The 250,955-nt window shown below is 46.4% G+C and overlaps 5 protein-coding genes across 9 annotated transcripts; 3 read left to right on the top strand and 2 right to left on the bottom strand.

The window, feature by feature from the left end:
• Nucleotides 1-27,521: 27,521 nt before the first annotated feature.
• Nucleotides 27,522-91,453, top strand: LOC8041617 (scavenger receptor class B member 1). Its single transcript, XM_029986544.4, has 13 exons — nucleotides 27,522-28,090; nucleotides 54,349-54,509; nucleotides 60,292-60,433; nucleotides 69,282-69,491; nucleotides 73,548-73,639; nucleotides 73,740-73,786; nucleotides 74,174-74,246; nucleotides 75,133-75,299; nucleotides 76,476-76,594; nucleotides 79,595-79,668; nucleotides 79,775-79,829; nucleotides 83,643-83,798; nucleotides 87,468-91,453. Exons 1-13 carry the CDS (start codon nucleotides 27,914-27,916, stop codon nucleotides 87,510-87,512), a joined length of 1,518 nt encoding a protein of 505 aa, XP_029842404.2. The 5' UTR covers nucleotides 27,522-27,913; the 3' UTR covers nucleotides 87,513-91,453.
• Nucleotides 91,454-92,691: 1,238 nt separating this feature from the next.
• On the top strand, nucleotides 92,692-116,921 carry LOC8041616 (acid-sensing ion channel 4-A). Its single transcript, XM_042289664.1, has 9 exons — nucleotides 92,692-93,314; nucleotides 94,369-94,481; nucleotides 96,620-96,783; nucleotides 98,571-98,699; nucleotides 106,651-106,759; nucleotides 107,402-107,486; nucleotides 110,516-110,695; nucleotides 113,993-114,068; nucleotides 115,877-116,921. Exons 1-9 carry the CDS (start codon nucleotides 92,692-92,694, stop codon nucleotides 116,303-116,305), a joined length of 1,908 nt encoding a protein of 635 aa, XP_042145598.1. The 3' UTR covers nucleotides 116,306-116,921.
• Nucleotides 116,922-117,005: 84 nt separating this feature from the next.
• On the bottom strand, nucleotides 117,006-166,416 carry LOC8041619 (nocturnin). Of its 5 annotated transcripts, none has more exons than XM_029986537.4 (3): nucleotides 166,275-166,416; nucleotides 118,509-118,735; nucleotides 117,006-117,960 (listed from the first exon to the last, which is right to left on the bottom strand). In XM_029986537.4, the coding sequence occupies exons 1-3, from the start codon at nucleotides 166,370-166,372 to the stop codon at nucleotides 117,080-117,082; spliced, it is 1,206 nt and encodes a 401-aa protein (XP_029842397.1). In that variant the 5' UTR covers nucleotides 166,373-166,416; the 3' UTR covers nucleotides 117,006-117,079. The 5 variants fall into 5 exon arrangements, with proteins under 5 accessions (XP_029842397.1, XP_029842396.1, XP_002414867.2 ...); XM_029986536.3 differs by lacking the exon at nucleotides 166,275-166,416 and adding an exon at nucleotides 156,616-157,362; XM_002414822.4 differs by lacking the exon at nucleotides 166,275-166,416 and adding an exon at nucleotides 135,740-136,472.
• A 10,096-nt stretch (nucleotides 166,417-176,512) lies between these two features.
• On the top strand, nucleotides 176,513-193,779 carry LOC8041614 (protein SGT1 homolog). Its single transcript, XM_029986541.4, has 11 exons — nucleotides 176,513-176,663; nucleotides 176,760-176,808; nucleotides 177,784-177,874; nucleotides 177,977-178,046; nucleotides 178,147-178,217; nucleotides 180,978-181,095; nucleotides 181,411-181,507; nucleotides 182,184-182,291; nucleotides 185,002-185,098; nucleotides 191,642-191,817; nucleotides 193,478-193,779. The coding sequence occupies exons 1-11, from the start codon at nucleotides 176,635-176,637 to the stop codon at nucleotides 193,583-193,585; spliced, it is 1,014 nt and encodes a 337-aa protein (XP_029842401.2). The 5' UTR covers nucleotides 176,513-176,634; the 3' UTR covers nucleotides 193,586-193,779.
• Nucleotides 193,780-200,343: 6,564 nt separating this feature from the next.
• Nucleotides 200,344-211,189, bottom strand: LOC8041618 (kelch-like protein 8). Its single transcript, XM_029986555.3, has 9 exons — nucleotides 211,016-211,189; nucleotides 209,626-209,721; nucleotides 207,313-207,585; nucleotides 206,630-206,897; nucleotides 205,669-205,812; nucleotides 204,482-204,593; nucleotides 203,495-203,663; nucleotides 202,177-202,336; nucleotides 200,344-200,549 (listed from the first exon to the last, which is right to left on the bottom strand). The coding sequence occupies exons 1-9, from the start codon at nucleotides 211,187-211,189 to the stop codon at nucleotides 200,344-200,346; spliced, it is 1,602 nt and encodes a 533-aa protein (XP_029842415.3).
• Between the last annotated feature and the right edge of the window lie 39,766 nt (nucleotides 211,190-250,955).

The raw sequence follows: 250,955 nt of genomic DNA, 5'->3' as shown, positions 1-250,955 counted from the left end.
CCTCGGCGTTAACAATCTACGAAATAGATTAATTTCCCACTCTTGAAGCCATTCCAAATGATAAATGAAAATATCTCGGCGTTGTAGAACATCTGACAACACAACTGTGCCGAGCGCCTGCTCGGCGTCGTTGTTGCTCGTGCAGGCCTGCTTATTTGTAGTTGAGACGATGATTCCACATCTTTCGTGCCACTCGTGGTGCCTGCGATAACTTCGAAGGGCAGGGGAATCTTTTCACGAGGACGTTGAAGACACTCAACACCGAGCCACCAAAGCAATCGCACAAACCGTCGCCATGTTTGCTTCTTCTTCGTCACTCGCGGCGCGGTCAACTCGTCGCGAGATGTTTTCTGGCTCGGCTAGATGGAAACCAACAGCTGCAAAGTGGCGTATGGACACACGGCTCTCACATTACGGGCACTATACTCACATACCGCGGTAAACAGGACCGATGCCGGCGAAACTGCAGTCGGCACACCAGCGAAGAAGCCTTCAACGGGGAAGCGGCGGGGCAGGCCGACGCAGCCCCCCTGGCCCCCCTGGCCCCCCCCTCCCCGTGAGCGTCTGGGTTCGAGATTATTGTTCGCTTTTGCTCCTTGCGGTCGAGGCTAAAAAGAGCACTTCCGGACAAAGGTCTATACGTGCAATACCGGTCCAACCCACAGTGGAATCATAACCAGTGGTCCCACTCAAGGCCACTTCCGGTAATCGCGCATACACAGCGCTCCTCAAGCCGGATGGCGACAAACTGAAGTTGTAAAACAAAAACAAACAAAAAAGAGGGTCAAAAAGAATCGCAATTGACTAAATTGAGTGCATTAATGTTAATATTTTTAGAAACATAATAAGCTAGATAATAATGATAAACCAACATGGAAAGAAAAAATCGAGCAGTTACCGTTAGTGCCGTTAGCTTCAAAAGTTCATTGCCCTAACCGAAGCCATGTTTTTAAACGTCGCCGGTCGCGTTTGTCGGTGTTGCTGTTCAGCGAATTTCTCTTTCCTAGTACATTTCCCTTTCGGTTGGATCCTCGTTTGGCGTTTTAATGTCACGTGAGTTACCGAATCACGCTATGAATGTGTTCTAAATGGGCCTGCTCAGGCAAGAAGCCAAACGCCGGGGACTCACTTCGCCGTTCGCGATTCCGGGATTCCGCTTCAAGTTCGTTGCTGGTGAGTGCAAACATTTTAAAGTGCTCGTGCTGTCCTTCGCGTCAGGCCATGGCACGATCGTCTTTTCTCCAACGCAGTGTATGTGACTCGGTTAATTTCTTAGTCGTATGTATGTCGGACGTGACTTGTAAAACGGTCAAACGTAATGAATTGCTTGTTCACGCGCAACCTCCACGTATTGAAGATTGCACACCACTTTACTGGAAAAATAGAAATATTGTGGCAAATGACGCGGATCAGGACCGAACCTGGGATTTGCTAATCTGTAAAATCATAAAAGAGAAGTTGGCATCATAGCATAAGATATTAAAAAAAAAAAAAAAAAACGCAACATTATAAAAAGTGAATTTACCAGTTGTTGTATATTTGCAAACAGGCTAAGCAGGTTGACTGGGCACATTGAACATAATTCTGAATTAACTAGTCAGATGGATGTCCCTTGAAGGGAATTAACGGGAAGGCACCTCCAAAAAAGTGTTGCTCAAACATGCCAATTTCCTGGACTCACACCTGTCTTCTCTCTCTCGTCAGGATACCCTGTGGGTATGGCAGCATCTGGCACCTGTCGTTCAGCATGCGTCGAGACCCCTCCTCCCCCCGTCAAGCTCCAGACATTATTTATCTCCGCTTGGCACGTCATGCAGTAAGACCAACAGTACTTATCTAATTTAGAAGTATAAGCAAGGACAGATCCAAGGGGGGGTGACAGGGGCAGCCGCCCCCCCCCCCCCCCAAACAAAGTCGACCCCCCCTCCCCCCTTCTCGGAGGGCAATTTGACATGGCTGGACCCCCTGTGCACACGAAAGAAGGGGAGAATAGCATCCTTACAAATTTTCTGCCCCCCCCCCCCCCCCCAAAACGGAGTTCTGGATCTGCCCCTGAGTATAAGGTGTGTCTCACTTCGTCCATTCACTGTATGCTGTTACTTTCTTGTTCCAGTACGATGGTTCCTCGGAGAATCACAGAGAATACCACGAGGGCGACAAACGTGTGGAGGCAAGCTGCAAGGGCCGGACACCAGAGACAAGGACCATCAGTAACCAAGGGAATGAAGTGAGAAAACTCAAGAGGCAGCTCATCATCTGGGCCACAAGAAGAAAATCGGAGACCGTACGCTGGGAAATTTGTCGACCTCATCCTTGGGTGGCATGAGCATTTTCTGGTCATATTCGTACGTGAGGTGAACTGTTACTGGAACTAGGCTGACTCATCCTCCTGCAGCTTACAGGGCATTACCAAAGCTACGGCACCAACGAGACAACCGGAACATTTGGCTGAGGGACGGGACAACATATTGTGGGAGTATACTCCTCCTACGGAGAGCTCTCACAATACTTGCTTCGTTGCTCTGGTTAGCTCCAAAGGGCGGCAGTGCTTTTCTTTGTAAAATTAGGCTGAAACAGATTATAGCTGTAATAGGGCCACCGAAATTGACATTGCGGCATAACATTCCTCATGAGGGTTCTGGCATCTATTCTATGATCTCTTATGCAATTATGAATGTCACAGCCACAAGTGATCACTTGACAATAATCTGCAACTCGTCATATGACAAACTGCGTAAATGGTTGGGTAAGTGCAGTAAAGGTAGTTCTGCATATCTGGGAAAAAACAGTGGCTGGTAGGAGTCTAGCTCTTCCTCATCACGATCTGTCTTGGGGGGGGGGGGGGGGTCTTGAAAACCCCTTTCAAGTCATTAGTCTGAAAGGGAGTTTCTGGGATACCACTGACGCATAGTAGTTTCCAGCATCTATGAGACACTTAAGAAGAAAAACCTTGTGGAGTTGCAAGCTGCAAACCAGGTTGCAAACTGTGAGGACGACTTAGATCAAGTCCTGCTTTGTACGAGTGGTTTCAGCATTTGGCATGCAAGCTGTGGAGCAGTTCTGGCAATCGTAACTTCAAGCTCCTGAATACTGGAACTGTTCCCATCAGCACGACAACCACAGCTGGTTGTCGTGCCAGTAGACCTCGTTCTGAAGTCACCGGAAGAAAACAACAATAACCAGTTGCTGCCATCATGTTGTGTTAGCCAGTGGTCAAGAACAAGATTTTTTCTCTTGAGCTTGGACAAAGTGTTCTTCAATTAGTTTTCTCAAAGCCCCTTTGACACGGCTAACATAACTGTCTCTCCTTAACGTCGGGCCCCGACGTTGAGGAGAGAAAGTACCCAGCACTAGTTCCGGCACATATAACTTTATCTAAACTCGGCTTGAGTTCGCGACACAGACAACTGCTACGACGTTCTCCGTCCGGAGGCTTGCGATGGCTAAACCGCCCTTTTTTGCTGTCCCTCTTTGTCCTCCTTTCTTCCCCTGGCCGCGAGGCGAGGATCCTTTGTAATCTGGCGCGAACGCCACGGTGGGACACACACACACACACGTGCCCGCACGCACAGCACCGAATGAGTCGGTAATACACTCCGTCACAAGCGGATGTTAGACTTGAGGGGGCACTGTGTCCCTTTTTGAGAGGCGTTACCGACTCAACTTTCCAGGATTTAGGAACAGAGCTGTGGGGGAGAAAATCGTTGAAGAGGCGAGTGAGGACGGGGGAGATACGGCCAGCACAGGACTTAAGCAATGCAGGGTGGAGGCTGTCTGGTCTAGGGTGTTGAGAGGAGTTGACACAGGCAAGGGCTTCGTAGGTTTCACTTTGAAGAATGACTATGGAAGAGAGTGTGGTTTGACTGGTGTGGCCTTGACTGGCAGAGTTGTGGGTTGGGTGGGACAAAGGTTAGGTGCGGTAGGGTCAAGTAATGCTGCACCCTGAGAAAAGTGGTAAGAGAAGAGCTCTGCTATGTCGTCAAGATTAGAATAGGGCCTGCCGTGATGTGTGAACACCAGCGCGTGGAACTTTCTTCTTTTTTTTTTATAGTGAAAACATGGCCAAGACATGGCTGGCAGGTTGCTTTTGCTCCTAGTTACTGTAGGTAATGTTATGGCAGATAGGGATGAGATGCTTGACTTCGGTATGTGCCTGGTGGGCTTGGTTAACATAAGTGGGATTTAGAGGCACTTGAATAGTCAGTGTTTACGTCTGATTAAGACTGCAATCTCCTTTGTCATCCATGGAAGGCTGCCGTGCCTCCTGTTGATCCTTAGGGTGGGCATATTTGTGCTGATATGTTGAGTGAGAGGTCGTCGGCCTCGTCAGCCAATGGGTGATCAAACACGATGAACCTGGGAGCGAGGTGCATGAGCTGATTGAGATGAGGGGAATCGATTTTTTAGAACTGCTGGAACTTCTTGGCTTGATGACCTCGCTTAGAAGCTGAGCAATGGATATCGGTGAGGAGAGCACTGCGATCATCACTGCCTGGTAGGCTGGATTTCACTGTGCAGCAATAGGATAAGGTGGGATTATTGGTGCGGACGAGGTCGAAGAATGTAGCTTTGCTGTTTTGAGAAATGTAGAATGAGGCGTCATGAAGTTGGGTGAGACCAGCAGTTTCCAATACGTCTAACAGCATGTCATCAAGTGGATCAGATGAACAGTGCAGAGAACTTGCTGGGGTCGACGCACTGTAGGCTCTCTTGGAGGAGGGCGTACAATTGTTCATGGAGGGAGGGTGGGCAGTAGGTAGACACCAGAAGAAGCTTTCCATGTTTGCAAAATACCTCGACAACGATGGCTTCTAGACCCGGAGGGGTGAGGTAGTCAAGACGTTAGCAGGGCGGGTGTTTTGGCATGGCGAGGACGGACGCCTTCGCCCCAAGGAGGGACAGTCTTGCTGGAATAAAGAGGATTGTGCGAGATTGAATAATTCCCCATTAACTACCCACCGAAGACAGGCGTCCAGCCACGTCTCGCACAGCGAATATTGTATTTGGGAAAGATTACTTCAGCGCTTTAAAGTCAGGAAGGTTGTTCTTTAGGAAGCAAACGTTGGAAAACCAAATGTGATTGGAGTCTGTAGACTCCGATTGCGCACTTTTCGCACGACAGCTATGCCAAACGCGGAGTCGTCGCGCGAACGGTGAACGCTGCTGATGTTGTTGCTCGCCGAAGGCGGGTCGGAGAACTACCTGGTAGAGCTGGCGATGATTGTGGGGTACACAGGGGCTCCGTGCTGCTTAGGGGATGGAAAGAGGTCATCGGCCAGGGGTGGGAGCTGGCACGCCGCACAGAGCCACTCACTTGATAATGAGGAGAGGCGTCTTTACAAAGCGAGAGTACATCTTCACATTTCTGGTGGAACCACAAATCACAAACGTCGCAATGGAGAGTGGCGACATTGTCGAACACAGACGGCGAACAGCAGGGGCAGGTGGGACGTGAGCCGGAGTTTGAAGGTACACCCATGAGCGATATGAAGGTGAACAGCCCTCTTCTTGTTTTTGATGCTCCTGCAAGTTTTGGAACAAGCTCTGTTCCAGAAGAGGGCTAGAACGCAAAGTTTAGACCCCAAGCCACATACTATTTGAGACGTTGAGAGTTAATGTAGCTTTAGGGAGCCGTAAAACAGGCAACAATCCAGGTATGTGTTCACCTTCATATTGCCGGCGGGCGTGCATCACCAGTGATCAGCAATGACGGGATTAGGTGTGATTGTTGGCAAGGGCGACGAGTGAAGAATGCTCAGCCAGGAGGTTGCTTCCATGGACGACAATGTTCGATGGTGATGCTGCAGTCAGAAAGTGGCATTCTAGGTGCTTACGGTTTGTCGATATGTGATATTTCTATCGAAGGGCCAGTAGCCCTGTTGGGCAGATCAGGAGACTGAGAGTTGTAAAGGCGCACTGTCATTGAACCTAACAGCTAAACATTGTGCTGAAGAAATTGACTGGCTAGATCCAACATATCTCATAGAAAACTGACCAGGGCAGCAATGTTTGACAAATGTCTTGTTTCTCCTAAGAAGTAAGGGAAGTGATGGAAGTGACGATATCGCGTCTGATTGGTTAGAGGCTCAAACGACAAAAGAGGGAACTTTCATCATTTGAGCCTCTAACCAATCGGACGCAATATCGTCACTTCCATCACTTCCGTTTCTTTTTAGGAGAAACGAAACATTTGTCGAACATAGCCCCCCAGGTGTGTTGAACATTCATCTTGGGGGGGAAAGGACGGGCAGGTCAAATGCACCTCCAAACACAGCTTTATTCTTTACCACATTAGTCTGTAGTTACTGTTAAAGCATATGGTTTGTAATCGCACCCGTTATGTAAAACGGTGTCGCGTCTGTGCAGTTTTTCTTTTTTTTGCATGGTTTATGAATAGCTGTTTTGAAATACCTTTACCGCGACTTCATTTCTACCTGCTTAGACTATGTTTGTTGATCTTAGGTTTATCATTTTTTATGCACATAGCTTGAAGGCTAACATTCAAACTGTTTGTACTACCGTGTCTCTTCGACAATACCCGTCAGCAACCACATCATTGCATGTGCTGTTTGTAACGTTTTCGTATGAATTGTACTATGTAGAGCGAAAATAAACATTTGCCTGCTTGAAATAACTTTTGTGTGAATAAATTACCTGTGATCGTCGTCCAGTGGTGCGCACGTCACAATAATAAAGCGAAAACGCAACGCAAGCGGACGCGAGAAGCGGGTACACAAAATACCATGGGAACCGCCATCTTGAAAAGCAAAACAATAAAAACGAAGCATAAAATGTGGTTAGTTACCCCATCCGTGGTGAGAGGGCGCTTTTACGAGTTTAAATAATTGTTTAAGGAACTTTCGCTCTTTTTGAATTATTTGGTTATCAATATAATTTATATTGTGTGAGTAATATGTAATGAGTTTAGTTCTAAAATGTACTTTTATTCACACAAGGCCCTCGATCACGTGGTTTGCGATTACCACAGGCTTATTCTACAGTGGGCAAACTGTGTATGATAAACTGTGGTCCAACCTTTCTTTGCCGAGTGTCGCGTCAGTATCGAGTTGCAATTGTAAAAGATCGGTCCCGAAGCGCTTACCAACAGCGCGAATACAGCACTTCATCAAACGCGCGCGTCCGCTCCGAGTGTGAACAGGTATTTACGTGGCTCTTGCTGACAGTTCAAACGTATCTTTTTTAACGTCGGCTCGCTCCTGCATCTCCGAGACCGCGAAAAACGCCGCGGCAAATTGTTCCCATCTGCACTTCCCAACAGGCATACCGGCGTATGGGACTAGTCCCATGCTGTCGCTGTAGCGCAACGTATCTCATTGAATTTCGTTCAGCTGCGATGCGGAGATGAGAGGCGCCGATTCAGAAAATACGTCGGTGACATCGGCGCAGTAAAACCCACCGGCGCACCCCAACTCGCTAACGCTCCCATCTCCTACTGCCGAGAGAACTTCCGTTTCCGGAAACATCGTACGTCACGGCTTGTTTTGCGGTCAAGAAAAAGTCGATATTTCATTAATTTTTTGTGTAGAAGTTAATAAACCGAGACGAAAACGGATGCCTGTTCGGCATTCAGTGAACATTGACGGTTTATTGTAAAAGTTGTGTGGAAAAAGTAAAAAAGTCATTTCATGGTCCCTTTAATGGCTGCTTTTGCTCCCGCGCGCCTCTTGGTTAGTCCCGGTCGGGTGCAGTTAGTCCTCAGCATTTGCGCACGGTACCTAGCTCGAACCCGATGGTCTCTTTCACGACCGGCTTTGTAGGGTCTCTTCGGGGAAATCTTGCAGAGGGGGGAGCACCCTTTCCCCTCCTTCAGTCCGCCTCCCGTCGTTTGAAACGCTATCGAAATATTCGTTTCAAAACCGTGTGTTCCATAGAGTAGAGGAACCATAATGGCGACAGCAGCGAAATCGACGCCGCGTAGCGGCAACGCCGAGAAGCTCATGAGAGGAGGTCGTTTCGACCCTGTCGTCTGCTATCGCTGCTTGGTTCTCGTAGGCAGCACAGAAACAAATATTGTGTTCAGTAATTACTTTTATGCTTAAACCGTGTCATTCTCACGCACTGAATAGAAGAAGGTTTCTACCGTCGAAAAATCGCTTTGATTTTATATGTAGTACCAATTTTACGCTGCAGTGCAAGACATTTATTGCGGTCCGCATGGTGAACGACGAAAACGACCTCTTTCGTCCGCCCTTTTGCTGACCAGCGCGCCCCCTATAGCTCGCTGGAGTCGCGAATAGGCTCCACTTGTAGAGCCAGTGTGTCGTGTTCTTCTTCCTTTCGCTGCCAACGCCGTATTGCCGGAAGCGGTAACGTTCACTGAGTTGGATCCAACCGTCCTGCGGTAAAGCGACCTTGCAGGCGCCGAGTTTTGGCCGAAGCATGTTTCTCGCTTTGCGCTTGCGAAATATGCACCCTACACAAAGATCGAACGAACTGTAAGGTTCCTTGACTTTCGTTGTTTTATACCGCAAACAATGTTTTAAACCATTTTTTTTTAAAGGTCTGGGGAGCAGAGGATACAGAGGACGATCGCGTTGCTCGTGTCTGTGGCGCTCGCAAAGTGATACGCGACCGGCAGATCCGGGCAACCCGCACCAGACCCGCAGCGAGGGCTTTCGAACAGACGACGTTGTAGGCAGTTGCTACGTTCTATAGGGGGCATAGAAAGAAACAGGAAACAACCGACGGCAGGTAGCGTTAAAAAGCATTTCATGCTTTAAAAAAAAAGTTACTTGTAATTTACTGCTTTTTTCCCCCTCGTCCATGAGGATGGGATCCTGTAACTTTCGTCGCGCTAAGGCTCCAGCTTTCCACTTCGCCGCGTGCAAAGACGTCAAGGTCTCCGCATAAGCTGTTCCCGCTGCCTATCGCAGAAAGAGTGCCGATCAGATCTATTCCGAAGGCTACTCTTTGACAGCACGCGCTCATAATTATGCATATAAAAAAAAAGAAGAAAATGCGGGAACAATTTTACAGGTGGCATTACCAAAGACAGGAGGACAGTGCGCGCGTGCATAGCTTTAATTGGTGCCCAAGGCTTCCCTTGATTGCAATGCCATAGAAAGTTGTCTCCAGGATACAACCCTTTGGTAAAACTGCAGACATGGCGATGGTATTATCTCCGGACAAGCCAGGAGCATCTTCGAAACATGTTTGCTCCATACATACGTAAGCTTCAAAACAAAACAAAACAAAACAAAAAAATCTTTCAGCCTTACCACTTTGGTGGAGAAGGAAAACCAGCGGAGCTGTACAATGGAAATGTAATGGCCGGCCGCAAGTCGGCAAGCAAGAGTAGAAAGGCTGCCGCCATCTATGAGCGACGGCGGCAACCTGATACGTGGCTTGCCGCCGTCGCTCACAGATGGCGGTAGGTTTCCGGAGTTTTGTGTCTTCATTTCTTTGCGGGCTACACGATCCTGGGGAAATTAGCGCTTAGCAGCTCCGCTGCAAAAAAAAAAAAAAAAAAAAAAGAACTTTATGCAATGGTGAAAATAATCCCTGGAGAAGGGGAACAAGAGGGACAAAGGACAAACGTAAATCTCAAAATACAGCTAGGTGACTGGTGAGCAACCGAAAAAATCCGCCTGGTCCGGGTATCGAACCCGGGACCTCTCCATTACAGGTGGAGCGCTCTACCAACTGAGCTAACCAGGGGTTAGACGTCAGTAGAGCAAACGGGTTTTATCAGTTGCCACCAGTCTAACACCAACAACGGTAACGCTTGCAAGTTAAGGTTGACATTATAATGCAAGTAAATGCAAAGGTGCAAGCGAGCTGGACGAGAATGATGAAAATAATCCTTGGAGAAGGGGAACAAGAGGGACAAAGGACAAACGTAAATCTCCAAATACAGCTAGGTGACTGGTGAGCGACCGAAAAAATCCGCCTGGTCCGGATATCGAACCCGGGACCTCCCTTGGTGTTAGACTGGTGGCAACTGATAAAACCCGTTTGCTCTACTGACGTCTAATCCCTGGTTAGCTCAGTTGGTAGAGCGCTCCACCTGTAATAGAGAGGTCCCGGGTTCGATACCCGGACCAGGCGGATTTTTTCGGTCGCTCACCAGTCACCTAGCTGTATTTGGAGATTTACGTTTGTCCTTTGTCCCTCTTGTTCCCCTTCTCCAGGGATTATTTTCATCATTCTCGTCCAGCTCGCTTGCACCTTTGCATTTACTTGCATTATAATTACAACTTTATGCAAGTTTTGTATCAACGATTTGACAGGACTTTCATAGAAAGAAGCAGCACGCCTCAAACAGTTTCTGCAAACTCTCTTTTGTACAACATGTTGGGAGTGTGCCCCCGTGGCTTTTGCTAAATGAGTGGAGCACCAGGTGCATAACAAACCTTCTTATCATTCTATTTTATTTACTAACATTAGAAGCTTCATACCAAAAAGAGATGATGTGATTTCCTTGGTTGAGGCGCGCAACGCAGATTTCCTTATTCTTACCGAGACGTGGCTAAGCCCCGATATATCTGATACTGAACTTTTTTCCTTTGTATCCAAACTTTCGTGTGTATAGGTGAGATAGATCCGCTAGGAGGGGGGAGGTGTGCTTTTAGCTATAAAAAAAATCAAATTCCGTCTCGGGTTGATTCTTACCGACTTGGAAGTTGTTTGTGTGTACGTCGCTACGACGCCCCCCGTAATAGTGGCTGTGTGCTATAGACCGCCAGATAGTGATAAAGAATTTGTAACCAAGCTATATAAGTGTCTTTCTGAAATCACAACTCAATACCCCAACGCCTTTGTTACTCTCTTTGATGATTTCAATTACCCGAACATTGACTGGTCTGCCCTCTCTTCTAGTTGCGCATTGTCTCAAAAATTTATAGACTTTTGTTTAGATTTCAACTTTTCAAATGTTATCACTCAGCCTACTAGGATTACTAATCACTGTAGCAATATACTCGACTTATGCTTAAGCCAAGAACCCTCACTCTTCAGTAACATCACGTACTTACCCGGCCTTAGTGACTATCTCGTCATCGATTTAACTCTTTCTCTCTCTGCCCCTCGAAGATCACATTACTGCAAAGTCATTCGCAATTACGCGAGAGCTGATTACGCAACTCGAACCTCAAAGATTTTTATCCTACTTTCTCATTTAACTTTTAGGAAAGAACGGTTAATGAAAACTGGACTCTATTCGAAGATAAAATTATCCAGCTAATCAAACGCTTTATTCCACTGACCCGTATTATATCGGATAACACTAACCCTTAGTACAATAAAATAATTCATAGTCAATCCAATAGGAAAAATAGACTCTATAAGCGGACTAAGGCTGTCAACTCTACGGCTTCTGAGAACGCCTACTACGAATGCGCTAAAGCTTATAAATCCGCAATAAATCACGCCAAAACCAAATTCTATAGTATCGACCTCCCCAACATGCTAACCACCAAAGCAAAGAAGTTTTGGAAGTAATCAATCAGTCACTTTCACTTCCTTTGCAATTTGTAGATGACGACGGACTTCCACTTTCTGATAAACATGGCGCTCTTGCTATTAACGATTTCTTCTGCTCCATCTTTACCTAAAGAGGGCTTGCTAAATATTCCCGACTCGAGCCAATCCACTCACCCTCTTATGGATACTATCGTAATTGACCGAACTGGAGTACTTAAGGCTATAGATCAAGTAAAGGTGTCCTCCAGCTCCGGAGATGACCAAATTAACTCTAAGGTATTAATAAACACTAAACACATTTCTTCCACTTTCCACTGCAACATATTCTCTCAATCTATTAAACTCTCTGAAGTTCCATCCGATTGGAAAGTTTATTTCCAATCGGATGTTCATAAAACAGGCGATCGCCAACTAATCAGCAACTATCGTCCCATCTCGCTAACCAGCGTTTCATGCAAACTCTTGGAGCACATTCTCTATTCTAACATAATAAACTTTCTAGACTCTCATAACCTCCTTTTCACGCACCAGCACGGATTTCGCAAGTCGTACTCATGCGAAACTCAGCTAACAGAATTTCTAACTGACGTTTACTCAAATTTCGATTCCAATGTTCAAACTGAAGCCATCTTCATTGATTTCTCCAAAGCATTTGACAAGGTCCCTCATCAACGTCTTTTAATGAAACTAAGCTGTATTAATCTTCACCCCTCTGTAGTCAATTGAATTTCTGAATTCCTCACTAATCGCACACAGTACACTTCTATTAACAATATAAAATCTATCACAAGCATGCACAGTAACGTCTGGCGTCCCTCAGGGAAGCGTTCTTGGCCCCCTTCTTTTTTTAATCTACATTAATGATCTCCCCCATGGCACCACTTCTGAAGTACGTTTGTTCGCCAATGACTGTGTCATCTATAGACCGATTCATTCACGCCACGATCAAATAATCTTGCAAAACGATCTCCAACTCATTATTCAGTGGTGTCATAAACGGCAAATGGCTTTAAACTATAATAAATGTAAATCGCTATCTTTTTCCCGCAGTTCACATGTTCTATCCTCCTCTTACCACCTTTTTGGCATCCCAGTAGTTGCTTGTTCATCGTATAAATATCTAGGAGTTCATCTGACATCTGACCTGTCATGGACCACCCATATAACATTTGTCATCACCAATGCTAACCGCACTCTCGGATTTCTTCGCCGTAACCTCAGACAGGCTACACGCGCCGTAAAACAACTAGCTTATACTACTTTGGTCAGAACAAAACTAGAATTCACTTCTTCCATATGGTCACCGTGGCAGGCATACCTAACTAACAATCTGGAGTCCGTTCAAAGCAGAGCCCTCCGTTTTATTTATTCCGACTATTCCCCTTACGCAAGCATATCAGGATTTCGCCAATCAGCTAACCTTGACACTCTTTCTCACCGCCGCAGGGTGTCTCGTCTTTCTCTTCTTCATCGGATCTTTTATTTCAACAGACATCTCAGACAAAGTTTGTTATCGCCTCCTTACCGCGTTTTCCCTCGTCTCGACCATTCTTGTAAACTCCGTCCGATTTCATCGTCAACCGTAACTCACCAAATGTCTACTTTACCATTGGCCATTGACGACTAGAACTCACTGCCTGACGTAATTGTTTCCTTATCTGATACTAAGAAATTTTCTGCAGCCATTAGCTTATTTTTTTCTAACCCACAACTAGATTACAGCGTGTTTTTGTAGATGAATTGTTTTGTTATTTGTTTTTTTTAAGTGTTTACTCCCTTGTATAATGCCCCTTGGGCCTTCAAGGAATAATAAATGATGATGATGATGATGATATATGGTCGGTTTGTGGGTAGAAACGTTCCACGTGTTCGCCCTGCCGGTATGCAAATGCGTGCAAGATGAATATTCCTCTAAACTACTACTGACACAGAAGCCACAGAAGAACACAGGTACCTACAGCACATTTACGCGTAGAGACCCGGCATTCGTCGCAGCGTTTATAGTCTTTGAGAAACACTTGTTGTGGTCTGAGCTTGTCGGGGAATCCCGCAACGACGAATTAACGTGTACTTCTAGGTACGTACAGATATGCAATGACGTAAAATCAGAAGGGGCCGCGGTTTTAAGGATGTAAAAATAATGTCAAAGGCACTCGCACCCGTGCCTACATCCTCCCGGCCCTTTTATTTACCCCACTGACAGTGTTGGGACAATAAAGTTGTATTCTTTTAGTAATCCAATTTTTTAAATTAATTTTAATCGGGAAATAGGAAACTGTCGCGTAGGAAAAACGTTAAAATTTTGAAGAGCGTAAAAACGGTCTGCAAGAAAAAGGCTACGATGAAGGGCTCCCCCGGGGCCTTCCTGTTTGCTTCTCAACATCGACAACGTCCTACGACTATACGTAAGCAATTTTCGAACAATCAGCGTCTGTTCCCTGAACCGCGTAACACATACGAAAACACCCACAGGAAAGAAAAATAACAACAAAAACAAAGCTGTCAGAAAGCGGTTTCGCGACGTCAGCGAGGGAACTGAAGGGGGTGCTTGGCGCACGAACGAAATTAGTCTGTCAAAAGACGCGGGCATTGTTCCGCATAGGAGAAAGAAAAAAAGGGTACACATCGAGCGGGTGCGGGCAGCCAACCCGGCAACCGGCCACCGCCAGTGGAAAACGCACTCGGAAACGAACCTGGGTGCAAGTACGTTCTCCGAGGACCGCAGTTGACTAAACGCAGCTATCACGTGCAGTCGCTGGGCGGCTGTTAGCACGAGGTCGCTCCGCGGATGAATCATCGACTCGGAAGAACGCTCGCTCGCTTCTGCGAGGGACGTTTCTACACGCCGTTCCCCCAAGCTCTCGGAAGCTTTCTCTATGGACAATCACTCTTAAAAAACGTCTGTGAGTTCACATTGCTGCAGAACAGGGAGGCACCCAATGGCGGCCAACAATGGAAGGTTTCCAGCAAATAGGGAAGCTCAGAATGGGATTAGATCCGAAAAATTTGATTTGTGCAAGGGCAGTTATGCAGTGGAATACAATTATACAAAGATTCGGTCCCTCTTAGGTTCAAATTATTAAAATCCTACTATACTAAAAACAAAAAAGTCATGCAATTATTGTTTCGCTACATATTGCATTGTTTCGATATATTGATGTTCCTCTTTTATATATATATATATATATTCGAAGCATACACGTGCGAATAAAACATTCTTTGAACATCCTTGAGACGTGTACGCAGTTATATATATATAACTAGAAGTACAGCAAGGAGCCAGACAGTCACACGGCCCAGCGAGTGAAAAAAAAAAAAAAAACCTCTCACAACGAGGCTATAAGATTAGACGCTCAATCAAGCGGCGCACTGTGACGCACTGTGACGGCTTGAATATTATTAAAACCTGCATCTGTAACCAGTTCGCTTGTCGGGTTGATTGAAGCCTGTAAGGGCTTTTAGGACCAGACCCAGCACTCAAACGAAGTATATTCGTGTACATTTTCTCTCCACATACACACACAACCACACACACACACACACATACGCGCAAGCGCACACGCACGCGCTAGCGCGCACACACGCACGCGCACACGCACACGCACACGCGCACGCACGCACGCGCACGCGCACGCACACGCACACGCACACGCACGCGCACACGCACGCGCACGCGCGCACACACACACACACGCACACGCGCACACCCACACATTGATGTCATTGTCGTATCAGAACGAAGTTACACAATCGGCGTCGTACGGAAAAGTTCTTGCAGTGAGATAAGAAAAAAAAAAAACGCACACACAGACACATGGCAATGAAAACCATTATAACTATATGGAAAAAATATATCGTTGGTCTTGCGAGAATATGTCATTACTTTTGTTTGCAATTGGGTCAAACGGAGGTCATTGTCTAATCACCAAAGACCGAAGGCATATGCGCCATTCTGAAGTATGATGCAATCCTCTAAGGTCGATATTTCTTTGTGAAGTTTTATATCATCAGCGTACTGCAGAAATGAGGATTTTGATATAACTAGAGAGACATCATTTACAAAAATATTAAAAAAGGAGTGGGCCCAAGACAGATCCCCGAGGCACTCCAGAGCTTGCCCTCTACAAGGAGGAGATAGTGTTGTTTACACCGCAGCTTGGGCTTGAGATAGTATTGTTGACGCGGACGTAGGGTTGCCTATCAGACAAATAACGTTTTAACAAATTGCATGCCGAACCACATACTCCGTACGAGGAAAGCTTATATAAGAGGGTGCTGTGGTTGACTACGTCGAAGACCTTACTCAAGTCGAAAAAAAAAAAAAATTCAAGCTAACCTTTATTACAAACTTCAGATGCAACAGACGTAAAAGATACGAGATTTGTAGATGTCGAACTGCCGGACATGAAGCCATGCTGATTAGGAATGACTACACAGTAAGGAGAGGCATTGATGGATTACCATTTTAAAGAGTTTGGAAAAAGAAAAGAAAAGAGTGATCGGTCCTCATTAAGAACGTCACCACTATTTCTAGATTTCAGGACCGGAACAACCACTGCCACTTTCCAGGCGTCAGGGAATATTCCTGACGTCAAGGAGTTATTGAACATTGTGCACAGTATAGGCGTAAATAATTCATGATGACCCTTAACGATTGCAGCGGGTATCCCGTCATGACCTGCAGACAATGTGGGTGTCATTTTCTTAATACATAGCCTAACTCATTTCTCATCAACAACTACAGAACCTAATGAGTCATCAAACCATCCCAGTGAGGCAATATAGTTGAGGAGCAGTTAGTATTATTATTGTAGACTGACGCAAAGTGTTCCGCAAACAGCTCAGACATTCCCTTCGCACTGTCACTATGCTGATTCAAGACGATTTCGGGCTTAATAGTCTTCCCCAAGCGCGCTTTAGCGTACATCCAAAATTTCTTGGGATTTTTAACGAGATCTGATTCTACCGAGTCACAATGTGTCTGGCGATCATGGTTTAATAAATTAATAATAATAATAATAATAATAATGCAAGCACTAAGACCGATTGGTTTGTTCCTGGGCACTATAATAAACTCTGATTGATTGATTGATTGATTGATTGATTGATTGATTGATTGATTGATACGTTGTCGACGAAACGTCGTAGGGTACGTGTTCACGAAACGAGCTTCCACGAAATGCAGTGGCGACGAACCGTGTTTTCATGAAACGCGTGTCCACGAAAAGTTCTTCAGTAAACGTATATCACCCACAAATCGTGTGTCCGCAAAACCTTCTTTCCACGAAACGACAAGGGCCCCCTTGAGGAGTGTACGCAGATAATCCTGCCATCACGTCTGCAACGATCGCCGTGTCTTTTCTATGATGAATTAGCGGGGCGACTGCAGCCGTGGTCACACTACTTACAGATCATACAAAAGTTATTTGCGCGCGTTATTTATTGGCAAATTACTAATTCCGACGATCTCCTCTTACTAAAACAAGACCTCAACTCCCTTAATGGTTGGTGTGGCTCATGTCCCTAAATAGTTCAAAATGCCAGCTATAGTAACTTTCAGTCGCAAACGATCACTATCGCTTTGTTCATATCTTCTAGATTACTCAGTACTCTCAACCTCCCCCTCCTACAAGTACCTGGGCATTCATTGACATAGTGACCTGTCTTGGACTAACCGCACAAATATAATCACCAGTTGCGCAAATGGAACGCAGGGATATTTACAACGCAACCGTTACTTTGCCCCTTCCCCCCCCCCCCCCCTCGCTCCCCCCCCCCCCCCCCCCCCCCAATTTGATTTACGCAGGTTGTCACTTGACAGTCTGCGTATCCCTTGTTTCCCTTGTTTGGTGAAAAATAGAACGAAAAAAAAGCATACGTTCACCCAATCGAATATGCTTTTGCCGTATGAAATGCTCAGCAGCAATACTTTATTAATCAAATTGAAAGCATTCAAAATCATGCTGAACGGTTTATAACATCCTCCTACTCCCGTCATACAAGTGTCTCCTTCCTTAAAAGCTCAATCGCTCTACAGCTACTCGAGACGCGACGCATTGCTGCCCTTCTATGCATTATTCACAGATCACGCTATACTAACCCCCGAGTCATCGCTCAGCTCCCTGAGCCAAAGTTATAAGCATATTTTCGGACATGCATCTGCTGTCAATAACTCGTCATTGCCACGCGCAGTTATCCACTCGAATAGTCTCCCTGTCAATACAGCCGCACTTTCAGACCCTGCATGTTGCATTTCGAGCTGCTATCTTAGATTACTTGAGAGTCCTATAGTTATTTTTCGTGATGTGCTTAGCTAAATAATGTCTTACATTTTTGTACAATACACCATCTTTTGTTGCCTGGTGGCGTTCTTCCCAAAATTAGTATTAGAATGCAGAAAATGAGTTGTGTTTCTGCTAAAATTGTTCATGGCTGAGAGAACGTACGCGAGCTCCCTTGTTTCATGTATGCGTTTAAAACAAAAGTGTTTATATTGCACCTCGACTAAATCCCCCTTTGTGTAAAGTCCAGAGATGGACTTGCGAGGTATTATTGACTAATAAATAAAAGACAGTCTGCAAACATCAAGCACCACAACATCTGTGGTTCGAAAACCGCGTGACAAGCTTCTCCTTGAACTCGTTGCCATGCGGCATTCGAAACGCGGATCTCATGGTGATATGCGTTCGAATTTGTTCGCAGTATGATGCATAAGCAGTGTGAGCCCGGCTTTAGGGTCTTGCTGAGCTAAAACTCGAAGGGATCACTGCGGCAGCAACACGCTAGTACACCAAACTAAAAAAAAAAAAAAGGTTTAAAATGCGCGAACAAAACGAGGACAAAGACACGGGAACAACAGGACAGGCGTTATTTTTCAGCGGCTTTTTATTTGAAGTAATTACCACACATATACACTCACTCTTCTGCCCGACCCGCGTCACAACCAATCACCACCCCCACAAAAAGCCATCCAGAAACGTTAAAGAAACGCCAAGAAAGATTGCTTGGCCAGAAGAGTGCGTCTGTATGTGTAGTAATTATTTCAAATAGAAAGCAGCCGAGAGATAAGGCCTGTCCTGTTGTTTTGGGGTCCTATTTGTCCCCTTTTAGTTCGCGCTTTTTTCAAGCTTTTAATTAATATGAACCAACTAGCATAAACCCAGGTTTTATTGCAATAGTACACCATAGTTAGCACATACCTACATAACAGATGTTTTTTTAACCGCAGCCGTACTAATTTCCAAATGTTTCTTCCAATAAGCTTATCGTACGGTTTGTCAATTCATTGTTGCCATGAATGCGTTAAAGGGAAGATGAAAAGGTTCTTGGAAGAAAACGAGTTAGAGGGGAATTCTAGAGTATTTTTATCCCGTGAATCTGAATATCACGTTCGTTTTCCCCGAAGATGTAACTAAACGCGACAAAACAGGAAAAACCACCGACCTCTCGTTACGTGAGTCATACCAAGATCTTTCGGCCGCCTAGCGCATGTCGCTCGTGTGGGCAGCGCGTGCAATTGCAAGCTTGCCAGGTATGCACCTTTTCCACAAGGGCGCACCCATCTTGAATGTCGACACTTCTGGTATGCTGTAAAACATCGTTTCGATCTCTCCACGCCGCTGGAAGGTGTTTACGAAAAAAATGTGTGATTGTCACACATTCTTGTTTTGCCTCACCTATATTTTCTCGCATATTTCAGGTTGCGATGTTTTATTATTTCCTCGCCCCGCATACCAGATACGGAACCCACGTGACTAAGAACGACAGGAAACAGAAAACGTGCAAGCGTGACGCCACGACTGCAGTGGTGCCCTACGTGCAAGCACGTGCAACGTGCTCATGAACTTAGCTTTGGCAAGCTTGTAATCGCACGGGCGTGCCTGCTCGAGCAGAGACATGGCGGCGGCCAGTCGCGCAGCTTGCATAGACCTATAAGGAGTATTCGCTGAGCGCCATATTTGTTTGTGATGTCTAGAGCGCATGCTCAGAACGAGCCCACTTTAATAGGCTGCTAAGACCGGCAATCTTGAGGGTGCGGAATGCGCGTTACGAAAGGACTGTGGAAGCTCGCCATCAGCACGCGCTCAGCAGTCGTGCACACAGCTATGGCCGCCAGTGAATACTTCCTATTGCTACACTGTACTACTGCTATATTACCCAAGTATCAAGGAGAATGCAGGAATCGGTGTTCCGCGCGTCGCACGTGCTGGCATCAGCAGTAGTAACTTTTCTAAAGCAAATACCTAAAACAAATGGCATCTTGCACGCGCGTTCGTCACCGATTTATTTTGGTTATTTACTTGAATCTTTTATACGGGGGAGGCGTGTGCGTGTGGTGCGTGGAACACCAATCCCTACATTCTCCTTGGTGCTTGGGTAATATAGCAATAGGTCTATCGTCGATATTCCCCCGCTCTGACACCAGTCGTGAAGTCTTTTTCTGACCTTTTTCAATATAGCATGGGTGAGCGTGCATAGCGTTGATAGGCACTGAAGATGCGCAAAAGCGGATATTCCGAAAACTCAGGAGATATGACGTCACTTCCGGGAAGGAGAGGCTCCAGCGGTACTAGTGAAAACGATTTTCTGCAGCCTCCGGGTACCAAATTTAAAAAGATCACTTCTTATGAGTTGTGAATGCGAAAGCATGAACGTCGTTCTTCCGCACCTTTAGTTCGTCTGCAGCATACTGGCGTGGACGGCCACGTTTCGCTACTGCAGCCGAGGTTGCGGCCGACGGCCGAGCGCGCGCTTTTCTCGTGAAGTAGCCGCGCCACGCTGTGCTCGGCCGTACAGCCTCTCCGGAGTATGCCCGGGCGGGCTGGCTCTGCTGGCTCTGCGGCCAGCCGCTGTTCCCTCTTCCCGGCCGGGCCGCTGCGCCGCTATGGAGAGGGCTTCTCTGTGGGGTGGCGTTCCTTGGAACTACGCCCCGCGGCAGCCAACGAGAGCCTCGTTCCTTGAAACTATGACGCGCGCCAGCCAATGGGAGCCTATCCCTCAAATCGCTGCTGCAGACGACAGGCATTGGAACAGGGGAGTTTACGTACCGTTTGGCGCGGCTTCAAAAGCTGATTACGCCTGCTCGCTCCATGGGACAGTTAATGCTTTCGCATTAATAACCTCGATATTCCTGATTCTGGAGGCCAAATGCAGACGATTTAAGTGTCTTCCTTCAAATACCGAATCACTTCTGTTTCTTTTTAAAAACCGAGGAAGTATTCACGGCGCAAAGCATCGGAATGCGGCCACTGCTCGCGAAAAAACGACACGTTCCGAGTAAAGAGAGAAGCGTACGTTACGTCTGAGCTGAAGTAACGTCTTCTGAATTGCAGCAACGAGTACACGTGCGTAGTTACTTTTTGAACGAGTAACTATGCTTGTTTTCAACTCAAGTACCGTAGTAAAAAAGGTTCGGCTGCTCGCGGGGCAATACTGTACTTTCCCCTTTCATGTAGAGAATTAAGATATGTGTAGGTTCATTTTAGATTAGATATATGTTTTTTTCATCAAGAGGTACACATTTTCAAAGCCATAAGAATCGCTTCTACCTCTGACAACCAAATCTTGTAAGAAGTTGAATTACTTCGCGCGACGTTCGATCGAACAATCGCAAAACTGTCTTTTTGTATTGAAGTGAAAACGAGTATAGCGACAGTATTTAGCTACTTTATTTTTTCAGTAACGTGTACATGTCTGCCTCCAATGTAAGACGGTCGACCCATGAGACGGTATATTGTCGAGTGCGTGGTGGAGTTGAAAACGCACGCGTCTGACACGTTTCTAGGCTAGGTGGCGCGATCTACCGCCCGTTCTAACGAGTGCGCCTCTTGTCGGTTGTCGTCCAGTGTTCTGAATCGGATCATTCCTGAACGCACCATGTGCATAAATGTAGAGCGGTAACGCGCAGCTATAAGACAGTCGCCCATTTGACGCGGATACAAGATCCGTGGTAGCTTTCTTTCTAAGTTTGCAAACACAAATTCATTTTATTATTGATTTTCTTTCGGGAAATTTTAGTTGAGGCTTACAGCGGCGTCTCTTTAACCCCTTAGTCACCCTTTTTCTTCTTTTTTCGCGGTTTCTGAACCTTATGCGCCGGGGCCGGACGTGTCTCCAACACCGGTCGCCATTTTTAACAAACGGCTCTCACAAAAAAATAGAAAAAACACACGTGTTATTGTTTTTTTTTTTTTTTTTTTTGCAGCGTTGCATGCAAGCTATAGGCTCTGAACGAGCCCGGGGTCGTCCAAAGCAGTCAAGGGGCGAGCGAGGGTGCGCGGCCGAGCTAGACTCGTCCTACACGGTTCGGGGGCGGAGGTGTCGTCTAGATCGATTAAGGGGTGAAAGACCCTGTAGACTGAACTGTATCTTGTTTGCGTCCAGTTATCGCCAGCTTCCGGTACAGTCGGACAACAGACTCTGTCGTGCTTCCAGGACTTGGAGACAAGAGCGAAATCTGCGAGTATATATCTCTTTTCGCATGGTTTCAAAGTCAAGTGAAGGGGTGTACGGTTAGAGACAGAATTGCAGGGCCTTAGAAGTCAACCTGAAGTGAAATGTAGATTATTTCCTCTCCAGTGAAAAGGGGGAAAAAAAAGTCAATGCTTATGAGCGCGCTTCGCTGTAAGGCCAAACGACTTCCATAATTTTCACAAACTATTGTTATAAAATTGTGACATATCAAATTTTTGTATGAACATTTACCAACATTTCTTCCGTTTTTTTTTATATGGGAGCAGGTTCACTTCATCAAGTCTCAATGACTCAATTACTCACCAAGTTCATTTTAAAAGCGCCTTAGATTGTCTTATCATTTAACCGATTCTTATTACTTTTTCCTATTTGTTATATTTTGTTTCAATTTCTGTGTACCGACCTCCCCCTCGGTAAGGCTTACGCCCTGAGAGTAAATGAAATAAATAAATAACACCGCCACCAAAGTCTTTAGAAGTGATGCCACTTAATGGTGTTATTTCGTACAAATACTGAACACGTTAAGTCATATCAATAAAGCATATTTCAATATTTTTACTGGGTTGCATTGATTTTATGCTCTTTCTACATATGTTTGCTTTTTTTGCGTCTGTGTGCGTGGCTGGCAACAAGCCATTAGCAATTTTGCCGGTAAATTGACGACATTTTTTCAGGGTGTAATACGCTGGCACATGCAGTTTCGTCTTTCTCTTAAACGTACATCTGCCAAAAAAGTAATGAAAAATGAAGGGGAAAAAAAAGAGAGAAAAGTCTTAGAAACACTGGAATATAAAACAAAACAAAACACGTATACCGCATATGTTACCGCTGCAGGGTGTTCCCACGTCAGATCGTGCAATGAGAGTCCGGGGCATTTTTTTTTTTTTTTTTACATTTATGTGAAAAGTATATGTTAAAGCCATGTTCTTGGGAGGAGCACTCAGCTACACGCGAATGCCGTAGCTAATTGTTTTTCCGTAGATATAACATTTCGAAGCTCGAGGCATGAAAATTGCCAAGCTTTTTCTATGGTACACCCGTCAATTTCACACCGAAGCACGCACGCAGTAATATATTTTTTACTTACTTTATCAAAAGTTTAAGACATGTGCATATAATATTAAAAACTATCATAAAAGATTTTTATGCAAACAGATTTACGAAACACGTCAAATAAACACGTCTGAGAGACACATTCACAAATTATTTACTAGCAAACTTCTTCACATAAAACGGCGCAAAATATATCAAAATGATAATGCTTAGACGCTTTTTTACAAATATAGAAGAAAAATATGTTTATCCATTATTTTTGTTCTATAATGAGGGCAGAAATGTAGCTCATTTCTCTAAATCTGACAAAATTGCACGCCAATAAAAAAAAAGTAAAAAAACAACAACAAAAAAAAACAGCATCCTTTTTTACCTTTTTTAACCGTTTACAGTTATTTGAACGAACTTTTGTTGGCAAAACATTGAGTTAAGATAACAACTGCAACAAACCTTCACTCAAATTGAGCTATAGCTCGTCGTCGTTATGGGGACTCTGCGAACGCCGTCGGCTTCAAGGAGACACTTTTACAACGTACAGAGGCTGTACAGCGGTGCTGCTCTATCTTAGAGTATAGAACGTCATATGCTGTCCCAAGTTAGCTCTATTGCTGGTTTTATATTTGTGTTTTCTTGCATTGTCTCCCCCACCCTCCTCTTTTTCCACAGACCAGAAGCTCACGAAGAGATGTCGACGGACGCCACTGGGGGGTGTATGCGGAGAGCAGTCGTCTGCCTCTTGCGCAGGAGCTGCGGTGACGTCAGAACGAAGCCGAGCTCTGATTGGCTGATTGAAGGATGGTGGGTAGACCTCAAAGGGCAAGCTGTCTTGACGTCTACTTGCTATCCTACGGTGAGAGCCAATCAGAACTTGGCGTCTTTCTGACGACACAACAACCCCTGTAAAAGAAGCAGACCAGCTTGCGCTCCGCGCACGCAGCACGTTATCGTAATGCCCAAAGACATCGGACGAAGGTGGTCTATCACCGCGAAAACCAGGCGAGGGAAGTTGTGTCTGGAGAGTTTGTGTCTTGGTGTTCACCACTGCGCGACGACAAACAAACCAGCTTATCCTTTCTAAGTATCCATGCGTACAGCAGTGGAATGCAGATGCAACTTGGTAACCACAAAGGCATCGTGTTGGGTGTTTCCATGTCACTTGGTACAGTGATGGTCCGGGTCAAATTTTGTATATTTGTTTTAATTATGAAAGTAATGTTTTTGGGAGAAGTACTCAGCTATACATATCGGGAGCTTCACGAAACGCGTCCCTAATTGTTCCTTCGAAAAGTACGAATCGCACAGAAAAAGGGTCGATATAATATTGGTTTCTGCAAAAGGCAAATTTAGGAAAACTAAGTGTTTGATATAATTATGTCAATACTTACTTTTCGTAATTAACTTTATCAGTAATAGATCTAAAGGCACCATTTCATTTACAAACGCGGCGAGCTTAATGGAAAACCACTAAATTCCCCCACATTGTAGGGATACAAGGCATGAGCAGCCTTTTACGGTGCTCCGTAAAATACACTCAATTTGGACGCGTCTTGAAAAAGAAAAAGGGGGGGGGGGGGGCTTGGGGGGGGGGGGGGGGCACGGAAAGAAACACAAATATAAGGATAAACTAGGGACACCAAAACTACGATAGAACAGTACAGCTGTGAAGCCTTTATCGGTTGTAGAAAAGGTCTCTTTGGAGCCGACGTCGTACGGCAGAGCCCCTGTAACGAAGACAAGCTAGCTCTATTCGAATGAAGGTTTGTTGTCGTTTTTCTCTTAAAAGACACATAAAAAGAAAAATGTAGTTGGTTTGCAAATAATTTGTGAATGTGCCTGTAAAACGTGCTTATTTGACGCGTTTCGTAATTTTTTTTTTTTCCGTAGAACTCATGTATTGCAATTTTTCATATTCTGTGTTCACCTTACATTACACCTTACACACATAAACCTTACATTAATAAAAATTTAAAAAAAAATACCGCAGGTCACTTAAAGGAGCTGTGCAACAATTTCAGGGCTTTGCTTAAATAATTGGGGAAGTTGATGCCTGACACTTCTGCAGTGAACTACAGGAAACAGATTTTGCCTGGATACCCTAGATTTTATTTTAAAAAATGAGAAAGATCCACGTTTTTGCCGCCTCTCAACTCGTGCATCGTCTTCCGGGTCACGTGCACAGTGACGTCACTTGAGTAGGCACGGAGTTCCGGAAGAGTTCTCTCTTTAAAGCCATCAGCGAGCAGCGAGAACTCATCCGCTCGCGACCGCGTGACCACCCGTCCTTGCCCGTCCGGCGCTGTCCCCCTCCCCCTCCGGCTTCTGGCGGCTGTTCGCGGTTTTGTGGACCTAGGATAGATGGCGCCACTAAAACTCCGTATAATAAAAGTTTTGTCGATGATACCAGGGTTTTGACGCATTTATATATATGTTGGAACGACTAGATTCATAAAAAAGTTACCTTTTATCGAGCAGGTATTCGCACAACTTGCTATCTTTTTTACAACTACCCAAGTGACGTCACGCCGCTTGTTTCTCATGGCCGCCGCTCGTAACTGCAGGTCGGGAAATATTCCAAGTTTTGCCTCGCTATTACGCGGCGGAATCGCAACATTTCGATGAAAGGAGGTGTGTTTTCTGCCATTTGTGACACAGTGAACAATATCAATCGAAAGCAGAAAATGCCAATTCTTTCAACGTTAAAATCGTTGCACAGCTCCTTTAAGACTGCTGACATGTAGGAATGCGAAAGCATTCGTAAACGTAGCGTATTCCTACACGCTGCGCGCCCCGCTATCCTCTGCAGAGGCCAGCCGGGCAACCTCTGCGGACGCCGGCCGGCCGGGTTCGCGGGAGCAGCGCCGCTAAGTGGGGTGGCGTTCTTTGGGACTATCCGGCGCGCCGGCAGCGTCGCTGCCATTTTAAGAGCCGTTCCGCGGAGATAATTTTTGTGCCATTTTTCGCGGTTACGAACAACGCCGACTCCGCACCATGGGACAGTTAATACTTTCGCATTAATAAGTAGAAAAAACGTATTACTACGCGCATGCTTCGCTGTAAAATCGACGGCTGTGCAAAGTACCATAGCGAAGCCATGGTAATCTCCACGCCTCGAGTTCCAAAATTTTTATATCTGCAGAAGAAAATTTGTAACGGCGTTCGCATATATCTGAATGCTCATCACAAGGACATGGCTTTAATAAATATTTATTTTATAGAAATATTTAAAAAAAATGTGACCCGGATCGTCACTGCACGATGTGACTTGGAAAAAGGCCTGCGGTTAGCAAGAAAACAAATTTAGCAATGGTGGTGACCAGCACGAATGTACCGTTCACTGAAGCTGTTCCATGATACATAATGCGCGTCCTGAAAAAAGAAAAGAAGAAGAAGAAGAAGAAGAAAAATAAAGATTGTCCTGGTGAAGAACAGCAGAGAAATAGTCCGAGGGCGAAACAGAAGAAGGGGGATGAAATGAAAGTGACGGGAAGGACGAAGGCAAGAGAAAAACGCCTTCATCAGCGTAAAATACTTTTTGTCGCTCTCCTTTGATTCCCGTAACTTACCAACACACTCAAATACATCAATGATAAAAATAAAAATAAAAACAGTTTTCGGATATGTTTGCTTTTGTTGCGCTGGTCTAAGTTTGTTTCCATCACTGCGTTTCAGACATCTCCAAATTTGAGAGTAGACAGTCGAGTCTCCTGTAGCCGCTCCCACAGAAACGCAAGACTACTCATACTCAGTGTTCACTTTATAGACGTGTCTCCAAGTACGACTGTACGCAGCCCCCATTTATTGTGGCGGCGACTGCAAGACCAATCGTTAGTAATTATAGCGTCCCTTGGGCGGATATTACGACCAATTCCAAGCCAACCTCTTGACAAGGTTTGTTCGTTTATTTTTTTTCTTCGTCTTTCTTCGTATCCATTTCTCCAGATCTTGATAAACGCACGCCCTCTTCCGTTCCTTCCCGACTCTAAGAATCCAATGAGGCAACAGTTCCAGGATTCACAAGCCCGAAAGGGTCCAAACAAAAACGGTATATATATATATATATATATATATATATATATATTAGCTTTGTGGTCACTTGCATTGCCTTATGGTCACTACCGACCGTAGAAACAAGAAGCAACGGCACTTGTTTCTAAATATTTCTGTTCCAATATTAATCAGGTGGCGCCGCCAAGCCGCGATGAAATTATACGCAGGGTACGGACAACAGTGAGTAGCCATTTAAACCGTCCAACAAGCCTGACGCAAAGCATTTGGACCAGCTGTGTGTGTGTGTGTGTGTGTGTGTGTGTGTGTCTGTAAGCATTGTAGCTGGAAAAAAGGGGGGAAAATGAAAGCCTGCTGTCCTAGCATCCGCTAGCGGAGCGAGCGAGGGCGAGGTCTGGCGAAGTTTATCCTCCTCGCTCTGAATAGCCAACGAAGGGACTCCCCCCACGTGACATCAGACCGGCTGGGTGGCGAAAATAAAGAGAGCAAAATAAGGAAAGCGTGGAGAGCGACGAGAGGGAGAAAAATTCTGCGCACTCTCCCCAACCACGTGAGCAGGAGCTCCGCCTGTGGAAGGCCGTGGAGAGTCGACGACGTTGCCGCCGTGGCCGCCGTCTCGAAACAGGCCGGGAGCGAGCGAGCACGCCGAGACAGCCGCGTGCTGCCAAAGCGACCGAGACGGCTTGGCGAGCGAAGCAACCTCAGCAACAAGGCGAGCTTTCGGTCTCAAAAATTCCACGCCGTGGACAGCAGTCGACCGACGTGGTCTGTTCTTCCCAACTCTCGTTTCAAGTTCCTCTGCCAGCGTCCCCGCCACCCGCGGCGGTGTTTGCACGTTGTCGCTAGTGCGTGTGTGCGTGCGTGTTGGTGTTTTTAGGGGTTTTTTTTTTCTTCTTTTCTTTTCTTGAGGGGTGGGAGTTCGCGCTTTTGTTGTTGTGCGATGCCAGGAAGAGAGATCGAACGCATGGCGGGCAGCTGTTGTGGTCGGCGGACGCGACGTCCCGATGGTGCTATGGTCAAGGCGACCCTCGGAGTTCTGCTCGGGCTGTTCTTGGCGTTGTCCGGACTGGCCAGCTACGTCTTCTTCCCGACCATCCTCAAGACGCAAGTGGAGCTGGTGAGTAGCGCTTGTTGTCGGTGTTGTCAATCTAAGTATTATGAAATCTCATTCATCACACCAACGTCTCACGACACTTCAGGAAACAAAACCTTCGATTTTTTTTTTGTTTAATATACATAAAAACTACTTTAGCCAGCTTGGTAGGATCCTTACAACTGTTGACACTGAGAATGTAAGAAATGCAAAGAGCGGCGCGTCCCTAGCTCTTTTGTGAATGTCGCTCTTTGGTCAGTGAGATCACTGCATTACCGATACGAATGCCGGAGAACAAATCAACAACCAAGACGCATGAACATAATAGGTCACATCCTGCGTTTCTTGAACTATCAGTTACTATATAGATTTAGAAATCATTAAAAAAAACTAACTTATGGCAAGTAATGCCGTTATCAAAATAAATAGAATATTTTGGACATTCAAAGCAGCGTAGGTCTTCAGCCTTTAAATGCTTGACGTGCACCACTGCTAACTTTTTTCATCGACCAATGGTTGATCATATCGGTCTGCTAGTTGGTTCTCATCCTTGGCCCTCCGTCATAGCGCCCTTGGGGTCTGATGAACGTTTTTGTTCATGGCGGATTCCGCACGACATCAGGCATTATCAAAAACCCGCTCTTTATCATAGTAATCGTCCCACTTCAGTCTCTTCTTTGTTCGACATGATAGTGCTGTAGATTGTCATGTTTATGCTTGTAAAAGAGTAAGGATATTAATAATAATGAGAAGAAGAAGAAGAAGAAGAAGAAGAAGAGGAAGCATTTAAACTGATGATTGTGAAAGAGTCACACAAGGGATCCTGACAAAATTCGAGAACTCTTTCCAAGGTTTGAAATCTGTATGGTCTTCTAAGAGTATATATATTCAATGTACTCTCTTCGTAGTCTTACAATACACCCGCTTCAATGTCTAAGATCATGATGGTATAAATAACACTTACAAAGGCTTGGCGTTTTAAGTCCAAATGTGCTCAGGCCAGCTATTCTGCACCACACTCTCCCTGGAAGGGTGTGTTTACAGTGTAAACTTTACACCTTTGTTGGAAATGAGAGGGTGTTAATTCGTACTTGATGACCTCTTGAAGCGCAAACTCGAGCCACATTCAATGTTTCGAAGCACGAACAAAGGACACAGCGTGTTTGTGCTTTGTTGTCAGTACTTTGTTTGAAGGCATGTAGTGTATACGCTGTACTAAATTGATTCCGGAACGTCTAGGGGCTAAAGGCTTGGGACATACCCACTCTGCTTGTTAACAGCTTTCATACAACCCATCCCAATACGACGCACCTCTACCCGATATCGAATCCTCCACACATACAGGGTGTCACAAAAGAAAATTTACACTGTTTTTTTTTAACCGCGCAAAAATAAACTAGGCATCGCCGAACGCTAATTCTCCGCCCAAAGGTAGAGCTAGAGATCACAACCAGATACCAAACTTTCAGCCCGATCCGATCACTTAATCAAAAGTTATGAGTGATTTTATGAAAATTTCAATGGGAAAATGGAGCCCATTTTTGCCCGTTTTCGGTTTCTAGTACCATATGTGTTTGAAAAGTCCGTCGGCCACCATTTTCCCATTGAAATTTTCAGAAAATCACTTATAACTTCTGATTAAGTTATCGAATCGGGCTGAAACTTTGGCATCTGGTTGTGACCTCTAGCGCTACCTTTGGGCGGAGAACGAGCGGTCGGCGATGCCTAGTTTATTTTTGCGGTTAAGAAAACCGTGTAAATTTTCTTTTGTGAAACCCTGTATATATATATATATATATATATATATATATATATATATATATATATATATATACTGCTCAGTTCCCTTCGATAGACAAGCATTTGAATATACAGGTTGCGCACGAAAACATATTTACACTGCGGAATACTGATACGCCATTTAAAACTAACGCTCGCTTAATTTTTCTTACTGTAATGTACCAGTTACGATCTACATGTGAAAATAAAGCTTGTGGCGTTTTTTTTTTTTTTTTTTTTTTTGTTGTTGGTAGATAAGAAACAACACAATACAATACGTGCTAATGTAGCTATATGCCGTCTTAAGGTGGCGATGCAAGCGAGTTGGTTCATGACTTCTGAAATTGGAAAACAGCGCGCAAAAAGACGAAGACGACGAGAGAAGAGCACAGGACAAGCGCTGACTATCAACTGAAGTTTTATTAAAAAAGGCTCAAGCAAGAAAACACCACACAGTCAACCAACGCCGAAACAACCAATGGCGTGTCGCTCACCAGTCATCTATAAAATCTATCTCTTTTTTGTGAAGATAAACAGAAGGTTGGCTGACGCAGTGCCCCGCGCCAGCTTTTTCGATGGCATGCGCCTCCAGCACCTCTCTTTGCACTTTTGTGCGCCCCCTGCCAATGATTAAGGTATTTTGGAAGACGGGGTGACACTGGCAGTCTCTGCAATGTACGTACAAGTGACCTCCGGTCATTGACCGCAGGGAATTCGCATGCTCAGCAGCATGCATGAGCATGCTCATGCATGCTGCTCAGCAGCAGGGAATTCGCATGCATGAGCATGCGAATTCCCTGCGGTCAATGACCGGAGGTCACTTGTACGTACATTGCAGAGACTGCCAGTGTCACCCCGTCTTCCAAAATACCTTAATCATTGGCAGGGGGCGCACAAAAGTGCAAAGAGAGGTGCTGGAGGCGCATGCCATCGAAAAAGCTGGCGCGGGGCACTGCGTCAGCCAACCTTCTGTTTATCTTCACAAAAAAGAGATAGATTTTATAGATGACTGGTGAGCGACACGCCATTGGTTGTTTCGGCGTTGGTTGACTGTGTGGTGTTTTCTTGCTTGAGCCTTTTTTAATAAAACTTCAGTTGATAGTCAGCGCTTGTCCTGTGCTCTTCTCTCGTCGTCTTCGTCTTTTTGCGCGCTGTTTCCCAATTTCAGAAATATATGCCGTCTCGACGACTTGTGTGCCATATTGACCTCAAAGACAAAGCCAAAATTTGTTTTTAGTCGAAGCTACAACCCGGTATTCCACCTAATCTTGGTCTTTCGACACCGAGTTACTTTGAACAGGAATCTGGGAGATCTAGCCCAGGACCAACGTGGTCCTGATCTAGCCCATTGGAAACTAAGCTTGCGTCTCTTATAGCCAAACCTTGGCTGCCTTCCACTCTGTGGATTATGATTTTGTTTTAAAGTCCTTTCTATTTTGTTTGGTATCTTGTTTTGTGGCACGTTACTTTACGGTACTGCCTGACAACAGGTTCGTTAACGCTGTGTTAGTTATTTAGGCCTTTTAGAGAGTGAAGAGCTTGTTTTGTTTTCTACCAGCTTTGACTATCTAAATGTTTTGATGTTGTCAATATTTTACGCAGTACAGCTATTTAGCTGTAGTGCGTACACAACATATTTGTTAATCCTGTGTTCGCGTGTACGTTTCAGGGAGCAAAGCGTTCAATAGCATTGCTTCTTTTTTTTTTCTTTTTACCAGTTCTGGTCATTTTAGTTTTTTGCTTTGAAGCACGTCACTTCGCTCGCTGTACTGAGTACGCAGCATCCGTACACAACGTGTGTAGTGTGTACGCAACATGTTTTCTAATTATGTGTTCGGAATATGCGTTATATGCATTTTAGGGAGTAAATAGCTTACTATTATTTCTACCAACTTGGACCATCTTCGTGATTTGTTCTGGAGTACGCTACTTCGCGCTACTCGGCCTACAAAATTCATACACATGTTCGTTAATGATGGGTTCATAATATGCGTTTCAGAGGAAAAATTACGTAATCTTATTTATCTGTTTTATGAACCAGCTTTGACTAGCTTAGTGTTTTGATTTGAAGCACGTTACATCGCGCAGCTGCCTGCATTACACCGGCGCGCACAACATCGTTAGTGGCGTTTTTGTTATACGCGGTTTAGAGAGTGAATAACGTATTTTTGTTATTGCTGCGATACAGTTGCGTATATTTTGGAGGTGAGGAGGAGGGTGGGGGAGAAGGGGGGGGGGGGGGAAGCTGCAAGGAGACACGGTCCCTCCGCGTCACCGGCCTCTGCATCAGGCCGTCGGGCGCGTTCATTGCCCGCCGGCTTTTGGATCCCGATTTCTCGGAAGAGTGGAAGCGCAGGGAGGAGGAGGAGGGAGAGAGCAAGAGAGGGGTGCAAGAAAGAGAGGAGGGGAAAAGGTAGAGAGTGAGAGGGGCGGAGGAGGATGGCGGTGCTGCCGAGCCGACTCACCGCTGTTATTACGTGGACAGGCACGCTGCTTCCGGGCGCTGGGTGCATGTGCACTCGCGACGGCCGCCGTGCTCTGCCGCTGCTGAGCCGAGGTCGCCGTGCTGGCAAGCCGCACGGTCGGCGTTGCTTTCTGCTCCTGCCGTTTGTTTCTCGTGAGCCCGTCCGCGCCGCCTCGTCTTACAGACAAAGGAATCGGGTGATAGGATGGGGAAATATCAGGCTGCGCAGTTGGTCGGAAAGTAGAGCCCGTTGGCGTTTTATTGCTCTTTTCTTTTTTTCTTTTTTGGGCGTTGGATGGGTCGTGGTTTAGGTGCATGTGCACCCGAGAGTTGTAGGCTTTGTGTGAGACGCTTTCAACTGGAGCACGAAGAACAATTGTGATTGAGAAAAAAATAAAGTAAAAACATATAGAGCATTTTAAAGATACTTTAGTATTTTCTGCTACTTTTTGTTTGTGTGTTATATGGATATTTTTATCACCGAACCCCTTCCCTTCTTGTACTGTATTGCAATATTTTGGTAATCTAGGTTTGTACAAACATTATATCTACTGCTTGGGCCACAATTCTGGCTCGGCGTACCCTGTAAATGAGGTAAACAAATAATAGCAATCGGGCATATTTATGCAAACCGAAGCTGAATTTTATTATGCACATTTTTTTAAAAATCTTATTGTACATGTAGCTGTATCGCGTGATCTCTCGTCGTGTAAGTGCTTATGATTTCTATGTGTATAGTTCAATGCGTAATTCATTATATACAACTTCCATGATCGTAGCTCATACATAATACATCCTATCTATTTCTTCAGCTTAAAGAAAACGGGGATAAATTCTTCACTTCATCAATTAAACATTAAAATGAATTAATAAGAATATATTTATTAGGTCGACAGGAAGAATCGTGCGGTGATAGTGCTGGCACATCGAAATTTATACACAGTCCATATATAGGCCATAGATGTAACACGAAGACAAATGACTGGAGACTAAAGCGCCGAAACGTCTATAAGCACAAACAACGAGAACGAAACATGCAAATATTAGGCTTTAGCATCTGCTTCAGCTAGGTGTGATTGTGACTGTACTTGTGCGGATGTTTGTGCAGTGAGAAGTTTTGATCAACTTTCACAATCGTAGTTCATACACAATACATCCTCTCTATTTCTTGAGTTTCAAGAAGACGGGGACAAATTCTTCACTTCATCAATTAAGCATGGAATTGAATTGAATTTAGCGCTGTGACCTATAATTTCGCCAGCACAATGTGACTTCCGACGTAAAATCTTGTACGTGCATAAAGAGGTAGCAATTGTACGAATCTGTGCCGGTGCGGCATCGAATTCTAGTTTTGGAGTTTTGGAAATTTCTCTAAATTATTCTTGCCAAAGAATAATATTCTTGCCAAAGAAGAGTGTGGGGCCGGTGCCTTTTTGAGTGTTCGTGCGCAAAGCGCGTGCTTCCCTCGCTCTCTGAAGTGACGAACACGCACGTGGTGGGCTGTGAAGATCGCACGCTCGACTGTGATTTTGTAAATATTGGAAAGGTCTACAGATTCTCATTTTATTTAATTCACGAGTTTTGCGATTTGGGGCACTAACGTTAGATTTGCTGAATTCCAACCATTAATTATCTGAACGACGTGTTATCTTAGAAAAATTAGTTATCACGTAATTAATAATTAATTGTCTCTGTTTTCCGCGAACTCTTCGGATTCTTTTATTATACTTTTTAAAACTTACATAAACGATATTGTTAAAATGAGTACCACGAAATCGTCGAAATTTATGCCCGTAATTTTTGTATTTGTTCACAAGCAATGCAAGAAAAAAACATTCCGCTGGTAGCTAATTAACGTTGGCAGCCGTATACACATACGTGAGGAATTTATTTGTTTAAACGTCTTATTCTGCGCCGCCCCATCTCGTCATTATCATGGAATGAAAGTTATGAACTGTAGTCGTCATCGAAACAAATAAGTTTCGCACCAAACGCATGTCAAAGAACACAACTCATCAAACATTACTATCTAGTAATACGAGTTAATCTCCACGAGTCACTTAGGTTTCAAAAGCACAAAACAACCGAGCCGTTTCGAAGCAGTGAAAGTTGAAACAATATCGCGAGCTGTCTACCCGTTCTCCAGCTGCACGTAAAAGAAAAACAAACAAACAAAAAGAAGACGTTTTTACGAAAGAATACACGTTGATACGCCACGCTTCCAGCCTGGATGCAAGCGTATACCGAGAGGCATTACGCAAGCAGTAGACAGAACGGAACTTTTGTCTCGTGCCTGTACCACATGTGGGGGGAAGGCATATACCACGTCAACACGTTGACGTCACGTATTTTGTTTCATACCAATGCGTCGGCGAAATATGACGTCCCTTTTTCGTATACGCGGGCCTAGTGTGCAAGCGCTGCCACGGGAACCGAGGCGTTGTCCGTCATCTTGAATCAAAGAAAATCCATGCACCGTTTCTCCTGTTCGGTGGACGGCAGCGGACACTATACGAGTCGTCCCAGCCAATCCGGCGCCGTGAATGCATCACGTGACAACAGACACGACGCGTCGCCGTGCTCTTCCTGAAAGTCACGTGGCATGTGATTGGATTCGATGGCTCGCTGCGTGAGCTGCGGCCGACCGTAAAAGAATGAAGGGACGGGATTTTACCAGTTTCAGCTTACGGCACTGTTACTGCACGATTCAGGACATCACACTCGTCAGGATGACTTTGCAAATCGAAACAAGCAAACGAAAACAACACTGTTCATTCGAGGGTGAAGTAAAGTTTTACGGAGTTGGGCGTCATTTGCTGCGTGACGACTGCGTCACTCGTGTCCATGCGTATCACCCTCGCGTATGCCACCTCTCCGTAATGATATGCATTTTTTTTTGTCTTTTGATTATAAGAGTAGTTTTCCCAGGGTTGAAGCGGTGGAAATATTTGTACCCATTTGCATCTGTAAAGGCTGTAAACGAAGACGTCGCACTTGGGCATTTTCATAAATAACTCGGGATGAAATAAACACGAGAAAATATACTGCAAGGGTATACGCAAGATTTCTTCACGCCCGAGAGGTTCTTGGCGTTATTTTAATTTCGTTTTTTTTTCGTCGCTCCAATGGTAGCGATGGTGATCCATTTACCAACATTGCCTGCGCGTTTTAACGCTCCAAAATATGTAAAAACAAAACAGGAATGATAATCTTATTAAGATATCTGCCTCCTCCAACAGCCATCGCCGGATGTGGCTGAATGCCGATTCTACCGTTTCCTGTTTCCTCGATTAGTTGATCGGCTTCATCAGCGACGAATATATCAGCACGATTCGTCACCCACCGCTTGCCTCATCACTTAATGCGTGCCCACAGACATATACGCATTCCATGTGAACAGCACTGGAAAGGGGGGAGGTTCAATTGGACTTCCAGGGGGGCTCTTGATTTATAGCACGACGGCATTCTTCTCTTATGCGACCGGGGATCGGTAGTTAGTGCAGTGAACAAGAAACGCAACGGTTGGCTGCCCGGTCAGCGCGCCCTGGTGCACAAGGAGGGCAAAACCGGGTCGTTTCTGCCACGAAACGATCGGGCACGAGCGCTTGAGAACGGCAGGGCGTCTCTTGTTGCAAATGCCCAGCCTCTGCAGGTACGCGCCCGTTGCCTTTCCTCGGGCACTGGCGAAACGTTTAGACTAAGCAAGACGACTAAGCGTTATCGAAGGTGGGAAGCTCGCGCTGGTGTCGAGACATCTGAAGGACCCTTCTACCGTCTTGACTCTGTCAGCGACTCTATAGAGATAAGTGGTCCCCACCCAGTGAAACTTGATTGCGCGACCCCTCTATGCCGGGCGTCGTGTAAACAAATACGCCGGTTGTACACACACGCGTGTCAAGTGTTGTTCGTCATCCGGCTCCTGTCAGTTTTGCCGGGCACCGTATGCAGAGAAAGGCCTAAGGTTGGTTCACGCACTTCCGTATGTCGAACCGAGTGCGACTGCAACGGTTGCGACGTACGGGCTGTGTCGGCTCCAACAAAACGGGGTAAAAACCGGTTTTGTTGGAGCCGACGTAGCTGTTGCCATGGCAACCAGTACGTCGCAAAGCTGTTGGTCGGACTGGACGCAAGTGTGTAGACTGTAAACCGCCCTTTAAAGCGGCCTCTGGCGAATTTGGCGGAGGTCGGGTAACGGAGGCAGCTTCAGAAACCTGCGCTAACTTGACCTAAAAACAAAAAACGTCCACTCGGGTTTTGTACAATATCACACCCAGTCATTTAGATACGAGGAAGTCCTATATTGGTGTTGTGGAAGCGGAGAGAGGTTGAGGAAATGAAGATTGTTTGCCTCCGAAATGAACAAATTTATTTTTATTTTGAGGGGGGGAGGAATCGAATGAGTGAGGAGGAAGAGGGGAAAGGGGTAGAGATGAATTTGAGGGTTTTTACATGCCAAACTAACGAAGGGTAGCCTGGCACGCCCCACAACGGAGAACTTAGGATTAATTTGGAGCAGCTGGGGATCTTTTCACGTGCAAACGAAATTTCGATTACATGGCGCCTTCTCCGCGATAAGCCTCCGTCAGATGGCGGGTACCTCGGCCGGGATTCGAACCTGCCACCTGAGGATCCGTAGGCCGGCGCTTTAGACAAAGAGACCGAGAGAAGTGGCAAAAGTCAGTAAATAGGTCGACAATGTTCTGCTGATTGTTGTGCTAAAATTATGGAGCGCGCAGTTTCCGACAACAAATAAATACGATGATCCTAAGAATCAAACGGAACACTTCCTGTAACGTCATATTTTCTGCCCGATTAATGAGTAGTGAAGCTGTAGTTTGAGGAGCAAGTTCCAAGGTACACGAACATGTTGCCAGTTTGCTACGTTGTTAGGATTGCTGACACGTGGCCCGGTAGAAATCCACCTGAACGCGTCATTATCTTTTTAATTGCTCTTTTATACTCTGGCGCGGTGTCATTCCCCGAATCTTAATCCTCGTACACGGGCGCAGCGATGTCGACATCTGGACGCTACTAGAGCGGCCTACATCTCCGCGTACGTAAAATAAAATAAAACATAATAATAATTAGAGAAGAAAACAAAACGCGCCACCGCAGCCTTTTGCGAGATGACTGGATGTGACTCACAATCACCAAGGCCATTTTTGATCATTAGAACCACTGAAAAGGTTGCTTTTTGTAAGCGCGGTCTCACGCGGTGCGACCTTCCGGGGAAAACGAGTGTGCTATACAACCATGCCCTTCATCGTCATCATCATCGTCGCCTTGCTTTCTCATAACGCTATTGACGACAATGTCTGACCTTCCACGAGCTTTGGTCGGTGTCTTTTAGAGGGAAGCTGAAGAGGTCCTTGAATTCGAACAAACATTATAAGCTGTAATGCAGGCCTCTTAAAAAAATTATGTCTTAAGTTTTTATTTCGATTTTATTAGTAGGAGCCTCGTAATAGCCAATTAAAGTTTCGACGTAGACCCACCCGTTGCGGCGCGTCTACAATAAAAAAAAAAAAAAACGCAAAAACGCAAAAACAAAACGAAAGTGACGACATTAGCGGTGTCAGATGACCCTTGCTCGATACTAAGCGCACTCGGGCATGCCGTCAATGACGTCACGACGCTCTAGACAGATAACAGGCGGCAGAGGGGATCGCCGCACGCACAGCAAACAATGGCTCTACTTTTCTTTTCTTTTTTTTCTTGAAAAAAGTTTTTTTACGTTTCCTTCTGTCCAAGCTAAGTGCGATAACTGAATTCACGGTTCAAAAAAAGGGCTATGGAAGTCCGCTCCTAACTCAGATTTTCTGAATAGTGCTTCAGCTTACAGCTCTGCACGGGCCCGGCCCAGCTCGCTAGCCGTGCTTGGGCCGGGTAGCGCGGATTGTTTCCGGGTCCGGGCCGTGCCCGAGCTGGGTATACCACAGATTGTTGCCGGGCTCGGGCAGTCGTGTAGCACACTTTCTAGAACGGTGAGAAGATGCTAACGCATTGTTCGTATAGAAGACTGCGCGTATGCGAGCCTTTTTTGGTAGCGCATGCGCAGTTCCTACCAGAGGACCCATCGTACCGCATCGGATGTGCAAACACGGTTCCCTAAAACTGCCTGATACGTGTTCCTTCCTTGCATGACGGTCCCTATTACATTGGTCTTACAAGAACTGTCTGCAGGCATGTTGGAAGCATTCATGTGTATACGAAATAAACATGCTTCGAACATGTGTACGCGCCTAAGTGAGGCGCGTACGCACACAATTTTGTCATGTCTGCTACGAACACGGCATGTCTTTTGTACGGTATGCGAACAGTAACGCTGCGGCTTTACGCGTGAAATACAATTTACAAAGAAAGACAGACATTTTGTAGGGTTGCGCGGATAGTGGTTAGAATCGAAGAGCGCTGCGTCATCCATAACCCTAACAATGCAAGGGAAAAACAAAATGGCCAGTTAGTTCTTTTAACAGTGCAGACGCTAGGGATGACGCTGCGCTATTCGATTCGAACTACTATTCGCACACCCCTACAATTTTGAGTTGGTCTGAATAGAATTCTGACCGCGAATGATTCCTAGTCAAAACGTGGTACGGTCAAAACATGGAGATATGGAAGGTGTATTTAGGTTCTCTCTATTCCTCGTTGTATAATGGCCTATATACGGCGGCTAGTATCCGAAGGAAGAAATCGCGAAATAACTACACTAGAACCGAAACTCGGTTCTGTACTGCTTTCATTAAGCCAATCACCGGCGCTAGACGTCCGAGTTATGACCAAAATGACCGATGTTACTATAGTATTTAGGTGGTTTTGACTGCCCTCTGCAGCAGTCGCGCTCGCGTCAGATATATACGAGGAAAGCAATACGCGCGCAAATATATGGCGGCGGTCCGAACGGCGTCTTCGGGGTCACTAAAGTTGCCGCAGGTGTATCTCCGTGACGGACACGGACCTGACGCAATTCGAGACTGCGCCCACAGGCGGCTGGTGTTCGCAACCGGTTTCTTTTGTCACTAATTGCACACCGGTCGTGAAGCGACGTTGGAGTCGGTCAAAGACGCGTTTCGCCCCCCCCCCCCCCCCCCCCCACCCCACCTGCCCCTTCAAGGTGCTTGATGATGTAATGTAAAGGTTTGTTTTAGTTCTGCGCGCTTATATAGTTTTACTATGATGCCTGGAACGCGTCTCGGACTGGTCTGCTTGCCGCGCCCCTCAAATGTATATGCGAAGCGCAAGTTCGTCTGCTTCTTTTTGCAGGGATGGGTTTGAACTTTGATTGGCTCTGATTGAAAGATATTGCGTAGACCTCAGAACAAAAGCTGCCTTGAGGTATACCCACTGTCCTTCAATCAGAGCCGTTCAGAGCTCGGGGGCGTTCTGACGTCACCACAACCCCTGCAAAAGAGGCAGACGATACTTGCGCTCCGAATACAGTCCCTCGTCTTCGGCTGGCGACCCGATAGAAGTGTCACGCTGCTGCTGGTCGCAGTCCTGGCGGTGTCTCAACAGCGGAGGTGGTACGCGACAGACACCCGTTCTGCCGCAGGTCAGCGCCTACTTTCCCGCATAGCATTGGGCAGAGCCAATCGCTGCAATCCGCGAAAGGAAGCTTGGTGTGAACGGTGACGCTGCATTCATATATGTTTCGACCTGAACAAACAGCCTGCGCTGGGACACCGAGCAGCACGACCTTTCACGTGCTTATACCTTGTGCCAGGTGTCCCTTGGTCAACGGCGACGCTGAACATACATCTTTAGATCTGAGTCAAACAGCCTGCGCTGGGACACAGAGTGTGGCCTTTCACCTGCTCATACCTCGTGCCTGGTGTCCCTGCGCAGACTGTCTTTTCAGGTGCGGGCATCTACTTCCAAACTCGTCATTGGCCGACCTAAGCTCTCTTCGTACGTCGCAGCGATTGGTTCTCCCAATGCATCCAGTGCATTTGCCTCCCTGCAGGGAAGCAGATGCACTGGATGTTTTTAAGCCGCGCATTCGCACTGCTGGTGCGTCGTATGAGAGACACGCGAGTTTTTTCCCCAGACACGATGACAAATATCCGCGGACAAGCCTCAACCATGTTCGAAGCATGCTTACTTCATACATATAAGGTATATACGCTTCAAACATCTCTGCAGACAGTTTTTTTTTTTTTTTTTTTTTTGTATGAGCAATGTGAGCGTCATCTAAAGAAGAAACGTGCCAGAGACAGTGCTTGTAGACTGGGGTGGAGAATAAAATCAAGAATAATCAATTTAATCAAATCTTTCAATCAAAAGATTTAATTAAAACAATTTTTTGTTTTCTTTTCACCCTCTTGTCGATTTTCTCTTGTAGGATGTGACCGGTGCTCTAGCATGTAAAGTATCAAGGGAATCATTATTCAAAATGTCCGCGTGGAATGGCAAAGTGTGGCACAAACAACCACGAAAGAAATAGCACTCCTGCCGACGCCACGAATGTCCTTGAACATCGCGTCGGTAGCTGCTATAGAATACCAATCGAAGTTGCCCGTTCAGTTCTTGAAGCGTGTCTCGTAACGCGTTGTTCGAAAGATAACGTTCGTCAACGCGTCGTTGCCGGCATGTGCAGGTTGAGTAAACACCGAGGTTTCGAGGAAATACGACGAAGAGCGTTAGCACCATTGATTAAATTATACGCGCTCGCGTCTCGAGGTGATGCAAGCTCCGAGCAATGCCGGCTTTGACGTATTTTGTTTCGTGGGTAAACAACATTTCTTTCACGTGGCGGAATGAATCGGAGACGGTATGTTTTCCAATGCTCGTGAGCGAGGGCAAATGCAAGACTGCGCGCGCGCATGCGCAGTTTATCCGACGTTTATTTACGGCGAGGCACCTTTCCGGTGTTGATCAGCCAGACGAAAACTGCCGAGTCATTGGGCTCTGGACGCGTGCGCAGACGCGTTCCATAGCCCAGTAGACTAGTATGGCGGCTCGCACGAGGCAGATAGCGGTCTATAGGAATGCTGATGTCTGGGCAAGTTGTATTTTTTTTTATTCGCATCATATCTATAGGCTGTCTGAAATGCCGACGCTCGATTTTTAATGGGTCGTAAACATCGGCGCCTTAACGTGGCAATCTAAACTTGTCGTCAAAGGTGTTTTTCACAGGTGGGTTTTACCATAGAGTTAATATAATGTGCGCTAGAGGTTCAACTGGCGCTAGTGTCTACGCGACTTCCGGGAGGCAAATTGAAGCAGACAGCAACCAGTCTACTTTTGCGGTGCTCCTGTGCATTCCTTTTGGAAAACGCGCGTGCATTACGTCTCATCGACGGAAAATAACATAGATAATTTTTTTAATTTTTTTTTAATATTCGTGTTGTACCGAACAGTATGCGGATTTATTAACATTGTAAAAGTGTATTTGCTTTAGTTACATGATTTTTCTTTACCGCTGAACGATGTTAAACTTCGCTATATTTCAGGCCGAAACCTCTGTCCCACGGCAGATATGTAAAAACGAGCGACGATTCTATGCAAAGTAACAATCGAAGAGAATATAGAGTGAGTTTACGGTTCGCCAGCATTCCTTTGATGTTTATATACTGCTAATATGCCCGTCCTGTTACTATATGAAAATGACTCCGACGCGCATCTTTACAAGCAATTAAAAACAAAACAAAAAAAACATTCGAAACGTAAAGAATAATGTATGCGGGCTATGAAAGGTGTGCCTGTTTACTGTTTCCTATGTCGGACAGCTTTTATCGGTCACCTCTTCTCAGGTTTCTCCCTATTTTGAAAGATTTTGAGCCTGCGGGTGATGTTTTGAACGCAGAACAAGCATCTTCGCACATATTCATCGGCAAAAAGAATACAGCAGTAGTTATTCATTGCAAATTGACAGTATTACGTAGCGTTCCATTATTGTTGATCGTCTGCATGCACAATGAGTTACTTATCGAGTGTTACTGCGTAGTTCTTGCCGTCTCTCTTGGTTTCCCACATGTCCTTCGTTCGTTTGGTGTGTATAGACGTTTTCTGTTTTGTGAAAACATAATAAAACATTTCAACCTGGAGTATCCGAGAAAATATCGGTGAGGCAAAAGAAGAATGTGTGACAATCACGCGTTTTTCGTGAACACCTTCCAGAGGCGTGGAGAGATGAAAACGATGTTTTACAGCATACCAGAAGTGACGACACTCAAGATGGCTGCGTCCTTGCGGAAAGGGCCGTGTTCGCGCTAACAATGTCCGACAGTGCATATAAATACATGTACGAAGCGGTCTTAGCACCGTATTTCATGCCAGGAATTTAAAATAAAAACGCCTTAACTGAACAATTATTTCATCTGCGAGGCTGAAAAATGTTCCAATCTTTCTTGTACGTACGAATTATTCGCGGTATTGGCTCCTATAATCAAGCGCAGGGAGAAAATGCACTCTTTTTTCCATAAAAATGCACTACCGGAAACCAATTTCCAACTGGTTGCTGTCTCGTTCAATTCGCCGCAGCACACTAGCGGCAGTTGAACCTCTAGCGTACTTTATAATAACTCTATGGATTTTACCTTGTAAGACCACAAAACGTAACTCCCTTTCCTTAAAGCAAAAAAAAAAAAAAAAATAGGGCCAAAAAATTTACCAGGGTCAACGGCAGACGGCGACGCAGATAACCGAATCGAGTGGTGGACACGCTTGGCGCACGTATTAGTAGATGACGTCGGGAGCAGCGTCGGAAAGCGTAGCCGACGAGCGAAAGAAAGAAGAAATCCTTAGGTAGCAAAAGCGCCGGCTTTAGGCAACCCCGTTTTTTTTTTGTTTTTTTTTTGTCAGCTATTGTTTTTATTGTTCGAAGTTATTTTTAGACCAAAGGCATATTACAAAATATGTGTATTTTAGTAGACCACGGTCGTCGCGAGGAGTCTCGATGCGGAGGTTCGCCGTCTATCAGTACGTCTGCCAAAGGCCCCGCCCCTCCACTCGACTCGGTCGTTTGCGTCGCCGCCCGCCGTTGACCCTGGCAAGTTTTTTGGCCATATTTTCTCACAAAAAGGAAGCAACGCTTTTTAAATTTACAAGGTAAAACCCACCTGTGAAATACACCTTTGACGAAAAGTTTAGATTGCTACGTGCAGGCGCCGATTTTTACGGCTCGTTTTAGATCGGGCCTCGGTATTTCAGACACCCTAGAAATCGAATTTTGTCAGGTTGTTTATAGTGACTGACTTCTTAAGAAACGCGGGGTGGGGTTGATGATGACGCTTCTTGCTTTGTGGTTCGGCGTTCTGATGGGCTATAATGCCGAAATCTTATTGACTGGTGGAGCGATAATCGGTACTCGCCACGGCCGTCGTTGCCAATGCATCATTCAAAAGACACGACGTTCGCTATATACATAATGACGGAACTGTCTGCGGACAAGTGTCACGCGTGTTTGAAACATGTTCGCATCATTAATTTGTATGCTTCGAACATTTCTGCAGACAGTTTTGTGTATGACTCTTTTGTGTATTCCTTGTATGAAGGACGTGTTCCTTCTTTCATATCATACAAAGAAGGAACACGCCTCAGATGATGCCTACAGGCTGTCTTTTTGTATGATGTATTAGCTGCGTAACCGCGGCTTTCGCCAAACAAAAAGCGTTCATATCTGCTATGAAGCGGCACTATCAAACCGTCTTTCTTTTCATTCGCGGCTGCGTATACCTTGCCTGTGCGCCCATCCTCAAGTTTTCAAGTCTACATCCCTTTACGTTCGTGCATAAGAATGAGGTCTTCTGGCCCCTTGAAACTGGGAACGGCACGGCCTTCTTCGATGCACAAAGCCGTCTCGAGGCAGTTCCACGCTGCGGTGTGCCGCCACACCCCGAGATCGACCTCTCAAGTCGACTTGAAACGAGATCCCTGGAAGGCGGGCATCATTGCACACGCCCGTCACATCTATACAACTTCCTGGCAGTCGTCTGTCCTTGTTTGTGTTGTGCCATTGTTTATTGTGCCATCGGATTTAGTCGCAATTCCGTTTAAGTCATTTGATGTCCTACAGATTCGCACAATTCGGTGGCTTTAAACTAGAACTGTGTACCGTTTCGTCGGTCTCGTCTACTTCGTGTCGGCCTCGCTTATAACGACATTCGATTTCGTCACAACTCGGTTTATGTGACATTTGCTCTCCCGGCAGATTCCCGCTCTTCGACCTCTTCTACTTCGGGCCGGCCTCGTTTATAGTCACACCTGGCTTAGTAACGCTTTGGCTTAAGTCGCACTAGTCGTCCCGACGGATTGGCTACTTCGTGTCGGCCCCCTTAAAGTCACATCGGATTTATTCCCAATTCGATAAAAGTCAGGGGAGCTGTTCCGACAGATTCACATTGTTCGATGGCACGGTGACTTTAGAATCTAGACGGCTACTGTAATTTAATTATCTAAAAGGGCACTGGCACCCCAGGTCGTATCCTTTTGTTGATGTGTAAAACGATGCAAGTTGTATTCATAACCACACAAAAAATACCACTACGCGAAAAAAAAAAAAATTTCAACACGCGCGCGCGCGCCTTTTTGTTTTTGGCGTTTTCCTCTCTTCCTTCTCACCTCCTCGCTTCTTTTTATATGTGACGTCAGAAATTATGAAATTTAGAAGCTTTGTAAGCGACCTTTCTATAACAGTTAATACTGGCGTTCCTAAAACATGTTTTTTTTGTTTTTTTTTTACGTAATCACGACGAACAGGACGTCAGTTTTCCGACAGCGCGTTCGGCTGGCACTTGTGTCCAATCAACGAGGAAGCGAGTTGGAGCCGAACGCTGACCGAACGCTGGCCGAACGAGCCGAACACTGCGGAACCGGAAGCGGTCAGGTGCCAGCCCCGTAACACATCCTGCGCTAAAACAAAATAAAAAAAAGAAAGTTAGCTAAAGAAACGAATCGTACACATTTTCGGAGACCGTCTTTTGCGTCATGTGCTGGCGGCGGTGTCGCGGCCTTAGAAGTGAACGCGCCACGACCGGATTGTCTGCAACGAGGAAGCATAGACGCGTCCATTTCTCCGAGGGCAGGCCAGGCTCAGCTGCATAAACAGAACCGCGACTCGGCTCTCGCTTGCGCCGGCGGAGCGTAACGGTAGCTGAAGGACGGAGCTTTACGCGGCGCAACTCAATTTTGAGCAGGAAAACGGCATTCGCTCCGAGACCGTCTTCTCTCCTTCACCCTACCGGTGGCCGTGACACAAGGACGTGCACGTGCTAGGCTTAACCACTTCCTTGCGTTTTCCGTGTTGTTTTTTTTTTCCCCCGTCGCCTTGCTTTTCTTAATTTTTTTTTTTTTTTTTTTTTGTGCCGGAGGATATTTTTGTGAAGCGAGTTAACTTGACGTAGATGCCGCCGTTTCCTTCAGTTTTTGTTTTTGTTTTAAATACGTTTGAGTTTCTTTCGGCGGCCCATAGCGGAACACTCGACTTCTTTTTGTCAGAGCCGTTTATACTGAGAGAGAGTATGGCCAACGGGCGGAGCTTGTTACCCGCTAAAACCAGCGGATTTCGCGATGGCACGAAATGACGTAACTTCTTTATCTCGTTTATTCCTGAGAAATCGCGTATAATTCTTTTGAGTCAGAGCTCCTCAATGGCGGGCGGTAAGGCAACCACAGCAACGTCAGACAACGTTGCTGTGGTTGCCAGACTATCAAAATTTCCTTAAAGGGTAGTTATGACGAGGGAAACAGCGCCGAAAGTGCATGTTCTCTGAGCCTATCATTGATGCGCCTCCTTGATTGGCCAAAGTACCCTCTCCCGGAGGACAACTAAATTTTGTACCACGCGTACCGCGCACGGCACAAACTCCTTCTTGTGCTTCTTACCGCAGCCGAGTTTTTCCGAACGGCCCGTATCAACCTTAGCACATTGACGCCCCAGTTTTGAAGGCGCAGATAACACCACAGGGACTCCATGTCGCTGTGCTACTTTTTTGAGTCTGTGCGTAACCTTATGTATGTGAGGAAGAACCGCCGGTCTCACGTTAGGTTTCTTCCTAGGTTGGGACTTGAGGCGTCTAGTATACCTTTCAACAGGTTCTCCGCCACACCGACTAGGACCTCCCTGGGTACCCTCCCTGCGTGAGCCTGTCGGCCTGGTTGCAAAAACCAGCCAGCATCTGGTGCGGGCAAGACCTCACCAGAGCCGCCTGCCTACCAACCTCTCCCAATCCTTCTCTCTATACAACCTTCGATAGGCTAGAGTCAAAAGGCAGCACACCTTTTTTTGTCCTCGGCCAGTACCACCAGCACACATGATCCTCATTAAAGATAAGATTGATATCTAGAAACTGTAGCCTTCTATCTACTGGATTTGTCCCTGTAAAATTCAAAACACATGAGTTGGATTCGAACGCACACAAGAAGTTTGCGATGCAGTCATCCTTACTTCCACCAGACACTTTCCTAAATAAAACCAGATAATCGTCGACGCACCTAAAAACACGAATCACTTATCCTGTAAGGTTGATAAAGGTCGTTTGGATAAACTGGGCTGCGGTAAGATGCACAAGAAGGAGTTTGTGCTATGCGCGGTCGGCGTGGTCCACACAACTGAGTTGCCCTGTGGGAGAGTGCACTTTGGCCAATCAGAGAGGTGCATCAACGATAGGCCCAGAGAACGTGCACTTTCGGTAAGGTCTTCACCTTCTGGTAATTTGGCCATTTATTGTGATAGATGTGGATCTCCCCTCTTTTAGAAAAGACGACGATTGTCGCTGGGCACGGTCAGCAGGTGATACGTGAAATATTCGAGGCTTAGTACATTTCTAAGTATAAGGATGGGTGCGCCAGTTCTCCCTCGATCGCGCTCTTCGACCAAGAAATGGCGTTCTTGGAGTGCTGTGACACGGGCCCTTAGGCGATGGTTCGATGTATGTTTGTCTTGTGTTTTTGCGCCGGTAGGGGTTTTTCCAGAAATGTCCTCCGTACTTTTGGCGCTGTTTCCCTCTTCACAACTATGCTTAACCAACTCGCCCAACTTTCAACGGTCCTTAAAAGGCCCCTGAAAAGAACAAAAAAAGTTTTTGTAAAACAGTTTGGTTGGGAGACGCGTGCAAGAAAATTAATTTTACGCGAAAAAAAAATTTTAGAGCAATATTGACGGCGCGAGACGCGATTTAGTCGATAGCATAGCCTTTTCTATACTGACAAAGCCTGGCAGATCGCCACGAGAAGCGGCCACCGAAATGGAAAAGGTAGAGCGTCAGACAACGGATGGCGCCCACGACGCCTAACGCCGGCCCTGGCCTACCCGCTGATCATTCCAATCAGAGATCGGCGTTCTCACATCTCCGCGCGCACTGGTTTCCTCCTCTCCCTCACTTTCTTGTCGCATAGCCTTGTGTTCAGTAATAATAATAGTAATGATATATCAATGCTTTCTTAACTAGGAGGTGTTGTTACGATCCTCCAAGGTTGTGCGGTGGGACGAAGAAAACAGGTGCCGGTAAAATATTCCCGTCTCGTCTTCCTTTACACGGCTGCATTGTTTCTCGGGTCGTTATGCAAATAGGTTCTTCGTTTTTTTATGGCCCCCTGTTCAATTACTACTTCCCGTTGGCGCTGTGCTTTGCGATTACTGTGGGAACGTTTGTTACACTCATCTTTTTTCTAATTAGGTTGATACCAAAGCTCAGAATCTCCGTGTAACTGAAGAAAGAAAAGAAAGAGAAAGAGAAACGGACTTTGTATATTGTTGTAACTATTGTCGGTGGAGATGTCAAGAGTGATGTGGAAGCTCCTCCTCCCCCCTCTTTCCACTTTAGCAGAGCGAACGCTGTAGAGGATGTGACCTCCTCTCCAGCGTTCTATCTGCCACAATTTACTATCGAAAAAAAGTTTAGATTGTAACTACTAAGCCTTTCGTTTTCACAAAATAAAATGTTGGTCTTGTAGAAGAAAAAAAAAATCTGCCTGTCACTTTGGTTTATTTCAAAGCCGATCTAAACGAATTATTTATATGGGTCCCCCGTGACGATCTTGGCGTCATCACCATGACTTTATAGTGTCAGGTGATGGCTCTCACGCTGATGACGTCACCTTAACACCGTGACGTCACCATCGAGGCTGCATATCGCAGACACGAAATCGCCTAGAGCTGGCCCAATATAAATGTTACGCATGAAAAGAAAAGAAAAATAAATGAGTTCGGAAGCACAAGCACTCCGACGTACTCGATATAATCTTTGATATACAAGAGCTTCACAGTCTTCTCAACCAATAAATTACTATAAAACCGAGTCAACCCAGCGCCGAGTTGTCACGATACAGGTGTTTCCGTGCTCCCGCAGTATTACTCCGATGAAATTATACAACCGTAGACTGCGACGGTCTTTTTCTCCCATCTTTGTCTCGTGTCTCTCTGCCGAGTTAAGAGCCCGGCCTCTCGAACCCTATAGCAACAGCGATGCCTATCGCGGAAACTCGGGGATGGAAAAAGACCGGCGTGGAATTCGTCAGAGGCCCTCGATAGGACCGCGTTATCATCGTTCGAACCCGGCGTCGAATATCCCGTTCGTTCGGAGACAATGGGAGCGGCGGTAATACCTCGGCGGAGATGCGTGTGCTATGTGGCGTAAATCGGATTGTTCGCGAGAATAATGTGGTTTTTTGTTTCTTTTTTTAATTTTTGCAATTGAAAGGATTGACTCAGATTCTGGAGTCGAGCCATTTATTATTTTTTTTCCTGCTCTACAAATTTTTAATAATATTTCCTCAAAAAAAAAAAAAAAAAAGAACAATTCTTTTTTTTTATTTGCAGGCACCAACTTTACTATTTCATTCCGTTTTCTTTTTTCTTTGGTTTTTTAATTTACAAACTACGGTCATGGCCCATGGGACTGTTCGAACGGTGGTCGGCAGGTATACCCATCGTTTGAGTCGGGGCCGCACGTAAACATATCGCACTATAGTCACTATACTCCGTTTCAGTTTTTAACTCCGACCGCTACGATACGACAGTCGCGGGTGGTAGCGTCGATACGGATTCCGAGTCAAGAGGTCCAACGCGTCAAAAGGTCCAACGAGTCAAGAGGTCCAATATTGGACCTCTTGACGCGTTGGACCTCCTGACGCGTTGGACCTCTTGACTCGCCGTGGATCTCTTGACTCGTTGGACCTCTTGACGCGTTGGACCTATTGACCCATATTGGATCTCTTGACTCGTGCCTCGATGTGCCAAGAGGTCCAACGCGTCAAGAGGTCCAATATTGGATAGCTTGACTCGTTGCATCTCTTGGTGTGAAATATGTACCGGCAAGGGGTGTAAAATATGTGCAGGCAAAAAAAAAAAAAAAAAACTATGAGGGCACCTAAGCTTTCTTTTACGAAGTGAGAATGCGCGAGCACTGCCTTATCCCGAGTTGTGTTGCCGCAACAGATAGCGTGCTAATTGCGCGATCAAGAGGGCCTAGATTCGAAACCAGTAAAAAGGGAGGTCACGTGACCAGAGGTGTTTTCTTTTCTTTTTTGGTCACGCGATTACAGACTTTTTTGTTTGGTCACATGACCAGATAGGACACGTGACCAGAGAGATCACGTGACCAGTGATATAGAGTTTTTTTTTCTATTATGTTGGATTGTGTTGGACAAGTCACGGATTTTGCCGACGGCTTTTTCGCTGACTGAGCCAGGTAATGCGCACGCATTAAAAAAGCAGACAACAGAGATGCTAACAATAAAGGTGGAGAAGAAAATGTCGAAAAAAGAGGAAAAAGTTGAGCTGTGAAGACTTCCACACGGCAGGGGGGATCTCATGAACACGGCTTTGATATATCGTTTCTGGCCGGTGATGGAATCAGTGTTCGTGCATATGACCCGTGATTTGCTTGGTTTCTGAAGCGACAGATACGCGCGCGCTGGGCTGTGGGGATCGCATGCTGGGCACTGGATTTCTAAACACCGGGAATCATTGTTGTTTTAAACTGTCAAGCCTATAGCAACATTCGTTTGTTGGGGACCTGTGTGCCTTCTCTCTTCTACCCCTGACCACAAAATCGTAAATCCGCATCTCCCGTGTTGCTCTCCCCGCGAATATCGAACACGTAACCGGAGAGGTCTTAACATTTCAAGATTTGAGATGCCTTTTTCTTTTTTTTTTTTCTTTTTTTTGTTTAGGAAGTGATTACTTTGACATTCGGGTTCGAAGTAATTGTAAAACTATTTTGAACACATCTTTCGTCACATACGAAAGATATGTCCATAGTTATTTGCTATTTCGACGTCTATCATCACACTAAAGCACTCTTACGGCGTTTGACGTCAGGATAACTGAACATAGTTCTTTTTTTCATTTCTGTGACATCATTTTCAAATGTTGGAATAATTGTTTAAATTTGCTCACGCCTCGTCAAATGAGCTTCCTTGTTATTTTGAAGCGCTTGTTCTTCGAAGAACGTGAAGACAGTTTGCCTTGGCGCAGCATGGCATGTAAAGGTAGTCATTTTTCCATTCGCCATGGCCTAGCACTGGACACAGTAGAGATCTACCGGCTTCAGACATCGACCTGCTTTCCGACACGATCAGTTCTCCAATCGACTTCAATCTCTATGACCCAATTTTCTTAAAATGATTGAGCAAGTAACCCACTATATTACAATTCTAACTGATTAACACATCGCGTAATTTCAACTAAAAATAAATGATATAGACAAACAACATAAAGTGAAACGCATTATAGCATAAGTATTTCTGGCTGTTCCCTGCTTTTAAGTAAGCCAACGGCCCTAATTAACCCTCTATAGCTTGCACCGGTCATGACGTTTTAAGGAGACAATGCTCGCATTCATTTGCAACACTCTATTGGACGCCAAGTGGCATAATCTGGGCTCATTTACCCTCCGATGATATTTGAGCTTCTTCCCATGTAGTGTTATTTACCTCTTTAGTGATTCGGTGAACTCAGTGAATAAAAGCTAAAGCATAAAATAGTAGTGCATCATAATTTTAAGAGAACATGAGAGAACCCGGGACAAAGTTACCCAAGGAAGTATTTGCGATTACAAATACTGAGATACATTAAAGGGAAGGCTAAACGCGAGATGGGGGGGGGGGGGGGGGGCTGAGGTACATTTGTATTTTATATCTCGGGAATTTGAGAGACAATTCCGTAGAAATGGCATAAATAAGTCCTAGAACAGAGATACTGGAACACAGATATTAAGTTCTAGAAGTCCAAAATATTTCGCCAGGCACTATCCATTATTTAACACTGAAATACATATACATTGTGGCAAATAGTATCTGTTTATTTGTCTCCAATGGCTATGTAGTACTGTACTTGTATTCTCCAAAATAATTCAAATAGGTCAAACAGACAGTAACAGTCACACGCAGTCCATTAATAGCAATATCATTATAAACAGAGGAGATAAAAATAAGGCTCGATGGACCTCTTGACGCGTTGGACCTCTTGAAGCGTTGGACCTCTTGACTCGATGGACCTCTTGACGCGTTGGACCTCCTGACACAAATTGGACCTTTTGACTCGTTGGACCTCTTGACACGTTGGACCTCTTGACTCGAATTGGACCTTTTGACTCGTTGGACCTCTTGGCTCGGCTGTCACGTGGCTATTGGACCTCTTGACTCGTTGGACCTTTTGACTCGTTGGACCTCTTGACCATAAGCGGTCGATACGCTACCACCCGCGACACCCATTCCGCACGAAAAAGTAAAACTGAGTATAATTTGCGCGCGTTGGGCGCTTCGGCGGTAAGGTTAGCAGTTGCCGTGAATCAGGGCTTATAGTTTCCTTTGCAGCAACCGCGTAGTGGCCACGACCTTGAACGTTTTCCTCTTTTGGGCGCGACGTCTTTGCTTGCAGAAATAAAGGAGGAAACGCGAGCTTCTCAGTGCAGGCCTGTCGCACGTTTCTTTGTGTACAAAGTTCCAATCTGAGATCATAAAAAAAAAAAAAAAGTATTCTTTCGCGACACAAAGAGAAAGTTTATGGGTGACTGGAAAACTTTTTGTTTGCTTTTCGCCACTTTTACAAACTTCCTTGTCGTAAATAACAACAACAACGGAACTGTCGCGGGGTGTTCTACCTACACAGCCCGCACGTCTTTCAAAAGTATGTCGCGCTTCGATAAAATAAAGATAATTTATTTTCTCGTTACGATCGCCTTTTTCATAACGTGCGCGCGTTTCTGTAAAAAAATGATCTTCGAGAAAAGGAAAAAAGGCACCTAATGACAGAGCAATAGAATATTAGAGACCAGACTTTCTCAAGCTCTGCCATTACGAACGTACAGTTACGCAATTACCTCGATAATCGTTTTTTCTTCCTTTTCGAGCGCTGTAGCCCTAATGATTTCGGATATGAATTAAGAATGGTGTCAATGCTGCCTGCGTTGTAATGCAGCCGGCGTTGTAAAAGACCAAAAACTAAAAAAGAAAGAAAAAAAAACATAAAATATATAGAATTTATACACTTGGACTGGAGAGCATGCTGGTAAGGCCTGCTGCCAGTTGGGAAATCGCCTTCTCCGTCCTTGAGTTTTGTGTTCTTCTCATTATGTTATACAGAATGTCATCTAGTTTTCCGGTAAACATGAGGCTAGTTGAAGAACCGCCCGCAACACTGAGACACATCAGTACAACAACATTTGGAAGAGAAGTTAGGGGTTGGTCCATTGTATACCTTGCAGCGCACTTGCGCTGTGGGAATCTATGTATCTACTTATTTAAAGCACTTAGCGCACTATGAATGTCAGAGCGAGCTCTGTTTGAATGAGTGAGTGCACATCTATACACCTTTCCACCAGTCGAAAAAAAAAAAAGCCGAGTCACTGGGCTCTAGCAATACCACTTAGAAGACAAGGCTGCTCATGACGTCATAGTTGGATGGATGGATGGATGAATGGATACGGCTGAACCCTTTTAATCGGGCAGCGGCTTGCGCCACCTAACCAAACTTTCTAAAACTTACAATTGACGAATATCGGATTAAATTTTGATTTAATGCAGAAGGGCAAAGCATCTCCTATCGCCGCTAAGCACAGGCGTTCATCTAGCATTCTCCCCAACAGAATGTTACAATCCGCGTGACTGTTTTGCGTCTTCGCAACCCGGTAGAATTGCACTTTTCGCTCTAGGGATTGAAAGGAAAAGAATAGCGAATCTTTATTCTTCCGTCGAATTATGCCACCAGTCGGATAACCTGTGTTTTGTTATCTCCGCTTTGTTAACGCCTACTGTTTTCGTCGCTGCCTTTAAAGGGATGCTGAACTACTATTTGAATTTCGCAAAATAAGGCCGCAGAAACGTTGAACGGGACGCTACGAACACCAAAACATCACTCATACAGCGATATCTGAAACGAATGGCCGTATGTTTTGAAAAGAATGGCGTGATCAAGTGAGGAATGTGACGTCACGATTTTCCTGGAAGAGTTGAGAATGAGGGGAAGCGTCCTCGCTTCCCTCTTCCTCGCTTCGGTTCACCTGCTCGAGGGAACGAAGCGGAGAGGAGAGGGAATGAGAATCTCGATGTAAGATGTCTCGTTGGCCTTATTCAATCGTGCATTTCTTTTCCAAAAATACGACCGTCCGTTAGACATATCGCTGTATGAGTGATGTTTTGGAGTTTTGCAGCGTCCCGCCTATCGCGCCAGCCTTGTTCTGTGAGCTCCAAATTTCGGTTCAGCATCCATTTAAAGCCCGAAGCCTGTACTAAATCGGTCTTGAGCAACTGCAGGGTAAAGCGCTCTACAGTGAATTATTAAGCTTTCAGCCGTCTCTTTTTCCTCCCCACATAATCCTCACACTGTATCTCTGTCTCGATATTTCGCCCTGCACTCCCCAGTTCGCAACACGCCTGTCCTGGCCTCAAAAGAACAACGATTTTCCCTAGAATTGTCATAGATGCTTTCCTTAGCAACCTCCATCTTATTTTTGTCGGGGCGTCGCCTCGTACATAGCGTCGCGTACACAGCGTACATAGACGCTAGCACACCGCTGTGAAGGCACCGCAGCAGAGAGTTAACTGCGCATGAAGCGCCCCATGGCTAATCAAAATGGCGCTTGTCTGTCTGCTTCAGAACCTTATCCTGGAGCCCGGCAACGAGGTCTACGCTCACTGGCAGGAGGTGCCCATACCTATCTACATCAAGTACTACTTCTTCAACGTGACCAATCCGAACGAAGTGCTCGAGCAGACGGAGAAACCGCGCCTCGAAGAACTCGGTCCCTACACGTTCCGGTACGTATATCGTATTTCTCCAGCGCTTATCATCCGGGCGAGGGAATGCAGAATCACTAGGTTGTGAACATATGCGCGCGGCTTCTAGTATTTCGCAGAGGAGAGCTGCCGCCATAGCCTCCTCCATACTCACAAAGCCTGGCAGTTCGATGACGGAGCCATAGAGTGCCCGGTCGCAGATTTGGAACGCGAGGATCTGGTAGCACAGAGCATTTATCGGGGAAGCTGGTAGTGAGCGCACAGCTTTTGCAGTGGTGAGGACGCGCGAGGAACGCGAGGAGCACGAGCGGACCTCGCTCGAGAGAAGTGTGTTTCGGCGTATCGCCGCAGCGGGGCGCCGCTTACATGACTCTCCTCTCATCCGTTGTCTGCCGCTCTACCTTTTCACTTTCGGCGGCCGCGTCTCGTGGCGATCTGCCGGGCTTTGTAGGTATAGAAGAGGCTATGCTACTGCGTACGTTCGGAACCCGTTCCACAGTTAGGTAAGCAAAGATGGCAGCGCGCGAAGGGGGCGAGTATTGGAAAGGTCTTTAGCAGGGTTGCGCGAATAGTGGTTGGAAGGATGGGAAAAATACTTAAAAAAAATGTATCTTAGAAACAAATGTAAAATACTTCGACAGAATGTATTCGATTAGAAATTCTGTCACACTTTTAAGAAGAAAAGTAGTTAAATACAAGATACAAATATAACGAGCGTATTTGATCGTCCTCAAATACTTTTTCGAATACATTAATTGATGTCATAGACTGACATCTTAGACTTAATTTTAACCCAAGTAAACACAAACCATGCTCAAGCGGGACAATGACGCTGTCACTATAGAATTTAAAATGCAACACTACAACAAGTAAAAGAACACAAATTTCTTGTCGTTTGGTTTCATGAAGAGCTCACGTCGAACGCACGTGTCAGTCACATCAAAACGCAACTATCCAGAGCTGTTGGGTGCATGTACAGTATCAATCCTTGTTCTATCCCCACCTTTCATATGGACTTTTAGTCTGGGGCACCACAACAAAGGGTAACTATCATCAACTATCGGTGCTAGAGAATAAAGTTCTACGTATGCATACTGGCTACCATTGAAACATACAGGACTTTCACTGTGAGCCATATTAAGTAATACACAATATGCTGAAAGCGGACCGGGTTTATTATTTAACATTAGCAAAATTTGTTCATAAAAATAAGGTCTACGTAGAGTTCAGTAAAACTCGGGACGATAAACCGTACTCTTTTCGGCATACGAAAAGACCAATGCCTAGGATTCGAACGAATCATGGCATGCAAAAATGTCACTACCAAATAACCGGTCTTCTTGATATCTTGGAAGGAATTCAGTTATTCGGACTGTTTTCTCAAATTTAAAACCAATGTCAAACATGTTCTCATAAGCAAAAAACATGGCCTTTAAAAATTAATAGGTATGCAATCAGGCATTATGTCAACTGATTGCAAACAATTCCTGTGAATCCTCTCGTTACGTTGCCGGATGTGCTGTTACGAACACATGTAAGGGATTATTGCCTGTATTGTTCGCTACGTAGAGAATGCTTCTATATTTGTTATGTAAACTTTTAAGATTTTTTTTTGTTTTTTTTTTGTTTTAGGATGGTGTAATCCTTCTAGTATGTGCGCGCTTTTTTGTGATGTTTGCTAATGCAATGAATTAGTAGTTAACTTTTTTTTTTTCTGATAGCATAAGTGTGTCCAGCTATCCCAACTATCAATATAGTACTTTGCTGTATTTTAAAGTGTTCATTTCCGTGGTGTTTATTCTTGCTTTTTTTTTAAATTTTGCTTCAATGCTGCAGAACTGTAATGGGTGGATAGGGCTCGTCATGCAGTAATGCCTTTTTCCTCTTCCGCCCTGCCGGCCACGGCCTGCAAAATCAATAATGAATGAATGAATGAATGAATGAATGAAATAAAGAGAGGAGCTTATATACACTAAGAATCAAATGTTCAGAAAGAATGTTGGAGATCTAAAGATAAAATTTGTTTGGCGGAACTTCATAGCCGGATACAAAATACAGAAAAATCAATGTATTCAGCGTTAGATTAATTTAAAAGGCTGAGTCGTTGCATTAAAGGCTTTTCAAAGAACATGTCGTTAATTCGACGTGTTAAAAAATCAAATCACCAAACCAAAAAGGCAATAATTGTACTCGTCCCGTTTATTCCTTGTTCTACTTTTCCTTTCTTTTTTTTATTTTCAATGTTTATTCTGCACGAGGCGCAGCAAGTTTCATGCTCTTTGCATATGACTCCCTTCGCGAAGAGAGCCAGCCCACTATCACATTTGGCGGCGAAGATCAGTGCCCAAAATTGTATTTGGGACTGTAACCCAAAATAAATTAGGGCTGGGCATCGATTAAAAATTTTAACCCGATTAATCGCCACCCTTTAATCGATTAATTAATCGATTAATCGGCTCCGTTGATTTTTATAAATAATGAATAATGCAACATCTCGTCTTGCCTTTGAAGACTTATTTTACTCCCTGTTACACGGCGCAAATTATATTTAGAATTGAGGATACATATATTCAACAATTCAAAGACTCAACTATTTTTGCCCCAGCTCCAAAGACAAAGAATTTTGTCCACATTCTCCGACAGGAAGACAAGAAGCCAGGGCTTGGCCGATGCTTTCTTCTTTTTTCAGAGAAAGGGACCTCGATGAGAAGGCGTTGGTTGTTCTATGCGTTTTAACCGGATGATTCTTGCTGCAGCGGCGTACATGGGTGCTTCGCTCGTAGGTGATACTATAGCGAACTTACGCTTCCACTTTACGAAAACGGCTTTTTGCAGATAATGCAGTGGACTTCCGTGGAGTTAAAAACTTCACCGCTGGAGGTTACTTTAAACCCAAACTTTCCAGCGAGATTGTCTTTCATACTCGTGAACTCGTCCATTTTTACGGGCCGAAAACTGGAACAAGTAACCATGGCGTTGTTAGCTTCCCAGCTTGTTTTTCTGGATGTTTGTCTTGCCTGGGCAGGATGTGTAATAGATCCTCAAGACGTGAAGTATCGCGGTTGCGCGGGGATCGATTGCGGGCCCAGCTTGTTCGTCTGGCCAGTCTGGCTTCGGCAGAACTGTAACGTACATCCTCGAACACGTGACGCTCCGCAAGCGCGAGAATTGAACCTTGCTCATAGCACCTGGCTGAGAACAGAACACCGCTCGGGACAGAACGACCAGATACGCGCCACGCAACGTTTTTCTTAAGTGTGTGTTATAGTGTGTGTGTGTGTGTGTGGGGGGGGGGGGGGGGGGTTGCATGGGTCACAACTAGTTTGGGCAGGTCATCCGGGATAGAGCCATGCGTGCCTCCGGTTGAATTCTTTTTGAGTACCGATTAAAAAACCGATTAACCGGTTAAAATATTTGATCGCGATTAACGTCTTAATCGATTAATCGGAAGGTTAATCGATCAATTGCCCAGCCCTAAAATAAATGTATTTGAAATACTCAATTTTATGTAATGCAGTGGTCTAATGCATTCTTTAATACGCAAATAAATAAACACGAAATACAAAATACTCAAAGTATTTCTAAATGCGTATTTCGAATAGTTCTTGTGTTCGACTTACCTGAGTGGTTGGAACCGAAGAGCTCTGGCGACGCATTCACTGCCTTCACTAAGGATGCCTGTACAGCGGTGAAGCCAGGGATGACGCTGCTCTAGTCGAATCGAAGAAGTGTTCGCACACGCCCGATCTTTAGCCTGCACACTCTATTCGGAGCGCAAGTTCGCCTGCTTTTTTTTTTTTTTTTTGCATACGGGATGCAATGACGTCAGAAGGCCGGGCTCTGATTGGAACAAAAGCGGGTAGACAGACATCAATGCTAGCTTCCTTGAGGTCTAGCCACCATCCTTCCAATCAGAGCCAATCAAAGATCGGCGTTCCGACGGCATCATCGCGACACCCGCTGAAAAGCGTTTATTTTGGCTTTCGGCGGGTTCAAGCCCCGCATGACAGCTGATCACCATGCAGTTATACACCAAAAGCGGGGCTGCGTTTCTTCGGTAACTGTATACGTTAAAATGTGATAGCATTTCGAGGTTTGTTCTATGAAGATCACGTTCCGCTTGACCTCTCTACCGCGGGTAACTAAGCATCAAATATGCCTACATTGTGACTCGATGTACCAGAACGAGAAGCGATCACACAATCTGCAGGTGACACCGAACAGATGCCTGACGAAGTACTCTTAGAAGTGCAGATTGTACCCCTCCCCCTTTCCACCCTCTCTCCTGCCCCAAAATTAACGTTTTTTTTCCTTAATCGCTAAAATAAACTCGGCACTGCGAACGCTCAGTTTCCCCCCTAAACGGTAGCACTAGTGGTCCGAACCAAAGGCAAGAGTTACACAGCGAACTGTTATCACATTTAAAACTTATGACCTATATTCAAAAATTTTCAATAGGAAAATGGGTGGGGCCGACAAAGTCCACGATTGCATGGGGCTAATTGGCGCAAACCACCGAGGACGGGCGCCATCCCACTGAAGGATTCAGAAAATCACTCGGAAAGTTTTAAGAAGATAACGCTTAGCTGTGAAACTTTGAAATCTGGTTCCCACCGCTAGTACTACATGTTGGGCGATGCGTACCTTATTTTCGCAGTAAAAACAAGCACTCTTTTTTTTTTTTTTTTTAGGGAAACGTTGTACGTGTTGACCAGCGCAAACCACCGCAAATCGATGCTCTGTTACTTGTAGTAGTGTGTTCTCGAAACATCTCGTTTTTCTTCTCTGGAATGACTGCGATGACCAATGGCGTTCCGGCTGGAGCAAAGACGTGAAAAAGGAGAACGAAGAGTGGTTGCCGGTATCTGGGACGATTGGGATCTCGGGTGACAATGCGTCGCAAGTCATGCGTACTGTGACTGCCAACGCATCGGCGTCGGTTATTTGCGGTATGAGTGTCGGTATGTAAAAGATTAGCAGTCTAAAAATATAATATGCTGCGTATGACGAGTTTGTCAGGTTTGAGATCAGTGCCGCACATTTTGTTGTACCGGTCAAAGAAAAAGAAACCCATGGTTTTGGACAATTTAAGAAACGCAGGCCGTAGCTTATGTTCACGCTCTTAAACACAAAATATGTATTAATGTCCAACGTGCTTCCCCCCTCTCACCCCCCACAAAAAAAAAAAAAAGTGAACGAAAAAAAAAAAAAAGAAAACAACAACGAGAGGTGCGTTTGCGGTTATGTTTGCAATTTTGCTGTTTATTTGACATACTGCATCACGGATCTCCCACGATTCCGGTAATCTCACACAACGTGGTTCTCCCGGTGGAGAATCGTAACGTCGCACGACTCCTGCAACAGGAGCTTAGTATAGCTCTACTAAAAAGGCGCCCAGAGTAGTGGCACTCCGTTCCCCGACTTTTTGTACGGGCGTCGTCGCCATTTTGATGCTTAGTGCAAAGCGTCTCTTCTTGGCGATTTTTTAGTATTCGAAAGCGCGACTTCCTGGGCGTTAGATGCGGTGTCGGGATGCTTGGGCGAAGTCGTGTTGCTCTGTCGCGGACTGTTTTGACATTTCTGGTGGACGGAAAAGCGTTTCCTGCCGCGATCTCAGGTCAAGCTTGGGATGGCCGACTGCAATGGTGTTCAGCACCAGTATGGCTGAGGGGTCGTTACTGTGAAGCGTAGCCTATCTCGGCGCGTTCGAATCCGTGTATGTGCATCTTCTGAAGTTTGGAAATGCGAAAGAATTACGGGTCACGTAACTGCTTCGTCGTCTGTCTTTCTTTTACCGGTGCAGGGAAACCCGAGAAAAGGTGAACATCACGTGGCACCCCAACGGCACGGTGTCCTACCGCCAGATCAAGAAGTACTACCTCCAGTCGGACATGACCAGAGGCTCACTGGACGACCAGGTCGTCACGCTCAACATGCCCATGGTTGTGAGTACCACACTTGGCTTGCATCGACATGACGTCGGCTGCCGTTTGTGGTGGCCTTTTTTGCTGAGCGCCCAGCTTTTGCGGCATACATGTGACACCATGAAATTTGGTTTTCTCGGCAAGGACGTGTCGGAATGTCCTCCATCATGGTACGAAAACGTCACGTGCAAGCCATGTCTTCGCTGCATTCTCTCGTTGTTCTCTTTCTCTCTCTCTCTCTATCTTTTTTTTATTTTTCTCTCCAGCCGATTGAATTCTTTCTGCAACAATATAAGTAACCCCGTTCCTCATTCCTTACCATTTCTGGGTCGAGTTTTCGTTACAGGTTGTACTGGATCAAAAGGAACGTGTTACAGCAAAGGTTTCAAAGGCCTGACGTACCGTTACGTTGGCGTTACAATGACCGTCGTTCCCACTCGAACCTGGAACCGTATTTTAATAAGAAACAAAAAATTGCCTTCAAGAGAAAGAAAACCATATTGTATCTTTCGTGATGTTCTTTTTTTTTTTTTTTACTGAAATCAATGTTATTGACACCCACAACGTCAGTTCTCGGTTTCACGAATGTTAGGCGTAGGTGGGCGTCGGTTCACCAAAATATCTCGTCCTTTTTTCAAATTTCTTTAAAGTTAAAGGCATATTTGGCTGATCCGTTTTCGAGCGCTCTAATCCTCTGAATCGGATCTGCGGAATCCGGGAGCTCTTGCAACTCCGATCTAAAGGAACGCCGCGCCAGCTTGGAGTGCTCGGCAATTTTTCCGAACGGCCCGTCGAGTGACGTCACGCCTCTCAGGATTTCGTATTATATATTGTGGGGAACGGAAAAAGACGAGAATAAAGGGGACCGACAACCGGGTGACGAGTGGGCACGCGGGGCAGTCGGAGCTTGAACACCGCGATGATTGGTGTTCGTTTTCTTGTCTCCACATTTGGCGCCCAACGTGGGGCCACCGCTAACTCCACATTCACACGGGGTTTCAGCTTTCTGCGTCGCGTATAGTTTATTCATTCGGGTCGAGCAAAACTGCGACTCATTTCTCTCTCACGGACCCGCGGCGTATACGTCGCGCGGCGTACAAACTATGCGCCGTTCACTCGCCTCTTTTTGCACAAGAATGTGGCATATAAGGCTGGCTTCCACGAGATGTACACGTGACGTTACAATAGAACAGTGCAAAAAAAACCGTGACGCGGCCTCTAAATCTGGCGGGGAAACCTTGGCCCGCCCCATGTAGCCTAATGGAAGCTCTGTCTGAGATCAATTAGAGAAGCGATTCTATAAGCCGCTGTCACACTGTGCTCGTACAACACATAAGCATGTACGGTGTTCGCTGCAGACATCATGACAGAAGTATGTGCGGACGCGCGTTAAACGGCTATGCCCTTTGTAACGGGCGGTAGCTTGCGCCACCTAGCCTATGTCTAAGGAAGAAGCACGTTCAGCGTGTGCAGACTGTCTTTCTGTATGATGTAGTATTAGCGGTGTGGCCGTGGCTTTAGGAGTCAGGTAACAGACAACATGCGGACGATCTGGTGAACGTTCCTCATCTTGAAAACCTGAGACCGCGAAGGACGAAAAGCGGTTTTCAAAAGAATGAATGAAATACATTTAAATTTCTTTTTTTCTTTCTTCAAATAATACAACGCCTTTTTTTCTTTTTTTTTTTCGAAGACTCGAAAAGAAAGGAGGGGGCAGGGCTGCGGGTGAAACCGGTAACGTCCTTGGGCAGTGCCGCTGGGGAAACCTTGTATGACAGCGGTCGCTCGCTACACCAATAATGCTTTGTCGCCAGCATCCTCGATTGCTCTGGGGAAGGGCAGGGCGCCTCTGTACATGCGAGGGCCAAAGAGGAAAAATCGCCCGATACGGAGGCTCGTGGAGTCGAGTCAAGGCCAACTTGTGGCTCTCTGGGTGACGAGCTGCGCTCGTACAAGCCAAAGAATAAAAAAATAAATAAAAGGAGCCATTTACTTTGTGCCTCATGGATCATCAAAATAAATGGCTCTCGGTACAATTCTAAATTCGTCCTACAAACCTCCATCTTTATATAAAAAAAAAACAAGCAAAAAAATTAGATATAGGAACACGGAAAATACACGAAATCGACACGAGACACAGATAAAGATGAAACCTCTTAGGAGTAATCACTTTTTTCTTTCATCTTTAATTTGTTTCTGTTTGAAGGGCGAAGTTCCAGCCATGCTAGTTTTCGTTTTTGTTTTCCAAGTTCCATTTCAGTTTTCCTGCAAGACGCCGACTCGAAAGCGCTAATTGCGACAGTGTGCGCGCGTGCGTGTGTGTTGTAATGACTTTATCATAAAGTAGGGGCCTGGCGTACACTTTCGAAACGCTTTTTTTAAGTGGCCCGGTAATCCTGTAGATAGCGGCGTTTTCGGAACTCCCAAAGCTAGGTCGAAGGTTTGCGCAGCGGCGAGTCGCGCGATGGTTATACCATACAGAAAGTGAGGGGGAGGAGGATACCATAGCGCGCGGGGGAACGCCCGAGCTTCGTTTGGAAGGCTTAGTGGGTAGACGGGAAGGCTAGCTGCCCTCGTCCTCTCCCTCCAATCAAAACGGCCGAGAGCTTCGCCTGCCCATCGCGCGGCGTCTCGCGTTCGAAACCTCCGGACGCCACGGCGTACGGCGCACGAACGGATTCGAACAGTGAGTATAGATAAAAGGTATCTACACAGCCTTTTCGTCTACCGACTATCCTTCCAATCAGAACCCGGCATTCTGACATCACCGCACGTTTGCGTTTCCTCCTCTCTTTCTCTTCCCTTCCTTATATGTCGTGCCGGTATGTCGTCGAGCCTGGGCGAGCCCCGTTTTCGACAACTAAAGTGCCTTTCACGAGACGGACGTTTGCGAGTACAGCCGCTGGGCGCCGCCATCTTGCTCGTAGTGTGGGGTAGATCGTCTGATATTCAAGCATTGCTGAGGCGTACCCACGGCCTCAGCAACGCTCGACTATCAGACGATCTACCCACACCGGCAGAGGCCGTACTCAGAGCCGTATATGTAGAGAGTTTGGCCATTCGTTGGGATGTATAGGAGACAAATGAGGAGGCGCCATTGGCCGAAAGCGGGCTGGGCGTGCTCCGGGGCGTCTTCAGAAATTCAAATGTAACCAACCCGAAGCCGGAAATAATACCCTGGCGGTGGTCGCGAGAAACAAACCTGATAAGTGCATCGGAGTAACCCTCGGTGACGGAAAATATGGTACATGTGATGTTTCAATCACGCTCATTCGAAATGATTGTGGAAGAGTGGGACTAGCGGAACGATCGACATAATCCTTACGTCAAGCGCCGAGGGCCGGGAATCTGCCGTCCGAGCGGTCACACTCTGTCCGAGGAAAACAGAGCTGAGCCGCGCATTCGTTTCATACATGTTTCTGCATGATCATGAGCGAAACATCACGTGTACCCTATTTTCAAACACAAAGAGTTACTACACTTCACTCTTACGCGCTTATTAAAACCATATACGAACATATACCTTTGATCAGAAGTGTTTCTCGCTACCACCGCTAGGGGATTCTTTTCGGCTTCTGGTTGGTCAAGAGAGCATGCCAAGCCCGCTTTCCGAGTCTCGTGCACGCCCTGACTCTGCCCGCGCCTCCCATTGACCAAACTCTCTACATATACGGCTCTGGCCGTACTTGCAAACCTCTATACCAAGTGTATACGAGCTCGGCCGAACGCTGCAATCCAATGGAGCCAATCGGGTAGAGTCAAAAAGTCCCACCTTCGTAGCACTCGTCGTCTCTGCGCGTTCTTATCATTGGCTAGACCAATCACGCACGAAAAAGCGCGTTGTCATGGGGGGATCACTGCGCGTGATCGGTACGTAGCCCCAAACTCAAAAACAAAACGAGCGACGTGACGATGCACTTTTGGCGGCGGTTGATTAACTTCGTCGGATCGCATACAGCGTCGACCGCGGTTGGACACGGAGAGAAACGGAGTATGAAGCTCGGCACGTCTCCTGTCACCACGCGCACTTTGCTGTAGAGGGTAAAGTGCGCGTGGCTGTATGCCGCAAAAGAGATGATATAAGCGGGACGCAATTTCGTCTGCTTCTTTCGGCGGGGGTTGTGGCGACGTCAGAACGCCGAGCTCTAAATGGCTCTGATTGAAGGATAGTCGGTATACCTCAAGGCAGCTTGCTTTGAGGTCTGCCCACTATCCTTCGAGCAGAGCCAATCAGAGCTGGCGTTCTGACGTCACCACAACCCCTGCCGAAAGAAGCAGACGAAATTGCGCCCTCCATATACCGTCTCTTTCGCAGCAAAGCCGCGGCGACACTGCTAATACATCATACAAAAGACAGTCTGCAAACACTATCTTATGCGTGATGCCTGTTCTTTCCTTGCGTGACGGTCCCATCATATTAGTTAGTCACATGAAAACTGTCTGCATACGTGTAGAACCATACATAAGTACGAAGCGAGCATGCTTCGAAAATACTTGAGGCGTTGTCCGCGGATAAATCAGTAATTATGTCTGTAGAGAAACTCCGTGCGTCTTTTATGATGTATGCGCAGTATAGGACTGCGACTTAACAATCACAGGTGAAGATTCGCCGCCCAAAATTCCCCAAGGAAGGACGTCAACACGCTACAGCTGGTTTCTCTGACGTCACGGGCCCCCTTTTCTTTTTTCAAGATTGGCGCCCGCAAAAAGAAAGCGGAGCCCTGATTTTCTCTGGGCGGATCCTCTCTTCCAGTTATTACGCTTGAACGGATTACGCTGGCCGACAACTTTTAAGAAATGCAGTGCGTGGCGTATATATATTACCGCTGTGGCCCGTATTCCGTCTCCTGGCCAACCGTCTGACTTGCAAGTGTTCACTTACTTTCAAACATCCCCGGGCCTTTTCTACAAATCCTCTGACCTCTTTATTGTAAATATGATATACCCAGTGATGTGATTGCTGCGCCAATTGCGCCAAACTGCGCCAAGGGGCTAACCCTGCTACATCCTGCTACATTTCGCCAAAATATGAGTAATCTGCGCCAAGCCTGCGCCAAAGGACCAATTTAGGTTGCCTTTCACAACCGAAACTAAACTGAGTACTGTAATTGAGCAGACGTGTGTTATGTGGCGCAAGCGGCCACTTGACACAAAGTACCGTGCATCAATTGTCCACCCGGTCTTTCATGGATTTCCCTGCGTCTCGCGTTTCGCGCTCTCTCTTGTGGGTCTCGTTTCTCGTCTCTTTTTTTTTTATATTTTCAGCGATAGACGCGGATGTGTGCAAGCGCTCCAACGCTAGCGTTCCGGGTACCAGCTATGCCGTCATGTTGTGAAACGAAACCACGTTTTTGCGCGGCAGAAGTTACTTTGTGAGCTGAAGCAACGGCCGTGGGAAAACTATATTGGGTCACTGCCTTTCAGTCACCGTGGTCGCGCGACGTCGAATGTTGCCGTCCCACATCACTGCAGATATGCTACTTCCTAAAATGAAACGAAGTACCGCCGCATGTTCACCAACATTCCTGTTCTTGTTTAAATCATACGTTACTACAAAAATACATCTTTAATTCAAAGACTGCTCTGTCAAAGTACTGATTATCTAGATTCCTCTCGGTGGGTCTTCTTTCGAAAAGTACCTCGGTACGTGAAAGATCTGCCGCGAAATAAAGTTGAAGAGAAGTGAGCTAAGACAAAGAAGGCAATGTATGCATGCTGAACCCGCACAGCACGCTTGTTTGTCTCGAGTTCAGTCGTTGCACAAAGCGCTCCAAGAACGTTTCGAGGCTGGCTCGCAATGTCTTGCATCGATGCACTCAGGTTCTTTATTTTTTGTGTGTTTAGCTTGTACCTTGTTTGCCGGCCTGCTGGCAAGCACGCGCCACTAGACTGTTTAAAGGGATACTGAACCAAAGAATTTAGTGCCCACAATAAGTAGCGCACGTTCTTTCCACGAGCTAGCAACCACCGGTGTGCGCGAGCACATGCAACGAAAATGATGTCAAAGACCTCCATTCGCGGGTAAGATGACAGTGAAATGCATGTGCTTCGGGCTAAAGGAGAATAAAGACAAGCTTTTCATCTCTACAAGTGAAAGCTACGGGCTTGTTAGACCAATTAATCGCTTACCTTTTACACCAGACACCACTGTGTAGATGAAAAACTTGTCTTTAATCTCCTCTGGCCCGAAGCGCATACATTTCACTGTCCCCTTAAGAGCGAATGGAGGTCTTTGACGTCATTTTTGTTGCGTGTGCCCGCGCACACCGGCGGCTGCTGGCTCGTGGAAAGAACGTGCGCCACTTATTACGGACACTAAATTCCTTGGTTCAGTATCCCTTTAAGTCGCATGCTCGAAAGTTACATTTTGTGTACAATTTTGGGGATAAGTTAGCGACCAAGCTGAGGGCATGGTTTCGGTTTCGATCGGACAGCCGTTGTCTGCGCTCGCGCGACGAAGCATGCCCAACAGCAAGCCTGCCGAAGTTGGCCTCACGTGCATGCGAACATGATTGCGTGACTGCGGCACCAGCTGGGACGCTTGCAATTCATTGTTTTACGTTTGCTTACTTTTGACGAAAATCTGGCACGTCGGGAAGCAGTAAAACGGTGGCAAGCGGTTTTTCGAAATTGCTTGGCAATGCCTACAGCACTATACACTTGTGGGATGTCTCAGGAGTAAAAACACAAGCAGCGAGTTCCGTCACAACACGTCACATCAGAACACAACACAACACAAAGTGCCCTTCGTTTGTACAGCACTTAAAACGAATATTTTTATTTTCCTAAAAATATCTGCTCCAAAAGCCGCTTTTGCTGCTCAAAACACTGTTTTGGTTGCTCCAAAACGTGCGCCAAAATGGCTTAGGCCAATCACATCACTGTATACCTAAAACTAAATACAACCCCCCCCCCCCCCCCTAAAAAACAGTTTTAAAAAAAATTCAACTACGCGTTGCCGCACGGCCGGTCTCCTCGCAAATGTAGCACTTTCGGTTTCGGATCCAGGTTCCAAGGCTTCAAAGGTTGCCGTGATCTGGTTCAATACTTAGAAGCGATTTCCGGAAACTTTCAATGGAAACATAGCAATCCGGCGATGCCCTCGAATGCGTGCATTTGAATGGCGTCAGTATACCTTCTCATTGAAAGTCTCCGAAAATCGCTTATGACTTTTGAATGAGATTACGCTTAGTTCGGAAACTTTGGCATCTGGTCGGCACCCCCGGCGCTGCATTTGACCGGAAAAAATGCGTTAAAAAGCAGAGCTTTTTTTTTTTTATGTGAAAGAAACACTAAAGATAGATGTATCGGGTACACGTTTTACAGCCAAAACACCGTTGCCTCGTATACGTAAATTCCCGCGTTTCGGCGCCTTATATTAGTGACGACATAAGACCACGGGGAAAAGGGCATTTGACCAAGAAGCCGTAGAAGGCTGCTCTGCCAAATGCAAATGAGCTTACCTGTATCCTTTCCCCGTAGGTTTCTGGTGTGCGCAAGTTGTGTATTCGGTCGACACGCGCGTTTGTTTATAGGTCTATGGACCTATAAACAAACGCGCGCCGTTGGCTGAATACACAACTTGCGCACGCCGCGAAGGCCACAGCGCTTGTGTTACGGGTGTCACGCAAAGCTCGCATTACGATGGCATAATGCGTCGGGCATTACGACGATTAGTCATCCCCGCTGCGTTGTTCCTGGTTGGCTGGTAGTTACTAAAGGAAATTTTGCTGACAGCGTGTAATTTTTTTTTTCCTTCAGCCAAACATTCACGTTGAAAGTCTATGCAATTAGCAGAGAGGAGATACCCGTAAAAGCAAAGATACGTTGGGTGCAGCTGTGAAAAACAAGGACAAATTTCTCATCTTCGCGTTCGTTATTTTTTTTCCCCCTTCGTTGAAAAGGGGTTGAGGTAATGGGTTGTGTTTAGAAATAGGCACATGGGCTGACTGGTTAAATTCAAAATCAGGGTAATTCTATGGTTTAACGGTAATCACTGTCAAGGGTTTGTGTGCCGCCCCCGTCCCATACGCCACACCTTGCACCACAGCAAACGAAACACGTAACACGTAAGGCGAAGCATGGTAGGAATTAAGGACTCGAAACGTCGGCGGTCATTTTGAGGCTGACAGGAGGCTCCTTCAGGTACCACTAGGGTGCCTACATGTTTCCGCTCGGCGGAAACATGTAGGCACCCTGGGTACCACTGCAACTCCGCTCAGCGCACGAATAATGCTCGAGAGTTCCTTTGTTTTCTTAATGTGACACCGAGTATAGTCCACATGAGTATGATAGTCATCCAGCGTGGCAAACATAGATATCGATAACAATATGTGCACACTGACCTGTCTTTTTTTTAACAAATGAGTTTGTTCTTTAGAGCTGGAACCACCTGTGCGTGTTCAGAAACCTTGTTTTCAAATAGCCAAGCGTCGCCGTGACGACAGAGACATCAGCCGTTATGTTTATCGGACCATTTCTTAGTATAGGAGTGTGTGAAGAGTGGGTCGTTTCGAATTTTTCAGTGTCATCCCTAGCGTGTCTTTTCCTTGAGTCGCAGTCGCACGGCTATAATACATTATACAAAGGGCAGTACGCAGGCATGCTCGGAGCTCTGCTATGTGCTCCGAAGATGCCCGAAGGTGCTCCGAACATGCTCCGAAGATGCCCGAGGCGCCTACCGCATTTCTGTCATCGTGTATGCACTTAACACCGTGTCCTTTGTGCGATGTGTGACAAGTGTAACTTGCAGCTTTACACCGCGAAGGTCACGTATATCGGAGAGCCGAAGCATCTGCGCATGCGTGCCTCGTCGGCATGACGTCAGAGCTTTAGCCGGATGTTTATTGGACCGCTTTCTCTCCCACAGTCGGCCGCGCACACTGTCCGCTTCGACACGGAGGAGTTCGAGTTCTTCAAGGAGGCTGTCTCGGAGATCTTTGTGGCGAAAAACAGCACTTTCTTCGTTCGACGGACCATGAGAGAGCTGCTCTTCGATGGCTACGACGAGCCCATCTTGACTGCGGCAAAGTCCCTGGGCATCGAGGTGCCTTCGACTAAGTTCGGCTGGCTGCTCGGCGTGAGTCGGAGGGACCTTTTTTCTAGGATTGCCTATGCGCGTACCTACTGGCAACGATGAAAAAGGTGACGTGAGCGGAAGGCAGGGGCTGACTCTTTGGACTGTGGACATTGTTCCCAACTGATTGCAGGCCGTTTTCGTGGTGTCGAATAAGTGCTTTGGAAGCTCGCTCCAGCACCGGCGCAGCAGCACCAAACAAATGCTCGGCATAGTCCATTTTGTGATTGCCTGCTCGGCCTGCAAGCCTGCCTGCCACTCACGTCACGGCACTGAAAAGCGCGGGTATATTTGAATGTCGGTTTCGGCATAATTTTCGCTTGCCGATTTCACGATATCTGTCCTGAATTTTGCGATACTAAATAGCATACCCGAAAGAAGAAAGGCCGGTAATTCCCAAATTGTAGCTAATTGGAGTGGCTAATAAAAAAAAAAAAAGGTCCGAGGACATTTAAGCACTTCTTATGAGTTGTGAATGCGAAAACATGAATGTTGTTCTTCCGCTTCCTTAGTTTGTCTGCGGCGTACTGGCGTGGATGGTCACGTTTCGCTACTGCCGAGGTTGCGGCCGACGGCCGAGCGCGCGCTCTCGTGAAGTGGCCGCGCCGCGCTGAGCTTAGCCGTGCGGCCTCTCCGGAGTCTGCCCGGGCGGGCTGTGCGGCCAGCCTCGCACCTCTTACCGGCGGCCGGACCGCTGCGCCGCCACGGAGAGGGCTTCTCTGGTGGCATTTTTTGAACTACGCCGCGCGAAAGCCAATGGGAGCCTTGATGACGCGCGCCAGCCAATCGGAGCTTATCCTTCAGATTGCGGCTTCACTTCGCTCCATTGGGACAGGAGAGTTTAGGTGCCGTTTGGCGCGGCTTCAACGCTGATGACGTCGGTTCGCTCCATGGGTCTAGTTAATGCTTTCGCATTAAAACCGCCGGTGTACGCTTTAACAAGCGCAGAACCAATGCTTGCCTAAGCCAGTTTGCTGGTAAATGTGGGTATTCCCTCCGGCGGTTAAAATAGCTTCAAGAGAGATTTTAAAGTGACGTTACCGGCTTCGCGTTTAGAGAAAGTCCCTAGCGTCCCACCCGTTTCTGCTCGGCAGACGTAATACTTGCCGTTGATTTTTTTTTAATTTCGCTCTTAACACGATTTTTTTACAGAAATATTTTTACATGCCACTCCTGCACTACAGGAGTGTGATTCATTTCACTTAAATCTCATGCCTGTTCACCCTCTTTCTGCGCACAAAATCACATTTTAATTATCGAAGCTTGGACGGACTTGTGGCAGCTATTTTTTTCTGGAACGCTAGGTATCTTTAGTTTCTTATCCCCACGGAACCGGTCGCGTGACCTCAAAATACCCCTTGCGGCTATTTCAACCTCCGGGCAAGGTACCCGCATTCACCAGCAAACTGGGCCTAGGGTTTTTAACGTGCATCACGCAGTAGTAAGTCGTGACACACGACCGAGTGCCGGTACAATGCTTATCCAGATCAAAACGGACAGAGGTGGCGTTTGAGCCCTAAATCTCAGGGTTCTGTAACGCGATCTTTTGCTCCACGTGCTCCGAGCTACGTGAAGGTATCGGAGGTCAGTAACAGTTCGGAGCCGGAAGTAGCCTCGCGTTCCGATTGCAACACGTCGTAATTTTGCTCCGTTTTCGTTTGCAATACAAGTACAGTGACGTAATAACATGTAAAGGCGTTGCAAAAAGCCATAAAACGTGCTTCGTAGTTTGCCGAGAGGGGGTTGCGAAAAATTCTGGGAAAATCCCACTGTTTTATGCCGTCCGTCCACCCGAAAAGGGGACAGACCTGTCACAAAACGTGCAGCGCCCTACGAGGCACCGAAAAGTATTCTGGGATATGGTCGTGTAGAACCGGCTGTAGCAGACGACAGAGGCGACCTTGGGAGGGACGAAGGCAACGCAGGCACAAGAGGGGTGCAAGGTCAACTTTTTTAGGCTTAGCAAATTGAAAACAGCAGCACGGCAAGAGCACGCGTGCAGCTTGCAAACGAAGGATTGCTGAAACGACCCTGTGGCGTACGGCGTACGGCGACGTACTTTGCGATGGGACGGTTAAGCCACTGTCGCACTCATACAAAACAGAAGACACTGTTCCCTGCAAACACGAGGAAATAGTTTATGTTCGCTTCAACAGTGGCATGCTTTGAACATGTCTCAGTCAGTTTTTGTATGCCCAATGTGACGGGTTCAGGATCCGTCATATAAGCAAGAAACAGACCTCAGACGGAGTCAGCAGACTGTCTTTCGTATGATGTACCTGTGTGACCGCAGCTTTAGCGCGCCACAAAATTGGGCAGTGCAGACATCTCCTAACACATGGCATGGCAGCTTGCAGATGCAGCTAGTGGATAGAGTCTCGCTCAACTAATACAGCCTTGACGGAGGCCCGCAGGCGACATCCGTGGCACATCCATTTCGTTTTAACGTGTACGCACATCCGTCTTCCATCTTGGACTCGTACATCTGCGCTCTTCTGGCAGTCCTTTATTAGTATTGACAGCTTAGCCTTGAAGCGCTTGGGCAAGACGAAACCGACATCGGCGTGCGGTTCGTTCGAGCGTGCTTGCATGGTGCCATAGATTGCTATAACAAGTGTCCATCAATGGGGGCTGATCTTGTGCTGATGGAAGCGAGCCTGACCCTGCATCCGAGCACTTGCAAGTGCGGCGGCTGCTTTGATTCGCTTCAAGCGTGTTGTGCTGCTGTCGCCACATCGCTGCGAGAAGATACCCGTGTTACGTCTCGCGGTCGCGTTGGCGTCGTGCTAGCTTTGGTTTCCGCCCATCTTCGTCAGTTTAGTCAAACGTTCGCCAAGGTTGTTCCTTTTTTTTTGTGCTAGATATGCTTGCTTTATTTATGCCAAGCAATCGATAAACCCGCGAGGAGTAAGAAAAGATATGCCGCAAATTTTAATTGGGACAATTTTGCCTAGATTCGTGATTTACCTGGATTTGTCCTAACCCCATCGCGCGGACACGCGAGCATCGCGGGGGAAAGAAGTTTTTTTTTCCGTGTGCTTGTGAGAAACTTGTACAGTGTGTTAACAAACAATTAAGGTTATTTCAGGGTTTATATTAACATTAAGTGTTTATTCATACGTCTCGTATGCTCTGACATCTTGATCATGTACGGTTTATGCTAGGACATTAACAAAAATCATTTTTTTTTCTCCAAGATGACCCGATAACCTTTGTTTCTGTGGTATTGCTTTCCCTAGTGATCACGTAACACCTTTAGCAATAATTTGTTTCTGTTCATATTGTTCATGAGATTGTTTCCTACCGCACAAGGAAGTGGAAGTAGCATTTATTATTTTCTTACACGTTCAAAGAACACTGCACTTCCAAGAACATTAGCCGCAGATATCACAGAAGCCGTTTTCTGCTCCAAAAAAGCTAATGAACTGAATATTAATGGCGCGCGCTACGCAATTTAGATGGAACCGTGGTTATAAGCCATCCTCCTCTCCAGATTTTTTTTTTCTACTTTAAGTTTTTTAGTGCTCTCAGCCACTCAGCGTGCGGAGGGCGGAGCGCGGAGGCCAGCCAGTGGGAAATTAACAAAATTACTTATATTTTGACGTCACTTTGACGATCGCTCCCCAATAGAGCTCCAGAGCTCCCAAATAGAGTACCCGAGCTCCCGAATAGAGCTCGAGCAGACGAAATCACTCCTAGCTTAAAATACTTGTCGCGACATGAACGTTGCATCAAATACTCATTGTTTACTCTGTTTTCTGGGGAGAGTGTGTTTTGCGGCATACTATATGTATGCAAAAAGCAAAAAAAAAAAGAGATGATTTTTTATTGTTTGGGGGAGGGGGGCAGTGTGCTTTTAAATGTTTTCGTTAGTATTTTTAATGATGTACCCATATCATGCCTGGTATACTATTTTTGGAGACTACCAAAATAAATTATTATTATTGTTATCATACTTGATTTTCATATAAAACTTTTTTCTTTCTAAAACGTGACCAATAACATTTAAACAATGTCAAGTCCTATAACATGTTTCTTTGGTATTTTTACATAATGCAGAAAAATGGCACAGATGATGGGGAATACACCATCTTCACCGGGTCGAAAGGCATGCATAACTATGGTGAAATGGACAAGTACAATGGCCTAAGGTGAGTAGAACATCTGCCAGTTTATGTGATGCGTGAAAAGGGATGCGTTAATTATGATGCACATCCAGCATTAACTTTGTTTTTTACTGTTTTATTCTAGTGAAATGAATGCTTTCCATGGCTACTGCAACATGATAAATGGAACAGGTAAAAACTTTCAACTGCTTTGCGTGTGCAGTGAAGTTTTATCATGAAATGTTCCTTTGCGCAGAATGTTAAGAATAGGCTTGCTTTTTACCGAACTGCTTGCCTTCTTGTACACACCGTAGCTTACACACTTCTGGATGCCCACCTTTTAATCTTCTCTAATAAGTAAATATTTTGTTCTACATAAAAAAAATAAACAAAGGAGTAATATCTTAGACTTAATTTTTGCTTCTCTGAAATTACCGGCTTCAAGGCAGGAAGTTTTCTCTTTAGTACCTAGCAAGCTACATTTTGTTTTAATATTTCTTTGGAAAACCCCTTTGCACAGATAGGGGATGAGCCCGAACTATAACATCTCATCTAATGTAAACGGACTTTTCTTTCCAGTTGGCGACATGTGGCCACCGCTTGCCTTGGAAAACTGGGGAAATGTGACTCTTTTTATCAGGGACTTTTGCCGGTGAGTTGAACGCTACCAATCTATTAAACCGAGTCCCAAAGCATATTGAGAGTGAGTAATATAAATAAAAATTTGAACATGAAAAGCTGCACTTTTCCTCTCGAAATTAACTTGAAGTCCATATTAAACTCCCACCCATCGTGAAAAGATAACTGGTGAAAAATATCGGGTGGGCGATCATTGCAGACCGCAGACACAGTGAAGTTTACGTTCCGTGGTCCCTTCAACGCGTGGGAATATTGCTACGGATTCACATATCACGGAAACTAATACCGCAGATCTCGGACGCAGCAAATTCGCGTTTCAGAATGGGATAAGCGCGTCGGAACCCGCTACGAACTCGCATATTACTGAAACCGATAGGGAGTTTCAGTATATCGTTCTGATAACTCCGATAACAATACCGGATACCCCACCAGCGCTTTCGCGCATGCCTCCTATCGTTATTGAGTATCTTTATCGGAGTTATCGGAACAATTTACTAAAACTTTAGATCATCGCGCGTGCAGATTGCGAACACGAAAAACTCAAGTTCCATAGTGCAGTAAACACGTGGGAATCCGCTACGAACTCACTAGTCAGCTATACCACAAATCGCGCGGTTGACTTCATTCCCGTTGGACGTCGCGTAAGGTGCGACGGGAATCGGGGAGTCGGCTGCGAGTCATAATTAAAATGTTTTTATTATTTTTATTGTCAGCGTCACGTGACAGTGTGACATCGTCGAAGTTTAACCTATATATTTTTTTGCCAGAAAAACGGGATGAGCGATCTCTCGGGGGAGGTCGTTAATTTAGGTAGTTGTTAGCAAAAAGATGCTCAGTTTTCCTACTGTAATCATGTAGAGATTGATTGACTGAGTCACTCACCCATTCTGTTGTTACAGGTCAATCCGTCTTTCTTACCTCGGTGACGTAGAGACCCGAGGGGTAAAGCTGCGACGGTACTGGGGCGAGGGACGGCTCTTCGATTACGCCGAGAAGGATAACCGGTGCTTCTGCACCGGTGCCTGCTTCCCCAGCGGCGTTCTCAACATCTCCGCCTGCCAACAGGGTAAGCTTCATCTTGTGTCCGTCCTTGACCTGTAGACATGACACAATGTGTAATGTTACCATTTAGTGTCATTGGAAATTTGAAATAAATTGGCTGAACAGCTAAAAGCAGACCTTGCACTTCGCCTTTTTCTGGCTTCCTCCTTCCCATGCCCTCTGCCTCCTTCACATTCCCATCCATGGTGGGTTTCCTTTATTCCTCGGCATTTCCTCATCCTTTTTTTCCTTAGTTGTTTTGCCACCTTCCCAGTTTGGGAAAGGAGGAAATTCTGCCTTGTTGAAGATGGAAATTTCATGTAAGCCTTTAAGGCGTTTCTAATGATAGTTTACTTCAAGCTGTTACGTGTCAATAGCTGGTGGAAAATCTGTTTTTGTGCATTCATAAATTGAAACAACATATTAATTGGCCCGTATGAATAAGCTGGTTTCTTGAAAGGAAACAAAGAGGAATAATGGGTATAAAGGCCAGGGAGGGTGTTAAGACAACTAAGAGGGAAAAAAGTAATTATAGTAAGTGATCATTGCTGCTTTTTCTCGGATTTCCTTTTTTTCCCCTTTCTAGCGTCATGTCATCATCATGTCAGTAATAATTATTTCATGTACAGTTGGCCTCAGACCATATCATCAGTGATGAAGTCACTGCCTACATCACACTGCATTGGATAGGCAGATTGTTTTCTCACATAAATGACTAAACTTGGACAGCTGTTAAGACGTTTTCAAACACTTGCTGTCAGCTACTGTTAATACCAAGACAAAGCACATAAGTTGTGATCACATCTTGAATCATTTGTGTTTTTATGATCACTTATACCATGCAAATCTTTAAGCTGCAGTAAAGCTATATTTACGTTGCTCTGTTTTGTTATTCTTTTGCTATCAACTGCTGTAGGATGAATTTTTGTATTGGCCATACTATTTTTTTTGTGAATTTCTTACATGCTGCAACTCTCACTGAGACTAAGCATGAATAAAGATTAGTTTCTACTTGCCTTATCTTGTAATTTGCATTTGCTGTCCTTGTGCTTGCTACAAGCGGGTCAAACGTTACAAACTTTCTTGCAAATAAGACCGTCCATTTCCCTGGCTTCTTGTCACACCTTCAATCCCTCGAAATCTTGTCATCCGTCCAACGCGGATTAATTTCTTTCATGCTGTGCACCTCCTGTTTTTTCAGGCGCCCCAGTTGCGGTCTCTTTTCCGCATTTCCTGTATGGGGACCCTTCCTATCAGCAGGCTGTAGAGGGCATAGCACCAGACCCCAAGAGACACCAGATGTATCTAGACATAGAACCAGTAAGTGTGTCTAATAATGTTTGAGATATTGATCAGATCTTCACTTGGTCGAACCCGGGCTTAAACATTCACTCTCCAAAAACACCTGCTAGAAGTTTTCTGAAGTGAGGTGAATAAAAAAATTATTTGCCCATATCAGTAGCTATATTAGACTGCTAAAATACCTGCAGCAAAATTACAAGCTCATAACAGCTTTACAGTAAAGAAGAGCCCTAGAAGCTCAAAAACACGCGATTCTGATGTAAGGAAGATAAAAGTTTAAAGTCTGAAGTCTATTTGCTTTCTCAAGGGCCAGGCCTGGTAGGGAGGTAGAGACAAAAGGCATTTCTGCCTGACTGGGCCTCTACCCCCCACAGTTAATACCAGCACAACTTGCATTAGTTGCCATGTATACGTAAAGAAAGTAAACAACATATATATATCTGCATAGCAGTAAACATGCGCACTTTTTACACAATATCGTAGAAATTATTTAACGAACACAAACATGGATTGATCTGTCCTCAGATGAATATAATATTACAAGAAATAAAACAATTAAAACGTTTTAAAATTCTATACTTAGGTAGATAATGCCACACAAGGATAACTATAATTCATACGACATTGATTCGTAATCACTGACGTATAATTACTAAATGATCAAAGCAGCAAAAATTCACAAAAGATATGTACACAAAAGGTTACACCAATGTAACAAACACATTTGTCATTGCAACACTGATAGGCGCATGACGAAACAATTTCTACTACGTGTAATATATCTCGTTGTGTACAAGGGTGTGTCTGATGTTACTTTTATATTTAATAAATGATACTGTAAAATCAGTACGCCCTTCAAAAATGTTTAGTACTGTAGGAACCTGATAATTTAGTTTTTGTTTTCCATAATTTGTCCTGACGTCATGTGTCTCGTGTTTGGCGTTTCTAAGGAGATAAGGTTGCAATGGCACTTCATCCATTTGATTTTTTTTGTATGTTGTCTGCATAAGTTTAAAGTAATAAATCTGGTTTGCTTTAGGCATGTTATGTTTTGTAAAATATAGACTGCTATAAAAATCGCGAACATTTCCTTTGATAGTCTTCTAAAATGTGCAAAGCCTTTTTCTGGAGAATAATTAATTTGCTATAATTTGTGGGAGTGGTTGACCCCTATGCCATAATTCCATAACAAAGATTTGAGTAAAACAAAGAGTAATATAAGTTTTTGATTAGACACTTTGGAAATAAACTTGTTATTTTATATATGCAGCCTACTGATCTCGATTAAACCAGGTGCCAGGACACTTTTGTTCTATATCCTGTGATAAGGGGGTGATACTTTATTGCAGATATATTACACTATTGTCGTCCTTATTGATAGATCCAAATATAATGTACTTTGTTTTGTCCACATTTAGTTTAAGTGTGTTTCTTTCCAGCCAATCTGAACGCTTCTGAAGATAATCATTTGCCTGTTCTTCTAAGGACGGTTTTGTATTGTTGCAGAAGAAAACATTGGTATCGTAAGCGTACATCACCCTATGTGTGGAATCGGGATGTCTGTTACATCCTTTATATATATATGAGAAAAAGTAGCGGGTCCAGTTTGGAGCCCTGGGGCACTCCCATGTTTTATTTCTAATTGCTAAAAAGCGGCGTTATTGACATGTACAAACTGTTTACGACTCCGGAGATAGGATTTGATTAGGTCAGACGCTACGCCACGTACACCACAGGTCTGAAGTTTTGATAGTAAAATAATGTGTTGTATTGAATCAAAGGCCTTGCTCAAATCTAGAAATAACCCGAGTGTTTATAGTTTATTTTCAACGTTGTTTATAATTCTGTTCTTTATATTCGTAAGCGCAAGTTCAGTCGATGTGTTCTTTTGAAAACCATATTGGGACCGAATGATTACGTTGTATTTTGAAAAAAAAAAAAGTAACACTTTTGCAATCTAATGTTTATCACGCTTTCAAATATTTTTGCGATTATTGGCAAAACAGATATTGGTCGGTATTTTTCTAGGTCATTTTTGTTTCCCGCTTTATGCACCGCACTAACCCTTGCGCTTTTGAGTTCGTCTGGATATATCCCTGTTTGCATTGTGTTGTTTATAATATCTGCCAGGACTTGGCTTATTATATTTGACACCATTTTAACTGGCAAGAGTTTTATTTCGTCAGCCCCAGTCACCACCCTTGTTTTTATATTTGTTTATCTCATTAGTAACTTCGCTTGGGGAAGTAGGCTGGAGCGTTATAGAGCTTGAGATGTTTGTAGTTTTATTTTGTGGTACTGATTTTGCTGCCAGTTTCCCTTATCGTTTATAAAATGCTCATTCAGGATATTTGCAAGTTCCTCACCAGCTATATTTCTACCACTTATAGTTATGGTATGCACACAACACCGGACATAGTCTTTATTTGATAAGCTATTAACCGTGTCCCACAGTTTCTTTGGGTTATTGTAATTGCCATCAAATTTACTCAAAAAGTATTCAGAATTTGCCGTTTTAAGGTCGGAAGTTTTATTCTACTTCTCTTGTATAGGTCGTCATCCACCCATGGCTTACAGAGTTTAGGTTTCGACTTTTTTCCTTGTAATATAGGGAATGCACAATCATATAATTTCTTAAATTACTTAAAAACTTGCTATAAGCAGTGTCCACGCTTTCTTCTGAGTAAATGTCTGTACAATCAAATCTCTCAACGAGTGCATGAAATATGCTAAGTGTTGTTTCGTTTATTTTTCGGTAGCAGTAAACAACTGGGTCGATTTTTTTGCCTTGTTTTGGACGGCGGCTTAGGCAGAAAATGGGTAGGTGGTCACTAATGTCCTGTGTGCAAATTCCAGGCTGCAATTCAGTTTGGTTAATGTTTATTATACATACATCTATTGATGTGGCACTCTCACTTGTTATTTTGGTTGGTAGTGATATAACGTTTTTTTCAAGATCCATCAACAGTTTATGTTGTGACCTTTAAAACTATACACAACCACACTTTTTTTTTTCAGAAAATGGGGATCACTGTGAACGCAGCTGCCAAGTTTCAAGTCAATGTGTTTTTTGAGAGGATAGCAGGCATTCCGTAAGTACAGATTCATTGCGTTGTTCTTCATTTTCATTTTGTGAATGTGGCAGATTTCTATGCTGCATACAAAACTTTAAATATTGCTTTCCTGTTCTTCATGCAGGCAGTTTGAAAACATCACGGAGCGGAGGTTCTATCCCATTTTCTGGTTTGAGAACGTAAGTTACCAATTTTTTGTTATGCTCTTGTCTTCCAATTTTTATTTGTTTAATATATAACATCAAATGATATCACTTCAAGCCAGTGACAGTTGAATTTTATAGTAGTGCATTTATTAACACTTCTCGTTGGGTGGTTTCATTTTAATGCGACCAAACTTGTCGGGTTGGGGTTCTATACCTTCGATAAAGAAAAGCTTCCTTAAAAAATTAGAACGAAACTGTTTCACAGAAATAGAACCTAGAATCCGAATTTCCAGAATATGGAATGTGTCAAAAACTCAATTTCATTTTTTCTCAACTTTGTACACCGTTTCAAGACACTTGGCTTTACTCAAAAGGATAATACATTTCTGCAATGCAGGGAATGTCACTTCAACTTTGTCCGGTTTATGTAAGCTTATAAACAAAATGAAATCTTTCTATGATTCAAACAGTTACAGTTTGTGTAAAAAAATTGTCAGTGTATTGTTAAAAGTGGAAAGCATAATTGCCCCACCACCAAAGATATATTTTTACACAGATAGGTACTGAGCTGCTTTATCAAATTATTGTCTGCTGTTTATTTGTAAATTACGCTTTTTTCATGCCACACTGTGCCCCAGCGATTGTTAGGATAAGGACACTCGCTTACCAGAGCTTGAAACATGATGTGTGGCTCGCCCCGCGCCCATACTGCAGGTGGCATTACTGTTAACATGATTGTTTTATTTTAAACCTCCGTAACGTCCCTCTGATGTTACAGGAGTTGCTATAGACATATCGAACAGAAAAAAAAACTCACTATTTTAAAACATTTATAGTCAATGAGGCTGCCAGTAGCATTGTGGTGAACCCAGCATAGTTGAACCAAGGATTGAGGGACAGGCCTAAACTTAGCTTATTTAACTCGTTGTTGTTCGAATACAACAAACATGTTACACCCAATACTTATGTCCAGTATTTCTTACATTATGGGCTATCAAGTAAAAAAGAAAAAAATCGAAAAATGCTTTTTTGGGAAAATCAATTTCAAATATTTCCAATGTTTTGGTTTTTAAATAAATAACTTTGTTTCGTAATGAGTATCAAGACAGAATTTATACCCATAAATAGCTTGTAATTATAGCTATGCACTGATATTTGTTTCATATCTTGATCTTGAACAGTTCTTTTACTGGAGCAATTCAAATTGGAGGCAAAATTGCCCCAGGTGCCAACTTCGTTATTTTATACGGAAATAACTATAAAACCTAAAAATTCCTGTTATTGACAAAAATGGTCCATAGCATTCCCTGCATTGTAAAAATATATTAGCCATCTAAGCCAACTGTCTTGAAGCCATGCTTAAATTTGAGAAATAATCAAATTGAGTTCTTGACACATTTCGTCTTCTGGTACTTCGGATTTTATTTCCGTGAAACTGTTTCGTTCTATTAAAAAAACAAACAAAAAAAAAAACCTTTTCTTCATTTCAGGGATGTAGCTACCGCATGTAATTAACCCCCCCCCCCCTTCCCCCCCTCCCGACAAGTTTTGTCGAATTCAAATGAAACCACCCCACTGAATTTTGGTCGTAATAAAAATATCAGGCCTCTTATTAAAAGGTGCAAAAATCACAAAATGCATGGACACAATCGAAATCTATGATTTGTTCGCGGGTTTCTCAAAATTTGTTTTATATCTCCCCAAGTTATGTTTTAAATGCATCCAGGTTGTTTCTAACATTCATTCATAATTAAAAACACTGAATCGGGTCACCTAATATTAAGGTTGACTAGAAAGTTAACTAAAAAGTAGCTACAATGTGAGGGACATTGTAGCTACTTGCAAGTTGTTTACATCTGCATCGAGAGGGCATACCAGCAACAGTCACCTGGTGCACTTTCAATATGTGAGGTTTGGAAGTCTTATAATTTTTTACTGAATTACCTAATACTTTGTGATATTAGTTTACCGGAAAGAAAAAACGATGCAACTTAGTCTTATTGGGAAAGCATTTTAAATATTCTAAAACGCTGTTTTTAGAACATGTTTTTGCTTGCTGAAGAATAGTATGAATTGTACTTAGCGCGAACTTTTGTGGAGCGAAAGCTCGCGCTGAAGAACACAGAGAACCTGGGTTCGATCCCCGCCCCGGCCCCTTTCGATCTGGATGAGCATCGTACCGGCGTGCAGTTGTGTATCAATCATTAGTGCGTGCTGCACGTTAAAGACCCCAGGCTAGGGGTAGTACTGCAGTGCCTAAATTTCTGATCTGGAGCTGAGACACCAGATGCCCACTGAAACTGACTAACTTCCGGTTGTATAAATATACACACAACATTATTATTACTATCCTGACAGTTTTCTAAAAAAACAATTACATTTGCCTCTTTCTTGTTTGAATGAAACATAAATTTGAGAACATAAAACGCCTCGGGCAGAAACTGGACCGTTTGGATATTTGGAGGAATATGATGAGTTGATAGAAACCTCTAAATAAACGTGCAATTAATTCAAACATCTTAAAGCATTTATTTGGCTCCGTAGCTGGCCAGTTTCACTTTGTTCGCACGGATCAACGTTACTAAAACACTCAGTTGGGAAACTCCCATAGAAACAGCTTTGAAAAAGTGGCCCCAAACTGTCTCCGAGCACCGAGCTAATGACGAACACGACGCCACCAATTCTCCCGCAGCGGCCACTCGAGGAACTGCACGTGACTTCTATTTTGGCTTTAAGAACAGATACAGCGGTAGAGGTTACAGGGGTAAGAAAAATTTAAGCGGTAGAGGTTACAGGGGACGCGGCGGACGCGCCGCGTCCCCTGTAACGTTTGTTTTTAATAAAGCGAAATAACGCAACTACTCGAAACCGAAACCGAAACCTCCGCACGGAGAGTGCTTGACGCTTGCGGAGAGTGCTTGACGCCCCGGCGGACGCGCCGCGTTCAACTACTGAAGTTAAAATGCACCTAGGGCGGGACGCGCTACCTGGAAGGCCCGCTGAGACAGGGTTGTATAAAAACAATATTAATTGTGCCGCAAAACCCTGCAAACTAAAGATTTTAAAAACATAACGCGCCCCTCTTTTTGTACTAAACTCCAATAAATTTCATACAAAAAGAGTCTTTTTCGTTTGTTTTTACGCAAAAACAGGCTTTCAAAACGCTCAAGGTGACCACAATACAGACAAATGATAAAGAGTGGCGCTGTTGTCGCATTTAGCTCGGTCTCGGTGGACGCCAGCGGCCCAGGTTTCGACGGCGAGTTTCCCAACTGAGTGTTCTAGTAACGTTGGCACGGATTCCAATAGTGAAGTGCAAGCTACCTAGCGTTTGAACCAATCAACCATTGCGTACGTGCAGAGATTGTGGTCACGTGGTGGAAGTCTAGCAGTCAACTTATCCATTTGGTATATAGCTTCCACTATGATCTTAAGGGCGAAGAATGCAAACACTTACTGACACTGTTCGACCTGAAAGCATTTAGTATTGGGGATTGTGTGGATATTTATACAGCGTGTAGTTGGTCAGCTATTTCAAAGTTGCGACGAGTCACTCTCTGTAGATGAGCAATTAAGCCAGTGCAGTACAACCGCTAGCCTGGGGTCTTTAACGTGCTCCGCGCAGTAGTGATACACGACCGCACGCCACCACGATGCTCTTCCAGATCGAAACGGGCAGGGGTGGGGATTAAGCCCAGGATCCCTGGGTTCTGCAGCGCGAGCTTTCGCTTCACGTGCTCCGAGCTGTTGTGCGCTAGCCCACTGGGTTACCGATCGCCCCAAAAAACATTTAGTAGTGCCAGCACAACTGTGATCTCGTGCATTGAACTTTCGTATTCATTTCAGTTGGCATCGGCGGACAAGGGCCTGCTATCCAAGGTCCGCCTAGTGACCGAAGAAATACCTCAGTATGTGACCGTGGCGTCCTTTGGAGCCGTCATCATCGGTGGCATAGTGCTCCTTGCGACACTCGTCTACGCGATTCGTTACACTAGGAGGCCTGTAAGTTCAACGACACTTGCTGCGAACTATCTATAACACACAGTTGTAAAAAAAAAAAAAAAAAGAAGTGTTATGCCATGATGTGTATTTATGTTCAGAGTCTGTCATTAGAGGTAGTGAGCTGTGCATTCTGCAGCTTGTCGAGAAAATTACGCTTGTCCCATAGGTGTCGCTGTACCAGTAGTTTTGTTTTGTTATTTATTTAGAACTTGTTTGTGTGGGTTTTAAAGAAGCACTAGAGCTTACTCGGGCTTTCCCACTCCCCTCTATAATGCCGATGGCCATGAGGGTATTTAAATAAATAAATAAATAAATTAAAGCAACTATTAAGGAGAAAATGCCCTGACCTTGCAAAATATTCATATTTGCATTGGGACTGTAAAACGTATGAACTTCAGATTTAAAAATATTATTTATTTATTTATTTATTGAAAGTACCCTCAGGGTCCGAAGGCATTACAGAGGGGAGGAGGAGGAGGAGGAGGAGGAGGAGGAGGAGGAGGAGCAGCAGCAGCAGCAGCAGCAGCAGCAGCAGCAGCAGCAGATGCATGAAACAAAGACAGTAAAATAGTTACAAATCAACAATATTAAATACACAACAAACACAGAAAAACAACAGGTCATGGGTCACTGCTAAAATAGTGATGGAATTTCTAAACAGGTTAGTATCAGTTAAAGTAGCAATTAACCCGGCGAGGTGGTTCCATTCTTCGGCTGTGCGGGGTAAAAAAAGAAGATTCAAATGTTGTGGTAAATGAACTCGGAACTCCAACTTTGTGTTGATAGTCAAGACGGGATGAACTGGGACTGAGATTGTGAAACTTTCGGCGTTACCTAACAAAATAAATGATTCCACAGATCTTTCGTAATTCTGCCAAAACCTCACTTCTAACCTGATTCTGTTCGGATGATGTTCCTTAAGGGGACACTGAACAGGGTTTTTATGTTTGCCGAGGTTTATAGTTGTACGCGACATATGAGAATCCAACAACCGAGAACAGAATTTGCGGTTCGAAATTCGGTTTCTTTCCGCCCGAAAACCGCCAATCGAGAACTGGCCGGTTTGAATCGCGCTCTCTTTTTTTTTTTTTTTGTGGTCACGGGCCGTTTTCTAAGGTTTAGTTAGATGCAACTACCAAATTTAATCAAAGTCGTGGGTCATTGAGGGCACACACTCAATATTAAGAATATAAAAATATATGAAACCCATTTTTCTGTGGCTTCTAAAAATCTGCAAATACGTTGATTGAAAAAAAAAGTTGCACAGAGAACCGGAAGCATATTGTACGTTCGCTGCGTAATTCTCAACTTGGCATCGTTTCGTGTATCGTGGGGCTCGCGGGCTGGACTGCGATGGCAGCGGACGACGGGCGTGGGACTCTCGTTCGCGGTACCGGCGAAATCTGTCTTCCTTTGAAAGAGAAATTTCGGACCGATGAAAAGAATTGGTATTCATCCCGTACGACACGCCCGACCACCAAGCCGATTTGCACGAAGAGGTCGCCGAGCCGTCGCCCCTTCTCGTGGGCGAAGACATTGCTCGCGCAAGCGTCAAGCACTCTCCGTGCGGAGGTTTCGGTTTCGGTTTCGAGTAGTTGCGTTATTTCGCTTTATTAAAAATATACGTGACTCTGTAGCAAAATATTAATTGGGTAGTTTTCCGACACCATAATGAATCGCCTGGCAAAAAATGAAGGAAAAAACGTTTTGGGGGGTGTCAGTGTCCCTTTAGCACTATCAGAACAGTGTCAGGTAATGTACCTTAAGTTTGCAAGCGGTCTTGTTTGTTTCTTGTGGTTGCAGTCACAAATGAAAACAGTCCTCTCGATTTTTTTTTTTAAAGTTTGTGCCTGTGGTACATTTATTAACACTTCTCACTTAAATTTTGTCGTCATAGGACTATCACGCTTCTGTATGAAAATGCACTTGGGGCTGCACTTCTACACCTTTAGCAAAAGCAATCTGTCTTTTTACATATCTTTGAATGTATCAGATATTCTACTCAATTACCCCGGTTTCCTTGTAGCCCAAGTAAGATTTGCTCATGGATACAGGATTGGTCGTATGAACGATAATTGTAAGTATGAAATTGTGGGCAGTTGCCAGCCATGCTGAGTCTCCTCTTCAAGACCGCTTTGCCATTACCAGTCCAGATGTGTCCCTTCCTTTCAGCATCACTTGTGCCGGCTTGTTTCTGACTTCACTTCCTTCCAGCTCTAACCTAGCAGCATATGTCGCTCAAGACCAGTGACAGTATAGCATGTGTGATCAAGAAAAATGTGCTTCCATGTTTTTTTTTTAATTCAATATTTTGTTATATATATAAAGACTAGTAGATACACTATTTTTTAAGTCAAGTTATTCCTTTTTATTGTTAATTTACACTCAGAGCGGCCACTTTCCACTCCCGAGGTATAGTCTAAACCGTAAGATGCGTTTTCCTCCAAATTACTCCTTTTTATTTAGAGACTTACTCCTAAAAAGGTGTTTCATAATACCTACATGGCAAAAAAGAACCATAGTTGTGTAGTCAACATATCGAGAGGCTTCTTTTTTTTACACACTTGTTATTTACATAATTTACAGAGAGATATTTACGAACGGGCCAGTCCCAGTTAATGTCTGAGGTAGACAAGCCGAGCCTGGTTTGCAGCTAGGCATGTTCTATGGGAGCTTGTATCGCGCATCCGCCGCTCCTGGTGCAAGGCTAATGTCTCCTTCGCTGTGCATGCGTTGGTACAGGTTGTTCTACCCGGCGTGTAGATGGTGTCGGCCCTCTTGTTCGCTACAAGGGCTATGGTGCTTTTTTGCCATGTAGATATTATTAAACACCTCTTTGGCAGTAAGTCCCTAAATGAAAAGGTGTCGTTTGAAGGAAAAAGCCTCTGACGGTTTAAACTATGTCTTAAAAGTTGTTAGTGGCCTCTCTGAGTGTAAGCTAACAATGAAAAGGAATAGATTGACTTCAAAGATGGTTTAAATTCTAGTATTTATACTGATCGCTCCCAACATGGAAAATTGTCCTTAATACGTAAACATACATATTAATCTGAGGTCTCTAAAAATAGCCTAAGAGTGCAGAGCCCCAAGGGCAGTGGCTAAAAAAACCTTTCCCTACCGAAAAATCCGGTATAACTTTCCCTATCCGGAATATGGAACCGGAAATTTGTTACTGGAAACCCGAAATCAAGATTGCAGACAAAGGAATAATTTCTGAAAACCTGAATTCCAGATAGAGTCCAGATAGAATCCAGATAGATGTCCGGTTCCATAATCCGGATATTGAAAAGCTATACCGGATTTTTCGGTAGGGTTATGAAGGATCTGCGAAGTTGTACAATGTACACTAGAAATCTGTTGCAGTCATATAAAAAGTCATGCTTGGAGGCTGCTAGCTGGAGCATTGTTGATATGTGTCACTGTGGGAATTATTTTATATGATGTCAGTTTTGTATATAGCGCTGTAATTTGCAAGCAGGAAACTCCACTTGCCACTCTTCTTCTCTATCTGGTTGCTTGGAATGGCAAGAGTTAATCTTTTCTTAGCCCTGCAAAAGTCTGCCATTTTCTCAGTCTTTGTGGTTCCGAGGCGATTTTAATTCATTTTTAAAATACTCAAAAGTCACTCAAAACACTCAAGCTTTTTTTTTACACATTTTCTTTTAACAGAAACCAGTACGACCAACATACATTCCTGTGACGGTGCTCAAGTAAACGCTGTGCCCAGTCCAGAAACTTTCTTCCACGGCCCTCGTCACCAACGATGCAAGGGTCCAGCTTTTATCGGTTGGATGGTGTTCTTCCGGGGCCCTGCAGTATTTCAAGTCCGGGTTGCAAACACTGTGGCACCCTCTGTGATTCACGCCGCCATTCCCTTAGACATCTTCAGCGGAGACAAGCCCCATGTGCTCAAATTTCGAAGGACATCGACATCGACGAACGTAGGACGAACTGCGGACTAGGAACCAAATGTTTGTGGTGCCCGCCATGACTGATCCCAAAACAATCTTGCGCCAACGTTCCTTGACTGTTCGCCGCCAAGTAATTGTGGACTCCTGTGCAAGGAACAGATCAACACATTTTGAGGAGTTCTTTTTTAATTTTTTGCCACATGTTTTGTTTAGAGAGGAATCGATGCGCGTTTGTTGTCATGATCCGTTAAAGACGTAGTCTTGAAGGTTTTTTTCGAAGATGGCCAACAATTGAAGATTGCAACGCGAATCACGTAGTATGACATGTACGGCAGAGGTTTGCTCATTTCGAGAGAGTCTTCCGACACCAAGCGCCTTGTGTAACCGTCCCTCGGACTCCGTGGCTAGTCCATGCAGCCTACGTGCCTTGTGGTATTTGTGCGCATGAGTGTGTGTGTTTGTCGTTGTGGCTCTATTTCAGTGTGCTACATTCCGTATTCGTGAATTTTGAGCCTCTTATTTTTTTTCACGAGGCCGTACGGGTATGGCCAAGCGTAAGACAAGGTCCTCTGGCGGCCGTGTGTGAGATTTATTATTATAGGAGTAACTGAATTTGGCGGGATGAGGAACAAAAGGTGCCAATTGTAACAAAGTATTTTTTTCTTCATTTCTGTGGGAAATTGAATTATTTCTTAAAGTAGTTGAAATGCGGCATATAACTAGGCGTTTCCGTGATAAACAAGATAAATGTCTTCTCACGTGCAATTCAATATTCAAACACCAATGCTAGAGACTCACGCTGACGCTGTTTAAGCATCTGCTGTAAGACCGAACCATTTTTAAAGGTTGCTCTACTCTGCTTGTTGTAAAAAAGGAACACAACGTCAAGGAATCAAGTCTCTTACAGGTCTCATTGGCAAAAATGCATCTAATATGGGCACTGTAATAGTTTCTTAATATATGTCCATTCGGTCAGGACTGGAATTGATACCGGCAGTGGGACGAGTGTTCGCACGCGATTATTCGTGCGGTACTCCACCTAATACGCGGTGCAATGCACCTATTTTTTTTGTGTGTGTGCGCTTTAAAGTATGCATATAATCTTTTTTTTTTTGCACTATCGTATAGTTTTTGTTTTGCATTTGTTTATATGATTCTCATGGTGGCCAGATCGTAACAGCATTGAAATGAGGCCTTTGATACATCCATTCAGTGAGACTAACATTTGTACGATCATGTACGGCAGAATGCGTGGACGCATATGGATGAATGGATGGATATGGCCGAGCTTTTGTAATCGTGCGGTGGTTTGCGCCACCTAGTAGATGCATCAAAAGAAGTTATTCTTGAGAAAGCACTTTAACTGATTCTCCAAACAGACTGCTCTTTCTTTCAGGTGGCATTGAGGAGCTAGGTGAACACGTTCTACTTTTGTTCACGATCGTGTCTTTAAGGACACTGACAAGTCCCGTGAACGTCTGTGACGTCAGGGAGTGGTATAGGTAGCTTCTATGCAATGTATATATACATCCCGGGACACATCTTAGTATGTGGCTAGGCGAGGAGCCATTTTAATATTCGAGACACTCGAGTTGCCCTTGGGTGAAGAGTTGGTAAGATATTCAACGTTTTAGAAGCTCCGAGCATTGACCTATAATGTGATATAGATTAGAGATACTCGTGGTCTGAGAAAGAAAAGTGAGAGGGCATTTTTTTTCGGTGTGTGTGTATGAGTCGTACTCCTTGGCGGCATTGTTTCACGGCGAGTATACTCAAAAAGCTAGTCCATTTCTCGGAGCAACCAATGGATAAGTGCCTTGATCGTCAGGCCTTATTGACTATCAGTATCATCGTCTCCCTGTTGTTTGAACCAGCGGCATGCCCGTGGTTTACTAGACCGACGCGCAACTCTGACGCCACGCTGCTGCGGTGGCGCTGCTGTAGGCACGACGCACGCGCAGCTTTTCTAGCCTCTTCGGCAGTTATATATCTAAGTGTATATTGACATTTCGCTTGTCCACAAACAACTGCGTAGGTTTAAAGATAAAAACGTCAAAAAATGCGACAAAGAAAGAAAGAACACACAAAGAAAGATAAAACATACCGTGGCTGTATATTCGAAATGAGTCAGTACATCTGGGCAGGTCTACTCCAGAAGTAATCTTCTCGATAGACATCCAGTGTCATCTGGCATGGCACTTGAGCCATGGCTGCATATAATTTGGATCTCGTAAGCAGGCGAAACAGTATACAAAGGCAGGCCAATAAAGCGGCAAATCGTATCCACTTTTTTTTTTTTCTTTTCAGAAGGTATACGTCAATAGTGTCACCATACATAACCCTAGGGGAAAATGAGCATCTTGAGAAACCATCTCCCTTTGAAACTTTTGAAAATAGTCATTCTTACAAGAGAGGCTGGCCGTTCGACATAAATATTTAAGTTGCAAATATAAGCAATTCAGTGTAGGGGGAACGTGAATGAAATTAATTCACCATGTAGTGATTTGAGTATATTTATAGTAAACCAGCTAGAAAACAGACATCAGACATGCTTTATTTTCTTTATAAAAGTGAAGTGTGCAAACATTAGTCCGCGAATCGAGAAATCGTATGAACGTCAAACATCATTAAGAGCGAACTTTGGGTCACAAATCTTCTTCCGAAACGGTGTTCACATTAATTTGACCAGTATAATTTTGTCTTCAACGCCTCTTTTGTAATAGTTGCCACATCGGCATATACATAGCTTTGCCGAGAGAAAGATTACTACCTCATGATCTGGGCGTCTGACACCAGTTAACAAGCCTTTGAATAACGCGTTCTTATGGAGCGAAACTGTGCCCTCTGCGTATGTGCGGAAATGTTGATTAAAATTCGCCATATGGCATTTAGGGATTAACTGAACATGATTGACCTCAATTCCACCTTTGAACTGTGGGGGTTGGTCACGTCGAATCCTGTACTTACAAATAGAATTTATACGATGTGTTCACTCTTTCAAGGTACCGCGATTTCCCTGGGAGTAGCGAACATCAATTCGCGCACCTCTGACCTGTAAGTTTCCCCCAAAACAGCGCCCGGAATGAGTGAGCCCTGACCAGCCTATTGAAGACGTCTGTGCTCAACTGTGTTACAAATACCCGTCTGCCCGAGTGAGACAGAAAACTTGTATCTTGGATATCTTATGAGCGTCATTAGGTCATCAGGCATTGCATCCACATAACCCGGTTGAAAAGTCGTCGAAACGACTTCATACCACTCGGACGAAAGCAGACAGCAATAATCACCTGGGGCTCTAAGGTGGACATTCGACAAGTCGGTGAGGTCGCCGACTTGTTTGTCGAGTGTCCAACTTTGAGACCCTGTACATAAGGCGTCCTTGCGAAACAGTTTTACGCTCCAAGACGATGAGCTATAATGTTTAATCATAGCTCGTAGCAATATAGGTTTTATACGAATTCATCTTCCATTATTTCATCGGCGATGATGCGAAATCGCAAACGTTGTTCATCTAAAGTGTTGCGTCCAGTATCATTATAAGTTAGACAATGCGAGTGTGTATGTGCGGCTGGCGAGTCCCACCGCAATTTTTATATAGAATTTATACCGAGTCTGGCGTGCCACGTTGACATTTTTTATGTGTGAATTTCCCACACGCTGTACACCTTTTTTTTTTTCTTTTTCGTACGCATGGTATTTTGTTGTGATACTGCGTTTTGATATCGAGTAAAAGTATACGCTCAAGTTTGTTGTGTGGTGCCTCGTATTCCATGGTTTGCGCCATTTTTGTTCTAAACCGAATTTGGCTGCTACGATGTGGCAACCTGGTTTCGGCCAACGGGTAGACGGTTTGGTTATGTAAAGACGTGAGCCGAAGCGCGTCTCTTCACCTACCTACTAACGCAAAACAACGAAAGTGACTTCGAGACGAAGATATACGTCCCCATTGAATACCTCACGACTTGACAAGCGGCAGGAAGAAAAAAAGAAGTCCGGTCCTTTGCTTTGTCTCCAAAATGAGCTGCGGCGGCAGCCGAAGTCCTGCGCACAATTGCCTTGCCTTGTTGAAAGTTAGCGACTTAGGTTCAACTAAATTTAGAGGACACTGTTTATGTTTATCGGACACTTACATCACGTTGACGCCATGACGTCAATTGATACTAAGTTACCGATTAATTTAGCGGGAAAATGGTGACGTCATGTGACACGACGTCACGCGACACTGTGATGTCACAATCAAGACATTGTGATTCTCCTCTAAAGATAGAGGAGGTATTTTCCCGCTACATTTAGCGGGTAACGATCGACGTATATGCGAAGAAACACCCGGAATCCGCTGAGAAAACTTCGCCAATAACGGTCATCGCCGTAACATAGAAATAAAGACCATTTTCTTTTTATGAGCGAGAGCCAAACCCTCGCGGCAGTGTTCAACATTTCGACACTATAATGGTTCAAAACGAACTAAAAGAAAAACAGCCTGTCCGTAAGTAGAAGGGAAACATTTTCTCACTCGGGGCCCTAAATGTGTTGCTGTCGGATAGTGAATGACCCCACACACTGTTTAACTAGTGCGGGAGGTCCAGGCTTTGTACTCGATCTCCTCTACCCCCCAAATCCACAGGACCACTGATCGTTCCGTAGAAACTGATATTCCGAAAGCAAATAACTTTGTCGAGCATCATGCCGCGGCCATAAACGGAAACCACATGTCGTGTCCAAGACGATATGCTATCCGGGCCGCAACGGACAGGTGATTTCATCAATACCGTACCGCACGCTCCCGTTTCGAGTTTGAGTAAACAGGCTGCTCATGTAGGTCAAAACGACTTTTACGACAAGATGGCCCAACGCATTATCTTGATTGCTACGCTATCCCATCTTGTGGATCGTTGTTCGATGTAATGCAGTCGGGGACTACACTTGGTCCTGAGACCTTGTCGGTTACGGTAAGCGCCACATCGCGAGCGTAGGAAACAGGAATGTACACCGACAAGGAAATAGAGGAAGAGCTTGTGACCTGCAGTTTGCTGAACAAGCATTTCGCCGAGCGATGCACTGCTCACGGATTCTCTCGGATAGCGTCCACGGGCGACAACAGCCTTCGACGACTCATCTGGATAATCATCGTGATCGTTGCGGTCGGCGGCTTTCTGTACCACATCAGCTTTCTGACGAGCAACTACTTCTCGTACCCCATCATGACGGCGACCGAAGAGGTGCACGCGGAGGAGCTGCACTTCCCAGCCATAACCGTGTGTAATCTGAACATCATGCGCAAGAGTTCCTTCGACGACTACCTCAAGGACGTGGCCGCCAAATCGGGGTTCCCGATCACTACTACTACAGAGCGTCCGTACGGAAGTCTCAAGACCAAGACAAAGGACCTCTTCTCGCCGACTACCAAGGGCTACAGCTACGACGATGATACTGAGGTGTGCTACAAGACCGTCGAGGAGTTTCTCAAGACGAGTCGCACCATGGACCTGAGCGACATGTGGATGAACTTCATCGCCACCAAGGAGCATCTGGTCAAGTTTGGTCACAAAGCCAACGATCTTGTTGTTCAGTGCACTTACAACGCTCGCAACTGCTTCGACGAAACGTACGTACCTCATTATGATTTCGCGTCACGGCAGATAGCAACAAATTATGCGTTTACATACATGGCCAGATGATCGCATACACGGGATTTTAAGAGAGTAATTAGTAACCTCGCTCAGATGATAAATTTGTAATTAAAGACCCCAATACTGACAAGTAGGTGGCATGTTGTATTTCACGCGTAAGTGTAAAGCCATTGTGGTGTATAATCTAACCTGAAGGGGAATGAAAAACCCGCATATAGTAAAAGTATGAACCCGAATTGCTCAGTCAAGATTTCAAGGTGTTGGAGGCCGTTATTGTTTTAGGAAACAGCTTGGGCCCATGTAGATGGCACCTAAAACATCTGCTCCAGAGAGCTGTAATGATTAAGTGGAAGGCGCGAGCGCGTTGGGTTTAAATAGACCTTTGTGGAAAAGCCCAGAAGACCTCGCGGCAATCCCAGATTGCAACTTGTGACGCCGGGAATCGCGAGGCTGTTTCGATGTACGCTAAGGCAGACTCTGACGCTTCGTATATTCTGGAAGCGGCACGATGTATTATCTCTTATCCATGTGAGTTCAGCACACACACACAAAAAAATACAACTAACGCAAAGCAAATTCGACACGTGCTTTGTTTTCTTGTCGTCCTGCTTTGCTTGCATTTTAAAATTATAAAGTGTAAAACCAGCATCGACTTCTTTCACTAGCCACCTGTACTAGTATTTCACGCGCCAAACATCAAATTGTCATAACGTACCGAGAATACGGCGATGTTGCCAGAAATGTCTGAAGGGTGCATTAGACGAGAAACACCGAACGTACACGACAAAGGTGGGGCGAAAGACGTCGTACGATTTGACCAAATGAAAGAAATTGTACGCCGTCCCTCGTTCCACCTGAGTGTTATTCATTCGATGTCCCTCAACTCAAACCTCAGTCTGCATTGTCTATTATACGTTACTGAACGTATAAACAACAAAAATGACACATTTCGAATTGCCTGTCCTTGTGTATCTATCGATACGACGTACGCTAACGTCGTTAATGATCATCGACTTTCACGACGCGCAGTCACTCCATTCTGCGGGTGGACCCGTATCCGTCTCCCCGGTACGGCCTCTGCCAGACCATCAGGTTGGCCAACGATTCCATGCGTAAGATACGCAAGACTGGACCTACACTCGGTGAGGAGCCTCAACAAAGAATAACTTTGGCTGATCCATTTTTATCTTACCGCCGTGTAGTGGTTTACAGCGTGGAATGGTTTCCTAAAACTAAGTGCACAGTTTCCGTGACCTCCTGGGTGAAGAATCAGAAATAGAGCAACGTTACTTTTGAGAGCCTCTGGACAGCTCACTGAGCCTGCTTGTAACCATTGGCGAGAATGTCGGACAATAGGGGGGCGCTTTGCCAAGCTTGTTTTTCACAACGCTCGGTGTTTACCGAGTAAAAGGCCAGTGGAGTAGATTCCTTACATCATCTTCGTCGATCGATGGTGGGGAATAGAGTGGGCGCGAGGGCTTCTACAGTGTTCGGCAGAAACTCTTTATTCTTTATTCAAGGAATACTCCGCATTGTCCGAAGGCGTTACAGCAGGAGTGTTACAGTTTTGTAAAAAAAAAAAAAAAAAAAAAAAACCTTCATTGTCAGAGCACACTAGCTTTTCAGACGGCCTGTATTACTGTACAATTGTTGTAACAAAAAAAAACGCATAAATGTTTGTGCTTTTTTTACGATAAGGAAAGAGGAACATTTAAGTCTGTCTTAAATGTTCCTCTTTCCTTATCGTAAATTAATAAGCAACACGCTCAACCGTCTACATCATGTTTGTGCTGGCGTAGCATTCTCCGACTTTAAATACATGATCATTCCAATGAGAAACATATGTTGTTGTTTTTTTTCTTTAGAAAGGTTGCGCTGTTGATTTCTGTTTTGTAATTAAATATTTAAAAAAAGAGCTTTAACCTGAATTTTGTTCGTCGAGAGGACGGAGAGTCCCAATTTAATTAATTTTTCATTTGAGTGACACTGCCCATCCGCCCGTACTGCGCCAAGGCAAACCGAGCAGCTCTATTCTGTATTTTTTCAAGTTTATCATTCAGTGTTTTTTGGTGCAGGGTCCCCATCCGGCGCAAGCATATTCTAAAATCGGTCTGACGTTTGCTAGAGGCAGTTTCAAAGCACTTTAGATTTCTTTGAATAAAGTTCAGCGGCCTACCATCTTCAGGAATCACATCGTCTACGTTAGCATTCCATGAGAAATGATAAAATAAAACCTTGATACTTGTATGTAGGTTGGTTGCTTGCTTGATTGGTATTTATATAATACTGATTTTCAAGCTTTTCTCTTTTTTTTTTTGTAGAACATAGCTGCACACATTTTGGTGATTTAAATTAATTTTCCACTCGGAACACCAGGTATGAATATGGTCTAAGACTCTAAGTCCTTTTGTAACTCAGCAACATCACTCTGAAGATAAAGTAAGTAGGCAGGCGAGCTGGTTGACGTTACACATCTTTAAAAACCGGAGACGACGGACGAAGAAGGGGACAACACACAAAATGTCTCACAAAACGTTGAGACGTTTTGTGCGTTGTCCCCTTCTTCGCCCGTCGTCTCCGGTTTTCAAAAATGTGTAACATCACTCTCAGTCTTAATTTTTCTATGCACAACGCAATCATCAGCGATAACCTTATACAGGAAGATGTACCTACTAAAATATCAATAGTAAAAATTTAGGAAAACAGTTCGATTGGTTCTTTACTGGTTGAACACGTGCCCCAGCCAAACGTTAATGCAGGTTCAACTACGTCAGCCGAGCGCGGCGAAAGAAACACGAACAAATAATTAATTTCATCATTGTCCCCGTGGACCTATAGTTGTCAACTTAGCCGTTAGGGTCGCGGCGGTTTTCCTCCGCAATAGACCCTTTTCAAAACGTCAATCGGGCAACATTGGCGGTCACCATTGCTTGCTGACGAGGTGCGTGATTGGATCCGAGTCGTCGCCGAACGGTGACGGCATACTCGTGTCCAATGAGTTCACCCCGAACGATGACGCAGACCTCGTGTCCAATACACGCTCAGAGCACGTGATCAAACAATGGCGGGCTCAGATAACTGACGCACCAGCTACTAGACGACGAGCACTTTTGAAAAGTATCTGTAACTGAAACTGCGGCATTTTACACCCGTGATGTTTATTTATTTATTTATTTTTACAAAATCTGGCGGGGCGGATTCGCCGAATTCGCGCTCGGAATCCATAAAATGGTTTCAGATTTAAATATGCTACTCGGTGCTCGCTTTGCGCGTTTTGTAGGGCTACGCCTGACGCTCAACATCGAACGCAGCGAGTACCTGGACATCATATCGCCCGAATTCGGAGCTCGACTCCTCATCCACCCTCTGGGGACGGCACCGACTCTGGAGAGGGGCGGCATCATCCTGTCTCCAGGAAGCAAGAGCTACATCAGCATCAGGATGGTAAGCGGGCAGAAGCGATGCGACGGAAACGAGGGAACTCCAAGGGCCATACGTTCGACAAACGAGCAGAAAAAAAAAAAGACAAAAAAAAAGTTCGCTGAAGTTGAAGGCAATCAGGAATGTGGGGAACGGCATGTTAACTATAATGGGTTTGTGCGTAAAGCCGAATAAGCTCCGGCGTCTCTGATTCGCCACCGAAAAAAAGAAATTGTACTTATATAACGAGAAATGTAGCGATAGCGCGGACTCGACCCAACAGCATATATCTCTCTGGGTCCCTGGGTTTCTACACCCTCAGCCGTAATGAGCAGAGTAGCAAATTAAAACACCGACCTTCATTATCAAACAATCCTTTCCTATTTTTCTTTCCCTTTCCTCTATTATACCCCATTTTCTTCCCTCAAAATAGGAAGACGAGATGGCCCTTCCCGGGAGACGAACTATGCACTTGTATATTTTTCATTCTAAGCAATAAACTATGTAACTACAAATAGCTATACGTTGTAGAAACAAATGGTTAGGTAGAGATGCTCGATTAAACCGGTTAGTCCTCCCAGAATTGCGGAGACTCGCTGAGGTTGAAAACTTATTGCTGTAGCTGGCATTTCCGGTGCATGATTTGGGTGCGCGAAATAAGGCATGCACAGGCTTAGAGTATCGGCACTCCGTTTCTCGGTTCTCTCGTGGGTGCCGCCAGTGGCCGCAATAGACCGTTTTCAAAAGTACGCACCTGTCCGCCATTGCTCGGCGTTCGGCGTGAGCTCGGCTCAGCTCGTTTCGAAAGACCAGTGTGACGTCAGCGTTCGGCGAGGACTCGGATCCAATCACACGCTTTGTATATAGGATGAATGGATGTTATGGCTATACCCTTTCTAGCGGGCGGTAGCTTGCGCGACCTAGCCTAAGTCTAAAAAGACAAACATGATTTCTCCCGCCCTTCTAACTTCTAAGCCAATTTTCCACCCCCTAACTATCACCAATGTTGCTCGGTAAACTTTTGAAAAGGGCCTATTGGCGGTCGTTGCGATGTACAAATGTGACTTCCTGAGCTTTTAGACACGGTGGACGAGGACGAAAAGTCGTCGTCTGCAATAGACTTTTCCGGAAAAATCCGAGGAGACTTTGCAACGAGGGGAATTGTGGGACTGCTCGGATGTACGCTCATCCCGGCTCAAACGCTTCGTATATCCCGGTAGCGGCACGATTCATTCTTTCTTGTCGTTAACACACGCAGAAATAAAGCGAACGGAAAACAAGGTCATCGCATACACTGTTTCGCTTTCCTTCCGCCTCTCTGCGTTCTGGAATCACGAACTGTTAAAACCAACGTCTTCGCTCCTTGGATAATTTCACGTGACGTTCAGCCGAACGTCGCAATGCGTAAAGCGGACGCTGGAAGCACCACATATTTTCGGAAAGGTCTATTTTCAGATAAAGCTTTAGATAACTGGCAACAGTGACTTTATGCACCAAGATGGCCGCAGTGCACGTTGTTGCTCCGAAGCGTAGCTTGATCAGCGGTTGTAGACTCCGCCACTGTCACCCAGTACAATCCTATTTGCAGGCTAATTAATTCCCCTATCTTTTCGAAGAGCCTGTAAGCATTCGCCCTGTCGAGAGTTTCTGCTTAAAAAACTTCTCACACCGCAAAATGATGTTTAGTCTCTCTGCGACTATAATGAGTGAAGAAATTACTGCTGTATTTAAATGTGGAATACCCAGATTTGAGCATGCATTGTGTGCTCCCCCGAATAACAACTGAAGTGTGTCCGTAAAAACCATTTCAGCGAAAAATCCAAAGGCTTCCTGAGCCCTACAGAGGCTGCAGCAAGAGTTTCAACGACAGCAAGATAACTCCATACCTCCGTAACCTCGGCCTGGATGACTTGATACAGCGTTCTTTATACACCTTTGACGTAAGTGCCACACAACTTCAAACCAACCGAGAGCGTAAGAAACTGACGGCGAGGCAGACAAATCTACCGTACGTCAAACGTCGCCTCCTTAATGTTTCGAGAACATTTCCAAACCCACAACCACAAAAATAAAAGAAAGCGACACGACACGACGAAGTTGAATTTTGTGGACAACGAATGACGCTGCATCCTAAGCGTCTGAGCCCCAAGAACGTTACCCAAAAAAAAAACCTACGCGACGACCCTATAATATTACACTGCATTTTAAAATGTGGAGCCGATAAGACTGCTTTTCAAAAGATAAGACTAAGATAAAATAATTTACAAGCAAGAACAGCTCTTTCCGTCGAGAGAGGAAATGATTGAATCGGAGGCTTGAAGGTGACGTTGTACTTTTGAATCGCAACCTGGAATTCAGCAAAGCGGTCGCTTGAGGCGTCCGCATCGCTGACTTAATTCGAAGTCTGCGGTCAGAAAAACTGCCCCTCTTACTTTTCTTCAAGGCTCAAGCTAAAGCTTAAAGCTTCAAGCTTCAAGCTCAAGCTAAATAATGACTACGGGGTCCGTGAACGAAAACTAAACCCGGTCTCTCGACCTGCATAAATAATATTCGCATCGAAGGAACATGGGTCTTCTTGAGAATGTGACCCTAGCGGTGGTGATAGAATACAAAAGTACTTGTTGTTGGTCTAGTTAGTGATTAAAATGCGAAGTTTTGAGATCGTCACGTCCGCTAAACCAAAAAAATACAGCAAAAAAAAAAAATCGGCATGAGCTCACGTTTGCTTAAGCGCATACTAAGTTAATATTCGTCAATACAAGAAATTACATGAAGTGCTTCTGTGGCATTTATTTCAGTGAGAAAATCTTGTCAACAAGCAATACACTATTGCTTTGTTTTTTGTAACAATTTTTGTTTTTGTTCTTGTTATTTTTTCACCGAAATAACTTTTACTGGCGCTCACGACGTCATTTCTTGGTTCGACGACTATTATAGCTTAGGCAGACGTCGGCTCATAGAGATTTTTTTTTAAATTTCAGGTGAAGTTATATTTATGAACGTTCGTATCTTATCCCCACCGTCATATTCTGACGGAGTTTCAGGTTCCTATGATGCGCAGTTTCTTTATGCGGGTTGAAAAAGAAGGCTTTTATTTTCTCTCCCTGACGCAGTATAGTGCCGATAGTGCGTGCCATTTTAAAGTAGCACCGAGGAAGAAACAGGACCGCCTGCCTTTAACGTCCCTAGATAAAAGCTCCCTACAAGTAGCGACATTCTTTGAAGCTCCGGCTGTGTGACGGTGCAGGTTTTAGGAAGCGAATGGCAGCGCACAGCAGGAGACTGAACTGAATGCCGCCATTTTGTTCCAGCGGATTGTGCTTTGTCATTTGTATTGGTTGTCGTTACTCGTAAAATAAGTATCAAGGGACTTTACCTGCCTTCGCTTGTCCGCACGAAATTACTCGGGGAAAAAAGATGATTTAGCATATACTTCGTCTCGCTGTCACTCCGGGCGCGGCCTGTGTTACGAGCCGAGGGACTAATCACGGAGCGCGAAAAGCCCAATGTCTTGGCGCGTTCTTCGAGCATGCTTGGGTGGTCCGGCGGAAGAGTGCTATACTCACACAAAGACGGAGAGAGAGAGAGAGAGAGCGCCGTCACGTTTCACTTTTTGCTCTATTTCGTTTGCCCGACGGCTCGTAACACCAACTGCGCTACTTCGAACCGAAGGTGAAACGAAGGATAAGCTAATACCAGCACAAATAAAACAGCACTCACTCAGAGGCAGGGCAGAGAAGGATGCGAAGTGCATAGATCGTTTTCAGGTAGCGGTCACCGAAAATGATTGTAGCCCTTCTAGATTTTAACTACTGCTTAAGGAACTATACTTTGTTTCACCTTAGGTCCGAGCGCGGACGATACGATGAGCCGAAGGGCCAATCAAACAGCGCAACAGGTGCAACGTCATGGCGTGCTCTCTACGCTTTATGGAACTAGCCGGCAGAGGAGCACGCACAGAGGGACGGCGAATACCTTTCAACAGCAGAGAGCACGCCATGACGTTGTGCCTCTTTCGCTGTTTGATTGGCTCTTCGGTTCATAACATCGGCCGCGCTCGGACATAAGCTGAAACGAAGTATAAGGGTGTGACAACCACTGGCGCCTATTGCAGTAGGATGGACCGCAAATCAAGGCTTGTTTTGCTGGGGGTCGAGTGGCACAACCGCCCACCAGGAAATGCATCGAAGCCTATAAAAAAAAAAAGAAAAAAAAAAGAAAAGAAAAACGTGGAAAAGTGGAGATTTTTATTATTTGCGTTATATTTTTATGGGGAAAAAATAAATTTCTATTCTCCTGATGACTTCCTCCATGCACGGGCCCACGGGCAGCCAGTGGGGGCAACGCCGTCGTGCAAGGAGCCAGATAAGTTTGCTTCGATGTCATGCTAACCTTTATATTTTTACTTACGAAGGGTTGCAGATTGAGTTCGAGGCATCACTTTTGTTTCCAAATCAAAGCAGACGATGCCTGATGACAAATCTACTGTTGCTCGCTAAAGTAACTTCTCTTTTTAAACCAATTTTGTAAGAAACTGTGTTCATGTTGCGGGTTATTTTGAGCAAAAACTGGGGTTTCGTAGCAGCATGACCCAAACGATTCGGAAAAGTCCAGCAGACAAATTCCATGGATGGCAGAACACGACAGAGATTGGCAAGGTGTTTGCGTAATTCAATACCATTCTCAACGGTTTCTGACTACTGCGAATTTTGTCTTACTATGCCCGCGAAACCTCATAAAAGTTTCTTTATACGACACTTCAAACAAGCTCCAAAAAGGTTCTTTTTTTTTTTCATTATCTGTCAAGCAATGGCCGCCGGTTGTGCCACCGCCGGTCTCCCGATGCGCGATCCAGCCTACTACAATAGAGATCAGTAGCGGCGACTCCCAAGCGTCTTATTCACTGTGCTGCAAATGTTACTCGAATGGACCCGAGTTACTCCGGCAGATCATGTCACGTGACAAGACAGATAGAGCAACGCTGGACACGGTCTAGTTTTCGAACGCCAAGTTACCGAACCTTCACCCTATTGTGGGAGCAAGTAAATTTTGGAACACGGCCATTATCGCGCCGCAGACAACAAGATTGTGGCACTAGCCGATAAGAATGCCGAAGAACAAATCCCGAAGCACGGATCGTGAAGGTGATAAGCCATGTATGGTGTTGAATTTGTCAGGATTACCTGGATTAAGGATGACTGCAGCGGCCGCAACGCACTGTTTTTTTTCTAATCTTGAATTATTGACACACCTGTTGCCAACCGTGTAGTGGCAGCAGTTAAATAAAAAACACTATATTACCCTCCTTGGGGAAAAAGATGAAATCGGGGTGTAATTCACATAAAATAAAATGTTGCAAAGTAACAAAATAAAATTGACTACATATGAAGGAATGTCGATGTTCAGCTGAACGCTTGCTGAGATGAGTTCCTTCATTTCGCACTCTGGGTTCACCCTTCTTCACAAATATTTAAAAGGGATTACCTTGCAAAGTCAGCCAGATGCCGGGCTCGTGGTTTCTGACGGGGCAGCGTCGATGAAGAGGACTGTCCGTGCTGGATGACGGTGGCACGGTGTCATCTAGGTCGTGATCTGCTTTTGCGTAGCACTTGATTGATCCTGGAGGCATCCCTGAAGAAAAAAACTGACAATCTGTGTGATCATTCGGTTGCTTTGGTATGCTTTGATCTGAGATCCATGAATGATGGTAATGATGTAAGGGGCCGGATTGTAGTATCACGTAAACATGTGTTGGACTTGTTTGCACAGGATTCTCTGACCCACCCAGAAGCTATCTGGTCGAGCACCTCTCCGTGTGAAAGCCTGGTGCTTGTTGTAAGCTTTTTTTGCAAACTCAGTTAACCTTAGTCCTTCCGAGTCCACTCCTCTTGGGGATGGGACTGCAAAGAGAGGAAGGAGATTCCTCATTGGTCTTCCGAACAGTAATTCGTAAGGCGTTTTTGTTCTTGTGCCTTGTTTCGTAGATCTGTAGGAAATGTGCCTAGCTCAGACTTCCAGTCCTTGCTTTCGAGTTCACTAATGTGCACCTGTTTTTTTAATGTTCGCATCAATCGCTCCACTTCTCCGTTTGCTTGAGGTCATAGGGGTGTGACTTTGTGGTGCCGAAATTCCTCCTCTTGGGCAAACTCGGCGAACTTTGTGTATTGGAACGGAGGCCCGCTGTTCGTTATTGCTTGTTCTGGGATGCCAAACTGGACAAACATAGCTCAAGGGTTGGGCAGTATATTGCTTGCGCTTGTCGAATTGAGGACTTGTACCATAGGTTATCGCGAAAAGTCATCTATCACCACAATCGCATATTTCCCATCGGGAAATGGAACACAAAAGTCGAGTGATACTTTTTTTTTTCTCAAAGGCTGCTTGGAGGTTTGGTGATCGTAAGTGGTTCTTAAGTTGTTTAGGGTGCTCCCGCTTGGCATGGAAGTCAACTCTTCAGCTGCATGTGCACAAGGTTGTCCGTGCCTGGAAACCATACCTTTTCTCGTAGTAGTTGTTTCGTCTTTACGATTCCTTAATGACCTCGGTGTGCCAGTTGCACTGCACGTTTCTGAAGACCTGTTAGAAGGACCAATTGTGTCCCGTTTTCGTAGAATGTCACTTTTTACAACGCACATGTCGATGCAAATCCTCATTTCATCAGGGCGACGTGGTTTCGGGACAATCACCACTGGAGACACCCATGGCGTGGGTCCAACTGCTGGCTCAATGATGTCCTCTGAGAGGCAGGGACGTATTTATTTGTCAGGCCGGGGAGGGGGGGGGGGGGGGAGGGGGGGGGGGAGTCTGCTGAGTCGGCCGAAACGTTGCCCAGATCTATTTTGTTGACCCAATATATGCTATGTCACCAAAAACTAAACTTTTGGCTGGTGTTATTTTTAAGAAGTTGACCTTGGGAAGCTTATGGAGAGGAGGTCGCCCCCCCCCCCCCCCCCCTCTCTATACCGACCTTGCTGAGAGGAGACGGTCGAATTCTGTATCCACGAGTGCTCGCACTATAAATGGAATGCGCCAGTGCGGTTGAGCGATGGGAGGCACAATGTCATCTGCGAAGAGGGGGATTTGCTGCTCCTTGAGCTTTCCAACTCCTCTGAACAAGTTGGGGAATGATTCCACGATCGACTTTCCTGTTGGGAGTTTTCGACTTGGTATGTTATTTGGACACTACCAAGGTTTGATGCTGTTGCGAAGCTTAGAAGTGGCGCGCAGCTTCTCCGGGTGACGAAGATGTCCTCTTGACTGCACCACTCTTTGTACACCATGCTGACTGAGACTTTTCTCAGAAGTTGCAGGGGAGACGTTGCCCTGTATGGGAACACCTTTACAGATGTTTTCTCAAGTTTCTCATCTAGGTGGCAGTCCTGGAGCTTATTTTCACCAACACTGGACACGGTTGCTCTTGTGTCTATCACAAAGGTGATGAAAACATCGTCAACCCTGATGGCAGATTTGGCAGACGAGCTTGATGGAGGTAATGTTTTTGCTATAATAATGTGTTCTTCAACACTTAAACTGCTGTCTTGGTGAGTTCATTTTATGACTTTTACTGTGTTATTCGTCGAACGGCACACCTTGGCAAAGTGTCCGATCTTGTTGCAGGCTTTACATGTTTTTCCCCATGCAGGACAGTTTTATCGCCCGCCGCCATGTAGCCACTTGCCACCGCAGTTGTGACAGTCTGTCGATAGGCTGTGATGTCGTTCTGTCTGATAGTTTGTTCGTGAATGCGGTTTCACACTTCTTTCTGACTTGTTGCCGCGATTCTGCTCGTCCTTTTGTACTGCGAGGACTGGCTTGTCGGCAGTCCGCTCGATTTCAGACACGTCGTGCTCTACGTCCTCGAACATGTGTCCTTGCCTGAGGATGTCTGGCAAGTCCAGCGAATTCACTATGTCACACTTCCGCAGGCGCGTGGATATGGTCGCGATGACGATCTCATTCTTTATCTCGAGATCAACGTGTGGGAAGTTGCAATGACGAGACAGGCTGCCGGAGTCCCGCATAGAAAACACCCAGTGACTCACCGGCGTTTTGTTGTGCCAGTCGGAAGCGACAAATGGGGACTGCTGGGCTCATTCTTCGCGCGAAGTAAGCGTCGAGTTTTGCTCTCGCGGCGTCGTACTCAGATGTTAACGCTCTCGCTGCGCCTTGCGCGGTGCTGCAGCTGCCAGTCGCCGAGTCGTCCGGTAGAGACTGGTAGAGGTCATACAGTCGAGTCACCGAGGCTCGCCGGCGTAATGAAGGAAGAGCGCTTTCTTGCGTACATCCGCCGTAATGTTGTAGGCAACGCTTGGCCCACTTGGCCCACTCGAGGCAGATGTCTTTGGCATCAGTAGCTTGGATGTTGAAACTCGGAAACGGAGACAGCGTGTGTGCCATTTTGACCTGTTCCGTTCCTTACTGTGCTGGTGCTCGCCGATGATGTTGTGGTGCACGGGTTCTAGGGGTCTTCCGTTACCACGGCTGGCACTTCTGACACCATTGTGTTGTTGCGTTTGTCAGGATTACCTGGACCGAAAACGACTGCAGCGGCCGTAACGTGTTTTCTTTAACCCGCAATTATGGGCACACCTATGTTGCCAACCGTGTAGTGGTACCGGCTAAATGCAGAACACTGCGTCATGCACTATACTCCCTTTCACGTTAGAGAGTTAGGTTTAAAGAACCGTTTTTGCACATCCTATACGGTACAATAGGCCCTCCGGCACGCACTGGCACCGCGCTTGCACTACCACTAGATACTTGCATATGCGCAGTTCGTACCGGAGGGCCCATCGTACCGTATCGGATGTGCGAAAATGGTTGCCTAAAACTGCGATCGGATGGAGCCAATCAAGCGGCGCCAGCAGTGCATCTTCACGGCGCTCGTTGTCCTTGTTCGTTTGCTATCACCGGCTGAACCATTCCCACAGAACCATGCGCAACATCCTGCGTATTCACTGTGCGCGATTGGTGTAGCCAACGAAAGCGACGACCGCCATGACGATGCACTTTTAACATTGTTTTGAAGTGTTTGTGAGCAGTGTTTGCTGTTTGTCCCTCTTGTTAAGATGAGAGGCAGGTGTTAAAAGTCGAATTTGGGAGTTTTACTTGCCAAACCAAAGGGGGGCGATTGCCCCCCCCCCCCCCAAACACACACACACATACACACAGTGCAGGATGGGGTTTAATTTCGACCACCTGGGGCTCTTTCAGAAGCACAACCGAACGCTCGGTTACACGGGGCCTTCTGCGCAATGCGCCGCGAAACAGAGGGGCAGGAGAAGGCGAGAGCGCACGGGGACATCATAACGCCGAGCTCTGGTTGGGTAGATTAGTGGGTAGAGCTAAAGCTAGCTGTCCTTGTCTCCCCTGCACTCGTCGAACACGTTAGAACGCGGAACGCCGGCGTTTGGCTATCGCATTCGAACGCTTTCGACGACTGCACTGGAGACAACGGCAGCTATAGCTTCAGGTCTACCCACTAATTATTCCAACCAGAGCTCGGCGTTCTGATGTCCCTATGCGCTCTCGCCTGCTCCTGCCCCTCAGTTTCTGGGCAGATAAGCCTCCGTCGAAATCTGGGCACCCCGGGCCGGGATTCGAACCCGCCACCTGGGGATCCGTAAGCCGGCGCTTTTTCTCAGAGTCACCGAGGCTACTTTAGGAGGCGGGTGTGATAAGGGCCGCCCACACTAGCGAGAAAACGCGCGTGGCACGCCGATCGCGGCAAGTAACAAAATGTCGCCGAAGCACAGTCAGCGCCACGAGCGCGTGCAGACACACGCCCTTTATCTTGCCGCTCAACCGATTTATCGGCGCGCCGAGCGCGTTTTCTCGCTAGTGTGGGTGGCCCTATCGAGGGAGTACGATCAAAGTGTGACCTTCTTCCAGTACTGCCAGACCCTGTGTCGCGAAGCCGCCCTGCTGCGCACGTGCGACTGCCTCGACGAGCTGTCCACCAACGGCCGAGCGTCCTGCGACCCGTGCAACGTCACTCAAGGTGCGTGTTTCGCCCTGTATACCGACCGCAGGCCGAACATACAGAGACACGCTGCGATACTTTGCTATGCTCCGTTTCACCTAACGATGGACTGCAGCAGACGCTACGAGCCACCCCAGTCAAGAGCAACCCGTATGTCGCTGCACGCCTTCCGATGACTCCGATAACAATGCCCGATTCTCCGCCTAAGCCTTTTGTCCATGCATCGTACGGTTATCGGGTTCCGTTAGCGGAGATGTCGGAACGGTCTACTATAACTGTCTACAATGTGGCACTCACGCGACATTGGATTGGGTTCTTTTACGCGTCGTGGTGTATACTCTGAGGTCCATCGTAAGATAAAGGGAAACTGAGTATAGATGCCCTTGAGCCGCGGTTACACTGCTAATACATCGTAGAACAGACAGTCTGCATACACTGTCTGTGGCCTGTTTCTTTCTTAATTGACATATTGGTCATACAAAAACTGTTGCATTTTCAAAGATATGTACGAAGCAAGCATGCTTCGAAGATGCTTGAGGCCTGTCTGCTGCTACTTCTCCCATCGTGTCTGCAGTCCAACACTGCGTCCTTTGTATGGGTGTGACTGCGGCTTTAGGCTATAGTTTGGAGCCTAATCAGCCCCAATGCTTGTTCCCGCAGCGCGATGCCGTACCCGCTACCTTCGTAGCTACACGTCTTCCACCGGCGGCCAACAGTGCAAGACCCTCTGCCTGCCAGAGTGCGTGTGAGTGTCCTTCTATAATAACCAGTAACGTAGAAAGCATTCCAATAAGTGCCTTGTGCGAGCTGCCATCATTGTCTGCTAAGCTGTGGTTCTGGGCGGACGTACTGGCCCTCTTGTGCGCAAGATCAGACCCCGCGCACGGGTTCACAGCCCAGTGACTTGGCATTATTCGCCTGGTTGATAGAGGGTGGAACTGTCTGTACGATCTGGGCGTCTGAAAACATTCGGTAAAAATCGGCCGACTATCAGCCCATTGAGAACGTGTTCCCTTGACACTTTAGGTTCTTTGTCTCGACTTATTTCTGAATTGTGTTATGTTCCTTGACAATAGGGGGTATTCACCGGACGCCATATTTGAGGTCGATCTTTAGAGCGCATGCTCGGAACAAGCTCACGTTAATAGGCTGCTAAGACCGGCATCTTGGTGGTGCGGAATGCGCGTGGCGAAAGAGCTGTGAAAGCTCGCCGTCAGCACGCGCTCAGCAGTCATGCACACAGCTATGGCCGCCAGTGAACACTCCTTATTGGCGACGTGCGCGATCGAAACCGTCGCTGTTGTTGGATTTCCACGATTGGACGAATGCTGACTATGACATCAGAAAAGGATTTCTCATCAAAGGAAATACGAGGAATGAAAAAAAAAAAAAACTTCAATTTTGGCGGTGTTGGCAGTGTGGGTATCAGAACGCAATGATTTCAGGCTTCCACCATGCTGTTACGAACACCATCAAACTTGTTGTTCGCAAGGCAAATGATGTCAGGGGAGGGGAACCATAAAGGAGGGCGCCAGCAAAACATCTCGCCGCTAATACCCCATTAACACGGTCAACATAAAGGTACCTTTAACATAGGTCCCTTTGCTATCGGCGAATCAGCCCGTGCTCTTGGGTCGGCAGCACACGCCACGCGCGGAAGATCGTGAATTCATTGGCCGCAGAGAAGAAAGGTGCCTTAGCTAAAGGTACCTTTACGGTCGTGTGAATGGGGTATAAGAGACCGATCTCACCGGTCAGTTTGACTACGCAACTGCTGCCGCAATGCATCGAGGAAACTTCATTCTCTTTGCACATGCAACAAACATGCTGGAGCTCTGCGCTTGTGGAGCACGAGACGGCACGAGCCTTTGCATGTACTGCCGTCTGTCTCCCGTGAGCTAAAGTTATGGCGGCGTCGCACACGTGCCGAATGCTTAGTGAAATCATTCTATTGATTCGTCTGTGTTCGTTGCTCCTTGTGTATGTCAGTACTGAAGAGCACGTGGTTAATTGTATATTTAATGAAAGCACTTCCATAAAAACAGTGCGAAAAACAAAACGAAGGAGCAACTGGACAAAGCCAGCGCTGGTCTCTCCAGTTCCCTTGAATCGTCGTTCGTTTCTTTTCACACGGCTTTTATTCAAGATGCATCACCAACAAACCAAGTGTGTACCCACCCGCACTGCAAAAACATATTATATATATATATATATATATATATATATATATATATATATATATATATATATATATATATATATATATATATATATATATATATATATATATTAGGTGTTTTGACGTTTCAAGACTCTTTCAGCTCGTAAAGAACGGTTTCGTCTCAAGCACTAAATCGCCCCCTGACGCACCCGAAAGGCAACTGGAAGATGAAGAACTCTTTCGGGTCAAAAAAGAAGCCCCCTTTTAAGCTTTTACGAAGGGCCCTTTTAGGGAATGCTTAAAATAACTTTTAGTGTGCAAAATATGGACAAGACGGAGAGCCCATAAAAGTTCCTTTACGACGAGATTTTTTTTTTTTTTTAGTGTACAGTTTTACAGTATACTAACAATAGTTTAATGTATTTCAGGGGAAGCGGATTTCTCTGTTCCTTATGCCATCTGTCGAAACTTGGAGCGCGCGGCTCGGGGTCGGATTTATGGGTCAGGCCTGGGGGCGGTAGGCATTCGGCTGGCGGAGGGGGGGGAGGGGGGGGGGGGGTGGTAGGGAAGTCTGCCGAGATATGATGTTACGATCGGGAACGTTGCCTAGATATATTTTCTTGACGCAATATTTGCCATGTCCCCAAGGCGTAACCTTTTGGCTGGTATGTATCAATGATTTTATTAAAACAAAGTTGAGCTTACGGTTCTTAGGAGGGGCCGTCGCCCCCCCCCCCCAAAAAAAAAAAAATCTGGCCCTGGCGCGGCTAGAGACCTCCTCCAAGTGGCTTTGATGTCATTGCCTTTTTTGTTGTTTTTGTATGGAGCGCAGTGTTCGTTAGTAGAAAAGAGGAACACATACTTTTTTTTTGTCGTTTCTTGCCCTTTTTTTTAATCCACTAAAGGCATAACCATACACAGCCTCAGAAACTTTCAGAAGGTTCCTCTTCAGGTTGTTCCTCCTAGCCACTGACAGACAATCAAGGCCAGGGCGGGGCCTATTAAGTTCTCACTGCGTGCTTCGTAATTGGTTCTTCGGCGTTCATTTTCGGTTAATGTCGCAATCGCAATGGCTAGGAGGTAACAAGAAGTTCAGGAGACGCCACGCCCTGTTTCTGAATCTGCCACTTACTGTAGCTTCAACCGCCTTCGCGACACCTTTGGCTGCTAGTTTGAGGCTTCCAGGGGGTACCTCTTCAAGCCAGCTTCAACCATCTGTGTGATTCATGTTACCTTGAGGATCCTATTCATGGCAATAAAAACATGAACATATGATCTGGCGTCTTCCAGTAGACCCCTTTCAAAAGTGCCAGCCATCTAGTAGCCGTGGCACCAGTTATGTGAGTCTGCCATGGTTTCGGCATGCGTGCTTCGAGCGTGTATTGGACACGAGGGCTGTGTTGTTAGCATTCGACGTGTACTCGGCTAACTTCTCGTCGAGAACAATCGCCGCGTCATCGTTCGGCCAGGACTCGGATCCAGCGACGCTTTTTGTGCCCCAGAAATAGAGACCACCAAGTTGCTAGACGGGGTTTTAATAGTCGTATATTGGCCCCGAGATTAGTTGACCACTTCTGCCCCCCCCCCCCCCCCCCCCCTATTCTGCATTACAGCGAGGTCAGATACGACCTGACCACCTCACAGTCGGAGTGGCCGAACTTCCGCCAGCAGTCGTGGTCCATCAAGCGCTGGCCACTGCTGAACAAGCGTCTGCAGGATGCCGGCATCCGGTGGCAGGAGGTGCTGAACGCTACCGATGACCACGTCTTCGCGGAAGAACTCCATTCCTTCAGGTAGAAGGCGTTTCCTTCACAAGGCTCGAAAATGTACAATCTCCCACAATAAAAAAAAAGAAAAGAACAATTCGCCGAGGCAGCTTATACGACGGTGCTAAGAACACTTTGAGCAGAGCCACTTTAATGGTTAAGAGAGACTAAATAGACCAACGGTTTAAATCTTTCCTCACCTCAAGCTAGAGCCACTAATTAAGCTACGCCCATAGTATCGGCCCTCTATAGACCGATGCCTTGTTGGCACCGCCATTTTGGTGCTTAGTGGTGTGCGGGTGCTATTGGCGATCGTTTCGATTCGTAAGTGCGACTCAACCTGACCGGTGGATAGGGGGCGCTGGCGCAGTCGCCGCCGTTGGGTGGCTTCAATTTGTCTGGTATCGGTTCCAGCTGCATCGCTGCTGCGTCTATGTTCTATGTCATTTTCGCTTAATTTCGTACTACAAATGTGTCTGTTATTGCACACAACCAATAAAACGGTGGTAGTGAGCCACCTTGAGAACCACGAGGTGGTTTCGAGTCATAATTCGTCTACGGCTGTACCCACTGACTGTATATAGTTTCTAGAAAAATGTATGAAGAAAGGCAGTCATCCGTGGATGTATAGTAAAAATGCAGGTCCACAACCTGATTAAAAAAATGCTGAATAGCGAAAACCACACGAAGTCGAAAGCTCACCGCTTACTGTCCGAATTTTGCGGCCACTGTTTTTTGTGAACTTTAATAACTGGAAATGCCTCCTAATGCGACGGAGATGTTACAGAAGAATAAACAATATTATCTCGGGCTGTTTTATCTTTTTAAGAAATTAAATATTTGAGAAATATTTCGATAGTCGGTCCTAGGCCGGGTGGGAAATTTCTTTAGCTATTGGCCATGCTAAAGTACTTATTAAAAGCATTTCACAACTTTGGCGTTGGGAAGTAAACTATTTGTTTTAGTGAGATTTGATTGCGATGTACTCAGCATATGAGATAAGTTACAGACCCACCAAGTGAAGTCTTAAATTTTTCCTTTGCGTAATGAAATTAAAGGGTTCCAGAGAAGTGACCTCCCGTACGTTTGGCTGAAGTGGAATGCAAAGCACCGCTTCATGAGCCTGTGTAGACATGTCTTCAAGGAAACTGATGTGATCTGGAATCAACAACGCTGAACTCGGGTGATGTTCGTGGAGATGGCTTCCTTTCGGCATCCCATAAGTGCGAGCCCTCGGCACTCTCAAGCTGCATGTGGCAGATTTTTTCTCCATCTCCAGGGTAGTCCCCACCTTTGTCCCGAAATAATTGAAATAAATAAATTGAGTTGTACGTCCTAAAAATGTGTTAAAGCACTTGAATGACTGCAGGTATGGGACCGATCGTAGTGTACAGTTTTTTTTTAAAGTAATAAATCAACAAATCAAGCAAATGTTTATATCGCAGTAACGATTAAGAACGTCTAGCACATTTAGGTGTAATATCGTGAACAAAGAAATCACCTGGTGTGTAAGTTACCATTATTTCGAGCATCAGATAAATGTGAGTAAAACCTTCGTTACCTATTTTATATATCTTATATAAACAAAAACTACTACTTCAAATTTGCTTTGAAGGCAAATCACGATGCTTCCAGGAAACACAAACAGCTTCATATGCTCATCATTTTTGTCACATTCCTTAAGGTCTTAAATGCGCGATTATAAATATAAATTGCTTTATACTTATTCCGAATATTCTGTCACTGTCAGTGAGCAAAATTGAGTTTTAATAAATAATTGGGTTCAATGTGCGCCAGGGCTGATGCTGATTTCTGTACCTCCTTCCTTCTCACACGTATCCGCCACGCCGACGGTGAAAATAGCCAACATCCCTACCGAAAAATCCGGTATAACTTTTCACTATCCGGATTATGGAACCGGAAATTTGTTACTGGAAACCCGAAATCCAGATTGTAGACAAAGGAATTATTTTGGAAAACCCAAATTCCAGATAGATTCCAGATAAATTTCCGGTTCCATAATCCGGATAGCGAAAAGTTATAGCGGATTTTTTGGTAGGGATGTGTTACAAAACAAACTGCAGATTTCGTCGTGCACATAATGATGGCATGAAATTAAGTTGTAAATGTAAAAACATCGCGCCTTTTTGCAAAATAATGCGAGAAACGCGGTGAAACGCGACGAAAAACACGAATGCAACTCCTTCGCCAAGTCGCGGATGGGAGAGCGGAGCGACGAGTTGAATCATAGCCTCCTCTATACTCACAAAGCCTGGCAGTTCGAAGACGGAGTTACACACCGCCCGGTCGCAGATTTGGAGCGCGAAGATCTGGTAGCACAGAGAATCTCTCGGTGAACCTGGACGTTAGCGAATAGCTTTTGCAGCGGCGAGGACCCGAAACACAGTTTTCAAACCCGACGAGAAAAGAAGCGGTGGCGCGAGAAGCGCGAGGAGCACGAGCGGACATTCCATGGCTCGAGAGAAGTGTGTTTCGGCGTTTCGCCGCAGCGGGGCGCCCGTCACGTGGCTCACCTCTCATTCGTTGTCTGCCGCTCTACCTTTTCAATTTCGGCGGCCGCTTCTCGTGGCGATCTGCCAGGCTTTGTCAGTATTAGCGCCGAGATGTTTCGGTGGCGCCCCCTTATAGTTTCCATCCGTGACGTCACGACTGGGATTTGCCTCGCCGTGACGTCACCAGTTGTTATCCTGGCTACTTACCATCAGGTGCGACGACGAGTTCGGTGGTGTGTTTAAAAAGCACAGTGGAAGCTAGGAGCCATCGCAATCCGAAACCCCGTCAAAGTTGACAATCTGACAATGCTCATATGCCCATGGTTTGGCCAATCGTGGAAAGCTGACCGCAGCGACGCTTTTGGTCGCGCACATCGTTAATAGAGGAGGCTATGGTTGAAGCCACCGTATGGCGGCCAAGTCACGCGATTCCAAGACGGCAGCGCCCATGCGACGGAGGTTGAAAGGGTGTATAGGGGTGTCAAGACGCTCAGCCGATGGCGTCTTTCCCTGTCGCGGAGTGTTCTGAAATTGCCTGAGGAAGGGAAAGAGTTTTCTGCTATTAAAAAAAAAATAAAAAGGCTGCAGATAACTGGCAACGACTATCCTGAGCACCAACAGGGCTGAAGTGTCGTTACTCTGCAACATAGCTCACTTAGTGGCTCTTACCGCAAGCAGTGTGAGCAAGGCCGAAGCGAATTCAGCACGGCCGCTTAGAGCTGCCCCATCGAGTAGGTCTTTCATGTTGTTGGAGACTGTACACCTCAACATGGGGCTCACGCCTTGTGCGGGCGGTTTCTGTGCCTTTCAGGAGCAACTTCCTGAGGGTTCACATCTACATTCAAGAAATGAACTACCTGTCAGTACGCGACCTTCCTGCTTACCCAGTGAGTTTGCCAGCTACTCGAAAGGATGGTTCACGCACTCGCATTTGACTGTTACCGACTACGTTACGAGAGCTAGTGACCGCCTACGACGAGAACGTTGTAGACAACTGACTGACACACTGGGGCCATCTTTCAGGTGGCCCTAGAAACGCTTCCTCCCTTCGTATTTGCAGTCGGTGACAGCTAAAGTCGGTGACGCCGTATTTACGGAAACGCGTATTTGTTTTACAGCGAAGCTGTATATGACTCGTATAGGTTTGTCGACAGAAAACCCACGCGCGCGCCTTACCACCGTTCGCGCACGCTTTATAATTTATCTAGTGGTTTTGACACGTGTTTCAATAAGAAAGGCACAGAACACGTGTCAAAACCACGTGATACATCACAAGGCGCGCGGGAACGATAAGCACGTAGCGCTTTCTGCATGCGTTTCTCAGTAAAGATTGCGGTTGCATAAGCTGCCGCGGCAACGTGTGGAGTGACGTCACTATAGCCCCGCTATCAATGCGAAGCACGTAGCGCTCTCCACATGCGTTTCTCAGTAAAGATGGGGGTTGCGTAAGCTGCCGCGGAAACGGCAGCCGTACGAAGTCTTTCATATATAAAAAACGTTTTGGTACAGTAGACTTACTTTCATTAGTCATTTGGTATAGACCCTTTTGCTGTTTACAAACATGAACTGCCGCTTGCGCCCCAAGCGGCTTTCGGTCGCACCGTCTTTGCAAGCCTGATGAGCTTGCTTATGTCACCAGTGCTAGAAAGTATAAATGCTACACGGACAACCAAGTTGGAGATTTAACGAGGGGCTTCGGCTGTACAATATTACATCTAGGAGGAGGCCAAGTTGGTTTACAATACTCGAAACACTTCAACAAGTCTCGCACTCCATCGTTCTTTTGGCGTTCACCTGGAGAACTGGTGATTGAACGTTTCAGCTACATTTCAAGCAGCGGTGTTAAGGTGTCCTTTGTTTATTCTTTTTATAAACCGGAAGTTCTTTGGCACATCAAAGACTGGAGCACCACCTAGTGGCGTTTGCCATAAAAAAAGGTCTATAGTGCAGTGGGCATTCGTTGCAGGTGATGACAAAGGTTCGCCTTCAACCAGATTCATTGCGTGGGTTGGAGCCTAAAGGCGCGTTCACACTCTTGCAACCGAGTGCGACCGAGAGAGACCAAACCGGTTTTTAAGCCTCTCGCGATCTCTTAGGACCAGCTCCGCTCAGTGCATCCGGTCCCAAGAAGTCTTTCTCGGTCGTAATCGGTTGGTTGCAAGAGTGTGAACGCGCCTTAGTGCTTTTTAGTTCAAACGAATCTCATCATGCACCCTATTGGCAGTACGTGTACACTTGAAGGTGTATCTAACGCTTTACTTTCGAAATGCGTTCTAGACGTTCCTTCATATTCGGCATTTCCCGCTGAAAACTCTGCGGCGCATCAGTCTCAGATAGACCATACTCTTAAGCCTACACTGTACTCTCGCGTACCATCGTGAACAATACGACTCCTTTTGTTGTCACCCGTCGTCCTTTTGTTGTCGTACCTGCCGGTTTATACACAAGGTTTTTATCTAAACCGTTTGATGTAACGCGAAATTTAGGTCCCATTCTTTAAACTCCCTGACAAACCTAGGTAACGAAGCTTGTGAGGGAACACAGAAGCATAAAAAGATCGAAATGTACGTTGCAGCTCATATTGCCCACGGGGGTGCATCGCACCAATTTTTTTTAAGAATTTAGGAACTGAAAAAGAAACAAAAAATCATCCTAGATTTCCTGCAAAATAACTACAGTCGTCATTCCGTTGCAGCTGCCGCAGTTGTTCGCGGATCTCGGCGGTTGCCTGGGCCTCTACATAGGCGTGTCAGCCATCACCATCTTCGAGTTCTTCGAACATCTCCTTGCTCTGCTCCATCACATAGCAAACAAGTTCATGGGCCGCGAAAAGAGAGCATCCACGCCATCTGCTGCCCGCGACTGGGACTCGGGAGTTAGCGTAAGCTCTCCCGAAGTCGAGAAACCTAAGTCGTGGTCCTTCTTGGTTCGGAACAAGGAATACCCGCTACTGGCAGAGCCGCCCAGATCTCTGTTCCGGACGGAATATTCGGGTCGGAGGGGCCAGGTCGCGCCCGTCAGAAAATCTTTTTATTTGGGCTACACTGTGCCAGAACAACCCGAGAGAGATGGCGGATTTTTCGGCAAGAGGTTTCACGCTTACAATTCACAACAAACTTTGTAGTAAGCGCCGATTGTTACCTTGCGACTGCTTTACGACCTGACAGATGAGTGATCATAGTGGTGAACCTAAGACACCGGACCAGGCCAACACCTCTTTTACTTTGTTTCACTAAGTCCGAGGACACCCAACGGTACGAGTCGAGGGAACCAATACGAAGTTTTCGTAGATCGTTTCCAACGTTCCGCCAACGTTTCGTTGAAATACTTACTTTTTTATCCCTGAAAAAGGTAAGTCTCTCAGCGAAACGTCCGTTAACACTCAGAAGCTGGAAGGAGATTCCTTTGAACTTCTTACCAGCTTCGTTTCAGTTCCTTCCAGCTTCCCTTCCAGGTATATTGAATTCACTTGGCACACTGAAGTCCTGCCTCGTAGGGAAACCACATCGGTCAATCTAATATATCTGCGTCACCTTGTCGTGTAATAAACGCACCACACACCCAGAATGTTTAAAGCGAGCAATATGATTTGAACTATTATCTCTCGCAAATTTTCGTCACATTTTCATGTTTCATGCTCAGCAACACTTCATTAAAATCATGCAGTAGCTATCTCCGCGTTTCATGTCTTCGACTCCGTCCGTTCTTTGAATGCAGATGGACACTAGAGTGTGTAATCAAAAATAAAAATAAACGACACACGAGGGCCAACACAAGCTGGTCCATTTGTGTAGTGATTTGCTATAAAAGAAAAAGAAACCATGTGCATTGATTTTTGGTACTTTCTTAAAAGCCTCACTATTTACAAGGGGGTGCCCCTGGGGGGCGTCCGCCAGGGTTAGGAGGCGGTGCCGACGTCCTGTTGGAGCATCTCGTTCACCTGCTCATCGGAGATTCTGAAAGGGAGGGCCAGGTCGGCCACCAGGGAGAAGTGGTCCGAGGCGTACGCCAGCGAGGGCACGCGTCCAGGACCTATCTGATCTTCCGTAGGGAAGTCCAATCTGGCTTCTAGAGAGAAGTCAGCCTTGCTGAAGAAGATGTAGTCGATAGTGTGCCTCACTTCGCCATCTTCTCGGATCTTCCACGTCGTGTACGGCGGCTCTTGCTCGCGACGTCCGCTACCGGGCTGCAGCGCGTAGCTGCTCTCTAAAGACAGGTCGCGCTGCGCAAGAAGCGTCTTGTAAACCGGTTCCGTGGGCTCCGCGTTGAAGTCGCCCGCTATGATGGTGGGTCGACGGCCCCGATGGTTTTGCACGAAGTCCAAAAGATCTTTGCCCTGCTCGTTCCGGAGGCTCGACAAGAGGCCTCCCTGGCGTGCCTTGAGGTGCGTCGTCACCAGGCACAGCTCGGCGTCGTCGAGCTTGCGGCGAAACACGCAGAGCAGCGTGACCTGGTTGGACTGGCAGGTGAAGACCTCGAGGACGCGTTTTTCGCAGCGTACAAGCTCGAACTTGGCCTTGTCGTAGAAGATGGCACATCCATCGGGTCCGTTGTTGCCACGGACGTAGCAGCACGGCGAGTCTGGCTTGGGGAAGAAGGTACCGCCGAAGCCCACGCTACCCAGGCTAGCCCTCAGAAACTTGTAGTGGTCCACCTCTTGTAGACAGATGAGGTCTGGCTCGTAGCTGAGGACCTCTTCCAGTATCCGCCACCGGCGTTTGCTCCAGTCTAGGGCAGCATCGGGGCAGCAGGCAAAGCCGTCCGCTTGTTCGGCTAGAGCTGCGGGTAGTAGTAGACGTATGAGTGAAAGGACGGGGTAAGTTCCGTGCATGTTTCCTCGATAGCATTTGATGTTACCCGAGATGCCGTTGAGAACTTGATCTCAAATTTAATGGATAAACCACTCCACTTGTCTTATCCCGACCCCACGTGTGTAATCTTTCGCTTAAGAGGTGGAGTGCATTATAAAAATCACGTTTAGAAATCTCTGGCCCATGAGACAGATGTGGCTGCCATTCATTCGACTCGAATCTACCACCCTATCTGCCATCATATTTTTTGCCAATGTTGAAATTAGTGGTGCTGGATTCGAATTGCACGAAACAGTTATACTCTCTTTCCGACTACAAAAAGTTTAATTGATCGGGACTGTCGAGGTCTTCTTACAACGAAATATACCCAATTGATTATTTTGCATTGGGAAGGATAAATCGCATACTCGCATTAAACTGATGCATCATGAACACAACACCACAAGAGAAACAAAGCTATTTAATAAAGTTAACGCGTCGCAGCGATAGGCCACACATTTTAAGTAAAAGGCTCACCTTGTGAGAGTAGATTCCACTGTAGCACCCGCACTGTCTCAGGCCCAGGCTGCGCCTGGTAGCGGCCCGTGAAAGATCGCTTCAGCTGTGGGGGTAAGGAGGCCAACTCGCGACGACAGCGCTCCAGAAGGCCGGCCCTCGTGGCTTCCAGCTCGGGCTCAAGCTCGAGGTCCGAGTCTGCCTTGTCCTCGTTCGCTATCTTTGGAGCGGAAGTGAAGCTGCCCATCCTGCGGAAATAACAAGAAAACCAAATTAAGCACGTCAACTGGCCGACGAACGTAGACTTGATATGTCCTTGATCACAAATCATAGCACGCCACAGACGGACAAATTGACATATCTGGCACTGCCCGCGAGTAACGTCGCATCTACGCTTGTATGCTATTGCTTTTGATTTTGATGCAAGTCCTTCTAGGCTTTGCCGGTGTCCAAAAGCGGGCAGAAAACAACTTCGACTTCCTCATCTTCTGTTAGTTGGCTTGGTCAGCAGTAAGCTTCGAGAAGGATGTAAATCCTGTTCCATCCCCACCCTTGCCCGTTTCGGCCTGGATGAGCATCGCACCGGCGTGCGGTCGTGTATCACTACTGCGTGATGCGCGTTAAAGACCACAGACTAAAAAACAACTAGCCCAACTAGCCATCCTTATCTACAAGTCAAATTTAAGGGATTTACGTCCCAAACGAACGCAGAGCATCTGGCACGCCCCAGCGGAGGACTGAGGATTAATTTAGGCCACCTGGGGATCTCTTGACGTGCAACCGGAAGCTCGATTACTCGGCGCCTTCTCCGGAATATGCCTTCGTCATACTGCGCGCAGCTCGGCCGGGAAAGACTCCAGGCTAAGGGTCTAACTGGAACTCTCAAAAACAGCCCAAAAGACAAAAACAAGTAGAAGAGGGCTTGTGCTGTCCGGTCTTTTCTGACTGACCTCGTCGTTCGCGCTGCTTCAGATCGATGCTTAACTAGGCCATAAACTTATATTCTCACAGGAAAATTGTCGCGATTCTGCGCAAGACCAAAGTCACGCTCTCTAAACATTTAACGTCAAGTTTGCTTTCATTTGTTTGATGTCAACATTGAAATGGGCGTTCGAAACCAAATAGCATTTGAAACGCGCAAACAACAGTAGAACGATAACATTCTTGTGTACCGAACGTTGCAATCACCTTGTCCGTGATTAATTGAATAACAGAATCCTGTCCCCCGACCTATAGGACACGAAACAATTAGGAAGCCGAATACCTACAGTGGCTTGTAATTTAAACGCGGACATACGAGCAGTGATATGTGTGCCATTTAGAGGGTACTTGCTGCTTTCACGACATGAGTTAGACTTCGTTTCATCCCAGGATGGACTATGATCACCAAGGCCTATGATCGCCAATCACGTGACAATTAGAAAACCAGGTGGTAGATTGCACCCACATGAGTACGAATGCGCGCGTCTGGACGTACTGATAGGCAAGTATGTTGTATGGCAGATTGCTCGACAAGGTGGAAGCAATCTCCCATGGCTTCTAGCTGATTTGTGATTGGGCCTGGCGATCCGTAGCTTCGGCTTTAGTATGTTCTAAAGTGGTAAGTAGGAAAGTAATGCGACCAGAAGAGCACGCTTCACTTAATCCCTGTGTTGTTTGTAGGCGAGTCGCAGGGTGTTGCCAACCCAAACCTCCTGGATAACATGTAACTGGGGATTATTTACGTCGCCCACCACTCTCTAGCGTTCGACTGGGAATAGTATCCTCACTCACTGAACACCAGCACCAGCCACTCGGCTCTCGGCGGGAGTATCTACTCGGTTTTGTGTTGCTCCGTCGCGGAGCGTTGCCAACACCTGCCAAAAATTCTAACCAAAGCGGCGTAGGACACCCAACTTCACTTTGGTGCCTTCAGCAGAAATTACAGATAACTGAGCAAACTCCCTAGTCATCGTGTAGGCTCTGTAAATTTTACCGACGGCCCCAAGAGGCCCTCGAGAGTGAAACAATGTTTATAAACACACTGAGTAAACTATGCGATTATCATCGTAGTGCATTGCCCCCTCGGACCGCCTTATCGTTGCCAAGACAAATATCTGAAGGTTGTTGACATCAACGGAATGATGGTACGTCGAAAAAAAAAAAAAGTTTTCTCTGTATATGGAGATGCGCCTCAACGGGTAATTAGTGTCTTAGCTGTAGATGAGAAATTTAGCCAGTCCCCTTCTGTGTTCCTGAGTCTCGGGTTTTATTACCATGAATCACCACCAGCTCGCTTGTTTTTTACGTATTATTGGAGTAGAACCGCTAACCTGGGATTTTTTTAACGTGCTTCACGCAGTAGTGAATACACGAAGGCGTGCCGGTACGAAACTCGTCCAGATCGAAACGGGCGGGGATGGCGGGGATCGAACCCAGGAGGTTCCCAGCGCAAGCATTCGCTCCACGCTCCGAGCTGAGACGCGTCAGCCCACTTGGCCACTTAGTTGCTACTCGCGCTTGCTTGCGAAAGGACAACCTGATTCCTAGCGCATATGAGCGAACGTGAAAAAAGCACCGATTCAATCGGTCAAGCAGCTTTTTCGTTGTGGCAAGAGAGACTCGGAATTGTATAGTACATAAGACGCTCAAAATCATGCAGCTAGTTGATGAAAAATGCACATGTAGCTATACTTTGTTTTGAAGAACTATCCTGCTATATCACTATTAAAACCGCCTAAACATGATACGACTGGTGTTGAATAATTATAACACAGGGGAAAAAGCTAAATATGGGACGCTATGAGAGAAGACCACGTGGTAGAATATAGATAGATCCTCCTTTGACGCAAGGTCTCCGAGAAGACAGCTGTCCAAACAGGTGATTTTCGGATCCTTTGTTGAGCAATCCAGAAAACCCTAATCAGAACCAGGAAAGGTTAACCGCGGGACTCGAAGGAATGTGGACCTTTTTCTCTTTTTTTTCATATATAGACGACACCACACGGCGAAAGCTCGAAGTGCGATCGGCGTCCGGAAGGAGAGTTGCGCTACCTCTCCCCCGCTGCTCACCTTGCCAATTTTAGTTGGAGCTTTCACCGCTGCGTGGGAAGGGTCTGCGTATGCGCACAACAAATCGTGAAAAATCTTCATTATGCCCTAATAGACCTCGCGCCTGCAACATGCTCAGCTTACTGCAACTTTTCCGAGTTGCCCGTCAGGCTTTCGGCAAGACGGCTGGCAACAAGCATGTTGTTACGTGTGTTACGATGCTTGCAGAGAGGAAAACGAATAACAATAAAATCATCAAAGTACACCCCATACAACTGAGTTCATGATATATGAGCGCGGTGCATATCGCGTCCGCACGTCATGAGCCCTTATCTTTCCAGCGACCAAGGGTCGGCAGATATCGTGTCGGAGCCCGCGTTTCTTATCTGGACTGAACATTGGATTTTCCTGTAAAATGATAGCACAGCGGGCTTGTACCTTCAAGAGGCAGGCCCCGGGCACTCATACACACACACGCACACCTTGCCACGATGTCTGCAATGTGTGAGATAAGGTTATCGTCCGGTTCACGAGTGCGCGGTCCACGAGGAAAAAGGACAACGTCATCCGGGGAGCCGCGCTGCTGGGCAGCCCCGTCCGTATACTATCTCTGGTGCGGCTTCGCTGATTCAGCGATATCAGGTATCTGGAGACTGGGTACGTAGTATAAAGGTTGTAGGGACAATCAGGGTCCAAGAACGGCGTGCACGCGACCGCAAGATAAGTGACGACGACGTCATCGTCCCCCTGCTTCCAGAGTGCCTTCTTTGATACTTGGCGATAGACTCGGGTGTTGCTCAAAATACCTCACCAAACCTAACATCCCTAACAACCAATATATTACCCCACGCGACCGACTTGATATTTTCTTCCATAAATAACGACAACCCAGATGCGTGACAAAGCACATTTCGCGGTTACGAAACGTAGTTTTTTTTCTTAGCTCATTCTGCTTCTCTGTGCGTCGCCATTAGCTCCCTATAACCTGCACCGTCACGCAGTCAGCGTTCCAAAGAATGTCAGTACCGTATTTTGCGGACTATACGTTTTAGAAGCACTTTACGCGGTGCGGACAAAACAAGGTTTGTGTTGTTCCTAGATCGAGACGAAGTATGTAAATGACAGAGTATGCTAATGATGACTTATGCATGATACAAGCTTACTTGTGCGCTACTGAAGCATGCATTTGTCAAGGTGTGCTTCGAATGGGACATTCCTAAGTGCGCATTATATACTTCGTTTCAGCTGAAGTCCAGACGCAACAAGCTAGGCGATCTTGATGCCACCGCCGGCACCTCGTTGGGCAAAATCTGTGAAGTTGCCAGACACACGAATAAAATACCGCCAATCACAACGAGATCCCACGTTTGTGCAGCCCGAGCGAAAAAGCTTCCCCGTCCCCCCGGGATGTCTAACGTCAGCGCCGCTCCGCGCAAAAGCGTGACGTTGTTACCACTAGGGCTGGGCAATTGATCGATTAACCTACCGATTAATCGATTAATGCTTTAATCGCGATTAATTTGTTTAACTGGTTAATCGGTAAAATTTTGACGAACGAAAATTAAATAAAGATGAAATGTTTTCACCATGCAGACACGGACCAGCACACCTATATGAAGTGAAAAATTTAGGTGAAGTATTAACTTAAGGTAAACTGGAAGCGGGAGATTTGTAACTTCAGACAAGTCCAGAAGGTTACACGTGTCCCAGAGACTTCAACGCCGTGCGAGTGTCTGTTTAGCGCAGCAGAGACTGCTGTGAGCAATCAAAGGAGGCCGCCCTTTTCGGAAAATATCAACGAACATTTTTGCCTCATGGAGCATAAGTAATAATATGTGAGTGTGAGTGTTTTTTAACTGTTCCCAACTGTATATCGAAGCTGATTCATAATTGAAATTATTGCGTCGTTTAACACATATTCAGCAAAAAGAAATAAAATAGATGCAATTTTTACTTTTGAGCAATATTATATGCATGGAAATAAACGAGACCGATTAATCGATTAATTAATCGATTAAAGGCTGGCGATTAATTGGGTCAAAAGTTTTAATCGACGCCCAGCCCTAGTTACCACGTGATCAGCATCCCGGGGAGCAAAGGGAAGGATTTCTCCCCCGTGTAAATGAATGCCCCTTAAACAACGTGTTGGTCTATACGGCGAGCAAGTGTTCCAAAAAGGCGTCTTTCGCACATCGGTACGCAGGGAGAAGCATGCCAATCAAAAGGCAACACGGAGGACGTCTAGGGGAAACAGAACCACGTGGTGTGTGTGTGTGGGGGGGGGGGGGGGGGGGCGTTAGGCGATAAACAAACACACGAGGTGCGCAAAGAGCAGATGAACTTGCAGGCCGTTAGACCTTTCCAGCGCCTATCCACTGGGCTGTGAACGCACGCGCGGGGGCAAGCTACTGTGCATGTTCAGATCACGTTCTGCCGCCCATGTAGACAAAGATGGCAGCGCGCAGAAGAAGGTACTTATTGGAACGGTTTGTGGATGCCATTCTTTTCCCCCAGATTATGTTAGTTGTAGAAGACTGGAGACGTTCAAACACGGAAGTATGGCTGACGCGACAAAGTGGCTGTGTTGCGTCGCGTTCTCAATTCAAATCGATCGATCTTGCGAACCAGTTTCGAAATAAACGCAGAATGAAATAGGGCCGCAGAGACAGGACCTGGTTTTAAGCTTTCCTTGTCAGTAATAAGTAGGGATTCGACTAGAGCAAATATCTATAAAAGAGATCTATTTCGGAGGGCCACACCGTATCCTATACTTCCCAAAAAGCGATAGTTTTGTTGTGTTTTCTTCTTGTATTGAAGTGACAAGGGTGAGTATTGAGGTGACAACTATAATCCGCAATTGGGCCGGTTTCCATTTTCGTATTCTTCTCATTTAGATTGATATGCAAACTTGGCTAATCCCGTTTCCTTCTTTTTATTTGATGCTGCCAAGAAGAAGCCGAGCACACTATAATACTACCTACAAGGCATATTTCGCGGTAGTGCGGTGCGAATAAACCCGTGGTTCTAAGAACGCCAGCGATCCTTGCCCGCTTCCTGCCACCAGAAAACAAGATAGAATACCTGTACTCCCCGTACACAACTTTAGCAGCCTACCACACACTCGAACGAAATATTAATAGTATTGCAAGTAAATTATTAAAGATAGGCGTGTGATATCTTTGTTTCCAATCTAATATCTACGAAGTCAAAGCGAAAGTTTGGGGGGGTTTGCGTGACAAATTACCAACTCGGGGCACTGTCCATGCCTCAGCGAAGTTTAGACAACCTGAACGCCTTTAACCTGTACCCGCGGATAATATGAGCTCAAACGCCTTATCTGGCCCTTTTCTTTTCTTTTTGTGGAAAAAGGGGGGGGGGGGGGGGGGGGGAGAGACTGGGTTGTTACTAAAAAAGCTGGAATCTCTACTGAGGAATAATAATACGAACATGTATTAGAACGTTAGATTAGAAAACAAATGCAGAATGCAGATCAAACAATCAAGATTAAACGAACTATTCAAAATATTGCCAGGACGCGCGGCACGATCCCCCTCATGCGTTTTACCCGTAGGGTGGTTTAAACGTTAAACATGGGCTCTAATCTAAACACCTAGCGAAAAAGCCGGCGAGGAATTCGATCACCGTGATTGGACGGCGCCAAGGTCAAGAGCGGTGCCGTCCAAACAAGGCCGCCGGATTCCTGGAGGACTTTTTCGCCATGTTCAGATTAGCGCCCCATATGCGATATGGCACTTCAATCAGCGCAGCAAAGATAAGAGGGAACAGGTAGAGTGAGAAGCTGATATGCACTGTCATTGCACGGCCACCCGTTGAAATGGTCAACTAATCAAAACAAGTGCCTTGTTACATCACGCCATATCCCATACCGTCCTGTCCCCGTGTCGAAAGCGCTGACTGCAACGTTCGGAGGGAGGCAAACTCTTGATTCAAAATTTATCAGCCTATCTCCTTTACGACAGACGGACGGCGAAATGAAGCGTATGGCACTGACACGCGAACGTTGACGAGTTAAAGGTTTTGTCACGGTTCAGGCTTTTTTTGAGAGTCACTGATACTCCATCTGAAGAGTTCAGTGAAGCGCTGCAAAAAGCACGAGAATCGAGTGCTTTCATTTCTTTCGGTAACGGAAACAATGAGCAAGAGAACGAAAATGTGGGCCGCCATTAATAGATCTCTAACTAACGTCTTTTTTTTTTCTTTTGTTTTTGAAGTTGGCGTTATTCATATTGGCTGAGGCTTTGCGAATGACGCTTTTCCCATAGCCTTCTGGTAGTGCTCAAGACAGGTTTAAATCTAGATAATTCGATGTTATTATAGCCACACACACACACACATATATATATATACCGCGTGTTTTTGCGAAGACTTTCAAAAATCCTAAAAATTAGAGCGTTTGAAAAAAAAAAAAAAGAGAAACTCTTTTCGGGAACAAACTACCAGCCACGGCGCACGCAAGGAATTGCCAAAGACATACTAATTAGCCAGCTAATTAAATAAAATTTGTTAATTAACCTTTTAATTAGTGGAAATAGACATATGGTTCCAATTAGAAAGTTGGTGAGCGTTATCGAAAACCAAAAAATCTGTTATTTTCACGAAGACTGAGCGCGTGAGAAGTGCTGTAGTGCGTGGAAGTTACCACTCGTGGAGCAGGTGCAAGGCTGGAGCTAGATAAGGAGCGGAAATATCGCGCGGGCGCCTTATTGCAACCGCTAGCCTTGTACCTGCTCCACAAGTGGTAACTTTAGTGCGCTACTACTCTTCTGACGCGCTCAAAGTCTTTCTGAAAATGACTGATTTAGTGCTTTTCGATGACGCTGAGCAAGTTTCTAATTGGAACCATATGTCTATTTCCACTAACTAAAAAGTTCATTAACGAATTTCAATTAATTAGCTGGCTAATTAGTATGTTTTTGGCAATTCCTGACGTCCACCGTGGCTGGTAGTTTGTTTACGAAGATAGTTTCTTTCTTTTTAAACACCCTAAGTTTTAATATTTTTGAAAGTCTTCGCAAAATCACCCGGTATAGATGAACGGGGTTGTAATAAAACTGGCCAGTACCTCTGCAGACAGATTTTTTTTTTTTTTAAAGTTCCGAGAACAAAGACGAATAGAAAAGCTGTACACGACTAAATTCTGAAAATTCCCCACGTTATGTGAGTGAAATAGAATCAAATAGGCGTGTTCGAATACTGCCTCGAATCGAATAGAGCACAGACATCCCTAGCTTCAACAGTCTAAAGAGGAACGACATATGTCTTTCTCTTGGCGTGTGCAGGGAATGATTAAAGCAGCGCCATTCGAATTGAACTTCTATTTGCATACCCTTAGTTCCAAACAAACTAACCGCCAACTTGGTCACAGCTTTAAAAAAAAGGAAGAACAAACAAACTAGGTTTTATCAAAAAAGAAGAAAAATAAAATAAACTTAGTTTGCCCCTACCTGGTTGCCAGACGAATAGCATCTCCAACGCGCATCTGCGGCCTCATACTTCCCATACTTTTCTGATTCTTCCTGGACTCCCGATTCACTATCCGGTATCCGCAAACTCGGTAAAACCCAAGAGCGACAGGAACGACCAACTGCCGTCGTAGCCACAACGTCAAGCTCTATCCGCACACACAACGCGGCGATGACGCAGCACCAGACGTTGGCTAGCCACCAGAGGAGGCAAAAAGGGGGAGGAGGAGGCGTGACGTCATGCAAAGCCGTGCGGGAAACGAGCGCGCGCAACCGTTGCAGCGGAGGACACCAGTGCGTTTTGCGATCCAGTCACGTCACCGGCGTTGTCGATTCCCAATGTGACGTTGTAACCGCGTTTTTGGTGACGTCAATGTTCCCATTGTGACCCTACTTTGGATGACATCATGCTCGTGTTCGAAGCTATTTAGAATCGCGAACTTCGGAATACAGACACAAGCGACGTAGGTGCTGCGACGACGCGGTTTGGGTGCATGTTCGGGTTAATTTTAGTGGAAACCGCCGCTATTTCTGGCCAACCCCGTTTGGCGGGGTTGGTATACCCCGGCTAGCGTTTGAGCGAAAAAAATAAAAGAAGAGCTATGGCGCTCACGTGACGGGAATCCCTCACTATAAAAACGGCGAAGGAGAAGCAAAAATGAAACAAGTTATTTAAGAGCGAAACAACCGCGGTGAATCAGCGGTTTGCAATGATAACTTGGGAGTAAGGATAGTCATGCATCGCTAGTGCAAGCTCCGTTAATATGGCTACCCCGTTATATAAACAACATTTACGGGGACAAACATGCATTTTTTGTCCCTTTAGTACGGACAGCTCAGAAAATGGACGCTTTTTGGAGGGGGACGGGGGACCGGATGATGTCCTTATTAACCGAGGCATAACAAGAAAGTTCCATACCTTATTGAGTGCTGTGCGCGAGTATACTGATTTTTTTCGCCCCTCTATGTTTTTCATTTTTATCGGTACAATGTTTCCAAACCATTGACGTCAAATGAGATCAAATGTCAATTCTCGGTTTATCGAACTCAGCGGGAAAGAATGTGCAGATCTCGCTTATACGGAAGGTAACAAAACATGTTATGTTCTTGTTCGAGCCGCTCATACATTTCGGAAATGCTGCCACCGTTTCTCCGATGTTCCAATCTTTCTCGTATGTGAGCAAGAAAATATTTTTTTTATTTTTCTGTCAGGTGTTTTACGTTGAGCGCCAATTCTGTGTCAATGTGCGTAAACGTTTTTGATCAGGAAACGGCGAAACATAATCCGGTGTTCGAATGCCTATATTATAAACAACAGATAATCATAAGTAATTTTGAATGACTTATAGGGTCGCACGTATAGACCATTTCTATAACCACCTTCTGCGTGCGGCCATCTCGGTCCACCGGACTGTGGAACCCATTCTGCGCCTGCGCAGTAGCTAGCTCTCCTCTGGGGAATTTACCAGACGCCGCGCAGACGTCCACAGCCCCGTAACTCCTCATTTTTCGCCTGGGTAAAAAGCGCTGTATGTTCAATCTCCGATCCCCAGGGTTGCCGAACCTCTTGGGAGGCTGATCGATCGACGAGTGGGCGTGATATATTTTCTGATGTCAAGTAGCAAGTTGTGAACCACCGATCTAATTTTCACACTTCTTATGTTACCCGTGCGGAAGTACGTGAGAGAAAAATAAAACCCTTCTATCGGGATCGACAGCCTAACCGATACATGCGCCATTAGAGTTTTGGAATAGGAGGCCTTCAATGTTCTGGCTCTCTCGAGGAGCATGGGGAATGCTCGGGGGACTCAAAATGTTGAGGCCCTCACTCTAAAATCTTTTACGGGCTCATTCATACTTCCGGACCAACTTTTTTTTTTTTCTGGCAATGAATCCAAATATGTATACGGGCACCCGTGTGCTCGCGCACTTCGAGTACCAATCGAAGCTGTGCAGCAAGCGCAATCTTCGCTTCTAAAATTTCAGAAAAAAAAAAAGAATAAAGTGGTCCCTGAACGTCAGACGATAGTCCTCAAATGCGTCGTTTTATGACGTGTCAAAAACAATGCTGAACGTGTCTCAAGAAAAAAAAAAAAAAACGGCAATTCGTAGTTTTTTTTTTTTTTGTTTTTTTTTATACTGTTAGATGGCCAACGACACGCTTCCTCGTTCCTGTACGATTGACCTGGCTTAAGGTTTATGCGTGGCAGTCACGCATAAACCTAAAATATTTTTGGCAAGGCAGTTTTTCTGTTTCTTTTGGCGAGGCCGCTAAAGTTCGCCGCGTCTCGCCGTTCGAGAACTGGGTCGCTTTATGGTTAACCGCGACGGTCGTTATTCTGACTCAAGGTTAGCGCTTGCAAAGTGAGAGGCCTTGTCCTGTTTTATTTTTTTTTGTGTGTTTTTAATACACACTAACGCGATCCGGCGAACGTGAAGCATTTTTGTATTTCTTTTGACTTTAAGATGCCGTCAAATCCAGTTAAAAAAATTGAGCACTCCTGCGTTAATCTACAGTATACAGTCACAGCGACAGCTGCGACACGTCACGGCAAAGTCGCTGGGCATCGGCGTCGCGTTCACACACCGTGGGATGCGTGAACGAAAGCGTTGGGAACAAAGCAGACGCCTAAACATTTTGCTCCGAATGCTTTTGTTTCTTTTTTTGTTCCGGAGCGCGTGAAAGCACGTTTCCCTGCACGACCTCTTGGCACTGTCCATGTTAGTTCCACTAAATAAGCTACGCTTCAGAGTAACGACACTGGCCCATCTTGTGGCTTAACATCATGGTTGCCAGTTATCTGAACCTTTATCTGAAATCACAGGAAACGCTTTTCCGTCCTCCACCAATGTTTAAAAAGGTCGCGACAGAGCAAAGTATTATTACATGAGCTCCCTAACACCGAACCTCATGCTGAGAAAGTCGCACTTCTGAATCATGACGATCGGCAGTGGCATCTGCTCTGCACAAGCATCACAATGGCGGCGCCCACAACAATGTCGGGGAGCAGAGTGCCGATACTCTAAGCGTAGCTCATTTAAGGGCTCTAGGCAATATTACAACGTCATTTGAATGGATGGATGGATGTTAATCAGAGCTGTGTATAGAGAGAGCTTGCTCAATGGGAGAAAGTAGGCTTGACATGCTCTCTTGGCCGACCAGAAGCCTAAAAGAATACCCTAGCGGTGGTAGCGAGAAACAGTTTTCATCAAAGGTATATGTTGGTATATCGATTTAATAAGCGCGTAAGAGTAAAGTGTAGTAACCCGACATGGTCGAGAATAGAGTGCACGTGATGTTTCGATCACGATCATGCAGAAAGATGTAAGAAACTAATGTGCTGCTCGAACTCTATTTTGCTCGGACACAGTGTGACGGCTCGGACGGCAGATTCCCGGCCCTCGGCGCTTGGCGTACGGATTATGTCGGAGCTTCTACGGAGTATAGCTGGAGCTCGTGTCGTCACTTGGAAGCGCGGATTGAGCACGCGCCCGCTGGGCCCGCTCTCAGCAGCTTACGATCTACCATAGCTCCGAGAGTTCACCTCTGTTCAAACGTAGGCGACAGTAATCGGGTCTCTTTCATTGGACGCAGTCTGCGTATGCGAATACTGCTTCGGATCGAAAAGAACAGCGTCATGGGAACTGGTTATGTCGTGGACTTCCCTGGAACTTCGAAGATTATGATTCTTATGAATGACACAGAGGTATTCAATTGGAGCTGCTCTTCGCACACCAATACTTTTATAGTGTCTAGTCAAACGCCAATAACATTTGTTTGATAAGGCTCATTAAAAATGCAAAAGCGATCGTCCACCACGATGATGAAAAGCATCCGAGTATATATCTTATCTGCTCCAGGACTCGTAATACAATCACTAAAGACAATATCGTTGTACACTATAAACAGACGACCACCGAGAAGAACATTACTCGCTAGGTATATCGAATCCATCAAATCGCGTGCGTTCCTGGCCAGACACAAGGTAATCATGCAAAACGCGGAAACGAACAGTGCTTGTTTAGCGCACTTAACAAAGAGATAATTTTTTTGTTGTTGTTAATAACGTTATTTGTTTCTATTGGCAGCTGGGAAGCCCATACAGTAGATTTCATCAACCACTTTTCGTACCTAGTTTAAGCGCCGAAGTTTGCCGAAATCACACTCGCCTCGACGTGGAAACCGTCTCGTAGCCTGTCAAAGCTACGAGACGTATTTTGCATCCCACCCTAGCCAACCCCATTTCAGCTAATCAAACCCTGTTAACAGACTCCTATGCCTACATGAAGCGTCATCATCCTTTAGCCTGACGCCGAGCATCCTTCGACGCGCTGATTGGATATAAGGCCTAGCCGGGCAGTGATGCAGTACTCGTATCCAATCAATGACTGCGACCGATCTCACTTTGATGACGCCTAAGTTCTAATGCACAGGCTCGATTACTCCCGGACCCTCTGGGGCGAAAACTTGCACCGCTAAACACAGGGATCCTGGGTTCAATCCCTACCGCCTGCCGTTTCGATCTGGATAAGCATATCCTACCGGCGTGGGGTCGTGTGTCATTGCTGCTTGATGCACGTTAAAGACCTCAGGCTAGCAGTCGTACTGCACTCGATAAATTCCTAATCTTTAAGCCAATGTCGCCGTAGCTCAAAGACAGACCGACCTTACGCTGTTTAAACACTAGGGTCCGGAGGTAAGAAAGCACTGTCAAAGCCAGCGCACGAGCTGAGCAGGACTCAAGCAGCGTCTCAAGACGTTCGCGCGCCCCAGCCTTTGCAGTGCTTTTCTTTCGCCCAGTTTTATCCGAGACGCTGTTCCAGCAAGCCGGTTCAGACGTCCCCTAGGGCTCTTAACTTCCGGCTGTCTAAAATTACACGCAACACAATTACAGCTTTTGATTGTTCTAGGTGGTGTTGCCCCAGCACCATGCTCACAAGACGATTGAGACCTACCGGGTTGGCTGCGATCCTGCGTGCACAAATACGTCAGCCAGCTCGTCCCGCACGTCGACACTTCCAGGGCTCGACTGACCGCGCGTTGACTCGGGGGTAGAAAGCAGACGGCACTTGGCGCGGCTACTCGTCACCGCAGCCACTCAAACCGGCACGCGCTCGTTCGAATCAAACCGGCGACCGACAACAAGGAACATCCATTGAAGCGACGACGACGAGCCTGCCTAAACTGCCCCTAAGCACGGCCTTGCACCACCGGAACAAGGGCTGGCTGTGTCGGGGGTCCCAGTCATGACGTCACGAAGCAGACGCGTACAGGGTTCGGTTCAAGGCTGTCTCTGGGCTGGCTCTGCGCGCAGACGGAATACCGATGCAAAAAAGGAAACGAAAAGAAACAAAAAGAAAATGCGATTCGTGACGCGGCGGAAACCGGGATCGGGTATATTCTTCCTTGACAACTCACAATGAACCGCTGCAGGACGCTGCGGGCCATCGTAGCCAATCCAGCGTCCTGTGAGTGTCACGTGATCTTCGAAAAGCGTAACGACGAGCAGGGCGCCTTGTCGCGTGACGCGTTCAGGGCGCTGGATTGGTTGGGACGAATCGTAGCGTCCGTGCGGTCCATCGTATTACGTGAAACTGAATATAGCGTCACCAGCTATCAGCAATGATCCTCTTCTTTAATGTGTATGCGGCGACGGTCTGCACAAATTTCTTTTTTTTTTTTTGTTATATAAACTGGATACCAAGTCTATAAAGCTTCCTCGAAAAGCGTTCGTGCAGTGTATATAAAGCAGCTATACTTCGCTATCACGCCGTGGCTTGTAGTACTTCGGCTGGTGTAATAGTTGCAATGCTGCGAATCTTGCCCGTCTTTTTTACGTGAACACTGAAGAAAAAAAAAATGCAGTTATTTTCCAGCTTTACTGGAAACTAACTCACACCACCCTCGCGGCGAAGTTCTGCAGTTGGCTGCAGCGCCTAAAATACGCGCTGCAGCCAACTAGAGAAACTATGGGAACATATTATGGTTCCGAAGTTCCTTACAAAATGCAGTCAACAGTGTAACACGAATAATGCATAGTCCCCCCCCCCCCCCCCCCCCTGTTTTCACGCATACACAAACAAAAAAAAAATATCTAGAAAGCTTCCGGCTTACGCCACAGCTACAGTAGTCTCTGCACTAGTTTACACGGCGAAACTAGTGAACGTTTGTGAGGTGAAGCACACCAGTAGAGCTATAAGAATCAGGGGAGCTTGTACACCTCTTTGTAGTAGATGTGTTTCGGCCAAGTGCTATTGCAACTTTGTACAGCATCCGGCATCAACATCCAACTTCGTCGAAATTGCCCCACTCCGTGTAAACGATTTGGACATCCGCACTTTATCGCGGGCTTGCCGAAGGACTCGTGACGTTGTAGAAATCCCACAAACAATATATACGTTTCCCAGATTGTCACAAAAATAAATTATGGTCATAATGTTTCGTCCATGAAATCGAGCGGAAGACTTCCCTCGTTGGCAAGCAGCTGTAACGAAATCCTGTCCCAACGGAAATAACAGAGCTATAAGTCCGTTTCATCTTTCGATGAACCGCAGAGGACGCTACGACTCGTCGTAGCTAGTCCAGAGTCGTGTGCCGCGTGGCCTTCCGGAGAGCAGTTGCGGGGCGCGCAGTCACGCGACGCATTCGCAGCTCGCGGATTGGCTGGGATGGCTCCCAGCGTCCGCTGCTGTCCATCGTAATTTGACCTGGAGTGTAGCGATTGCCAGGCAACTCTTCTATAGCTTGCATCACCCTTTCAACGTAGTGACACGACGCGAGCGCCTTTATCGAGAAAAATATCTTTGGGGGAGGGAAGGGGAGGGGGGAGGGGGAGGGTGGAAACAAAACTAATTTTGTACACGTTCCTCGGAGAACGTAGTCAATTAAAATTCTGCTCTCGCTTAAAAAAGAGCATTGAATTAGATTGCTCGATTACTCGAGACGAAAGGTAGTTCGCCGTTACCTGAAAAAGTGACCGTTACCTCTCCCATTACTTCAGATTTTCATCAAAAAAAAAACAAAAAATAAAAACACCGAGTTTTTTGACGGTTTGAAAGTGAAGCTTTCCCATCGTCCAATCATGGACTAGATTCACCGAACTATAAATTACTTATCTTAATTCATCAAACTTGGTAAACCGTCCATCCCGTCGGAGACCTTGGCTCGAGGATTCCTCGGCAGAAAGCATGTTCCAAGGACGCCATTATAAAGTCAAGGGGAAAAGAGTAACGAATACAAGTAATTCTAGTACCTCCAAAAGTAACATGATTACTCTTGCGATGATCTTCTAATAAACGTTTTAAAATTATTACAAAATCATTAAAAAAAGTAATAGTTTTTAACGAGTAATTTGATTAAACGTAAAGAGTACCGTAAAAGTCTGCTATTCTCCCCTCCCCATTTCTAATGGCGTCCTTTGTTTCCTCAAGTTTCCTACCGAGAAATCCTCGAACAAAGTATCCAACGGGAGGATGTTTTACCAAATTTAGTGCATTAAGAAGATAGGTAGCCTATAACGCTAATTCTATCGCAATCATGGACAATAAAAAAAAAAAAAGTTTTCAAACCGGCAGACAACTTTGTCGTTTTGAAAAGCTGAAGTAATCGAAGAACGGTTATACTTTTTCAAATAACGGCCAATTACTTTTATTACAGGTAATCAAGTAATCGAACTAGATCCTTTTTAATCGAGTCTAATTGTAATTCTCATCGATTACTTTTTCGACTCACGTGTACAAGGGTGTTCTGAGGCCATATCGGTCGTCAAGATTTTCTTTCATGCATGACGAATCGCTGGCTTAGATCACGACCAGGTCGTTCGCTGATCTGATGTCCAGCATTCGTCGCATCGTTATTCTCTGGACTATCATCGTAGGAAACTTCTCGTCCGTCCATGGATCTACGTTAACTGGGGCGAACTTCAGTCGGTCGTAGAAACAGCACTTTTTTTCGACGGTACACTTTATAAGCAAGCTCACTTTTACAAAAAAACAAACAAAAAAACGCAGGCTTCTTTGGTTTACCGGATTGACCCGCCTATAAAACGGTACCCTAAAATTTCCCAGTAAAGCGCTACATTAGAAAGAGGCCTTTATACACGTTACTAACCTCTACAATGGCGACGTGAACCATCGCTCCGCACCGATGTGTTTCAAGGTGTTACATCTCGACTGCAATCCAATTGAGCATGCATGATTTGAATCATACTTTTCCTAAAGTGTACGTGCCTAACACCGTGAAAAATATGGGCCACAGCTCTCGATAATCCTCAGGTGGCACGAGAACTCGTGCAATGAGATCAGCTTTTCAACCTTTTATGCCTCGTCCCAAAACCTCCAATTAAAACAAGCTATGAGCGTGAGATTGAATTTCCTTTATTCAGTTGTTAAACTTACATTGCACCAAATCCGTTGCAGAAAAAAAAAAAAAAGACACCAGAGAGGTGGAATTATGACTCGAGGGCTGCTCGAGTCTCAGTCTATAGACTGGTACCTACAAACTCTATGCCGTAATCCATATTGTATCTCAAACAACTCAAATTAATTATTATAGCTCGGTACGACAGTCTACTTCTATCGAAGAAACCATCTTCTTTTTGTTCCTGAAATTCAGTATTATGTACGGAGGGATGATGGTCTTTCGACTCGCTACTCGTCTCATGCTTCCCATATGTCTTCCCGACATTTCCTACCCGCCCCGGGATGACTTCAATTATGCGAGCTCCACATGAAGCTCACCTGTTTGTATCCGGGCGTAAAGCAAGTCCCGCTGCGGCCGCGTTGGAACCAGCGACGCCTTGCTGACGTTTCTGACCAGGCGGGGCTTTGCCGAACCACAGTGCCTCCGCGTTCTCAGAAAGAACCGGCCTCTGCTTCTTCAGAAAAGATTCCAGCAAGGACTGCGCCAGCCGACGGCTGCCCACGACTCGCCTGGTACCCATATCCACGCAGTCGAAGGTAGCAGAAGACCCGATGATCTGGGACCTTGACAAGGCCACACGTAGTCCTCCTGGTCAACGCTCTCCTTCAGACTTCTGCGAAGTTCTACTTCCTGGAGGACCTCGGAGACAATTGCTTCTGTGGTCTTGAGACACGTCTGAGACAGTGGTCAAAGATGGACAACTCCGAGCATCTCTGGATGTTCCAAAACCAGTCGACCCGCTCCGCTTGTACGATCAGCGACTCCTGCGGACCGGTTGCTCTCCGAGCTCTTCTTGAGTCCTCGGGGCGTAATCCTCTTCCCCCTTCAGTAGATATGGCAGCGCGTGAGAGCGCCCGGGCGCCGTCGGGCGGGAAGCGAGCAGCTCTGGCGTGGCGCTGTCGACGTCGGCATCGCGTCGACGTCGACTAACGAGACACGTGACCTCAGATGCATTGGAGGAGGACAAGGGAAGAGGAGAGCACAGAGTTGGCGCGGCGGCGGGTCGGGAACAGCTTGTCGCACGTGCACACCGGCTGCCCGGGAAAGTTCCTTTCGTATTCGCCAACGAGTTCGCTCGCTATCTCGGCCACGGACGCTAGGTTTCGTCGCCCGACGACGACACCGACTCACGTGTCAAAAAGGGGGAAAAAGAAGAAGAAAAAAAGACCGCGAGTGCGAGGGGGTAACTTGGCGACGGAGCCAGGTTGCGAGCTTAGCGGAAACGAGTTCAGAGTCAATACAATGGAAACGTATTTTTTTTCCCTTAATTGTTTTCGTTTCTTTTTTTTATTTTGTTTTTTGCGTTCTCGATCGTTAGCCCAAGTTGCAGAACGGTGAACGGCTGGCTACGCGATGTCTGGATGACTCCGAAAAACCGAGAGAGGGGGAAAGGTGAATGGTCTAGGTTAAGGTACAAGCGGGCCCATGACCCCACCTGAGTTACTTGGAGTGACTGTACCTCTGCGAACAATATCAGCGGCAACCAGTCCTGCACACGACAAAAAAGTAATCGATTACAATTACAATTACACCTATTTTAAAAATAGTAATTTAGATTTCTCGATTACGTGACAGGAAAAGTAATTGACCGTTAGTTGTAACCATTACTTTTCCGATTTCTTCAAATTTTCAGAACAGATTTTTCTGCCTCATTGAAAATGGGTTTTTCGCACGGTTCATTAGAGTGTTTTAGGAAACCGTTAAGAGTTTTAGGGAACCGTTTTCGCGCATCGGATACGGTACGATGAGCTCTCTGGTACGAACTGCGCATGTGCGAGCCTTCTTTGGTAGCGCATGCGCAGTTCGTACCAGGAGGCCCATCGCACCGTATCGAATGTACAAAAACGGTTCCCTAAAACTCCCCTGTTATTGATTCAGAACCACCGAATTATAAACTACTCATCTACTCGATACAACGATTTTGGTAGACCATCCTCCTCTCGGAGACTCGGTTCGAGGATTCCTTGGAAAGACACTTGCAGAAACAAACGGCGCCATTAGGAAGGGGAGGGGGAAAATTGTAACGGTTACAAGTAATGATTACAAAATGACTCCAACAACTAGTAGACTACAGGTAATATGGATACTTGCGGTGAGTACCGTACAAGTCTCGCTGCAACTCCCGGTCCGGCCTCTTGCAATGGATATATATAGACCCTTTTAACTTGGGTAGCGCCATTTTGAATACTGTTGCGCCATCTATCGAGCCTCAGGTTCCGCGGCCATGTTGAGCGGTTAGAAACGTTAGCGAAGTCAGTGTTGGGAAGAAATTTGAGTACAATGTACTTAAAGTGCTACATCAAGTAGGTTTAGAAAGCTTGTAATTTACTTGAAGTACATGCTTTAGGTATGTATTGTACCTTACTTAAAGTTTCTTTTTTTTTTTCTGGTACTTTTTGAGGAAAGTACAACTCCCGCCATCAAAGTACGTTCCCCAAACTTGACATTGTTAATTTTGTATCACGAAATGATGCTTTGTAAACAAATAAGTGTCTTGAAGGTTGATTGTGTTAAATAAATCACCAGCGAGAGTAAAACCACGATATGGCCACTTGACTTTATCCAATATTCGCCGCCGTTTTCGAAAATAACTGATGCACCCCCGGTTATCTCTAAAACAATGCATACCAACTAAAAGAAAAAGTGAAAAAAAAAAACAGTATAGGGCAATAAAAGTACATCCTGAAACGCTTTAAAAGTACGTTGTATTTATAGTACTTTATTTCAAGAACGTTGCGCCCGGTGTACTTAGTACTTTACTTGAAGTACATGACCACTCATTTACTTTGCACTTTACTTAAAGTACATAACTTCCCATTTCCTTTGTATTTAAAGCACTTTTTAGATGCACTTTACCCAACACTGGCCAAAGTGCTCTTTGGGGCGCCGCTCCTGCGTTGGGTGTGCTCTTTGGGTGCTTTAAAGTGCTGGGCGTTCAACTGAGGGCGTGACTTTTTGTGTTCTTGTGCGCCCAAAGTTGGCGTTTTTCAACTCACTGGGGACGTTTCTTGCCCCGCATTATGGCATCCACCAGTGCGGCGATGTCGAGAACAGCGGCACTGAACGCGTCACCGATAGAAATCGGAGGTGAGGACTCAAAATATTGCATCAGTTAACAGCGAATGAATTTCCCATCAAGTTTTCCGTGGTTTTAGGTGCAGTACACGGAGAATATTTTTCGCGTTTCGTGTCGTCCACAACAATAAAATATGATGTGAACAAGTATGCGCGAAATAAGAGAATTGCAGGGAACGGTCGAGGTCGTCTCATTCCGGCTTGGAGGTGTTTATAAAAGCCTTAATTGAGGATCCCGTGTCGACGTCGTCTGTTCTCTGTCGAGACCTGAAAACAGCGAAGTCGAGATGGGCCTGTAACATGAAAATAAATGATTACTTTGTTGGCGGTCCATCAGAAGGCGATGGGGCCGCGAACGGGTTTCCTGTGTGCCGAGAGAGGGGGCTAGCTCCACTGACCTCGGAGGAGGCGAGCTTCCCTTCTCGGGACTTGCGACCGAGTAAAGCGCCGTTCACACTCTTGCAACCGAGTACGACCGAGAGAGACCAGACCGGTTTTTAAGCCTTTTGCGACTTCTTAGGACCAGCTGCGCTGCAGTGCATCCGGTCCTAAGAGATCGCAAGAGGCTTAAAAACCGGTCTGGTCTCTCTCGGTCGTACTCGGTTGTAAGAGTGTGAACGGGCCTTAAGGCCCGTTCACACTCTTGCGACCGAGTGCGACCGAGTACGACTGAGAGAGACGAGTTCTCTTAAAACTTGTTAAATGTTTTTAAAATGAGGGAACAAACTGGCATTGTGGCGCCATCTATGCGGTGACCCTGGAACTGCATTTCACAAAAGCGAAGGTTTTGCGGGATTTCCGAGGTCAAATGTGCGTAATACCCATAGAAAGGCTCGTTTATAACATTGACAAAACTTTTTCGAGCCAAGAAAGATAGGATAATGCACGAGAAATAAAAAAAAATATGCCGGACCGCCGAGTTTACACTGCTTCCCAATAGATGGCACCAGTGTGTTTTCTGGTTTAAGAAGTTGTAAGGAACCTAGGTTTAAGAGGTCACAAGAGTGTGAACGGGCCTTTAAGACCGAGAGACCAAACCAGTTTTTAAGCCTCTTGCGATCTCTTAGGACCAGCTCCGCGCTGCAGCGCATCCGGTCCTAAGAAGTCGCCAAAGGCTTAAAAACCGGTCTGGTCTCTCTCGGTCTTACTCGGTCGCAAGAGTGTGAATGGCGCTTAACGATGACCGACCGGCCTTTAGCTGTAAAGGCCCGTTCACAATCTTTTACCGAGTACGACCAAGAGAGACCGAGACTCGTTAAAACCTCTTAAAATTTCTTAGGACGAGAGAACACACTGGAACTTCGGCGCCATCTATGCGGTGACCCTGGGACTGCATTTCACGAGAGCGAAGGTTTTGCGGGGTTTCCGAGGTCAAATGTGCGTAATACTTATAAGAAAGGCTCGTTTATAACGTTGACAACAGTTTTTCGAGCCAAGAAAGAAAAGATAATACGCGAGAGAAATAGAAAATATGCCGCACCGCCAAGTTTACACTGCTACCCAATAGATTGCGCCAGTGTGTCCTCTCGTTGTAAGAGATATTAAGAGGTTCCAAGGCACCCGGTTCTGAGAGGTCGCAAATGTGTGAACGAATCTTAACTCCCACGTTAGTTTTTCCTCTTTCGCAAGACTTCTCTCTCTCTCTCTCTCTCTCGCCGATGAGGAGACCGATGGACTGAGAGCTCAACAGGGAACTCGGTGTGTTATACCTCTGTCAGACAGGCACTAAAAGGACCTTTACGCCAAAAGGCCTTTAGGATTTTCAAATGACCTTTAGTCTTTACGTTCTGCCATGCCAGAGAGCGCAAATAAATGTCATTTAGACAATGTTTACAGCGATTGAAGTCTCGTAGCCCGGTTCAAACGCATAAATCACGTTCACGCCAGAACAATAATATTTTGGCGATATAAACAACTTTTTAAAGTTTTTCTTAAGCAACAAATATATCGAAAAAGACAAAATGACGAGTTCAGTCGAGTGATGACAACAAAATCCACTTTAAGACCAAGTAAAGTGTTTTTTTTGGCAATTAGTGGCAACCCTGGGCGTCTCCCGCTCACTCAGTCCTAACGTTGCTTAGTGCTCCCGACCGTTTTCGTGCTTCTGCTACGCCTTTGCCCTGTTCGGCTCGGCGTCGTGCTCGCGCTTGAGGTTCATCGCACGCGTCAGAAGTCCTCCAGCCGATCCTCCCAAAGTCGTATCAGCCGCCCAGGTCGCCTCAACTCTCCAATAGAAGCGCGGCGACCCCTTCCTATACACTCGTGGACGCTCCTCCGTCGTTCAACGTATCGCACGACGCGAGAGTAAGATACAGAAATATATATGTACAAAAGAACGTTAAATATATAAAGTACGGATAGTAATACGGTATTAAAGGATGATAAAATATGAAGTAGAGAAATAAAAGCTAGATAACTATGGTTGGAAGGAAAATCGAGAGGAGGAAAACCGAAGTGCCGAAGCGGAGGACGCGAGCAGGCGACGACGAGACCTACTAGATAGCTGGGGCCGTGAGTACAAAAAAAACATTTGTAGAGCGAGGTTTGTACACAATATACGTGAAACACGCTCTTTTTTCAATAATAAAAATCAAAAGCATTGATTTTAGATATCGGTACGATTTCTTATTTCAATTCGCTTCTCTAGAGTATACACCGCTGCTGACGAGAGTACTTTAACAGCCGTAAAGGAGTTGCGGGAACTCAGGCTCACGAAAAGGACCTTCACGCTAAATGCCATCTGAGTTGCCGTGTGGCATCGCCCAAATGACACTTAAACTAAAGGTCCTTTGCATAAAGGTCCTTTTAGGTGCCGTCTGACAGGGGTATTAGGCTTGCTGCCCGGCCACGGGAATTCTGGAGAGCCCTCGCCCCTCGGTCCTACAGCGGAGATGGTCGCGTTGTGTTCCGGCCACGCGGTTTGTCGAGTTGCCCGGCCAGGGCTGCGCCAGCAGACTATGGAAAATGTCATTCTGTCGTCTTGTGTCCTTTCCGCGATCGCGCAAAGAAGTAGTCGCGACAGGCCCATTGTCGGAGCGAGTAGACCAGTGATTCAACGATTCGAAATCGATGCATGAGCATGTTTCAGCAAATAGAACTTGAAGTTTTCTTCCCATGCTACGTTATGTACTGATTCAAGTAAGAGCAACCCAGTCGCGTTGTTTTGGTCAACTTAAGTCTATGACACTCTTGTTTCCTATGGCATGCACGCCTTGGACTTCGGGGTGAGAGCAGATAGTTACTTGCTAGCGCAAAGCCGAACTCTCACCTGCACGTGGTGCCCGCCGCAGGACTAGTGAACCTAAAGGGGGTGCATCTTTGGTGAACTCGTCCTCAACGGGAGCTCTCGCACCTTCTGGTAGGGGTATCCCTGCCCCCGCCATCTGGTTTGGCGATTTTATGGAACCCTTTTCCAAAACCCCGCCGAGTGGCGGGGGGTACCAAGTCACCCTAGGACCAGGGCCCTAGCCGCCCTATAACGCCCGGGCGGACTCCGCACACCGGGGCTGATGGTCTCCGAATGGTAAGACCAGTGCGCCATTCAGGGGTGGTGTCCTCCACTCGTAGCAAATGCGGCGGCCCTGGCGCTAGCACCCGTGTTTACACGGGGAAGTCGGGTCCCTCTGCCCTAACACCTACAGAGTGACAATCCTTTGCTTCTCTTCTCGCTTCTCTCTGATATCGTGCAGGAGATCGCAATTAAGTAAAACCGAGAGAACTGGCTTTTTGACAATTTCCAGCCACACCCGGCGGCGGAAATGAGCCTTGAACTAAGCGCTGTACACGATAAAATGGAGTCAATGTGACAACTGCAAAATATCCCTGTTATCTGCAAATAATAGCAATTGAAAAGTTACAAGCTGAAACTGCGATTATCACGAGAAAAGTTGCACCCACTTTGCGAACGTATCCCCTTATTCATCGACGGTCCAACGTTAAGTTACGTGCGCGTTCTATTCAGGAAATCTTCCGAGCACACTCGAAAGGCTGGTATCGGGAACATGTCTTTTCGGTTTCCGGACGCAACTCATTGCCGCCAGAAATCTTGGACATTTGGAAAGCTATGGAGTTTGAAGACATTGCAGACGCAGTTGCCTTGTTGGGTCCCGTGCGCGATACAGATGTCCTGCGACAATATTCTGCACTTTCGGTTGTTATTCGTGTAGCCTATTACCGAACAATGGTGTACCGATGACCAGGAGATTGTCGCCACTGAATGCGCTAGCTCTAATTAAATCTGGAAGTAAAAACATATGGGAAACCGCGAACAAAAACAAGCGAACTTGGTACGGTCACGCGTCTAGTGGTCAAAATTGTACATGGCGGCAGCCAAGTGGGGGTCGCTTTTGCCTGGTGAACGGGACGCCAGTGTATCGCTCTAAGCTCATCTGCCTCGCTGGTTTCACCCCTGAAGCGCAGTGACTTGAGTTTTTAGAACGTGTATCCTTGTTTGCGTCTGTTGCAGCCTTCGATTTCGCTCTGACTGATGAAACAAAGTAGAGTTGCTTGATTGGATGTTATCTCTGGGAAACAAAAAAAGCTCCGGTGATCGTCACTTTCAGACGCCTTTGCATTTTGTACGTGAAGGAAGCTTATTAAACAAAGCAACGAAAGAGGAGGATTTCCCCGAACAACTGCGCAGCACCCAGCAAGATAGCCTCGCCAAGACACATCGCACACTTCTTTCTCTACCGGATACACGTGACATCCTTGAACCAAGCACCGGCTTCCTCAAATACGATTGCGAGCAACGTCCATATAGTTAGTACACGCTTCTGGAGCCTCGCCATGACATGTCACACACATTGCCCTTTCCCGGACACACGTGACATCCTTCGACCAATCACCGCGCTTCCTCAGATACGATTGCCCACAGCGTCCATAGTACGTCTTCGGAGATCGGGTCAGAACAGGTTCTAATATAGCAACCGAGCGTCGACGATACGGCCATAACCGTTGCAGCATCCGGCTGACATCATTCATGGACTCTGGGCGGGCGAGAGTGCTTATTTTTGCAGCCAACCTCGCGCGTGATCTGCGCTCGCTCGCTGTTTCGCAGAGTGGGCACCAGGCTGGCTAATCACTTGTGGTAACGTGACGGGTTTTGTTGCTTCGGTTGTTGTGTGTTCTTCTTTTCCTCCATCGGTGCCTGACTCGCGACTATCTTGTTTACTCACTTCACTGAGAGCGATTAGCGGCTATATTTAGAGTGGTCATATCTCTCTGGAGGTTTCGGGTGTAGGCGGCCGTACACTTTGGAACCGCCCATTGAGCTCGAGTGGGACCTCTGCATTGTTTCGTAGTATACCTGAAGCAAAAGAAAACCGGAACTGCCACGTTTGTTTGCGAAGTGTTCGTTCCTGTACAATGGAAAGTAATTGCCGGCCGCAAGTCGGCAAGCCAGAGGGGAAAGGCTGCCGCCATCTATGAGCGATGGCGGCAACCAGATACACGACTTGCCGCCGTCGCTCATAGATGGCGGTAGGGGTCCAGAGTTCGGTGTCTTCATTTCTTTGCGGGGGACACGATCCTGGGGAAATTAAACCTTAACAACTCCGCTCTAAAAAAAAAAAAAAAAAAAAAAAAACAGGATGGCGACGCATTAACTGTACGGGATAGCTTTAGTCGGACACCAAACGCCCAAAGACGACGCGCACCTTGATGATACACTTTTTGTGCTGAATGATTGGATCCATCGTATCGTCGGCTCCTCTCGTTTTTAAAGTGAAACGTTTATGCGGAGCGCAAGCTCGTCTGCTTCTTTTGCGGGGGTTGTGATGACGTCAGAAAGACGCCGGTCTACGATTGGTTCCGAATGAAGAATAGTGGGTAGACCTCAGACAGCTTGCTTTTAGGTCTACCCACTATCCTTCGACCGGGGCCAATTAGAGCTCGGCGACTTTCTGACGTCATCGCAATCCCTGCGCAAAAGGCGGGCGACTTGCTCCCCGCATAGTACTCAAAAATCAGATGTACTCCGTGTCACATATAAGAGAGAGAGAGAGTTCGCGGGGTGACGCCGGTACATACATGGGTTGCACAGACGTCACATCGCATACTTTTGACCACCATGTAAGAGGAGGAGAGGGAAGCTGCTTTTGGAAGTATTTTGTGTGACGGGTTAATCATCTGTAATCGTCTGGGAGGAGAATAGCGACGGTCCGTGCAAATCCGGGAGGCTCAAAAGAGGATCCTGATAAGAGGGGAGCTCCCTCTTCCCCTCTTCTCAGGTGGTCATCGGAGCGCTCACGTGCAACCCATGCATAGGCAAGGGATACTGGCCACTAACGACTCTCGACAGTCGCGTATATAGGTGGCGGCACATGCTCTTTATTGGCTTCTGTTTTGTTAGCTCGAAAAGAATATGAGATGCTACGTCTTCGTTACACGGGTGGATATGACTGTGGGATCAACGGGATTTCGAGGCGAATTAGCGTCCACATCACACTCCCTAGACCACAAGAGCGAGCCCCTGGCGCTCAGCTCTCCCCGCCAAGCACACGCGCTGTGCAGTGAAAACATCGTTCAGGCTTCAGGGCAACGTGTTCGAGCTTTCTATGTGGGCGGAACTTCTAGTGTCAGCTAAAGGGTGAACAGAATATGCGGAGCGGAAGTTTGTCTGCTTCTTGCGTAGGGATTGCATTGACGTCAGAACGCCGAACTGTGATTGGCTCTGATGGAGGGATAGGGGGTAGACCTCCATGCTTGCTGCCCTGAGGTCTACCCACTATCCGTACAATCGGAGCCAATCAGAGCTCAGAGTCGTTCTGACGTCACCACAACCCCTGCTCAAGAAGCAGACGGACTTGCCATCCGCAGACAAAGAGCCCCTCCATAATGGGACAAAAGGCGAACGCTACGGCACCTGTGAACCAATCAGAGGAGCGCAGTAAAGCACGTGACAAGTCGAGAGTGTATGCCAACCCTGCATCGTGTGCGATGACTCGGCGTTTTCCACATGGATGATAAGTGCTGGAAAGGGAAATACGTCCGTGAGTCAAATCGTCGACTCATAGGGTTGAGTCGAGTTTGCATTTCAGGCGTCCAAAATGGATTAGATGCAAAATGATAGCAACCACGCACGCAGACAAAAGAAGGAAAACAAAAAATATTAGAGAGCGGCTCAGACCGCTCACCATGTGAGATCGGTTGCGGAATTGGGGACAATGGAGGATAACTTGAAAGTTTGGGGTCAGCAGCACGTGCGGAAAGCAGATGAACAATATGTAAGGAAAAGATCACGCGTTTACGGCTCAAGACTAGGGCGGGGCATCGATTAAACATTTTAACCCGATTAGACGCCAATCGATTAATTAATCGATTAATCGGTTGCATTAGTTTTTGTGAATAACATATTAAAAAGAATGCAACAACTCGTCTTGCCTTTGAAGACTTGTTTTACTCTCTGTTACACGGCGCAAAGGACATTTAGAATTGAGGATACATATAGATCAACGATTCAAAGGCACATATTTTTGCTCCAGCTCCGAAGGTAAAGACGTTTGTCCACATTCTCCGACAGGTAGACAAGAAGTCAGAGCTTGGGCGATGCTTTCTTCTTTTTTCAGAAAAAGGAACCTCGATGAGAAGGCGTTGACTGCAGTCTGCGTTTTGGCGGATGGTCCTTGCTGCAGCTATACATGGGTGCTTCGCTTGTAGGCGATACTGAAGCGAAACTTACGCTTCCACTGTACGAGAACGGCTCTTTGCAGATGATGCAGTGGACTTCCTTCGAGTTAAAAACCTCACCGCTGGAGTTTACTTTAAGGGGGGATAGTAGGTAAATACAACCCAAAAATAGTTTTTTTAATATTTGAACCAAAAACTACTACGGTTCATACAGAACATATTCTCCAAACGGCACGCTCGTAGCAGCACCAGAAGTATTTTAAAAATGGTGTCATCAATATATTATCCGCATTTTAAAGTGGGCGTGGCTTTAGAAAGCTTTCTTTACATTGCAACTTTCATTGAAAAAAAAACGGTGCAACTGGAAAGAAAAGTTGTTTCTAATTGATGCTACTGACAAGACATCGTGAAAAATTAGTTTTCACAATGCAGCACCGGAGCTTCTACGAAGGTGCCTTCATGGGCGAACCCAGAAGGTTTACGAGTCCCTGAATAACCTGATCTGGTGCAGGTGCCCAAAGACAACATTTGTGGACGCATGCACAGTAAAAGCAGCCGTGTATGACGCGGTTAGCTTCTACAACAATGGCAACCAAGCAAGGAAGCAAGTGTTTGAGACTTTAGGCGTCACACCTGGAGTGTTTTGTAATGTGGCCCTCAACAGGATGGACAAGGCCCGAATAGTCAAAAGTGACTTTCGGATCTCTGCTTAGAGCAAGCGAAGAAGGGAGGCCAAAGCAAGTGCAAGGAAAGGTTTCGCGAAGAAATCTGAAGCAAATGATGCTAAAGACTACGCACCAGGTGCTTTTTAGGCTGAGCGTTGAACAACTAAACTTTCAAAAGTGATTTGTGAAAAACGCTGTTTTCGCTCGTATAAGGAACATTTTCTCTCAAACAAATGAACCTTTTCTTGTAATATTTCTCTCGCGTTTTGCTGCATAACCTGCGCATCTACTGAACTAAAAATATAATATTTGCATGAAAACTTTTTTTTTTATTTACAAGTTCCTCAAGGCAGAAAGCACCTAAGTTGAAGTATCAAAGTTCAAAAATTGATTTTGAACGACCTAAGCGTTTCAAACTTATTATTTTAGTTCAGTCAAATGCCAATACTGTATAGAAGGTGTGAGAGAAGTTTCATCGTTTTATTAGCATTAGTTATATTTTAAATGTTCCTTGACTAAGTCAAGAAAACTTCTATTTCAGATTTTTATAAATACAAAATACCTCAATAGTTTTAAATAATATTTTGCTTGGTATAGCTAGAAGGACAGCGAAATATGCCCAGAAAGTTTAAACCGTTTTTACCCAGAAGGAGCTGAGATAATGGCAGAACATCTCGAAGTCGCATGTCGGGGTACTATCCCCCCTTAAGCCCAAACTTTCCAGCGAGATTGCCTTTCATACTCGTGAACTCGTCCATTTTTACGTGCCGAATACTGGAACAAATAACCATGGCGTTGTTAGCTTCCCAGCTTGTTTTTCTGCTTGTTTATCTTGCCTGGGCAGGATGTGTAATAGATCCTCAACACACTGTAATGCATATCCTCGAACACGTGACGCTTCGCGAGCGCGAGAATTGAACCTTGCTCAGAGCACCTGGGTGGGAACGGACATTTTTTTTTGAGTACCGATTAAAAAACCGATTAACCGGTTAAAAATTCGATCCTGAATAAAGCCTTAATCGATTAATCGGAAGGTTAATCGATCAATTCCCCAGCCCTACTCAAAACACTTCCACACGCCATTAGTACACTGGCGTGCTTTGTTTTCGCTTCGCAAACTTCACGCTGAGCAATGAGCAAACAGAGTTTTCGGTGTCCCGTCATAGATAATAGGTCTGTGCGATGCTTGGCTCCAAAAAGAAAAAGCCACGGGAGATTACACTTGCTGCCAAACTTCAGTGGTCATTTTTGTGACCATAAGCTTTTGTTATCATATTGAAATGAGCACTTCCCGATTCCCTCGTGCATGCAATTCCCCGTGCTCCACTTAGCGGCCACAGACCGTACTCGTTTTCTAGATGCAAATGGAGAAACACGGTTGTGCTCTCCAGCTCAATAAACGTAATCTTGCCATCGCTCGCTCCAGATAACCCCATTCTCTCGCGTGCGGTTTAGCTCGGAAACTTGGACCCTCGCGCAGCTGATAACGCAGTGGGACATCCAGTGGCAATTTACGCAGATTTTTATCACTGCTGATAGGGCCTGAACGCGTCCCGGTCGGTCTGTTTAGCGCCTCCTAATAACGGCCATGCATCGACAGCTGTCCCGAAGTGGCAACGAATGACGTCACAAAGGTCCGAGTGGTACGCCGTCGGATACCGCGATCCTGGCGGCTGTTCGTAGACGCTTTGGCAAAATGCGCGAGCAAAACGCGAGTGTCGCTGTCTTCGCGTGGCGCGCCTAGCATGCTGAAGCCTGCGTGGTCTGTCAAGACATAGAGCGAGCTGCAGCAGAGCAGGCGCCTGCTGCCGAGTCCGCCTCCGCCGCTGTCACACCGCCAGAATCGCGGCAAGCAAGCAACGAAAAAAAAAAAAAAAGACGTTTACAAATTTTTGCAAACACGAAATTAGAGCGCAGCTCTTAAGGAGGAGGAGGGGAAGGTACGGAGGAAAGGGTATGCCCCTACTCCTCCTTCATACCCTCTCCTTCATCTCTTCCTCCTCCTCCTCTCCTCCTTTCTTCCTCACCTACTCCTCCTCCTTCCATCCTCCTCTTCTTCCTCCGTACCTTGCCCTCCTCCACCTCCGCACGTGACGTCAATTTTTCAGCTAAATCAAGTGGAGAAACTAAATTAGTTCATAGGTGACGCGACACCAAGTCGTGTGACGTAATTTTCCTCGCTAAATTTAGCGGGGAAACTGAATTGGTTTTGAGGTCACGTGACGTCGTTCCGAAGGCTGATTGCCTTCGGAACGAAGTCGAATGTATGCAGCCCTTACCATACGGCCCGTGTGGTCAAGCAAAGACGCGGACGCGGACGGAACAGCGGATGAACAGTCGATAAATTTTTTTTAAAAGGAAATCACTCCGCTACGTTTCATCATTATGTGTAGCAGACGCATTCAGATGAGGTCGATGCCTCCACTTTCATGTGCTAGATGAGTGAACACTGTTCTGGGAGTTGAGCCATGAAATATATGTCGGATAGACCCAAGCACTACGTATCCTTGAAGGCGATTGACTATTTTGACTATCCTGCCAGTGATTTATCCCCCCCTTTTTTATACCCCCAGACAGAAATCAACAATCCAATTCCTCCCCCCCCCCCTCTTCCCCCCGTCATCGCTTTTTTTGGACGCCATATTTGAGTGCGCAGTTCATTGCGCATGCTCAGAGCGAGCTCGCACATCTATAGGCTTCCAAGGCCGGCAATCTTAATAATGTAGAATAAACATTAAAAAAATAAAAAGTAGAAGCGGTTGACAATTATAGGTAAACCCCTGTAAAATTCTGCTTTGACGGCAAGCGAATGAGCTGCAAAAAGTTTCCTCGGCGTGTGCCCGGAGTTGTGAAGTATTTTTAGCCGTTTAAAAATTTCCTCTATATTTTCCCCTTGTTTTCCTGAACAAACGAACCTCGTAATGTGGGCGTATGATAAACGAACGCTGTGATTAGAGGCGCCAAGGGTAAAAACCAGTTCACTTGTTTTCGCTCGATTTCAGCGAGGAGCGCTAGCAACGAGGAATGGCGAGCGTATTCAGACATTTTTTCCCTAGAGTTTACGGGCCCTATTCAGAGTCCCCTACATTCGGAAAATACCGATAAACCCCGAAAATGAACCCAGGAACCGGAACCCGAGTTAGAGCCGTACCTTGAAGGAGAAAAACCGAAGTTTCGCGGGAAGAATTTTTTCACAAGAAAATTTTATAAACTTTCTTGTTCTTTTTTTCACAATCCATAATTGTGATTGTACTCACACTTATAAATTTTGATTTATAAATTTTATAACATTCATAAGAAAAATCACAGATTCACGTGACGTCCCACGTGAGCGATGTGTTTGAAATGCCCGCGCGTGGTCATGTTGCGTGACGTCACACGCGTGACGTCACGTGTGACGTCATGATCTTATCGACCAATCAGGATTTCCCCGTCCCACCGACGCCGACCAACACCTTCTCGATGACAAAGCCGTAGTACCGATAGAGATGTCGTAATCAGCAAAGGCCAACGCTGGTCACAGATTGGACATGATGATTGCATCAACGTTGGGCTCAAACCTGATTCGAAGCAGAGTGCTGACATACCACTCGTTTTGGCCTTCTCTGGTGACGCAAAAAATGGCCTCACTACCGCCTTGTCTTCTAGGCGGTGCTGCGCCGACGCCGACTTTTCGGAGACACGACTCCTAAACGCTATTGCGCTAAAATAAACCCCGAAAATTAAGCACACTCAAGAGTTGAGTGAACAAGATTGTATACAGTCGTAAGCACTCCTGACGGTGTTAGAGCGGGCTAGGATTGTACGAATGAATCGATTTTGGGTAAAATAACCGTTGAAAGCGTGAACGCGCCTTGTGGAGAAATCTGCCCAGCTACAGGGCTCTTGCTGTGGACACATGCACGGCGTACGGTATTTCGCAGAAGCAAATCAAACATGCACAGCTCCAATTGCAGCTCAATTTGACAAAGATGTCGGACCTTGCGCGACTATACTCTGTCTCACCTAGTCTCACCTTGTGTTGTACCGCAGGAAAGGCTACAAGCGCGAGCTCCTTGCTCTAGAGCACACCTCGGCGGCACAAGCTCTCGTGCACCATGGGGCAGCTGCCAACGCTATGAGCTCGCGCTGCTAGCCTTCGCTGCGGTACAACATAAGGTGAAACGGAGTATAGCTCTCAACTAAAGTCCCTTGATCTCGGGAAAGTAGGGCTAAGCTCCCCGTATCGTCGCCATTTTTGTTCACAGAATGAACAGTTCCTCAAAGTTTACCTCTCCATTCTTGGTGAGCCTATCGAAAGCTAGGTCCCAAAATCCCTGCGTGCAACACTGCGCACGTTGCATTATGGGACCAATTTGGCCATGGAAGTATAGCATGATTTCGATTTCAACTGCCCCCGTTGATGAAGTATAGAGCATCTCAGCGCTACATGGAAATAAAATCAGCGCTCGCTTGCACTACACCCACTCAACTTCGTGAGAGCCCCCGCTGACACACAGACCTCCAGCAGCCGCAAGGACCTGCCTAGGGCTTTGCGAGGGGTACGAGCAAGGCCTGCCACGTCCCCTACATACCTTTCTCGCGGCCAGGCGGTTTGCACTGCACTGGCTAAATTGCTCATCTACAGCCAGTGACTCGTCGCAATTTCGAAATGGCTGACCAACTACACGCTGTATAAATATCCACACAACCCCATTTATTTTTGGCGGCCTGGCTAACACTTTAGAGTTTAGCATAACCCTCCCGTGTCATAGATCATTTAAGAAGCCTAGGATACTGAGACGATGGAACAAGATGATCCGGCCCAGTAAACTTCTTCTTTCTTCTTTTTAATGTGTCTCAACTACAGATCGACGTTGACTCATAATCGAGGTTGTAAGCTGTTGTATATCCCGTTATCAACAAACGCAAAAACTATTCATTTTGATTTTTTTAATATTATGGAGGAGCTGAACGAGACCGATGAATTAATTAATTAACCGATTAAAGGGGGGCGATTAATCGGGTTAAAATTTTTAATCCACGGCCAACCCTATTCGCGGCATTGAAAAATAATGTTCCTGTCTTCAAATAAGCAAGAACAACAATTCTATTATAAGAGATATGCGGAGATAAGTACGGCTGATAAGTTGATTGTGTGCACACCGCCAAAGACGCTTACAATGGCGAGGAACGCTCTCAGTGCGACGATGCTCCATGGCGATCCCGGCGCGACTGGTTCGGGACGACCCTTTCGAATCTCCGAAGGTTTGAATGGACAGTAATGGCGATTGCCATGGCAACAGAGACCGATCAGCCAATTGCCTCGCGAGGTTTCGGTCGTCTGTATGTTAGTGTCTGCTCGCGTCCGGCTAGCAGGCAGCGAAGCTATGATGCTACTTTCCCAGGATCCCGTGATTTTGCTCCGAAGCAGCGGTAAGTGTTGTTTGTGAAGCCCCCAAGGTGGTAAATATATATATATATATATATATAAAAAAACACAAAAAAACACGAGAAAGCATGCACGAAGCCAACCTCGCTAGTAAAAGAATAAGTCAATAAAGAGCGGAGCGCGTGTGTTTGCGGACAGCGGCGAAAGGGTTGCAAAATTGAGGTCTAGATAAGCGGCGTTTCCAGGTCACGGCGCGAAACCAAATGCCACCGAAACGCAAAGTGAGCGCGTTTTTAGAAAGCTGGCGGCTGCCAAGGCTGCGCAGCAGAACAACAAAGCGCAAAGGAGAGAGAGAAAGAGCGAGAGAGTCTCTTCTCCAGATCACGTGGTCGCGGCTTCGCGATTTCTCAAAGGGATCGTCGGACTGCGTCTACCTGTCCAGATAAAAGAGCTTTAGGGGAGATATGTTCGTGTGGCGTACCCAGTGCAAACGAGTGAAAGAAGCTTTAAATAAGCAAGAGCAACATATATATCTATGAGGACAGAAACTGAGGGAGAGGAGGAGACGGTAGTGCGCGGTGACGTCAGAACGCCGAGTTCTGATCGGCTCCGATTGGAAGGATAGTGGGTAGACCTCGAGCGCAGTGTGACCTCCAGGCAGCTAGCATTGAGGTCTACCCGCTATGCTTCTAATCGGAGCCAATCAGAGCTCGACGTTTTGACGTTACCGGAAACCTTGCGCAAGAAGAAGACGAACTTACGCTCCGGACTGTGCACCGATGAAGAAATGTTCACCGTTTAATCGGTGACCTTCAATCGATGGTGGAACCGATGCGCAGAATCTTAGCTATGCAGGAAGAGTACGAGTTATAGAGCCATTTCATTCCGTGGACTGGTTTGGTTGGAATAGGATGTATACATTTAGGTGTCAAGGGCTGACGGCACACGTTGACCAGAGAACAGAATGAAAGGCATAAGCCTTTTTACAGACGTGAAGGTGCCAACAATGGTCGGTGACTGGTTAAAGAGTTCAGTCTAGCAGAGCGAACGATGGAGAGGAGGTTGCCGTCTCTCCAGCTTTCGCCCTGCTTAAGTGGAAAAAAAGGTGGGAGTAACTTCCGTCGGTTCCGTATACGAACCACTCCTCTACGAGCACTTCTGGTCAAGGGCAACACGTGAGCCAAAGGCCCTGAGCAGGCAGCTCGCGCCGAGCGGATACGATCTCAGCTACGGCCGCTGTGAATACAGCGTCACCGAATGGATGATAACAACAATGAGGTCTTTCAAATATCCCTCCGGCGGGTGCCTCCTACTTCCGATAATATTTCGGCGTCTCGTGAGCTTCCAACAAACACGTACGCACCCCCCCCCCCCCCCCCAAAAAAAAAAAAAAGCACGACGGAAAGCAGCGGGCGCATGCTGCGCTGCTGGGCATACGAAAGAGACGCCCCGCCGTTTTCATCCTGTCAGTGACGACAGTTACAGATATACAAATAATTAAAATTACTGATCGTAACCAAATAAGCTACAGTCACTAAATGTAGCTAAGCGTAAAGTATCGAGACCCCCATTTGCCGACTTTCTTGCGAACGCCGCCATTTTGGTGCTTAGTGCAGAGCGGGCGCGACTGACCCAGCTCTCAAGAGTCCGTCGAGCAACATTGGCGGTCGCCATTATCTTTTTTAGACTTAGGCTAGGTGCCGCAAGCTACCGCCCGTTACAAAGGGTATGACGCAGGCCTCGTCAGAGCCGTATCTGTAGAGAGTTTGGCCATTCGCTGAGAAGTATAGGAGACAAATGAGGACGCGCCATTGGCTGAAAGCGGGCTGGGCGTGTTCCAGGGCGTCTTCAGAAATTCGAATGTGACCAACCAGAAGCCGGAAATAATACCCTGGTGGTGGTCGCGAGAAACAAACCTGATAACTGCATTAGAGTAACTCTCGATGACTGAAAATATGGTACACGTGATGTTTCAATCACGCTCATCCAAAATGATGGTGGAAGAGTGCGACTAGCGGAACGATCGACATAATCCTTACGCCAAGTGCCGAGGGCCGGGAATATGCCGTCCGGGCGGTCACACTCTGTCCGAGCAAAACAGAGTTGAGCGGCGCATTCGTTTCTTACATTTTTCTGCATGATCATGATCAAAACAACACGTGCACCCTATTTTCAGCCACAAAGAGTTACTATACTTCACTCTTACGCGCTTATTAAAACCATTTACCCCATTTACGAACATAGACCTCTGATCAGAACTGTTTCTCGCTATCACCGCTAGGGGATTCTTTTCGGCTTCTGGTTGGTCAAGAGAGCATGCCAAGCCCTCTCTCCGAGTCTGGTGCACGCCTTGGCGCTGCCCGCGCCTCCCATTGACCAAACTCTCTACATATACGGCTCTGGGCCTCGTGTCCAATACCTTCTCAGAGTGCGTGATCGAGCAATGGCGGACAACTGTTGGCGCGGACTTTTGAAAAGGGTCTCAGGACGATCGTTAAAGGGGTACTCCACCGATTTTTCGAGCTACCTCAACTAACTATATTTTCTGACTCCCCGGCCTTTACTCTCTCCGGTATGTTATTTAGAATCGCGAAATTCATAATAGTTATTGCGAAATCGGCAAATGAAAATGACGCAAAAACCAACATTCAAATATACGCGCGCTTTGCAGGGCCGTGACGTCAGTGGCAGGCAGATTTGCCAGTCGAGCAAGCAGCCAAAAAATAGAATATGCCAATCATTTGTTCCGTGCTGGAGCGCGGGTACTGCAGCGAGCTTCCCAAGCATTCATTTGACACCATGAAACTGCTTCGAATCAGTTTAAAACAAAATCTACAGCCCAAAGAGTGAACCCCTGCCTTCCACTGACGTCACTTTTTCATTGTTGCTAGTAGAGACTTCGAGTTTGAAAAACACGGTGAGGACCAAAACCGTAAATTCAATAACTTCGGGAAAAAACAATATTTTGACCTAATATTTGGGATACTACTTTCGCGATGTTTGTTGGTTAGTTTAGCAAAATTTCAAGCAAATCGGAGACAATGAAAAAATCGGTGGAGTAGCCCTTTAAAGGAGCGATGCAACAATTTTTGTACTTTGCGCAAATACCGCTTAAAACGGATCCCTAACGTTAATGACCTATGTTTTTCACTCACGCAATAGAAGTCCCAGAAAAAAAAATTAAAGAAAAACGAGCAGCGTTCACCCCCTCAACTCGCAGCCAGAACAAGCGGCCACGTGATCTGGAGCCGATTATATGCCGCCAGTGTTGATCATAACCACGCCCTGGGGTTGGCAAAGCGCAGGACACGCGCTGAGTTCCAGACATTGTTATGGCTCGGCTGTTGTCGTCGTTGCAGCGATTGGACACGGGTCACTACCCGAATGCTTCTCGAGCTAGCAATTATCACGAGCCCAAGTCGAGTGCCACGCAATGCTCGGGTCCAATCTATGAACCGCATTCAAATATCGTCACTTGGGTGTACCGCGATCCCCACGTTACGTCATCAAATTTTGCAAAGGAGAGATTGAATGAAAACGATCGCTTTTGTCCTTGAAATTAAACCGCAACAAAGGAGTTTCTTGGCCAGTGGCGTTGCGTGTGAGTATCCTTGAGTGCCAGGTGTTCCAGTAAGCTCGTGTAGAGTGAAAAACATTCCAATTGAATATCGTTGCACAGCTCCTTTAAGGATTCGCAAATGTGACTTCCCGGGCTTGAGATACGTCGTCAGGAAGCTCGGGCGATAGAGTTTTGTCGCGAACCGTTTTAACACTACCGGGGGACAAAAAACTCGCTTCCAGCGATTTCAGATAACGCTTCGGACAACCGGCGACGATAATTTTTAAGGGCGCCAACACGCCTGCGTGTCGTTTGCTTCAGTGCGTCGCTCTAGTGAGAACCGGGCATTATAGTCACCGGAAGAATGAGAACGGCAGGGCGGCTCTACCGAACGTCTTTCCTCGAGTGCGATGACCACCTGCGCGCTTCGGCTACGCGTGAACTGCTCAAGGCCCACAAAACGTCGAAGCGAGGTGTACGAAGCGTGCGCTTGAGGAGGCTGGACACCGAACCTCCTCCCTGCCGTTCTCATGCTGTCGGTGACTGTACAGTGGCTCTACTTGATACGGGCAGACCCGTATTAGCGGCGAGATGTTTTGGTGGCGCCCTCCTATGGTTCCCCCTTGTGACGTCATTACCTTGCGAACAACAAGTTCGATGGTGTTTTTAAATAGCATGGTGGAAGCCTGAAATCATTGCGCTCTCGAAGCAACACTGCCAACACCGTCGAAATTAAAGTTCTTTCATTCCTCTTATTTCCGTCGATGGTATACCCTTTCCGACGTCATATTCAGCTTTTGGGCCAATCGTGGAAGGCCGACCACAGCGACGCTTTCGGTCGCGCACGTCGCCAATAGATCGTAACAAAAAGCACCGATGGCAGTGTACACTCACCTCCACACGCCCGTCCTCCAGAGCACGGCAGAAACTCCAGAGCACACAAACTCCTTGACGGGAACGAGCCACGAAGAGGACCTCGCGTAGTCGACCATCTTTCGGCGAAAGCGTACGTGCCGTCCGCTGCCCCTCGACTAAAGGTCGACCGGGCCATCAATAGGGACTCGCCACACCAGAGACTTCCCGCTTCCTCCAAGACACGTCCAGCGACGTGACTAGTCAACAACGCCCACGAAGCGAACAACGCTCATCGCGTGTATACACCCTCTTTAGGAGCGCGTTTTGACGCGCTCGTAACTGTCGCGAGGTTTCTTTTGTTTGTTCGTGAGTTGCAGAGGCGATCTCCGAGTCGTCGCGTTGTCATCCCAGTCGCTTCGGAAGCCCCGTGAAGCTAGCTTTCCGTCGGTGACGTCAGGAGTGACGTAGCGAGCGATGTCGCTACGCCCGGCGCACCTCTGTTGAGTCAAATAAAGTGTCTGTACCGGGAAATTGGCGGGGAGCGGCGGGCTGCTGACTGGATTCGTTTTCCTCCTTGAATCGAAAAGAAACAAAAACGGAAAGCAACTACGTAATGTTGATCACGAAGTGTGGCGACTTAAACGTTAGACTCACGATCTCTACGGCTTATTATGTCGAGGCGACGTAAACACGCCGGGACGCCCATCTGGTTTCGCTCTCACACTATATATAATAAGAGGTTTGAGGGGTGTGCATAAAGTTTGTGTTAATACCACAAAACAAAACAAAATTAAAAAAAAAAGCTGCGATCACGAGCGTTAGTGGTGAAGTTTAGTTCATCACCACGTGCGTATCGCACAGGGTGACTTGCTTCTTCCAACGATTGATGAGCTGGCGGAAAGCCCCTGGTTGTCCTGATTTCGACTCTGAGGAAGCGTTCTACGTCGACAATCACCTCGTCATCGTCCCGGAAACGCTTGCCTCGCAGTAGGTTCTTCGTGAGAGGAAAAGGGCAGACGTCACTGGTGCAAGGGCGGACGAATACAGGGGCAGTGACAGAATTGCATTGCCTAAAGCAGCGGTTAGACGTCTCCGTCGCATTGTGGTGGAGCAAACTTGCTCCTTTGGTCAGCTTCCCGCGATGCTTGGTGGCCTTCCGCAACGTCCAGGCGTATTTCCCTGTGGCTGTTTGGCTCTTGCGTTCCTCATGTGTTCAGGAGCACGTAATTGCAGTCCCGGATGGCCTAATCATCAGCTTCCCCGATGACGACTCCGCCTTCACCTTTGTTTTGCGGCGTTAAATACGCGTTCCTCCACTGTTGACCTTGTTTCTTCGTCACAGGGTTGGGACAGTATACACGCAACATTCATCCGGGGGGTCGGACGATCGAAGAAGTCATCACGTCCGAGAACACTCAAACGCAATTAAATTAGATGTATTTGATATAAATCCAATTTATTCGATTTATGTTAGACTTAATTCGATTTAAATATGTAGCTAGAAAAAAGTGATTTGTTATCGCATGTACTTTTAAACATGGCAGATCGATTGATCAATCCGTTAGATCACTGAAAACGATTCGGAATAGAAGATTACCGTAACATTTGAACTTCTTATGTGCGATTGAATTAACAACTTTTTACAGATATAAGCCTGTCATACTAGAAATAAGAGCTGTATATTTTTTAGTTAGTAAAAAAAAAAACTGTATTTACTTTTGGTTCTGTGTTCTCATCATGCTTGCAATAGGGCATCACTTTTCTTGTTTTGGTTTCTTCCTTTCGCGTTTTGATTTTATTACAATAGGGCATTACCTAACTGACAAACAAAGTGGAATGTAGAAAACAAGCTCAACGCTCTGATTTGCTCAGAAGAGTTGTTCGTGTTCAACCTGCTATAAACTTTTTTTTTTTTTAATTTTTTGGTCTGATGACTTTTTTTTATATTTAAATTCAAAACAGGTGCACAAAGAACGCATCAAAGGATAGACAAAGAGTAGATAAAGAGTATTTTGGGAATGATTTATGCGGGAAAAGTTGGATTTAAATCATCGTAGTAAAACAAGCGTGATTTACATCACTATTTAAATTCATCACGATCTTCATTCTCCACCCTGCCTCAGAGTAACGACACTTCATCCATGATATGAATGGATGGATGGATGTTAGCTGCTGTACTCGTTATAACGGGCGGTAGCTTGCGCCCTCTAGCCTAGAACTCAGTCGGTGCTTCCTGCGGTAGCACATGCGCAGTTCGTACCGGAAGGCCCTTCGTACCGAACCGGATGTGCAAAAACGGTTCTCTAAAACTCTCTACTGTATACACTCCGTGCGACGCGACTGGCGCGCCGCCGCGAGGCCGGTACCGAAGGTAGGCAGTGAGAACCCCAGAGAAAACGAAACCGAAACCACGCCGCGTACGTTGGTACGCATTAAAGTTGGAGCGGTGCGGTTGCGCTGGGTTCACAGCATGAAGTGCTGCCTGTGCTGCGTCATTAAGTGCTCCAATAGTTATGCGTCGTATCTCGGGGGTACAAAGTTTCACAGTTTTCACCTCGCCGATGTTGTGTGGGACAGCGAACACGATGGACCTGTGCCGTACGATGCGAGAAATTTGGTCTCCCGATCATGTCTGCCACTGTGTCGACACGGCGGACATATTCTACACTGCCGCTTTGCGCTCTGCGTTTGTTTTCGTACCAGTAACGCCTACATGTGCCAGCGCCGATGGGACGAACTGAAATGCCATCCCACACTCGCGGGTATGCAGTGCCAATTTCGTTGGAGGAATGCCCTCCAAAGAAGTTTCGTCCCCATCATACGTGTCGATGATATTTCCGGACCAGTATGGCACGCAATCTGTACTTCATAAAGAAAGATTCGAACGGTAAAAAAAAGAAAAAAAGTGACAAATATAAATTAAAAAAAAAAAATGAAACTCGGAATCACTGGATCGACGTTTGAGTATGGAAGTTTATGTGATGTGCTTTCTTCCTTGGTGACCTCCTTTTGGATGTGGAAACGCTGACAACCCAAGTTCTGTAGACAACATTTTTTTCTCGGCTTTAGAGCAACCTATCGCAAAGTGGTTGGAACTGGAAGTACCGTCCACTAGTCCCTTCCTACCTGTAAAGTGTGCACCTTCCACGGTGAGGGCTATTATCTGACAGCCTTTGACGGTCAAAGCCATTTCCCATTTAGTTACGCCGCCCAAACTAAATGCCCACCTGGTTTCGCTACGCCAACTGTTTTTGTTATAATAAGTGTTGTGCCAAGTTACGGTCATGTCAAAGTACCTGTGCGCCGGAAATCAGCGCCACGCACAACAGGTTTATTACACAACAGCTGACCGCAAAAGCCCTTGGCGGCCAAACCGTGTGTTGGCCGACAAGTTTGTTTTCTCGGCTTTGGAACCACCTTACGTAAAGTTGTTTAATTGGAAGTACAGTGCACTAGTCCCTTCCTACCTGTAAAGTCTCCATCTCCCACGACGAGTGGTATTCTCTTGACAGCCCTTTCACGGTCAAAACCGTTTCCCATTCACTTACGCCGCCGAAACCAAATTTCCACCTGGTTTTTCTATGCCACCTTTGTATAATAAGTGCTGTGTCATGTTACTGTCAAGTCCAAGCACCTGTGTGCCCAAATCCGCAATTTGCACAGCCCGCTATAACACAACATTTTGGGTCCAATATTGGATATCCCGTACAGCTTTATTCTTTATTCGTTAGAAACATAACTTTCACACCTGCTGTCTTAATGAAACTTGGCACACTTCGTGCAAAAAGTTTGTGAACATCTAACTCGCCTCCAATATCACCGTTCCAGCAGTCCTAAGACTGCTGTTCCAGCAGTCCAAGACGGCCGCCACCAATTATGGTGGCGGCCGTCTTGCTTTTCGGAAAATTGCTCCAACTCCTTTTTCGGCCGTAACTAAAGAAATTACCCCTAATAACGACTCAAACTCAATATATAAGAAGTGGAGAACAGCTAAATGGCCCTTCTGCCCCAGCACTCATGCAACGTCACCCTCAACGTATCGGCTCAAAAAGCAGAAGTTTCGTCCGTGCGCGCTTCCGCCGCCACAGCTTCGCATGCGAAAAGGCGCCGCAGGCTGCTGAACGCGCCTCACAGTCGAACGCCAGCTCCTCCGCTAGCGGCGCTGCGCGCGTTTTTCAAAGCGCCCCCTATAGTTCCCGCACGGAGTGTATAGCCCGAGCTTTCCGGCACCGTTCACAAAAGCCGAAAAGTCGCCTTTCTCAAATCATAACAATCGCCAAGAGCGCCCGCGTTCTGCACTCAGCACCGAAGTGGCGGCGCCCGAATAAAACATTTGGAAATCAATGAGCTGACGATACTCTAAGCGTAGGTTATTTAATGCCTCTAGTGTGAACCGATACCTTGGTTATTCCCGTTAACGATACGATGTATGCGTAAGAGGCGGCGGCCAAGTATCGGGTAGCGTTATCGGAGTAATCGGAACGATCTACTAAAACTCTCTAATGACGAAAATATTTACAAAAAGAGACTCGCCCCGAGAGTGTTCGCCACGCGACAAAAAAAAAAAAAAAAGGCGGCCCAATTTCGCGCGTGTGAAGAGAAAAAGAGCAGCGCAATTACGAAACATTTTCCTCTTGCTCGTTAGCCCCCTCTACCTTAGTCGGCCCGCTTAGAGCGTTTTGTTTTGATTACACACCATCCGACAATCAACGACATCGACTCCATTTTGCAAACCGGAAGCACTGCAAGTTTTTTCCGCGAACTGTCGCCGCCGCCCGTATACGCCGATACCCTGGAAACCGGTGGCACAGGGACCCCCGTATGCGGTACCGCGTGCTTCGCGTTTACGATTCCTCGGAAAACATCCGCGATGAGAACTAGTCGAGCCGAGCCGGTCCATGCGATACGAAAAGTGTATATACTTCGTATAGATGCGGCGCCTGGAACCTAATGTGTTCACCGTGTCCTCAAAGTGGTCCCTCGATTACCGCCTGATGACGTCATAGACGTTCCACGTCGTCCCCGGCCGCGATCGTGGCGGTGTCACGGCAGCGGCGGTTGATGCGGCGGACGCCTGTTCTTGCGCTAGGATCGCTCTCCAGCCTGACAGGCATCGGAAACTTCAACAGCCAGGAGTTGGCACCCCGCGACGACAGCGACATTCGCGTTCGTTGTGTCGATGCAGAGCCGTATATGTAGAGAGTTCGGGCATTCGTTGGGAAGTATAGGAGACAAATGAGGAGGCGCCATTGGCCGAAAGCGGGCTGGGTGTGTTCCAGGGCGTCTTCAGAAATTCGAATGTGACCAACCAGAAGCCGGAAATAATACCCTGGCGGTGGTCGCGAGAAACAAGCCTGATAACTGCATTAGAATAACTCTCGATGACTGAAAATATGGTACACGTGATGTTTCAATCACGCTCAACCAAAATGATGGTGGAAGAGTGCGACTAGCGGAACGATCGACATAACCCGTACGCCAAGCGCCGAGGGCCGGGAATCTGCCGTCCGAGCGGTCACACTCTGTCCGAGCAAAACAGAGTTGAGCGGCGCATTCGTTTCTTACATATTTCTACATGATCATGATCAAAACAACACGTGCACCCTATTTTCAACCATGAAGAGTTACTACACTTCACTCTTATGCGCTTATTAAAACCATTTACGAACATAGACCTTTGATCAGAACGGTTTCTCGCTACCACCGCTAGAAGATTCTTTTCGGCTTCTGGTTGGTCAAAAGAGCATGCCAAGCCCTCTTTCCGAATCTGGTGCACGCCCTGGCTCTGCCCGCGCCTCCCATTGACCAAAGTCTCTACATATACGGCTCTGTGTCGATGTTGCCGGAACTTCGAGCACCAACCGCCAGGATCGCAACATCCGAAAACATGACACGCCGAAATCTGTGACGTCATTTATTGCACCTTCGCGGTAACGAATGGCGTCGTGGCTCTCCAACGTTACCAGATTACCTTACTTGTGGAAGCCCCGCGGAAAAGGGAACCCCCCTCACTCACTTCAGTCCACCTCCCGCCGTTCGTAGCGCCATCTAAATTTTCGTTTCATACCTGTGTGTTCTATAGTGTACGGCGGAACGCCGTCTGGACGAAGCTTCGAAACGTTACGTATTCCATAGAATATATACTGCAGTTATTTAGCGGCCGTCCGGCGCGTCCAACGAAGGGAGGCGCGTCGTAGTGAGAGGGGATGGTTGTGCATGCAGCGTCTATGAGCAGTTCTAACTCGAGTTCATGACGTCACTTGACTGCGGTGGCGCTGCTGTCGGCACTGCGCATGCGCAGATGGTTCACCTCGCGCGAATCTGCTTTCTGCGCACGCCCGCGTGCCCACACCCAGTGTAGGCAAAGACGGGCTTGCTTGTAAGCCGTGTGTTGGTGTATTAAGGTGGTAAGCTGGGCGAGTTGGTGCATTGTTTGAGGATACGCGAGACCCTGCAATACGTAGCGGATAGGGGGGGCCCCGAAAAGATTGCGCTATTTTCGAATAACTCGCTTGTCACGCGGGTGGGTACCTTGTGCGTCACGGCGGAAGTCCGAGGAATTAGATACGAAATAACTTATTTTTTTATTTTATTTTTTCGCTGTCACTGCGTTTTGGCATCAACACCCTCCTAAATTTCACGAGTTACGCGCGCACGAAAAAGAAGGCTCGCGTGGAACTATGCGGCGAGCAAATGTTCCAGAAAAAGAGTCTATGGCTGCGCCGTAGAGCGTCGAATTGACTATTCTGATTGGCAGAAGGTGGGTAGAAGGCGAAGAAGTAAAGAAACAGGGTGCGTGTGATTGGTCCCTGCTCAATTCGATGCGTTACAATCGCATCCATGACTGCGTTTGCATGGATGAGACCGTCGCGTCGAATCGAGATTTGACTATTTTGATTGGTAGTAGACGGGTAGAAGGCGAAGAAGTAAAGAAACAGGGTGCGTGTGATTGGTCCCTGCTCAATTCGATGCGCTACGATCGCATCCATGACTGCGTTTGCATGGATGAGACCGTCGCGTCGAATCGAGATTTGACTATTTTGATTGGTAGTAGACGGGTAGAAGGCGAAGAAGTAAAGAAACAGGGTGGGTGTGATTGGTCCCTGCTCAATTCGATGCGCTACGATCGCATTCATGTAAACGCCCTTGGCACATCGGAATGCAAGCAGGAGCACGCCAATCAAAGGTCAACATAGAGAAGGTGTAAGGAACGCACAATGACGATCCAGCCAAGCGCGCACCGTCATTGGTTGAGGTCGGGGGGAGAGAACAGCACAAGGTTCGCAAGGAGCAGACGAACTTGCACGCCATATACACCTTCGCGAAAATCGCTTTCTGCGCGCTGCCATCTTTGTCGGCTGGGCTGTGGAACGCCTGCTGAGCATGCGCTATTGATCTCCTGTGCGGTATATCTGACGCCGCGCATGCGCCCAGAGCTCAGTGACTCAGCATTTTTCGCCCGGGTGATAAGCAAAAAAAAAACAAAAAAAAAACAAACAAAAAACGTCGATATGCATAAAAAAAAACAACGCAGGGCGTGGTTTATTTGGTTTGCGCTTCTCGCATTGTGATTGGTTCTTGGTCATTCTTACCAGATAATGTCGTTGTCTCATTGGCTGAGGAGCCATAATGAGAGGCTCGGGAAGCACGACGCCCTGCGCTTCGTGTGCTGTTACGTAGCCGCGGAGAGGATAGGAACGTCAGGGCAGGTCCCTCGGTTGTCCTTCCTCGAGCGCGAGCTTCCTAACTTCGATGATGCTTCGGCCTCTTGTGAGCCTCGATCGTGCGCATGCGCAGTCAACGCACGGCGGAAGGCAACGAGCGCCTGCTGGAGGCCGTGGCATCCGAGAGAGATGGACGCTGCTTTCAAATCATACATCCACGCTGACGCGCGCCTGTGTTGCGCTGCGTACACGAGAAAGCTGAAACTTCGTCGGGCGGCTGTGTCTTTCTTTCTTCATCGGCGGATCAAGTGTTCCACAAGAAAGAATCGGAGAAGGCGCTAGGAAGCTCTATTGTTCTCTATTGTTCTTCTCTCTATTGTTCTTCTCTCTCTATTGCTTCTCTCTATTGTTCTTCTCTCTCTATTGCTTATTGCTCTCTATTGTTCTTCTCAACAAAAAAAGAAAGAGAAAAAATGAACTGACAGGACACAACGCAGACTATCTACTAAATGTTTATTAGAAAAACACAAAACAGATATAACTTTTGCTTTGATATAAGATGCACTTTCAATCTTCCACGAGGATACAAACACCCTCGACGTGAAACGCCCCCTATCCTATAGACCCAAAAAGGCTGTCTCACGTTCCAGCACGGCTATGGATGATATGCTGACACATAATACTGTTTTTTATTTATTTTTTTTATTTTATACGCCTCAATTTTTACAAAACCCTGCTGGACAGTGGACAGTGGGGCAGCATTTTTGAACCTGGGATAGGGGGCGTATCACGTCGAGAGTGCTCGTTCCGTGCTCTTGTGGAACTTTGGAACTGTCAATTATACCAGAGCAAAAGTCATTTGTTTTGTGTTGCTTTCTAATAAACATTGGGTCGATTGTCAGCACTGTGTCCTGTCAGTTCCTGTTCTTCGTTCGTTGTCTTTCCGCGCTTTCTTTTTTTTTTTTTTTTTCAATTGCGTTATTGTATTAACTTGCCCAACTTCCCATCGTTGTTCCTCGACGACTATTTACGGTGCCGCTGCATCCGACTTGCGTAGTTCAACACTCAGTCAGCTAATACCCATAAACCTACGTGCTGTCCCAGCTTGTCCATCTCCCATCTCCTGGTTACTCCTTTCCGCGCCATTATGAGGGTTAATGTTTTTCATGTCCTGGGATAATGACATCACGTTTGATTTTCACCAGCCCCTTTGTATCTTATCCTTGCGTCCTTGCATTCAGCCAAGGTGATTCCACGGCAGTTTAAAGGGGTTACTCTGGCGTTTGCTCGATGATCCCCGATATGTCTGAAAATTTCCCAAACACACCAATACACATCGTTGAACAATTATCCTGAATATTGGGCCAAAATAATTTTATTTTTTCTTGAAGTTATTTAATATACAATTTTGATCCTCATCGCGTTTCTTTTCTTTTTTTTCAGTCTTTACTGGCAACAACAAAAACGGTGACGCATGCGGAAGGCAGAGCTACACCCTTTAAGCTGTAGGATTTGTTCCCAACTGACAAACAGTTTCATGGTGTGAAATGAATGCTTTGGCTGCTCGCTCCAGCACCCGTCCAGTAGCACAAAACGAATTCTCGGTGCAGCGCATTTTTTTAGACTGCCTGCTCGAGTGGCAAGCCTGCCTGCCACTGACGTCACGGCACCGAAAAGCGCGGGTATGTTTGAATATTGGTTTTGGCATCATTTTCATTTGCCAATTTCACAATAACTCTTTTCGAATTACGCGATACTATACATAGCATACCCAAAAGGGTAAAAAGCCGGGGATTCAGAAAAGGTAGTTAGTTGGAGTATATAGCTAAAACAAATCGCCCGAGTTTCCCCTGGATCTTCTGGTGCGGCCGGCTCGCTCCTCACCCTTGTAAACTTTACTATAATGAAAGTATACACTATGTAGCCACTGCATTAGTAGCTGTAATCTCAGCAATCCAAAACTTCCTTCTGCATTCAAACACCGCACCTCCCCAATCAGCGACGTTACGTGCACCCACCGACCCCACGACTGACCTGACTAAGTACAGCAGCAGCGACTTGGACGGCTGATGCGCGCCGGCCGCTGCAGCCACGACGTCGCCCACCACGTCAATCGCCTCGTTGCCGGGCATGACTCGAACTTCGTATCGGTCGCCGAGGCGCGATGACTCCTCGGCGGACTTCGCTCCCCGAGCGTGCAGACAGGCCAGGACCACTTCCGCGCCGAGACGACGACGACGGCAACTTCGACGACGTCGACCGATCACTGGTCAGTCCTCTCTGGGGTCCTCTCGCCGCGGCGTCTCCTCTCCCGAGTGACTCGTCGGGGCCGACGCCGCGGCGATTTTTACCAGAGGCGGCCTCGCCCAAGAAGGTCATCATCACGCCGCGGCAGCAACCTTCGAGAAGAGCCCGCGACCCGCACGAGGTCGACAATCCCCGCGCGCGCGCTCTTGTCCGGTGAGTGGGCGCGATGTTGTTGACGGACAGACAGCGCGCCTGGAGCCAAATAGAAGGAAGGGTGCGTGTGCTGGGGCGACGTCATTGAAAAAGGGCGCGGAGAGCAACTGTCTCTCTGGAATGGAGCTCGCTTGATACGTATACAGTGCCGATTTTGTTATTGGCGTTGTTAAAGCGGCGTGTGCGTTGGAAAGTTGTTTTGTTCGGTGCTTGAAGCGTGCACGCTATACGAGCTTGGCTTTGATGGTGTCCTCGATCGATGGTATACCATAGCCTTCTTAGTACGCAGGCTCTTCGAGCTATTCTTGAATGATGTGAAGAAAGATGCAGAAGTGCCTCGAGTTTTCCGTCTTGACAGGGCGATCCACTTGTCGATTTGTCAACGTTCATACCTGATGCGGATGTGTGTTAATTTTACGAGGAAGATATGAAGCCATTAGGAATTGCGGAATCGAAGTGCTGACACAAAAGTCAAGTGAGAGAGAGAAAGAGAGAGAAAAGAGGTGACTAAATATACCGGACGTATACTGGTAATCAAATTATAACATATCATGCGGAGCATCATTAAGTGCACGTGTTATAAAAGGCGAGTAGCTTAGGTCCAGGCTGGGGGGGATACAGGGTGTTCTTGTTTGTGGTAACGCAAAGTCCTCAATAAAGAGTTAAATTCTCCTCTTAAAAAACAATAGAAACATTCGAAACATAACAGGCTATATCAAACAAATTATTTTGTTTGTTTATTTGTTTGTAGAGAAAAACGTGGATAGCTGGGAGAGGTGTGGACGTCCTTTACATGGTACGTCGCCATACCCGGCTGGGGGATAGGGAAACCGAGGAAATTTAGCGGGGGGTTCGAATTATTTGTATGCTGGAAAGTTCCGTACGACAGTCTTTAAAGGGATATAATTGGTTCGACATCCTGTTCAGGAGGTCCCCTTACAGATGGTCCACCAGGCCCATCTTCCGTAGAAACTTCCGATTAGCTTTGAAGCCTGTGTTTGCAATTCCGCGTGGTACAGTTGGGAGAAAATTATATTCGACGGTCGAGTAGGCAAGGCCACTGACTGCATGTCATGGATCTCTCTATTGCAATCGAGAACACATTATTTATTATCGCCCACATATTAGCAGACCTGCGTAACTTCTAGTCATACATACTATAATACATAGTAATGTACTATAATAATAGTAATATACTATAATAATAGTAATGTACTATAATACAAGTTTCATTTTCGGATCCTTAGACCTTCTCGTGCAGTTGGCCTCGAGCAGTAAGTAGATCAGTGGCCAACCACACAAAGTGTGCTGCGATTGACAGCGGCAGCTGTTCCGTTGTGGAAAGGTATGTTGAAGGACCTTTGCCTTCAGCTTGTGTGCTGTACAATGTTTGCAATGTGTTCTTTGCTTTAAGTGAAGTTGATGTAGGAGACGTGCGTGAAAAGATGTATGACTTGGTGGAACGATTGTGCGAAATGTTCCATGTGTTGGAAAAGGACGCAGAGACGTCTTTTTTCCCTTTTTGGCTGAAACGCTTTTACCACGGGGGCGCCCGTGACTGTGTCTGCGGTGGAAGAAGCGAAAGTACGTACGCTTACTGTTCTGTAGAGGCGCGCAGAGTACGCGAGAAAAGAACCTGGGCGGCGGCGGCGGGGAGGCGAGGGAGCGTGTCCGCACAGCGCGACCACGTGGTTATTTCGCAACGGCGGCTGCCGGAGGATTTGGGGGGGGTTGCCGGAGGAGCAAGAACAGCGGCGGCCTACACGTGGAGCGCAAGCTTGCGCTGCAGTACCCGTAGATCCTGGGTTCAAACCTCCCCTACCCGTTTTGACCTTCGTACCGGCGTACGATGGTGTATCACTTCTGCGTGATGCAGGTTAAAAACCCCAGGCCAAGCTGGCAGTCCTACTGCTCCGGCTAAATTTCCCATCTACAGCGGAGATACCATGGGCCCGTCGGGACTGGCGAACTTCCCGCTGCCTATGCAAATACACATAGCGGTGAAGCATTTCAAATCTCAGAACACGGGCGACAGATTCCGGAATCAGGGTGGACGAGCTCCAGCATAAATCACCGGGCTGCGATACTGCTCTGTCTGCTTCTAGAAGAATAAAGCGAGTAGCGCAATGTATGCGGGTATACTTCATTAGATATCACGTGGCGCAGCGAGTATTGTTGGCTTCACGCCAATGCTCCTCAAGTCGCGCCAGAATGGCCACTCGTTTCATTGAAACGTATTTTTACGCGAAATAGCGAATCAGCGTTTGTGTGGGCTGACCTTTTCTGCGTAAGTGAACAGACAACTATTCTATATTTATATTTCGATTGTTTCGTAGCAAATTGTTAAAGTTTAATTGTAAAAAAACAAAAATACTAATATTCGCGCTAACCGTAGGTAAATCACAACGTCAGATAAACTGCAGCACTCGCCCAAAACATAATTGTGATTCGGCAATCTATTCGTGAGAACCAGTTTCTTCTCAGATGATGAAATCTACACAGAACAAAACAATTACAAATCGACTTTGACATCTTAGAATAAACATTCCGACAACAACAACAAAACGGTCAATTTACGTAAGCGACACGCTAATTGCGGGAGCGGTTATCAAACACTAAAATACGCACGCGAGGCGGCCCGCTTTAAAATTGACAGCGTTCCGCTTTGTTACGTTCACCGTCAGAGATTGTATGATCGTGGGCCCGACACCTGACTTCTTTTATTTTTCGTAATTTACGTTAATACTTTTTCAAGTACAATCAGAGGGCCGAGGCCTCGTTTTGCTATTACGAAATTGTCACTTTTCCCAATTTACTTACACCAAAGAAAATTAACAAATAATAATGGATTTTTCTCGTACAAGCTGTCACTCAAAACAGCAGCCCCCCCCCCCCCCCCCCCTTGCACACGTAACTGACAGGGGTGAACGCATCGAGGAAACGACGCCGCCCATTGTCAAGCGAGCGAGAAACCCACGCAACGTCGTAACAACACGTCCAAAAAAGAAGTAAACAAACACACGACAGCCAAAAACATCCATCAGACACGCGCGCACGCTTTCAAAGTTCCGACGAAAACCTCCGCGCGCCCTCATGTTTCCGACGTCCTTGGGGCAAGTTTGTTTACAGATTGAAAACGCTCACCTTCGATACGTCTCTTGTTCCTGGAAGCCCTATTCACTCGGCAAGGCCGCTACCAGAGTAAGCAGACAACAACAAATTCGTGATAGCCATGGCGTCTGCTACAACCGCATTGTTAGCCGAACGGTGATCGTATATGCTTCGCTTCCTTAGATGAGATTATGATTGAGCGTACACGGAGCGTAACGGAAGAAACGGGCTGTTGTCGCGATGTCATCGGATGACACTGCAGGCTCAATGAACCTTGAGGTCTACAGCGCCTTGCGAAGGTCGTCTTCGCTTCGTTTTCTCGCCGCTGGATCGCAGCCGACACTGGGAGTGTAGCGTCGCGCCACGCGTAGACGAGAACCGCTTAGTCATGTTTTGTTCCCTAATGTTATGCGGATCGGCTGAGTTCGTCTCGTGTGTTTACTATTTTTGGACTTCTTTACACGTGACCCACAATAAAAAAATAAAAAAAACCGTGGTGGTTGATTTTGTTACCGCACCGCATCTCGGAGCACGTTGAGCGAGAGTTCGCGGTGCAAAACCCAGGGATCCTGGGTTCAAACCTCCTCCCCGCCGGTTTCCATCTGGATAAACATCGTACCGGCGTGCGGTTCTGTGTCAGGCTAGTAGTGGTACCGCACTGGCTAAATGTCTCGTCTCCAGCGTGTAACGGGGCTCCATTTCCGGAGGTGCAACGGCGGACGGCGTTGCACCTCCAACAAAACATCACCCACGCGTTCGAAATATCTGAGAACAAGTGCGGGTAAAAGCTGCCCGGCAGAGAAAAGAATACAAAGAGAGACCTCTCATAGCCTACATACTTTATTTTTCTTTAATGTTTTTATCCGTTCTTAAAGATGCACGACGGGGTCCTTTCCACATAGTGACAGGGCTGGCATATTAGCAATATATAAGCGTCACCGGAATGCTGGCGAACCTTGAACACACTCTATATTCCTTTTGGTTATTATTTTGCTTTGAATCGTAGCTTGTTTTACACACTAGCTGCGGTACATATGTTTGGGACTGAAATGTAGCGAAGTTAAACATCCCGATAAAGAAAAATGCGCTAACTAAAGCAATTACGCTTTTACATTGTTAATCAAGGTACACACTATTCGGTACGACCCAACTAACCAGTGTTCCATGTTATTTTCGGGCGAAGAGACAAAATGCAAGCGCGTTTTCCTGTACGAATGCACAGGAGCACCGCAAAAGTAGACTGGTTGCTGTCTGCTTTAATTTGCGTCACGGAAGTCGCATAGACACTAGCACCAGTTGAATTTCTAGCGTACGTTATAATAACTCTATGCAGCTGCCAGACGAGCACCTAAGATGGCACTTACGGAAATTGCATTTACGTAAATGACATTCAGGTTGGCCGTGTCAGACGAGAACTGCAAATAGCATTTAGCTTATGTTTATGGCGATTTTCATAGCAAAGCCGAATCAGCCACGCGCAGCATGTTTTTGTTGCAACGAGTGTTAACTCAGCAATATACCATTTTCTTTTAGGTTTTACTTCAACACCCAAAATAAAAAATTCCAACACTTTTTTTTGGTCTGTTTTTTGACATAAACAAGGTGTTTTGCGGCAACCACGAGACGCTTGCCGCTTGGCGGCTGACATTCTCCTCATTTTCTCCGCGCTGCTTTCCTCGGTTGCGCTGGTAAATCTGGTTTGAATTCGCATTACAGGTGTACACTGTACAGCGCTGCTACCGAGAGTACTCATTGAAGTGAGTCGCGTGACCCAAATGCCATTCAGGTTAAATGACATTTGAGTTGCCGTGTGGCACTGCCTGAATACCATTTACGTAAATGCCACCTGATGTACTCGTCTGAGGGGGTTGGATCACGCTGTAGTTTACGAGAAACCGCACAAATGAATCACGCTCCGATTTACGACATAGGTGCCCCGAAGGTGGTGCATTTGCTATTTGAAAGCCCGAGGTTATGAGCCCACCTATGCCGAAAATAATAAAAAAAAAAGAACGTTTTTTTAATTCTTTTAGCGGGCAACAGTCACCTAAGTGGCTTTCTTTTATTTCTAGTGAAATCATCACATGGCCGTTGTAAGCCACTGTAACGTTTTTTTACGAAAAAAAAAAGAGTAGTAGGAGAAGCAAATTGGCTTACATTAAACTTTCACCTTAAAAAAAAAAGAAAAAAGTTTAATTATTATGTTATTTGAAGGTTTCACGCGAACTTTTTTCTTTGCCATTTCTTACTCGGTTGAACTAATTCTTTCAAATTTTTGCTGAAAACGTGCGCTATGTTGTTCCACCTCTATGAAAAATTACATGGCACTCCTTTAAAAGGTCAGGTCGCCATCGGTGTCACGTTAGCTGTAACTAGGGCTGTCACAAAGCTGCCAGGTTGGAGATCCGACCTTTACAGACTTATAACGGAATCTCGACAAAACTTCGGCCATTATGCGCATGCGGGACAATGGATGGATGGATGGATGCATGGCGGCTATTCCCTTTAAATCGGGCGGTGACCTGCGCCACCTAGCTTGGAAATTAAAAACGGTATGGAGCCACCTAGTCGAGAAAAGCTGCAATATTTCAACCAAACCATTATACGTTGATGTGTTTGGTTTTATATGGCGTAAAATATGAAACAAGCTGCTTCGTCAATTATTTTCCTCCAAATATTGGAAATTGTTTGTGTCGAAGTCGAATTTTTTCAAAACTTCGAAGGTTCGCCGACCATTTCGAAGGTTCACCGAACCTCGAGATTCGACGTCGATGAATGGATGGATGGATGGATGATAACGGCTGTTCCCTTTAAAACTTGCGGTAGCTTACGCCAAATAGCCTTGAAATAACCGAACTATGGTCGAATCTCAGGTTCGACCATAGTTCGCAACATCCCTTGACGTAATCAGTCTGAGTTATACTGGAATTATAAAGCGCAAGGGACAGACACGGACATGAAGTAGACGGGACAGCGCTATACTCAGAACTGGCGTTTTAATAAAAAAAGAAGAAGTGATAAGATTATGTACAGAAGACAAAAAAGATGAAAATAAAAGGAAGAAATTAAAGGAACAGGAGAATCATAGCAAATGTAGAGATAAATGCATACGCGGAGATAAGTAAAAAATAACATAGAAATAAAAAATAGAAACTATTAAAGACAAAAAAATATAAATTTTAATATTATGTAAAATTTGTACAGTCTAAATTAACCCGAGTGCGCGCGATCGCACATAACACATAGGTATGTCCTCTTGTTAATAAAACAAATAATAATAAAAAAAAAACATTTGCAGTTCCGGAGGAAGCGACGCCACCATGCGAAAAAGACGTGAAGTAGATAAGTGGGGAGCTGCGCGCCTACCCGAGCGAACGGCGCAAAACTGGCTCGGCTACGCGGTCTAAATGCGAAACAAAAGAAAGGGGGCCAAGTACGCACCGTTGGAGTTGCGCATACGAAGTCCAATTGCGGAGTGTGGCGAAGAGGAAACGAGGAATGTGCCAATTGCACGCAAATTTCTTCGACAACAAGATGGTACTATGAAATCCCCCTAATGCCTATTTCGCTATGTAATCTTGTGGCTTAAGAGTGATGTGATTGGTCCGAATAATCTTGAAGCACCTTTTGAAGCAGCTAAGAGTCAATTTCGGAGCGTAAGCACGCACTTCATTTTCGTTCTTTCCACTGCAAACATTATATGTTAAGATGTGCTCTATTCATCAAAAGACATTGTCGATTTTGCCTTCCCACTTATGTGCAACCTTCTGTTAGCATCAATTCCACGGCAGGTTTGATTCCCTCAAGCGCCTCAAACGCATAACTATAATTAGCGGTTTAAATGCGTGCAGAGTCATCAGACACGGCAGCAATATGCTGAATGGTGAAGGACAGTTTGAACTGCACGTGAATGATTATTTTTAGATACGGAGCCAAAGGTAAACTAAATCCTATTCCACGGAAATAATGTTAGAACACAACAATATCGAACACTCAAACTGAAATCTCACTGAAGTCCCTGCTGACGTAAACTTCGCGCTCTCCACTTTTGGCCGCCTCCGCCTCCTTCTCCACTTTTTACCTTGCCCCAATTTGGCTCCTTTCGCACCTTAGGGGAGGAAAACGCTACGAGGATTATCTTCCTGGCAGAAAACCGAGGTTGTACGTCGGCTTTTAAGGGTACAAGAAAAGTGCAATTATTAATTCAGATAAAACCAAAGTTTTGGTCGTTTGATTATTAATATGGAGGGCATTTTATATGTACAAATTCACGATAACAATAACTGGCATGTAAACAATAAATAAGCCTTAGATATAATCCCCAGTCGAACTCATTAAACTTATTCCCAAGTCTCCATCCTCTCTTCCAGCTAATTTAGTTCTGATTTATTCAGTACATTGTGCCAATGTCCAGATGGAACCCATAAACAGGTGGTAACTAAAAAGGGTATTTTACATAAACATATAGGCTTATAAAGCCGTCCGTATGAATCTTCCCGCAATAACAAATACTAATCTAATGTTCGAAACATTAAAAAAAGAAATCGTTAGAATATTCCATTCATCCTTCATCTACCCTTCATCCCTCATGTATCATATATACTAGTCAGAGTCTTATTATGGCATTCTTACTGCAAGGCATGGTTGTTACGTCAGCACTTACAAAGTTTCTTTTAGTACACCCGACGCTTGTGTATGCAATGTCCTGCCCTGGAGGAGTGCTTTCCCCTTCCTACGCGGCTGCGCTGCGGCGAAGCACGATACGCAAAACCGCGATGCCTTCATTACCGTTCTCGCAACACTGCGATGCAAAATCGTGCGGTGAAAAGCGCACTCCACGAAGCTAGCTTTCAGACCCAGAACAGACCACGGGAACATCAGACAAAAATGGGCAGCTTCCGAGTACTGTGGATGTTTGATAGAGAGATCAAACCGAGTAGCAAGTTAGGCGTTAATTAAGAAAATTCGGACAGGCCTACCGTAACGATCCGGCAGCGTAGCGAGGCCTTAGCCATTACATTTTCAGCATTAATGAAGTGAAACTACGTTTTGGCGCAATGTTGGCGCAAATTTAATATTATCGCAATTTGGGAAAATGTAGTAGGATGTAGCAGGAGAGAGCTACTGCGCACACTCTGAACGAGTTCAACAGTCCAGTAAACACAGATAGCAGCGCACATAAGGTGATTACTGAAGTGGTCCATATTAGGGTAACTGTAGCCTTACCACGCAGTGATGTCATTGTTACGCCATCTGCAATAATCTGCGCCTAAGTGCTTACCCTGAAGCATACCCTGCCGCAGGGTAAGCACGCCTTGCAGGTCAAACGCTCCCATGCCCATTTCAGGCTTGGAAACTGGCAGGGTAGGGTGGTATCCTTCTCAACTAAAAAGTGTTCAAACATGAACTCATTCTCCAGCATATCTCGTGAAAGATGTCATGACCCACTTGTTTCTTCGCTTCCTGCAGCCACGTTCAACGACCTGAAGGAAGGCATAACACACGAACACCGAAGTGCAAAAGCGTTCTTGAGGATGGTGTGAGCAGAGTTGTCGCTGATCGTCGACTGCTCACATACCAGCGAGTTAAAACATTCCCTTTCACTCTCTGGCGCAGTTTGGCGCACTTTGGCTGTTTGGCGCGGCATTGACGTCACTGCGTGTATAGGCTAAAGCCAGTAGGCGCAGTAGGTTTCTCCTGCAGCCAGACGTGGCGCGTGCACCCGCAGCCTAGTGACCCAGCATTTTTCCCCTGAGTCATAACCGCTAAACAAATACGTACATATAAAAAATTAAAAAAAAAAAGATCAGACAGGTAAATTTTGTTTGCAGGCGAGCTGGTTCAACTAAAGCCCCTAAAGTTAGTTTCTTTTTGCCTTCTTTTTTTTTTCAAATTTGGCCCAATGCTTTTCAATGTCTGCGGGAAAATACATACAACATGAAACACAAAATACAGCGGGAAAAGAGGAGAATTTAGCCGCCAGCAGTGTTTCAAACTGCGCCTACGCAGGCGCAGTCACAGTCGACTCGGTTAGGGTTAGCAGGGACGTCGGTGAGAGTCTAGCCTCAAACCAATGCAAATGACAAAGCACATTCCGCTGGAACAAAATGGCGTCATTCAGTTCAGCTTTCTACTGTGCGCCGCCATTCGCTTCCTAAAACCTGCACCGTCACGCAGCCAACGCTTCAAAGAATGCCGCTACCGGTAGGAACGTATTACGTAGGAACCTCAGGTTCAACACCTCCTAGATAAGAAATCCTAAGTGCTGAATTTTCCTCCGTCACTAAAGAAGGCCACCGTAGGCCATAGATTGGACACGACTACACCGTCAGCGGTCGGCTAGAAGCAGTGCCCAATCAGTGAGAATACGACTCCTAGATGAACGCTGACGTCGTAGTAGCGTCCAATCTCTGCCTGACGGTGGCCTTCTTTAGTGACGCAGGAAATACCAGCACTTAGGCCTTCTTATCTAGGAGGTGTTGGCTGGTTTCGACGTGGACCAGCATCGTACCGGCGTGTGGTCTTGTGTTACCACCTCGTTATAATTCGGTAAAGATGATCCCCAGACTTGGTTCATCTTAGGATAGATAGACCATGCTTACAATAGGCGTTTTTAAAAATTGGCGCCACGACCGTGCCGCCACCTAGGGACACCTGCGAAAAACATAACCGAAACTTCTCGAATTACGACGCTTGTGGCGCCGACTGGCCGCGACTAGAGGAAACGCTGTTTCTCGTTGCTCTCGTTTTCGTCAATCGTTACCAACACAACACGAAAATTCGTAGTGGGCAGTTGGACAGTAACATACTGCGGTCGTCGACGATGGCAGACTCTCTCGAGACCATCTTAAGGTAAGAGAATAGTTCACAGCTGAGTTTCCTACATTCCTTGCTTACAGTGCCAGTCAATTTCCCAAGCTCACCCAACCCATGTGCTTTTATCCGCAGCAAAGCCAACAGCGCCTTTGTTGACGAAAACTACACCGAAGCGCTAAACGTGAGTCATCGAAACTAAAATTATGCCAGTCATAGTGTCCGAGAGTCGTTCTGATTTCCCTTTAAACCGCGAACATATTCTCAGAGTTGTTGAAAGAACCCACCTTTACAGAAGGCTGGTTTGGTCACAGTTCGCATGACACCTACTCTCGCAAAGCGATGTGCTTTAGAAACGGAGTTATGCCAATCATCGTCCCCAAGAGTCGCTTTAAATTATCTTTAAACCTCAAAACAAATTCTCCGAATTGTTGGGGGAAAATATACTCACCGTGACAGTAGACTGGTGTGGTCACAGTTCGCATGACACCGACTCTATCGAAACGACGTGCTTTCGAAACGCAGTTGTTTTGCTTCGAACTCGACAAACACAGGAATCCTGTATTGGGATTTTAACATTCCGCTACCACATTTAGGTGCAAGACGTCAACTTCCGCCGGTTTCTCTCCTGTAACGTTAAAGGGCTGGCTGGCTCACACAGTTGCGTTTGTCTGTGCAGAATGTGTTGTGACCGCTCGTATCCGCTGGCACACTTGTGCCATCTATCGGTCGGCCCTGGAACGCTTCTTACCTGCGTATATATTTTGATAGTTTTTACGCGCAATTCTTTTACCGTGGGTTCCAATAATTTGGACAATGTTGTAAGTGACAGTTTCACTCAAATAGCGCATACATTTGGTCTCACCAATACTGCAAAACCTTCAGTCTAGTCGTGCACAGGCCAGAAGTGTAGGCACAGGTCAGAAGTGTAGGTGTACCGGATAGATGGCGCCAGTAGTTACAAGAGATCAAAACAGGCTTGGCACAGTTGAATGCAAATATGTGAACCTGCCTTGAAATGGTTGAGGGTTGGCCTCAAGACCGATAACCGAAGCTACTTAAGGCACCTACGAAATAGCAGTTGCAAATTGAAACTCAGTCTGCACCAAACATCCGACAAAATTTGTATCTGACTTACGTTCTGTTTATTTCATTGAAGCTTTACAACAAGGCTCTTGAGGAAAGCCCGTCGGATGCTGAAATCTACGTCAAGCGCTCCCATGCCCATTTCAGGCTTGGAAACTGGCAAGGTAGTGTGGCATCCTTCTCAGGCAACGAGTGTTCAAACATTGACTGTCTCTAGTGTACCTCGTGACAGATGTCATGACTGCTCCTTTCTTTGCGTCCTGCAGCTACATTCGACGACCTAAAGGCTGCCCTAACGCACGGACACCAAAGTGCAAAAGCATTCTTGAGGATGGGGTAAGCAGAGTTGTCGCTGCTCGTCGGCTGCTTGCATAGTGGATTAAAACACATTCCCTTTCACCTTTTTTTTTTTTTTTTTCTTGTCGTTCCTTAACAGGGTTTCTGCATTTCATCTGGGAAAGTTTGAAGACGCAAAAGATGCGCTCGAGAAAGGACGCGCACTTGACAGTAAGCGTTGGCTTTATGCCGCCGTCTTTTTGAGTGCTCACAAACAACTACCATGTTTTTTTGCCCTTTTTTTTTTTTTTTTTTTTCATTGTGCCAACATTGTGCCAACATTGTGCAAGCCTCAAGGCCCGTTCACACTCTTGCAACCGAGTGCGACCGAGAGAGACCAAACCGGTTTTTAAGCCTCTTGCGATCTCTTAGGACCAGCTCCGCTCAGTGCATCCGGTCCCAAGAAGTCTTTCTCGGTCGTACTCGGTTGCAAGAGTGTGAACGCGCCTTAAGACCCCTAATCTATTTGCTGGAGCTGTAACTGAGAGTTGTACAAACTATCCCTGACAGCTTAAGAAATTAATGGCATAGCTTATCACGTTCAGGCTCTCTGCCTTAAGATTCATTTTTGGTTTCAGCTGCAATCTCCTTGTCGGCGGAGCTATAAGGTACTCACGACTCGCCACACCCCGCGTTTCTTAAGCCGTCGGTCACTGCAGATCTGTTAGTTCCTTTGTACTTAGCAGAGTCACCATTTTCTTCGGTGGTCTTATTCCCGAATTGGTCCACTTCATTGGCTGTGGATTGTGAGCAAGGCTCGGGCACAGATAATTTATCCATTACGATTTATGACTGCTTGAAGGCCCTTCTATGTATTACGCAAGGGGGGGAGAGAGTGTCATTATATATTCACGCTGAAACAGTGTTGCCGCAAGATACCGGGAAAAGTGCCCAGCCCGCATTCACTGAAAGCTGGGTCATCCTAGACATGGACGCTTGTCCAGTCAAGTTGGCAAAAACTAGAATGGTGGCCAATAAAGAGCTTCGAAGGCAGTGTGAACGGAGTCGGAGAAATCGGATTTATCTTCGCGCAATATTCCTGTTATCGCCGCTGGCAATCTCGTGGCCACCACAGCGGGGTGAATATTTTCGGCTGATGCTGGCACTTTGGGGGGGGCATATGATTTGTGGAATTTCCAAGTTTTGAAAATGTTGCTAGTGGAGGATGCTTGTACTAAGTAGGGGTTCCACGCTATTTCGCGGTATACTCCTCTTCCTGGAATTGCACAAATTCGGATTTCGTCTGAAACATTGTTTCAGAATGGGTGAAGAAGCATGTTGGTCATGGTAAGGGTATGATGAAAGAGTAAATGAGTTGGGATAAGGGGTGATGCATGCACCTTTTCCATCAAAGAGCTAGACTGTGCAACACGGTTGGTGCGAACACGACATAGATGCTTTTTCACATTTGACTCCGAAGCGAATGGTGGAAATAAGTTTCACCGCTCGGGTTAGTGCCCCAAGAAAGCAGTTTTCGTCATATTTGTTGATTTGAGGACACCCTTTCAGTACTAACAGGGGGAAGAGGACATGGCAATTGCTTATTTGCATTAACAGTGTCGTACTATGTACCTGTGTCGCTCCTGCTTGTTTTTTTTTTTTGTTTTTCTTTCTTCTCTCATTGTTACAATTTTGTTGGTGATTCCAAAGCATCAACTCCGCAAAGCGCAGTCAGAGCCAGACTGAGTCATACAGTAAACTCTCACTTGAGCGAACTTCAAGAGACCCAAGGAAGTAGTTCACTAAACTGAATACCGTAAAGAACTTATTTTTCGCAGGCTCAATATTTCGCGATCTAGATCAAAGCCAAAGTTTTGGAATAATTTGTGGGTTTTAATTTTTGCGACGCTGTGCGATCTCAATATAGATGGCAATGTGTTTACATTTTACCAGAATTATTCGCGGGACCTATTTTTTGTGAATTGTAGGCGTCTCGTGAAATTCGGGAAAATTAGGTCCTTGCGAAAATTAAGTCGTTTACAGTATATTCACCGGGATATGGAACAGCATGGGGCACAGCATACATTTAGTCAAAAGTGTGAAATGCAATTTATGGAGTCATGTACATCGATATATACAAAGTGCACTTCCTCTGGCGCAGCTTGTTGCTGTGACGAAGCCATACTGCAACAGCATGGTCCACTGGCTTGAAATATCCTGTGCAGAGTCGTTTCCTGTTGGGATTGAATGCAGTTTCTCCTTCAAGCTTAGACTTTTGCTTCATTATCGTTGACAACGTCGACGGTGGAATCCTATAGTCCTTCGCAACGTCCACTTGCTTGTGACCATTGTCCAGATGCTGAAGGATTTTGATCTTGCCTGATAGAGACAACCGCTTCCATTTCGTCAAACCCATTATCAAAGTGGGCGCACAAACTGCCGTCCTACAGTTGTTACCCAAATCTCAGATGGCCGAATGGAACCGATGAAAAAGAAACACACCACGTGGTTCGTTTTCATCTACCGCACTGCCGCTTCACCTCTGCAGCGCTGTAAACGCCAGTGATGATACGCCGCTGCTGCAGAGGCGGCGGTGGCGGTGGGCGTCGGCTACGCCAGCGCTGCAGGACACAAAACTTAGTTGATCTGATTGCAAAAATAATCCTGGCTCCACCGATCCAGTTTGTTGAACTGAAATATTCGCTATTCCGAATTTCTTTAATTCGTTCTGCTGAAACATTTCTGCATAGAATGTGTGGCGACTCACTATCCCCAACATTTTGGCTCAGCCTTCGCCTCATTGTCGTCTACTCCGGCAAAGCACAGAAAACCGTTGGGGACCTTTTTAAGTTCGTTATTCTGAAGTATTCGTTAAACCGACGTTTGCTGAAATGAGAGTTTACTGTATAAAATTTTGTTGTTGGTTTTCCTCCTTTTCGCCTAGGCCTCTTGACCATGTGTTAAGCCACTTTTCTTACGCCTGATCTGCAGGTACAGAAACACAGTTCTGCGAGTGGCTAGACAAGTGTGGTGCGCAGTTGAAAACGTCCGAGGACACCAAGCAAAGATCCGCCCCCGTTCCGCCTCCATCCGCACAGTCCAGGATTCGGTAAACATTTCAGTGCATTTATACTTGCGAACTTGTATCATAAAATCTTGCGCATTACATGGCAGGTCATTACATCAAGACGCAGGTTTCGTTGCACAAAGAAAATGGACTAAGTGGAGAGTAAAGGCAATCAGTAATTTTTCTTAAATGGTTGAAGGGTTGCAGATGTAAGGAAAACAGAAAATGTCCCTCACACGTTTTTTTTCTTTTTTATGCAGCATTAGTGAAACTACATTAGCCTTGCCAATGTTACACAAAAGAGTTGGCTTAGAGTCTCGTCCAATGATGGATGCATCACCCCCTTTACCTTTTCAGGCACGAGTGGTACCAGACAGAAAGTCACGTGACAATAACCATCCTCCTCAAAAACCAGAAGGCAGAGAACATTGAGACAAGCTTCACACGCGACACGGCAAGTTATTCTCTTGGACCAGTTTTGCTGGCCATAGCATGATTCATTCCACATTCCCCTGCCGTTTCCTTGGCACGTTGCATAGCGAGTGTGCCTTTGCGGCACAGTGAACTAATGGCATAACGACACTGCCATTGCACTGAATGCCGTCATTCACGTTGCCGTTGTATTTGACATCTTTTGTGGCACTTTGCAGCGAGTTTTATTTCTGTACACCTAGCAGTGGTGTAACAGTGTGGAAGCATTACACGCTTGAGGCTTATGCTGGTATTAGCCCAGTTAGAAAAAAAAAGGCGGTGTAATTTCACTTGAGTTCAATTTCGTCTGCTTCTTTTGCATGGATTGTCGTGACGTCAGAAAGACTCAGAGCTCCAATTGGCTCCAATTGAAGGATAGTCGGTAGACCTCGAGGCAGCTTGCTTTGACATCTACCCACTATCTTTTAATCAGAGCCAATCGGAGCTTGGCATCTTTCTGTTGTCACCTCAAGTCCTGCGCAAGAAGCAGACGACTTGCTCTCTGTGTGTGGCTGTGGAGTAGCCTGAAATGTGAATTTACTCTTTACAAAAAAAAGCATTGTTCTAGAGAAAAAGACTGAGTGTTGTACTTCTCTGCTGCAAGTGGTGAATGTGAAATAGCAGACCCAGGTGTAACAAGATGTCCTCGGCACTTGCAGATACGCTTCAAGGCAAGGCTTCCATCCGGTGACGACTACGAGCTTTTCTTGGAAGTGGCGCATCCGATCGTTGCGGAACAGACAACCTACAAGTGCTACTCCAGCAAGGTAGTACTTACTACCCGTTCTTTAAAGGGATACTTCAACGAAATCTGAAATATACCCGTCGTGTTCAGACATACGTTGAATATGATCCACCATATCCGTAAATGACAATCGCATGTTTGTATTTTGAGCCTGGTGGCTGTTTTTTTCGTTATAAACGGCCCACTCTGGCAAGCGCTCGGAGAGCATCCAGCGGAGAGCACGTGACATCCGACGGAATTGTGACTTAGTTAGTCTCGGGACGAGCAAAGCTGTGGCGAGGCTGACGTCGGGAGGATGTCGTGGTCATTCCAGCCACTGAAACGGCTGCTTTTGTACGGATTTTGAGTGACAGGTTAATCTTGTATAATTTTGTAGAGGGACAATAGCAACTTCTGGAACACACAAGACATTCTCGGGGAGAGGGGAGTTAATCCTTCCCCTCTTTTCCCGTGGTGGCCGGAGGCGAGACAGTTATCGTCACTACCTGTCAAGGTTCCTAGACGGGAATTACAAACGAGGGGTTAGAGACATCCACCAGGTGCTCTTTGCTAATTGTTTAATTTGTTTTAAAATTTGTTTTCTTGTCTTTATTGACAAGGTATCGGTCAGTCTGATATGATACTGCTTCTTTGAACTCGTATAGGCAAGAAAATAAGTGCCGAAATTTCGTTGAAGTATGACTTTAAAGAGACCAGTAAGCAATATTAACTTTGAATTTTGCTAACACTCTTACCGCTTGATGGGCCACGAGAGAACAAGGAGGCGAGGGTAGAGAGCCAAACATTTGCATAAGCCATGAAGTTTCTGATGTAGAGTTAACGTATTGTTTTCTTTACCTTCGTCGGGAGGCTTTTCGACATTTCATCGCAGTGTCAGGGGCACAGCATCTCTTCTCTATCTTTGGTGTTTTTTTCTGTAAGCGTTAATGCATGGAGCCACAAACAATTGCATGTAGCGTATCCGACGGAGATCGGGGATTGCATCTAAACTCCACGTGGCGAGAACGTCTTGTGGTTGCTCGCAGCTTGGGGCTCGGAATCTGTACCATTCTCGTGGTCGTTGGCCCGCACTTCTTACTTTTGAGCGTTGGTAAATTGAGTTCCACAGGTTTAGTATAAGTGTGTGGAAATACTAGTCGTCAACGGAGGTGAGAACAGCAGGGAGGTACTTCGGTTGTTCCGGCATGGGCCTTTTACTTTCGACAACTCTTCGGCTCCTTGTGCACCTCGAGCGCATACGCTCGGTCAAGGCGTTGCAGGAGGCCTGGAGGCAGGGCATTCGAAAGAACGCGCCCTGTCGTTCTCACTCTTTCGATTACTATAATGTTTGTTTACCGAGGATGTGCACTCTCCCGGTAGGCGTGCCATGGAAAAACGAAGTGTGGCCTGTCCCCCACATCTTTTCTTGCCTTGGCATACCTTGGCATACCTGCCAACCCTCCCGAATTTTCCGGGAGCCTCCCGAATTTTGATCACATCTTCCGATTGTACGGACGCGACCCCAGATCTCCCAAAAAATGTCCGCCGTAATTTTTTTTTCTTCTATGACTCCTTCTTGGTTATAATTATTGCGCGTGTGTCATTGCGAGGTACTCGAGAGTAGGTTTAGGTTACTCCGGCGGGTTACCACGTGACAACTCGGAGCAGTAGCGTAAAACGAGGGTAGATTTTCAAACTCCAAGCTACGAAACCTCTATATTCCTGAAGTTAGAGCGCATTTTGGAACACTGCTTATATGACCATGGGTGTGCTAGGCTTCAGTTGGCTTTGTCAGGTCGTCGAGTGAGATGCGGAACGCTGAACTACTCTTCGTGTTTCTCAGAGTTTTGTTGGAACCACTGATCTGTTGGAACGATCGATGGCACTTTCAGAAGCCACGAAGAAGTACTTGCAAGTATTTCTAAGATCATATGCGACTGAGTTTCCGTGCTTTGTTGCTTCGCGGAAAGCTGACAAGTATGAATTCTGTACCATGTGCGCCTGTGATGTGCGAGCGTTTCGCACGGCGGCAAGCTTGACATCAAAATACACATCGCTTCACAAAAGCATCAGAACCATGCTCGTGCCGTAGAAGGGCAGGGCACCGCCGGCAGTTTACTCCGAGACAACTGCGAAGACAGTGTGATTCGCGCGGAGTGCCTCTTCACGGGTTTTTTTTGTCAAACTGAAAAGAAAAAAAAAATGTTTAAACCCCCCCCCCCCCCCCCCCCCCTCCTCCCCACATGCAGCGGTCTCCCGAATTTTTTTGTTGCTAGGTTGGCAGGTATGCCTTGGGCTGTTTGACAGAAAAAAGACGCTCTATCTGGCCAGAAAATAAATAAAAAGCAGTCGCTCGTAGGCGTTCACGCTAAAACATGGCTTTGGTGTGGATGTCCGCTTTGACTGACAGAGATTTCAACCTTCCTCTTGAAAGGGATTGATGCTGAGGCATATGCGACAACGAATCCTTCAGCCCTTCCAATTTTTAGGAATCCGACGATAGTTTCATTGGCAGTTACGGGAGGGATCAAAACTATGTGAATCCTGCAAGCATTTCAATAACTTCGGTGTCTGCACGTCGGTGGGAATGTGACCAGAAATCCCGAATTAGAGCAAGAAATGACACTGGAAGTCGAGGAAACGTTTTTGTCGTATTTTTGGTGCTAATTGCCCGTTTAAAATAAAATTTTGCTGTATGTGCTTGAAAAAATATGAGTTGGCAAGGGGTTAATGGGAACACTTTTCGTTTTCAGGTCGAAATACGTGCGAAAAAGGAGGAAGGGATTCGTTGGACGACGCTGGAACTTGATCGCAGCTTGCCGGCCGGCCCGTGCGAGAGGATGACTTCGGGTGAGTGAGAGGCGTCTTTGGGAGTCTTTTCCGTATGTTTGTTCGACTCCAATTCTGCAGCTGCGACCGGGGCCTTGCGCCTGTACGATCCGGCGCGTCGCGTTTTCGGACTTCGCAATCTCGGTGATTGGTCGGGGAAGTTCCGGCAAAAGAGACGGTGCCACCGCCGGCGTGGTGTCCCAACTCGTTGCTGCAGAGGCTTCGGTGAACTGTTGAACTGCAAACCATGGCAGAATGAATGTCTGCTGCGTCCGGCTCCGCTGCGGCGGCACCGCCAGGGTCGCAGCGGGCGACAGCAGGATACTTTTAAGTCTTCAAGCAAAAACGGACCCTTTTCGAAATGCATAGAATATGTGCGGCCGCGATGAGTTGGTCATGCCCTGTGAGCATGCAGTGGACACGACTGCTTCGTCAGAATTCAGATTGTACTCTGATCGAAAGTCGTTTCACGCGAGTGTTGCGTCGGTGCTCGACGCAAACTTTGAACCAATCATGGGCTTCGTGCCGGAAGCGATGAGACGGACTAATGGCGGCTGCAGACGAGCTATGCAGAATTTCACCATTCCATTTCTGACGACGCGTCAGGATCTTTACAAGTCATTGTTTATAGGAGCAACACGTCCGTCACGAGTCGTGTTACGGTAGAACCTTAATTATTTGTTTTTCAGAAAGCTGGGGAAGTGAAACGTGCAACCCAAGAAAAGATGAAAAACGAGAACGAAATTTGGGGAGGTGCTACAAATAAGACGTGTGTCCGCAAAACATTTGATAGGTGTGAGCTCGGATTGGCTTGGACAAAGCTTTAAAACATTCGTAGGTGTAATCTGAAACCAACGTAGTGTAACAGTTTGTAGGCGTGATTTCGAGTACGTCCGGAAAAAGGTTGCAATTGTTCATCTGTGCAAACTTGAATACATTCAGAAAAAGCTAGCAATTTCGACCTCCCGCTTTGGGTGACTGAAACACGGGGGAGCGAGCGACAAAGTCCTGGGCTTGCGGAGGGGCATTTGCCAATGTCTACATCCTGTTGTCTCCACGCAGACGTGCGCAACACTTCAGTACGCCAAAACCGAAAAAAAAGGTTTTGCTGCTATCTCCGGCACATGCCGGAGATTGCAGCATGATAGACGAGGTTCGACAAAAGCGTCTTTACACAAACCCGGAGGAATACCAGAACGTGCAGCGCATCAGCTGCGCAAAGTTTTTGCAGTCTCTCTCGCGTGTGGAACCAAGAACCGTGCGACAACACGGACGGCAAGCTTGCAAAATCGGAACAAAGAATGATGCACCATCTTCGCGTTGCTCTTGAAGAAGAAATAAAATTTTCATTGCCAGACTACACATATTTGAAGCTTGGTTCAAAGTAAAAATATCCGCGAGTAATGAGGCGCTTTTTCGGTTTGTGCTTTTCACGGATTTCTGGCAGGGTTTGACTCGAAAACCGTTTTGTCTGGCAAGAATAACCTTTTTTCTTTTTTGGACAAAAGGCGACGCATTGCTTCCTTTTGTCCATCCATCGGTTCGTTTTGGTTGTGCGATTCTTTGTTCCACACGAGGAACGCTGCAGGAAAACTTTTTCCGGCTCGCGCTCGGAACAAATTTTGGTTTCAGTATTGCTTGAGGTCTGTGTCAAGAAGCTTCTGTTAGAACTTGTCTAGGACGTCATACTCTGTCCTGGACATCCATCCAGCCTCTCATCCGCCAAGGCCACAAGGCCCAATGAGGTTGGGCAAGGCACTTTCTGTGCCTGCGGTGTATTGAAGTGTTGTGCACGAGCACACGCGGAAGGAGGACATGGGCCAACACCCCTCTGCAAGGTCAAGACTCCGTCGCACCTATTCAGACCCTCCTCAGGCAGGACCACACTTGTGTCATGCCTTGGTTTAGTCAAGCCAGTGCCGCTTCGCGCCAAGTCGCTCGTTGTGTTCTGTGTCGCGTGGCACATAATGGCAGCACAAGATTCTTTTTCTTATTTATGCAATAGCGCCGTTACCATAGTAAAAATAGTCGCATTAGTTTTTGGATGACGGTGCCACTGTGCAGTCGTTAAGTGGTTTGGTAAATCCTCACTGTCCCTCGTCTTCCCCTTTGTGTGAATGTGCTTGGGAGGCAGAAGATCCGCGGACATGTCGTCGCGTAAGCGTGAATCGGCCGTTGGCACTATATCAGCCGCTTCTTGGACGTAGGCATTGGGAAAGCAAACTCGCTAAGCGACGAGTCAATACATGTGTTCCTCGGTAGCTCGGCGGGACCGGTGCTTCTGGACGTAAAAGCTGGGGAAACTAAAAAACCGGGAATGTATCAATGAGGTTCTTCCGTACTTTGGGTAGGAAAACTAAAACTAAATGTGCCGTGTTGGGTGTTGTAAACTTACACTGCAATATTGTTTTGAAGGCTGCTGTAAAGTATTTTGTCATTGAAATTGAACAGCAAACATGAGCGATTGCAGGTTCTCGGTGTTCTCTTACCTGACGACGCATTCTATACCTTGTTCCGAGTGGATATCTCTGCGTAGCACCAGTTAACTTCTCAATCACTGTGTGGGGAAGCTTGCCTGAAAATTCTTTCATTGAATGAAACATTACTTGATGGACACAATACCAGACTGCACTCTTAAAAACTAACAGTAGTACCCTTGCCCCAAAAATTGGTGTAAGGTTACTTTTGTTGCAGCAACATGTTTAAACGTTGCTGCACGGGCCATATTGTAGGTAGGTGGAGCGTGGGGTCTTCAGTTGTTTGCAGGTAGGTGTTCAACATCATACAACAGAATAGACTTTTTCCATAAATCCCTGCATGCCACACTGTGCGAGTTGCAATCTCGGAACTAGTTGGCCAGGGAGGAGAGTGGCATGGTTTCGGTTTTGATAGTTACGTCGACAAGATATCGTACATAGACCGTGGACTATTCACAACCGTTATATTTTATGTTTCGTGGTTCCTAGTGCATCGTTTTTGGTCTCTGAACTAACTTAAACGGCCCAATTTCTAAGGTTTAGCGCAAGCCCAAACCATACATAAAGTTTGACTTGACACATGCTTGTTGTATTTTGGTACTCGAACCTTTCTGTTAGAGTTTCGATGTATGTGGACGAGTCGGTGCTGGGAATCTCGACGCTGCAAAGCTTGGGGATCTTGGTTGTTACACGCTCTAACAATCAATAAGTATGCATACACCGAGTTTGCTCCTTTACATTAGTGTTGTTGGTCAATAAGTCTGTTACTTGATTGACCAAATATACCTGTTTGCAATTAGTGATGTGATTGGCCTAAGCCGTTTCGGAGCACCTTTTGGAGCAGCCAGAACAGTGTTTTGTAGCAGCAATAGTGGCTTTTGGAGCAGCTTAGACAGTGTTTTGGAGCAGCAAAAGTTGCTTTTAGAGCAGATATTCTTAAAAAAATTAAAATATTTGCTTCAAGTGCTGGACAAACGGAGGACGGTATGCTCGGCGCAATAAACAAATTATAGTCAAGTTAGACCACCTTGGGAGTCTTTCAACATGTAACTGAAATGCCAATGACATTACACATTTTGCAATGCTTCAGTTAAATGGTACATTTATATGTACCCACTATAAGTAAATAAGAACCAAATTGCACATACTAAAATTTATTTGAAAATGACCATCTTAGAAATAAATAGCACAGCATTAGGTTGACTAGTTATATAATAAATGGAAGCAGTCTCCGACTGATGAAACATGTAACTACTGCAGTGCAATGCGAAATTGTTGTGCGAGCGGAGATGGCTGTTCGATCGAAACTATGCCACTCTGCTCCATTGCCAACTGGTTCCCAAAATTCTATGCAAAATGTAACTGTTCAGTGTATGACAAAAAACAATCCAGTGGCACGTGCTTGCCAGGCTGGCAGGCGAGGTACAAGCTAAACGCACACACACACACAAAAAGAAAAAGAACCTGAGTGCATCGATGCAAGACATCGCAAGCCAGGGTCAAAAAGTTCTTGGAGCGCTTTGTGCAATGACTGAACTCCAGACAAACAAGCGCGCTGTGCGGGTTCAGCTTGCAGACATTGCCTCCTTTGCTTTAGCTCACTTCTCTTCACCAACTTTCTTTCGCGGCAGATCTCAAAAGAAAGCCTGCCGAAAGAAACCTAGGTAATCAATACTTCGACAGAGCAGTCTTTGAGCTAGAGGGACTTTTGTAGTAGCGTATTAAACAAGGACACGAATGTTGCGCCATATTTGCAGCGACCTGGGGACGGCAACACCCGACGTCGCGCGACCACGGTGACTGACAAGCAGGGACCACATATATTTTGCCCCAGCCGTTGCTTTCAGGAGCGAGCGCTTCAGTTCACAAAGTAACTCCCGCCGCACAAAAACATGGTTTTGTTTCGCAGCATGACTGTATGGCTGGTACCCAGCACGGTAGCGTCGGAGCGGCTGCAGCGTCTGCACACGCCCGCGTTTATCGTTGAAAATGTTTTAAAAAGACGCGAGACGAGAGCGCGAAACAAGAGACGGCGGGAAAAACCGGAAAAACCACGCAAGACCAGATGAACGATTGATGCAGGGTACTTTGTGTCGGGTGGCCGCTTGTGCCACCTAGCTCACGCATGCTTAATTACGGTACTCAGTTTAGTTTCGGTTTTGAAAGGCGACCAAAATTGGTCCTTTGGCGCAGGCATGGCACAGATTACCTATTTTTTTGGCAAAATGTAGCAGGGTTAGCTCCCTGGTGCAGCTTGGTGCAATTGGCACAGCAATCACATCACTGCAATTACTGTTTTTCTTCATTTGCCTGAGTATGAAAGGTAAAACTCGGAGACACTATTGAAAAGCAGAAATCAAACAAACTTCATATCTTTTATCTACTAATTAGATATCGCGATTCTGCATGAAGTTATCCTGCAATCATGTAGGCACATTCGCACATAAAGACTGTTTTTAAGAAAGCAGCAGTCAAGCGTTTGAGTGAAGTAGGTCTCACCGTTCACCTGACGGCACGTATACGGGCGTGATCCCACGTATGCAGTGCGCCAAACGGACTAAAGGATATCTCGGCATTAGCGAAAATTTAATCTCCAATCAGCATAAAACATGAGTGGGAGATATATGATGACACGAGGAAGACTTTATAGTAACTTTTGTGCAGCAGTGAGGTCGCATTTGTTGCATTTCCTTAAAAGTTAATGCGCCAACGTTGGGCTCAACTTTGACACTCATGTGAGGATGAGGCTTGTTTTTTGCCCAAGGAAGTAACAAGGCGGACGTCTGGCAAACAGAATGTCTGTAAGGCTCAAACTGACCAAATTTCAGTTGTCGTTCCTTGGCACTAGACAGGATTATTGGAATAGAGCTCAAATGCACAATCGTGGGTTAAAGTGGCTAAGCCACATCTTTCTACATTTGCATGCGCAAGCACAATATCCAGCACGTCGGAAACCAAGAAAGTGTCTCGGTCATTCTTCTTTATCGTTCGAGAATGAGAATAGTCTACATTCGTGGAAAGTCAGATAATCGAGAACACAAGCAGCTTATTCGGTCACGGCGTGATAGCATGAACAGAAGCTGCTCAATCCAAACCGAAACAGAGTGGCCAACTAGCTCCCAGAGTGCACTGCGTGGCATTTCACTGTGATGGGCGCTTTGAATTTTGAAAGTAGTCGATTAGTGCTTGCATCGCTCGTAGACAAATCTCATTCGCCCCACCGTAAAGTAAAGATTGTGTGCCTATTTCGTGCACATTTATGAATTTGTGAACAGAAAAAGAATGGCTTTCCCTTGTCCATTTTTTTTTTTCTTCAATTTCAGAATTGACAAATGCATGCATGTTTGCCAGGTGTCGTCTTCTTACTGGTGTATGTATATTGTCTGATAGTCGAGCTTTGCTGAGCCATGCCCATGGTTGCCGACTGGTACCCCAACAAAGTGTACTCCACCCAGGGTGGCCAGACAAGCTTTTGAAGTGAGGCTGCTTGCGAACGCATATATTTCGGGAAGCGCTCGTTCCCAAACAAACCATTTTGCCAGATAGCGCTTGCGAAGTGTGCTGGCAACCTTGAGGCGAGTTTCTCTGTCGTCTGCTACCACCACTCTCAAAAGTCCCGTAATTCCCAGGGTGCTCACTTGTGTCGCTGGCATTTACAAAATCACAAATTGTGTCGTATTGGGGTATTTGTTTGGCATGCAACGCCGACAGTAACCAACATTTTGGGCACGAAGCACTGCCCCAGAGAAACGCATCCGGCTGTACGAAGTTTTACCTCGTGATGGACCGCGGCTGATGATACAAGCCATCCCAGCCAATCGGGTACTGTGAATGTATCGCGCATTCATGTACCCCATATGTCACTGCGTCCCTACCGAAAGTCATGTGACACTAATTGGAATGGCTGGGATGGCTCACAGCATCTGCTGCGGTCGATTTAGGATGAAGCGTAGTATTGCAGCGTGATTGAAAACACTTAACATTCTGATGACGCTCATTCCTGCGAGCTGTCAAACATGGCGTCCCGTTGCATTCATGAGAGGGGGCGGCGGCACGCCATAATGGTCTTTCGTGCCCGTTACCGCAGTCGCCGAGACAGAGGCGGCCAAGGCCGCGGTGGCGACCCGGACGAAGAACTGGGACCGCATCGTCCAGGAGACGGGTGAGGAAAAGGAAGAAGGGGAGGCCGCCCTCAACACCCTCTTTCAGAGGATCTATGCCGACGGGACGGACGAAGTCAGGAGAGCCATGAACAAGTCCTTTGTGAGTGTCCTTCTTTCAACTACAGCACCACTGCGTTTTCAGGACTATAGTCTGCAGACTTTGCACGTTCAAATTTCAAGCGATGCGGACCATCTACGTGTGCAGAATATGAAGGATTTTTTTTATTTTATGTCGTTCGTTATGACGAGACACGACAGATTTTGCGATTGACGGAATGTGTCAATGACGGTTTATGTATGATAAAAGCCTTTTGTGAGCTGAGGAAGCAGGCATTTGTCGGTATGCTTTATGTGTGGACTAGGCACCGGATGCAGGCCCTTAGGCTATCCCTTTCATGCGAGACGTGGAAGGGATTCGTAGCAGGTGCTCGCCGTATGCTTGTGAAGTACTTTCATACAGTCGTTTCTCATTATTGTATTTACCCCCAAAAAATTGTCCGTAATACCATAATAGACCAAGAGATGCCCCACTCCCAAGAATAGCCCACCCCTATTTTGGCACAATTTGCAGTTTTTCTTTTTAAAACATCGAAAGATGGTTCACTTTTAGTCATTGTGGGGCTTTGGCCAATAGTGACCTCTGCAAAAGCAGTGTTACTTAAAGGGACACTGACGCCCCCCAAAATAGTTTTTTTCATTTTTTGCCAGGCGATTCATTATGGTGTTGGAATACTACCCAATTAATATTTTGCTACAGAGTTGCATATTTTTTTAATAAAGCCAAAAAACACAACTGCTCGAAACTGAAACCGAAACCCACGCGCTGACGGAGATGTGGAGAGGAGAGTGAGTGGCGGAAGTTACGTGGCTACACCCAACCGTGCGATTTTCTTCTTTTTTTTTTTTTTTTCTTCCAGGTGCAGAAGACAAAATGTGTTCGGGATCTGTTTGCCATGCGATTCCTTTGCAGTTATGTTTGTTCCTCTTGCGGTTCTTGGCAATTATTAGTGAGTGCCCGTGGGGAATTCCCGTGATCGGCTCGGAAAAGAACATTTTCAAGATGTTGCGCGAAGAGCTGCCTCACATCTGAAAATGGCATTGTGCGGCAGAGGTGTCAAAAATGGAATCCCATACCATTTAATTCAGCGACGTATCGTCCACAACAACTGTTTTTTTCCATTGATAATTGTAAAAAAAAAGAAATGTAAACATTGCAGAATATTTGAAAAAAAAAAAAAAAAATGGTACGCCCACACTAGGGATCGAACCCATGCCCGCTGCATGTGAAGTGGACGTTTTTCCACTGAGCTACTGAAGGAACTGTTTCGTTCTTAGTAATGCAGCGGGTCGACTGCATGTCCGAAAGTTTGCTGCCGATTTCTCTCTCGCACATGCACTCCCGTCTTGAAGTCGGGGAGCACCACGCATTTTTAACTTTTTTTTTTATGTGCAGCCTTTTTTTTTTCGCTTGATTTGTTATTGATTTTTATAGGTGGGCTATCTCTCGGTATATTATGGTAATTAGACAAAAATGTGTGTAGTTATTCATTTTGTCCCTTGAAGTTTTTGTCTGTGTGGCGGAGTGACCGTACGAATGGGGGCCATATTAACGAGACTTGACTGTACCCTTCGTGACGGTTGTTCGCCAGTTTCACGGGGTCGTACACACCACCCACGTTTGAAACACCATGTTGCATTTGTAAGGAGCGTACATCTTTGGTGGACGCCCGAAGGCGACTGTGACCTTTGGCTTTGCGCAGGTGGAGTCTGGCGGCACCGTGCTCAGCACCAACTGGAACGAGATCAAGAGCAAGACGACGCCGGTCAAGCCGCCCGACGGCATGGAGTACCGCAAGTGGCAGGAGTAGTGCGGGGAGTGCGCTCGAGCCCGGTGCGCATTGCACTATGCCCTTCAGAGACTCTGCTGTTTTGCCAAATGAAAACCAAGATGCAAGTCTGTCACGATGCCCGGCAGCTACCGAGATGTGCAGGAATGTTCGTTTGTTTTTTTTTTTTTCTTGTGTTGACTAACCTCTTGCAATAATAAAAAAATTATCTCGAATGGTTCTTTCTTTTTCCTTTTTGCGAGAGAAATGCCACTTGCAAGATAGCACTGTGCATCGTTGCAAGTGCATTATGTAAAGGTACTATGTCATGTGTACATTTAACGGCGAGAAGTTAGCCTAAGTGGATGTTGTGTGCCTGCTGTCGGTGAGAAATTTAGCTAGTGCAACAGAATTTCTGTACTTAATTTCACCCCAGAAATGGCAGAGGCCACGGGCCGATGGTGCGAATCGTACAAAAACTCGCCAACATGGTGTACATCATGCTTTTTTTATGTATTCTGTCAACGCTGAACTAATCGTGCACAGGAAAGGCCTATATTTCGTTTCGGCTCAAATGCAGGCGCAGCTGACGGTACGAGGTAAGTGGACCATTCAAGTAGCGTCAAAAGTGAAAGTCGATGGGCCCTTTGTGATTGGTTCATCGATGATGGAGCATACAGAAACACAACGAACACCATGACAGTGCACTTTTGATGCTGTCAGATTGGTACTCGGCTATGTTCCTACGTTGCGTGAAATGAAGCATAGCCAGAGTAAAATGCTGCGAAAGGAGATGACAGACATTGCCGCACGCTCGTTTGCTCTCCGTCAGCTCCTCTCCGGGTATGAAATCGGGACTCACCAGTGAAACAATTATGAACTACCGACACACTTGTCTCTAAGCTTGGTCCAAGGAGCCCGAGCATATCCTTCCGTCCTAAGGGGGCACAAATCAGGAAAGCTGCGGCGGCAGCTCTTCTTCGAAAGATGTCTGGTTTTCATCGCGGTTGAGCTGGCACAGGAGTAGCGCGGGACAGGAGCAGTGGCTCACACCGGGCCCCGCTCTGCCACCGTGGATGCTCGCCACTGGCTCCCACCTGAGTTGTATTGCCCGGATGGGAAACGGATTGTATTCTGTGCAACACATAGCGCAAACGAGCAATTGCAGAGCTTTAACACAATGTGTTTCATCAGCCGAATTCTATGACAAAATCATTGTGAAGAGCCGTTGCAATATCGCGTGACAGTGACCATGTCACGTGACGAAGTTTCATGACGTCATTATTTCACTGACACTGTGAGGTCACATGACCGAGCCCAATGGGCGCCATATGTGACGTCATAACGTTGTAGAACTCGGCTCATTCACAGCATGTTGTATGCTCCCTGATCTTTGTCGGCATGGTCCATCGACACGACTCTATGCAATTTTCGTGCTTTTTTTTATTTTTAGAATTGGATGGCCGTCATCAGAACTAGTAGAATGGGGGGAAGTGCTCCACTGGGGGACTAACCTAGGCAGTAACTCGTGCTCTCCAATGCTGGAAAATGGAAAAAAAAAAAAAAAAGCTCGTGTTGGAACATGTCTATGACTGGTGTGCGTACAGCGGGCGGCGGGTAAAAGTTCGCCGGGGGTAAGCTCATCGAAAAACTGTCCGATGCGGTGAAAATTTCACCGGCCTTTTGACGTAATGCAGAGAAAAGCTCACCTAGAAATCTAAGAATCGAGCATTAACAAAGTGACATACGTTCACTAAACTGACTTATGTTGGGATGCCTTATGCGCATACAGTCATTCTGCACTTCACTAGCAGAATTTATGTTTAAAATATATAAACGTCCCGTAACACGTCGGGGCATCGCCCGACGAAATTGAAAAATAATTTCAATAAAACGCATATTAAGAAGAAGAAAAAAAAAAAGAAAACGGGGGTGAGGTGGATATTACCAGTGTAGAGGGTTGCAGCGTGAGTAGTTTCTGGATATTTATTTCTGAAATGACCTTTCATGTAATGTGCCAACTACAGTGATGCCAAAACCGAATTGCCAAATCTGCACGTTCCGAACGGAAATTAAAGGTATTTCCTCTATCCCGGCTACGTCAGAAGTAACTTTGGTAACACTCGCGCAAAATGGGTGGACATAAAAGGGAACGAGGGCTACAGCCAGGGTGGAGAATAAACATCAAGATGACTTAAATCCTGAATTAAATCCTGATTTAAATCGGGCCGGTTTTACTAGGATGTCTTAAACCTTTCCCGCAAAAATAATCCCCCAAATATATTTTTGTTTACCGTTTGTTTATTATTTGATGCTTTCAATGTTTAAAAGGTTAAAACAGCGCTCTGTCTGTGTCCTTCGTTTTCCTGTCTGTCGTTTTGTTTTTTTTTCGCTGTTTTAACCTTTTAAGTATGTCATACCAACTCGCCCAGGCTTCAACTTTAGCTTTCAATGTGTGCGTATGTTCTGTATTTAAGTCAAGGAATCATGATACAAGAAAGATTTATATCGGACTGAACACGAGCAAAAAGCAGTGGTCTTTGGAGCAAATCGATCTGTTGAGCCATATATCTGCGTCCGATTTCAGTCGTTACTTACGTCACATCTTTTTGTAATAAAATCGGAACGCAATAGATAGAAACGAAAACGGGGAAAGTAATGTCGTAATTGCAGAAGTGTTGTGATTTTGGGCGAGTTGGTATGATGACGTGGTGAACAGAACAGCGCACAAAAAGACCGAGTACAGAGAGCGCTTGTGTGTTGTGCATGTTCCTTTTCTCTGTCCTTATCTTTTTGTGCGCTGTTCTGTTCACCATATCAGATAAAGTCGTAACAAAAAAAAAAAAAAAAAAACGAATCTTGAAAAATAGAGTTTTTTTTCGTTAATAAATAAAAAAAAAAGCTGTTTTTGTTCTAGTATAACAAGGTTTTCATAAACCAAACGTTAAAATTGAATCATGTCGTATTACACCTGAGACTGCGGTGGAAGAAATCGGAAGAACTTGCAGTAGAAGGAACAGACACAGAGAACGTCTCAAGTAATTTTTTTCCGCATGGTTTTCACTGATCGGAAGAATTGATCGAACAACCTGCCGTCTATAAAAGTGCATATAGTGATAATATGTTTTAGCTACAGTGACATTAATCTGATTTCAATCTAATAAACATCACCTATTTTTTTATCTGATTTTAATAAATAGTTATTTTTTACTATTTTGCCCTCAGCAGTAGGGATGTCGCGAACCACCCTAGGTTCGATTTCGAAAGGTTTCGATATTTGCGAAGCAAACTGAGGTTCGATTTCGAAAAATTTCGATATTTTCGTACCGACCGAGGTTCGATTTCGAAAAATTCGCAACTTTTGTCCACAGCTGAGTTTCGAATTCGAATATTTCGAAGCTTTCACGGTTTCTAAAATTTCGAATTCGAATATTTCGAATATTTTTTTACTTCAGGTTCGATAAATTCGAAGATTTCGAAATTCTTTGTAAAAAAAATTCGAAAACTTCGAACGCTTCGAATTTTTGTAGACATGAAGTTCGAACAATTCGAAGATTTCGAATTTATTTTGGCATAAAGTTCGAAAATTTCGAAAGTTTCGATTCTCTTTTAACGCTAAATTCAAAAAAAAAAAAAAAAAACTTTGAAGATTTTGAATTTTTTTTAATCCGAGTTTTCAAAGTTTGAAGTCCGATTTTCAAGTTTTTCTACAGTTTCAGTTTCAAATAACGTTTTTACGACTCACTTGTTTTCACAAAATCAAGTTTAGAAAAGTTAGGGTGTGATATCTAGATTCTGCGAAGTTGGTAAGGCAATTAAATGAGACGACGAGTGTCCCGGACGTGCTAGAATATTTGCCAGTGCAGAATTGTGACCGCCAGCCCCCCCCCCCCCCCCCCCCCCCGGGGGGGGGGGGGGTCTTTATCACGCAGTAGTGATTGCACGAACACACTGTTTTACGAGACTCATCCAGTTCGAAATGGCCAGGGACGAGCACGAGGTTGAGGCTCAGAAAAACCTTGAAGCGACCTGGCAAACTAGCTCGCCACCCCTTGCACGCTGGTAGTAATCCGATCCGGTGAAGTTTATAATTGTACTGGAGGTTTATTTTCTGGGACGGAGGAATCGCCTCGCAAAAAGCACAAAAGCCGACACAACTCGAGGTCGAGGAGCGTTCTACCATACAAGTGGCGTCGGAAGAGGAAAAACGGGGGGAAAGAGGGTAGCGGGGGGGGGGGGGGCTTCAGCCTCCTTCTCCCCCTTGCAGGTATTTCGGACTGTTAAAGAAAACAATACGGGGAAAGAGGGCGTGGTCGAGCTTATTTTAATCTGAAATTATTTATGCATTTGTATAGCTGCTGTCGCTCTTCACTGCATAAAAGGTTGCGTAGATGGTCATTGTTAGAAACTCGTTGTCAGAAGGCACTGCTCGTCACATGCTTAGTGGTTCGGAAGTTCAAAGCTGTCTTTCCGACCTAAACACCTGTGCCGATAGTAACAAAAAAAAAAAAAAAAAAAGAATAAATGCGGGAATAAAAAGCAGGAGAAAAAAAAAACTATCAAGAATTCGTCATAAGTGTTCTATTCTTGCATATTCAGAGGTTCAGAACTTCGAAACAAGTTTCTTTTACCAAAATGTGTACAGGCTAAAAGAAACACGTCCCAGGAACGTGAAGCGAAAAAAAAAAAAAAAAGTTTTCTTTTAATGACGTGCTGAACTTGAACACTACTAGAAATCTCCTGCCATGAGTTAATTTATTCCTTAACGTGAAAAAACAATAAATATATTATTTTGTATTCTGCAGATGGCAATGATATGTACTGTCTTTGGTGTTAATTTAAATGCGATACCTCAAACAACTTAGACGAAAATAAATATCAAGTTTAGGTCATAATTGCATGCAGATACATGTTTGGACATTTCTTCGAAACTCACGTTGAATAACAATAATCACATCTTAAGACTGCACTTACCTACGTTATACATAGATCATTCTTAAAAAAAAGTATAACATATCTACCATAAATAGCTCCGGCTGCAGCGTTCTTCAAATCTGGCACAAACGATAATCGTCAAAAACCCGTCGTCCGTCCTCGCCCCTTCGGGGATTTATTTCTTTAAACCTAAGCATGCCAGAACATTGAAATAAACGACATTGTCTTTCGTAAGGAACGCAGCACCGCGTGTAAAAGTTCGAGAAAAAAAATTACGAATGTACCCCACTACTTGAAATCAAATGAAACCGTCGGCCGGTCTTTCGAAGTTCGACGAACGTCGAACTTTTACCCTATAAGTTCGAAGTTCGTCGAACTTCTGACTTTTCAGAAATCGAAAGTTCGAAACTTTTCGAATTTTCTTGATAAATAAGTTCGAAAGTTCGAAATTTATCGAATTTTTTGGTCAGTCAAGTTCGAAAGTTCGACAAGCATCGAACCTTGCAGCGCAATAAGTTCGAAAGTTCGAAAAAGATCGAATTTTTTAGCGTAATAAGTTCGACGGTTCGAAAAGCGTCGAACTTCTTAGCTTAACAAGTTCGAAAATTCGACCTCCGTCGAATTTTACGATATGGATAATTCGAAAAATCGAAATCTTTCGAACCTTTCGAACCGCTTGATTCGATCATCGAAACTTCGATTCGAAAAAAGTTCGCGGCATCCCTACTCAGCAGGGCGTCCTGATGTGAACTGTGGACGAACAACGCGCTTCTTTTTTTTATGTGTGTCACATTTTAGTGGTTGCCATCAAAATACTATTGCGGTGGAAATTGCTCATGCGGGGCATAGACGTATGCGATAAAAGTTTAGACGCTGATCAACCCCTTCTCTAAGAAAAAGGCGAAAAACCGCTTCGCGCTAACTCTGTTGCACGGTGTACCGCCTGCGTGAGAAGCGCCTAAAGCTCTGGTACCACTACTGCTATAAAATGATAACGACCACTTAACATAATAAACTGAATTGAAGGTGAGCCTTTCTCCGGGTCTCCCAAAAGACTGACCGAGGATTTCCCCGGACCCGCACAAAAGCCGGTGAGCTTATCTCCGATGAGCTTTTCTCCGGGATTCGTGTTCAGAGTGGCAACAAATTATGTTGTGGTTAGGAGCTCACGATCTTGGCAATAAATCGTAAAATTTCCGACAAAAAAAAATAAATAAATAAATAGCAAACGCAGGTGTTGCTGTCACTGCTGTCACTGCAACGTCCTAGCTGGCTTCCGAAGTTTCCGTGGACGGTCAAGCTGAAGAGTGACCTACAGTAGAAACGTTGTCTGCGGCAACCACTTCCGCTGCTCTAGCTCTGCCCATCGCCATGATCGTAGTAGCCAACAGCACGACCAGAGAGCTTCAAGTAAGACTCTACAAGGGTGTGTTCAACTAGAACCATGGAGAGTGTTTGCAATATTATGGCGGCGTTAGAGATGGCAGATTATACTTTTTTCGCATTTAAAAAATACTTATCCTATCGGAACAAAAAGGGCGTCTAAAGGAAAGTGTTATTTTATTCTTCGCATAAACTACTCGACCATGTACAGGGCTGTTTATAACCGGAGTTAGGTTGAAAAACCACCCGTAGCCCACATAGACCCACAGCAACATTTTGCAATTTAATGGCGCCCACAAGCACGTACCCCGGGCTGAGCAGTTGAACACACTCTTACTTAAGCCGCTCTAGCATGACCAGAGGCTCTGCAGCATGACACAAGTCCGACGTTATCGGGCGGCAATTGAAAAACCACGGCTGGGGATGCGGTGTGGCAATGTCTCGCCATACTTTTGTGAATGATAAACCTCAGAGTGTACCTCCTACCTGTCGGTGGCTGGGTCGTAGGCTTCGACAGAGTCCAGGTAGCGAGTGCCGTTGTGCCCGCCCACAGCGTACAGCCGGCCGGAAAGCTCGCCGACGCCGACACCACCACGGCTCGTGCTCATGGGCCGCACACACACCCAGCGGTCTAAATCCGGATCGTACCGTTCTACGGAACTCAGCGGGAGGTTGTTGTCGAAGCCTCCTGCACAAAAGCGGTACCACGTCGCCAGATTGACACAACTGCTAGTTCTGCATTCTGAGGGCAAACCAAACAAAAGATCTGCAAGCAAAAATATTTTTTTTTATTGTTTTTTTTTTTTTTTTTTGCAGTTTCATTAGTATTATAGTGGCTACATCGAAGATTGTTACAACAAATGATGATGTGATTGCTGCGCCAAACTGCACTAATATGCTGGTCTTGCTGCACTTGCTACATTTCTCCAACATGAAAGGACACGCGCCAACACTGTGCCAAAACATTAATTTTTTTCTCAGCAACTAGACTAACAACCGATTCTACGGAACGGGGCCAGGACGTTACGGTGGCGTACACACATTTTCAGAACTTTCGTTTAAACATGCAGTAATCTAGTTTTAGGGTCTACCTTCGTGTAGAAAACTGGCAGTACTAATATGAAGGTTCGCATTATTTCTCACTGGTCTATGTCTGAGCGGATTTGTTGGCTCTGTTTCTCACTGAACACCAGTGCATTGTGGAAAAGCGACAGCTTCAGAGTAGACCCTTCCGCACAAAGAGCCATTTGTGCCGACTGCGCAACCTCTACAAAGCAGAGTTTGTATACAGTGTGCGCAGTATAACAATAAATCACAAAAACGTTTTAGGGGCGAAGCTCCTTAGGTTGGCTTTGTCCGTCCGGCGTCCGTCCTCACATCGACCTTGCTGGTGCTCGTGCTCGTGTACGGCAAAAAAAAAAAAATGTTTGCGCAGTCGACAGGATTGGAACCTGTGCTGGGAGAGCCCAATGGATTTCTAGTTCATCGTCTTAACCACTTCGCCACGACTGCGGGACGAGTGGGGGGCTCTGAGATGTGGTAGTAACTCGAGAGCTGCGGATGTCCTGGATGAAATGTTGCATGTAGCCGCTCAACGTCTATACAGGAGAGGGCGCTGCGGTCAAATGCGTATAGAGTCGCGTTAAACTTTGCATGCATTGGCTCAACGTTTATAGACGAGAGGGCGCTGCGGTCAACGGCTCAAATACGTATATAACCACGTTCCATACCGCACATTCTCTTTCTGACATGGATGAAAACGAACGAAAGGCTCGGCATGCTGAAGCTCAGCGTCTACGCAGACAAGCACCACCAGAGCTTCGCCCCAATCAACGTCATTCACCAGGTGGAGATGCGGTCATTTTTTTTTTTTTTGTCTGTGAGATTGCGGGGTTTCAAGTCTATTTAACACATGAATCAACAAGCACATGTGACGAAGTAACGTTGGGTAATATTTCTTCTAATTTGCAACTTTTGCCCGAATTCTCTTTGTACGTGGCTTGCATGTGATGCCATTTTCGGCCGCCCTATTGGAGCCAGAAGCGTTCTGTTAATGGAGTGAAAGTTTTGCTGTCTCGCGCCAACAAAGATCCCATGATTGCAGAATACAGTGGAAGCTACATTGGGTCAAACCATTATGTGTCTGATCAAGAGACGTTGGTGCTAGAACCTGATTCCCCAGGTTTTATATGTGTGTTTCTCCAAGAAAGACACACTGTAAATGCTTTTCTCTTGATAGACCATGAAAGGTTACATTCAACCTCCTTTCAATAGGTGTGTTAGCGAAATGTACGAGTGCTCAATTTCTTCCTTACCTACGACAAAGAGGAAGCCATCGAGGGCCACAGCGCCTGCGCCAGCCCTTCTCTGCGTCATTCCGGCCACGTAGGTCCACTTGTTCAGGTGCGGGTCGTACTTCTCGCAAGTGTTGAGCGACGTCTGCCCCACGTTGCCTCCGATTGCGTAGATACAGTCCTGGGGGCACCGACACGAGGTCGTCGTCCAACGAGCACGCGGCGGTGCCGAACAAGAGAACTCCCACGCGGGGCATTATGACATCTGCCAGATGTTACGTCGAGCCTCTAGACGTGATTAGGGGCGGTCACAGCAGCGTTGGTGCCACCTCCAGAAGTGCATACTGCCCCCGTGCTTATAGCGCGAACTTCTAAATGTAATCCGAGTGTTCATTCTAAATGTAATCCGAGTGTTCATTCTAAATGTAATCCGAGTGTTCATTCTTTTACATCTGCGAACGAAACAACGAAATATTGCGTTGGAAGGCTGGAAAACTCACGGATACTGTGTGCTTGATAGGCTTGGTCCACATTCCACTGTTGAATACTACCGTGACCGTGACTTCATGTTGTACTGCCTTTTCAGTCGCCTAGAGTTATTGTCTTCAGCTGCTTCCACATCAAGGCGGAGCAACTGAGTGGAATGTGCAATTTTGTTTGTTCTTACTGCCGTAGCTATCTATCGTCATTCGCAGCTCGTGATTCGTCAGAAGACGTGGCGTTGACTGATGTTCGCGCTGACCTCCCCAACTAATGGCCGAGCCCGATCAGTATTGACAGAAGAAGAACAGTAGGGCCACTCCTTTTGATGCACTGCGTCCAGCACGTGCTCGTTGTCTTCCTCCGTGCTTTGGCTGCACGTGCACGCTCGAGGCTAGGAGTCGCCGAAGTGTTATCGAAGGAAGGAAGCTCGCGCTGGAGGCGAGACAGCTGATTGTCCTCCCGTTCGCTCTAACTCTTTCGAGGACTAAAGAAAGTATTTACTGGCAGCCTTAGCCATGTGCGCGGCTTCTGAGCGCGTGCTGACGGCGAGCTTCCACACCTCTTTTGCATCATGCATTCCTTACCATCAAGATGACCGGTCTTAGCGGCCTATTGATGTGAGCTCGTTTTTGAGCACGCGCTCTAAACGCCGCCCTCAATTATGGCGTCCAGTGAATGCCCCCTATAGGCCATTCCAATAATCGTCTTCCGCGTGCTGCAATATTTGTCTAGTGAGCTTTGGAAAGCATTTTGCAGCACCCGTGCTCTGCCTTGCATCCGTCCTCAGCTCAGGGACTCTGCTTTTTTCTCTTGTGGCATAAGTGCTAGACAGGTGGATAGTATAGATGCAACATACCCTTAGGACAGCTACCGCCACGCCGCCTCGCGGAGACTTCATGGGTGCCACCAGGGTCCAGGAGTCCGACTGGGCGTCGTAGCGTTCGACGGTGTTGAAGAAGGACACGTCGTCCATGCCGCCCACGGCGTACAGCGGACCACCCAGCTGACAGAGGCCCAGGCCCCGCCTTGAAAAGCACGGCAGGGACCCTTTCTAAGGATGATGATGATGATGATGACTACAGGTTTGATGGTACAATCAAGAGTCCTACTGCACCAAGTCCTGTCAAGGTCAACCAAAAAATTTTCTGATCCGAATTAAAAAAAATAACGAAGTTACGAAATATTTACAGATAGAGGACTGAGCACGGTCAGTACAAAGTCTGGTCGAATATATGTTAAGGTCTTCGAGGAGAAGATGCTCTCAAATGAAAAGGACACGGAGTTTTCTCCTTATACACGAATTTATTTCTCTGCTCCATTAAGTGGCGTATCCAGGAATCGTTTTCGGAGTGTGTGTGTGTGTGTGGGGGGGGGGGGGGGGGGGTTAATATTTAATTCCTATATTAAAAAAAGAAAAAGAAGACACCAAAACTGATGATTTCGGGGGGGGGGGGGGGGGGGGTATTGACCTCTTGAACTACCCCCCTGCCTACGCCACTGGTTTCACCGCAGCTAAAACGTAACAAGACCATCCGTGCTGATCTTTATTTGGAAAGAAGCGGAGTTCCGTTTTCTTTTTTTTTTTTTTTTCCTTCTTATGAATGCCACAAGGAAAAACGGGCTTCTTAATTTCACTCAACAAAAACTCGTTTTCTTTTTTGTTTTGTTTTTTTGATGAAAGAAGATAATTATTACTTATGACCCAGCAGACGTGATACTACACGGTGTAAGAGGACACAACACGACGGACCCTGCGACGCGATCGATCGGCCAAGTGGGCGTCTGCATTAGAGGATAATATGTAGCCACTATGTTTTAATTACGGCGAGAGTTGGAAGCCCACCTGGGTATGTTCATTGTGCAGACCAGCTTCCAACAGTTTGTCAGGGGGTCGAACAACTCGGCACTGGACAGGTGATGCTTGTCATCACTGCCGCCAACGGCAAAGAGCTTGCCTGTAGACAAGTTGGACACTGCAGTGAGCGTTCGTATGAGAGCAAGTGCAATGCTTGTTGGAACGCCTAGTACATAAGTAAGCATAGCAAACCAAACAAAGTGGCTATGCCAAGACTTTGAGCCACCAACATAGCTATATCCATTCTAATACCAACCTGGAATTGGTTCGTCGGCAAAATACAACAATAACAAGCCACACTCTGTGGTATTTTCTCCCCCTTTCTCAGCAGCTAAGTCCTGGTTCGTAGAGAACTGGTGGCTTTCCGAAATTCGTATATGATGTAATAGCCATTGCTAGAACTAGCAGACGATGTCTGTGTTCGCCGTCCAAACGCCTGACCCTGACGCCGCTGTTCCCTCTGTGCGAGAAGCAGACAATGGTCTCCCTCGCTGTGATTGGAGGTATATGGCGGGTAGAGACAAGGGCAGCTGTACTTCGTCTCACCGTATACGATGGACTAAAGGCCGAAGCTACGGACCGCCATATCCAATCACAATCTACTTAGAAATTGTGCGGTATTTCGCTTTGATGACCGTATCGGTGCCCGCGTCTCGGATCACTGACGAGGGGACGGGTGGACAGAATCGAAGAGCACTGAGTGACTCAACAATTTTACATCGCAAAAGAAAGCCACGACATATAGGCTTTTTGCAGCGTCGCAACTATAGAAATGATGCGGCGCTTTTGGATTCGAGCAATATTTGTCCACCCCTAACCAATGTTAGGTATGTCATAGTAGAGCGTGGAACGTGATTTGACCTGGCGGCCCGTGTCTTTGGCTTTAATGCATCGTAAGATGGGACAAAGTATAGCTTTTCTGTCTACCCGCTAGCCTTCCAATCAGAGCTCGGCGCTTTGACGTCATTGTACCCGCTGCGAAAGAAACAGACGAACTTGCTCGCCGTGCAGTGGGACTCGAAGATCCCCTGCTGTGCATATTCAAGCGAGGCTTCTGATATTATGAATTTCCGCAGTCAGTCTTGCAGCATAGCAGAAAAGAAGAGGCTACCTACGAGTACGATATGACACTTTCATTTCGGAGAAGTTAACTGCGGTGGTAGGAGAATACATGCCTGCAACGGAGACAGCTCCGACGTGTCGCCTCCTGGTTGTCATATTGGCAGCCTTGAACCAGCGGTTGTGGGCGATGCTGTAGAACTCGGTCGAGTCAGAAGGGTCTCCGTTCGAGTCACGGCCGCCGACACAGAACAACGTTCCTGGAAGGAAAACAATAAAAATGCCGTTTTCTCTTGTTCTTTGGTTGTTCTTTAGCCGAGGAAGAAATATTGCAACTGCATTTATTTTGACTGAAGTACTCCGTGCGTTCTCGAATAACTTCACGGACGCTTGGGGGTGAGGGATCTCTCTGGGCATAATGTGCGACACCGGGAAAACGCATGCTGCGCATAGAGTGCCTAGATTACAGTTATACTCCAGCCGCGCCATGCTATCAGTGCCACCTTTGAATCGCAATGCTTGATGAGCGCTGGAGGTGAATCGTTCGCTAGTTGCACCATTCTTCTGCGCATGTATGTCGTCTGCACGCCAGCACTGTCTGTACTGGACCCAGCATGCTAGTGAACATGCGCCCACAATACCGCCATAGCAGTCGACACCAAGACGAGGAGCGTCTCAAGAGGCGCGTCTAGACCTCATAATGCATCAGGCTAAGCGGAGTATTTGACAGATATATAAGTGAAAGTAAGCAGAGTTCGTCTATGACGATGATGGCCCGGGCAAGCTACTTCACCCTAGACACTCGAACCAAAACCAGCCGCCGTGATGGCAACAGCAAAACTGCGGAATTATAGGCCCACGCAAACACGTGACCGCGAGAGTGCGGAACACAAAAGCCATACAAAGAACGTTTTAACAACAATAACCCCGCACTATTCGTTGTCATATGCCGTCGCTGATAGTGGCTGGGACAGCACGCCCACCGTTTGAAGGGCGTGACCCTACCACAACGAGCGGACACATGGTCGTCAAGTGCCGGAGCATGCACCGGAGCCGAGGCGCGTCAGCGCTGAGTACCTGCGTAACTGTGCCGCGGTCTCGAGCGCTCCCCGGGAGCCGGTGGGAGCCCCGGCAGGAGTCCGGCTCGCCAGAGCTGGTGGTCACGCGCCTCGTCCAGCAGGTCTCGACAGCGATGACAGCCTCGGAGCAGTTCCTCGTCCTCGGTGCGGCGACGCACATAGCCCGCAGGAAGCAGAGACAGCCGTACGCGGGCCAGGAGGTTGGGCAGTTCACTACCGCGTCCTGCGATGTCTTGCTTGATCCAGCGCATCAGGGCTTCGTAGACCTGTGGACAAAGGTGGAAGTAAAGAACGCGGTCACCTGTAATCATGGGGTTTGTGGTCACATTTTAGTGGGTCAGTCAGTCGGCACAGGCTTTGATTATTATAGGTGGTGTTGACAAACTGTGTCGGCACAGAGATTATTATACTTTGTTGCAGGTTAAGAAAAGTGGGACAATGCCCTTCCACAAAGCCCTCAACTCTTTACACTTGACCAGAGCGGACGCTAGAGGGAATGCGAGCGGATTTTCCTCCTCCGTAGCCTCCTCTCCAGCGTTCACTCTGCTAAGGTGCAAGGAATTGAGGGCTTTGCGGGAGGAGATGGTCCCGCTTTCCTTAACGTGAAACAGAGTGTAGACTTACAATTGGAGGCTTCGGTCAAAGACTGCGGGATCCGCCCAAATCAAGGGCCCCGATCACCTGAGTCTCGGACTCCACACCGAGGTCCGCTGCCGCCAGCAGCCTGTCGAGGTGGTCGACGCCCAGGGCCAGGTACTCCCGGGACGCGGCCACCTGCGGAAACCGGGCCCTGGCGAAGCGCTCGGCGCTGCGGGCCAGGTCCCCGAGACCGTGCGACTCGGCGAACTGCCAGACGCCCAGCGCGTTGCCCGGCTCCAGGTGGGATCGCACGAAGCAGGAACAGGCGCGCATCAGGGGGTCCAGCTGCAGCACCGAAGACGCGTGCAGCAGCGCCTGCGTCGGGCGTGGACGGCAAAAGAAGCGCTGCTTATATTCTTTCTCTTGGACTTACATTGTTCTCGAATAACTATAGTAGGCATTGGCTGCGAAGCAACAATGTGATGCTCAGGAGTTGCAACGCTCTGCGTTAAACTAGGTAGATATATGAACTGCAACAAGGCATGTAGTTGGGCTAGTTGGTGGCACATACTGTTTGGTGGGAACAGCGCAAAGCCTGTATTACAGAAGGGGTCACGTGTTTTATGGGCCCCGTTTGCAATTCGAGCCGCAAAGGAAGCCTCGAAATCGTTGATCGTCTGCAAACGCCTCCGCCTTTCCGCCTTCTTTTCTCCTCGCCACGTGAATGAACGACGCATGCGCACTTGCGACCAATCTCCGCAGGAAGCGTCTACCATTAAAATGGCAAGCGCTCCCCATGGTTTGAGATGAACCCTCTCTCCAATCTAGGCTCTCTACTACAGTACTGTATGGATGGATGGATGGATGAATACGGCTGAGCCCTTTGGATCGGGCGGTAGCTTACGCCACCTAGCCATTTTGTTTTACCATTTAAGCTTAGAATATTTAAATGTGAAGTCTATATTCACTCCGCAGTGCAAAGAAAGTGAGGCTATGAAACCCCCTTGCCATCAGTGATTAAGAAAATACCTAGTTTTCTCTCGATTTCTGCCACCATTCACTTAATCTTTGCTTGGTAATCTCTACAGTCTTGAAATCCACTCTCCGTACGTGCGCGCGTCGTCCTCCACCTAGCGGCTAGTTCTAGAACAATTTTTGGTGAAAAAAAAGAAGAAAAAGAAAAGAGAAGTTATTAGGGACTTTTAGTATAGATCGTCACGATAACTCCTGTAACAATACCCGATACTCCTCTGACACTTTTGCGCATGCGTCGGTATTATTATCGGAGGTATATCCCAACGATTTACTACAACTCCCTATTTTCGGCCCCATTTACCATTGACTGAAAACGTGTGCCGGCTGTTACCTGGATGTGCACTACGTGACACTGTTAACGCTAATTTAAGTGGTAAAATGTACTTCCCGCCGATTCCCTCGTCAGAGTTAAATGCAAAAGAGCGCTGGTGTTGTGTTCGCAGTTCGCACTAACAGCGACGCGCGGTGTACGACTAAACACTGACAGTACTATTCTAGAAGTTTGTTCGGGCGGGTCGGTTAACTCCGTTAAGAGCGTTTCTCGTTTTGCCTTGGTGCACCGTGGGGAAGCGGCATCCTCGGAACCGGCGCAGCGATTCTCCGTAATAAACTTCGCCGTGCGTGTTTAGGAATAAAAAAACATTACGTTAGAGCGGGATGGTTCACGTGCGCGAGTGGAACATTTAAGTATGGATGCGATAACTATACCTTGGAGTGAAATATTATGTAAACGTATATACGCTAGACTGTCATGGTCCTGACAAGCTTTCTGCGTCATTTTGTCATAATTTCGCTCTTTCAATTCGTGATTTCAGGAAAGATGCTTGCGTATAGGGGGATGGTTTATCAATCCCCTCAAGTAAGTAATTTGAGTAAAAAAATTATGGAATTTTCAAAACTGTCCCGGAGAGGTATAGTACTGCGTATTTCACAAGGATAGGTAGCTCAGGCAGCCACCCAGGCACGCACTCAAAATCCGGCGCCCTCAAACGTCCTCATATATAAGTTCCCCCGACACGTTTAACTTATAGCACGCTTATAAATTGATTAACTCCAACCGTTAATAACAAAAGGCTTAATCTCGTGCTCGAACGATTCCCCGAAACGAAATCAAAGCCGCTCAAAACTACACTCCGCGCAAGTTTGAAGATCCCAGCGATACATTTCTGAAGGCAACCACCGACGCCACATAGAAGACAAATCTCGTGCAGGCGCTCATCGTTGCCAGATCCCCGACACGCCCCAAATGGCAAACACGCTAATGATCTAAGTGCAGCGCTTTATGAAGATCGACGAGAGCACGCCGCAGAGCGGCAGGAGCATCGGTCCGGCGTCACGGAGAAGCGGCGACAACTCCCTGATAGGTTTGTGCACTCTTACCTGAACGCCTTCGACGTTGAGTTGGACCGTGCCGGTGTAGGCGAACCGTATGAGCTGGTCCATGGCCGCCTCATCGATGTCGCCGATGCTCACTTCCTGCACGCGGTGGGATGTTATCGGAACGCAGCCATGGATGTTCCCTACTAATGTGTAACTTAAATATCCACAGCCTAGCTTTCGATCTCCATCACCCAGCACATGCATGTTCGTCTCTTTGGAAGGCAGTATAGCCAAATTAACTTTTTCCGTGAAGAGTTGTCCGTTTTCGCGTGAGCACTCTTTCCACCTAGCGGCAGAGGCTTAATTGAATTTGCTTCAGTGGAAACGGGTCGTCTTGTTAGAAATAGGGTTTTATACACGGCTTGCACTTGACGTCATCGTACCATGTGACGTCATCTTACATTGTGACATCATTTACCATGCCCATTTGCGTTTGCCGAGAGAAATAAATTTGAAGATTCCAAATGTACGCTGCTGAATATGTAGGGACAAGGAGTAAAAATGCAGAGGGGGGTGCATGATAGGGTAGGCTTCGCCGCTTTGTCCCGGGCTGCTTGGAGAGGCGACTGTCGAAAAAGATAAACTCGGTTATGTGGACTCGGGACGTTGGGTATGGGCGCTTGACGTGCCATTTTCTTGTGACATGGGCCCATGCTCGGTATTTCGCTAAGAAGTCGACAGGCTTCACCGAGCCCAAACCCACACTCTAAAAAAAAAAAAAAAAAGTGGTGCGTCTACTTTTTTTAGCAAAACGCTCGGGAGCGCCAATTTCTGCGATCTACAGAGAGAACTCTGCGATTCGGGGTCTCCAAAGTGCTTTACGGTTAACTATAGTCAGCGACGTCTTAAGAAACGCAGGGCGTGACCGATCATGTTAATGCTTCTTCGTGATTGGTTCTACGGAGTTTTTATCGGCTGATGCCGTAATCCTATTGGCTGCTGAGTGACAGAGACTCTCTGACGTCACACACCAATTCGGTGGCGCTGCTTTCGGATCTGTGCATGCGCAGAAGGTTCCTCTCGCGCGAATCTGGTTTCTGCGCACGCTCATAGCAGTGGGGGCAAAGGCGGGCTATATTTGTAAGCAATGCCTTGGTCTGTAGACTCGCCAGATACTTTAAGCCGCAGTCACTAATCGTTAATCATGCAAAAGCTGCAGACGTGATCACAAAAATATCTGCGGACACGCGTGAATCATGTTGTAATCATGTTTGCTTCATACATTTGTGTGCTCCGAACATGTCTGCATGCAGTTCTTGTATGACCAATGTACCAGGACCGTCATACGAGGAAGAAGCACGCCTCAGAAGGTGTCTGCAGATACTGTCTTCTGCGTCGTCTAGAGCAGCGAGATCGCGGCTTTAGAGGTCACAATGGTGACATCGCTCACCTGCTGTTGGCTTTCGGCAAGCGGAGTGGTGAACATGGCGTGGAAGTAGGGTGAGCAACAGGCCAGTACGAGCCTGTGGCAGCGCCAGGCCCGACCGCCGACGCGGACGCACACGTCGCACAGCTCGCCGTCTTCGAAGAACTGGTGAAGCTTCCGGAAGGAGTGTAGCGCCATGCTGGGCGCCTGGAACTCCAGCCGGTCACCGTCGGCGTAGTCCTGGGCCATGGCTGGGCACGGCGTGCAGACTGTGCGGAACGGTACTATACCATGAGAAGATACCATATTGCTGTCGATAATGCTGACAGATCTCTGATCATTGCGTACACTATCGGGGACACAGCTGACTATAACATCGGCAAGCGCTACGCGAGGTCGTCTGCTTCGCGGCTAGCAGACGACCAAGTGGCGGTGGGGTCACAGACTGGAAGAACAGTGAATCTCTGAAAGGTATCACGAGATGTGATTTCTCTCGGAGAGCATGTGGCGCTGGGAGTACGGAACGGCCACCGCTCGCATGTTATTGGCAGCTGTGCCCACGATTGGTTTGCACCAACGTCACATCAGCTGCCATTGTAGTGGCCTGGCCACCGAACCCGTATCTCCTGCGGCACATTTTGCGGATCACCGGTTTTGTTTTTTCTCGGCAAGAAAAGTTGAAATTACCATCACCACTTGTGATGACGTCATATGAAAGCCATGAATAGTATTGACCTTTCCAGCGGCAGTCTCGAACGAAGCGATTTACAGCGCTCGCCCCTGGTTTTGAGAGTGTACGTCAGTGTTGCCCGACTGATCTGGGCTGTGAGTTCTCTTGTCAGTGGGCTGTGGCAGCCTGCGCTGGCGCCATTCCGGACGCTGGTAGCGGCTAAATTGCCGTGTTTTATTTTTTTCTTTGTGTTCTATGGCGAATATAATTTCTCGAGGTTTGAGGGAAAGCATTGTACTATTTATTGGAAACAAGGCCATACAAAGGAAAGCTATTTTTGGCGAGTAAGTGCGCCGTAGAACACATGCAATTGGAATGTTTGTTTAATTTTAGGTTGATTTTTTTACGGCACCATACACTAAGCCGTGTCAACCTACAACTATCGAAAATATTTGACCACACAGAATAGCTGAACTGCATGGGTATTTTCCGCTCACAACATGGAATTCAACGAGTCTCATCAATCGAACGTTATATGTAGTACGTATCCCACGGTGCCGCGTTATCCGAACACGGTTTGAGAAAGGTCTCAAATAACATAAGAAATTCAATTACAGTGTCAACGATAGTCACTTCACGACGATCGGACAGAATCCGGCTTGTTCTGGGGCACGTTTTGAGGAGAGCTGTTTTTTGTGTTTTTTTTTTCTGCGCAGCATTAAAGCAAATCAACGGACGTGTGTATTCCGTCCCCATACGCCGGACCTGACCTTATCTGGAATACATTTTAGCGCTAAAAAAACAGGGACAAAGAGGCGAGAAACAGCATGTGTCAGCGTGGCCTCAATTGATTTACTGGACAAGGAGCGTGCGTTCCTCAATGACGCGGCCTGGCACCGGGTTGGCTAGTGGTGGAGCAAAATCAGAAACTCGGATGGTATAAAAGTGTCATTTCACGTAATAAAATCAGTTGTTAGTAGCGCACTGTGCTGTCTGTTTCTCGCCTCTTTGTCCCTGTTTTTTTAGCGCTAAAATGTATTCCAAATTCCAAAACCAACTAGCCGAACAATCTACTCTACTGACCTTATCAGCTATTTTTCGCGAAGACCGGGAACATAGTCAAAATGGCTTTTCGGAGGTTACCTCCATTTGGCTGGGGCCTCCTCTCCCCGCTCCCCCTCATACAGCATTTTGTCATGGGCGTGCCCTCCCTCCCTTCCCCCCCCCCCCCCCCCCCCCCCCCTCTCCCCCGAAACAAAATTCTGGCTACGTGCCTGCTACGAGCCCTGGTATTCCCTTGTTCTCGCAGTGGAAGATAACACAAAAAAAGGGTAAGCATCCTGAACAGGTGAGTAAAGTAAAATCTTTTAGGAAAAGCCGGCAAACTCCGAATGCACAATGCAGGTGGGGAGTCACGCTGATAGGGTTCCACAGCACAGGCGTGTTGCAGAAATTTCTGGCTGATAGGGGTCGCTCGAGTCGCAAAATAACGGCGGTCAGAAAGCTTTTTTTTTTTTTTTTTTTTTTCTAAAGGGACCGAGACAGTCTAACTGGTCAAGTCTCTCCGTGGAGGAGGGAGAGGTATCGCATGATACCTCTCCCTATATAAAGCTATAAAACACAATGCGTCGGAAAATATGTGTGTATGTTGGTCATACGTTTATATATTGAGTGCCACACGGCCACCCACAAGGTATCCGTCCTTCGTGGGCGTCGGGTGCGACGCATGTTGCCGGAGCGTTCCAACAACTGAAGGGTCGATGGCCCAAAGACGCCAGACAGCTTTATCATAGATAAATTGTCGTATGAATGTTTAGAAACAGGAAATGAGTTTGCCTTGTAATGGCATCTGGCGTCTCCGCTTTAGATTGGACATTTGGTTAGGGCCCTGCTAACTTGAGGTCGTTACCACGCATCACGCCATTACATGACCGCACGTCGGTGCGATGCACATCCGATCGAAACGGGCGGGGGCGAGGGTGAAACCCAGAAATGGCTCCTGGGTTCTTCAGCGCGAGCTTTCGGTATGTTATCCAAGCTGTGGTGCGCTGAACAGTTTCACCATTTATGTCCGAGCGAAGCAGAAGCTTCGAGCGTGCGCTACATGCCCGTGCGCTCGTGCAGTGAAGGTTTGAGACAGCCTAAAATTTAGTGACTTCAACGCAACTACGTTCGGCCACCAATCCACACGCCCCCCTCCCCCTCGTCTGTTTCTTATAGAAATGATTTAGCCTTTTTTTGCCTAGGTTGCACCAGCCGTCTTTGGTTTGTGCTGATGTGCTGTTACCGGGAGGGCGCGGCGCGGTTACCGGCGTGCTGTTTCGCTCCGTTCGTTCGTTCGTTACGTCCACTTTCATTTTATGTAAGAGGGAAAGAGTCTTCTCGCACGCTTTGAAAGACGCGCCGCTGTCGACGCGCAGGTACTGGGGCGTAAGCACATGCTTTCATTTCTCTAGTATGCACAACATACTCGAACTCGACAACGTAAAACCGAGGCGCAGCGACGGCGCTGTTTGCGCGAAACCGCCGATGCGGCCGGGAGGAAAGATTGGCTCTTCGAGGGAAACAGTATGCGGTCCGTAGGTGGCGATCGAGGACAGCATGTGGCGGCTGCATTCGAAACCGCCGACGACAAGAACAGGCTGGCCCTCCGTAGACAACAGTATGTGGACCGTGGAGAGGTTGGAATTCCCATTCTTCGCTGAGTCGAAGCACCTGCGCTAAATGCTAGCGCATTTCGTCAGAATCAGCTTAGCGACAGCAGCGATTTCGGCATCCTTTTTTTTTTTGAATAAAAATGGCGAGAAATCATTTTCTCACAAGTGGTGTTCAGTTCTGTTGTCCCTGTTCTTCTGTACGCATTAACGTCTTTGGTCGCACTGTTTCACGAAAGTATAGTTAAAAGAAATACGCTTTGAATGCTGGCGCCGGTTGGTTTCATCAACTTCATGCGAAGCGGACGGTTAACAAAACTCTCGTTAGGTGTCCCAACCTTCCACCTTTCTTCCTCGTGCACTCACTAGATGACGCTGCCTACGAAACGATCACGACGACGACAGCCAGTATTTATAACACAAATGACAGGACGGTCAAGGTTGGAAAAGGAACAAGAGATAAATATTTCGTTCGTGTGTGTGTGTGTGTGTGTGGGGGGGGGGGGGGGGGGGGGAGAGAAGGAACTCCGACTGAAACACGTGTTTCTTGGCTGTTAGCCCTCAGATTTTTTACAGCGTCTACAAGTTCACGACCCTGCGTATCGCGTACTTCTCACGCGTGGGCTCCCCGTTGCCCCCCCAAGCTCAGCAAAATCTCGACTCGCTGCTTGCGTCAGTGTTAGTGTGCCTAGATTTAAGAGCGTTTCCAACTGTTCTATAGCTGTCAGGTGTTTTGCAGGCCGTAGGAGGCGTCCGCCATTAAAGGGACACTAACAACCCCCAAAATATTCTTTTTTTTCATTTTTTGCCAGGCGTTTTATTATGGTATCGGAATCCTTCCCAATTATTATTTTGCTACAGAGTCACGCTTTTTTTTTTTAATAAAGCAAAAAAACGCAACTGCTCGAAACTGAAACCGAAACCCACGCACCGCACGGAGATGTGGAGAGGAGAGAGTGAGTGGCGGAAGTCACGTAATGCACCGGACCGTGCGATTTTTTTTCTTCCATGTGCAGCTGACGAAATGCGTTCGGGATCCGTTCGCCGTGCGATTCCTTTGCATTTATGTTTGTTCCGCTCGCTGTTATGTACTTCAAGATGAGTTGTTTTGTACATTTAAGTGTTGGCAATTACTAGTGAGTGCCCGAGGGGAATTCCCGTAATCGGCTCCGAAAAAAATACTCCCAAGATGTTGCGTGAAGAGCTGCCTCACATCTGAAAGTGGCATTGTGTGGCAGAGGTCTCAAAAATGGAATCCCATACCATTCAGTTCAGTGACGTATCCTCAACAACAATTGTGTTTGTTTTTTTCAGTGATAATTGTAAAAAATTAAAAAAAAAATGTAAACAGCGCAAAATGTTTAAAAAAATGGTACGCCCACACTATGGATTGAACCCGCGCCCGCTGCGTGCGAAGCGGACGTCTTCCCACTGAGCTACTGAAGGAACTCTTTCGTTCGTAGTAATGCATCCGGTCGACTGTATGTCGGAAAGTGCTGCCAATTTCCCTCCAGTACATGCACTCCTGGCTTGAAGTCGGGCAGCACCACGCATTGGCCACATTGCCATTAAGAAACCGTACGCGTGCGTATTCAACTCGATGTACGCACTTTGTGCTTGACGTTTGAGCAAGCGATGTCTTCAGCCCCGAGAAGGGACGACGGCTCGGCGACGTCTTCGTAAAATCGGCTTGCTGGTCGGGCGTGTTGTACGGAATGAATATCCATTCTTTTGATCGGTCCGAAATTTCTCTTTCGAAGGAAGACAGAATTCGCCGGTACCGTGAACAGCAGTTCTGAAGTAGAGGTCCCAAGCCCGTCGTCCGCTGCCACCCGCAAGTCCCACGAAACGCGAAACGACGCCATGTTGAGAATTATGCAGTGAACGCACAGAATGCTTCCGGTTGTCTGTGCAACCTTTTTTTTTTTTTTTCAGTCAACGTATTTGTAGCTTTTTGGAAGCAAAAAAAAAATGCGTTTCATATTTGTTTCTATTTTTAGTATTGACTGTGTGCCTTAAATGACCCACGACTTTGATTAAATTTGGTGGTCGCGTCGATACCTTAGAAAACGGCCCGTGATCACGGGAAAGAGAGTGAGCGCGACTCAAACCGGCCATTTCTTGATCGGCGGTTTTCGGGCGGAAAGAAACTGAATTTCGAGCTGCAAATTCTGTTCTGGGTAGCTGGGCTTTCATACGTCACGTACAACTAAAAACCTCGGCAAGCATAAATACCCTGTCAATGTCCCTTTAGTGGGATACTACAACGAAATTTCGGCGCTTATTTTTTGGTCTATATGTGTTCAAAGGAGCAGTATCACATCGAACACACCAATATATTGCTAAAAAAAGTCACGAAAAAGATTTTTAAAATGAATTAAACAATTAGCAAAGAGCACCTGGTGGATGTCGCTAACGCCTCGTTTGTAGTGCCCGTCTAGGAACCTTGGGAGGTAGTGACGGTAATTCTCTCGCCTCTGGCCACGACGAGAGAAACGGGAAGGAGGAACTCTCTTCTCCCCGAGAACTTCTTTTGTGTGACCCAGAAGTCGCTACTGTCCCTCTACAAAATTAGAGAAGGTTAACCCGTCACTCAAAATTCGTACAAAAGCAGCCGCCTCGGTGGCTGGAACGACTTGGACGTCCTCTCGACGTCAGCCTCGCCGTAGCTTTGCTCGTTCCGAGACGAAATACGTCACGATTGCGTTGGATGTCACGTGCCCTCCGCTGGCTGTTCTTCGAGCGCTTGCCAGAATGGGCCGTTTATAACGAAAAATACAGCCACCAGGCTCAAAATACAAACGTGCGATTGCCATTTACGGATATTGTGGACCATATTCAACCCATTTTTGAACACCACGGGTATATTTCAAATTTCGTTGAAGTATTTGGCATCAATTGGCCAATGGCTGGCAATAGTCCTTTTGCCAGTGGCCAGACAGTGGCCAGCCGTTGGCCGATGACTGGCAGTTCTCTGGCCATTCGCCATTGGCCACTGGCCATCAGCCATCGGCCAAGCATTGGCCGATGAATGGCTGCTCTTAATTTGGCCATTGGCCACAATACCATCGCCAGCCATCGGCCAATGCTTGGCCAAGATCCGTGCTGCTTGGGAATTCTCATCCAATGGTTCCCTTTTTATGACCATATCAGAGCGTTCGTAGCCATGCCGGGCGGTTTTTGGATGCAGACTGTACAAAAACAAAACCTAAAACTTACACCTAAAATAAAACAACTTCATCCCCATCCGTTTGAATGCCGGCACCTTTAAGAAACAACAAAAATCGAGCATCGCATAGAATTTATCGTCCTTAAGCAAAAAGACCTGAGTGTGCGCTGTTGAAAAAGTTGAGTTCCAGGACGCACGTGGTTTGTAGGTTTACGTCAGCCGTCGGCGCCAGCCAATGTTTGTTGCCCTCCCGCGACGTCGAATTCCAATCCCTTTGGATAAAAAAAGAAAAAGAGTCAGATGCCGATTTAAACCGGTCGCGACCAGCCGCCGCGGCTTCGACGAACCGCAGAATGCGGAATCGGAACAAAACAAAGGGCGCGATGCTTATCACACCCTCAATCCCTCCGTCGAGACGTTCGCCACGTGTCGTCGCCACCGCCCGGCGACGATCTCGTGTTAACGTTTGTTGTCTATTGCGTCGGGAAGGTCACGTTGCAGGACCCCGACGGCACGCGGGGTCCTACAATGTGACCTTTCCGACGCAATAGAAAACAAACGTTGACACGAGATCGTCGACGGGGCCTCTTGTTGGTGACGTCACGTCCACGCGGCGCCACTGACGCTCGAATAAAGCACGCGGGCAACACCTTCTCATTATTTTTTTTGAAGTGACAGTGAGCACAGTGTTTACAACTGCGGTGGGCGAGCGCGCTTGTTTACAATCAAACAGCTGTTTACATTGCTTACAAGCAACTTACAAACAATGAGTGGTTTACGTTGCTTGGAAACCATCAGCTGTTTACACACAGTCAGTTGGCTTCACCGCTGCCCTTATTACCTCCTAGTTTTATTTGCTGCCCCGGAAGCATGAGCGTTCGTGCAGCCCACCTAGGTAAGAAGGCCGGAGAAAGAGGCGAACGCTCGGCTTTGATTGGACAGGAGCGTCGCGTCAGCGTTCGGCTCGGACTCGTGTCCAATCAGCGAGGACCCGAGTCTCGGCCGAGCGCTGACGCAGGGTCATATCCAATCAGCGCCCCTCGTTCGCCTCTTCAGGGTGGCCTTCGAAAATTCACCGCTATGGCCTTCTTATCTGGGAGGCGTTGCCATATTCCACATACACAACCTTTTTGAGCCGAAATTTATTTAAGCGTCAGATACAGTTACATTCTTCCATATATATATATGGTGTCGGCCAAGCTGTAAAACTAGCCGGCGAATTCGCCGCCTGCACATAGAAAGCTCAAACTTTCACCGAATGTCCACTGAGCAGTTCAGTTTACTGTGTGAAATGCCAACGCGCAGTTTTCTTCCTGTAAGAAATCAGAGCAAAAAACTTCCCTAAGTCAAGGTGGCGCGTTTGCAGACGACGGAGTTAGCGCCGCTATTTACTTGTGGCGCCATCTACCGGCAAGCGTAGCGCGCAGACGACACAGTCTGCTGTCTGCTCGCTGCGCCTACCGGGAGGTAGCGCCGCAGGTAAAAAGCGTCGCTAACTCGGTTGTCTTCGAACGCGCAAAACGTTGATTTTGGCAGGTTTCATTTATTATTTTGCTAAAATTTTTGACAGCAAGAGCTCTTTGAAAATTCGCACGGTACAGCCGACCTGCTCGGTGCACATTTGGTTATAGACCAACACGCGGCCCTGACGTCACGCAGCTGCGGTGGCGCTGTTGACGGCACTGCGCATGCGCAGACGCTTCATTTCACTCGAATTCGGTTTCTGCGCGTGCGCAGTGCCCACACCTGGTGTGGGCAAACGCGGGCTTGTTTGTAAACAGCGTGTCGGTCTATAGGTCGAGCTTTCTGTGTGCAGGCGACGAAATTTCCAGTTCGTTTTACAGCGGGAGGTCAGCTTGGGACACCTTATGTATATACCCTGTTGCGGGCCAAGAAAAGCGTGGCAAGCTGCTCCCGTAAAGCCCTGGAGTCTTTCCATTTTAGCAGAGCGAACGCTGGAGAAAAGGTGAGAGAAGAGGCAAGTCCACTCGCCTCTTCTGCAGCATTCGCTCTGCTGAAGTGGAAAGCTTAGAGGGCTTCACGGGAGTAGCGTTCCCTGCTTTGCTTAACCTCCAACACAGGATAGGTGCAGTTGCAATTCCTAGCAGGAATCAGCTAAGTTGCGCTCCAGACTATTTAAAGATGTCCCACGATGTCGAGGACAGTCGCTGTTGCCAACCCACGCCTCCATTGTTCATGCGCAAAAAAAAAAAAAAAGTTGTTACGTTTGTATTTTGATTTAGTATTCAATACTCCGCTCACGGCAGAGCTTGAGGCAGCAACAACGCGTATGTGCTGGTGTCAAATATCTAGTATGGTTTTCTATATTCGTCGACGCAAACTTGAGAATTAAGTACGATTGAACGAAGTAACAGGTTGCTTTAGAAATGGAACTAAGTTAAAGTTGAACTTCGTAGGTATGAAATTAATGAACTAGTAACTAGTTAAAGTCGTAATAGTCGCTGAGTTGGGAAACGAAGAACGTGGCGAGTATTGAGCATCTCATCATCGCTCCTCAGCCAATCAGGGCGTGACACTAGCCAATAAGGACGCCAATGAACCAATCAGAAGGCGAGAAACGTGAACATCATATGCCACGCCCCCAGTGACCATAGATACCTCGAACGAGATTACGAGATTACTACTATACTATAGCTCCCACTTCTTTCCTCTTTAGCAGAGCAAACGCTGGAATGTAGAGTTTAACGAGGTGGGAGGAGCTTCCACTTCACTTTTAACCTTTCACCGACTGTACGCTCTGATATGTAGCGCCGTTGGCTGGGGTCACTGTACTAAGCCGATGCAAAGTGTAGAGGCGGAGACTCGGGAAAAACGACGATAAATGAGCAGCTGAGAGGGTGTTGTCCCCCTCTCTGTCTCTCTTTCCCCACTTCTTTTACTTTTGATCATCTTTTTTTAGAATAAAAATGAACCTCCTCGTCCTCTGTGGTTGCGAGTGCATGTAAAAGAGGGGCAGATAAGAAAAGACTAAAGCTGAACGTTTAGAGAGCCGTTTGTCAGAGTTATTCTGCATCTAAAATGTGTCACCGAGTTGCTCAACTGTGAACCGCGAAAGGCGTTTCCTCTTTATTTCGCCTCTGCGAAAACCAGAAACAACGACGCGCAAAAATAAAAAAAAAAAAAGAGAAACCGGTTCGTTCCATTCACCGAAGGTTACATTGCAGCCTCTATCTGAATCAACTTCCAATCGATCATCGCTACTCTCTATGCCGTGTAGACGACGGCAGTCCACCCCTAGAGAGAAACTTTCCATTCCAATCGGGAGCTCTTGTGGTAAAGCCCAACGAGCAGGACGCCGGAACGCAGAAGAGGGAACGGAGCCATCTCGTTCCTTCGGAAAGGACAGTACATCCCTAGATTTTGTCCCTACAATAGCGGTAATGCGAACGTGGTCCTTACGCGAGCTCCCTATCATTTCCGAAAGTTCCCCGTACTCCCCAGAAGAAAGAGCTGGCGCCATCTATTAATGCGGAAAGAAAACGCGCGGACAATTCGATCGAAGGCGAGCTTTGAAATGATAAAAGCGCGTTTTCCGGTTGTTCCGCGGGCATCACATTCAAACCATAAAAAGTGCGTAGCAAATTTCTGGGAAATTGCATTGCACATGAGCCGTACGGCTTGTCTGGCCCACTGAGCTAGCAGTCTTCACTTACGCCAATCTTCTTCAGTCGTAGCATCGATGGATAGCTTAGTACGTAAACGCATAGCTGCCCAGCCCCAGCCAGTTGTCTTTGTTCAGTCGACTTTTCTGGGAATGATGTCTAAGCTCTGTTAATCGGTTAGTTTAGCGATTGGCTTAACGCGTGGCATGTATACTCGATAGCAATTCCTGGAATGGAGATACCGGCGCTAACCCGGGTTTTAACTCCCTGGCGCTCTTTTTGGAGCCCTCCGTAGCCGCAGATGTTTCTCCGACGACATCGAACCACGTCTGGCGTGCGAGCGGTGTGGCGCGTAAGTGATTGCGCAATCAGCGGTCAATCAACGTCGAGCAATACTCCGTTCACCGTTAAGCTGAGCTTGCAGCCAATGCCGCAAGGACGAGAGCTCGAGGTCGTTGCTTCGAAGCGTTCTCCCGAAGAACAGCGTATAGGGGCTTTGATGTCATTACCTGGGTCAGCGAATCAGCATCGAGTTAATCGCCGGCTTTACTTTCCGGCCCATCAAGTTTACCTTCTTTTTTTTTGCTATGAATTTGGGCTTGCGAAGGTAATGCAAATAAAATGACCGCAAAATCAACACCGGCATTTTTTTTGTTTAAATCTCAGTGGCAAACAAAAAAACAAAACAAAACCGGGCACCCTTTTTTACATTATTGTGGCCAGGCGGTGGTAACAAAGCATGTATTGTGTGTTGCTTCGCGGTGATACAGGCGAACTTGGTACTACACAGTTTGTGCCTCGACGGCGCCAACATCGTCGTGCGTAGCGTCTCCGAGCGAAGGTCCCGCCAATGCTAAAGTCACTGCACAAAGTGAAAACGGCAGAGAAGAGCTTGAATCCGAAACCCAAGTTCGTCTGCTTCTTGCAGAGGGGTTGTGGTGACGTCAGAACGACGCCGAGCGCTGATTGGCTCTGATTGAAGGATAGTGGGTAGAACCCACTATCCTTCAATCACAGCCAATCAGCGCTCGGAGGCTGACGTCCCAACAAACCCTGCAAAAGATGGAGACGAACTTGCGCGAGCTTCCTGCCATCGACCACACTGGGGCGAAAGGCGTTGAGCGCGTGCTGTAGGCCGAGCTTTGCAAAAACGCGCCCTGCCGTTCTTACTCCGTGAGTGACTACGCGGGTAGAAACTGAGGGAGAGGAGGAGATGAAACAGCGCGGGCGTTACAAGTAGCGAGTTACTTCTACCTAGTTACTATTTTCGGTAACGTTACCGTAACGAGTAGCGTGTTTAGCTACTTTTCTAGAAAAGGAACGAATAATGATTTTTAGTTACTTTTTTTAGTTACTTTAGTTACTTTTGAGGCCAAGTAACGAGTAATGGTATCTCGTTACTTTTGAGGAGGAACGTGTACAACACCCTTCAAACGGCCTTGTTTTTATTCTAACCTGAGTATGATGGTACTGCAACGTATATCGCTGGGCACGTCAGTCGAACAGTTCGACGGACGTGTCCAGCGACAAAGGTTGCTGTACTGAACTCTGCAGCTGGAAATGTCCTTCTCCCAGCGAACACAATAAGTTTCGTTCGTTTAACCTTCTAGAACCGAGTACGGACCAAATGTAAACTAGGAGGTTGCCAACGCGGGAAGGCACATAATCCATTGTCAACTTTGAACTTTAGGAGCAGAGAGAACAAAAGAGAAAGGGGAATCCCAGATCCACCAGCTCTTGCTGAAGCACAACACTGCCGTTCCTTCGAGCGCGTCGGTAGAACGACTATTCAGTTTCGCCGGAGATGTATTTTCAAGGAACCGGGAAAGCATAACTGATGAAAACTTCGAGCGGCGACTACTAAAAAGAAAACCATAATCCATGAAACAAAAACAGTTCTGTATTTGGTCGTCAAAGTAGTGGTGAAAAGTAGCTCGTTATTTTTGTGCATGGTAACTCGCGCGTTCTATTTGAGAATCGGTAGCGAGTAACGTACTTAGTTACTTTTTAAGCGAGTAACGAGTAACGATATTTGGTTACTTTTTTGAGTAACGTGTGCATAACTGGATACGTCATAGCCTCCTCTATGCTCACAAAGCCTGGCAGTTCGACGACGGAGATATAGAGTGCCCGGTCACAGATTTGGAGCGCGAGGTCTGGTAGCGCGGAGCCATTTCTCGGGGAACCTGGACGTCGGCGCACAGCTTTTGCAGCGGCGAGGACCCGAAACGCACTTGTTCGCTCGGGAGAAGTGTGTTTCGGCGTCTCGCCGCAGCGGGACGCCAGTCACGTGGCTCTCCCCTCATACGTTGTCTGCCGCTCCACCTTTTCCATTTCGGCGGCCGCTTCTCGTGGCGATCGGCCAGGCTTTGTCAGTATTCAGGAGGCTATGGATAGACGGAAAGCCAGCCGTCTTTGCGTCTATGCTCTTCGAACGCGCGTCCGCACTTGGAACGCGTTCGCCCGACGCTGCGCCTTTCGGCGTTTGAACGCATTCGGAGAGTGATTCAGAGATCAAGGCGGCCATAGCTCTGCCTCTATCCTCGCTAATCGTTCCAGTTGGAACTCGGCGCTCCGGCATCTCCGCCCGCGCTCTCTTTCCTCCTGCTCTCCTCCGGGAGTGGAACGCCAAGTTCGCGTCTCCTGCGATCGCTCACCCCAGCGTTGATTGTGCTGTATTTCGCGTCTCCCCGTTATCCACCGAAAAACGTGCGTGTTTGCTTTCACCTCGCCTCCTGCACAAGCTTGGACATAAAACAAGCCAGTATAGTGCTGGAAGAAACGACAGAACAGCAAATAGACTCTTTTTCTGAAGTACGCGCCGTCGCGTGTACTGTGAGCACGTATTCGACACGAGGGCTGTGTCATCGTTCGGCGACGACTCGGATCCCATCACGAGGCTTCGAAGCCCAAGAAATGGCGAACATGAAGGGTGCTCGATGGACTTTTGAAAAAAGGGTCTACTGTCCCGGTTGGCTACTCCGCTTTGGAACAGAAGCCGTCTATCAACACCCAGGAGACCTCCGGTCGCTCCGTTTTGGCAGGCCTTTCGAGTTTGTTCATGTCGAATTTCCGGGGATTATGAAGTTCCACAGAAATCACGAAGTTGAGGGATTTAGCGATGTTCTTCTGCTGTACTATTCAACGTAAAAGAGGGGATCAATCGTCTCATGGGAGTATTAAAAAAAAAATTACCTAAAAGCACCTCTCAAACCGGTCCTTTAACTAACCATCTGAAGAACTACATTCTAAAAAAAGAAAAAAAAAAAAGAAAAGAGTAGTATTTTTTTTAAAGGGAAGAAACGGTATTTTCCTTATGTTGCTGCTGAAAATGGGGAGATTTTCTCCCTTTAGACGGGAGGAATATTTGTACCTATTTCTTCGGTAGTGAGGGAATTTCCTGTCTCCAGAAGGGAGGAAAATTCCGACCTGTTTCTTGGGTATGGAGGAAATTTCTTTTCTTCAGGAGGGAGGAAACTTTCCACGTATTTATTGAGCACGGTGCTATGGTGCGGATTGCTTGCACTCTCATTTGACCGGAAGTTCGCGGGGGCGTTAATTGTTAACAGCGCTTCCTTCCGCAAATTAAAAAAAAAAAAAAAGGTCTACAGATTTGATTTGCTTTAAGGATTTGCGCTATTGATTTCTCAGTTGTGTGCGTGTTATGGAAGTGGTGTCTATTTTCTATCTTCCACTGTATGTGTATAAGAGATTCTACCAGGATTTAATTTTATTTCCTTTCTCGTGCTTGGTGTATAAGACGAAGGCAATTTGCAAACTAGTTTTCTGGCGTTTGTTGTACGTCTGTTGACTTTTTATGTATTTTTTAATGTTTTTTTTTCTTTTTGTGATGTTGCGCGGTTTGCTTTTATGTGTCGTTTGGTTTTGGCACCAAGCGCCTTTGCAAGAGAGGAGGGCGAGTTATCCAAGCATGCAAGTGTGTTTTCGAAAAACTAGAACTTTTCTTTTTCTTTGCAGACAACTTTGCGTTAAATGGGGAAAAGTAATGATATGCTCTTAAATTATCTTGGAGCAGAATTATGCACGAAGTTCGCAATGTTATTACAATGCCAGCTCCTCTTTACACCAGCTTAGTGGAGCCGAGGTTCCGTTTCGAGCGCCAGAGGGCTCAAACCCTGGGTGGCTCCTCCCCCAAGGAGTCTTAAAGAGGGAAGTGGGGGGGAGGGGGGATGATATCTTTTAGCTACTTTGCGACGTGAAGACCCAAAAGTTTCTCTGCCTTACAAAACAATATGCATTTCTCATCAATGATGCCAAACGTTACGTTTAGAGTAGGCAGACGTATACACAAATGGTACGTGTAGATACATTCGAATCTTGTACAGGCATATGCAGGCACTTCTTCCGTTTGTCTTTTTTGGCAAGTGAGTAGATAACGCGTCACAGTGCGCGCTACACCTTTTATGACAGCGCAGTCAGACGGATCCTTTTAAAACTGTCGGTACGAGCAGTGCTCTATAGTCTATAGAACAAACACACCAAATCCATTCGGAAATCATCCCCGCCGGAAGAAAACAAAAATACGCTTTCGATCTGGCTGAGCATAGTACGGGCATGCGGTACGTGTATCATTACTGCGTGAGGCACGTCAAAGACCGCGCAGGCTAGCACTGGCTAAATTTTTCATCCGCACGCCAGGATACGCCCAGTGGAGCTGACTAACTTCCTGCCTGTCTAAACGTACACACAACACTGTTACGGAACCGCCGGACAAGGGGATTAATAAGCGATGCTACAGCCACACACCTCAATCCCCGGATTTAGAAGAAACCGAAATGGAAAATATCCCCTATAACGTAAAATAAAAAAATAATAAAAAAAAAGAATAAAAGGCGAGAGGAGGCGGAAACGGCGGAGAAGTGGAGAGGAGGGAAGAGCTGCGAAGCAACCGAGATCCCCACACACCTCAGGCTGCCGCCGGTTGTTGTTTCCGGGAACGTGGTTCCATAGGCCGTGGGTCGACACTGCCAGCACCGGTGCCGCAGGTAGTTCGAATCCGCTACTCTGTTTTCGAAACCCGGCACGTCCAAGAGAGGTTGCCGAACCCGGCCGCCGAGAGACCCGGGTCCATTGGCACCTCCCGAGGATTTTCGGAGGGGACCACGGGTTGCTAAAAATAAAGTCCCGTTATCCTCCGCGGTCGTCGCATCCCCACATTTCGCGCGAGGTGGGGATGTGCGGTACCTAGATACTAGGGAGCTTGTATCTCGCTAGGGAATAATACCCCTTCTGTGGAGGCGGGAGAAAGGGGGGGGGGGGGGGGGGGGGGGGGTCAAGGGGAATGCACGGCGTTCGCTCATGAGCTGCCGCTGCTGGCAAAGTGATGCAACGCTGAATCGATTTGTAGCGTGCTTGCTCAGGTTTGGTGTTTGTGTTTCCGGTTTGTTTTGCTATTGCAGTTTCTATAGTTATTGAGTCAAGGAGAACGTCAGGGAGGGCTTTTAGTTGTCGCGCCTCCAGCGCGAGCTGCACGCCTTCGATAACATTTGGGCGTATCGTGAGCATTAAGCGTGCACGAGCAGTCAAAGCACGGTGGAAGGCAACGATAGCGCGAGCTGCAGGTCGCATCTCGAAAAGAAACGACCTGCCATTCTGCTGATGTCCAGGACTAAAACGGTTAGAGATTAATTTCAACGGTGATTCCCCCCTCCCCCCGTAAGCAAACTGATCGCGTCTTATGAAAAAAATGACATGGGATTACTCATTTTTCTTGGTACATATACACTTGGAACCAAATGTACCGGTCTATGTTTGTTATTTGGTTAAGTTAACAATTTTCGCCAGAGGAGCTAATGCCATTCTGGTAAGTTGTTAGTGTATGAGGGTGCATTTTTAGCAAAAGTGGGTATTTGAGTTTAGTGTATGAGGATGCTTTTAGCAAAAGTGGGTATTTGATGTTACTTGTGTGGTTCTAGTCCGTGAAATAAGGGAATAGCTAATTAATACATTGTCGTCACGTGATCTACATCTCGCACTGTTTATTGATATTGATTGCGTAATTAAGATACCCGTAGTTGAATTTTTAATTATTCCTACAGGTGGCGCCCATCGAATGAAGTCAGCTGGAGGGGGAAAAATACAAGCCGCAATCTGTCCATTCTGAAAATGCTTCAAAACATTAAGATAGACTCTAGAGAGTTGGGCTTGCGTTTCGCTCAAACTATGTGATCTTTCCCATGCACATACCGCGGCGATCAGAGAGACTGGCAGCGCAGCTTGAAGCCTCAATCGAAGAGGGGGGCGAAAGGGGGGGGGGGGGGGGGGGGGGGTTGACTGACCCCTCTCAAACGAGCATGAATCACGGACGGGGCCCTACAACAAGACCCAACATTCCAAAGAAAGCGCAACGACCACGCACTTTTCATGCTTAACCCGACCAGCACATAATTAGGGGAACGACAGAAACAAAGCAAGCAAAATACAAAACGTTATAAAAAAAAAAAAAAACGTTAACTGGAAGAGAAAATAGAGGAAACAACCTGAGGGAAAGACAGGAGTAAAATAAATTACGTCCGCTCGTCAGTCTTCGAAGCAACTCGTTAGTCAGACTTAAACCCCTCCTCCTCCCCCCCCTCCCCCCCCTCCCCCCCCTCCCCCCCCCTCCCCCTTTTCGGTCTGTTCCTGTTAGAGAAATAAAACGTGCCGCGGCTCGCCAACGACACGTTTTCCCCTTGCAGTGATTTGAAACATCAATGCGCCAGAAGAACCAAACAGTAAAAAAAGGATGAAAGAAAAAGAAACAGAAGAAAAGAAACGGTAACAAGGAAGAAAAAAAAAAGGGGGGAAGGAAACTTTTAAGTTCTTTTCACGCCTGGGCAGGACACCAACACGAGCGCCAACAGATGCCGATCGTTCGGTGAAGATCTGTAGACACGTAATGCATAATTTTCTTTTCGTTTTTTTCTCTTGTAGACACGATTGGGACTCGACACGTCTATGCAAAAGCGACCATTAAATTCGTCTCTGCCTCAAATCGTTCGCGCCTAAAAAAAAGAAAACGGTGAAAAAACACGAAACTAAAGAGGATACCGGTCAGATTCCGAAGGAAGAATTCGTCCTCACGGCCCGCATAAGGCTGCAGACATGCGACGTGCTGGAGACCATCTTGCGACACGGTATTCATCGAGACTCCCATACGGTTCATCGGCGGCTGCAGGCTCGTCAAGGTCGTGCAGTATACTGGCTGGGCTATCAGGGACGGGTATACACAGCGTCGCGACGAGTATTAAGTACTATAACGTATATCTTCCGGGTATTGTAGACGTCGCTTCGCTTAATGCGGACGGGCTCTCTGGCGCCGCCCGCGAAGCCGAGTACTTTCTTTTGTAGCCAAATAAATAACCCCTAAAAGATAGAAAAACCAAAAAAACTTTGAACTTGAGTTTCTTTTTTTTTTTTTTTTTTTTGTTAGGAAGGGAAAAAGGTTATGATGTACGGCTAACGTGAGAGCGGCTTAAAAATAGAGAACAAAAAACAAAACAAAAAAGAGGATAGACAGCTTGGACATTTCTTATACCCTAGCTACGCACGGGCACACTTAACTGCAGTTACGCGCTTAATCCAGAGTTACCACACTATACTTGCGGACAACTTTCTGTGGCTACGCCCATCGAAGCTGTTCACGCGCGCTCTTTCGCTACTTCTGGAATAGCCGTTTGACAGTACAGAACTTTCTGAGAACCGCCTTCTGCGCACGCTGCCATCTTTGTCTGCTGGGCTGCGGAGCGATTTCTGAGCATGCGCTGTAGCTCTGTTGCGCGGTATATCAGACGCTGCGCGTGCGTTCACAGCTCAGCGACTCGGTAATTTTTGCCCGGGTGATAAGCGCTGGAAAGGTCTATATAGTGACATATGGTGAAGTGTAACATACGTTAAGGGTGACTTAACTGCGGTGAAGGGTGCCCGCGTTACTAGGGCATTACTGTTTTAACTCCTTCCGACTCCAGTCTCGGGGTTTACCATCCCGTTCAATATACACCAGCTCGCCTGCACTTAACGACGAGAGACAACCTTGGCGCCATCTGTCGACAGCCCCGAAACACTTAAAATTTTTGTCCTTTTTTTTGTTTTGCTCAGTCTTTTTTTTTAATGCTCTTCATGAATTTTCTACAATGTAAGAAACAACAATCTCTCATGAATAGTACGTGTACTATAGGTGTCGAAAATGCTGCATTACCTTCACTCTATTTCAGTGCAGTTTCAGGTCTACCCCATGGAGTTTCAGGTCTACCTCATGCAGTGCAGTTCCGGGTCTACCAGCTTGCCTCTGTGTTTTCTCGTCGCAAGGGAGCGCAGTGGTGCACAACGCATTCGGTCGGAACTAAACGCAAGTGTTTGAAGCATTTTCACTGTGTACTGCTTTCGTTGCGACCGTCCTGAACCTTCAAGGTCGCTACCACCGACAACGTCTTTATAACATCCGGATGGAACTGCAAGATGAATTCGCCTTCGTAGAAAGCAGGAAACGTGCCTCCGACAGAAGGCAGCGCAATTAAATCGGACTTGCGTTCGGATGAGTTGGCGACCGGCGTACATGATGATATTCCCCAGGCGAATTAGAAACACCTGAAGGCAAGCCAGATGTCGGACAAGACGAAGACATCCATTTAGCCGGCAATTACACAGATGTTGCTCGAGCGACTGGACAAACGTGTGGCGACATCTCATAATCGGCGCACGCCGATTATGAGATGTCGCCATATCCCCAAACATCGTGTCTTTTTACTGAAGTAAGAATTGAAACGCAGGCGAGCTGGTGCACAATCATAATTAAAGACCTCGAGACAAAGGAAAGAAAAGAGGGTATATACACCACCGTCTCACAGCCAGCACAGCATACAGCTGTCATTTAATTTCGCAGCAGTCTCCTTGGTCATATACATCTTCCATTTAAATGTTACACATCCTAACGGCAGGCATGCACATACACTACACTGAGAAAGCCTCAAGCGCTCGCTCCCCCTCCTGTCTCTTCACTCCAAAATAAACAAACAAACAAGACAGGAAGATTTCAGAGATGACTTCAGACCTATCTCCGAGTGCTCGAGGCTTCCTCAGTGTAGTGTGTGTGCCTGCCGTTAAGATGTGCAAAGTTTAGATGTTAGATGATTAAAGATATAGACTGCTGTGAAACTAGTAACTCGTTCGATTTACCTTAACCTCCTGCACCGGCGCAGACAGTGTAGGGCAGTGGTGCGTAGAGATACGACCGGAAGTACACCGGCCTACATTCTTCTGCACCGGTGCAGGAGGTGCAGTTAGATCGAACGAGTCTATAGTAAATGACAGATGTATGCTGTGTTGGTAATGAGACTGTGGTCTGTGTGTCCTCTTCGTTTCCCTTGTCTCAAGGTCTTTAATGACAAGTGTATTTTACCATCTCCCAGAGGTGTCACTGCGTAACGCCCATCACTTTGGCGACTCTCTTTTATTATGATTGCTGAGAGCTACGCGTCAGTTATCCGTGCCGCCACCAGTCGGCGCGCTCCCCAGGCCACCATTGCCGACGTGTAATGCGGCTTGCGCCTGCACTTCGGTTACTATACGCTTGTGTGGCAATGAGTTGCACAGTGGGACGCGTAAACGGCGTCCAACGGGCAAGACGTGCTCCGTAGTGGGTTGCAAAAAACTGCAGTGGCGACATTGGGGTTTGGAACCACGCTTTGTGCGCTGAACATGCCCCGCTGAATTGCACGTGGACTGTCCGTGCTTGGTGTCGTTTTCGATGCACCGGTTCGTTCCGAATAACCCGAGCAGAGCATCTTTAAGACGGTACTGGCGGCACTTTTTCTCGGGCTGTGCTCGCAAATTAGCGACTACTCGTTCGCGCAAGTATTTCTTCCCAACGCATAGGCTGTCTGCTGTAACACATTCCGATGCATCCAACATTGAAGTCGAACACGATATTTTTCTGAAGAGCGACGAGGCGCAACGCCGAAGCCCGCGTGCGAGCTACTCCCGGTCGACGAGCGAAGTTTACTAGGAATCTACTACAACCGAGCCTACCGGTGCTACGAACAACAGCAAGCAATCAGCCCCGGCGACGGCCTAGCCCATCACTGATCGCCGTTTATCGCTTGCAAAATTGCCTACGTGATTGAAGTGCCCGAATGCAGCGAGAAACAAGACCGCGACTAGTAAACTACGAAAATGCAGCGATGGATAAGACTTCCATAGCCTTGCTGTGTCAACTCGAGATTTGCAGATGTCGCACTGGGTTTAGACTACCCTTATTCCCGGCAAAAACGTAGCAAATGTCATGAACTTGCATAGTCTCTGAAATCTATGCCATAACCTTGTGTCTTCAACCCATTCACAGTCCGGTTCCATCGTATATAACTCCCCGGCGGAGGCTGGCGAAGCGCAGTACTCAGTGCGATACGTAAGCAGTAGCGGGAAAGTAGAGGCCGGCAATGGCGGACGGGTCACGTGATTCCAAGATGGCGGCGCCCATGCAAAGTTGCCCGAAAGCTTCTATAGTCGTATGCAAGCAGCCGCGCTTCGAGAGGTATAGTTTGGCCACCATGGATGGAAAACGATTTGTTTGAGCGCCAGTCTGGAAACCATGGGTACGCCTCAGCAATGCTCATGATCTATCCGCACCAGCAGCAAGATGGCGGCGTCCAGAGGTCGTACTCGTAAATATCTATACTCAGTGATAGCTATAAGAAACGCAGAACTTGGCGAGCCTGAAGCTTCTGTTCTTGGTGAATTTACGCCATTCTGATTTTGTATACCCGCCCGCTAGAACCACCTTGTGAGATCGGCAGTTATTAAACAAAACCTCACCGCCACTCCGCAGCCAATAAGATCGCGGTATTAGCCGATAACGATGCCGAAGGACCAATCACGGGGCAACAAACGTGAACATGATAATCCACATCCTGCCCCTCTTGAGCTGTCAGAGACTCTACAGTGTAAACCCTAAACATCTGTGTGATCACAGTTCTAACCGACACGATTAAGCTGAACCCGTCCTTTATTTTCTATGGTTCAATCATAATAAATACAAAAAATTACATTTTGAAGGACGGTAATTATATGGACGCGTATTTATAAGCCGACCGGAGTGCCGCGTCTCTTATCTTCCGGAGCGCCGGACAAGGCAAAATAAGGAATGTTTATTCTCCCTCTTTCTCTTCACTTCCTGTTTATGTAATGATGGGATACAATTTGGTCCCAGACATGTTCATTCCTGACAGATCACGTCTGACACGACGTGTCGCTGCAAGCGTATCTGTTTTCATGCTGTGATCAAGAGCCAATAGAAAAATTATCTGGCAAGTTCTGCGTAAACTGCGACTGCAATGTAAAAAAGTTCGACGTCAAAATATTTTAATGCTAAACAAAAGTGTCTTTATTTATGGATCGGGTTTCAAATTTTTAGCTTTTATTTTCTGGAAATGGTTCGCGCAATAACTTGGCGTCCAGTTCACTAAAACCAAATCGCCTTTTAATCGTGCCTCTGCTACACGGCCCAGACTTCAGCTCTTCAAGCCCGTCATAAAAAAAAAAAATGCCCTAAACATGCGAACGACGGTGCGCGTTTATATACGCATGCACCGAGACACACGCACGCACACGCGCACAAACAAACACATAGTTTAGACTTCACACGGACACACGCACAGAAACACACACACGCACGCGTATACACACTCATACACACACGGACAAAGACACACACATACACAGACACTCAGGCACATGGGAGGCACTCACTTGATCGAATGACGTTTTAGCGAACGCCCACGTTTCACCGAATGACACTTTAGCGAATAGTCGGACGCCGCGAAGCGGCGTTTTCGGGTGGGCCAAATGGTTTCACATTTTTGTAATGAGCCGCCGCAGACTGTCGCCGCGAAGCGGCGTAAGCGCAGCGCGGCGGATGGGTTAACGCGCGCCCCCGTTATTCGCTAAAACGTCGATTCACTCAAATGTCGCTGTTCGCTAAAACGTCATTCGTTCATGTGATATGGTCCCTCAGACACATGCAAGCATAAAAAGCGAAAGATGGGACATAGAAAGCGTTTGTTTGATTGCGTCGGCATTTCTGACTGAATATCGTCCAATAATCAGCATTACTAGATTAGATACAAGTGTATTCACGTACACTCAGTAATACGTACTCAGCGGACACCAACAAAAAAAAGACTACTCGGCTGGTCAGACTTTTCAGCCTACATTTACCCGGGTTTTTTTTAAACAAAATAATAGCCAAGTGACAGCAGGCGTATAAGCTTAACGAGAAGTCGTTCCTGCAAAGCTTTCCGGGCCTGTTGGGAATTAAGCACTACTTCGTCTCAGCAAGCACTAAGAACCGGTAGTATGATGTAAGGTTATTCAAGTTTACATCATAGACTGCTTTTTTTTTTTTAATTCTAGAAATCAATAAAAACGATGTGAGTGCAAAACATTCGCAGCATTACGTGCCACAGTGTGAGCGCTGTACTAATGTACTTAGTGAAAAGGAAAATGTTCAATAAACGTGACAACTTGTAAGGTCATATAAAAAAATCTTATATACACATTAAATAATTTATATAAGTTCTTATATGTTTATTGGACAACTAATATAAGGAAACTTTTTGTTTTCAATAGGGGAGTACGGAAACACAAAAAAAAGTAATCACTCGTTAAAGCTGAAGCGCGACAACCATATCCATTCATCAAAAATAACTAAAAAACACAGTATTAACTCTTCCAGGTGACGAGGGCAATGTGAGACGTTGCCCTTGAGAAGGAAAGCGTCTCCCGCAAAAGCATCTGTCGCCAAGAATTCGAGTCACGCATTTCTTTTTTTATGACGAAGAACCGTGCTTCGACATGTCCAGACATACCGGAGATTGATCAGCTGAAATAGTTTATCCTCCTCCAATAACGTATACCTACGAAAAAAAAAAAAAAAAAGAAGCCGCAAGGAAGGTGGTCAGCATTCGAGTCACGGTCACTCGTGTGCTAAGAAGGATTTCGGCCACTAAAGCATCCTGAAACGGATTTTGTTTTTTAGTCACTGACACCTTAAGAAATCTCGGGGCGGGGCTTTTGATGTTAATGCTTCGCAAATCTTAAGAAACTTTCTGCGCTTCTTAACTTGTCGGTGACTATTGGAGACCGAGATTTTCGTAACCGCTTGAAACGAGTGCCTTGGTTGAGTAAACTGCGCCGTAAGAACTAAGCGAGTACCTTGGTTGAGTACCTTGCTTGAGTAGCTTAGTTGAATAAACTGTACCGATGGTTGACTGAATTGTACCTTGGTTGACTAAACTGTACTTTGGTTGAGCAAACCGTTCCGTAAGCGCTACGCGAGTACCTTTGTTGAGTAAACTGTATCTTGGATGAGTACCTTAGTTGTCCGAACCGTACCTAGGCTGAGTAAACTACTGTAAGAGCTAAGCGAGTACCTTGCTTGAGTACCTTGGCTGAGTAAGGTTCACCTTGGTTGAGTAAACTGTACCGTATGAGCTAAGCGAGTACCTTGGTTGACGGAACTCTACCTTGGCTGAGTAAACTGTACCGTAAGAGCTAAGCGAGTACCTTGCTTCAGTACCTTGGTTGAGTAAACTTTGAGTACCTTGGTTTAGGAAAGTGTACCATGGATGAGCACTTTGGTTGAGTAAACTGTGGAGTTAGAAAATAGCTACACATTGTCTAGAAGGTTTACATTTCATTCCATCTTTTGCGGTGTCTGTTTCTTCAAAGCAATCACAGGTCCTACGAGCTGAAAAAGGCTAAATTCGAATATATTCTATTGGAACAGAAAGCCTTAATATTAATATCGTGTGTTTTTTTAGAAAGATATTGAATTCGAATGCTCCCGCTGTCCCTTTCTTGCAACTACCGGTGGAGAGGGGAAAGAAGTAAACAGAAAGCAGACCCCCGGATGCCGCTGGGCTAATCTTCTCCTTTACCCCAGCAACCGAGGAATGTATACAAAGTACTGAACTGTACGAACATATTCGAACTGAAGTAGTAGCAAACAGGCAACACAAACCATTAAAAGACTGACAGGAAGCACGAGAGAAAATTATTTACACGAGTATATAGTCCTTGTAAAATAGTCATATAGTTTCAACTCGAGAAACAAGTAATAATTATGTGGTTCGTATGTTTAGACAGCGGGGAGTTAGCCCCAAATGGGCGTCTGGTGTCTCAGCTGTACGCTATAGATATTTAGCCAGTGCACCACAACTGTTAGTCTAGTGTATTTAACGTTCACAACGCGGTAGTGATACAGGACCGCCACGCCGGTACGATTACCATCCAAATCGAAACGGGCAGGGATGGGGACTGATCCCAGGACCCCTGGGTTCTGGTCGCACTCATAACAATCTATACTATATCTGTGCACGTTCATAAAGCCGTATAAAGTGAAAAATTGTAGCATTTCAAGTCGCAGCTTGTTCTCAGGCGCTGAAGTAGGTATCAAAAGATTAGCTTGAATAGGCATATGCTCTAAAGGCGCACCCTGGAGCCGAATCGTGCCTTCAACAACGTTCGAGAAAAAAATAACTCCAAAGCCGGTCTTTTGACCGGCTTTGGAGGTCTTTTGTTTTTGTGCACGTGCACAGCAGCCTCCAAAACAGACTAGCACTTCCTCGTGCCCGCACACGTCCCTCTTCGTAAACACTACATCCGTCCACATCAGCGCTGCGCCGCGTCTACTTTGTTCCACAGTGTGTGCGTGCCAATTCCCTTGACGGCCGATGAAGGTCACTCCTCTATGCGAGGCACAAACTGCTCGCGGGTCCGAAGGATGACCAATTTTCCAGTCCACAAACTCGTACAAACAACCAAGCGGTTTTAGGGCTTCACATGAAAGCAGAGTGGAGGCTAAGCGCCTCACCGGACCAATCCCAGCTCTACGCCGACCCCGCGAACACATACCCCGCGCCGCCACGTGACACAACGGCTATCTCTGATTGGTTCGGTACTGTATGTAGGTTCTGCTGCGCTGTCAGCTGAGACGCGGGAAAAGGAACGTGGCTTCGAGCGTTTTGCGTGGGGCTCGTGTCCTGCCCGTATGTAAATTAAGAGCGTATGCCCGTGGACGCCGGCGGTGTGAGTGACACGACCTCGGTGGCCACATTGGCGCCTCCATTGATTGTCGTACCTTGACCTAACAATGGCGCCCGTGTGGAGCGCCCAAACGATAACCTCGAGCGATCTCACGAAAACATGCTACCTATCTCCCGCGTTCATAAGGCATATTTGTGGCCGTCAAACGCCTCTGGCCGCAACTTGTACTCTCGTCGGGTTCTGCTCCTTTAATGAGAGGTACAGTCACCCCACACAAGAAAATGACAAAAAGCCCAAATGGCTGTTGCGCTGAAAAAAACAAAAACAAAAACAAAAAAACATTCTCAGTGTAAGTGGGAAGGTGCCAAATCGGCTGAATTTGTCTCGGTTTATCACAGCGATCTAATAAGATATGTAATTGCACCATCGCTATACCCGTTTTCGCCTCAAGAACCGCAGTAAAAAAAGTCCGGCTCCTCGCGGAGGACAACTAATCTCCCCCTTTATGTGGAAAATTCAGAGATGTCTAGGTGAATTTTAGATTAGATATAAGTTATCTTATCAAGACGTACTTTCCAAACTCCAAAAGCATCGCTTTTTCCTCCGACAACAAAATCTCGTAAAAACTACTTCGCGCCGCGTATGAACAATGTGCAAAACGTGCTTTTTTCTTGAGGTGAAAACCGGTACAGAAGCAGCGCTCCAACATTTAGGGATGTGCCAGTGACGGATACACTGGAAAGCTTTCAACCAACACAATAGAAGTCAAGTCGTAAACAACGGCATCCGACGAATGGAAGAGAACTATCCAGACTTCGGTTGCCCGCAAGCTGACATTGTGATTGGAGCAACGCGTTCGTGGGACCAACCAACCACCTCTCTTTCATCGCCCGACCCCGCTCTCTGCACGTGGGTATCACGGCGGGAGCTTGAATCACGTGACGACGGGTAGACGTATGAATGTACCTACGAGCACGTATACAGCTTCCACCGCGCACTGTCAACTTGGGGTTTAACGGAGCAATAGAACGAATCGAAAACATAAAAGGGGAGACATCGAAATCTTACCAAAAACATACATTTCATTCTGCTTGCAGAAGTGCGCTGAAAGGAGACTGCAAACAGCTGCACTGCGTTCCTCTCTGGAGTCGCAGGGTCAAAGCAAAATAAAGACGCCAGTTTTTTTTTTTTTTTATTTATTGAGAGTTTTAGAAACGCAGAGTGTGGTTATTAGTCGGAACATCTTATTATCGCTCCACAGCCAATGAGCTTGCGGCGTGAGCCCATAAGGACAGCGAAGGACCAATGACTATACGGCGAGCAAGTGCTCCAAAAAGCGTCTTTGGCGCAGCGGAACGCAATGAAAAACACACCAATCAACGGGCAACGCAGAAAACGCGCGAAGAACACGCGAGGGTGAAGCAGCCAGGACTTGTGCCCGTTACTTGAAAAATGCAACGGATTATACAATTCCAAATTACCCAGCCTCAAATGTAACGGATTACCGCTACGAATTACTTTCGCTAAAAAAGTAACGGATTATTTAACTCGCTACTTTTTCCCGTATACTTATCAAGAAAACAATAAAAAAAACTTATTTTCATGTTTAAAAATGCTTTTAACGCCAGCTTTCTATTTTTCATACGCCCGCATACAATAGCCCTTGTAAAAAAAAAATTGTATTTAAGAGAAAGAATGCATACAGGTTCATTCCCTTCACCTGTAAGCTGACGAGGCAGCGAAAGCTGCAACCGTACCCGCCATACCCCGCTAGATTACGGCGACCGGAAATAATCCCTGGAATTCAGCAGACAAAGCTAGCGGTGCGAATGCTCAGTGGCGCCGTCAACCTCCGCTTGGAGATTCGGAGGTGAGGAACCGGTCTACAAAAGCAACGGACACGTGTCAGGCGTGCCTCGAGAGCATAGAATACAGTAGTGGACATCAGAGACAAAGAGAAGTAACCTCGACCCCTCGCGCAAGGCTACCTCGTCCGTTAAGCGAGCTGTGGACCCGCGAATCGAGGGGGAGCGGACTCGCGTTTGATATCTGTGCAGGCGGCGGGAGACGTCGAAGAAGTTGGAAAGGGTGAAACGCCTGTAAAAGTCAAAAATAGATAAAAACACGAAGAGCCGTCTTCTGCCCAGGAGAAGAAGAAAAACACGATGTACGGCGATGGAAACAGACAGATTCTGCTCGGCGTAGTCTTCTCGATCCTTGTTTTTCGCATATTTGTATGCGCTTTGCACGTTTTTCAGGCGGTTCTAGTGAGCGGTCATACAAACTATCGTGTTTTCTATTCGGTTATTATCCTCTTCACGATTTGTTTTGTGTTTTGTCGATCTTGGTATCTTAAGGCTGCTGAATTGCCTGCTCATATTGCTCCAATTTCCGTGTTAGGTTCATATTTAAAAAAAAAAAGTAACGAGTAATTAAGGTAATCCGCTACAAATATAAGTAACGAAATTATGCCACAAAAAATAACGTGACAATTACAAAATTACTTGAAAAAGTAACAGATTACAAGTAATCCATTACTTGTAACGGAATACTTCCCTAGCCTGGAAGCAGCCAAGCGCCCGCCGTCTTTGGCCAGGATCGGGGGGAAACAAAAACACGGGGGTCATCCGGAGGGTAAACAAATGCACGAGGTGGCGCGAAAAGCCGACGAACTCGCAATTCGTATACACGAGATTCTTTATATATTCCACAGTCGTAGAGATGAAGAGATAGACCAATCTATTTATACAGACAAACATGCATGGAAAGCTTCCAGCCGGCATTACAAGTAGTATATATAACCAACGGTACACGACGAACGAGAAATGCAGTTAAAATGAAGGGGGATAGAAATCTCAACAAAATACCTTTCATTCTGGAAGATCGCTACACTGCGCGCCCCTCTGGACTGGAGTCGAGGTCAAGGCAGCACCAAGGACGGCGGACGCGTACCGCCAGTGCGATAACGGAGTCTCACTATACAAAGAAAACAAAACAAAAGGAAAGAAAAGAAAACGACAAGCGTACACACAGCGGCGCCGAGATGGCCGAGAAGGAGGGAGGCGTCGAGACATCGAGTCGACCTCCGCAAGGACGCCAGACTTAACCGGTTGGCGGCAGTGCCATTACAAGAGTCTGACGCCGATTAATTGCGCTCCCTTCTTAAAGGGACCGTGAAGCGATGTCTTTTCTTTGTCTTTGACTAAAGACCTTCCGGACCCGATTCCCGAAGGTCAGGATATATCGTATAAGACGAGCACTACGTAGTTTCTCGTTTCGTATACGACGTACGCTGACTGCTACAGGAAGCGCGAAAGTCGCTGCCAGCTGCTCGTGCACCATACAGAAGACTGCCCACACAGTGGCAGAATAATCTGCGTACACACCTCGGGGATTTTCGGAGCATGTTTGGTTCACACATGTGTGAGCTTTGAAAATGATCATACAGGCAGTTTTTGTACGACCGATGTGACGGGATTGTCATACAAGAAAAAAACACGCTGTCTGCAGACTGTTCCTTGTAGGACGTATTAGCAGCCCGACCGCGGCTTAGAGGCTTGTTCACACATCTGCGCTTGATCCCACTCTGCTTGTGAGGAACACGGCGCGGGTAAGGTCCCTCTAGTATAGAGGGGCCTGTTGTTGTTGTGGAAACGTTTCATTCACTTGAAGATGGTATGAGCCGCCGTCTTGCTTGACTGTAGTCGTCTGAACCGGGGGCGTGGGGAGAGTGAAATTGGACAGAAAGGACAAAGAGAAAGATACCAGACGAAAGAACGCACTGGCGCAATCTGTCGTGTAGCCCGGGAACACTTCCGATCAGCCTATATTTCACGCATTATTCTTTCACCATGTACTCGAAATAGTTCTGACGACGTTGTGAGATGTCATTTCTTACAGACAGCGCTATAGATTTCATCTCGTAAATACTGCAAAACCTTTAGTGTACAGCTACACGGACGGATTCAAGGGCTACCTAATAGATAGCTCCAGTGTGCCAGTGTGTTTTCTCATCGTAGACGTTGTAACGCAGACGGTCGCACTCAAACGCAAATGTGTGAACGGGCCTTAACATATTACAGCTTGGTAATGCTAAGATAGAGGCCTCGCGGCACCTCCACGAAGACGATACAGCGCTCTCCAAGCGCTATCAAAAAGGTGCAGTGAAAGAATAAGCATTCTTCATTGTGCAATATCCGGCACCCTGCTACCACTCCTCTCCGAGCACGGAGAGGAGTGGTGTGCCGTGTGTCTCCAACCAAACCTCTGGCCACCAGGAGCGGCCAGAGGTTTGGTTAGAGAGCCCCAAGGGGGAGGCCCGCACCTCCCAACTGCCGGGCCGTGATTGGGGAGGGATGGGCGCGAATATTGTGGAAAGGAAAGGCTGTACATTGGGGTACGTCCATAGTGCGTGAGAGTTGTTTGGGGTTAGCCCGAGCAGGTGTGGGCATTGGGGGGTACCTGCGTGCGACCATATAATGTTGGAAGTGTGGGGAGTGGAGAGACTGGGTTTGGGCTCGTCTGATAATGGAGGCCTCCGCCCGGTCAAGAATTTTGGAAGGGGATGGAAGGGTGATCTGCACGTGTCTCATCTCTTTCAGTGTGTTGCGTCTGTCTTTGTGCAGCCGTCGGAGATGTTCGCATTCTTCAGGCCAGATGGTGGGAGGTCCCGGATTGTACTCTGCTCGGGAGAGCTCGAAAGCTCTTGGATTCCCTATCTTGCCTTGATGGTCCGGCACCCATTCAATCGTAATGTGCAGCTCGTGCTTCGTGTGAAGGTAGCCTTGTAGGATGCGCCGTGTTAATGAAAGTAGCCTGGTAGGATGCCGTGAATGTGGGATCTTCCGTGGGATGTGCCGTGAATGTGCCGTGGATGTGCCGTGTGTTCCCCCTCCCTGAATCTTCTGCATGCCCTCTGGCTGTTTGTGCGAATGAGTACCTGCTTGGTGTGATGTTGGGGGATTGTGATTGTCTCCATAAATGATGGCCAGCACCTCAGATGCTGTTGCCGAGGGGACTCCGGTGTGAGATCGCGTAATGTCGACGCCCCAGTCGCGGATTCTTGTTTGACAAGTGTTTGAGCTATAGCTGGCATCGGTGTAGGAGACACCGACGGTCGTGGCGAGGTTTTGGGTCTTCAGGGTTGCTTGTTTATCTCGGAGTTCTTGGTATTGTTCAGGAAACATGTTTCTTGGGATAGTCTCGACGGAGATGCGGGGTAGATCGTCCCAAGGAGCTGGGAGGGATGGAAGGGGGGTGGGGGAAGGGGGGAAGGGGTGGCGGTGCAGGGATTGTGAGAAGGTGACTGATGTCATAGCCCTAAAGTGTCAGCAGCTGGCGTCCTTATGGTGATTAGGAGTCTTTGAATTTGGGCCTGTTTGTGTAAAGTTTTACGGTCTGGTGGAGAGTTTAAAAGACCGGCCTGGCAGATGAAGTGGTTGGGGGCATAGCGGGGTACCCTCAAGGCGAGTCGAGTACTCTTCGCAGTAGGCTTTCGAGCTTTTGGGTTTGGGTGTTGGTTAGGCGTAGATATGGGATGGCATAGAGGACTCGGGTGTGTATTAGCGCTTCTACTATTTTCCGAAGCCCATGTTTGATCCATTCGCCTGCTTTCCTGTCCGAGGAACCGGATCCGAATGGTGCGGCGCCTGGGGATGGGACTATTGTTGATTTGAAATTTGATGAATGTGCGTGAGTCCTCCGCTTTGGGTCCGGTTTCGTTGGTGATTACTACATATTCAGCTTCTCAGAAGAGCGGGAGAGTGCAGTACCCTGGAGGTGTTGTTGAATGATATTCAGGCCTTTCTGAATGGTCTCTTCCATCTCGGCTGGGAATCCTTGACACACCAGAGGGTGATGTCGCCAGCGTAGAATTGAAAGCAAAGTTGACAAATTACTTCTAATTTTCCTGGGTGGTCTTTCATAGCAAGATTGAAAAGTGTTGGGGGCAGGATCGCTCCTTGAGGAACTCCTGTTGTCAGCTGGTGTTCCTTTGAGCGATATTAGTGGACTTGAATTTGCACCGTACGGTCAGTGAGAGAGGATTTGATATAAGTAAATAGTTTAGAGCATAGGTCGGTAGATAAGGTATTTTCTAGTATAGCAGTGTGAGCTACCTTGTGTAAATCTACGCCAGCTACGACGCGTAGTCGCGCGTTGCTTGGGTGTTGGTACACGTTTTCCCAGATTTTGAGCATTGCGTCTTGTGGTGTCTGAATCCCACCATGGTGGAATAAAAAGCATTTACGCTTTGCAGGTGCTATTATCAATGTTTTATTGCCATTATTTCCAAAAGTTTTCCCATGCATAAAGTAAGGGAGTTTGCGCGGAGGTTTGTTATGCGATCGGGTGATTTGTTAGTTTTGGAATGGGAAGTACAAGGGGCTGTCTTCAGTTTTCTAGGTATTTCATCTGTGTCCTATACCTGATTGATGTGGGTGAGTAGCGCGTCTAGATGCTTGTCCGGGAGGTTTCGTAGCAGGGCGTAAGTGGTGCCATCCATGCCTAGGGCCGTGCTTCGTCTAAAGTTACAAAGTGCAGACAGCAGTTCACTCTGTTCACTCATGCTAAATGGGGATTCGATGCCTTCTGGGGCATTCTTGGGGTGTTTTTGGGCTATGGGTGAGCTGGGAAGGTGGTGGTACGGGTGTAGAAGTGCTTTATGAATTCTGAGGCAAATTCGTCGGCGGAAGTTTTGGCGTTCCGCCACTAACCTATTATTATGTGACGCTTGTCACAGAAATTTAGAAGATAGGTGCCAATATATGAATGTTCATCATTGCGTGCTATATGTTTAATGTTGTGTGCTTGTGCTGCGCATATTAGTGTAGTTCATTCGGATAGCGATTCTAGAATTGGGGTGTTTCCTAGTTTCGGGCGCATCTGGTCCGATTTGGTGATCAAAGTTTGTGCCATAGGGTTGATTTTCCCCTTCTTTTTGGTCAGGTCCCCGAGGCAGATTTTGATGATATAGTGGTCGCTGCCTAGATTCTCGACGTCCCACACTGCGGAAATGTCCCTCTTGACCCAAGTCAGGTCATGGTTGGTGCCCCTCTCGACGCTAGTGCCCACTATCGTGGGCAAGGTGGTCTCGTTTAAGAGGAACATTCGAGCTTCCGCCATGACCTGTTCAAGTCTTTTCTCAGAGGACGAGGTATCGGTAGATTTCCGGGCCGCGTTATATGGCTATTGAAATGCCCATGCCAAGAGGATGGGGAGTTTCGCTTGGGTCCTGAGGGATGTGAGCAAAGTAAGATGACGATCCTTGTGATTGACTACCCAATAAGAGTTAAGCAGTATAATGTTTTTGCTGCTCTTCGACAGGCGGCATCTGATAGTATGGGTTCTCGAAGCAGGCTGGATTGATGCAGTCAGTACCCAATTGGATCGCTGCAATGTGATTAGCAACATAGGTGGTTGTCATCCCAGGGAGGCTACTACCAGTGGGGGAAGGTTTGTCTTTGCGCGTGATGGTATAGGTTGCGTGAAAATTTGGTGACCGGTGAGGGGGATCTGCCCGTTATTTTCTTGAAGTAAGAGTATATGTCTGATTTGATTTCTGCCGTGTTTATGAGATTGGTTAATTTTCCTGTTTTTTTGCGACGTAGGTTACGGTAGTTCCATCGCCAGGCTGTAAGGGGGGAAGGGGGGGGGGAGGTGAAGTGATGGATTTTGTGTCATGCGTGTTGTGTGCGTTGTTAGTCATTATGCGTGTTTGGTGTATTTATTGCCTCTGCGTTGGTGGATGTGTCGGAGGAGATGATCGTCGGACGTTGTTGTGCGATTTTTTATGCGGTTACTTGTGGCATGCATTTCGAGTGTGGTATTTTCTACCTGCGTGAGGTCTTTGCGCCAGATATGTATGAGACAGTCGCGCTGCTGCATGCTTTCTTGCACCTGTTGAATTATAGTGTAGAGTCGTTGGATGTGTGCACGGAGGAGGGGTAGGGACTGGAGGTCATCTGATTGGGCAATGGGCACAGGGCGCCGGTGGAGGAGTGGGGAGTGCAACTTGCCCTATAGAAAAGCCAGTTTTTCTATAGGGACCTATAGGCCCTATAGAAAAACTGGGTAGTCTCCAGTTCGAACGTGTCTCAACGTTCTAGTAACGTTGACCTGTCTCCACGCAGCGAGATGGCAGCGCCGTGGATGAAATTGCATCGGGTGCTGTGCGCAATCGGCGTGCTGCTGTAGCTGCTACCTTCCTCACTCACAACTTTCTTAAGCTTCAACAAGCTTAATAAGAAAAGCATTATTGACTTCTCTGCCTTCTTAGCAAGAACAGATTTACCCTTATCAGGCTGAGGTGTATGCAGTGGCGATAACAACAAGCATACTCAAGTCTTCACCCTTCTCCTTTTCCATCTTTACAGCAAAGAAATGAACAACGAGAGTGCAGCAAAGTGAGAGCGGCTAAGTCTTTGAAAGGCCAGGAGGGGTAAATAATTCATCTGCTAAGTGCTCATCTGCTTTGGTTGGTCGTATTTTCTCCAGATTTTTTTTTTTTTTGGGCTTGGTAAATGCCAAATTCTAGCACGACGAATGCTCGCAGCGCCGCCGCTTGCTCTCATTCCGGTGCTAACACGTAACGATAAACCTCGATGATCTCAGACGACCCAACGCAACGTCGTCTCATAATGTTTAAAAAATATAGAAGCGCCGAAAGCAACAAGCATGACGAATAAGTAAGGCACCGCAAGGCCCACTCGCCCACCAATCGGTGGCCGAGTGGGCTAGCGTGCACTAAACTCACCGGATCGTAGGAAAATAGCGCCGAGCTCCACATATGGTCGCCATTTTGGTCCATGAAATGAGGCATTTCTCCTTTACCGTTCCATTCTTAGTGAGCCAATCTAGATACGCTGGCGACGGGTAGCTTTATAGGCACGTTTCTTTTTAAACCGAGATTTTGTTATCCACACACCGGCGAAACAAGCGAACATCTTCGTAGCGCCACTACATGCGGTGTCAGTGCTTGGAGAAATTGAAAAATAATTTTCTTGTCTTGAGACACGCAAGGAAAACAATATGTTTGTAAGAGATCGTGGACATTGGCCTGATTGATAAGTTGAATGCACACACAGCAGCAAAGGCGTCTATATTGAAGAGAAACGCCTTTAGTACGATGATGCTCCATTGTGATCTTGGTGTGGCTGGTTTAAAACGATCCTCTCGAAGCTTCGAAGATTTGAATGAACCGAAACGGCGATTAGAGGGGGCAAAAGCAAACGAAAAAGAAAAGGTCATCATATACTCTGTTTGGCTTTCCTTCTGCCTTCTCTGCGTTCTGAAATCACGAATTGTTCAGCCAACGTCTAACTCGTCTTCGCTTCTTGGATAATTTCACGTGTTGTACATCCGAAAGTCACAATTCGTAAAGCAGGCGCTGGGGGCACCTTACCTTTCGGGAAAGGTTCATCCCAGGCCGCCTGCCCGTTTCGATCTGATTGAGCATATTGTATCGGCATGTTGTCGTGTATAGCTGCTGCGTGGTGCACGTTTAAGACCCCGGGCTAGCGGTTGTACTGAACTGACTAAATTGCTCATCTACAGATGAGACACCAGACGCACATTGGGGCTGTCTAACTTCGGGCTGTTTAAACATACACACAACGAAACTATTAAGACTATAATATAGGCCCCGTTAGCTTGTATAATCATCATGCTTTCGGCGCACTGCTTCTTTAATGCAATTAATCTTTTTTTTTTTTTTTTTGATAGGGCGGTTGCTGTTTTATTTATGCAATCTACTTTTTTTTATCTCGATTTTCGCAAGTCTAATAGACTTCCCTGCTTGTTTTGGCTTTGTACCTGGCTATAATCTTAATGCAATGTAAGACAGGCTCATACGGGCATCTACATTCAGTGAATGGCGATATGGCCAGAAGGGCTAGCGCGCGTGGCAACCGGATGCTCGCGTGCACGGTCATTCACGCATCTGCCCGCCTGGCCGATTTACACGGCGTACACAGACCAATGTACACATGCTGACCTCGTTTCGTCTTATTTCTTTTCTTTTCGTATCGCTTCGCTATGTGTATTTATCTCTAGAAACATGATCATCTGTGGATACACTAAGGAAAGGCAGTCATTCTTATATGTACTGACAAACTAATCACAGACAAACAAAGCACTCATTCTTATATGTACTGATAAACTAATCCAAGGCTCTTTTGGTTGCAGGCTTTACTGACAAGGTCGCAAGTCTGCTCAGTAAAAATACGAGCCCAGCAGCGCTCCCGATTTGTTTCGTGTCGCGCGCTGGGTGGGTGTCCGTGCCTGTTCTCCTTCTCTCTCTCTCCCTCACTTTCTCTATCTTTCTTTCTCTTCCTTTCGAATACTTCCGTTTTTCCTTTATCTGTGCCCTTTCTAATCCCTCCTTATCCCCACGAAGTAGCAAACCAGTATTTTTAGCCTGCCCGCGTTTCTGTAAATAGAACCAATACAACAGTCTCTTCCTGAATCTAATTCTTTTAGTGTGCTGAAAGTCAGCCGGCTCTGAAACTAATAAAATTCCAACTGTTTTTATCAGCATATGTGTCAACAGAAGCTCCAGTTAAAATTCTGTCGCTTGTACGGTCACACAAACGGCTGTTTGTCACCATTTGTTGTCTTGGGGTCCCCAACACTGAGCTGTGAATAAAACCTAATTGAATTCGATTGAAATACCGTCTCATATTTGCGCTGAGAGGAAAGTTGATCAGTGCTGTATGCGGCTGCTAGCCTGGTCTCCGTAATGCGGTGGTAAAAAGTTCATCGAACGGCGTTTCATCGACGTATCATTTAGTCAACATTCAACGCTTCATAGACGCATCGAAAGCTTGCCCGCGTTCGTTCCATCGACACACGCGTTTTGTCGAACACAACTCTGCTGTTTACGCAACAAAGATTTTTGGTCTTGCTTGGTTTATAGGGGAAGAGAGAAAAGGAGAGGAGGAGGGGGCGAGACTTAATTAAGAAACCACGTCTCAGTGAATCACGTGCTAGTCTTTTGTAACTTCCGATTTTGCATAAAGAAAAAGAAAAAAAAAAAAACAACAATAAGTCATAGTGGTGACGAATCGTGTGTTCATAAAACGCGTGTTTTTGAAAACAGTTGGCCACGAAACGTGTCCCGACAAAACGACATGAACGCTTCCTAATGTACGCGCCACACAGTCGTGATTACAAGAATACACGTACACCAACCAACAGAGGAGCGGATTCTCTCTCTCTCTCTCCATCTCGGTTCAACTGCTTTCTCTCGTTTAAATTCCAGATGGCATTCATAACGAAGAACAGTTCGCTGCTCATGAACGTTTCCATATTTAGCAAACCGACTCCAAGTTTGCGCGTCTGCTAATTGCCGTCTATCGATCGCTAATTAGTCGCCCGCACTGCCAGATGAACTCTTACCGCTATACGCTCCGAGTATACACAACGGACAGAAGCTGCAGGGAGACGAGGAGATATGAAAACGTGCAGTGACGCCAGAACGCCTAGCCCTGATTAGAAGGATAGGGGGTAGACTCAAGGGCTAACTGCACCTTTGACTCTACTCACTGTTCAAACGCGTTCGAACTCCGAACGCCAAGGTCCGGCGTTCGAACGCAGGAAACTGCAAGAGGAGCGAGAAAACAACACTCTTCTTGTTCGCTCTGATAGGAGGGAGTCGGCGGGTAGAGACGAAAGCAGGTAGCCTTTGCGCCTACCCACTAATCCCTCCAATCAGAGCTCGATTGGAGCTCTGACGTCAGCGCACGCTCTCGTCTTCTGCTCTCCCTCAATTTCTATCCGCATACGAGGCCAGCATCGACGTCATGGCACCACGCTGGTGATCATTCTTGCTGTTTGCTCGTCGAGAGAAACAAATTCGGCAAATGCTGGAAAATGGACGATACGGAACACAATTCTGTAAATCGCCGCCGTTTGAAACGCTATTTAATTAACATTACAACTACTTGGCTCAAAAGTATTTATTTACGATTGGAATTACTTACATACAGAAAGTAAAACAAATTAAATTAAAATATAGCTGTAATTGTACCCCAAGTTTGTCATTCTCTGAGGCAGAAAAGTAGTTGAAGTACAACTACAATTAGCAAAAAATAATGCTTTACCATTACAAGTTGCTAAAAAAGTAATTAAATTACAATAATTCAAATACTGTAATTGAATTATTACCAATTAGTATCATGCGGGAGATATGTGCTCAGCAGCAAGACCATGGCAATGACCAAGCGAATAAAACGTCAGTAAAAAAAACGTGTTTTTTTCATGTTTTTTTTTTTGCGTCCATAGAAACAAGGTACTGTGGAAAATTACGGAGATACACACAACAATAAAACATGAGAAACACGACCGAGTTGGCGCTTCAGCATCAGAAAGACGCCCATGAACCTGCTACGACAGCCTCGTATCTGACTCTGAGTTTGTGCAAACCATAGAAGCAGCTCGTCGTTGGCTAACAAGCGAAGCTCTCCAGAAAGAACGTAGCGAGACTTGTTTATTTTCTTTTTTCTTTGAACCCGTACCTTTCGTTCCTCTCAAGAAACTGTACTACCACTACTACTCACTCCACTACTACAACCACTACCGCATCATCAGCAAACCGAGGAAGAACTATTGTATTTTAATGAGATGGGTAAACCTGATCAAGCCGGCCTATCTCTGGTTGAGGGGGGCGCCTATTCGACCGCGCCTTACAGAATTCTTAGAAGTAAATAATAAACAATACAAAAAACAAAAAGAAACACCACCGCTCGCTTCCCGGAAAGAAAAAAGGCTGCCGTCGCTGCACAATTAACTTGAGACAACAATCAACCGTAGTGTGGCTGTCGCAGCAACTACAGAGTGTCCAATCGTAGTATAGTCACGTCGGGTCACACTGGAAAATTTTCGGCTATACCGACGCTTTCTCGCTCACAAAGGGATACTTGATAGTTGAGAGAGAGAGAGAGAAGCAGGTAATACATTTGGTAAAAATTAGCGTCTTGAGTTAGAAGAGACGAAGTGACAAACTCTAACTGGGATACTAAGCACATTAAAGTCCCATTCACACGGTCTGCCTCCTCTGGGAAGGGCATCTAAAAGTTGACGCCTCTTCGTATAATAACTGTACCTTAATCTGAGCGGTGAGTATGTGGAGAGGTAGCTATAGAGTATACATCTACACATTCTGCATATCAAAGAGAAAAAGATTTCACCATTCTTGTTTCTTTTTACTTACAGAATTAATCGGGGGAAAACGAATCACAGCCTTGTATGTAATCAAAATTTAAACAAGTGGCACCCACCATTTTTTTAAGGAACCTTTTTTTTATATCTTACGTTGTGTAAAGACTCTGTTAGTTTATAAAACAAGGAAGGGATATAGAGATATTGAAACCCGGTTATACAAGTAAGTAGCAGAACGATAAAGTCTGCGTTCGGGTAATCAATTAAAAGGGCACTGAAGTGGATTCTCAAATCGTCTATATATGGCATACTTGTCTAGTAATTGAATCACAGTAATTGAATTACTGAATTTAAGTACTTTTGGTAATTTGTAATTGAAATTATTTACTTTCGGCTGAAAGGAATTATACTTGGAATATAATTACTTTATGGCGTTAGTAATTGCAAAGTTTCAGGCACAATTACAATTACTTTTCCAATATTTTGCGGCGCCGACCGCGGGAACGATCGTGTGTGTATGCGCCGCGGATACTCCGTCTCACTAAAACCTTGCAGTGCAGCCAGAGCTACGGGGGAGAGGGCGTATCCCGACCTGTTCAAAAGAAGGGAAAGGAGGAACGGGAGATAGAGGCTCGGATTATAATTCCAGATGAAACTGATTGATATGGCTACTTGCCATATCACTCCTAAATATAATGTTGATATCCGTAATCCCGGACGCCAAATTATGATGCCCGGAAGGCGTCTCCGAACTGATGTGTTTACCGCGTCCAGAAAAGTGGACCCTGGGTTTACGCCCGATGACGTCATAGAGGCGTCACCACGCTGTCGACGGCCGCGATCCTGGCGGCGTCTCAGCAGCAATGGTGTATGTGGCAGAGGCTTGTTCTGCTGCAGGTCGCTCTCCAGTTTGGCAGTCCACGGAAGCTTCGGCCGCCAGGGGACTCTGCGACGACAGCGACGCTACCTGCCGTTAGCTCGTGCTTTTTGGCCGGTACTTCTTTAGTGGCGACCGCCAGGATCGTGACATCCGACAGCAGGACACTGCGACGTTTCTGACGTCATTTGTTACCACTTAAGGACCACGTTTGATGTATGGGAAGGACGCTAAACACACCACTCCGAGACATGTTCCAGGCACCACTGCCAATTAAAAACATTTTAAGTTTTTTTTTGTCAAACACAGGATTGCTTTGGTTTTCCTTTAAGCTTCCTCAAATATTGGAGAAAGGAATGAAAAATGTGTTGTATTCTAAACAACTGGTTTAAAGTTATAGGGCCTAAGTTGGGTAGCTCTCACAAAAGAGTAATCGTAAAGTAATCGCATAACTTTTTAAAGTAATTGGTAGCTGTAATGAATAACTTTTCAAGTAGTAGTAATAGTAATTGGAGTTAAACTAATTTTGGAGCAAAGCAATTATAATTGCAATTAAACTACAGTCTGAAGGTAATTTAGCAATGCATGATTTATGGTGATAAATCTCAATCTACGGGCTCTAAGCATGCTAAGAAAACCCGAAATTACACTCATGGGCGGCCGATTTCCCGATTAAAAATATAATAAAAACATCCTGAGACGACCCTCGTTCTGTGCCTTGGAGCACACACCAGGGGGTCCTGTCGGACGTAGTTTTCAAACAATAATTGCAGTATT

This window comes from Ixodes scapularis, unplaced genomic scaffold (assembly GCF_016920785.2).
Source record: "Ixodes scapularis isolate PalLabHiFi unplaced genomic scaffold, ASM1692078v2 PGA_scaffold13__105_contigs__length_92229423, whole genome shotgun sequence".
Taxonomy (NCBI): Eukaryota; Metazoa; Arthropoda; class Arachnida; order Ixodida; family Ixodidae; genus Ixodes; species Ixodes scapularis.
This window is presented reverse-complemented; position numbering and strand designations above follow the sequence as displayed.

What these genes read in the sequence shown, in the direction of transcription:
- LOC8041616 (XM_042289664.1), top strand. Translation starts at nt 92,692, where the DNA reads ATGTACACCGACAAGGAAATAGAGGAAGAGCTTGTGACCTGCAGTTTG. An exon ending in CTCTGCCTGCCAGAGTGCGT is followed by an intron (nt 107,487 to 110,515) that starts GTGAGTGTCCTT and finishes TCTGCATTACAG; the next exon opens with CGAGGTCAGATACGACCTGA. An exon ending in GAAGAACTCCATTCCTTCAG is followed by an intron (nt 110,696 to 113,992) that starts GTAGAAGGCGTT and finishes TGTGCCTTTCAG; the next exon opens with GAGCAACTTCCTGAGGGTTC.
- LOC8041618 (XM_029986555.3), bottom strand. Translation starts at nt 211,189, where the DNA reads ATGGCGCTACACTCCTTCCGGAAGCTTCACCAGTTCTTCGAAGACGGC. An exon ending in GTGTGGAGTCCGAGACTCAG is followed by an intron (nt 206,898 to 207,312) that starts GTGATCGGGGCC and finishes CTTTGTCCACAG; the next exon opens with GTCTACGAAGCCCTGATGCG. An exon ending in TGGCGGTAGCTGTCCTAAGG is followed by an intron (nt 202,337 to 203,494) that starts GTATGTTGCATC and finishes CGGTGCCCCCAG; the next exon opens with GACTGTATCTACGCAATCGG.
- LOC8041614 (XM_029986541.4), top strand. Translation starts at nt 176,635, where the DNA reads ATGGCAGACTCTCTCGAGACCATCTTAAG. An exon ending in GTGCGAGAGGATGACTTCGG is followed by an intron (nt 185,099 to 191,641) that starts GTGAGTGAGAGG and finishes CCGTTACCGCAG; the next exon opens with TCGCCGAGACAGAGGCGGCC. An exon ending in GAGCCATGAACAAGTCCTTT is followed by an intron (nt 191,818 to 193,477) that starts GTGAGTGTCCTT and finishes GGCTTTGCGCAG; the next exon opens with GTGGAGTCTGGCGGCACCGT.
- LOC8041617 (XM_029986544.4), top strand. Translation starts at nt 27,914, where the DNA reads ATGCCAGGAAGAGAGATCGAACGCATGGCGGGCAGCTGTTGTGGTCGG. An exon ending in CGCTCAACATGCCCATGGTT is followed by an intron (nt 60,434 to 69,281) that starts GTGAGTACCACA and finishes TCTCTCCCACAG; the next exon opens with TCGGCCGCGCACACTGTCCG. An exon ending in GAGAGGATAGCAGGCATTCC is followed by an intron (nt 79,669 to 79,774) that starts GTAAGTACAGAT and finishes TTCTTCATGCAG; the next exon opens with GCAGTTTGAAAACATCACGG.
- LOC8041619 (XM_002414822.4), bottom strand. Translation starts at nt 135,942, where the DNA reads ATGGGTACCAGGCGAGTCGTGGGCAGCCGTCGGCTGGCGCAGTCCTTG. An exon ending in TTACGCCCGGATACAAACAG is followed by an intron (nt 118,736 to 135,739) that starts GTGAGCTTCATG and finishes TTATTTCCGCAG; the next exon opens with GATGGGCAGCTTCACTTCCG. An exon ending in GTGGAATCTACTCTCACAAG is followed by an intron (nt 117,961 to 118,508) that starts GTGAGCCTTTTA and finishes TACTACCCGCAG; the next exon opens with CTCTAGCCGAACAAGCGGAC.